Genomic DNA, 288,358 nt, shown 5'->3' with positions numbered 1-288,358 from the left:
GGTTTTGGATGTATATAAAATAAAATCCTAGGGCAAGTTATCCTCTTTTAAAAAGAGCCATTAATAAACAATTCGGCACATTAGAAAGTAATTTGGATATTTAATGAAGATTTCGGCTAGAAAGCAACACCTGAAGGAAAGTTACGATGACTTTCATTCATCATTGGTTAAAATGAACTTGAAGTTAGAGAGTCCCTTGGATGACAATGCTTTAATCAAAATAATAAGAAAAAACGTCAGACCTGAGCTTTTAAACATGACATTCGTGTCTAGACCAGTTCTAGACCGTACCGTGATTTACTTAGGGAAGCTGAAAGATCGCTCATTTCAAATAATGCTCTCAAATACCCAACTAATCGACCTCGACAGGTGGATGAAATTTCTATTGAATCATTAGGAGAATCGATAGGTTATGATGAGACGGACGAAGAATTTGATCCCCAGATAGAAACCTTAAGAATCAATAAGCAATACGTCAAGGGAGACTATTCCAAAATTAAATGATGGAACTGTCTGAAAACAGGACACAGTTACATCTATTGTCCCGAAAACACTCGCTTCCTTTTCTGTTTCAAATGTGGACAGAGAGGCGTTACGGCTCCGGAGTGCAACAACGCTCATCCGGGAAACAGACGTCGGAGCGAGCAAGCGATCGGGAGTGCTCGTTCGACGAGTTAGATCCCGAAATTTGCTTAGACATTGAGAGTAAACCCTCACAGGGGGATTTACTCTCCAGTTCTCATCCAAACCCTGACGTACAAACACATTCTCGATTATATCAAGCATCAGATAACATTGACTTTCGTAACCCTGACTTACAAACACATTCTCGATCATATCCAACACCATGTAACATTGAATTTCGTAAACCAAAAATTTCTCGGCAGATCATCAAACGTAGATCTCGTTATGCTCTCAGGAAAACATTTAGAAAGACCCTTGAAACAACTTATTTAACTAACTCTGATGATGGCAGGCCATATGCTAAAATCAAAATCTTTGACAGTGAATTATCCTGTCTTTTAGACTCTGGAGCAAACGTGACTGTTTTAGGGAAATGAAGTTTAGATTTCATAAAAAATATAACATCGACGCGAAACAATTTAGATCAAGTATCTCAACTGCAAACGGTTCCAAAAATCAAGTTTTAGGTTATTGTTCACTCCCTGTGAATTTTAAAGGAGTTATAAAATCAATAATATTCTATATAGTGCCAACTCTATCAACTTAAGCTTGAAAACGTTATTTTAAACTTTCCGTCATACGAAAAATTAGGGCTCGGTTGCACCCATCTGCTAGAACATGATATCAACACAGACGATGCCACTCCCGTGAAGGCAAAACACTACCCATTGTCTACTCCAAAGCAGGCTGAAGTATTTGGAGAACTAGATAAACTACTAGCTTTAGGCGTAATATAGGAGTCGAACTCTCCCTGGTGTAGTCCCATTGTCACCGTCCGTAAACCAGGTAAAATAAGGCTATGCCTAGACTGTCGCAAACTTAAAGAATTGACCAAAAAAGATTCATATTCGCTCCCATTATATTAGCGGGGTAGACCTAAAGGATGCATACTTCCAAATTAAACTGTCAGAGAGTTCCAAGGAAAAGACTGCGATTACCGTGCCCAGTAGGGCACTTTATCAGTATAGAGTTATGCCTTTCGGTGTTTGCAATGGTCCTCAGACAATGAGTCGCCTGATGGACAAAACCATTCCATCCAGGTTAAGAGGCAACGTCTTCATATATCTAGACGATCTCCTTATATGTAGTCAGGACTTTGATAGCCACATTCGTTTATTATTTGAATTTTCACAGTGTTTAAAATCGGCCGGCCTCACCATTAATGTAGGTAAAAGCAAATTTTGCCAGCGTGAGATTAAATATCTTGGATATAGAATTGGTGGTGGCATTCACAAAGTCGACCCAGAAAAAGTCGCATCTATGGTCCAATTTCCTCTTCCCAAAACACCTCGCAAAGTTAGACGTTTCATAGGTATGGCAAACTGGTACCATGCCTTTATTAAGAATTTTTCCGGTCTTGCAGGTCCACTTACTGACTGCCTACGTAAGTCCGTAAAACCGTTTCGGCTTAGTCCAGAAGCTATTAGTTCCTTTAATCGATTAAAATCTGCTCTATCGAGTGCCCCCGTCTTGGCCCAACCAGACTTTTCGAAAAAATTTAATATTCAGTGTGATGCGTCGCGAATTGGCGTCGGCGGAGTTTTATTCCAATTAGACGACGACGGTAGGGAGCACCCGATTGCGTTTGTATCCCAAAAGTTAAATAGGGCACAGCGCAACTATACCGTGACAGAGTTGGAATGTCTGGCTGCTGTGATTTGCGTCAAACGTTTTAGGCAATACATTGAGGGATTCCCATTTAAGATTATAACGGACCACTCGAGCCTACGTTGGCTCATGAGCCAAAAGGACCTGCATGGTAGGTTAGCTCGATGGAGCCTAAAACTTCAAAATTTTGTATTCACTATAGAACACAGGAAGGGTTCCTTAAATGTGGTACCAGATACGCTTTCCCGCGTAGACGTGGATGAAATTCAAATTTGTCTTAAATCCCCTGAAGTGGATCTTGAATCTCCCGAGTTTAACAGTCCAGATTATAATGAACTAAGAGAGGAAATCCCCCGAAATAGCGAAATATTACCCGATATACGTACTTCGGAAAACCTAGTTTATAAACGCGTAAAATTTCGAAACGACGATGATAGCGAAGAAAGTCTTTGGAGATTGTGGTTACCCAAAACCTTAACTGATGATGTTATAAAGTCTGCTCATAGTGAAGGCTGCCACGGTGGTTATAGTAAAATATTGTACCGTATCAGGCAAACATATTTTTGGCCTCAGATGGCACGCGATGTCAAAATGTATGTTAAAAATTGCGACGAATCCAAAATGAAAAAAACCATCAAATCAGACCCTACGTCCACCAATGGGGAATCAAATCTTAACAACCCGGCCTTTCCAAAGGTTATACTGCGACTTTTTGGGACCTTACCCATGCACCAAGTCAAGAAATTGTCAAATGTTTATAGTTATTGACCATCTAAGCAAATTTCTTTTCTTAAAACCGTTAAAATCAGCTACGTCAAGTAATGTTATTGAGTTCTTCCAAAATTAGATTTTTTGCACTTATGGGGTACCGCAATATGTCCATAGCGACAATGCCAAACAATTTACGTCTAAAGAAATTAGAGAATTCTTTTCCGTTTATGGTATTACCCATATAACAACCGGATTTTATTCACCCCAAGCGAATGCCTCCGAGAGGGCAAATAGGAAAATTATTTCCAAAATCCGTTATTTTGTCAAAGGCGATTCTGATCATACAAACTGGGACAGAAACATTTACAAAATACTGTCGATTTTACGCAGTGATTTTCATACAGCAACCCAATGTTCGCCCTATTATGCCGTTTTTGGCCAAAATATGATCTTACACGGATCCTCGTACCAACTGTTGGACAAACTGAATATCATGTCTGATGACACTGTGGTGAAACATTCCGATAAACTGCAACATATAAGGGAAAAGATAAGTCAAAACCTTAATATTGCCCATGAGAAGGCCTCACGAACATATAACATGAGATCAAAACCCGTGAATTTCATAGAACGACAGGAAGTATTTCGCCGGAATCACTCCCAAAGCGATTTCAAAAAAGGTATAAATGCTAAATTTAACCCTAAATTTGTAAAATGCAGAATAAGAAAGAAAATTGGTAATGCTTTGTACGACATCGAAGACCTGCTGGATAGGTATATTGGGAAATATCACGCCTCTGATATTCGTGCCTGAACGTTTAATTTTCAGTTTCGTATGTTGCCCGGCTTCGTGGGTCGAGCCACACTCTGTTTTTGCAGATTATGGACATGGACTTAAGTGAAAACACAGAACATATATTACATTTATTTACATTGCTTAACACCCTACAGAAATGTCGCCAATTTAACCTCAACTAAACTCTATCATTAAAATATAATCATCAGATGATAAAAATCCTGCCTGTTCGATCATATGTACAATGTTATCGCACTTCTTCTTTCTACTTTGCATTCTCAGTGGTATGGTGTTTTACCGTTATAAAGTTTCAACCAATCAGAAAAGGATAAAAGATGAGAATGAAAAGGCAGTTCATAGTTAGTTGATCAACAAGGGAATGATTATTAAGTGTTCTGATGTTGAAGCATCAACATGTACATATTTAAATGTTAAAATTTGGTCGGTTTTGTTTTAATAATAAAAGTAAAAAAATGTAAAAATTATTTGATCCACAAATATAACTTTTACCACCGTGTTTTCTTTGTAAAATATGTGATTTTTATGAAAAGAATAAGTGACACTTGTAATTTTATTTGACCTTGTTGTCTAATAAGAAAGACACAAACGAGAAAACATTTAAATTTTGCTGTGTTTTTTTTTATAAACCTATTTAATTTAAAATGTAAAATTACTTAGCGTAAAACCTTAATGCAAACCATGTGACTATAAAGGTAACAAACTCAACATGCATTTGTATTGTTCATTAAAGTGACACATAAAAGAAAACGTAATTTCTTTATTATAATGAAAACATTTAGACCAAAACTCAAAATAAAAACCCACTAATTTAAACAAACCATTGAAAATAAAAACTCAAATAACCCACTAAATAAAAGAAAACCATTGAAAACAAAAATTAAAATAACCAAAACGATACTTAATTACCCACTGATTTAAAATTATCATTAAATGTTCCTTAATTTACTAAATTCAACATTAAATGTTATATAAAAAAAGCGTAACGATTAATTAAACATATGAAATTTAAAAAAAAAGTGTGCAAAAATCAATTAAAACAATATAAAATAACCACAGAAGAGAAAAAAAACTTATCATGAAATTAAAACTTAACAGCGTTAACAAATATCTCCCCCCCCCCCATATCATTTTACAACAAATATTAAAAGTCATATTTAAATGAAGATACAAAAATAGTACAATTAAGAACATTAACCTGCGTTAGTATTATAAATAAAACAGAAACATGAACATAAAGAACAAGAAAAACCACTGACAACCAACAAAAGAACATTTCCAAACAATACATCAAAACAAAAAAAAAAAAGGCTCAAAATCAACAAAACATCGTAACCAGTGACACCATCTTTCAACAAGCAGTTTTCGGCGTATCCAGCTCCAGCAACTTTTATTAAATATAAGTATAAAATATTGTATATAGATTTATAATAATTTTTCTTATTATTAATTTTTATATTTTCTTTTAATATATTATCTTTTCTTCATCCATAGTTGTTTTATATGCAATTATATTATAGATACCATATATTTACAATTGTACCTATTTTTCTGCCTAGATTATTAGAAACAATGTCACATTATTTTTTTCACTAGAATTTAGATTAATTACTTGAATTTTCAATTTCAATAAAACATGAATTCTAAAATTAATTAACTTTTTCAAATGGGGATGCTGGGGAGAAAACAGGCAAAGGTAAATTTCGGTTAAAGCGATTGTGTTATTAGGGACAGAAGGAAATGTTAGGGTAGCAATTCTGTCATGGAGTCTGACAAAGAGTCAGTAGGGTGGGTAAATATACCCTGATGTCATAACACCTTGACATCAATAGTTTCATTCCTTACTAATGTTAGTATTTTATTGAGGATTTCTTTTTGTAAAAATAGTTTTAATATGCACTAGGGTATTTCAATTAGAGTGTATATCATATGTTATGCGTTTAGGAAAACGGGTTGAGAACCAAAATACCTTTTACTGAGCTAGCTGGATAATTTATCTTGCCTCTTAACTGCTGTAATAATTTTTTTTGTTAAACAATTTGTTCCTAACATTTCACGTAAATAATTGACGCATAACATATATTGTCTAGAGAGTCCTAAGGTATAATATCACACTCTTTAAAATTTGGAAAAATTACATTTACCTCAATTGATTTAACTTTTTTAAAAAAAGTCCATAGAATGGCCTCACAAAAGTATTCGAATTTTTCCTGTATCTCATATTTGACCATATTATACGAAACTCAAAAATTATAATCGAGTGATTTTTTGCTTAAAATTGTGTTAAGGGGTTACCATCAACCGAAATTATATATTTTTGGCCCATTTGTTCCACAATTTTGGATCATTTGTACCATCTTTTCATGTAATATCATTAAAATGGCGATTTTTGACCATATTTGCAATTTTTTTTTCCTTTTTTTCAGAAATAAAACCAAACTTTAATATTGGGATTTAATAGGCCCCTTGAGGTATCTAAAAATAATAATTTTTGTTATAAGGATCTGTACTTAAAAGTTCCAAGATATATTTTTGGTATCGTTCTTCTGTTTCTAATTGAATTGTATGGATCTTAAGTCCCTTTTCGTACCACTAGGGTCGATATTTTCCGACAAAGTTGGCTAGTATACATTCATGTACATATTAGCACTAATATATTTTAAATTTTCAATACATTATATCGGTATACAATTCCAAAACATGACTTTGCAAAACGTCATCCTATACAGTAGATTTTAGTTTTTACTATTCGTAACTTTCACGCCTATGTTGCCCATTACAATAACACTGTAAGTCCAAAATTTTGGGTTTATTTTGATAATAGTAATCAATTTTTAAACAGATATCGATATTTTTGAGTTAGACCATAATGATATAGTGGCATGCAGCCTGGAAGTCATTGGTATATAAAAATAATGATTCTACCATATTGAATGGTGTTTCTTCGAGGCATGTTTTGGAGTTGTACACTTCCACAATACATTGAAAATTTAAAATATATAAAAGCTGATATCTAAAAGAATATATACAAGAAAACTTTCCCCGAAAATTTTTGACCCTAGTATTATGAAAATGGACTTAAGTTCCAATATATTGAATTAGCGACAGAATAATGATATCAATAATATATCTTGGATCGTTTAAATACAGATTCTTGTAACAAAAAATACTATTTTTAGATACTCCAAGGGGTCTATTAAATCCCAATATCAAATTTTGGTTTTATCTCTGGAAAAAAAGAGAAAATACTACAAATATGGCCAAAAATCGCCATTTTAATGATATTACATAAAAAGAGGGTACAAATCCCCAAAAATTGTGGACCAAATGGGCCAAAAATATATCATTTCGGTTGATAGTAACCCCTTAAAAAAATTTAAAGCATAAAAACCATTCGATTCTAAAATTTGTGTTTCGTATAATATGATCAAATATGAAATACAGGAAAAATTCGTATACTTTTGTGAGGTAATTTTATGGACTTTTTTAAAAAAAGCTAATTTAATTTAAGTAAATGTAAATTTTTCAAGTTTTAAAAAGCGTGATATTAAACCTAAGGACTGTCTAGACAATATAACAAATTTATTTTTTTTGCACACAAAATATATTATTAAATTTGATTTCTTTGTATAGTTCACCTAAATTCGAATACTTATGAGAGACACTGTTCATATTTTTATATTCAAAAATAACAAATCAGGTTGCAATAAGTCGCAAATAAGAAAATTTCTAAATAATCAAATTTAACTCAAACTAATTTCTAGTGGTAATTTTGTTTCAAGTGTGTAAAAGTTACGTTGTAATAATTTATTTTAGGGATGACTAAAAGAAATGGCTTCAGATTCCAATCTGATTGGCTATATAAATCGGAATTTAAAGGCTGGTTGGCGAAAATAAATGATGGTGAAAATGATGCAGCATTTTGTAAGCTATTCAACAAAAAATTAATGTGCCATAATCCAGTTTTATCTAGACATTTAAAAACAAATTTTCACAAAGCTGCAGCTGCTGCCATTAAATCGACACCAAATATTGCCATTGCTATAAATAGTTCCCATTTAAGCAAAGAAGCCGTAAAAAGGACAGAATTAAAATTAGTTGGCTTATTAGCAACAAACAATTTGGCGTTTAGATTGGTGGATGATCTTGTTCCAATACTTAGGTCATCTTTTCAAGATTCTAATTTACTAAGAGAATTTAGCCTCCATAGAACAAAAGCTACGGCGTTAATGAAAAACGTTTTGGGCCCGTCTTTCGCCCAAGAATTGTACGAAAAATTTAAAAATACTGTGTTTTCAATAATAATAGACGAAACAACAGATGTAAGCTCAACTAAACAAATTGCATTTACTGTCATTTTCTATGAAGCTGTAACATCCAGCATTCAATACTCCTTTTTTGATATTAAGGAATGTGAGTCATCCACCGCTAAAGACATTTTCTATCTTCTAAAAAGTTTAATAATTGAAAAAGGTATTCCATTTCATAATTTAATTGGATTTGCACCTGATACACCCAATGTAATGTTTGGACAGTATAATTCGGTAGCTAAATTATTGAAAAATGAAAAGCCGGACATAACATTAATAAAATGTTCTTGTCATTTAATTCACTTAGTAGCTTCGAAAGCCTGCTTAAAACTACCCACATATTTAAAAGATTTGTTGCGCAACTTGGGATCTTGAAGAATTTCAGACGTACTTCCAAACTGGAGTACATAAAATATTAACACCAGCAATTACCAGATGGCTTTCAATACATTCTTGTGTAAAACGAGTTTTGGAGTAGTTTGAGCCTTTAAGAAGTTTTTTAAGGCTCGAAGTTTTTGAAGATCATTCAAAAGTCTATGCTACGTACATTAGACGACTCAAAAACCAAAATTTATTTAGAATTTTTGTCATAAGCTTTAGGTATTCTAGTTTCGTTTAATGTCCTTTTTCAATCAGAAAATCCAATTTCATATAAAATGAAAAGTGAAGTTTTTAATATATTGCAAATATATTCTTCAAATTATATAAAAATGGTTGTTTTGAAGACAAAAAGCGTATTGCAAATCAACGAATCAGATGAAAACTTATTTTCAAATATAAATGATATTTGTATTGGAGTTGCAGATGAAAATTTGCCTCCCCATTTGTTTTCAGTGAAGAAGAAAATATTTTTTTGAAATTGTGGGGATGAAAATATTTTTTGTAAAATTGCAAACTTGCAGAATGGGAAGAAATAATTTTTAGTGAAAATTGACACCAATATATTTATTTTGTTTAATACATACATATGTATGTAGTTATGTTAAAAGTCCATACAAAAAATGTTTAACACGTAGACAATTATTTGCGATTTTAATTTTTATCATGTAGACAATGTTTACATACATATGTAACCTAAATTAAGATTTTCTCAATTTGAAATATTAAAGAGAAATTACTAATTCTTTGGAGATGAATTGGAAAGAAAAAGCATTTTTTTATCTTTAATTTGTAAGCATCTCGGGGGAGTTTTCCAGTTTTTTCCTACCGAGCGCGTCCCCGGGTGGCGGATAGGGGGTGGTGATGGACCATCTGTTCTCTCCCAGCTTTAATTTCACTTAAGCTGAGGGAGGGCAGATTGTCCACCACCTGGGAATATTATATTCCCCGCGGACCAAACAACTGGAAAAAACAAATATGGAAAATAAAAAGATAAAAGTTACGGTGCAGGGCCTAAATAACCCAGTACCGGCGGCAAGTGTTGATCTACTCGCGAGTCACGTGTCGTCGTCATCCTGCAATCGTGAGCAAAATACTACTACGGAGGTGGGTACCTTGGCCTCCGTGGCGGACAATGTGTCAAGTGTACAGCATGCCGCTGGCAAAAATATAGGGGTGAAAGAGAAGGATGTACTCGGAGAGAGCTCTAAGCTACTTCAGCCTTTAATTATAGGTGAGGGTTCCGACTCTGAATCCTCAGATGATAATAATAATACCATTATAGCAAATCCCAAAAAGGATGAAGTAGAGCAAATGGTGAAAGAGGTGAGTGATAACATAGCTAAACTACCTATTACTAAGAAAAGACTTTCTGGAGCACAGAGGAGGAAGTTGAAAAAGATGCTTCAGGAAATCATAGTTAGTCGATCCCACGACACTCCAAAGGAAAAATCGGACTCCCTCACAAGATCTGAGGCAAAAAGGATCAGGTCTCCCGAGGAGTTGACAACTGAGAATAAACCTAAGAAGAAAAAGAGCTCCCCGTCTTCTAATACGCAGTCGAAGCCAAGCCATACTTCACTCAAAGGAATCTCAAGTGAGAATCCTGCGAGTAAGGGTGACAACGCCAAGCCAGATATTCCGAAGACGAACACGTCGGCGAAATCAACCTCGAAGGTAAGGGAATCTCAAAAGAAGCCCCGAAAAACGAGGAAGGAGAAGCTAGACGGAGGAAAAGGAAAAGAGCCGCCATCTTACGCCAAAGTTGCCAGAAGTAGGCACCGGGACGATCTCTGCTGTGCAGTTTACGATGCCGGTAATCCGACAGGCAAAATTCCAAAAGACCAACAGAGTAAAATAGAAGACCTGGTCAACAATATGTAGCGTGTACTTTGCTAGTGCGTGATATACCAGACAAATCGTAGTGCCACATTAGTTATTTAAGAGAACTAATCATAATATCTATTCACATGTTCTCTTATAAGTTTGCCAGGCAAACACTCAGTGGTTGTCATGGGTCAGTGAATAGATATGAACGAAGAGAAATTTCAAGAAAACATTGTAGTATTGTTAAGAGATTATACTATAATCTCTCTAGTGCACAGTGTCACAAGTATGTCCACTTCGGCCCAAATTATTAACTCTAGCAACTCATTGTGGAATTTTTAAATCATTACAAACATTTTATTTCATATAATTCATTATATAAAAATACTTAAGAATAAATTTAGTTTTGTTAATTAGATTTAAGAGTATGTTATGTAAATTACATTAAGTTAAATTTTGTTTCAATTCATTTTTCTTATTTTAACTTACATTTATACATATACTTTACTTATCGTGGTTTGTTGTTGTTGTATTTTTAAAAGTTGTAGAGTAGAGCAATCATCAGGGAACAAATAATTAAACGGCCTATACCATGCAGTTTCTGTATATATAAAAATATCCCTTTTTATGACCTCTTCTATCGATTAATTGTTTAGGCTGTTTAGATAACTATAACTATCATTGCTTATATTCAGCAAACACCGAGTTTCCTGATGACACAAAAAGGAAATGTTATAATTTAAATTTCTACACTTTAATTACGCGATTTTTACCTCGGTAATAATTTATATGTAATAAGAAATATGACACCATAAATTTACTTTAAAAAATTTTTAACAAGTAATTATAAACTCAATTAAATGCACTTTATTCTTGTTACATAAGATGCGTAGGCTTTTAATGCGAACTGTTCAAGTTTTATTATTCAATTGATCTCCAAAATTCTTGTTTTCATAAATCAATATTACTATTTTACGCACAAGAAGAATAACGGGACAAAATATTTTAAATTGAATATAAAGAATTAAATACGCATCAAATTTTTACCATATAAGGTAATAACGATATTCTCAATATGCAAACTTTATCGATTGAGTGGAGAGCGTTAAGAATTATAACAATTATCACACTACAGATGATATGGATAAGGAACAAAAAAAAAAATTACACTACAAAACAAATTCATCAGTTATTTGATTTTACAAGTAACATCAAATAAGAAATGATTAATTTGGAAAAGGTAATTTTACAAAAGACAACGTGGGGCAGACCCATGTCCTGAGACTCATGCTCTATTTAGCCGGGCTATTTGCAAATAAATCCTTTGCATGTACTCTATAATATTTTTTCCCATTGAAATCTTCTAAGTCATATATAAAATTACTAAGTTTCTTGAGTATTTTACATTTGGTAAATTTAGGAGCTAGCTTGGCACTGAACTTTTTGGACTTATCACTTTGAAAAAAATTACGTTTATAGACAATTTGGTTTTCATTAAAGTCTTTTGGTCTAGTCCTAAGGTTATATGCTTTTGTGTGTACTTTCTGAGCTTTAGTCAAATTTTCATATACTTTATCTCTAATTTGAAGAAGTTTATCATGTCTATTCAAAATTAACACATCATCATCAGTTAGGTTATCTATCTTTCTGAGTAGATCATAATTTCGACCATTTGTCACCATATTATAACCAAACAAAACATAATATGGACTAAATCCAGTAGATTCATGGGCTATATTTCTTAAAGCACAACTGATTTTGTCTATATGTCTATCCCATTCACTATAGTCATCTTTAACATACATCCTGACTGCAGTAAAAATTGTTTTATTTGCTCTTTCGGCAGCATTGGCCTGTGGGGAGTATGTTCCTGTCAATATTTGCTCTATACCATAAGACTCACAAAAATCCTTAAATTCTTTTGCCAAAAACTGACTTCCATTGTCAGACAAAATTTTCTCTGGTATACCGAAAAGATTAAAAACTTCAGTCAAACAACTGATGGCTAATTTTGTCGTAGAGTTACGAATTGGCTTTATGTAAACATACTTGGAATAATTATCTAAAATTACGAATGCAAAAGTATTACCTGATTTGGATCTCGGTAAAGGTCCTACAAAATCTACATGGAGCTCTTGAAATGGTCTTAAACATGGTGGTCTCGGATTTGTTGGTGGGCGTAATTGGTTATTTGGTATTTTAGAAGTAAGGCAGATTTCACAGTGGTTCACAAATTTCTTAACGTCCTTAAACATTTTTGGCCAATAATACATTCGTCTTAATTTCTCTAATAGCTTATTTATACCCGGATGTGCACTGTTTGGTGGACAATGATTCGTCTCAATAAGTTTTTGTCTCAGTTGCTTAGGAACCCATAAACGCCATTCTATCTTATCTTCATCTCCTTCCAAACCTTTCTGTATCACCCTTTTATACAACCTATTATTAACCACTTTCAAACTAGGGAATTTTTCCTTATTTTCCTCAACTAATTTCATCTTATCTGTATATTCCTGATTAGCAAACAACTCTGATTCCATATTTAATTCAAAATTCATTTCCTCAACCTCTATTCTTGATAGCATATCAGCAGTAGTATGATTTTTTCCTTTCCTGTGAATAATTTCGAAGTCATAATGTTGGAGCTTAAGCGCCCAACGCGCTAGACGTCCCTGCAAGTCTTTAGTGGACATAAGCCACTTTAAAGCAGCGTGGTCGGTAACGACTACAAAATGGGTGCCCTCAAAATAAGGTCTAAATTTTCGTATTCCTTCAACAACTGCGAGACACTCAATTTCACTAACACTATATTTTCTCTGAGCTGGTGACAACTTTCTTGACATATAGGCCACTGGACACTCATTTCCCTGTTCATCCATTTGTATTAAGGCAGCCCCTACACCATTTGAACAACCATCACAATGTAAATAAAATGTTTTCTCATAATTCGGAGCAACTAAAATTGGTGTTGTCGTAAGCATTTGCTTCAATTGAACGAAGGCATCATCTGCTTCTTGTGACCATTGTTTCGTAAAATTCTTCCCTGTCATACTAGTAAGAGGTGCTGCTATAGCGGAATAATTTGGTAACATTCTCATAAACCATTGACACATGCCTAAAAACCTACGCAATTCCTTTAAAGTGGTCGGCTTTTTCATTTTAACTATCGTGTCTATTTTCTGAGGATTCGGTTTAAGGCCTTCTTCACCAACTACATATCCTAGAAATGGTATTTCCCTTTGAATAAAACGTGATTTGTCTAAATTGATAGTTAAATTCGCCAATCTCAATCTTTGTGCTACCTTCTTAATAAGATTTATGTGATCTTCAAAAGTTTCAGAAATAAGTAACATATCATCTACGTAAGGATAAACTTCATTTTGCATTTCATATGGAATCACCTTATCAATTAATTTGCACATCGATTGAGTGGCATTTTTAAGCCCAAATGGCATAACTTTATATTGAAACAAACCTCTTCCAGGGACTGGAAATGCAGTTTTGCATTTGGCAGATTCAGCCAATGGCACTTGCCAAAAACTATCTTTCAAATCTAAAGCCGAAATATACTTTGCCTTCTTTAATGTAGCTAAAACTTTTTCAATATTTGGCATTGGATATGCGTCACGTTCCGTTACCCTATTCAATTCGCGCGCATCCAGACACAACCTCCATTTATTATTACTTTTAGGAACAAGTGTACAAGGTGAACACCAACTACTCTCACTTTTTTCTATTATATCTTCTTGAAGCATCCTATCTACCTCATCATTTAAATGTTTTTGCATGTAGGGCGACATTTGATAAAGTTTTTGCTTTATTGGTTCTGCTGAACCAGTTTTAATATCATGCTGAATTAAATTTGTACGTCCCAGACCTTCCCTCTGGTATGATGGTATCATAGAAATAGCAAGTTTCAATTCATTTTCCTGTTCCACAGATAACTGATGTGATTTCTCTTCATTTTTTGACGTTACTTCTTCTACCAGTGCTGATATTAAACCAAACTCTAACCAGAAATCAATGCCTAAAGTAAACAATCGCGATAAATCAGGTGAAATAAAAAATCGAATGGTCTTAGTTTGTGAGCTATAAGTTATTGGAATGAAAACATATCCTATAATCCCATGAGCAGATCCATCAGCAGTACGTAAATTTGTATCTAATTTTAAAAATGATAAACTAAGTTTTTTCAAAACATCCCTATAACCCTGTCCTATTACAGATATATTAGCGCCGCTGTCTAATAACCCCTCAAATTCACTTTCATTTACAAAAAATTTCGCAAACATTCTTCTATCTACTTGCATATTGATTTCAAAACTTTCAACTAACTTCTTTAATTTCTTCTTATTACTAAAATATCTTTTAACTCTTACATCTCTGTTTGGGTACTCGACTGTTTGTGTACTGGTCGTAGCATAACTTTCGTAAACATTCGGTTTTATTGGGCTTGCGTTGTGGGTTGTGAAGTTGCCCTCCATTCCCTCACACCCTTTGGCAAGTTTAAATTATGTTTACATCTAGGACAATTGGGTTTTGTTACGTTTTTATAGCCGCAAGAGTAACAAAATAAGTTTCTCTTATAGGATGGACAATCTTGGAAATTGTGACCTATGTCGTCACAGTTCCAACAAATCATTAGATTGTTTTCCTCAACCTTATAACCTTCATTATCCTCTTCTGGTTCACTTATTGCTACTTCATTAATCACTCTTCTCCTGCCTACTATCTGATCATCTAAAGTTTCCCCTAATTCCCCTAACATTTTCTCAACTTCCAAACATTTAATCTTTAAATCATTTAGAGTAAAAGGTTTAGATAAGACTAAAAGTTTTTTTAAAGCGGGATGCATATTATTCATCAACACACTAACAAGTTCATTGTCCGAATAAGGTATACGTAAATCGGTATTCATGCTCTCGATAATCAATTTAAATTCTGTAAAACTTTCTCTTGATTTTTGACGCCTATTCTCAATTCTTCTTCTGATTTCATGATCAGTGGTTAAAGTTTGAAACTCATTCACTAATCCACTTCTGAAGCTATTCCATGTTATATTTCTGTTCTTGCTAACAAATACCCAAAACCAATTATTTGCTATTCCAGTCAGGAGATGATGCATAGAAAGACAAATGTTATCTAAAGTTATTCCTTCGCTACGTGCTAAAATCTCTATCCTCATTATAAATTGCTCTACACTAATAGGATATGATAAACCATTAAAACTTACATTCCATTTAGAAATATTAGACAATTTGCGTAAATCTACATTATCAGACAGTACTGTTTCATCTTCATTTTGAAAGCTTCGATTTCCTGCGTAACTGTAATTAGTACGTTCATTTCTATCTTGTGGAAAATCTTGACTTCTACGAGGTCTACTTGGTGGTACTGAGCCAACGACATGTGAAATATGAGGATTTCTCCTGAAGTTTGGTCTATTTGTCCAGTTTGATGTATTGTTATTCTGATACCTAGGAGTTCTGCTAATCGCACCAGTATTAGTCATTGGTCTATTATCAGTTCTGATTTCCTTTGATGAAGCATTTGAGCAATTCGGACCAATATCCAAAAGATTCAGCGATTCCAAGCTTAAATTCGGAGTATTATTTCCGTTATTAGCTGGCATAGCCTGAGAAGTACTACTAGCGTTGGATGCTACTAAAGTACGTACAATACTGTTCAAATTATTTCTTAATTTATCAATGCATTCTTTTAGTTCAGGAGCCCTTTTCTGAAGCGCATCGAGCCTATTCATGACATGTTCGCCTTTAGTAACAGCCTTATTCTGTTTCAACACATCAGTTTTTTTCTTGTCAGATTGAATTAATTCATTTATCTCTTTTATTTTTTCTTCACAAATTTCATATTCTTGAGATGGTGTATTAATTGCTATAAAGTCTCTCTTTCTACTTCCCACACTCTCTTCCTGCATAATCTTCCTGATAATATTCTCATACTTCCTTCCACTTCCATACCTCTTATTAACAATTCGTACCTCAATTCCTCGCTATCTAACAAGCCCAGATCCATGATTGCTACTTTACAATTACAATTTATAAAAATAATAATATATAATATTTATATCAATATATAATTAATAAGAAAATTATAGAAAATATAATATTAATTAGTTTTTTTTTTTTTTTTTTAGTATATAAAGCAAAAATTAATAGTTACAATAATATTAGAATATATCTATATTCATATAAAAATTATAGTATAAAGAAAATAATTACAAAATATTGTATCTATATGTATATATATATATATTTTTTTTTCTATGTTTAGTTGGGCCTTAGTTTTCAAACCTGCTCACTTATGTATATGATTTATAGTGTTCTCTTCTTTCTCTGTATTTTTTTTTTATCACAAAATTATTCAATCAAGTTACTTAAAGTATACTTCGTAGGAAATTATAACCATGATAAAAATCTAACTACAAAGTATATACTGAATGAAGACTTCTCTTTAACCGATAAATTCTAATTCATTCCGTTTAAAATGTAAGATTACCTCTTAAAGTTTTCTAATTACATTTATAACACATGAATAATATTGTAATTAAAAGTTACTAAATTATGTTAAGTATTTTAAATTAGGAAAGGTTTTCAGATTTTTACAAATCCGAATTCCTGCCTGTGTTTGGGCGCCATTCTATTGTAGCGTGTACTTTGCTAGTGCGTGATATACCAGACAAATCGTAGTGCCACATTAGTTATTTAAGAGAACTAATCATAATATCTATTCACATGTTCTCTTATAAGTTTGCCAGGCAAACACTCAGTGGTTGTCATGGGTCAGTGAATAGATATGAACGAAGAGAAATTTCAAGAAAACATTGTAGTATTGTTAAGAGATTATACTATAATCTCTCTAGTGCACAGTGTCACAAGTATGTCCACTTCGGCCCAAATTATTAACTCTAGCAACTCATTGTGGAATTTTTAAATCATTACAAACATTTTATTTCATATAATTCATTATATAAAAATACTTAAGAATAAATTTAGTTTTGTTAATTAGATTTAAGAGTATGTTATGTAAATTACATTAAGTTAAATTTTGTTTCAATTCATTTTTCTTATTTTAACTTACATTTATACATATACTTTACTTATCGTGGTTTGTTGTTGTTGTATTTTTAAAAGTTGTAGAGTAGAGCAATCATCAGGGAACAAATAATTAAACGGCCTATACCATGCAGTTTCTGTATATATAAAAATATCCCTTTTTATGACCTCTTCTATCGATTAATTGTTTAGGCTGTTTAGATAACTATAACTATCATTGCTTATATTCAGCAAACACCGAGTTTCCTGATGACACAAAAAGGAAATGTTATAATTTAAATTTCTACACTTTAATTACGCGATTTTTACCTCGGTAATAATTTATATGTAATAAGAAATATGACACCATAAATTTACTTTAAAAAATTTTTAACAAGTAATTATAAACTCAATTAAATGCACTTTATTCTTGTTACATAAGATGCGTACTGTTCAGTTCACGTACTGTTTAATGCGAACTGTTCAAGTTTTATTATTCAATTGATCTCCAAAATTCTTGTTTTCATAAATCAATATTACTATTTTACGCACAAGAAGAATAACGGGACAAAATATTTTAAATTGAATATAAAGAATTAAATACGCATCAAATTTTTACCATATAAGGTAATAACGATATTCTCAATATGCAAACTTTATCGATTGAGTGGAGAGCGTTAAGAATTATAACAATTATCACACTACAGATGATATGGATAAGGAACAAATAAGATAGTGGACCATGCAATCGCTTCAAAGGGCAAACAACCAATAGAGAGCGAGAGCTGCGAGTTCAGCATGGGCGTGATGTTGATGAGGTTGGCATCTCACCAATGTGTTAGCACCCTAAAGAACTTGGTGGAAAGTATCCCTCCTCCCTGGGACGGCGCTAGGCTGGGACTGGCAAAGAAGAGCGAGCTTCCGGTGCTTCTAAAGTACACTGTCTACATAAAAGGATGGGGCAGTAAACTGGCCAATGAACGTATACTGGAAATTCTTGGAGGTCAAAATGCTGAGCTGGCCGTGGAAAAATGGGATGTCTTTTACAGGAAAGAAGAACCTGAGGGAACTTTATTTGTAATAGGTATCGACCAGAAATCCATGGCTAGTCTTGCCAAGAATAAAGGAAGGGCTTACTTCGCCTCTAAATCTGTCATATTCAAAATTGGGAAGGTGCCGATTGGAAGGGCTGTTACAACAAGCCTCGAAAAGGACACTAAAAAACCTAAGACCACAGCATCAGTATCCACTACTGATAACGTTGAGGAGTCAAATCCTAAAATCGAGGAATTTACCATTAACTCGCCAGAAGAAAGTGTAGTTGCCCTTTCCAAAATTGGGAAGGCGCCGATTGAAAGGGCTGTCAAAACCGGCCCCGACAAGGACACTAATATACCTAAGACAGTACCCAAAGCATCATTAGCAAGTACTAGCAATGTTGAGGAGTCAAATCCTAAAAGCGAGGAGGAAATCACTCACCCGCCAGAAGACAGAACAGCAGTGCTCTCCAGAATTGGGAATGTGTCTATTAAAAATACTGCTATTCCTATGCCTGATAAGGTCACCGCAGTGCCATCAACAGTACCCACTGCATTAATAGCCACTTCAGGCTATCCGGAGGATTCAAATCCAAAGAGCGAGGAGGTGACCACCAACTCGCTGGAAGACAGTTTAATGGATGACCATGATTGAAGTTATCCAAATAAACCTCCATCGGAGCGAGACAGCTACCAACGCTCTGATGGCTAAAATCAACACAGGTAAAATACATATAGCTTTAATCCAGGAACCTTGGAATAAATCACGTAAATTTCCAACTTTTCTACGCTGATACAGGATCTCGCCCGAGAACATGTATCTTATGTCACAAGAACTTATGTTTTCTCCTCTCAACAGGATTATCAACATTGGATGCAACGGTGCTGAAGCAAGGTCGTGGCAACATATTCCTTGCATCTATTTACCTGCCTTTCGATTCTCCGACACTACCACCAATGTCGGATCTGATGAAACTGGTTGAAGAGGCACAAAGAAAAAATAAGAAAATTGTAATAGGTTGTGATGCCAACTCGCACCATGTAGCTTGGGGTAGTACAAACACCAATCGCAGGGGACAAGCCCTCATGGATTTCCTTAATACTAAAGACTTGATAACATTGAACTTAGGTAATAAAGCTACCTTCGTCAATAGAATCAGAGAAGAAGTATTAGATATAACTATATGTTCAGAAGAGCTTATAAACGAAATTTAGGATTGGAGAGTTTCGGACGAGCACTCCTTTTCTGATCATCGGTACATAAGATTCAAAATACTAAGGCCACCACCAAAGCCGATAAAGTTTCGGAATAAGTCTTAAACTAATTGGACAATGTTCGGGACCTTACTAAAGAACCGTTTAGGTTAGGACACTTTTCAATGTCGAAATAAAGAGGATATAGATGCCAAAGTGGAAACGTTCACAAGTGCCCTGGTTGAATCGTTCGAGGACAGCTGCCCTCTGCGAGAGCGGAGATCTGCCCAGGAAAAACCCTGGGTAACTGGGGAGATCCGGAACCTTGGGAAGACTCTTCGCAAACTATTTAACCGGGCACAGCGTAAAAAGACCGCAGTATACTGGGATGAGTATCGTAATAAACTTGGTGAATATAAGAAAATCGTTCGAAAAGCCAAACGAGACTCCTGGAAACTTTTCTGTGAACAGGTGATAGCGTAAATGACGTATCGAAGATAAAAAATTCCTATCCAAAACTCATGTCCAACCGGAATCTATGATCGATGACACGGGCAGGAGGCTTGAGGATATGGAGGAGACAATGAAACTCCTAATGGATTCTCATTTCCCACCCGGTATATCGAATAACATAGATGAACCGATATTGGAGGAAGGGGAGGGTAACACGGAAATAGTTATTACAACTGACATGGTTAAAGGGGCAATCAAGAGCTTTGCTCCCTATAAAGCTGCAGGACCGGATGGAATTTTCCCGGCACTTTTGCAGATGGAGGCGGGACTGGTTTCCGTACATCTGTCACAGATATTCACGGCATGCTTAAAATTGGCATATACCCCAGTTAAATGGCAGGATGCAAGGGTAATATTTATACCCAAACCAGGGAAACCTACCTATGCGACACCTAAGTCCTATCGACCGATAAGTCTTACGTCCTTCCTACTTAAAACCTTGGAACGGATAGTCGATAGCATGGTTAAAAGCAGCATACCATAGAAAGACCTTAAATATAAGCAGCATGCTTATGTAAAGGGACGATCGGTGGAAACCGCTTTAAATGAAGTTGTCCACTACATAGGTGAATCTTTCGATAGCAAACTGTATACACTGGCGGTATTAATTGACATCGAAGGCGCTTTCAATAACGTGCACACTGATACCCTTATCCAATCCCTAGACCAGTTTTATGTTGACCGGGTGCTCCGTAACTGGATCAACTACATGCTAAGAAACAGATGGATAAGCTGCGAGATGTACGATATAACTATCAGGAAAAAGGTATTTCGCGGTATACCACAGGGTGGCATTTTGTCACCTTTACTCTGAGTTACCACGATTAATAGCCTCCTAAGGACCCTAACCGAGAAAGGACTTAGACCTGTCTGCTATGCAGACGATGTCGTAATACTTTTAAAGGGAAAGGATCCAAATTACTTGTGTATAAGAGCTGAGGAGGCTCTGAATACGGCCTTGAGCTGGGCTCAACCGAGAGGCCTCAATGTTAACCCGGCGAAGACGGAAATCTGTCTTTTCACAAGAAAGACAAAAATTTCTACATATACTGAACCTTGCTTCCTGGGCAAGAAGATACCGGTGACAGACAAAGTTAAGTACTTAGGTGTAATACTTGACCGGAAATTAAAATGGAGACACCACATAGAGGATAGGATCAACAAGGCACATCGGTGCTGGGCGATATGTAGGAGAACCATAGGCATGAAATGGGGTCTTAGTCCTACTATGACAAATTGGCTTTATAAAAGTGTAATTAGACCAATTCTAGCTTATGCTTCAATAATCTGGTGGACTGCTTTGGACAAAAAGTGTAATATCAAACTACTACAGGGAGTTCAGCGTACATGCTGCTTGGGTATAAGTGGTGCCATGTGTACTACTTCAACCAAGGCTCTGGAAACGTTGCTAGATATTCCACCCATTGAAACATATATAAGATATGAGGCGGCGCTTACAGCCGAACGGCTCTTTACTTTAGGCGAACTGGCCAAAAACGGTTATAGGACACGTCATCAATGTATACTGGACACATTGGAAGGTTATACACATTCATCGGACGTGCCTGATCGCATATCAGACACTGAATATGTCGGAAACTTTGAAACGCTAATCCCAGATAGAATGTCTTGGTCAAGCGGAACATTAGAGCAAATACCAGTAGGAATCCGTTGCTACACGGATGGCTCTAAATTAGGGGACAAAGTGGGCCTGGGGTTCTATATTGAAGACCCAGAAACAGAAATATACCACCGTTTACCTAATCATAACACAAGCTTCCAGGCAGAAGTACGAGCAATAACGGAATGTGTAAATTGGATTAGAATAAATATGGCGCCCATAGGGCTTAATATATTTACCGACAGCCAGAAGGCAATTTGAGCGATATCAGGTGATAGAGTTAAATCTAAGACCGTATTGGATTGTAAGAAAGCTTTAACTGAATACTCTCCCAGAGGTAAGGTTCACATCATATGGGTACCAGGCCACTCGGGAGTAGTCGGCAACGAAAGGGCGAATGTAATAGCTTTAAAGGGAAGGAAGCTCGATGTAGTTAACCTGACAAACGCAAAACCATTCGACGCAATAAAAGCTGAATTAAAAATATGGATGAGAGAATCCCACAAGGCCTCTTGGAATAATAAAACGGTGGGTAGAACCACAAAGATTCTATGGGGTGACCCTGATGAGAGCAAGACGAGAAATCTTCTCAAAATGAGCAAGTCTGAGGTTAGTATGATGGTACGTATTCTGAGTGGACACACAGGATTACGAGCACATCTATACAAAATTGGACGTGCGGGTTCAGACGAATGTAGAGCATGTGGAGAGGACAGTGAAACTCTGGAGCACTTTCTTTGCCATTGTCAGGCATTCGTCGAAGTTAGATCCAAGTATCTTGGAAGTGATGTTATTAACCAACACCGATTGGAAGATTCTTAGGAATTACGTCCAGGAAACTGAGTTTCTGAACATAGAAAAATAATACATCCAGTGAACATTTTTTTTTTTGTCTTTCTTGAATTGGAGCGCACAACAGGCCCGATAGTGGCCTAGGTGTATTTCTTCGGATTTGATGTAGTATACATCCTCCTATCAACCTAACCTAACCTAATTTGTAAGCATTAATTATGAGAAAAAAAATTGTTATGCATTTAACCAATGTATTTATGTTGTATAATAATATGTGTGTAATATTGCTAAAAGTACATACAAATAATTTTTTTAGCAGGGAGACAATTTTTAATTTTTGCACTTTTAGGGCCAATCTTAAGGTGAAAGATTAGCGATTAAATTAAAATTAATCCTCGAAAGGTGTTTTTGAGTACTCAATTAGTTAATTTTGTTTGCAAGTTTAAGCGCCCAATGGAGGTGGTTTAATCTTAAGCACGAAATGCAAAAGTGTAAACAGCTGATGCAAAAAAATTAATAAAATGTTTATAAATATAAACATTAAGAGCGGGTTTTTGAGATGGTAATCAAATGCCAATTAATAATCAGATTAGTTAATCTAAAAATAAATTTTAATTTATGTTAATCCCCTTTGATGTTTTTGAGTACAAGATTAAACTTCGCAGTGTTGCCATACAAAACAACAGAAAACTTCACTGTTTGTTATCAAAACAATGCATATTTTATAAAAAGAAGAAGACAATTGTAAATTTAATATGAAAATTAATGAAAACTTAAATTAAAAACAAAAAAATGTATTTTGAAGTGTCCATAATTTATACTAATCAATAAAGGTATTTTCAGACTACAATACTCAGTTTTAATACTTGTCAAAAATGTTTGTATCATAATACAATTTACTAGTCTAAATATAATTTGTAATTTGTAATTTTTCAAAAATATTACTGATTTTTTTGGCATATGGTCGGTATTCATAAATTTTTTAAAACAATTCAAAAACTTTTTATTTTCAAACGTATTCGGTATGTATTTTATAAATACAATAAAAAACAAACAAAAAGTGTAAAATACATTAAAAATAAGTGCATAAATAATTGAAAATTGGATAAAAAATATTACAAATATTATAGTGTAAACATAAAATGTATTTTTCGGATTGATTTTTTGAAAATGCGAATTATTTTCATAATATTTTTAATTTGAAGTGTGTTAATACTCAGTATTGTAGTCTGAAAATACCTTAAATAGAACATTTTAATGTTTATATTTATAAAAATTTTATTAATTTTTTTGCATGTGCTTAAGATTAAACCACCTCCATTGGGCGCCTTAACTTGCAAAAAAAATTAACTTATTGAGTACTCAAAAACATCTTTCGAGGATTAATTTAATTTAATCGCTAATCTTTCACCTAAAGATTGGCCCTAAAATGATCTATTTATTGATTAGTATAAATTATGGACACTTCAAAATAAATTTTTTTGTTTTTAATTTAAGTTTTTATTAATTTTCATATTAAATTTACAATTGTCTTCTTCTTTTTTATAAAATATGCATTGTTTTGATAACAAACAGTGAAGTTTTCTGTTGTTTTGTATGGCAACACTGCGAAGTTTAATCCTGTACTCAAAAACATCAAAGGGGATTAACATAAGATTAAATTTATTTTTAGATTAACTAATCTGATTATTAATTGGCATTTGATTACCATCTCAAAAACCCGCTCTTAAAAGTGACGAAATTGGAAACTGATGACTTGCATAAATATTTTTGGTATGTTTACGTGAAAAAATAACCTTGAGTAAGACTGTTGACATTAATGAAGATACATATATTTTGTGATGTTGAGTATGGTCATGATTTATTTTGAATACTCTAATAACAAATTAATGGGAGTATTATTTTCTATTTACATTAAACATTTTTCTTCTCTAGAATACTTTTAAAATTATAGTATATGGCTCAATATTTACATATCAAAAATATCAATTTTAAATATTAAAGAAAAATACTCTTTTTGTTTTTGTTTTGCTCTTTGTCTATTGCTACTGAATCACTAATATTTCTACTTAACTTTGCAATCAATACTCTATATACACACACATACATATGTACATATTTTTGTTGTACTCTACGATACATAGTTTTGTTAAAATTTAGAAATTACAGATTTATTTCTCCTTATTTAAAATTCGTGAATAAACGTATTTCCAGTATTTATTAAAAAAAATAATAAACATTTTCACAATAATAATTTCTATACAATATTAACAATATAAACCAAAAATGTTAAACATGTACTTGACAGAGAAAATTATACGATTTACAAAGACTGATTTTTCTTATTAGTTTTAAGCAATTACTTAGATAATTGCTGAGTAAAAATAATGACTTAAAATGCTAATGTGTGAGTCTATTTTGGTAATAAACATTATTACTGGAAAAAATGAAAAATTACTTTCAAACATTAAAAAGTATTAAAGTTCATCTGTCATTTTTTTTTAAATAAACTAAAAAACTAAAAATTGTTATCAAAATAATTTCTTCTTTACATTTAAGATTTTATATTATCAATGGATTTGTTTCATTATTCTGATGGATTTGTTTCATTTAGTATGTTTTTCAAAATATTTCGAATAATTTCACTTATATGCAGAAAAAAAAAAAACATAAAAAAAATTAAAATTTTTTGCTACGGGCGGATATAGTGACACATTTTTTGGCCTCTACGACAAATCTTGTTATAACTTTATTAAAAAATCTAACCAAAATTTATATCTTAAAGAAACTAATTTATTAATAATTCTATGTTTCGCTTATTGCAAACATTTTAATAACAAATGTTTATAAATTGCAAAAATGAGTAAAAATTTACTTCTTTTTTGAATTATAAAAGATCTTTAGATATATTACTTGTTTTTTTAACATGTTAAGGTAATTCTTTATTCAATACTATAATAAAATATTGGTAAAAAGTAGCTTTAAAATTTTATACAAATATTCGATTAATCGAGAAAAAATTTTCGAATTATTCTTTAATCTAAATAAAAAAATTTTATTCGTTCGAAGAAAAAATATTTTTACTCTATTAATCGAATAATTTTTATTCGAATGATAACCCTATAACATATGCTTGAGATCATTGTGATCATAGAAAACAACTTTTTACAAACAATTTTTAAATCTTACTAAATTTAAAGATTTTAAATGTATAGAACTTTTGATTCAGTTACTACATATGTATATTCATAATCTATTTATAGTTCCTTTGTAGATCTGGCGCAGTTAATTTGTGTATAGTATAATTTATTCTAATCTTTAATTAAAAATAAGTGAGACATATTTCTAGTATTTACTAAAAGAATAAAAATATCTTAAACAATAAGTTTTTGCAATATTAACAATTAAAGGAAAATTAAAATATAACATATATGAAATATGTAGAAAACAAAAATAAAAAGTTTTTTTTAGACAATTTTAACCATTTTTGAACAGATATAAATACATATCGTTTTTACATCACTTTTTGTTATATTGCTATCTCAAAATATATTTTTTGTTGAAGAAAATAAGTGCTAACTTTAATTATTTAGCAATTGATAATTTTTAATATGTCCGGAAAACCTCGAACCTGTCAAATGCAAATATCTTAAAATTAAGTTAATGGTTTTGAACCTTACTCTTTTTTAATGAAACTTATGCTCCTTTAAATTTCAGGAAAAATAATTATCAAAGATGCAAATTTCATACCTACATAAGTAACTCAAGAATGGAAATTTTTCTTAAATGCTAATTTGATTATAAGAATGTTGTTATATTTTATCATTTTTTAGATGTTTTTTCTGTTTCCGCTTCAAAATTTTATTGAAAAAATTTCATTTCAGACCACAAAGCATATAGTGAAATCGATAAAGTTTGCCAAGTAAAACATTTAGAGGTGGTTGCATGAATACGACAACAAATTATATTTTTAAGTCTAAATGAATTCAAAAAATATATTGGAAGTCCATTAATCGAAAAATATTAAGCTCTAGGCAATTTTCAAAGAAGTCGTATAAAAGGATTGATTCATGATGGGTCTTGACAAAAAGGGTATGGTCTCATAAACTGTAGAATGGAGTTGTAGGCCAAAGTTTGTAGGTAAACATATTACTCCAAGATATCTTCTCATATTCCCAACAAACAAAACGAAAACAAGTAAGAAAGTATAGTCGGGCGTGGCCGACCATATGATACCCTACACCAGTTATGAATATTAAATGTGATTTATTTTTCATAATAAAGCATTTATCTTCAATATTCCCTTGTTCCGATACATTTAAGCAATTTATGGATGAAAATCTAATTTTCTGAAAGAGGCTTTATATGGGGGCTAGGGGCAAATATGGACCAAGCCCGATAAAATTTTGTGAATATATTTATATTTACATAATATTTTATTGTGCTAAATTTCATCGCGATATTTGTGTTTATAAGTTAATTTGGGACATTCAAGTAATTTTCTGAAGGGGACTTTGTATGGGAGCTAGGGTCAAATGGGACCCGATCTTTATGAAATTTGGCAGGGTCATCCAGACTTCTATAAAACTTAGTTGTGCCGCATTTTATCGATATATCTGTAAATTTAACAAAATTATGAGCTCAAAAGCCCTTTTCGGGGGGTTCTGTTCTATGGGGGCTAGGTGAAATAATGGACCGATTTCAACCATTTTCAATAGGCTTCGTCCTTGGGTCAAATAAAACGTGCGTGCCAAATTTCATCCAATTATCTTGAAAATTGCGACCTGTACCTTGCGCACAAGGTTTACATGGACAGCCAGCCAGCCAGCCAGCCTGCCAGACGGACGGACGGACGGACGGACATAGCTTAATCGACTCAGAAAACGATTCTAAGCCGATTGGTATACTTTAAGGTGGGTCTAGGACGAATATTTTTGTATGTTACAAACATCAGCACAAATCCAATATACCCTCCCCACTAAAGTGGTGTAGGGTATAAAAATAAAATTTGTTCTCTATTGATTTGTTTAGAAAAAAATTCCATAGAATTTGTTTTTAATTTTTCAGTATAATGTTGTTACATTTTATTGAGAAATATGTATGTATGTCTGAATCAAGATTATCGAGTAAAGACTTTTTATACTTTTTAATGGTTTTTCGCTATATGATATACAAAACAGCTATGTGAATATTGTGATCACTTTATGCGAAAAAATCGTCTGCAAGAAGCATTATGTTGAAAAAAGAATAAGTATTCTTTTTTTATTTATTTAGAAAAATCCTTCATACTTTTTTAATATTTTTTTTGTCAACTATAAACAAATATCTTTGTTTGAGTTAGCATATTTTATTTAAATAATATGATTGTTTTTCATAAAAAATGTAACGAAAATTTTATGGAATAATGTTGTTAAAGTAATACTATGTTTGTATTGTTGAAAAACGTCTGAAATGTTTCTAACAATATTCCAGCAACATTTTTTCAATTACATATATGAATGTTTTCTAAAATAAATTTTAATATCTTTAAAAACATTTTAATAAACGCATACATGACAAATTCATCCAATATCTTCCTCTTTTAAGTTTAAAAATTTACTTTAATATAGTCTGCACAAAAACTTCTGATGTTTTCCTTATTAATTTTTAGACTCTCCTAAGTATATGTGTACACATGTATGTATACGTATTTCGACTTCAAAATATCAAATCATATTACTCAGTTAGAGGTATGATATAAAACTTTTGTCCAAACTTCATTTTCTTAAAAATATCTCTCAACAATAGAAAATGTTTTAATTTCACCTTTGTTGGAAGCATTGATTTAGTTTGAAAATCTTATTCTTATTCATTTTCAATCTCCATCAACGTTTATGTCTATATATTAATATTTTAAGAAACTAATAATTTACATATATCAGGCTTTTGGTTAATTCAAACTCAACGGTTAAAATGGCTAAGAAAAATTTGGATCCTTTCGTGCCTGTTGTTCTAAATTAAAGAAAATTTGTTTTGATTACATTAAATTTTAACAATTGTCACGAATTTCACAAGAAAATCTGCATTTATTTTAATAAAAGAAACACATTTATTGATCTTTCATTATTAAAATAAATTTTTACAGATGCAAATGTATTATAAAATATTTTATTTCTTTTTTTTTTTTGGATTTTCAATTTATTTCATTTGTCAAAAATTTATGTAGCCCTATGAGCTAGTAAAATTTTAAATTTTAAGAGAAATGTATATAAATTCTCAAAAATATAAAAAGTAAGCAAACGAGACTCAAGTAAATTTTGTTTTATTATCATTATATTAAAAAACTAGCTTTTTGTCCCTGACGTTGCCCTGGATTTTAAGTAATTTATAATATTAATTATCCAGATTAATATTGGCCCATAATCATAGTCAAACACTAAAGTCGGTTCTTTTTAAAAACAACTTTTATATTTAAACCTATTACTAACTGTTTCTTAACTATAGTGGAAATTAATAATAGTTTTAAGTTGAGCCAGCTTTAAGTGGGTGCTTAGACCTGGTCCACACTAGGAAACTTTTGTTGAAAAACTTTTTCTTAATTCTCTTTTAAAGTTTCCTTAATGTCCACACATAGAAACTTTTGTTTCAGAAACTACGTATTAATTGCATTGATTTATTGTTGTACGAATGAGAAGAATAACAAAACAAGTTTCCGAGTACGAGAAACTCCGTACCGCGAGAGAGATGAATGATATTCTTTCTCTTTCTCTCTCACGCAAAATCAAAAGTTTCCCAAAAAAAGTTTCCTAGTGTGGACCGGCAGTTAGTAACATGTTTGAAATTTTGCATACAAACTGGTATAAATACTGTATAAGTGGCATCTCTGCACAGCTGATGCAATAAAAGAACCAAGAAATAAACAAAATATAAATTGTTATTTTAACATTTTAAAGAAAAATAAACTTATTAAAAAGTGCGTCGTTATTTTTTGAAGCCTATATCGCAAAAAAAAAAACTCATCAGCGTCCAGATCAAATGGGCAAACTTAGGATTACTTTCTTCACACAAAATATTCGATAAAACCAAAATAATTTTCATTGTACTCAATTGTACACATCTCTTCAATTATTTTTCAACACTTTTTCCATAATTTATAAAAAAATAACATAATTCATACAACGTTTGTTTTTGGTTTGGTTTGATTTTGTAACTTTTGATAAATGACAAAAAGCGATGTTAACTTTGTTAAAAACAACTTCAGCTTGTTTTAAGTATAAAACTGACTTTAGACGAAAAAGTAGGCTTTTTCTCGTCTATAATAGCTGAAAAGTATACATTTTAATAAATGATACTTAAAGTATACTTTTTTGATGACTATGATTATGGCCCATTGACTTTACTTTTTACCCCTGTAATTAATATATCGAAATTAAAATATACGTTCAAAATATATAACTTTGTAATTGCATAAAATTATACAAATTACGTTTGAAAAGAACTTCACAAAAAAAGTTTTTATAATTTTATTAACTTACAAATAAAGTTTTTATAATTTTATTAACTTACAAATTAAATTTATTTGATTTTTGAACAATTCAAACAAAAAACACTATAAAGTAACAAAAATCTAACAAAAGGTACCAAAATTATAAATTGTTTAGACATAAATGGTGAATAAGTATTTCTAAAATTTCTAATTTCATAAAGGTACAAAAATATTAATACTTGAAATTTCTGAATCATCCTCTTTTCCCCCTTTAAAACACGATTTAAACTCTTCAAACATTAGCTTTTGATTAGCTAAATTGACAAAGCATAACGAAAAAATATTTCCTTAGAATAAATAATATTCATTGACTTAGAAAAAAGTACTAATTTTTCATCATAATTTCATTAAATTCGGTTCAGACGTTAGACGTAATTAAAATTTACAAATAGAGGTGGTTATGATCATCTAAAGTCAACAAAAGCAATATTTTTCAGCTAATACATACACTTTTATATATTTGGAACCCAAATAAAGAATAACTATCCAAATCCAAATACGCCTACTGTATTTTATTCATAAAATAAAGCATTTAAAATATGAGATAGAAAATAAAGATTTTAGCATGTAATAGTGGTATATGGTGAAGTCCCCATACTTACGGTGGCTAGGATGGTACTTAATGTTAGATTTATTGAATAAGAATCAATATTATACTATTCTAAATAAAATTCATACAGTACTCCCCAAATAGATGGGGTTTCCGTAATGTAGTTTTTGTTTATCAATACAAAATTACTAAAAACCCAGATTATTTTGTTATAATATGTAGATTTATACCCCAATACAATTTTTTCCAGTTCCAAATCCATTGATTATCTAATATAAAATCAAAGAAACGATAGATTTCATGCTAAGTCAAATATTGATAAATTCTTATAGGATTATAGTATAATAAATCGGTTAAGAAATGTCCAAATTTAGTCGTACCACTACTAAAATATCTAAAAATTGTTATTTTAATATATAGGAGTAATAAAAATATTAAATTTTATAAAATAATGCAGCAATATTAAAAAAATTAACAAAAGACCTAAAGAAGCAAAATATTTTATCGACCTAAAAAATTAACAATACGTTCACATTTTATAGAAAATCTCGTTAATTATTATGACGATTTTACTTTTTATGGTAGAAAATTAAAATATAAGATATTTAATGCACTAATTTTCAACTAGCACTAATGTTTTTAAAATAATATTTATTGCTAGTGAAATGTTTACTGCACTCAATATTTTAGTGCACTACCCCCAACTCTAACAAAAAAAAAAAAAAAATATGAAATGAAAACTGCTTTCTGATATGTTCAAGGTTAAATTCACAGAATGTTTTTATTTTTTTTAATATAAAGGTGTTTTAAATTACACTAAAGTGATGAACGCGACATAAAAATGTACAAAAACATATGTATGTAAATGTTAATATTTAAAAAACGTATGAGAAAATTAAATTTAGCTTACACTACAATTTAAAATTCATTGTAAAATCTCTTTATTTTTTATTTTTCCAAAAAATTTTAGAATTAGCAAAAAATGTTCAAATATGTTAAGGTTGCATTTCCGTTTTCTTAGATCATTTTTTTAAATTCTGTTTAATTATATCGCAAATACATTTGTATTTAATAAAAATTCATATAAATAATTATTTTTCCTGAAATTTAAAAGAGCATAAAGGTACGTTCACACCTATCAAATATTTGACGTTTTTTATCAAATATTTGTTGGCTGTAATGTGAACACAAAATATTTTCTTAATATTTCAAATATTTTCTTAATGTGAACACAATGTGAACACCAAACATGAAACATTTTTGTTAAACGTTAAAGAAACTATTTAATAATATTTTTTACGATTTCATAGAAATTTCTGCCTAAAAACAAAAAATTAAATACATTTTTATTTCATAATGTGCTTAAAATGAGTATTTCTATTTTGACGTTTTGTTTGAAGAAACAAAGCCAAACACAATTCAATACAAATAGTAAAAGTTTGTTTGCCCGGTGTTCACATTACAACAAATAATTTCGTAAAAAACAGTAAAAAACAAGATTTTGTTTGCAGGCAAAGAGGAACATAACAACAAGAACAGCTAATGCGCAACCAAACCAAAAGCCAAAAATATATGTGTTTATATTTACTAAAAAACTATATCATTGAATAATAACTTCTATATATTCTAAAATCTCATTTAATATTGTTTTTCATCAAAATTTTACCACAAAAAATACAAATTACATTTCAATACCTTGTGCAAGTGGAAAAGAGATAGATAGACTTGCATAAGGTATTGAAATTACATTTCAATACCTTGCGCAAGTGGAAAAGATATAGATAGACTTGCACAATGTATTGAAATTACATTTCAATACCTTGTGCAAGTGGAAAAGAGATAGATGGTGGATCTTTACTGTCATGTTGTTGCTATTTAGTATAGTCAATGTAGCGAAAAACCTTGGTTGTTTGGAACGGTTTATAGCGATTTCAAAAAAATCGCTATAAGCCCGGAAATAACCAAATTATAAATAATTTTCATTAAATTACATATCTATAAAATTGAAAATTATAGAGAATTGTTTATTATTAATATATTTTTATATCCATTAATATAATAAATAATTGTTTAAATAAATTGAGTAATAAATTAATTAAATAATTTCTCAATTAATTACTAAACTATAGACTAGATTATAACCTATAGACTAGACTATAAACAATACTATAAACTAGAGTATAGACAAGACTATAGACTAAACTATAGCTTGACTATAGACTAGACCAGCGGTTCCCCCGGTTTTTACTTCGCGGACCCCTTGAGAAATTTATTTAAATTCGCGGACCCCCATACATATTTTGATATCTTATTGTTCTAAATATGTAATTGTTCATCCGAAAATTGTCATAGTCCACAAATTTCAAGGTCAAACAGATGTAGATATGTCATTTCTATAAAATATTCCCGTACATTGAGAATAATTAATATTTCAGAGAAGTTTCAATTGCCTGTTTTTGAAGATAGAATGACTTCATTGTTGAAATGTTAACATGATGTTTAATTTTATGATCGTGAGATCTTTCACGTTCATTTTTCTTTAAGGTAACGAAAAGGTTTCTTCATCAAATATCGTCGACATGTGCTTAAAGAGTCACGTTGCAAAATTTTTTTGCGACTGCAGACGGATAATCTGAGTATGTTAGCTAATTTTTCGGGAAAATAATATAAGAAAGTTGAACTTCTTCGATATTGTTGCGGAATGCGTTTATCCGCATAATATATGACTTGAACTCTTTGCGAAAGTACTGTGAATTTTACTGCATGGTTTTGACTATTTATGCATTTTCTGATGTTAATTTAATAATATTGGGCGACAAAATCAAGTTAAAATCTGTGTATCACGTCGGAATGGAATATTTATATTTAAAATTACCTGGATTAACGTATTGAAGACGAATAAAGAGTCACCTCTGTTTCGGAAATATATTATTTTAGTCCTTCCAAACAAGAACACTTTTTTTTACAATTTGACAAACTTAAATCTGCGATAAGCTTGTCCTTGAATTATGAAATGTGGCCTAACTTCATACTCCGAGATAACAGTATCTCTTATTTAATTGTAATTTGGGAACCGTTGGACTAGACTGCAAACTAGACTATAGATGCATATATTATGTAGTATAACTATATATAGTATGTTGTTACCAACCAATAAATAACAAAACAAACAACAAAAATAATAATTATCATTAATTTACGCAATTGCTTGAATTTCAATTAAATGTCACAACCAGTCATATAAGCGACTATTTACATTTTTGTATGAGGTGATAACACTCTTTTTCAGAAAATAAACAAAGAACAGCTGTCATTGACGCTGTTTGATCTTACATTTGGTTTGCAAGATCAAATAATTATTTTACCAAAATGACGTAAATTATTTGACTTTTGGTGTTCACATTGATGAAACAATGAGAAAATATTTATTTGTCAGCAAATCAATTTGTTTTATGAAAATCATCCGCATTGCTGTTTGTTAACATGAAATATTTTATGTTCAGATTCGACAAACAAAGTTTTTTCAATCGTGTTATATATTAATATTATACACTTTTATTATAAAAATTTAATTTTAAACCTAATAAAAATAGTTACAATTAAAACAAATTGCCAAATTGTTTTTTTCTTGCATGAAAATATACGATATAGTGTGGCTGCAAAACATGTGTGTGTTTGAACCAAATTATTTTTGCACTGTTTGATAAAACAATACCATCAAATATTTGTTCAAGTCTGAACATGAAATAAATATTGCATTTGTTTGACGCAACTTTATAAATATTTTATAACAAATATTTGGACCAAATATTTTACAGGTCTGAACGTAGCTTTACTCAAGGTTATTTTTTCACGTAAACATACCAAAAATATATATATACATACATTGGTTAAATGTATAACAATTTTTTTCCTCATAATTAATGCTTACAAATTAAAAATAAAAAAATGCTTTGTCTTTCCAATTCATCTCCAAAGAATTAGTAATTTCTCTTTAATATTTCAAATTGAGAAAATCTTAATTTAGGTTACATACAGGGCTGCCAGATAAATTTGTAGAAATATCGGCAAATTTTTTCCCAAAAAAATCGGCATTTATCGGCACTTACGTTTTAAAAATCGGCAATAAATCGACAATTGAAAGAAACACTATTTTGTACCAAAGAAACATAACACAAATAAATTCAAAAATCACAATATTGTTTTTACATACATGCATAACTCAGGGAATTTTTATTCAGAATAAATCTAATAAAAGAACTCTTTGTAAGGGTACACCGAAACTTTGGTTTACTGGAATAAAATCTATTAGAATTTGTATCACTTTTGCAGAAAAATGTAAATGCATAATTATTTGTGGATTACTATACATTTACCCTGTAAAAAATTTTGGTTATGAGTGATGTAGTTATTTCATACATTACTTTACAGTGAGTGATCGTTATCAACAATATTAATTAATTTTTACAATAGGATTTGTAACCAATTGTCTAGAGCGTGTGTCTAATGTGGAATTAGTTAATGGTTCTAATCCTAGTCAATATTAGAAGTTTTTTGAAAAAATATTGTTTTTTTAAATTTTTCCATTCCAAATTGCACGATCAAATAGAATAGACTAATAAACACAGAAAATTAGTGCAAAGCCGATTTTAAATCCAGGAAAGTGGGATTATCACATTTGTTATTGGTTATCGTCGAACAAAAACCGGATAGGTAAAGATTTTGCTGAGTACATTTTTATAATGGGAAATTTTCTCCAGATTTTTTAACTTTTCCACAAAAATGTGTAAATTTATTTTCGAACCATAAAAAATTTCTTAAAAATTTTAGCACCCTTAGATCAGACTTTTAGAACCTATTCAGGATTTTCATACATAAATTGTGTTTCCTTTTCATAATCGATCCAATTGACATTGGTGATGGAGCAAATTGTGTTCTACCGTACTGTAAATTTTTCTTTCCCAATTGTTTTAAAAGCTCCATGTAATTTTTGCTTATGTAAAGTTATAATAAATTCGTTAATTTGTACGATTGGGTAAAAATCGGCATTTTTTAAGCAAAAATCGGGAAATCGGCACTTTACTATTTTGAAGGTAAAATATCGGCAAATCTGCCAGGCTTGGTTACATATGTAAACATTGTCTCCATGCACAGTGGGGCAGAATCGAAATTTTTTGGAAATAAATCTGGCATTTCTAAACGGCTAATCCGATCGGGATTTGGCGTGAGCGTAGCCAAGGAGTATTCGAGTTTAAGTTTTGAAGATGAACCCCGCAGATGCCCCAGGGACGGCGCTGTGGCGGCTCAAAGTAGGGTACCTACGACATGTAAAATTTTTAAACTCGTGCCATTTTTTTGTTTTTCAAATACAAAGATTTTTATATTTTCTGAAAGCGCTCGACGAGATCTTGAAAAAACATGCTTGGACATACTACTTATCTCTTATAATAATTATAGGCATTTAAAAATTTAGTGATACAAAATTTACCATACCTTGGTCCACCTTTTTTTGAATACCGGACCAAATGGACTCAATTTTTTCTTGTTAGTTAGACAACAAAATTTCCAATAATATACAAAAAATTTCAGATCAGATTTAATTTAAAAATTCAAAAAATTTTAGATTTTTGCCAAAAATGTGTCTTAACTCTTTTATTAATAAAATAAAATTTTCTTTAAGAACATATAACAATTTTATGGTTTTCTATTTCTATTTTTTGAAAATGTTGCCACTGCGTCCTTCCGAATATGACCTATTTTTTATCAAAACTTCAACTTTGGGCGACATGTTCTAAAATCCCAAAGCTGGGATCAGAAAACTGAAAGCAGTTTTAGAAACCTCAATATGTTTTCTATTTACTCCAAAAGTATTTTCCCAGCCCTGAAAGAAATGTGGACCCTATGGGCAAAAAAGTAAAAAATCCCATTTTTGGGATTTTCATTCCTATTTTTGGGAATTGCGGGATGCCCTTTGACCTTTTTAATTTTTTTTTTGCATTTTCTTATTTGAAATGACAAATTTAACAAGCGTTGAAAATTTCATTGAGTTTTGTTCATAAATAAAGATTTTGTCTTATATTACATATTTGTTAAATTTCTAAAACTATGATTTATATCAAAATTTTAATAGGGTCGCAGATAGCTACAACAATTTAGTCCATATTTATCCCTTAATATCATTTTTTAGTTAGATATGAAAATTCTCGACCCTTTACAAAAAATTTCAAGCCAATGTCTCAATTACATTCAAAAATATGTTCATTTAAACCTGTGTCCTTTAATTTCATCTTTTTCATATTTTAGTATTAAGTATGACAGAACATACATTTGGTGTTGAATAAAATATTTGGACAATTTTTAAAAATTATTTAGTTAATTATTTTATTAAAGACTATAACATTGTATATACAATAAAAAAATATTAATTTTATTATGAGCCATGCACAACAACACCTAAAACACCCCACACAAACCACCTTTCCCGCCCACCGAAATATAAAACACAATTTAATACAATATCATCAGTTAGTATAATAGCTTTTTTTATTTGAACTGTTTATCTTAAACATAATACAATTAATTCTTACAACCTACTTATATAGTTAATTCCTAACACTACTTATTTTCTATAAAATAATCTGTCATATCGGTATACATATCCTGAAGGTAATATAAGTCCTTTAAATCTTCCTTGTTTTGAGATGATAGAGTTTCATAACAAATCCATCTTTTTCGCATAGTTGAAAGAACAGGATCAGAAGATGGAAGTAAACTATCAAAAATATCTTCATTCTGTGATTGCCTGGAGCATTTTCTTGAGCTGAATAGTTGAACATGCTTAAAATCTCGATTCCTCGCTTCCTGGGCTTCTTCTGTTAACTCTCCAAGTGGAAGAATATTCGATTCAATTATTATTTGACCATGACACAACACTTTGTGTACTGTTGGTGTTAGTTCCCTCCATGGATACAGAGATACAAGTAATTTAGAAATTTCAGATGTATATTCCAAAATCGATTTCCATTAATTTTATGTTTACTATTCAGTGCCATTAAAATAGTGTTAACTCTTCGAAGCAACTCCTTGCCGATTCCAGTTATTTTTGAAGTAATTTCAAAATCACGAAAAAACCTTCTCGCCGTATTACCGTCATTTGTACTACCGCAACTTGGAAGTGGTTTGTCGATGTTTAATCCCATCTGAACTTTAAATTCTTCTTGGATTCTGCTTTTTTCCGCAGCTCTCAGTTCTTTCAATTCTTCATTATTATACCCTCCACCACCATCAGTGGTGATAGAGGGTATATATAACTTTGTCATTCCGTGTGTAACACCAAGAAATATCCATCTGAGACCCAACAAAGTATATATATTCTGGGTCCTTATGAAATTCTGAGTCGATTTAGCTATGTCCGTCTGTCTGTCTGTGTAAAACACGCTCACGTTAAAACGAAGCAATATAATTTAACCAAATTAACCCAAAACATTCATTATTATCCAGTACAGTTTGGTATTGAAAATGAGCAAAATCGGTTCACATTGGAAAAAGTTATGAATCAAAATTTAAAACAACCTCGAAAAAAATAAGCATTTTTTACACATTCTGATGTAATTTTCTCGAAAACTATGCAAGATAATTTCATGAAAGTCATCATACATTCGTTTCTACACAAGATATTTATTTCTGCTGAAAATTGCCAGCATCCGTCCATAATTTCATATACCTCCCATACAAAAGTGCATATTCCCGGAAAATGAGTTTTTTGTTAATAACTTCCGTCAGAATGTTGATATCTTCACAAAATTTTACAAATTAAAATCTTATGTTAATAGAATTCATTGAGAGAAAAAATTTTCTGGATCGGTCCATAATTGGACATAGCTCCCATACAAGGTCCCCTCCCGAAAATCACTTAAACGCGCATAACTCATTACTAAATTAAGATATCGATATAAAATTTGGAATAAGTATTGCTCATATGCACAGAAATATTACATTGAAAGGTTTTTCCGATCGGTCCATAATTGGTCATAGCTCCCATACAAGGACCCTTCCTGAAAATCACTTAAACGTGCATAACTCATTACTAAATTAAGATATCCATATAAAATTTGGAAAAAGTATTACTCATATGCACAGAAATATTACTATGAAATTTTTTTCCGATCGGTCCATAATTGGTCATAGCTCCCATATAAGGTCCCCTCCCGAAAATCACTTAAACGCACATAACTCATTACTAAATCAAGATATCCATATAAAATTTGGAATAAGTATTGCTCATATGCACAGAAATATTACTGTGAGAGTTTTTTCCAATCGGTTCATAACTGGTCATAGCTTCCATACAAGGACCCTTCCCGAAAATCACTTAAACGTGCATAACTCATTACTAAATTAAGATATCCATATAAAATATGGAATAAGTATTACTCATATGCACAGGAATATTACTGTGAAATTTGTTTCTGATCGGTCCATAATTGGTCATAGCTCCTATACAAGGTCCCCTCCCGAAAATCACTTAAACGCGCATAACTCATTACTAAATCAAGATATCCATATAAAGTTTGGTACAAGTATTGCTCATATGCACAGAAATATTACTGTGAATTTTTTTTCCGATCGGTCCATAATTGGTCATAGCTCCCATACAAGGTCCCATCCCGAAAATCACTTAAACACACATAACTCATTACTTAATTAAAATATCCATATAAAATTTATTACATGTTTTGCTCTCACATATATAAATATTACTATGAAATTTTTTTCCGATTGGTACAAGTATTGCTCACATATACAGAAATATTACTATGAAAGTTCTTTACGATCGGTCCATAATTGGTCATAGCTCCCATACGAGGTCCCCTCCCGAAAATCACTTAAACACACATAACTCATTACTAAATTAAAATATCCATATAAAGTTTGGTACAAGTATTGCTCATATGCACAGAAATATTACTGTGAATTTTTTTTCCGATCGGTCCATAATTGGTCATAGCTCCCATACAAGGTCCCATCCCGAAAATCACTTAAACACACATAACTCATTACTAAATTAAAATATCCATATAAAATTTGGTACATGTTTTGCTCTCACATATATAAATATTACCATGAAATTTTTTTCCGATCGGTCCATAATTGGTCATAGCTCCGTACAAGGTCCAATCCCGAAAATCACTTAAACACACATAACTCATTACTAAATTAAAATATCCATATAAAGTTTGGTACAAGTATTGCTCTCACATATAGAAATATTACTATGGAATTTTTTTGCGATCGGTCCATAATTGGTCATAGCTCCCGTACAAGGTCCCCTTCCGAAAATCACTTAAACGCACATAACTCATTACTAAATTAAGATATCCATATAAAATTTGGTACAAGTATTGTTCACATATACAGAAATATTATTATGGAAGTTTTTTTCGGATCGGTCCATAATTGGTCATAGCTCCCATAAAAGGTCCCCTCCCGAAAATCACTTAAACGCACATAACTCATTACAAAATATTGATATATAAACATTTAGCACAAATATTGCTCTTATATACATAAATTACACTATAAAATTGTTTTGCAATCGGTCCATATTTGGTCATAGCTCTCATACTAGGTCCCCTCCAGAAAATCACTTAATGCACAATATTAATTACCAAATAATGATATAGATACAGAATTTTGAAAATTTGTCTTTATATACATAATTGGTCATAGCTCACATACAAGGTCCTTTTACGAAAATCTCTTAAACTCACATTACTCATTACCAAATAAAGCTATTGATACAAAATTTGGCACAAATATTAGTTTTGTATACAAAAATTATATTTCAAGATTTTTTCACGATCGGTTCATAACATGGGTGCGGTCGGTCCTATACATGTTTCCCTTCAGAAAATCACATAAATACTCATAACTTATTACAAAATTAAATAAATCTTGGGATTTTTTCTATTTAAGACATGAGAAAACTTATTTCTACAAATATTTGATCAATTAGAAAAGTATTAATATAAAAGTAGCTGGTGGAGGGTATTTAAGATTCGGCTCAGCCGAATATAACTTGTTTTTTATTGATTTAGTAAGATTCTCTGGCACACTTCTATATTTGAGATCGTAGCTATGTGTAAAAAGTAATCCAAAAATCGTATTCTGGCATGAAGTGGTGAAATTCCGAAAGACAGGACTTCTTCATTAATACTTCTGCTTTTGTTTATATTTGAGAATAGCGACTTTTTCTCATTACATATTGAGCATCTCCAGAAGGAAGAAGTTTCTGTTATGGCATTGCTGACCTTTCCATCAATCATTGTTAAGCTTAGCTGATATGATACGTTAATAGAGAATTCCTTTATTTTTATGCAAATGGGCTCCATTGCATTTATTTCATCTTTTAAATATTCCACTAAATCTTTTGTTGTTTTCTTTGACTCCTTTATATATTCAAACCCAATGGGTCTACAAAAATTTTTTGAACCCGGAGTTGTATTGATCCATATATCTTCAAATGAATTTCCGATGCTTGACCATGATGGATTAAGGGAATATGAACGAATTCGTAATGGCACTAATGATGACATAAATACACTTTTGTAGTCTGCTAATGTCCGACTTCCACAAGCTTGTTTGTGTTCTGACTCATTAGGATAGTTTGTTTTTTTCCTGGATCGCCTTGTATGATGGTAATATATTGTGTCCTTTTTCATGCAGAGCTTTCCTTAATATTTGGTACTTATTTCGACTGAGACCCAGTTCCAACATAAGCGCTATTGCTTCCTCTTCAGTAAAATTTGATTGTAATGTTGGAGTTGGTATACTTTCCACAATTCGCTTAAGTCGTTTTGGTGATGCATTAGGAAGAATAGTTGCAATATGTACGGCATCCATAGGTTGGTTTTCCTTTTTCAGCATTTCGTTAAATGTATCAGCAATTTCCTCATTTGAGATTGAAAAAAGTTTTTGTGTGACCCTCTTTTTTTTGACCTTGAACATAAGTCTTCGTATGACTTGCAAGGCGCTCCTGTTGATGTGTTGTAAGTTGAGATTTCCGTAGTAGTTTCCATCCAACTGCAAAATTTTAATCGAAATTTCTTTTGATTTCCATCCACAGACTTACTTTTTACATCAAAAAGTTTTCAATTTTTGATATGCCTGTTTTGTCTACTTTTCTACTATATGTAGTTTTTATATAATTTGAAATGTCTTCAATTCTTTCTGGCCCTTTTGAAGATACACTCCATAAAACGGAACACAACTCTTCGTACTTTAATGTAATCTTCATTGTAGATTTATTAAATATGGTACTTAAAATCTGAGAAGTTTACTTATATACCAATTCTTGTCATTTCCGATACAGGTATTCCAAAGTAAAAAATTACGAATTGTCTACCTATTAACATTTAGGACTATACATATTACTATAACCTGTAATTCAGTCATTGATATTTCTTATTAGTGAATGAATCGAAATTATCATTACCTGTATATTTTTACCTACATGATCATAAACGAAACAGAACGAAATGATCTGTCGAAAAAATTTTGGTAAACAATAGTTATAAATTTCTCAAAATTTAAGCATAAGAAAATAGGTAAATATAAGATTTAATTATGTTCTGTCATATTTAATACTACAATATGAAAAATATGAAATTAAAGGATACAGGTTTAAATGAACATACTTTTGAATGTAATTGAGATATTGGCTTGAAAATTTTTGTAAAGAATCGACATTAAGGGATAAATATGGATTAAATTGTTGTAGCTATCTGCGACCATATTAAAATTTTGATATAAATCATAGTTTTAGAAATTTAACAAATATGTAATATAAGATAAAATCTTTATTTATGAACAATTTTATTTTATTAATAAAAGAGTTAAGACACATTTTTGGCAAAAATCTAAAATTTTTTGAATTTTTAAATTAAAAAACGTATATTTTTGGATCTGTAAATGATATTGATCTGAAATTTTTTGTATATTATTGGAAATTTTGATGTCTAACTAACAAGAAAAAATTGAGTACATTTGGTCCAAAATTACGCCCGGTATTCAAAAAAAAAAAACGGACCAAGGTATGGTAAATTTTGTATCACTAAATTTTTAAATGCCTATAACTCGGATATTATAAGAGATAAGTAGTATGTCCAAGCATGTTTTTTCAAGATCTCGTCGAGCGCTTTCAGAAAATATAAAATATATATTTGGATGAAAAACAAAAAAATGGCACGAGTTTAAAAATTTTACATGTCGTAGGTACCCTACTTTGAGTCGCCACAGCGCCGTCCCTGGGGCATCTGCGGGGCTACGCTCACGCCAAATTTTATACCGATCGGATCAGCCGTTTAGAACTGCCAGATTTATTTCCAAAAAATTTCGATTCTGCCCCACTGTGCCATGCTAAAAATTAAAATCGCAAATAATTGTTTTCCTGTTAAGCATTTTTTGTATGGACTTTTAACATAACTACATACATATGTATGTATGTATGTATGTGTTATACAAAATAAATATATTGGTGTCAATTTTCACTAAAAATAATTTCTTCCCATTCTGCAAGTTTGCAATTTTACAAAAAAATATTTTCTTCCCACAATTTCAAAAAAATATTTTCTTCTTCACTGAAAACAAATGGAATCACTTTCTGAGTCGATTTAACGATGTCCGTCCGTGTGTCCATGTAAATGTTGTTATCAAAGTACATGTCGCAATTTTCAAGCTAATTTGATGAAATTTGGAATACACGTTTGTTTTGACCCAATGACAAAGCCTATTGAAATCGGTTAAAATCGGTCTATTATTTACCTAGCCCCCATACAACTGAACCCTCCGAAATGATCGGATTTTATTTGACCCTAGCCCCCATACAAAACCCCTTCAGAAAGTGACTTGAATATACGAAATTCATTTATTAACACTGTTATTGCAATGAAATTTAGCACAGACAATTATTATATAAATACAAATCTATCCAGACCATTTTATCAGGATCGGTCCACATTTGCTCCTATCCCCCATATAAAGCCTCTTTTAGAAAATTAGTTTTTCGTCAATAAATTGCTTAAATAAATCTAGTGTTTATAAACCGGTTAACCGAAAAACCGGTTTTTATTGCATATTTCGGTTTTTCGGAAACCGGTTTTTTTAAAACATTGGTTTTTGGTTAACTGGGTTATCCGGTTTTTAAGTCTCGATTAACCGGTTTCAAAAAAATCTAATTTTTAGTACAAAATTGTATGTTTTCTTTGATTTTTTATTGTGATTTTTAAAAATTTTGGGTAGATAATTCTAAACATTATTTTCCGTTTGTGCATATGAAAACAGACCTAAGATTGTTAAACAAATGTTAGGAAATTATGTATATAAAATGGAGATTTACAATTTCAGATAATCAGGAAATTAGTAAAAAGTTGGCATTTAAACCAATAAAAAATTAACTATTTAAATAAATTCTAACCATTATATGAAGAAATTTGTTATTTATTAAGACGAATAAATAACTTTGATGATATAATGCAGGATCCATTTACTTGTTTACTGCGTGAGTATAATAAAAATCAGTAAAACAGTAATTTGAACAACCACAGGCGTAGCGAGCGGAAGGGAGGTCACAATTAAAGCAGGGGCTCAATGTCTATGTCGAGACAGTCGTCGTCTACTTCCGTTCCCGATGAATCGTCGCGGGCCTGAACACTTTTTTTACTTGATAGTCCTAGACATACAATTTTTTATTGATATAGATGCATTATATATTTAACGGTCAATTTATCCCTTCTATGGCAACTTACTCAACTAAATATTATAATACTTTGAAGATATCCAAACATTTCGGTTAACTGGTTTTTATAATACTCGGTTAACCGACAAACCGGTTTTCAGAAATGGTAAATTTTCGGTAAACCGAAAACCCGTGGTTTCCAAAAGTCGGGTTTTTATAAAAACTAAATAAATCGGAATCAAGGTAATATTGAACATAAATGCTTTATTATTCATAATAAAATAATAAATCACATTTAATATTCATAACTGGTGTAGGGTATCATATGGTCAGCCACGCCCAACTATACTTTCTTACTTGTTTTTGTTTTAGTTTTTTTTTTTTTTTTTTTGTTTTGCTCATGTACATTGGTATTAGTATTGTAGATTATACCCTGCCAGCAAAATTGAGTTTAATCCCTGCCAGCAAATTTGAGTTTAATTTTGGATAAATGAACTAAATTTACACTATTTAGGCTCAACTTCATAATATATAATATTTAGATAGAATAAAAATGTATAAAAAGAACACTAACAAGATAATTTAAGGCAGAATTATTTTTGCTCTCAAAATTTAAAAGAAAAACTGTTTGTATATTTCAGTAAATATATTAAGTTTATAGTGATCAGTTGTGTGAATAGTAACACATTGTAAAATTTTGTAATGATTTTATTTAAAATTTAGTGGCCTCCGGTAGGTTAGTGGTTAGTGTTCTAGTCTGGTAGACAGAAGGTGGTGGGTTCGATTCCCACCTGAGGCACTGGTTAAGGAGCGCACAACAGGCCCGATAGAGGCCTAGGTGTATTTCTTCGGATTTGATGTATATACATCCTCCTTTCAAACTAACTAACTATTTAAAATTTAATATTTAAAAAATAAATTTAATATATAATAAACAAAAGTGAGAGATTAGTGAGTATAAACAATTTTAAATTATTCATAAAGTAAGAGAAATAAAGAAAATGTATTATAAAGTCGCTTTTACTACATAAAATAGTGTAAAATTAGATAAATTTCCAGTTTCCCTATTGCTATTGCAAAACTGGAAATTTTACTAATTTTACGCACTTTTATGCTATAAAAAAGTGACTTAAAACTGAAACGAAATCGACTCACTAAGTAAGTATTAAACAGGAGGAACAGTTTCTTACCAACGCGGTCACTTTTCTTCCTTTCAAATTGTGCAATATTAGATGTTTTTTAGATATTTTTACATACATGTTGTTACGTTATGGATACTATTTAGATAGCAATTTTTTGCAGGGTATAAACATACTCTGCAGCGAATACCCCTTCAAACATTTAGAAGACAAAGCTATTGCGCATCACCCCAGACGCCACGTCAGAAACACTTCTGGACGATTATCAGACGAGAACGCATATTTTACAAAAACAGAATATATTGATTTCGAATTTTCGTCTCCTAGAAATATACTTTTAAGTTACTTCCGGATGATAGTAAGAAGAGTGCATCCATTTTACTTAAACAAAAAAACATGACTGTTGAATTTTTTTCATCTGGAAGTATACGTTTTAGTGACTTCTGAATGATATTAAGGTGAGAACACACATTTTACAATAACAAAATACATTTTTTCCGAATTTGTATCTTTTTGGTTTGTATGTTTATGTCACTTCTGGAAGACAGTTTGAAGAGTGTTCACATTAATGTTGTATTTTATTCATCTGGAAGTGTAGATTGCAGTCACATCCAGACGATTGCCAGAACAGAGCACACATTTTAAAAAACAAAATAAATTGATTTCTAGTTTTCGCCGTCTGGAAGTATACTTTTAGGTTACTTCCGGATGATAGTAAGAAGAGTACAAAAACCAAAAAATATAAATACTCCATTTTTTAGCGTAAACGCGAAAAAAAAATAAATAATGCAGAAATTTTGCTAAGTTCAGTGATGTTTTGTGTTTTGTCCAGTCATGTTCAGTTTTAATTACTCATTGTAAAACTTAAATTAGTTATTGAATTTAATATTCATAGAAAAATAGTGTAATTAATATATTGTGAATCTTATGTAATAAAAAACAATATGACAGTGTTGTGTGAAAAGTCAACTGTTAATAAACATTTAACAAGGTTTTGTTAATTGGTGAAGTTTATTAAATAAATACCAAAAAGTAACTATCTTCAAGGATTATATAAATAAAATAAAAAAGTAAGTTGTCATATTTTACATAAAAATACTATTTTAGGAATAAGTTAACAACTCTAAACGGCTTCCATTTCCATTATTTTTAAACGAAGTCTAATGTGTTTAATTAAAAATGTTTTTATATTAAATTTTGTCTCTCTCTTAATTGGTTTAGGAGTTATAAGCATTTAAAGACTTTTTCTAGTTGTACGTTTCGGCTTTCATTTGATGAACATTGCATTTTTAACCTATTTAGATTTATTTGAGTAAAAAAATTAACTTTCAATATTTTTAAACTATTTGCGGATTTAGGTCCTGTTTTTAGATTACGTATGATTACTTTGATTTTATTTGTATTTCATTATCGTAACAAAAAAAAAAAAAAAACATTAAAATTTTACTTAAAGTATTTAAACGCTAGCTGGAATCATTATATTCAAATTAATACTACTGTTTTATACATAAATTATTTTTTGACTTGGGTCACTTGACACGAAATTGCACATTTAACAATAACCGTTTAGGGTCGTTATGGTGTTTTTATCATTAGTCACTGTAAATAATTTTAAAAATAATCCATGACTTAGTAATTTCAGATCTTTATAGACGGTTTAATTCCAAGTTGTTTAAAAAATGTTCATGAAAGGTAATGTTTTTATTGATTCAAAACAATAATTAAATTAATTAATTAATTTTTAATTATTTTATTTTTTTGTAAAACAGTATTGTACCCCCTATTAAAATACTTCTAACCGAATTAAAATATAAAAAAGGGATCTGGTAAGTTTCATCACGCGGTTCCATTAAAAATGTCGATTGTTGGCAGAAAATGTAAAAATGGATCTGACCGTTTAAACTTTAGTGGGAAATGTATTGATCATAAGAGAATCATATTTTTATTGCTTCCTAAAGTATAACAGGTAATTTCAATAAATACAAAAGTATGTATATTCAATATTAATTATAACATTATTTTTGTTTATAACGCGTTCCAAAATATAATTCATACAATTTCATGGATTGATCATAAAATTTATGAAGAACTACAAAAATATTTAAGAGTCCAACGTTTTCCATTTTTGAAATTATACCAGTCAACAGTTGGTAGATTAATACAGATTTCCTGAAAATTATCTTATTATAAGGTAATAATTCTAAATTCTTGATACATATGTACATATATTACTTTTTTTAGATTAGTTGTTAAATCAATTATTTTTTCTACGATTTTAATTTCAATTATTTCAATAAAAACTATAAAATTTTATTTTATTTAGATTTCTTTTTATAGATTTTATCTTGGTGAGTATAGAAATAGAAGAAGAGAAAAATCATCTTCTAGAAGACAAGAATACTCATATTCTAGAAGATAAGATAGGAACATTTCTAGATGATACTAAAGCCCCATTCACACGAGCACACAAGTAATATGATCTGTCAAAATTTAGTGTAGAAGAGAACGGATGGGATCGTCTAAATGCAATATGTAACGAAATCGTCACACATTGAGAGAGAATACGGATGGAAAATATAACAGTCGTATGGCTCTCTTCATTTTTTGAAATGATTCAAAAAACAAGCAAGTAGCATTAGATCAGGGATGTATTTTTATGTAAACACATACAAAAAAAGTGAAACAGCTAATTCATCTTACTTTGTTATTGTTTTATACCAATCGTGTAAACACAAAAAATATAAATCATCCGACTTTTATTCTCTATTTTTGTCATACAGATGGAATTTCATTTTACTTTTTCATTAGACTTGTCGTACGTAAAGTGTGACCGTCTGAAGGGCCCTTAAGTAGTCACTTCAAGAAATGACTTCCTAGTCACATCTCGAAGAGTCTTTGGCAATACCTTACTTCCAAGAGTCATGTAGAAGTTTCTTCTGCGGGTCTTCCAGAAGTATCTTCCACGTTACGCTTAGACGTTCCCCAGCTCGGCATCAGTTCTTCCCGACTGGTGACAAGAATTCGTATACTTCTGCAACATCGCTGACGAGCTTTTAGCAAGTTTGGAAGTTTCACACGGGTAACTTCCGCAATAGAAAATGTATGTATGTATGTATGTATGTATGTATGTATGTATGTATGTATGTATGTATGTATGTATGTATGTATGTATGTATGTATGTATGTATGTATGTATGTATGTATGTATGTATGTATGTATGTATGTATGTATGTATGTATGTATGTATGTATGTATGTATGTATGTATGTATGTATGTATGTATGTATGTATGTATGTATGTATGTATATATGTATGTATGTATGTATGTATGTACATTAGACCGACTCACAAAAAATGATGCTTGAGTTACCCCCACAAAATATTCGCTGTTATGTAATATTCAATTCAATTTTTTTCCCAGCTTCAAAAAAACGTTGTTTTGTTTTATGATGGTTCCCAAAATATTTCTAGTCTATCGGTGGCGGTTCGTGAGCTGGACCGGTTACAAAAAAGTCCCTTTTTAGTTATTTTTTTAAATTTAACAGTTTTTTCATCGCTAGACTTAAAATGTTTTGTAATCATCATAAAACAAAAGCAAGGTAAATTTTGAGAGCGGTAACAAAAACACATTTTTGCTTTCCATACAGAGTGAATTTTTCTAATGTACATAGTATGTATATAGTGCCTCGTTATATGAAAATGTTTCAACTTTTTATATGAAAAGATATTTAAAACGAAAATGTTTATAATTCATTTTCATCTTTTTATATGAAAATATATTTAAAACGAATGAAATTGACTATGTAATGTTATGCTATGTTTCCACTGAGGCGTTTTGAGCAAAAACATGTTTCCCATACATTTTTGACAAATCCAAATCAACTTAATCAAACTGGATTTGATTTTAAACATGTCGAAAATGTATTTTTTCGAACAAGAATTGCTTATGCAACACTGCGTTGTGTCTAGGATAAGCAAATACGACTATAAGTTATACATTCAAATTGAATGTTTTCATCGAAAAAGTGACATATTTCAAAATAAAAAAAGAACAAATAATAATTTTAAAATTGTTGGCATTTAATAAATAAATTTATACAATTAAACCCGTAAGTTTTTTTAATGTTTAAATTTAAAAAAAAAAATTATTTTATTTTCGTTATATGGCAGGATTTGTTCGAAAATTCGAATCTCAAAAACGATTAAGCTCAGTGGAAACACCTCGAATAGGTTTACGCAAATCTGGTAAATTTGAAGCCAATGGAAACATAGCATTACTCTAACTGGTAAATATAAAATTATTTATTTTTGACATTGTACATAAAGTATTAATTAACATTTTATTCGCTATTTATATCAATACAACATAAACAAACTATTTTTAAATCTAATTGAATAAATCTCATTTATTTCTCTGTTTGTGTTTTTATTTCATTAAGACAATATTCAGCTTGTTCAATTGCGGAGTCATTGTTCTTAGATTTTCCACTTTTCCATGCTTGAGAGCAAGCAGTTTTTGCCTCATTAATTAAACCTTCCCGTAGATAAATTAATCCCAAATTTGCTAATAAAATACCTTCCTGTGTTGCATCCTTTATATTTTTTACTAGTTCTAAAGCTTTTAAAATATAATTTCTAGCTTCATCAAATTGTTCCATCTAAAATATTATAAAATAAATATATAAATAAATAAATATATACATAAATAATAATAGTAGGTACTTACATTTGTACAAACTACGCTTAAATTATTTAAAATTGTTAAAGCCTCTTCGTTATCAGTTCCATGAATTTGTGTAAAACAGTCATAAGCATCTTTAAAACATTGTTTAGCTTGTCGAAAATTATGTTCCTTCATTAGTAATTGACCAAACCTTTAAAAATGTGTTAAAAAAAATATGGTTTTTACATAACGCAATTATGAACAATAAAAAAATAAAAAGACAATGAGATTTTGGGGGGTATATCTTAAAAATAACTATGTATTATAGAAATCATCACTTTTAGAAAATAATGTTTTAATATACATATTAACATTACGCAACGCCGCGTAATATAACACCCTGTAACAATTTTGAAAACAAGCTTTCACACAGAAAAGCGGTTGAAATTCTACTGGAACCATTACATTACAAACGTTAATTTTGGACGCTTTTTAAAAAATATTTCGATCTAAAAACGCTCTGTTAAATTTATAATACGATATTTACATTCCTGTGCTTTTCCTATTTATTTGTGACGAAAATTTATATTTCATACCCATCATCAGATGCAAACAACAATTTCCCTCAAATTGGTTAAATGACAGTTTCCCAACTTCCCAATCTGATTGCTATTAATTATGGAACAAACCGTTGAATACCGTTTGAGTTTGATTTCTTCAAACTCTCCCCCAAGTTTTTTTAAATATCGCCCAGTTTTCAATTAAGCCCTATGTTTAACAATCCGCCAATTCCACCTACAATCACCCATGCCTTAATGAACACCTTGTCGAACCTGTCTAGAATTATTCCTTTGAATTCTTTGTCCCCTGCCTTTAACACAGGGAAGTTATTTTTATCTGATTCCAAATTCACTACCTTTGAAGTCATTTTCGAGGAGTATTTTTTTATTTTCTTTTTAGAGTACTTAAATTTTTTGTTGATGGATATATGAGCAAATATCAAAGTTTGTTAATTCCTTTAAAATTTAACTAAATTGTTCATAACTTTACACAATACTTCCAGCCTAAAAATAGCAAAATTGTAAAACTCTAGGTCTTTATTTCTAAACGTAATCGGTTTTGGAAGTTTACAAAATTAAAAAAAACGTGTGTAACTAACTAATTTTTTCACCTTCTTTTTATGTTTTTGTCCATAGCTTTAAACTTTTGAACACTATTCACTATTGTACTAACTAAAGACACTTAGGTCATAAGTTCTTTACAAGCTTATCCGTGTGACATCTCTTTACGTACTAGAACTTGTATATTGAAATCTGTCACCAGGTTTTTTCCAATTTTGAATTTTTTAGTTTTTTTGACCGGGCGCTGACGCCTCTTAAGCTACGTTCAGACCTGTAAAATATTTGGTCCAAATATTTGTTATAAAATATTTATAAAGTTGCGTCAAACAAACGCAATATTTATTTCATGTTCAGACTTGAACAAATATTTGATGGTATTGTTTTATCAAACAGTGCAAAAATAATTTGGTTCAAACACACACATGTTTTGCAGCCACAGAATATCGTATATTTTCATGCAAGAAAAAAGCAATTTGGCAATTTGTTTTAATTTTAACTATTTTTATTAGGTTTAAAATTAAATTTTTATAATAAAAGTGTATAATATTAATATATAACACGATTGAAAAAACTTTGTTTGTCGAATCTGAACATAAAATATTTCATGTTAACAAACAGCAATGCGGATGATTTTCATAAAACAAATTGATTTGCTGGCAAATAAATATTTTCTCATTGTTTCATCAATGTGAACACCAAAAGTCAAATAATTTACGTCATTTTGGTAAAATAATTATTTGATCTTTCTGAAAATGAGTGTTATCACCTCATACAAAAATGTAAATAGTCGCTTATATGACTGGTTTTATTTTATTTTTTATAAAATATAAATCTGAGACAAAGTTGTGACATTTAATTGAAATTCAAGCAATTGCGTAAATTAATGATAATTATTATTTTTGTTGTTTGTTTTGTTATTTATTGGTTGGTAACAACATACTATATATAGTTATGCTACATAATATATGCATCTATAGTCTAGTTTGCAGTCTAGTCCAACGGTTCCCAAATTACAATTAAATAAGAGATACTGTTATCTCGGAGTATGAAGTTAGGCCACATTTCATAATTCAAGGACAAGCTTATCGCAGATTTAAGTTTGTCAAATTGTAAACAAAAGTGTTCTTGTTTGGAAGGACTAAAATAATATATTTCCGAAACAGAGGTGACTCTTTATTCGTTTTCAATACGTTAATCCAGGTAATTTTAAATATAAATATTCCATTCCGACGTGATACACAGATTTTAACTTGATTTTGTCGACCAATATTATTAAATTAACATCAGAAAATGCGTAAATAGTCAAAACCATGCAGTAAAATTCACCGTACTTTCGCAAAGAGTTCAAGTCATATATTATGCGGATAACGTATTCCGTTCAACTTTCTTATATTACTTTCCCGAAAAATTAGCTAACATACTCAGTTCACCCGTCTGCAATCGCAAAAAATTTTTGCAACATGACTCTTTAAGCACTGTCGACGATATTTGATGAAGAAACCTTTTCGTTACCTTAAAGAAAAATGAACGTGAAAGATCTCACGATCATAAAATTAAACATCATGTTAACATTTCAACAATGAAGTCATTCTATCTTCAAAAACTTCTCTGAAATATTAATTATTCTCAATGTACGGGAATATTTTATAGCATGGTATAATAAAAACAAGGTAACTCCGTTCTCTCTTAATGAAAAATTTTTTGACGTAAATAAGATTTTTTGATATTTAGTTTTTGTAAACAAATAAATAAAAACGTTGCCACACAGTTTAAAAGGGAAATTATATTTAGGAAATCAGAATTAAAAAATGTGTAATTTTGTTTACTACAAAAGTGTAACTGTTGTGAATTGCAAATATAAACGATTATAAATACGTTTTAATAAATGTTTTATTATTGTTTTATATTTTTATATAAACTAACACTTTATAAAGAACGAATGAAGGTGATTAACCATAAATTCGCTGGAATTTCTTCTACTCAATGGTAATTTCTTGGTGGCGTATCATAATGTCCAGTGACACAATGTCCATGGACATTATGACACTTTTAAAAAAGAAAAGTTTTGGAAATTTTATTTAGATATAAAGAAAGGGACACTCTCATCCCGAAAAGAGTTGCTCCTAAATTTGGTGTATGTTGCATTTTGGATTGGATTAAAAAAGTGTCCTCGTAAGGGTGTTTTAAATTCTAGGGTATTTCGAATACCGGCTTCGCTATATTAAGACATTTTTGATAAATGTATGTCCTTTTGCTCGTAGACATTGTGACACTTTTAAAATTGTCAACGTCCATGGACACTATGACTTAATTTAGTGTTTGGGTTTTTTAAGGGACTTCAGGACGTGCTTCTGAATTGCTAAAAGGTACTGGTTGATTTACTGGTATTCCTAGATCTTGTCGCCTGTGTGCAATGAAAATCGAAAATAGAATCCACTGGCATATTCCGTTTTAAAGTCAGGTCAAAATAAGGATATTTTCCTTTTTGTAAAACGTAGTATGCCACTGGATTAAAAGGGATATTATAAGACTTTAGTGTTAATAAATGGCCTACCGGACATACATACACACAATATATACGATGGTCCTGAAGAAGTAAAACTATCAAATATCGTGAGCGCTGCTAGATTAGTACGATATAAGATTGATCAGAACATTTTCGCTATTTATTAAACAAAATTATATTCTCTAGAACAAAGACGTCAGCAACTTTCTTCTTTGATGGTATGTTGAAACTCCCATATAATGCTGGCCAGCATCTCCCGACACACAAGTTTGGAAGCAACAGACTTTGGTAGATAGTATTATTTGATTTATATTTTGTAATCTCACGGGTTATTTGTTTTATTTATAATATTTTTTAATTTATGTTTGAAAAAATATTTTTTACAGACATTTGAAAAAGAAATATAAAAGTAAACAAAAAACATAGGTTTTTAAGGTAGATATGGTAGCACGATTTTAAGCAATAAAATAATAATTCGCCCAAACGTCAGAAGTTTAATATGGCTACGAAAAGAGAGAACGGCTATACCTTTATTTTTTCTACTATGTTTTATAGAAATGACATATCTACATCTGCTTGACCTTGGGATTTATGGACTATGACAATTTTCGGATGAACAATTACATATTTAGAACAATAAGATATCAAAATATGTATGGGGGTCCTCAAGGGGTCCGCGAAGTTTAGTAATTAATTGAGAAATTATTTAATTAATTTATTACTCAATTTATTTAAACAATTATTTATTATATTAATGGATATAAAAATATATTAATAATAAACAATTCTCTATAATTTTCAATTTTATAGATATGTAATTTAATGAAAATTATTTATAATTTGGTTATTTCCGGGCTTATAGCGATTTTTTTGAAATCGCTATAAACCGTTCCAAACAACCAAGGTTTTTCGCTACATTGACTATACTAAATAGCAACAACATGACAGTAAAGATCCACCATCTATCTCTTTTCCACTTGCACAAGGTATTGAAATGTAATTTCAATACCTTGTGCAAGTCTATCTATGTCTTTTCCACTTGCACAAGGTATTGAAATGTAATTTCAATACCTTGTGCAAGTCTATCTATCTCTTTTCCACTTGCACAAGGTATTGAAATGTAATTTGTATTTTTTTGTTGTAAAATTTTGATGAAAAACAATATTAAATGAAATTTTAGAATATATAGAAGTTATTATTCAATGATATAGCTTTTTAGTAAATATAAACACATATATTTTTGGCTTTTGGTTTGGTTGCGCATTAGCTGTTCTTGTTGTTATGTTCCTCTTTGCCTGCAAACAAAATCTTGTTTTTTTACTGTTTTATCCGTCAATTGTTTTACAAAATTATTTGTTGTAATGTGAACACCGGGCAAACAAACTTTTACTATTTGTATTGAATTGTGTTTGGCTTTGTTTCTTCAAACAAAACGTCAAAATAGAAATACTAATTTTAAGCACATTATGAAATAAAAATGTATTTAATTTTTTGTTTTTAGGCAGAAATTTCTATGAAATCGTAAAAAATATTATTAAATAGTTTTTTTAACGTTTAACAAAAATGTTTCATGTTTGGTGTTCACATTAAGAAAATATTTGTAGGTTGACAAATAAAAATGTTTCACGAAAAACAGCTGATATTTTGTTTGCTCTTCAAAAATATTTTGTGTTCACATTACAGCCAACAAATATTTGATAAAAAACGTCAAATATTTGATAGGTGTGAACGTACCTTTAATAAAATACAAAAATTGTGACAACAATGGTTGGCAGATGTAATTATACACAGTATGGTATATATCTCGTTAATGTGCCCTGAATAGGAGATGGGTAAGACTGCCACAAAAGTTGGAATACTTGAACGTAAATTTTTTATAATGGGGAGGGTATTGTACGTTTGTGCTGATGTTTTTGACCCTAGCCCACATACAAACCCCCATTCAAAAAATGTCTTAAACGTCTAAAATTGACTTGTAACAATTTGTATCGCAATGAAACTCAACAAAACTAACTGTTATTTAAAAATAGATCCTTTTCCCAAATTTAATGAGGATCGGCCCATGTTTGACCTATACTCCTATATAAACCCTCATTTAGAAAATTTGTTTTTTATCAAAAAATTGCTTACATACTTTGCAATTAAGGTAAAATTCAACATAAAAGTTTCCTTATGAAAAATAAAAATTTTTAAAATATACTTATGGTGTAGGGTATTATATGGTCGGCCATGCCCGACTATACTTTCCTACTTGTTCAAATATGAACCAAGCGCTGCACATCCCCACTTATATAGGAAATAATTTGAATTATTGCGTAAATTGAGGTTTTTGTTATTTTGAAATATAAAATCGGAGGAGCATACAAAAATATTCGAATGCAAACATATTCTGAACTTTTTAAAAAATTTGCAAAAATTAATTTTTATACCCTAACCACTTTAGTGGTTACCTTAAAGTATACCCATCGGCTGGCTGGTTGTCCATGTAAACCTTGTGCGCAAGGTACAAGTCGCAATTTTCAAGATAATTGGATGAAATTTGGCTCACACGCTTTTTTTGGCCCAAGGACAAAGCCTATTGAACATGGTTAAAAAGGTACATTATTTCACCTAGCCCCCATACAACAGAACCCCCGAGAAGGGCATCTGAGCACATAATGAGAACAACTAAGTTTTATATAAGTCTTATATAAGACCGTGCCAAATTTCATAAAGATCGGGCCTCATTTGATCCTAGCTCCCAAACAAAGTCCCCTTCAGAAAATTACTTGAATGCCCAAAATTAACTTATAAACACAAATATCGCGATGAAATTCAGCACAAATAAATATTTTATAAATATAAATACATTCACAAAACTTTATCGGGCTTGGTCCATATTTGCTCCTATCCCCCATATAAAGCCTCTTTCAGAAAATTTGTTTTTCATCTATAAATTGCTTAAATGTATCGGAACAAGGTAATATTGAAGATAAATGCTTTATTATGAAAAATAAATCACATTTAATATTCATAACTGGTGTATGGTATAATATGGTCGGCCACGCCCGATTAATACTTTCTTACATGAAGATAATGAGAAACACAATGGTTTGGGATCACAAATGTATTTAAAATGTCCTTGTAAGCTACAAAGACGTCACTTTTATCACATTTTGCCAAGGCACATCATGGATGATGCTCAAAATTCGTCAGAATTTGTAAGTTTTCTTAATACTTTAATGTAAAACTGGGGCGCATCAAAAAAGTAAAATAATTTTAGGTTTTGTGAGTCAAATAAAATGTACCTAGCATCAAAAAGCATCACTCTATAAATATTTAATTAATTCCCTTTTAATTGCATTCCCTTATAAATCAAGCTCGTAGAATTCAGATATTAACTGTTTTTTTTTTCTTAAATTTTACTAATTCGCGATTTTTCAAAAACTATATGCAACAAGTTAAAAAAATACTGAAATGAAATTTTTTACTGTGTATTTTAAAATCTTATGGTTTGTATTTAATGCGCCGAATTTGAAATATTTTTACAATTATGTGCATTTTTTCAAATATAACATATATAAATACTATTTTTAAGAATTTTTTTAAATATTTAGGTGAAAACCGCTATAACTTTTGCGCCCCGCGATCAAAATGATTAACGCGAACGGATTCATCACGTGTTAGGGTCTGTTTACATTCACACAAAATATTTTGATTGTGGCATCAAACAAATTTTTTGATTTTTTTTAACTCAAAAATTAAAAAAACTTTGATGTTAAGAGGAATCAGAAAAGTAAAATATAAATAAGACTGTAACAATTGCATTTGAAAAACAAGTAAGAAAGTATAGTCGGGCGACCATATGAGGCTTTATATGGGGGCTAGGGGCAAATATGGACCAAGCCCGATAAAGTTTTGTGAACATATTTATATAATATTTATTTGTGCTGAATTTCATCGCGATATTTGTGTTTATGAGTTAATTTTGGATATTCATGTAATTTTCTGAAGGGGACTTTGTATGGGAGCTAGGGTCAAATGAGGCCCGATCTTTATGAAATTTGGCAAGGTCATCAAGGCTTGCATAAAACTTAGTTGTGCCGCTTTTTATGGATATACAGGTATATTTAACATAATTATGAGCTCAGAAGCCCTTTTCGGGGGGTTCTGTTGTATGGGGGCTAGGTGAAATAATGGACCGATTTTATTCATTTTCAATAGGCTTCGCCCTTGGGTCAAAAAAAGCGTGTGAGCCAAATTTCATCCAATTGTCTTGAAAATTACGACCTGTATCTTGCGCACAAGGTTTACATGGACAGCCAGCCGACCAGACGGACGGACATAGCTCATTGACTCTGAAAACGATTCTAAGCCGATTGGTATACTTTAAGGTGGGTATAGGACAAATATTTTTGTATCTTACAAACATCAGCACAAACCCAATATACCCTCTCCACTAAAGTGGTGTAGGGTATAATTAATATTTATTGTCCAAATAAAAATGGATTAATATTCTCAAGAGCTCACGGAATCTAAATTAGTTATTGCTTTTTAAATAAAGACGTTTTTTTTTTCGGAATGAAACTACATACTTTCAATTTTTAAAGTGGGATTGATATTTGTTTTATAATAATTTTAAGTTTTAATAAATATATTTACACCAAATCACCAATTTGGATTCCGTGAAAACACTGTATAATCGAAGAAATACATAGGATAACACATACAATTGAAAATGCTTTAAAAAACAGAGAAATATGTTCATCCGTATTTTTGGATGTTTCAAACGCCTTTGATGGAATATGGCATGAAGGTTTGCTACATAAACTAAACATTCTCTTACCAATTCATTAGAGCGAAATGTTAGATTCATATACAAAACAAAGATACTTTCGAGTTAAAATCAAATCTACATCCAATAAGTTAAGGTATCCCACAGGGAGTATACATTTTTTTTTAAATGATTATATGACTAGCTTAGACAAAAAAAAATTAAATAAAAAAATATCTCATTTTTGAAACAAACATTTTTAAATACTTTTTTGTGACAAATTTGCTTTAAGCTTCCACTTCTTTTTTAATCCTGTGTGGTTTTTCATAATGTTTATCCTAGTGCACAGTGGGGCAGAATCGAAATTTTTTGGAAATAAATCTGGCATTTCTAAACGGCTAATCCGATCGGGATTTGGCGTGAGCGTAGCCAAGGAGTATTCGAGTTTAAGTTTTGAAGATGAACCCCGCAGATGCCCCAGGGACGGCGCTGTGGCGGCTCAAAGTAGGGTACCTACGACATGTAAAATTTTTAAACTCGTGCCATTTTTTTGTTTTTCAAATACAAAGATTTTTATATTTTCTGAAAGCGCTCGACGAGATCTTGAAAAAACATGCTTGGACATACTTCTTATCTCTTATAATATCCGAGTTATAGGCATTTAAAAATTTAGTGATACAAAATTTACCATACCTTGGTCCGCCTTTTTTTGAATACTGGGCGTAATTTTGGACCAAATGTACTCTTGTTAGTTAGACAACAAAATTTCAAAATAATTTCAATAATATACAAAAAATTTCAGATCAATATCATTTACAGATCCAAAAATATACGTTTTTTAATTTAAAAATTCAAAAAATTTTAGATTTTTGCCGTTTTTTTGCCAAAAATGTGTCTTAACTCTTTTATTAATAAAATAAAATTTTCTTTAAGAACATATAACAATTTTACGCAGAACGCTTTGGCGTAAAAAACTTGTCCTATTTTTTGAAAATGTTGCCACTGCGTCCTTCCGAATATGACCTATTTTCTATCAAAACTTCAACTTTGGGCGACATGTTCTAAAATCCCAAAGCTGGGATCAGAAAACTGTAAGCAGTTTTGGAAACCTAAATATGTTTTCTATTTACTCCAAAAGTATTTTCCCAGCCCTGAAAGAAATGTGGACCCTATGGGCAAAAATGTAAAAAATCCCATTTTTGGGATTTTCATTCCAATTTTTGGGAATTGCGGGATTCCCTTTGACCTTTTCAATTTTTTTTTGCATTTTCTTATTTGAAATGACAAATTTAACAAGCGTTGAAAATTTCATTGAGTTTTGTTCATAAATGAAGATTTTGTCATATATTACATATTTGTTTAATTTCTAAAACTATGATTTATATCAAAATTTTAATAGGGTCGCAGATAGCTACAACAATTTAGTCCATATTTATCCCTTAATATCATTTTTTAGTTAGATATGGAAATTCTCGACCCTTTACAAAAAATTTCAAGCCAATATCTCAATTACATTCAAAAATATGTTCATTTAAACCTGTGTCCTTTAATTTCATCTTTTTCAAATTTTAGTATTAAGTATGACGGAACATACATTTGGTGTTGAATAAAATATTTGGACAATTTTTAAAAATTATTTAGTTAATTATTTTATTAAAGACTATAACATTGTATATACAATAAAAAAATTATAATTTTATTATGAGCCACGCACAACAACACCTAAATCACCCCACACAAACCACCTTTCCCGCCCACCGAAATATAAAACACAATTTAATACAATATCATCAGTTAGTATAATAGCTTTTTTTATTTGAACTGTTTATCTTAAACATAATACAATTAATTCTTACAACCTACTTATATAGTTAATTCCTAACACTACTTATTTTCTATAAAATAATCTGTCATATCGGTATACATATCCTGAAGGTAATATAAGTCCTTTAAATCTTCCTTGTTTTGAGATGATAGAATTTCATAACAAATCCATCTTTTTCGCATAGTTGAAAGAACAGGATCAGAAGATAGAAGTAAACTATTAAAAATATCTTCATTCTGTGCCTGGAGCATTTTCTTGAGCTGAATAGTTGAACATGCTTAAAATCTTGATTCCTCGCTTCCTGGGCTTCTTCTGTTAACTCTCCAAGTGGAAGAATATTCGATTCAATTATTATTTGACCATGACACAATACTTTGTGTACTGTTGGTGTTAGTTCCCTCCATGGATACAGAGATACAAGTAATTTAGAAATTTCAGATGTATATTCCCCAAATCGATTTCCATTAATTTTATGTTTACTATTCAGTGCCATTAAAATAGTGTTAACTCTTCGAAGCAACTTCTTGTCAATTCCAGTTATTTTTGAAGTAATTTCAAAATCACGAAATAAACTTCTCGCCGTATTACCGTCATTTGTACTACCGCAACTTGGAAGTGGTTTGTCGATGTTTAATCCCATCTGAACTTTAAATTCTTCTTGGATTCTGCTTTTTTCCGCAGCTCTCAGTTCTTTCAATTCTTCATTATTTTTTGTTGATTTAGTAAGATTCTCTGGCACACTTTTATATTTGAGGTCGTATGCTATGTGTAAAAAGTAATCCAAAATTCGTATTCTGGCATGAAGTGGTGAAATTCCGAAAGACAGGACTTCTTCATTAATACTTCTGCTTTTGTTTATATTTGAGAATTGCGACTTTTTCTCATTACATATTGAGCATCTCCAGAAGGAAGAAGAAGAATCATTGTTAAGCTTAGCTGATATGATACGTTAATAGAGAATTCCTTTATTTTTATGCAAATGGGCTCCAGTGCATTTATATCATCTTTTAAATATTCCACTAAATCTTTTGTTGTTTTCTTTGACTCCTTTATATATTCAAATCCAATGGGTGTACAAAAATTTTTTGAACCCGGAGTTGTATTGATCCATATATCTTCAAATGAATTTCCGATGCTTGACGATGATGGATTAAGGGAATATGAACGAATTCGTAATGTCACTAATGATGACATAAATACACTTTTGTAGTCTGCTAATGTCCGACTTCCACAAGCTTGTTTGTATTCTGGAAGTGCTGATAAACCGTCACATCCCCACTTACACATTAAGATAACATCACAGTTATGAATTTTCCTTAGTTGGTCTTCTGAAAAGTCTGACAGAATTCTTGATGCTGTGTTTTCGAGCAAAGATGATATATCAATACAAGCTTCCACATCATTAACAGCAATAGGTGATGGTAGGATAGTTTGTTTTTTTTCCTGGATCGCCTTGTATGATGGTAATATATTGTGTCCTTTTTCATGCAGAGCTTTCCTTAATATTTGGTACTTATTTCGACTGAGACCCAGTTCCAACATAAGCGCTATTGCTTCCTCTTCAGTAAAATTTGATTATGATGTTGGAGTTGGTATACTTTCCACAATTCGCTTAAGTCGTTTTGGTGATGCATTAGGAAGAATAGTTGCAATATGTACGGCATCCATAGGTTGGTTTTCGTTTTTCAGCATTTCGTTAAATGTATCAGCAATTTCCTCATTTGAGATTGAAAAAAGTTTTTGTGTGACCCTCTTTTTTTTTGACCTTGAACATAAGTCTTCGTATGACTTGTAAGGCGCTCCTGTTGATGTGTTGTAAGTTGAGATTTCCGTAGTAGTTTCCATCCAACTACAAAATTTTAATCGAAATTTCTTTTGATTTCCATCCACAGACTTACTTTTTACATCAAAAAGTTTTCAATTTTTGATATGCCTGTTTTATCTACTTTTCTACTATATGTAGTTTTTATATAATTTGAAATGTCTTCAATTCTTTCTGGCCCTTTTGAAGATACACTACATAAAACGGAACACAACTCTTCGTACTTTAATGTAATCTTCATTGTAGATTTATTAAATATGGTACTTAAAATCTGAGAAGTTTACTTATATTATAGAAAATAGGTAAATATAAGATTTGAATATGTTCTGTCATATTTAATACTACAATATGAAAAATATGAAATTAAAGGATACAGGTTTAAATGAACATATTTTTGAATGTAATTGAGATATTGGCTTGAAAATTTTTGTAAAGAATCGAGAATTTCCATATCTAACTAAAAAAAGATATTAAGGGATAAATATGGACTAAATTGTTGTAGATATCTGCGACCCTATTAAAATTTTGATATAAATCATAGTTTTAGAAATTATACAAATATGTAATATATGACAAAATCTTTATTTATGAATAAAACTCAATGAAATTTTCAACGCTTGTTAAATTTGTAATTTCAAATAAGAAAATGCAAAAAAAATTGAAAAAGTCAAAGGGCATCCCGCAATTCCCAAAAATAGGAATGAAAATCCCAAAAATGGGATTTTTTACTTTTTACCCATAGGGTCCACATTTCTTTCAGGGCTGGGAAAATACTTTTGGAGTAAATAGAAAACATATTGAGGTTTCCAAAACTGCTTTCAGTTTTCTGATCCTAGCTTTGGGATTTTAGAACATGTCGCCCAAAGTTGAAGTTTTGATAAAAAATAGGTCATATTCGGAAGGACGCAGTGGCAACATTTTCAAAAAATAGGACAAGTTTTTTACGCCAAAGCGTTCTGCGTAAAGATACCTTTTAGAAAACTATAAAATTGTTATATGTTCTTAAAGAAAATTTTATTTTATAAATAAAAGAGTTAAGACACATTTTTGGCAAAAAACGGCAAAAACCTAAAATTTTTTGAATTTTTAAATTAAAAAACGTATATTTTTGGATCTGTAAATGATATTGATCTGAAATTTTTTGTATATTATTGAAATTATTTTGAAATTTTGTTGTCTAACTAACAAGATTACATTTGGTCCAAAATTACGCACGGTATTCAAAAAAAGGCGGACCAAGGTATGGTAAATTTTGTATCACTAAATTTTTAAATGCCTATAACTCGGGTATTATAAGAGATAAGTAGTATGTCCAAGCATGTTTTTTCAAGATCTCGTCGAGCGCTTTCAGAAAATATAAAAATCTATTTGGGTGAAAAACAAAAAAATGGCACGAGTTTAAAAATTTTACATGTCGTAGGTACCCTACTTTGAGCCGCCACAGCGCCGTCCCTGGGGCATCTGCAAGGTTCATCTTCAAAACTTAAACTCGAATACTCCTTGGCTACGCTCACGCCAAATCCCGATCGGATCAGCCGTTTAGAAATGCCAGATTTATTTCCAAAAAATTTCGATTCTGCCCCACTGTGTAGTGTCAATATTTGGTGAGTGGGGTCAAAGAATGAAATTGTCCTTTAAGGTTTTTTCATATTTCACGCAAAGAAATATTTGTGAACATTGTACTGTTTGTTACTGGAATTGTGCTGATTCCTTTCCTTCCTTTTTTCACAATATTTTATTTTTTTTGATAATTTGTTTTTTATTCTAATTTAAAATGATAGATCTTGTACAAAATTTTTAAAAAAATTTAGCAGTGTAAATAACAAAGTGAAGACAAAGTAAAAGGGAATAAATAAATGTAAGGACCGTCAATGTGTTAAAGAGCGTTTCAACAAAACGTTTTTTTGGAATTCAATCTAGATCAATTTTTTTTTTTTTAATTTTTCGAAAGCAACGTTCATCCCAAAACGTGGCTTATTAATGTATTGTTATTTACAAAGAGAACACGACAGAAAATTTTGTTGACGTAAAATTGTGTAAGTGCAGGTTTACATTGAGACTTTTGCTCAAGGGTGATCAAGAGTGGGACGGTCTCTTTGGACAAAAAAGTTGAGCCGGTCACCCTAGGATTAAAAATATGTTAATAACATTTCCAAAAATATAAAAATTATTTGTTTGCCACGCCTACAAATATCGCCCTTTTTGTTTTTTATATATTACGTCGCCATTTTAAGTCTGATCGTAACATATGGCTACTGACTGTAACTACATTTCACCTTTAGACAATTTTTTAATTAGACGTCATATTCTATGTACGACTTCTGGTATCTTGGATCCTTCCCCAAAATCTGAAATTGTCGCTATACAAGGATAAAGAGGATTTAATTATATGAAATATTTGCTCACTTTTATGCTATTTTATAGAGGGTATTATGCGTTTGTACTGATGTTTGTAACACCCAAAAATATTGGTTTTAAACCCACCTTAAAGAATACCAATCGATGCAGTTGAAATTTTGCATAAAGCGATGAAATTCGGTATAAGTAAGTTTCTTACGAACCAAAACCTCTCTACCAATTTTTTTTAGGATCGGTCTATAAATGACCCTATCCCCCATATAAGGTGCCATTCAGAAAATTACTTTAACACTCATTACTGGCCCAAAAATGCGAGTATAGCGATGAAATTCGGTATAAGTAAATTTCTTGCGAACCAAATTCTCTCTATCATTTTTTTTAGGATCGGCCCATAAATTACCCTACCCCCCATATAAGGTGCCATTCAGAAAATGACTTTAACACTCATTACTAGCCTAAAAATTCGAGTATAGCGATGAAATTCGGTATAAGTAAGTTTCTAACGAACCAAAATCTTTTAACCATTTTTTTTAGGATCGGCCCATAAATGACCCTACCCCCCATATAAGGTCCCCTTCTGAAAATGACTGTAACACTCATTACTGGCCCAAAAATGCAAGTATAGCGATGAAATTCGGTATAAGTAAGTTTCTTACGAACCAAAACGTCTCTACCACTTTTTTTAGCATCGGCCCATAAATGACCCTACCCCCCATATAAGGTCCCCTTCAGAAAATGACTTTAACACACATTGCTGGCCTAAAAATTCGAGTATAACGATGAAATTCGGTTTAAATAAGTTTCTTACGAAGTATCGACCTTTTTAAGTATCGGCCTATAAATGATCCTACCCATTCTGAAAATGACTTTACTAGCTAAAAATACGAATATAGCAATAAAATTTTATACAATTAATTACTCCCCTATTGGGTCCTCCTCTGCAAATGACTATAATGCTCATTACAGGCTTAATAATATGAATGTAGTGACGAAATTTAACACACATAAGTTTAGTGCGAGCCAAAATCTCTCCAACAAATTTAGGGAGGATTTTAATTTACCCTACCGCCCATACAAGGTCCCCTTCAGAATATTACTTTAAAGCTCATTACTGGTTAAAAAATACGAGTATAGCGATAAAATGTGATACAAGTATGTAAGTTCCTAGCGAGCAAAAATCTCTCTACCAAATTGTATGTGGAATTTCCCCTTTATAAAATTACATTAACGCTAATTACTGGCATAAAAATGCGAGTACAGCGATGATATTCAATGTAAACATGTTTCATATGAACCTAATCGGTCTACAAAAAGTTATGAGGATATAAGATCCTCTTTAGAAAATATGATGAAGAAAATTCCGAAAATTACTAGTACAGCGATGAAAATCGACATAAAAAGTTTATACTTAGGAACGTAATTCTTCATTCCAAATTTAATGAGGACTGATCTATAACTGACCCTAGCCCCTATAAAAGGTTCCCTTCAGGAACGAGTTTTGGTTATTAAAATACGAGTTTTCTTTATTAAAATACGAGTAATGCGCTGAAATTTGGCATAAACAAGTTCTATACAAACGAAATCTATGTACAAAATTGTATCAGTATCGGTTCATAATTGACGCATATAAAGGTCCTCATACGCTCACGGTTTAAAAATTGAACTAAAATATTTGGTTTTTAAAAATTAATATTTTGTTAGTTCAAAAGAGCTCGGTCCATAATTGACTTAAGCCATATTCCAAACATCACCCTGATGTTTATAGGGGAGCATTCCTTTTATGGAATACGGTTTGATGGTGGGTATATGAGATTCGGCACAGCCGAATATAACACTCTTACTTGTTATTTTTTAAGTTTTATTTAAAAAACTTAATTTTAATTATTATTCTTTGAGTTTAATATACATTACTCAGAAAATAATCATTATTTTTTAAGTTTTATTTTTTTGTTAAAATCATATTAAATTTTTTTTTTTCATTGAAAAATTAAAGTTTTATTTTTTTGCTTGAAAAATAAAAATTATTCTTGAGTTTTATTTTATTTTTTTCAAAAATAAAACTCAATATTAAAATATTTTCTTATATAAAATGTTTGTAGAAATGACTTCTTATAATATTAAATGCATTATTAATGCTATTATTATGTTAGATATGATGTTGTTTAGATGACACTTAAAAGGTATGTAATTTTTAGCTTTTCTTACGAAATTAAAAGCAATTTTAAAATATTGCAATTATTCACAGAAAAAAATATGCACAATTTTTTTCTTAACAATCGTTTGCTTAAATTTAATTTCGATATTTATAAATATTTTTATTTGGGTTTATAACGAATTTGTTTGATGTTCACACAGAAGGAAAATATTTTCTAACAAACACTTTATTGAAATAAATTTAATTTTCAGTAAATATTTTTACTGATTCAATAAATGTTTTTGTTTGAGTTTTATTTTTATGTCAGCATATTGAATACAACAATAAAACCAGTTTTGGAATGTACTAAAATGAATTGATATAATTCTTATTTGGTTTATAACATTTAATGTATAAGTGTTTCAGTTTTCACAGTACAAAATAATAGTTTCTAGAATTAGAAACGTTTTCTTAAAAATGTTGTAAGTATATATGTAATTTTTTTACTACTTTTAGTTTTAAATATTTTTTGTAAAATTTTTGTTAAAACTTAGTATATATTTTTTAACAAAATTTTTATAGATTCAATAAAGAATTTTGCTTATTATTATTGCCAAAATACAATAAATAATTTAGCTGTTTCAGATAACCTATTTGCTTGAATTTCAGTACAAATACTAATAACTTGTGTTATTGTTTCAGTAAAATAATTGTTTGGAAATGTTGCGATTATTTATTAATGTTTTTCGTAAATAGTATATTATTTTAATAAGAAAAATCCTGAAATTTTTTCAATAAAGAATTTACGAATTTGAGTACTTGATTTTACGAATTTCGTGATAGGTCCTATTTTAGTAAAAAAATACTTGACTTTATGAATTTTTTGTTTGATTTTGAATTCCATTTTTTTCTGTGTTCATTTTAACTCTTCAATATCTAAAAGGCATAGCTATGACAATATTTATAAAATTTTCAATATTGAATATCGGCATCCAATATAAGCTTTGGTTTCCAATTCTGATTTTGGTGTCTATGTCTAAGTTTTTTCACTCAGTTATAGATACATCTCTTTTTATACTCACAAATATTGGAGTATACTGATTTTGTCATTTCATTTGTAACTCACCGTAGACTCACAAAAGTTCATACATAGTATATTCTGGGTCCTAATAATATTCTAAGACGATCTAGTCAAAATACTTGTGCTGAGCTGAGAGCTGAGGAGGCTCTGAATACGGCCTTGAGCTGGGCTCAACCGAAAGGCATCAATGTTAACCCGGCGAAGACGGAAATATGCCAAGAAAGACAAAAATTTCTACGTATACTGACCCTTGCCTCCTGGACAAGAAGATACCAGTGACAGACAATGTTAAGTACTGAGGTGTAATCCTTGACCGGAAATCGGTGCTGGGCGATATGTAGGAGAACCATAGGCATGAAATAGGGTCTTAGTCCTACTATGACAAATTGGCTTTAAAAAAGTGTAATTAGACCAATTCTAGCTTATGCTTCAATAATCTGGTGGACTGCTTTGGACAAAAAGTGTAATATCAAACAACTACAGGGAGTTAAGCGTACACAGAAAAAAAATATGCACAATTTTTTTCTTAACAATCGTTTGCTTAAATTTAATTTCGATTTTTATAAATATTTTTATTTGGGTTTATAACGAATTTGTTTGATGTTCACACAGAAGGAAAATATTTTCTAACAAACACTTTATTGAAATAAATTTAACTTTCAGTAAATATTTTTACTGATTCAATAAATGTTTTTGTTTGAGTTTTATTTTTATGTCAGCATATGGAATACAACAATAAAACCAGTTTTGGAATGTACTAAAATGAATTGATATAATTCTTATTTGGTTTATAACATTTAATGTATAAGTGTTTCAGTTTTCACAGTACAAAATAATAGTTTCTAGAATTAGAAACGTTTTCTTAAAAATGTTGTAAGTATATATGTAATTTTTTTTCTACTTTTAGTTTTAAATATTTTTTGTAAAATTTTTGTTAAAATTTAGTATATATTTTTTAACAAAATTTTTATAGATTCAATAAAAAATTTTCTTATTATTATTGCCAAAATACAATAAATAATTTAACTGTTTCAGATAACATATTTGCTTGAATTTCAGTACAAATACTAATAACTTGTGTTATTGTTTCAGTAAAATAATTGTTTGGAAATGTTGCGATTATTTATTAATGTTTTTCGTAAATAGTATATTATTTTAATAAGAAAAATCCTGAAATTTTTTCAATAAAGAATTTACGAATTTGAGTACTTGATTTTACGAATTTCGTGATAGGTCCTATTTTAGTAAAAAAAAATACTTGGCTTTATGAATTTTTTGTTTGATTTTGAATTCCATTTTTTTCTGTGTACATGTTGATTGGGTGGTGGTGCCATGTGTACTACTTTAACCAAGGCTCTGGAAACGTTGCAAGATATTCCACCCATTGAAACATATTTAAGATATGAGGCGGCGCTTACAGCCGAACGTCTCTTTACTTTAGGTGAACTGACCAACAGCGGTTATAGGATATGTCATGAATGTATACTGGATACATTGGAAGGTTATACACAATCATCGGCACTTTCTTTGCCACTGTCAGGCATTCGTCGAAGTTAGATCCAAGTGTCTTGGAAGTGCTGTTATTCTGGAAATAATATTCCTGACTAACACTGATTGGAAGATTCTTAGGAAGTACGTCCAGGAAACAACAGGTCCGATAGTGGCCTAGGTGTATTTTTTCTGATTTGATGTAGTATACATCCTCCTATAAACCTAACGTAACCTAGTCACATAAGAACGTCTGTCTGTTGGAAGCACTATATAGTGCAAATGGGAACAGGGGGAAATATAAAAAATAATAATTTTGTCAGAAAATAGTAAACATTGGATAAGGATTTCATGTTATGTAATTTCTTAAAATAATCATGTAATGTTGTCTGTCTCTTTTCAATTTTGTATTTTCGTTTCAAGGGAATTCCCTTTTCGATTTGTTCTAATTGTGCATGGTGGTTAATAATAATATAACTTTTCGTATAATCACGGATAATAAAGGTAATAACGGTTAAACGATACAGAAAAATGTAAGTCAATACAAAATAAAATTAAGTCGATGCAAACAAAAATTATTTTTCCATCCCGGATAATTGATGTTGCCGGATAATCGAATCGCGGATAATCAAGGTCCTACTGTATATAAGATTCGGCGTGCCCGAATATAACACAACTTCATCTTTCTAATGTTATATTCACATTTTATTAAAAATTTCATTTATATTTGTAAGAATATATTTTCATATTAAGTTTTATTTTCGAAGAAACTATTATAAAACTCAAGAATAATTTTTATTTTTGAGGAAAAAAATTAAAAAAAAAAAATTTAACCATATACGGACACCACTATATGATAAAAGATCAAAAAAAAAAAAAAAAAGAAGAAAGTCATTCACTTTTTAAGTTATAGGCCCCCAAAGATTTGGGGCCTCGGTGTCATTTTTGAAACAAGTGATAATTTTATCAGGCTCATATCTTGCAAACCGATCGGAATTTTGATCTACTCTCTGAGGGAATGTTGTTGCTCTTATCACAATGAAAAAAAATTGTGAACATATGAATCGCAAAAAGTAAATTGTTTTCCTTGTTCAGGTCTATAAGTACGTTTTATTTACACGCATGTAAATAAAACGTTTACCATGGTCTAAAATAGTTTTTTAAACTTTAATGGAATATACCCCAAGAATTAACACAAAGCCAAAAATGCATATATTTCGTGTCAAGTGACCTAACTCAAAAAATTGATTTGGATTTGTACCAAGGTTAGTACTATTGGAGGCCAGCTCTATCGGTCAAGAACTGTCTTATTTAAACATTTTGGTCAATATCCCACTCGCATCCCACAAAGTAACAACAAAGCCATAAACTAATACATATATGTGAAAGTGAGTATAAGAAATATTAGTCTCTCACATGAACAGGTACTGTGTGATTTCAATACGCTTGTATGATTATTTTTGTTTACATATGTAAGTTTACAAAAATATGAAAGTAGGAAATGTATCCGAATACATCATACCCTACTACACAGAAAAAAATATGCACATTTTTTTTCTTAACAATCGTTTGCTTAAATTTAATTTCGATTTTTATAAATATTTTTATTTGGGTTTATAACGAATTTGTTTGATGTTCACACAGAAGGAAAATATTTTCTAACAAACACTTTATTGAAATAAATTTAATTTTCAGTAAATATTTTTACTGATTCAATAAATGATTTTGTTTGAGTTTTATTTTTATGTCAGCATATGGAATACAACAATAAAACCAGTTTTGGAATGTACTAAAATGAATTGATATAATTCTTATTTGGTTTATAACATTTAATGTATAAGTGTTTCAGTTTTTACAGTACAAAATAATAGTTTCTAGAATTAGAAACGTTTTCTTAAAAATGTTGTAAGTATATATGTAATTTTTTACAAATTTTAGTTTTAAATTTTTTAGTAAAATTTTTGTTTAAATTTAGTATATATTTTTTAACAAAATTTTTATAGATTCAATAAAAAATTTTGCTTATTATTATTGCCAAAATACAATAAATAATTTAACTGTTTCAGATAACATATTTACTTGAACTTCAGTACAAATACTAATAACTTTTGTTATTGTTTCAGTAAAATAATTGTTTGGAAATGTTGTGAATATTTATTAATGTTTTTCGTAAATAGTATATTATTTTAATAAGAAAAATCCTGAAATTTTTTCAATAAAGAATTTACGAATTTGAGTACTTGATTTTACGAATTTCGTGATAGGTCCTATTTTAGTAAAAAAAATACTTGGCTTTATGAATTTTTTGTTTGATTTTGAATTCCATTTTTTTCTGTGTACATTGCGAGTAAATTATATAAGTTATATAGTAGTTTTTAAATTAGAAGTGTTATTTAAGAGATTGATGTTTGTTTAACTGATGAACACAGAAAAAATGGAATTCAAAATCAAACAAAAAATTCATAAAGCCAAGTATTTTTTTTACTAAAATAGGACCTATCACGAAATTCGTAAAATCAAGTACTCAAATTTGTAAATTCTTTATTGAAAAAATTTCAGGATTTTTCTTATTAAAATAATATACTATTTACGAAAAACATTAATAAATAATCGCACCATTTCCAAACAATTATTTTACTGAAACAATAACACAAGTTATTAGTATTTGTACTAAATTCAAGCAAATATGTTATCTGAAACAGTTAAATTATTTATTGTATTTTGGCAATAATAATAAGAAAATTTTTTATTGAATCTATAAAAATTTTGTTAAAAAATATATACTAAATTTTAACAAAAATTTTACAAAAAATATTTAAAACTAAAAGTAGTAAAAAAATTACATATATACTTACAACATTTTTAAGAAAACGTTTCTAATTCTAGAAACTATTATTTTGTACTGTGAAAACTGAAACACTTATACATTAAATGTTATAAACCAAATAAGAATTATATCAATTCATTTTAGTACATTCCAAAACTGGTTTTATTGTTGTATTCCATATGCTGACATAAACATAAAACTCAAACAAAAACATTTATTGAATCAGTAAAAATATTTACTGAAAGTTAAATTTATTTCAATAAAGTGTTTGTTAGAAAATATTTTCCTTCTGTGTGAACATCAAACAAATTCGTTATAAACCCAAATAAAAATATTTATAAAAATCGAAATTAAATTTAAGCAAACGATTGTTAAGAAAAAAATTGTGCATATTTTTTTCTGTGCTGCTCAATATAACAATATATAGTAAAATTTTCGTATATAAATTTGTTGAGTCGAATTTTATAAATAGCCTAGGCTTGTATAGCACGTACCTATTCCAAAGAAATTCAATAGGCTAATTTTATGGGTGGATAACATCATTATGTCTACGGAGATGTTACTAATTTTAAGATATAATCAAAATGGCGTTCCCATTAGTGTGGTGTAAGGTGTATTTAATTTTATTACACAAGTTTACAGATTAATATTTTTTGTTTGCTCATGGAATGAAACATATATTTTTGGAAAGGGCTATGTCCGTTGGTTAATTAATAATTTTTATTTTTTTCCCTATACGTCGAAATTTTGAGATAAAGTGGTTTTTGTTAAGCAACCTTCTTCAGTAGTGAAGGAAAAATATTGGAAAATGTGAATTGATTTTTGGATGCTTGCACCTGTTTTGGGAACCTAACAATCAACTTAGAAAAACTCTTGGAAGTGTGAGTGATAAAAATTGCATTTATTCACCAAGATTTAAGATTATTGTAACGTAATTTTTAATATTTTTGTGACAAGGAATCCTTTGTTAGAGAGTTGTGAGAAAGACCAGTAAAATTTTTTGTATAAAAAATAAATTCATTCCTAAATATTAAATTTTTTCCTCCTAATTAAACCCTTTTTAGCATTTTCTTTCATTATGAATAATTAAAAAATTTGACGTCCTAAATTTTTTAAAATATTTTTTCTGGACTTAGACGGCCAAAATAAAGAAGTCCATATAGGCTTTATATCATGAGCAAAATCGTTGTAAACTACACCATTTCAAGTTTAAATTGAGAAAATACAAACTCATATTGAGAATTTCAATTTAAAATTTAGAAAATTCAAATTAAAGTTCAGAAATATAAATTAATATTGAGAAAACCCCATTTGAAATTGAGAAATCCAAACTAATATTGAGAAATAATAAAATTAAATTAAGAAATGCAAATTCATATCGAGAAAAAACAAATTGAAATTCGGAATCCCAATATTATATTAAGAAATTACAAATTGAAATTGAGAAATTAATAAATGAAAATGAGAAATTTAAAATTTGTATGAAAATATTTTTCTTATAAAATGTTTAAATAGGATATGGATTTAAAATAATATAAATTTCAATACAAAATTAGGGTTTCTTAATATCATTTTGTATTTTGTCAATTTCAATTCGTATTATCTCAATATTAATTTCGACTTCTCAATATCAATTGGTTTTTTCTCAATATTAAGTTGAAAATTCAAATTTCAATTTGTTTTTTCTTCATATCAATTTTGATTCCTAAATTTAATTTGGTATGTCTCAATATTAAATTGGATTTCTAAAATTCATTTTGGTGTTTCACAATATAACTTTGGATTTTCTCAAATTAAACTTGAAATGGTGTAGTTTTATTAGCACAATTGCGCCTGCTGCTGCAATAATCATTGCTAAAAGTTGCGTTTTCGCAACAAAATTAATAAAAACATTTTCATTGTGAAACTTAGTTGAGCGGGAAATTTGAAAAAGCGGGATTTTGAAAATTGTCATTCATTAAATCGGGATTTAATAAAACTTAACAAGTAAAAGTGTCGTATTCGACTACGACGAATCTTATATACCCACCATCAAAACCTTGTCATGCATACATATATCGATATTAATTATAAACATCTGGTATTTTCCATCTCTTTTATGGAGGAAAAAATTTAATATTCAGAGTTTTAGTTATTTTTTACAAACAATTTTTATAGGTGTTACTTACAACACTCTAACAATGGTTTTCTTGTCACAAGAATTTTGAAAATTCCGTTGAAATATTTGTAAATCTTAATGAATAGATGTCGGAAAAAATATATATGAGAATGATATACTCAGATCCATAAGTTTCAGGAATAAAATGTCAATAATTTTTTCATATTTTTTTTAACCTATCAAAAAAACTTCTAAAAATCTGTTAAAAACAAAAAGAAATGGTAAAAAGTGAATTAAGAAATTGTTAAGTTCCCACCTCAAAATCAATACTAATTTTCAAATAATTCACAAGCACTACTGAAGGATAATGCTGAATTTAAAACTCTTTATCTGAAAATTTTGACGTATAGGAAAAAATAAAAATTGGTAATGAACCATCGGACATAGCCCTTTTAGAATTTTTATATGTTTCATATCATGAGGAAAAAATATTTTTAAACTACCCAGCAAAAAAAGAACTTTCAAAGAAGCGAAAAAGAAGTAGAATTTACTCCATTGAAGTACTGAAAAATACCTGAAGAAGTGGTGATTTTAACACCGACTTGTCATGGGAGGGATGTCCTTTTTATTTGATTTCGAATTCACTACTTCATTCTCAAGAAGTAATTTTTATGCTCTTTTTCGGAAATTATTTGAAATTGAAAATGTAGTATAGAATACAACTAATTTAATAGGGGTAACAGACACATTTAATACAAGAAACCAAAAATAAAATTTCTTAACTCGTAAAAATGTAAGAACAGAAAATTATTATTGGTCTCAGGGCAAAAAAATTTTAGCCCTGAGACCAGCTATACTATTAAGGATTTAATTTCGATTAATAAAGGCAAGGCAAACATGACACAAAAACCTAATTTTATAAAAATATTCAAATTTTGTGTGACAATCCTAACTATCGACTTTTTTAAAATGTTTGTTGACTTGTGTTATTAAAAAATTAAGTATAAAGAAGTATCTAATTTAAAAAAAAATATCGGCAGTTTAATATATTTATATAAAAGATTAAGATGAAACAAAAATTTATATATTTATAGAAACAATTTAATATGATTAGATAGTTGTATATTCTATTCACAAGTATTGTTTTCTTCCTATTATTTAATTAAAGAAGCTAAATGAATTATAATATTCATATATCATAAACTTCAGCATATGGGCATTTCCACCGAAAAGTATATTTTTGTCACGCACAATACAATATCTTAGGACCATTCCTTTTGATTGGTCTTTTCTTTATCCTATTAGAGCTCTACATAAAAATATAAATAATTTAAATATATGGAGAATTTCGTGTCAGTGAATCCGATTTGGATGAAATTTGCACCAAGGTTAGAACTATGGGATAGTAGGCCAGTAAGAACTGCCGGACTTACAGGAGGTCAAAATTGGACATTTTGGTCATACAGGGTTTTATTCAAATGATTGTAACTTTTCACCTATTGGTCCTAGCAAAAATTGTCCAAGGGAGTTCAGATAGCTATTTCTACTATTCAATAGTACTAACCTTGGTGCAAATATCTTCGAAATCGATTTGTTGAGTTGGGTCACTTGACATGAAATTCCACATATATAAATATTTTACCTAGATGTAGTGCAGTTAATGGTGCATGACGTGATTTGACAAAAGTAGACTTTTCGGAAATGTCCATATGTTCCTTTGATAAATAAACAAAACAGTTCAAATCACATCAAATAACTCCGAAATTGACACTGAAAACTGTAATATTGTATAAAACTCATTTTTTGCTAATTTAAACTATGTATTATTTTTTTATTTTGTTATATAAATACATGTACATTAGGGTTGCCCCAATTGTATGGAGGAAAAATAAGGTAAAAATTTATCCTAAGATACCATTTCTCAAAATGTTCGCCCTGGCGTCAATATTTGGTGAGCTGGTTCAAAGGATAAAAAGGATGTGGGCACATTTCCGTTAATTACTTTATTTTTACTTTTAATCATAATCATCTAAACATTGCTCTAAACTTTTTTGTTTTAAAAATAATCATAAAAATGAATTTTAATTTTCTTTTGAATTTCTTTCAATAAACATAATTTATATAAAAAATAAAAATAGTAAACTTAATTCTATAATTGGTGACCCCGAAAAAAATGGAAAATCAATCAAACAATTCAATCTCCTATGCATCTGCAAATACCAATTCGTCCTAGAACATATCGGATTCAGCAGATATTTCCAGTTTCGCTACACGAGTTCAAATTCCTCAATTACAAGGCTATTCAATTGGTAGCATTCAAGCATGGTTCACTCGTTTAGAAGCATTTTTTCAAATCAACGGCTTTGGAAGAATGAATCAAGATCAGCAAGACCAGACCAAGTTCAATATAGCAATAATGTACATGGATGAAAAACTGCATGAGCAAGTTTTCGACATTGTTCGTAATCCGCCATAATCCAATAAGTATGAAACATTAAAACAAATTCTTATCAAAAAATTGTTTGCATCTCCAATGGCTCGATTGGAACAACTGATGATAGGAATTCAGTTGGGAGATAGTAAACTAAGTCACATTTTAACACTTATACAAAGGACAGATGTTACTAATGACATGCAGTTAATTAAACAATTATGAATTCAGCGTTTGCCAGTCTCTGTACTTGCAGTTGTATGAACTTGGTGCAATAGCAGATGATATTTTTTACTCTACTCATATAAAGTAAGTGGAATCAATTACATCTCCCACAGACAAGAATATTGCAATTGATGCCATTTCAAATGATGTTTCCGAAAGACTTCTGCAGATTGAGAAAACATTATCCTCCTTACAAAAGGATATTAAACGTTCATCGTCATCATCACGCAGAAACAGTTCAACACAAAATATATCATTTTGTTATTACCATAAAAAGTTTGGTAATCGTGCTAGTAAGTGCAGCCCGCCATGTAATTTTGATGATTCGAAAAACTAAACAATTCGGTGCAATTCACTTCAAAATAATTCAAACATCCCAAATAAAACCAATTCAAGTTCTTTTTCAATTGGTGACGTTACCACTTGTAATCCCAGCCGCCTTTTTATACATGATCGACAAACGAAACAGCGTTTTCTAATCGACACAGGCGCAGATATCTCAGTATTGAAGATTACTGACACTAATAAAAAACATCGCAACCAATCACCAACAAAACTTTTTGCAGCCAACAATTCATCCATATGGTCAAAAGCGTCTAAAGATAGATTTTGGATTAAAAAGACCATTTGAATGGACAGTTGTTGTTGCAGATACAGCTCATAATATTATTGCTGATTTCATTAAACATTTTAATCTATTAGTTGATCTCAATACCTCCAAACATATTGACTCAACAACGAAGATTGGTACTCAGATTTCAACTACATCGGTTTCAACTAATCATGCTTCAGTTAAACTTTATAACCCAAACGACGTCTATGCAAAACTTCTGGAAGAATTTCAAGACATTACACAAATTAACTTTAAAATTCCAGAAAATGGTAAGTCTAATGTTACTCATTGTATTGAAACACTCGGGCCACCAGTTTTTTTCAAAACCCAGAAGGTTAACACCAGAAAAATTTCGGGCGGCAAGAGAAGAATTTGAATATCTCATGAAAATTGGTGTTATTCGACCTTCTAAGAGTCCCTACGCATCACCATTACATGTAGTTCCTAAATCTAATAACTATTGTAGACCTTGTGGTGACTATCGTGCATTAAATGCACAGAAAATACCTGATAGGTATCCACTAATGCATATTCAAGATCTCACAACTTACATGGCAAAACTATATTTTCCAAGCTAGATCTTCAACGTGGATACCATAAAATACCTACTTATAGAGGAGCGTGATATACAGAAAACTTTGGTGACTACTCCATTTGGGTTATTTGAATATCTTCGGATGCCGTTTGGTCTAAGAAATTCCGCACAAACATTTCAGCGATACATGCATAAGGTTCTTCGTGGTTTAGATTTCGCATTTTGTTATATTGATGACATATGTATTGCTTCGACATTTACCGAAGGACATGAAACTCATATACGACAAGTTTTTGAAAGGCTTCGAAAGTTCTCATTAACAATTAATCCGTCCAAATGTGTATTTGCAAAAACTGACATAGAATTTCTTGGTATTCGACCTTTACCCAATAAAATTGATGTTATCAAGAACTTTCCACTTCCGAAATTAGCATGCGAACTTAAACGTTTTTTGGCCATGGTCAATTTTTATCGCAGATTCATTTTACATGCAACTCAACATCAACAACCACTTATTTCTCTTATTAATGGTAATAAGAAAAATGAAGTCTCAGTTATTCTGTGGACCGAAGAGACATTGCAACATTTTGAATTATGTAAACAAGACTTAGTAAATGCCACAACACTTTGTCACCCAGCACCTGAAGCTAAAATCATTTTATGTACAGATGCAAGTAACACAGGCATGGGAGCAGTAGTCCATCAAATAGTAATTAATCAACAACATTCATTCTTTTAAAAAAAGTTTAGTGAAACCGAAAAAAAGTACAGTACATATCAACTAGTACTTCACTTCAACTAAAACAAATAATGTTACCCGAAACAAACATAAAAATAATCTGCGACATTTCAGGAGCAAAAGTGTGACCTTACATTCCAGCAAACTGTCGTCAGTTAGTTATCTCAAAAATTCACAATTTAGCACATCCAGTAGAAAAAGTACTTGTCGATTAGTTAAACAACGCTTCGTTTGGAAAAATATGGATCAGGAAATTTCCGAATTCGTTCAAAACTGCATACCGTGTCAACAATCAAAAGTAAGTAGACATACTTCTTCACCACTATCAATATATTCTCTACCTACAACAAGATTTGAGCACATCAACATTGATCTCATTGGTTCACTTCCACCATCAAATGGTTTCTACTTTAGTTTAACAATAATCGACCGATTCACTAGATGGTTAGAAGTTATTCCATTACCAGATGCCTCTGCAGAAACGGTCGCACTTGCTTTAATTGATGGATGGATAAAACACTTTGGAATTCCACTTAAAATAACGATGGATCAAGGTAGGCAGTTTGAATCTACACTTTTTCAAGAACTTTCAACAGCTCTGGGAATTACTTACCTAAGAACTACAGCATACCACCCGCAGAGTAATGGAATTATTGAACGCTTCCATCGAACTCCTAAGGCTACTACTTGGATTAATATCTATTCATAAACCTGACATAAATGCTACACCAACTGAATAAGTATAAGGCACTCAAATACGTTTACCTGGAGAATTTTTAGCACCGTCAAACCCAACATATCAGTCAGAATTCGTTAAGGATTTTGTTCAAATGATGCAAAATATTCAGCCTGTCGATATAGCTCATCATAATGTCCAAAAACCATTTCCTAACCCTGTATTAAAAGACAGAAATTTTGTCTTTAGACGAAATGACAAAGTAAAAATCTCTAACTCCACCATATGAAGGCCCATATCCAGTTCTTAATAAATACTCCAAATACTTTAAACTAAAAATTAATAATAAAGAAGTAAACATTTCCATTGATAAATTAAAACCGGCTTATACTTTTGAAGATACCAATGAAGCGCAAAAGGAGGCCGAAAAACCTCGGAGATCAAAACGACTTTCTGTTCGCTTCGCCACATAAAACTCTAGTAGGGGAGAACTGTGGGCACATTTCCGTTAATTACTTTATTTTTACTTTTAATCATTGTTTTAAAAATAATCATAATCATAAACATAAATTTTAATTTTCTTTTGAATTTCTTTCAATAACCATAATTTTTATAAAAAATAAAAATAGTAAAGTTCAAAATTCAATCTATAACGAAGTTTATTTGAATTTATAGACCCCTATGCACGCTACCAAAATATTGCAAAATAACATACAAACCCTTATTAACACAGCAAGCATAACAAACAGGTAGATGCTTAGGATAAATTGTGCTCATATTTTAGTAAAACTGAAAAATATGATCTATAATAAAATCTGTATATGTATATTGAAGAGTAGCGTTACTGACTGACTGATTAATCATCGCACAGCCCAAACGGCTAATCCTAGAATCATGAAATTTTGACAGTAGATGTCTTTTTGGATATGTAGATCCACTAAGGAGGGATTTTTGGATAACTTTACATTTGGGGGTAAAAAAGGGGAAAAACAAGTAAATTAGGTTTTCTTGATTATCTTACACAATATTAGTTAAAATGTTATATATAAAATGTTATATTCATCTACTCTTAAAAAGAACAGATGGTTGCCTGGTACTTTTTCGAAATTCGGACTTTTAAGGGGTGAAAATGTATAACAAAGGTGATTTTGGTACCTTTTTTGGTCCTTTATAACTTTTTAACTAATAAACATAATAACATTTTTGTAAATATTTTGGACACCTCTCAAAATTATGAGACACCTATTTCGTATTTTTGTAAAATTCAGTCCTTTTTGGGTGTAAAAGGGAGAAAACTGTATTTTTGTAGCACATTAAGAAAGCTTTTTCGATTTATTGACGTATTCTTATTAGATATACCTACTATACGGACTAACTCTGCAATATTTATTTAAACAAAATATTAGCTATTTCTAGAGCCCTGCATGAGTGACTTAAATAATAAATTAAAACATTTGATTTTTTTCAAACACTGTGTTTGACTCACTCATTGTTTTATGAATGAAATGAATAGTATATTTGAAAATAAGGAATGTTAGTCAATACTCAATTCAAACGAAACAAGTAATGAGAGTGTTTGTGTGATTCAATTCAAGTAGTATACAGTGAGTGAATCGAGTGAAAGCAAAACAATTTTTAAGTTCGACAAATTAACAGATTTTTTGAATATTACTTCGAATTTTCGAACTTAATTTCGAATAGTCGAAGATAATATAGTAGCGTCATCAACTGTACTTAACACTGCCAAATTTCAGCCAATTTGGTCCACGGAAACTGGTTTTATCAGCTTTAAATTTTTTTCGAACATGAGTTCGAATTTTCGAAAATTTTTTTTTTAGTTTTTTGGACTCAAAGAATAATTTAAAAGCATAAAAAATTTTTCGAACATAACTTCGAATTTTCGAACTTAATTTCGAATATTCGAACATAATATTATCTAGTCATCAATTGTACTCAAGACTACCAAATTTCAGCGAATTCGGGCCACAGGAACTAGTTTTAACAGCATTCAAAATTTTCACCATTTATTCAAGAAAAAGTTTGAATCGATTCATTCGATTCAAACAATCTATTTTGTATTGTTTTAACATAAACAAATTGTTTACTCGCTCGATTTGAATGTAGTTGCACATTCACTTGATAGTACTCACAACGTTTGAGTATAACAAAACTTTGTAAATACTATTCTAAACAAACAATGAGTTGAGTGCAAAGCAATGAGTCACTCATTGTGTGTAGCAAATAGAGTTACTCATGCAGGGCTCTAGCTATTTCTTTGGGAAAAAAAGTACCAAAAAGAGGAAAAACGGGAAATTTAATTTTATTCAAACTTTGAGCCAATTTTTTATAAAATTTGAAAAATAGTTCATTTACTCACACAAAATAAGCTATTGGTATATTATTTTGAAATTCGGGTACTAAGGCCACTATAGGATCAAATTCGGGTAAATTGTTTGGTACTTTTTGAAAGCACAATTTTTCCAGAACAAATGAATGTAAATTTGAATCGTTTGAGTTATATCTGTGATATATAGATTTAAACACGGAATATTTTATGAACTTAATTTTCGAAAAAGTGTATTCCTAGGCGAAATGGGGAAAAATTGTACTTTTTATTAGAACTTTCCACAAAGGCAGAATTTATTCCACTATTTCATTGTTCGAAATAATTGAATTTTTTGAATTTTAACAATATTTATGTTATTTTTTGAATTTTCTATAATATTGAACATAGAAATATGAAATATAACATATAGAGACCTGAATAAAAGAGAATCTACAAGAAGCATCTTTTTGGTATTTTTTGTTGTTCAAATGAAACTTTTTGAGTGTTTCTAAATTCGAAAAAAAATTAAAGAAACTAAACATACACAGTAGAGATGAGCGATATTTTCACGACTGTGATTTAATCACGGTGATTGATAATTCACTGCACAGTGGGGCAGAATGGAAATTTTTTGGAAATAAATCTGGCATTTCTAAATGGCTGATCCGATCGGGATAAAATTTGGCGTGAGCGTAGCCAAGGAGTATTCGAGTTTAAGTTTTGAAGATGAACCCTGCAGATGCCCCAGGGACGGCGCTGTGGCGGCTCAAAGTAGGGTACCTACGACATGTAAAATTTTTAAACTCGTGCCTTTTTTTTGTTTTTCACCCAAATACAAATATTTTTATATGTTGTGAAAGCGCTCGACGAGATCTTGAAAAAACATGCTTGGACATACTACTTATCTCTTATAATATCCGAGTTATAGGCATTTAAAAATTTAGTGATACAAAATTTACCATACCTTGGTCAGCCTTTTTTTGAATACCGGGCGTAATTTTGGACCAAATGAACTCAATTTTTTCTTGTTAGTTAGACAACAAAATTTCCAATAATATACAGAAAATTTCAGATCAATATCGTTTACAGATCCAAAAATATACGTTTTTTAATTTAAAAATTCAAAAAATTTTAGATTTTTGGCGTTTTTTTTTGCCAAAAATGTGTCTTAACTCTTTTATTATTACAATAAAATTTTCTTTAAGAACATATAACAATTTTATAGTTTTCTAAAAGGTATTTTTACGCAGAACGCTTTGGCGTAAAAAACTTGTCCTATTTTTTGAAAATGTTGCCACTGCGTCCTTCCGAATATGACCTATTTTTTATCAAAACTTCAACTTTGGGCGACATGTTCTAAAATCCCAAAGCTGGGATCAGAAAACTGAAAGCAGTTTTGGAAACCTCAATATGTTTTCTATTTACTCCAAAAGTATTTTCCCAGCCCTGAAAGAAATGTGGACCCTATGGGCAAAAAAGTAAAAAATCCCATTTTTGGGATTTTCATTCCTATTTTTGGGAATTGCGGGATTCCCTTTGACCTTTTAAATTTTTTTTGCATTTTCTTATTTGAAATGACAAATTTAACAAGCGTTGAAGATTTCATTGAGTTTTGTTCATAAATAAAGATTTTGTCATATATTACATATTTAATTTCTAAAACTATGATTTATATCAAAATTTTAATAGGATCGCAGATAGCTACAACAATTTAGTCCATATTTATCCCTTAATATCATTTTTTAGTTAGATATGGAAATTCTCGACCCTTTACAAAAAATTTCAAGCCAATATCTCAATTACATTCAAAAATATGTTCATTTAAACCTGTGTCCTTTAATTTCATCTTTTTCATATTTTAGTATTAAGTATGACAGAACATATTTAAATCTTATATTTACCTATTTTCTATTTGTTTGCTTATCCTTATAATTGAAAGGTCCTATTATGCTTAAATTTTCAAAAATTTATAACTATTTTTTACCTAAATTTTTTCGACAGATCATTTCGTTCTGTTTCGTTTATGATCATGTAGGTAAAAATATACAGGTAATGATAATTTCGATTCATTCACTAATAAGAAATATCAATGACTGAATTACGGGTTATAGTAATATAGTCCTAAATGTTAATAGGTAGACAATTTGTAATTTTTTACTTTGGAATACCTGTATCGGAAATGACAAGAATTGGTATATAAGTAAACTTCTCAGATTTTATGTACCATATTTAATAAATCTACAATGAAGATTACATTAAAGTACGAAGAGTTGTGTTCCGTTTTATGGAGTATATCTTCAAAAGGGCCAGAAAGAATTGAAGACATTTCAAATTATATAAAAACTACATATAGTAGAAAAGTAGACAAAACAGGCATATCAAAAATTGAAAACTTTTTGATGTAAAAAGTAAGTCTGTGGATGGAAATCAAAAGAAATTTCGATTAAAATTTTGTAGTTGGATGGAAACTACTACGGAAATCTCAACTTACAACACATCAACAGGAGCGCCTTGCAAGTCATACGAAGACTTATGTTCAAGGTCAAAAAAAAGAGGGTCACACAAAAAGTTTTTTCAATCTCAAATGAGGAAATTGCTGATACATTTAACGAAATGCTGAAAAAGGAAAACCAACCCATGGATGTCGTACATATTGCAACTATTCTTCCTAATGCATAACCAAAACGACTTAAGCGAATTTGGAAAGTATACCAACTCCAACATCATAATCAAATTTTACTGAAGAGGAAGCAATAGCGCTTATGTTGGAACTGGGTCTCAGTCGAAATAAGTACCAAATATTAAGGAAAGCTCTGCATGAAAAAGGACACAATATATTACCATCATACAAGGCGATCCAGGAAAAAAAAAACAAACTATCCTACTAAATCAACAAAAAATAATGAAGAATTGAAAGAACTGAGAGCAGCGGAAAAAAGCAGAATCCAAGAAGAATTTAAAGTTCAGATGGGATTAAACATCGACAAACCACTTTCAAGTTGCGGTAGTACAAATGACGGTAATACGGCGAGAAGGTTTTTTCGTGATTTTGAAATTACTTCAAAAATAACTGGAATCGACAAGGAGTTGCTTCGAAGAGTTAACACTATTTTAATGGCACTGAATAGTAAACATAAAATTAATGGAAATCGATTTGGGGAATACACATCTGAAATTTCTAAATTACTTGTATCTCTGTATCCATGGAGGGAACTAACACCAACAGTACACAAAGTATTGTGTCATGGTCAAATAATAATTGAATCGAATATTCTTCCACTTGGAGAGTTAACAGAAGAAGCCCAGGAAGCGAGGAATCGAGATTTTAAGCATGTTCAACTATTCAGCTCAAGAAAATGCTCCAGGCAATCACAGAATGAAGATATTTTTAATAGTTTACTTCTATCTTCTGATCCTGTTCTTTCAACTATGCGAAAAAGATGGATTTGTTATGAAACTCTATCATCTCAAAACAAGGAAGATTTAAAGGACTTATATTACCTTCTGGATATGTATACCGATATGACAGATTATTTTATAGAAAATAAGTAGTGTTAGGAATTAACTATATAAGTAGGTTGTAAGAATTAATTGTATTATGTTTAAGATAAACAGTTCAAATAAAAAAAGCTATTATACTAACTGATGATATTGTATTAAATTGTGTTTTATATTTCGGTGGGCGGGAAAGGTAATTTGTGTGGGGTGATTTAGGTGTTGTTGTGCGTGGCTCATAATAAAATTATAATTTTTTTATTGTATATACAATATTATAATAAAATAATTAACTAAATAATTTTTAAAAATTGTCCAAATATTTTATTCAACACCAAATGTATGTTCTGTCATACTTAATACTAAAATATGAAAAAGATGAAATTAAAGGACACAGGTTTAAATGAACATATTTTTGAATGTAATTGAGATATTGGCTTGAAATTTCTTGTAAAGGGTCGAGAATTTCCATATCTAACTAAAAAATGATATTAAGGGATAAATATGGACTAAATTGTTGTAGCTATCTGCGATCCTATTAAAATTTTGATATAAATCATAGTTTTAGAAATTAAACAAATATGTAATATATGACAAAATCTTTATTTATGAACAAAACTCAATGAAATTTTCAACGCTTGTTAAATTTATCATTTCAAATAAGAAAATGCAAAAAAAAATTGAAAAGGTCAAAGGGAATCCCGCAATTCCCAAAAATAGGAATGAAAATCCCAAAAATGGGATTTTTTACTTTTTTGCCCATAGGGTCCACATTTCTTTCAGGGCTGGGAAAATACTTTTGGAGTAAATAGAAAACATATTGAGGTTTCCAAAACTGCTTTCAGTTTTCTGATCCCAGCTTTGGGATTTTAGAACATGTCGCCCAAAGTTGAAGTTTTGATAAAAAATAGGTCATATTCGGAAGGACGCAGTGGCAACATTTTCAAAAAATAGGACAAGTTTTTTACGCCAAAGCGTTCTGCGTAAAAATACCTTTTAGAAAACTATAAAATTGTTATATGTTCTTAAAGAAAATTTTATTTTAATAATAAAAGAGTTAAGACACATTTTTGGCAAAAAAACGCCAAAAATCTAAAATTTTTTGAATTTTTAAATTAAAAAACGTATATTTTTGGATCTGTAAACGATATTGATCTGAAATTTTTTGTATATTATTGAAAATTTTGTTGTCTAACTAACAAGAAAAAATTGAGTTCATTTGGTCCAAAATTACGTCCGGTATTCAAAAAAAGGCTGACCAAGGTATGGTAAATTTTGTATCACTAAATGGATAAAACACTTTGGAATTCCACTTAAAATAACGATGGATCAAGGTAGGCAGTTTGAATCTACACTTTTTCAAGAACTTTCAACAGCTCTGGGAATTACTTACCTAAGAACTACAGCATACCACCCGCAGAGTAATGGAATTATTGAACGCTTCCATCGAACTCCTAAGGCTACTACTTGGATTAATATCTATTCATAAACCTGACATAAATGCTACACCAACTGAATAAGTATAAGGCACTCAAATACGTTTACCTGGAGAATTTTTAGCACCGTCAAACCCAACATATCAGTCAGAATTCGTTAAGGATTTTGTTCAAATGATGCAAAATATTCAGCCTGTCGATATAGCTCATCATAATGTCCAAAAACCATTTCCTAACCCTGTATTAAAAGACAGAAATTTTGTCTTTAGACGAAATGACAAAGTAAAAATCTCTAACTCCACCATATGAAGGCCCATATCCAGTTCTTAATAAATACTCCAAATACTTTAAACTAAAAATTAATAATAAAGAAGTAAACATTTCCATTGATAAATTAAAACCGGCTTATACTTTTGAAGATACCAATGAAGCGCAAAAGGAGGCCGAAAAACCTCGGAGATCAAAACGACTTTCTGTTCGCTTCGCCACATAAAACTCTAGTAGGGGAGAACTGTGGGCACATTTCCGTTAATTACTTTATTTTTACTTTTAATCATTGTTTTAAAAATAATCATAATCATAAACATAAATTTTAATTTTCTTTTGAATTTCTTTCAATAACCATAATTTTTATAAAAAATAAAAATAGTAAAGTTCAAAATTCAATCTATAACGAAGTTTATTTGAATTTATAGACCCCTATGCACGCTACCAAAATATTGCAAAATAACATACAAACCCTTATTAACACAGCAAGCATAACAAACAGGTAGATGCTTAGGATAAATTGTGCTCATATTTTAGTAAAACTGAAAAATATGATCTATAATAAAATCTGTATATGTATATTGAAGAGTAGCGTTACTGACTGACTGATTAATCATCGCACAGCCCAAACGGCTAATCCTAGAATCATGAAATTTTGACAGTAGATGTCTTTTTGGATATGTAGATCCACTAAGGAGGGATTTTTGGATAACTTTACATTTGGGGGTAAAAAAGGGGAAAAACAAGTAAATTAGGTTTTCTTGATTATCTTACACAATATTAGTTAAAATGTTATATATAAAATGTTATATTCACCTACTCTTAAAAAGAACAGATGGTTGCCTGGTACTTTTTCGAAATTCGGACTTTTAAGGGGTGAAAATGTATAACAAAGGTGATTTTGGTACCTTTTTTGGTTCTTTATAACTTTTTAACTAATAAACATAATAACATTTTTGTAAATATTTTGGACACCTCTCAAAATTATGAGACACCTATTTCGTATTTTTGTAAAATTCAGTCCTTTTTGGGTGTAAAAGGGAGAAAACTGTATTTTTGTAGCACATTAAGAAAGCTTTTTCGATTTATTGACGTATTCTTATTAGATATACCTACTATACGGACTAACTCTGCAATATTTATTTAAACAAAATATTAGCTATTTCTAGAGCCCTGCATGAGTGACTTAAATAATAAATTAAAACATTTGATTTTTTTCAAACACTGTGTTTGACTCACTCATTGTTTTATGAATGAAATGAATAGTATATTTGAAAATAAGGAATGTTAGTCAATACTCAATTCAAACGAAACAAGTAATGAGAGTGTTTGTGTGATTCAATTCAAGTAGTATACAGTGAGTGAATCGAGTGAAAGCAAAACAATTTTTAAGTTCGACAAATTAACAGATTTTTTGAATATTACTTCGAATTTTCGAACTTAATTTCGAATAGTCGAAGATAATATAGTAGCGTCATCAACTGTACTTAACACTGCCAAATTTCAGCCAATTTGGTCCACGGAAACTGGTTTTATCAGCTTTAAATTTTTTTCGAACATGAGTTCGAATTTTCGAAAATTTTTTTTTTAGTTTTTTGGACTCAAAGAATAATTTAAAAGCATAAAAAATTTTTCGAACATAACTTCGAATTTTCGAACTTAATTTCGAATATTCGAACATAATATTATCTAGTCATCAATTGTACTCAAGACTACCAAATTTCAGCGAATTCGGGCCACAGGAACTAGTTTTAACAGCATTCAAAATTTTCACCATTTATTCAAGAAAAAGTTTGAATCGATTCATTCGATTCAAACAATCTATTTTGTATTGTTTTAACATAAACAAATTGTTTACTCGCTCGATTTGAATGTAGTTGCACATTCACTTGATAGTACTCACAACGTTTGAGTATAACAAAACTTTGTAAATACTATTCTAAACAAACAATGAGTTGAGTGCAAAGCAATGAGTCACTCATTGTGTGTAGCAAATAGAGTTACTCATGCAGGGCTCTAGCTATTTCTTTGGGAAAAAAAGTACCAAAAAGAGGAAAAACGGGAAATTTAATTTTATTCAAACTTTGAGCCAATTTTTTATAAAATTTGAAAAATAGTTCATTTACTCACACAAAATAAGCTATTGGTATATTATTTTGAAATTCGGGTACTAAGGCCACTATAGGATCAAATTCGGGTAAATTGTTTGGTACTTTTTGAAAGCACAATTTTTCCAGAACAAATGAATGTAAATTTGAATCGTTTGAGTTATATCTGTGATATATAGATTTAAACACGGAATATTTTATGAACTTAATTTTCGAAAAAGTGTATTCCTAGGCGAAATGGGGAAAAATTGTACTTTTTATTAGAACTTTCCACAAAGGCAGAATTTATTCCACTATTTCATTGTTCGAAATAATTGAATTTTTTGAATTTTAACAATATTTATGTTATTTTTTGAATTTTCTATAATATTGAACATAGAAATATGAAATATAACATATAGAGACCTGAATAAAAGAGAATCTACAAGAAGCATCTTTTTGGTATTTTTTGTTGTTCAAATGAAACTTTTTGAGTGTTTCTAAATTCGAAAAAAAATTAAAGAAACTAAACATACACAGTAGAGATGAGCGATATTTTCACGACTGTGATTTAATCACGGTGATTGATAATTCACTGCACAGTGGGGCAGAATGGAAATTTTTTGGAAATAAATCTGGCATTTCTAAATGGCTGATCCGATCGGGATAAAATTTGGCGTGAGCGTAGCCAAGGAGTATTCGAGTTTAAGTTTTGAAGATGAACCCTGCAGATGCCCCAGGGACGGCGCTGTGGCGGCTCAAAGTAGGGTACCTACGACATGTAAAATTTTTAAACTCGTGCCTTTTTTTTGTTTTTCACCCAAATACAAATATTTTTATATGTTGTGAAAGCGCTCGACGAGATCTTGAAAAAACATGCTTGGACATACTACTTATCTCTTATAATATCCGAGTTATAGGCATTTAAAAATTTAGTGATACAAAATTTACCATACCTTGGTCAGCCTTTTTTTGAATACCGGGCGTAATTTTGGACCAAATGAACTCAATTTTTTCTTGTTAGTTAGACAACAAAATTTCCAATAATATACAGAAAATTTCAGATCAATATCGTTTACAGATCCAAAAATATACGTTTTTTAATTTAAAAATTCAAAAAATTTTAGATTTTTGGCGTTTTTTTTGCCAAAAATGTGTCTTAACTCTTTTATTATTACAATAAAATTTTCTTTAAGAACATATAACAATTTTATAGTTTTCTAAAAGGTATTTTTACGCAGAACGCTTTGGCGTAAAAAACTTGTCCTATTTTTTGAAAATGTTGCCACTGCGTCCTTCCGAATATGACCTATTTTTTATCAAAACTTCAACTTTGGGCGACATGTTCTAAAATCCCAAAGCTGGGATCAGAAAACTGAAAGCAGTTTTGGAAACCTCAATATGTTTTCTATTTACTCCAAAAGTATTTTCCCAGCCCTGAAAGAAATGTGGACCCTATGGGCAAAAAAGTAAAAAATCCCATTTTTGGGATTTTCATTCCTATTTTTGGGAATTGCGGGATTCCCTTTGACCTTTTAAATTTTTTTTGCATTTTCTTATTTGAAATGACAAATTTAACAAGCGTTGAAGATTTCATTGAGTTTTGTTCATAAATAAAGATTTTGTCATATATTACATATTTAATTTCTAAAACTATGATTTATATCAAAATTTTAATAGGATCGCAGATAGCTACAACAATTTAGTCCATATTTATCCCTTAATATCATTTTTTAGTTAGATATGGAAATTCTCGACCCTTTACAAAAAATTTCAAGTCAATATCTCAATTACATTCAAAAATATGTTCATTTAAACCTGTGTCCTTTAATTTCATCTTTTTCATATTTTAGTATTAAGTATGACAGAACATATTTAAATCTTATATTTACCTATTTTCTATTTGTTTGCTTATCCTTATAATTGAAAGGTCCTATTATGCTTAAATTTTCAAAAATTTATAACTATTTTTTACCTAAATTTTTTCGACAGATCATTTCGTTCTGTTTCGTTTATGATCATGTAGGTAAAAATATACAGGTAATGATAATTTCGATTCATTCACTAATAAGAAATATCAATGACTGAATTACGGGTTATAGTAATATAGTCCTAAATGTTAATAGGTAGACAATTTGTAATTTTTTACTTTGGAATACCTGTATCGGAAATGACAAGAATTGGTATATAAGTAAACTTCTCAGATTTTATGTACCATATTTAATAAATCTACAATGAAGATTACATTAAAGTACGAAGAGTTGTGTTCCGTTTTATGGAGTATATCTTCAAAAGGGCCAGAAAGAATTGAAGACATTTCAAATTATATAAAAACTACATATAGTAGAAAAGTAGACAAAACAGGCATATCAAAAATTGAAAACTTTTTGATGTAAAAAGTAAGTCTGTGGATGGAAATCAAAAGAAATTTCCATTAAAATTTTGTAGTTGGATGGAAACTACTACGGAAATCTCAACTTACAACACATCAACAGGAGCGCCTTGCAAGTCATACGAAGACTTATGTTCAAGGTCAAAAAAAAAGAGGGTCACACAAAAAGTTTTTTCAATCTCAAATGAGGAAATTGCTGATACATTTAACGAAATGCTGAAAAAGGAAAACCAACCTATGGATGTTGTTGGAAATAAAACTATTTTTGAGAGTAAATTTGTCCAATTTAAAAATTTATTTTATTTTGAAAATTAACTTCAAAATTAATAGTTTTTACAATCAGATATTTTTTCCAACTGAATTATTTTTCAACAAATTGTTTGAAACTATTTTCAAAGTTAAAAATATTAAATATTTTTTTTTTTAAATTAGGGTATATAGATTAAATAAAAATAAGTAAAAAGTTAACAAGTATTTGTAACATTCTCCCCCTCGTTAAAACCTTGTTTTAACCATCACAGTTTTCAGAATTAGTTGGTCGTTTTACATCAAGTTTAGCTAGCTTGGCTACAGGTCGGTTGAAGATGCCATTTTTTGTAGAAACTTCTGCACTTCTGACATTACCATCTTTTGCTTTGCAGACTGATTTAATCACACCCTTGGGCCACATGTTCCTTGGTAGATTTGGATCAACAACTATAACGATGTCACCAACTTCAAGGGGGCTACTTTTTGAAAACCATTTTGTACGTTTAGTTATGGTAGGAAGATATTCTTGGAGCCATCGTTTCCAAAATAGATTGACAAAAAACTGCATTTTTCTCCAATTTTTTCGTAAAATACAGTCGTCTTTCGTAAATTCGCCCAAAGGCTTATCACCATTTGAAGATCCCAAAAGAAAATGGTTTGGTGTTAGGGCTTCATCATTAGTGGATTCTAAATCAACATAAGTTAGGGGTCTGGAGTTAATGACACGTTCGCACTCCAACAGACCATTCTGCAGTGTATTATCTTTAAATACGAAATTCGGCATAATTTGGTGTAGTACTTTTTTTACAGATTGAACTAATCGTTCCCAACTGCCACCCATATGTGGTGCTGCAGGCGGATTAAAGTGCCAAGTTGTTGTTGATGAAGTGAATTTAACACTCATGTTTTGAAAATTTACATTCTTAAGAGCTCTTTTTAGCTCCGTTTCAGCTCCTTTGAAGTTTGTACCGTTATCGCAGTATATTTCAATGGGTGTACCTCTCCGAGCAACGAAATTTTGTATTGCCATAATACAACTGTCGGTTGTCATATCATACGCCACTTCAATATGAATTGCCCTAATGGTAAGGCAAGTAAATAGTACTCCCCAACGTTTCTCTTGGTGTCGCCCAACTTTTACATATAATGGTCCAAAATAGTCAATACCCACGTAAGAAAATGGACGTATAAAGGGTGATAGACGAGCTTTAGGTAGCTGGGACATTTCAGGAACCACAGGGGACGCATTTAGATTCTTGCATAACTGACAATTTTTACGAACCTTTTTTAATGCAACTCTCAATCTTGGGATATAAAAGTACTGTCGTAATTCATTTAGGCATGTGTCATGGTTAATGTGGTGAAATTTTTCATGAAAATATTGAATCAACAACTCTGTACAATAGTGGTTTTTTGGCAAAATTATTGGGCATTTCGCATTTTCATGTATAATAGGAGCCAAACCAATTCTTCCATTCATTCGGATTACCAAATTATCATCGATATATGGCGAACATTTTGATAAGGCACTAGAATTTGAAATTTGTCCACTCCTGTTTGATAAGACAGCAAACTCATCCTTAAAAGAATCGTACTGTATAGCTCGATAAATTAAGTTTTCTGCCATAAAATGCTGCTTAGATGCTTCTGGAAATATGTATGGTTGATTTCTTGATCTATGCTATTTCATCTTCAATTTATGTATAAATGTGTAGAGTTTGACCACAGTTTGAATTAATTTCTTCCACGACGAGAATCTATGAAAATCGATTAAGTTAGAATCAATTACCTCTTGGTGGACCATAACAAGATGACTTCTGAGTTCTTCTGAAACATTGGAAATTTTCGACTTCCTTGCTGGCCAATCTGACTCGTCTATTTTTAAGAAAGGTGGACCCTTAAACCAACGACTTTCCATGTCAAATTCAAAATTTGTTTTCCACTTCGTTGCATCGTCTGCCACATTGTCCTTTGTTGTTATATATCTCCACTCTGATGGTTTGCTACTGTCAAGGACTTCTCCAATTCGGTGCATAACAAATTGCTTGTAGTTTCGAGGATCAGCATTTAACCAGCAGAGGACGGTATACGAGTCTGACCAAAAGAAACGACTTTCAATTTGTATGTTGGGAATACTACATATGGAATTAGCTAAACGAACACCTAACACGGCAGCCATCAGTTCCATACGTGGAATTGATAAGGGTTGCTTCGGAGCTACTTTCACTTTAGCACTTACTAGGGAAACTTGAACTTCGTTGGCTGATGACACTCTAAAATACGCAACAGCTGCATAAGCTAATTCGCTAGCATCCACAAATATGTGTAGTTGAACTGTAGAACCAGGCTGAGTTGAATACCATCGAGGAATTTTGACATTTTCGATATTAGGTAGAAGTTTAACCCATATTGTCCATTTCTTAAAGACTTCATCATTCACTTCATCGGTCCATCCTTCAGTAGTTCTCCAAACCTCTTGAAGTAATATTTTCAGGTAAACTACATATGCCGACAGGAAACCAAAAGGGTCAAAAATAGACATCAATGTTCTTAATACATCGGTTTTTGTAGGTCGTTTTAACCCAGAAAGAATATCTTTATTAACTCGATTCAGTTTTAATGAATATGTGAAATTGTCATCCGCTGTAGACCACCACATACCTAACACCTTTTCCGTAGTCATCTCAATTATATTGGTTCCAATTGGTACTTTATTTGGCTCTTCCAATTCACCAAGACCCTCCATAACGACCTTTGAATTTGATTTCCAATTTCGGATGAAAAAACCGCCCTTACTGTGAATAAAGGCTACTTGTTTCGCCAAATCAATTGCTTCACTTTCCGTATTTGCACTATCTAATAGATCGTCTACGTAATGGTGGTTAGTAATTGAATCTACAGCGGTTGGAAATTGGTCCTTAAAATCGGATGCATTAATATTTTTGACGTATTGTGCCGAGCTCGGACAACAAGCTGCACCAAACGTCATAACCTGCATTAGATAAATATCAGGTGTTCTATTATTTTCACCATTTCGCCAAATAAATCGTTGAGCGTTTTGGTCTTCTTTTCGAATGAGTACCTGGTGAAACATCTCTTTAATGTCTCCACAAATGGCAAATTTTCCCAAACGAAAACCATACAGGACAGAAAGTAGTGGTGCCATCAAATCAGGGCCTTTTAATAGCATGGAGTTTAAGGAGACCCCTTTTATTTTTGCTGCCGCATCCCAAACCAATCGGACTTTTCCTGGCTTGTTTGGGTTTATAACAGTAAATATGGGAAGGTACCAAGTAACGCCATCTGATTTTTGTACTTCATCTTCGGACAATTTTCGAGCATAACCTTGTTAGTTAGACAACAAAATTTCCAATAATATACAGAAAATTTCAGATCAATATCGTTTACAGATCCAAAAATATACGTTTTTTAATTTAAAAATTCAAAAAATTTTAGATTTTTGGCGTTTTTTTTGCCAAAAATGTGTCTTAACTCTTTTATTATTAAAATAAAATTTTCTTTAAGAACATATAACAATTTTATAGTTTTCTAAAAGGTATTTTTACGCAGAACGCTTTGGCGTAAAAAACTTGTCCTATTTTTTGAAAATGTTGCCACTGCGTCCTTCCGAATATGACCTATTTTTTATCAAAACTTCAACTTTGGGCGACATGTTCTAAAATCCCAAAGCTGGGATCAGAAAACTGAAAGCAGTTTTGGAAACCTCAATATGTTTTCTATTTACTCCAAAAGTATTTTCCCAGCCCTGAAAGAAATGTGGACCCTATGGGCAAAAAAGTAAAAAATCCCATTTTTGGGATTTTCATTCCTATTTTTGGGAATTGCGGGATTCCCTTTGACCTTTTAAATTTTTTTTGCATTTTCTTATTTGAAATGACAAATTTAACAAGCGTTGAAGATTTCATTGAGTTTTGTTCATAAATAAAGATTTTGTCATATATTACATATTTAATTTCTAAAACTATGATTTATATCAAAATTTTAATAGGATCGCAGATAGCTACAACAATTTAGTCCATATTTATCCCTTAATATCATTTTTTAGTTAGATATGGAAATTCTCGACCCTTTACAAAAAATTTCAAGCCAATATCTCAATTACATTCAAAAATATGTTCATTTAAACCTGTGTCCTTTAATTTCATCTTTTTCATATTTTAGTATTAAGTATGACAGAACATATTTAAATCTTATATTTATTTCTTATTGAAAGGTCCTATTATGCTTAAATTTTCAAAAATTTATAACTATTTTTTACCTAAATTTTTTCGACAGATCATTTCGTTCTGTTTCGTTTATGATCATGTAGGTAAAAATATACAGGTAATGATAATTTCGATTCATTCACTAGTAATATAGTCCTAAATGTTAATAGGTAGACAATTTGTAATTTTTTACTTTGGAATACCTGTATCGGAAATGACAAGAATTGGTATATAAGTAAACTTCTCAGATTTTATGTACCATATTTAATAAATCTACAATGAAGATTACATTAAAGTACGAAGAGTTGTGTTCCGTTTTATGGAGTATATCTTCAAAAGGGCCAGAAAGAATTGAAGACATTTCAAATTATATAAAAACTACATATAGTAGAAAAGTAGACAAAACAGGCATATCAAAAATTGAAAACTTTTTGATGTAAAAAGTAAGTCTGTGGATGGAAATCAAAAGAAATTTCCATTAAAATTTTGTAGTTGGATGGAAACTACTACGGAAATCTCAACTTACAACACATCAACAGGAGCGCCTTGCAAGTCATACGAAGACTTATGTTCAAGGTCAAAAAAAAAGAGGGTCACACAAAAAGTTTTTTCAATCTCAAATGAGGAAATTGCTGATACATTTAACGAAATGCTGAAAAAGGAAAACCAACCTATGGATGTTGTTGGAAATAAAACTATTTTTGAGAGTAAATTTGTCCAATTTAAAAATTTATTTTATTTTGAAAATTAACTTCAAAATTAATAGTTTTTACAATCAGATATTTTTTCCAACTGAATTATTTTTCAACAAATTGTTTGAAACTATTTTCAAAGTTAAAAATATTAAATATTTTTTTTTTAAATTAGGGTATATAGATTAAATAAAAATAAGTAAAAAGTTAACAAGTATTTGTAACATTCTCCCCCTCGTTAAAACCTTGTTTTAACCATCACAGTTTTCAGAATTAGTTGGTCGTTTTACATCAAGTTTAGCTAGCTTGGCTACAGGTCGGTTGAAGATGCCATTTTTTGTAGAAACTTCTGCACTTCTGACATTACCATCTTTTGCTTTGCAGACTGATTTAATCACACCCTTGGGCCACATGTTCCTTGGTAGATTTGGATCAACAACTATAACGATGTCACCAACTTCAAGGGGGCTACTTTTTGAAAACCATTTTGTACGTTTAGTTATGGTAGGAAGATATTCTTGGAGCCATCGTTTCCAAAATAGATTGACAAAAAACTGCATTTTTCTCCAATTTTTTCGTAAAATACAGTCGTCTTTCGTAAATTCGCCCAAAGGCTTATCACCATTTGAAGATCCCAAAAGAAAATGGTTTGGTGTTAGGGCTTCATCATTAGTGGATTCTAAATCAACATAAGTTAGGGGTCTGGAGTTAATGACACGTTCGCACTCCAACAGACCATTCTGCAGTGTATTATCTTTAAATACGAAATTCGGCATAATTTGGTGTAGTACTTTTTTTACAGATTGAACTAATCGTTCCCAACTGCCACCCATATGTGGTGCTGCAGGCGGATTAAAGTGCCAAGTTGTTGTTGATGAAGTGAATTTAACACTCATGTTTTGAAAATTTACATTCTTAAGAGCTCTTTTTAGCTCCGTTTCAGCTCCTTTGAAGTTTGTACCGTTATCGCAGTATATTTCAATGGGTGTACCTCTCCGAGCAACGAAATTTTGTATTGCCATAATACAACTGTCGGTTGTCATATCATACGCCACTTCAATATGAATTGCCCTAATGGTAAGGCAAGTAAATAGTACTCCCCAACGTTTCTCTTGGTGTCGCCCAACTTTTACATATAATGGTCCAAAATAGTCAATACCCACGTAAGAAAATGGACGTATAAAGGGTGATAGACGAGCTTTAGGTAGCTGGGACATTTCAGGAACCACAGGGGACGCATTTAGATTCTTGCATAACTGACAATTTTTACGAACCTTTTTTAATGCAACTCTCAATCTTGGGATATAAAAGTACTGTCGTAATTCATTTAGGCATGTGTCATGGTTAATGTGGTGAAATTTTTCATGAAAATATTGAATCAACAACTCTGTACAATAGTGGTTTTTTGGCAAAATTATTGGGCATTTCGCATTTTCATGTATAATAGGAGCCAAACCAATTCTTCCATTCATTCGGATTACCAAATTATCATCGATATATGGCGAACATTTTGATAAGGCACTAGAATTTGAAATTTGTCCACTCCTGTTTGATAAGACAGCAAACTCATCCTTAAAAGAATCGTACTGTATAGCTCGATAAATTAAGTTTTCTGCCATAAAATGCTGCTTAGATGCTTCTGGAAATATGTATGGTTGATTTCTTGATCTATGCTATTTCATCTTCAATTTATGTATAAATGTGTAGAGTTTGACCACAGTTTGAATTAATTTCTTCCACGACGAGAATCTATGAAAATCGATTAAGTTAGAATCAATTACCTCTTGGTGGACCATAACAAGATGACTTCTGAGTTCTTCTGAAACATTGGAAATTTTCGACTTCCTTGCTGGCCAATCTGACTCGTCTATTTTTAAGAAAGGTGGACCCTTAAACCAACGACTTTCCATGTCAAATTCAAAATTTGTTTTCCACTTCGTTGCATCGTCTGCCACATTGTCCTTTGTTGTTATATATCTCCACTCTGATGGTTTGCTACTGTCAAGGACTTCTCCAATTCGGTGCATAACAAATTGCTTGTAGTTTCGAGGATCAGCATTTAACCAGCAGAGGACGGTATACGAGTCTGGCCAAAAGAAACGACTTTCAATTTGTATGTTGGGAATACTACATATGGAATTAGCTAAACGAACACCTAACACGGCAGCCATCAGTTCCATACGTGGAATTGATAAGGGTTGCTTCGGAGCTACTTTCACTTTAGCACTTACTAGGGAAACTTGAACTTCGTTGGCTGATGACACTCTAAAATACGCAACAGCTGCATAAGCTAATTCGCTAGCATCCACAAATATGTGTAGTTGAACTGTAGAACCAGGCTGAGTTGAATACCATCGAGGAATTTTGACATTTTCGATATTAGGTAGAAGTTTAACCCATATTGTCCATTTCTTAAAGACTTCATCATTCACTTCATCGGTCCATCCTTCAGTAGTTCTCCAAACCTCTTGAAGTAATATTTTCAGGTAAACTACATATGCCGACAGGAAACCAAAAGGGTCAAAAATAGACATCAATGTTCTTAATACATCGGTTTTTGTAGGTCGTTTTAACCCAGAAAGAATATCTTTATTAACTCGATTCAGTTTTAATGAATATGTGAAATTGTCATCCGCTGTAGACCACCACATACCTAACACCTTTTCCGTAGTCATCTCAATTATATTGGTTCCAATTGGTACTTTATTTGGCTCTTCCAATTCACCAAGACCCTCCATAACGACCTTTGAATTTGATTTCCAATTTCGGATGAAAAAACCGCCCTTACTGTGAATAAAGGCTACTTGTTTCGCCAAATCAATTGCTTCACTTTCCGTATTTGCACTATCTAATAGATCGTCTACGTAATGGTGGTTAGTAATTGAATCTACAGCGGTTGGAAATTGGTCCTTAAAATCGGATGCATTAATATTTTTGACGTATTGTGCCGAGCTCGGACAACAAGCTGCACCAAACGTCATAACCTGCATTAGATAAATATCAGGTGTTCTATTATTTTCACCATTTCGCCAAATAAATCGTTGAGCGTTTTGGTCTTCTTTTCGAATGAGTACCTGGTGAAACATCTCTTTAATGTCTCCACAAATGGCAAATTTTCCCAAACGAAAACCATACAGGACAGAAAGTAGTGGTGCCATCAAATCAGGGCCTTTTAATAGCATGGAGTTTAAGGAGACCCCTTTTATTTTTGCTGCCGCATCCCAAACCAATCGGACTTTTCCTGGCTTGTTTGGGTTTATAACAGTAAATATGGGAAGGTACCAAGTAACGCCATCTGATTTTTGTACTTCATCTTCGGACAATTTTCGAGCATAACCTTTTTCCACTAATGCATCGATTTGTTGTGTAATTATTGGAATATGCTCAGGATTTGACTTCTTTTCAAGGCATTGAAGTCGTTTCATTGCCATTGGAAAATTGTTTGGCACTTCGCTTATGTCTTCCTTCCAAAGCAATCCGGTTTCAAACCTCTCTCCAACACGTTTAGTTGTTGTTTTAAGTAAGAATTTACCACGCTTTTCTTCGGGAGATGATAATTCGTACTTACGGCCAATATTTTCTAAAGACATATATTCAGATACTATCACATTCAATTTTTCCATCTCATAGTCGCAAGAACATTGTTCAATCTTGTGATGTCCGAGAGACTTTTCAATAGTTGAATCACTTCCTCCATGAACAACCCATCCTAACCTCGTTTTAGACGCGCATGGTTCATTTACATCACCTTCAACTATCTTTAAAGAATTGCACACGTAACCATTATTTAACCCAATTAGAATCTTTGGGCAAGCATTGTTGTAGCTTGGTATTGGAATATTCTTTAAATGGCGATATGATTCTAAATCACGTTTAATGACACTTTGTACTGGCAAAGAAAGATTTTTTACACTTCTTACATTAAAAAGTTCATACCTTTTAGAATTATCATTACGTCCTGAGATACAAACATTTACTTGCATTGATTCTTCTTCTGTACGCCGAGTTTCTGAGGTCCATTTAAGACAAAGGCTGTTAATGTTACCTTCTAACCCAAGCTTATCACAAATATCATTTTGTATAAGAGTAACATTTGAACCGTCATCCAAAAACGCAAAAATTTCTACGGATACTCCTTTGTTGTACAAAGTAACAGGTAAAATCTTAAAATAGGTTTTGTCTTCAACATTTAAATTCGAATGAGTTGTTATGGTATTATTCGTTTTAAATTTGTGGAGTAATTTATGGTGTCTAGCTTCGCAACCTTGAACAGAACACTTTTCATCTGAACAACGATAATATCCATGCTTCTGGAGGCACATTCGACACAGTTTCAATTGATGTACTTTATCCCAGCGATCAGACAATTTCATCTGGGAAAACTTATCACAAGCGTCGACCAAATGATCTTTATTACAAATGACACATATTTTTTTATTTTCTATTACTTTCTCCACCTCATGTTCATGTACATTTCCAGTTGATTTATATGAAGTAATTGATGGACTGACTTTCGCCACTGCCTCAGCAATGTCAAACAACCATTTGGAAAACAATGAGATATCGGCATCTTTGAACGCTATATATATGGCCCAATTGAGTTTTGTCTGAGCTGGCAACTTATCTACCAGTTCTTGAAGTAGCAACGGATTATTTATGTGAGACTTTAAGCCAGAAGCTTCTAGAGTAGAGCAAAGATTTCGAACAGAAATAGCGTAGCTTACAAGACCATCAAGTTTATCTGCTTTTGGAGCCGCTTCTAATCTTATTTTTTTCAACAGTGTATTAATTATAATTTCAGGTCGTCCAAACATCATCTTAAGCGTTCGAATCACTTCTGGTACATTTTTTGGTAATAACAAATGACAACTTACTGCATCGAATGCTTTACCTTTCAAGCATTTTTGTAAGCGTAACAGGTTTTCGGAATCAGAGTAGCCACATAGCTTAGTACTTTCATTAAAAGAGCTTATAAACAAGGGCCATTCTTCAGGCTTTCCAGTAAATACAGGTAAATCGGTAGAAAGAGCCTTGCGTGCTGAAAGATGCATCTTCGTTAAATTATGTACATCTTCCTGTGGCATTTTCTTGGGAATTGCGCCTTTATCTTGGTATTGATGTTTGTTTTCAGAGCGAGTCGGAGAATTGTGTAATGAATTTCTAAATTGTTCTTGCGGACAGTTTTGCAAATTTGAAACCCATTCCTTAGTACGTGACATATATTCACTATGAATACTTCCCTCAATTTCCTCCGACATTGCCAGAATTTCAAATTTTCTTTCCAGAAATCGTGACTCTAAAGCTTTTTCCTCCTCGAGGCGTTGAAGTTCCAAATTTACTAATCGTTTTCTTGAAGATGCTGCAGAGCATATCGACATAGCTATCGTCTTGTTAACAGATCGTTCACTTACGGGTTTGCTTGCATTTTTTCCTGTGCATTTGGAGCATATCCAGTCGTGGTATTCTACAGATTCTGTTACGCCAGCGCATTTGAAGTGATACCACACGTCACATTTATCGCATTGGACCATTTCATTTGTATCCTCCATGTAGCATTGGCCGCAACTGTTACCAGTATCCTTTTTTTGACTATTATGTTCCCCGGAACTTATTGGCTTAATAGCATCAATTGGCGGTGTCCGGAACATTATTAAATTATATTAATTTTGAAGAATGTTGGAAATAAAACTATTTTTGAGAGTAAATTTGTCCAATTTAAAAATTTATTTTATTTTGAAAATTAACTTCAAAATTAATAGTTTTTACAATCAGATATTTTTTCCAACTGAATTATTTTTCAACAAATTGTTTGAAACTATTTTCAAAGTTAAAAATATTAAATATTTTTTTTTTTTTAAATTAGGGTATATAGATTAAATAAAAATAAGTAAAAAGTTAACAAGTATTTGTAACAGATGTCGTACATATTGCAACTATTCTTCCTAATGCATAACCAAAACGACTTAAGCGAATTGTGGAAAGTATACCAACTCCAACATCATAATCAAATTTTACTGAAGAGGAAGCAATAGCGCTTATGTTGGAACTGGGTCTCAGTCGAAATAAGTACCAAATATTAAGGAAAGCTCTGCATGAAAAAGGACACAATATATTACCATCATACAAGGCGATCCAGGAAAAAAAACAAACTATCCTACTAAATCAACAAAAAATAATGAAGAATTGAAAGAACTGAGAGCAGCGGAAAAAAGCAGAATCCAAGAAAAATTTAAAGTTCAGATGGGATTAAACATCGACAAACCACTTTCAAGTTGCGGTAGTACAAATGACGGTAATACGGCGAGAAGGTTTTTTCGTGATTTTGAAATTACTTCAAAAATAACTGGAATCGACAAGGAGTTGCTTCGAAGAGTTAACACTATTTTAATGGCACTGAATAGTAAACATAAAATTAATGGAAATCGATTTGGGGAATACACATCTGAAATTTCTAAATTACTTGTATCTCTGTATCCATGGAGGGAACTAACACCAACAGTACACAAAGTATTGTGTCATGGTCAAATAATAATTGAATCGAATATTCTTCCACTTGGAGAGTTAACAGAAGAAGCCCAGGAAGCGAGGAATCGAGATTTTAAGCATGTTCAACTATTCAGCTCAAGAAAATGCTCCAGGCACAGAATGAAGATATTTTTAATAGTTTACTTCTATCTTCTGATCCTGTTCTTTCAACTATGCGAAAAAGATGGATTTGTTATGAAACTCTATCATCTCAAAACAAGGAAGATTTAAAGGACTTATATTACCTTCTGGATATGTATACCGATATGACAGATTATTTTATAGAAAATAAGTAGTGTTAGGAATTAACTATATAAGTAGGTTGTAAGAATTAATTGTATTATGTTTAAGATAAACAGTTCAAATAAAAAAAGCTATTATACTAACTGATGATATTGTATTAAATTGTGTTTTATATTTCGGTGGGCGGGAAAGGTGGTTTGTGTGGGGTGTTTTAGGTGTTGTTGTGCATGGCTCATAATAAAATTAATATTTTTTTATTGTATATACAATGTTATAGTCTTTAATAAAATAATTAACTAAATAATTTTTAAAAATTGTCCAAATATTTTATTCAACACCAAATGTATGTTCTGTCATACTTAATACTAAAATATGAAAAAGATGAAATTAAAGGACACAGGTTTAAATGAACATATTTTTGAATGTAATTGAGACATTGGCTTGAAATTTTTTGTAAAGGGTCGAGAATTTTCATATCTAACTAAAAAATGATATTAAGGGATAAATATGGACTAAATTGTTGTAGCTATCTGCGACCCTATTAAAATTTTGATATAAATCATAGTTTTAGAAATTTAACAAATATGTAATATAAGACAAAATCTTTATTTATGAACAAAACTCAATGAAATTTTCAACGCTTGTTAAATTTGTCATTTCAAATAAGAAAATGCAAAAAAAAAAAATTAAAAAGGTCAAAGGGCATCCCGCAATTCCCAAAAATAGGAATGAAAATCCCAAAAATGGGATTTTTTACTTTTTTGCCCATAGGGTCCACATTTCTTTCAGGGCTGGGAAAATACTTTTGGAGTAAATAGAAAACATATTGAGGTTTTTAGAACATGTCGCCCAAAGTTGAAGTTTTGATAAAAAATAGGTCATATTCGGAAGGACGCAGTGGCAACATTTTCAAAAAATAGAAATAGAAAACCATAAAATTGTTATATGTTCTTAAAGAAAATTTTATTTTATTAATAAAAGAGTTAAGACACATTTTTGGCAAAAATCTAAAATTTTTTGAATTTTTAAATTAAATCTGATCTGAAATTTTTTGTATATTATTGGAAATTTTGTTGTCTAACTAACAAGAAAAAATTGAGTCCATTTGGTCCGGTATTCAAAAAAAGGTGGACCAAGGTATGGTAAATTTTGTATCACTAAATTTTTAAATGCCTATAACTCGGATATTATAAGAGATAAGTAGTATGTCCAAGCATGTTTTTTCAAGATCTCGTCGAGCGCTTTCAGAAAATATAAAAATCTTTGTATTTGAAAAACAAAAAAATGGCACGAGTTTAAAAATTTTACATGTCGTAGGTACCCTACTTTGAGCCGCCACAGCGCCGTCCCTGGGGCATCTGCAGGGTTCATCTTCAAAACTTAAACTCGAATACTCCTTGGCTACGCTCACGCCAAATTTTATCCCGATCGGATCAGCCGTTTAGAAATGCCAGATTTATTTCCAAAAAATTTCCATTCTGCCCCACTGTGCACTGGTAGCTACTGTGATTGAAATGATCAAATTACAGTTACTTGCAATGTCGTTCTTTGGAATTTTTACCTTCTAAAATTCATTTCATTTTTATTGAACCAAATACGTATTACAACATAGTATGTATATAATTCGAAATTTTTTTTATATAGTAAACTTCTCTCACTCTGATGTCACCAATTTTATTTTGATCAGTAATATTTATGTATGTATATACTTAATATAAGATCCAATAAAATATGTTGTTATTGTAAAAAATTTGGTTTTAAGCAAAATAATCGAAAAAAATATTAATATTGTTTTGCTTTATAAGTGAAAACCGTGACCACAGTCACTGTTTTAAAGAACAGTGATTTACAAATCACGTTCACTTAGAACGACGTTCTTTAGAAATCACTGGATCGCTCATCTCTGATACCCAGTGCTTAATGAATAATATTCTATATGGGAGACATTTTGGTACTTTTTTATTTTTATTTTGATTGTGTAGCGAAGCAGCCAGGGTAACCTAGTGAAACATAAAGTGTTATATATGTACCAATGTAAAGCTAAAATGAGCGGATGCACATATTATGTACGTTAGATAAATATAGCCAGCACAATACCTGTGAGAAAATAGGATTAAAAATATTTAAATAAAATACAAAACATCGAATTTTGAAAAAAACCATTGCGGTAAAATTATATCAGATTTATAATGTAATAATTTCAATTGATTACATTAAATAATTCTATGAAAAAATTTGAAAAACTTAAAAATTGTATGAAAAATTACGACATTTGTAATAATTTTAGAGTTGTATACAAAATTATGTTATGTCATTGAAATCTTCTCCCAAAAACCTTTCATATGCTACTAAATTTGCATATGGTTTATTTGCATGAATTATGATAAAAATCATAAAAACCTTAAATAAGGACCTTTTTATACCCTCCACCACCATCAGTGGTGATAGAGGGTATATATAACTTTGTCATTCCGTGTGTAACACCAATAAATATTCATCTGAGACCCAACAAAGTATATATATTCTGGGTCCTTATCAAATTCTGAGTCGATTTAGCTATGTCCGTCTGTCTGTGTAAAACACGCTCACGATAAAACGAAGCAATGGAGTTTAACCAAATTCAACCAAAATGTTCTTCATTTTCCTAAGTTGTTTGGTATTGAAAATGGGCAAAATCGGTACACACCGGGAAAAGTTATGAATCAAAATTTAAAACAACCTCGAAAAAAATAAGCATTTTTTACACATTCTGATGTAATTTTCTCGAAAACTATGCAAGTCCACAAGGTCCACAATTTCATATACCTCCCATACAAAAGTACATATTGCCGGAAAATGGGATTTTTGTTAATAACTTCCGTCTCTATGAAGATATCTTTACAAACTAAAATTGTATGTCAATAGAATTCATTCATATGTCCATAATTGGACATAGCTCCCGAAAATCACTTAAACGCGCATAACTCATTACTAAATTAAGATATCCACAAGTATTGCTTATATGCACAAAAATATTACTGAGAAATTTTTTTCCGATCGCTCCAAAACTGGTCATAGCTCCCATACAAGGTCCCCTCCCGAAAATCACTTAAAAATACATAACTCATTACTAAATTAAGATATCCATATAAAGCTTGGCAGAAGTATTGCTCATATACAGAGAAATATTACTGTAAAATTGTTTTCCTATCAGTCCATAATTGATCACAGCTGCTATACAAGGTCCCTTTTAGAAAAACACTTAAAGGCACATAACTCATTACCAAATAGTGATATAAATAAATACTATTTTTGTACATAAATACTATTTTTGTACACATAAATGTTATTTCAAAATTTTTTCACGATCGGTCTATCCTTGGTCATAGCTCCCATACAAGGTTCCCTCCCGAAAATCACTTAAACGCACATAACTCATTGCCAAATATTGATATCCTTACATTTAGCAAAATCATTGCTCTTATATACATAAATTACACTCTAAAATTGTTTTACGATCGGTCCATATTTGGTCGTTACTCTCATACTAGGTCCCCTCCAGAAAATCAGTTAAATGTACAATATTCATTACCAAATAATGATATAGATACAAAATTTTAAAATTTTGTCTTTATATACATAATTGGTCATAGCTCCCATACAAGGTCCTTTTACGAAAATCTCTTAAACGCACATTACTCATTACCAAATAAAGCTATTGATACAAAATTTGGCACAAATATTAGTTTTTTATACAAAAATTCTATTTCGTGCCAAATTTAGTTGTTCTACGACAACTCCTTCTATTTTATAGAAGGGTTTTATATGTATTTTTATTTTTCGGGAAATTGTGACTTGATGCAGAATTTTCGCTGTAGCTTTAAAACGGAAAAATATATTTTCTTAAATTAATGTGCAAATGAGAGTATATATGTATTCTTAATAATTAAAAAAGTCCTCTTTTTTATATATGAAAAAAAAAAAAACAGTGTTTACTTTTACTAATATATTAGTCAGCATTTGCCGCAAAATACACATTTTTATCACTCGTCATACTAAAAATATTTAAACTTTTTCAGATTTAAATAACATTGCTACTAAATATTGCCGTTATGTTTTTATGTTTAACTAGAAAAATTGTGACGTTACACTGCAATCTCTAGCAGCACGAATGAACAGTATTAATCTCTTGTTTGTTGTACAAGAAAAAATATATATTTTTGTGCTATAGCAGCGCACACTCAAATCTGTTAAACTAATATGGCTAGTGTTGATGATATTTTTATTTGCGCTGAGTTTTTCCTAGCAGCAATTAAATTTTGTTTTGCAACTGCTAGCTGCAAATTTATTTATTGTTTTTTGAAAATATTGATGTTACAATTTGAAAATATTTTGATATGATATATATGCATACATGTTATTGGGGTAAAATGTAGAGGAGTATATTAGTAAAATATGTCATTATTGTCATAAAATGCTAAAGTTTTATAATAGTTTTAAAAAATTGTTGTTGTGCTTCAAAGAAAAAATTCTAAAATAATAAAACCTTTTATGGAGTGTTTATTGTATAATTCTAAGTCGAAAGGGAAAAACTCTTCAGCGAGCCGGCGATAATATTTAGAATTGCCGCCTGAATATTCGCAATATTTACATAAGCATGCTATATATTTGTGTATAGTTCAACAATTTAAAGATTAATAACATTTTATTAGTATATTTATGAAAGTTATTAATTTTTATAAAGTTAAATAAAAAAACTATACAAAAATATCGAGGGACTATATTCAATAGTCTCTATCTAAAATAACACAAGTTTTCAGGAGAGCAAAAAAACTATTTATTTCACTAGTTCGTAAAGATACATACATACATACATACATATATACATACATACATACATACATACATACATACATACATACATACATACATACATACATACATACATACATACATACATACATACATACATACATACATACATACATACATACATACATACATACATACATACATACATACATACATACATACATACATACATACATACATACATACATACATACATACATACATACATACATACATACATACATACTTACATACATACATACATACATACATACATACATACATACATACATACATACATACATACATACATACATACATACATACATACATACATACATACATACATACATACATACATACATACATACATACATACATACATACATACATACATACATACATACATACATACATACATACATACATACATACATACATACATACATACATACATACATACATACATACATACATACATGCGTACAAATGTGAAGTGTAATACTGAATTTAAGCTCATGAAATGTCATAAAACTGTCTGTGTACTTACATACATACCTACATATGTTTATTTACAAATTGCAGCATCAATATTGAAAAAAAAAAATAATAAATAAAACTACAACTGGAAGTAGCAAAACCAAAATAAAGTTACATTGCTGCTAGGAAAAACTAAACGCTAACAAAAATAACAGCAATATTCGCCATATTAGTTTTACAAATTTGAGTGTGCGCTGCTAAAGCACAAAAATATATTTGTGCAATTATGTCTGCCTGCTACTAGAAATTGCAAACACGAGTTGCAATTTTTATATTAATACAAATATATATGACTGCAATTTTTAGTAGCAAAGTGATACAAAAATGATAAAGTTTCATATTTATTTTATAGTCATATACAAGAGAAGTGGTGCTAGTGCTGCATATTTAAACGCTGAAAAAAACATTCAACCTAAAATACGAATTTAGGTGATGATAAATTTTAGATATTTTAAAACTTTTTTGAAAAAAGTTACCAAATTTTTTTTTAAGTTTTCATTTGATGAATAATAAAACCAAACTAAAAATAACCCATTTTAGTGAAAGTATGACTTTATTAACGTTAAATTTTAAAAACAAGCAGTCTCTTTTTATTAAATGTCAATTTTTACTACTTTATATAAAAATATAAATATTTTACTTACTTTAACAAATCACTTCCGGGACAGTTGATAATACAGATATTTGAAATTTTACACACTGATGTAGAATTTTATCTAGTTTTAGTATTTACCAAATACTAATATAAAAACCTAATTCTAAAATTTCAATTAAGCGTCACTTTTGACCCATTTCATCGCAACGTGCATTGGTGTTTGTGGGATTATATATTTTTCAACATTCTCATACATGAATCTTAAGTAGTAAAAAACAATATGACAGTGTTGTGTAAAAACTCAACTGATAATAAACATTTAAGAAGGTTTTGTAAATTGGTGAAATTTATTAAATAAATACCAAAAAGCAATTATCTTCAAGGATTATATAAATAAAATTAAAAAGTAAGTTGTCATATTTTACATTAAAATACTATTTTGATGTTGTACGTTTCGGCTTTCATTTGATGAACATTGCATTTTTAACCCATTTAGATTTATTTGAGTTAAATCTTAACTTTCAATATTTTTTTAAACTATTTGCACGCTTAGGTTCTGTTTCTAGATTACGTATGATCACTTTGAGGTAAAATTTTATTTGTGTTTCATTATTGTAACAAAAGCAAATACTTACTTAAAGTATTCAAACGCTATCTGTGCCTCGTTTCTGTAACTCTCGCATCGAGAAGTTTCTCGCATGAAACAGTGAAATTGAAGAAAAAACAATGTGAATTGAAACAAAATATCATTTCTCACATGCAAGTGTTTCTGTAAGAAAATTTTGTGAGAACTATCTGTCATTTATGTTTTTTGAAGTAAGTTATTGGAAATTTGTGAGTAAAAGTGTTTCTGTAAGAAAATTTTGTGAGAAGTTTCTCACATGAACTGTCAAAAAAACTCACATTTTAAAACGGTGCGGAAAGTAAAATTTTAATTAAAAAAAATTAATTTAAACATGAATTCTATGAAATAATGAAAAAGTAATGTTATATTTATAATTAATTAAAATTAAAATAAATATTGTTCACTAATTTTTAGAAAATACGAGGAATTTCGTATGTACAGAAGCAAATGCTAAAAAAGTACGTGGGCGTAAATTTGGAATTTGGCAAGGGCGAATTTAGTGGGATAATTTTTCGAACAATTTTCATTTAATTTCTATATTTTTTGTTTATTTATTCTTCGTTTATAAATTTGTTCGTTTTCTTCTTTTAATTTTTCTATTTTTGACAGCTGTTTTATTGGAAATTTCCAATAAAAACGTAATTCGTGTAGCCTCTTCTCACTTTAAGTTACAGAAACACTTTTTACTCACAAATCGAGAAACGATGGAATTTTTTGTTTCACACTTCTCGATGTGAGAACTTCTCACTAAAAGTTACAGAAACGGGGTACTGGAATCATTATATTCAAATTAATACTGTTTTATACATACATACATACATACATACATACATACATACATACATACATACATACATACATACATACATACATACATACATACATACATACATACATACATACATACATACATACATACATACATACATACATAAATTATTTAATTCTTACATGATGTAATAAGTAAGATGAGAGCGTTTCGGCAACAAACACAATATCTTTTGTTGCTAGAGTATGGGGTTTGTCAAAATGAAATTTCTAAAATTGTAAAACAAAAAGGTTAGAACAAAATAATTTGATTTTATTTCACAATATTTACTGTAAACCTATCGATATATTTAACTTTCATTTGCAACAATGCTTTATTATATGAAATTATTTGTTTGAGAACTTTATATCAGCATTTTTATTCATAATTTTTGATTTGAAAAATTTTTTTTTTTCAGAATAAAAATATATAAATAAATTAATTTTGACACAGCCCATACACTTTTTAAATAAACAAATAAAAATCAGACGCCTTGATGATTTCACCTTACTTATTGCATCCTGTGCCTCGTTTCTGTAACTCTCGCATCGAGAAGTTTCTCGCATGAAACAGTGAAATTGAAGAAAAAACAATGTGAATTGAAACAAAATATCATTTCTCACATGCAAGTGTTTCTGTAAGAAAATTTTGTGAGAACTATCTGTCATTTATGTTTTTTGTAGTAAGTTATTGGAAATTTGTGAGTAAGTGTTTCTGTAAGAAAATTTTGTGAGAAGTTTCTCACATGAACTGTCAAAAAACTCACATTTTAAAACGGTGCGGAAAGTAAAATTTTAATTAAAAAAAATTAATTTAAACATGAATTCTATGAAATAATGAAAAAGTAATGTTATATATATAATTAATTAAGATTAAAATAAATATTGTTCACTAATTTTTAGAAAATACGAGGAAATTCGTATGTACAGAAGCAAATGCTAAAAAAGTACGTGGGTGTAAACTTAGAATTTGGCAAGGGCGAATTTAGTGGGATAATTTTTCGAACAATTTTCATTTAATTTCTATATTTTTTGTTTGTTTATTTGTTTCTTCTTTTAATTTTTATATTTTTGACAGCTGTTTTATTGGAAATTTCCAATAAAAACGTAATTCGTGTAGCCTCTTCTCACTTTAAGTTACAGAAACACTTTTTACTCACAAATCGAGAAACGATGGAATTTTTTGTTTCACACTTCTCGATGTGAGAACTTCTCACTAAAAGTTACAGAAACGGGGTACTGAATTTTTAATTCAATTTTTTTTTTATTTATTTTAATTTTTTTTTTAATGGGCCTTCTTTTTTGCTCAAACGAAAGCTTATACAATTTTCTTTAAGATCTTTATTGTCACTTAATGGGATGCGAGCGGGATATCTGTCAAAAAATAAGGTTTTAACTCAAAACTGATTTGGACAAGTTTTGCTAGGACCAATAGGTGAAAAGTTACATTCATTTGAAAAAAAAAATTGTATGACCTCTAACTCCTGCAGTTCTTGATCGACAGAGCTGGCCTACTATCTAATATACTATCTTTGGTGCAAATTGCATCCAAATCGATTTTTTGACTTAGGTCACTTGACACGAAATTGCCGATATAAGATATTTAATATTAAAATCAGATATTTTTAAACCACCTTTTTTAAATACAATTTTATTAATTTTCATATAGCTTTGGATCTAATTATTCTAACTATAGGTACTTTTTTAGTTATTAGCACCAGGTCTTTCTATGACCTATCATATGATCCTAATATTCTTAATTCCAAGTTATAGTAATGATTTAAAAAATGTTCATGAAAGGTAATGTTTTTATTTATACAAAACTATAAATAAATTAATTAATTTTTAATTATTCGATTTTTTTTAGAAAACAGTAGCTAATGTTGTACCCCTTACTAAAATACATCCAGCCGAATTTAAATACAACACAAGTAAGAGTGCTATATTCGGCTGTGCCGAATCTTATATACCCTTCACCATAGTGTATTTAAAAAATATCAATTTTATAAAATTTAAATTTATTTCATTTTCACGACAATATCATTATTATAGTAATAGCTAAACAAAATAAACAACAACAACGCTAAACGAAATAAACACACTAAATACAGAAGGCAGTAAAACCAACAGACATCCAAAACATACGAAACGAAGTACACAAAAAAACAAAAACAAAATACACAACGCAATGAAACCAACAGGCATCCAAACATACGAATACACTAAGAAACAAAAACAATATACACAAGGCAATGAAACACACAGCCATCCAAACATACGAAACTGAATACACCAAGAAACAAAAACAACATACACATGGCAATGAAACACACAGCCATTCAAACATACGAAACGAAATAATCAAAAAAACAAAATACACAACGCAATGAATAAGCAGTGTTGTTGTTGCATGTAGTTGATCCAGTTACGGAGCACCCGGTCAACATAAAACTGGTCTAGGGATTGGATAAGGGTATCAGTGTGCACGTTATTGAAAGCGCCTTCGATGTCAATGCATACTGCCAGTGTATACAGTTTGCTATCGAAAGATTCACCTATGTAGTGGACAACTTCATTTAAAGCGGTTTCCACCGATCGTCCCTTTACATAAGCATGCTGCTTATATTTAAGGTCATTGTATGGTATGCTGCTTTTAACCATGCTATCGACTATCCGTTCCAAGGTTTTAAGTAGGAAGGACGTAAGACTTATCGGTCGATAGGACTTAGGTGTCGCATAGCTAGGTTTCCCTGGTTTGGGTATAAATATTACCCTTGCATCCTGCCATTTAACTGGGGTATATGCCAATTTTAAGCATGCAGTGAATATCTGTGACAGATGTACGGAAACCAGTCCCGCCTCCATCTGCAAAAGTGCCGGGAAAATTCCATCCGGTCCTGCAGCTTTATAGGGAGCAAAGCTCTTGATTGCCCCTTTCACCATGTCAGTTGTAATAACTATTTCCGTGTTACCCTCCCCTTCCTCCAATATCGGTTCATCTATGTTATTCGATATACCGGGTGGGAAATGAGAATCCATTAGGAGTTTCATTGTCTCCTCCATATCCTCAAGCCTCCTGCCCGTGTCATCGATCATAGATTCCGGTTGGACATGAGTTTTGGATAGGAATTTTTTTATCTTCGATACGTCATTTACGCTATCTACCTGTTCACAGAAAAGTTTCCAGGAGTCTCGTTTGGCTTTTCGAACGATTTTCTTATATTCAACAAGTTTATTACGATACTCATCTCAGTATACTGCGGTCTTTTTACGCCGTGCCCGGTTAAATAGTTTGCGAAGAGTCTTCCCAAGGTTCCGGATCTCCCCAGTTACCCAGGGTTTTTCCTGGGCAGATCTCCGCTCTCGCAGAGGGCAGCTGTCCTCGAACGATTCAACCAGGGCACTTGTGAACGTTTCCACTTTGGCATCTATATCCTCTTTATTTCGACATTGAAAAGTGTCCTGACCTAAACGGTTCTTTAGTAAGGTCCCGAACATTGTCCAATTAGTTTTAGACTTATTCCGAAACTTTATCGGCTTTGGTGGTGGCCTTAGTATTTTGAATCTTATGTACCGATGATCAGAAAAGGAGTGCTCGTCCGAAACTCTCCAATCCTGAATTTCGTTTATAAGCTCTTCTGAACATATAGTTATATCTAATACTTCTTCTCTGATTCTATTGACGAAGGTAGCTTTATTACCTAAGTTCAATGTTATCAAGTCTTTAGTATTAAAGAAATCCATGAGGGCTTGTCCCCTGCGATTGGTGTTTGTACTACCCCAAGCTACATGATGCGAGTTGGCATCACAACCTATTACAATTTTCTTATTTTTCCTTTGTGCCTCTTCAACCAGTTTCATCAGATCCGACGTTGGTGGTAGTGTCGGAGAATCGAAAGGCAGGTAAATAGATGCAAGGAATATGTTGCCACGACCTTGCTTCAGCACCGTTGCATCCGATGTTGATAATCCTGTTGAGAGGAGAAAACATAAGTTCTTGTGACATAAGATACATGTTCTCGGGCGAGATCCTGTATCAGCGTAGAAAAGTTGGAAATTTACGTGATTTAATCCAGAAACCTTGTTGCGAATCGTCCAAGGTTCCTGGATTAAAGCTATATGTATTTTACCTGTGTTGATTTTAGCCATCAGAGCGTTGGTAACTGTCTCGCTCCGATGGAGGTTTATTTGGATAACCTCAATCATGGTCATCCATTAAACTGTCTTCCAGCGAGTTGGTGGTCACCTCCTCGCTCTTTGGATTTGACTCCTCAACATTGCTAGTACTTGCTAATGATGCTTTGGGTACTGTCTTAGGTGTTTTAGTGTCCTTGTCGGGGCCGGTTTTGACAGCCCTTTCAATCGGCGCCTTCCCAATTTTGGAAAGGGCAACTACACTTTCTTCTGGCGAGTTAATGGTAAATTCCTCGATTTTAGGATTTGACTCCTCAACGTTATCAGTAGTGGATACTGATGCTGTGGTCTTAGGTTTTTTAGTGTCCTTTTCGAGGCTTGTTGTAACAGCCCTTCCAATCGGCACCTTCCCAATTTTGAATATGACAGATTTAGAGGCGAAGTAAGCCCTTCCTTTATTCTTGGCAAGACTAGCCATGGATTTCTGGTCGATACCTATTACAAATAAAGTTCCCTCAGATTCTTCTTTCCTGTAAAAGACATCCCATTTTTCCACGGCCAGCTCAGCATTTTGACCTCCAAGAATTTCCAGTATACGTTCATTAGCCAGTTTACTGCCCCATCCTTTTATGTAGACAGTGGACTTTAGGAGCACCGGAAGCTCGCTCTTCTTTGCCAGTCCCAGCCTAGCGCCGTCCCAGGGAGGAGGGATACTTTCCACCAAGTTCTTTAGGGTGCTAACACATTGGTGAGATGCCAACCTCATCAACATCACGCCCATGCTGAACTCGCAGCTCTCGCTCTCTATTGGTTGTTTGCCCTTTGAAGCGATTGCATGGTCCACTATCTTATTGTTGACCAGGTCTTCTATTTTACTCTGTTGGTCTATTGGAATTTTGCCTGTCGGATTACCGGCATCGTAAACTGCATAGCAGAGATCGTCCCGGTGCCTACTTCTGGCAACTTTGGCGTAAGATGGCGGCTCTTTTCCTTTTCCTCCGTCTAGCTTCTCCTTCCTCGTTTTTCGGGGCTTCTTTTGAGATTCCCTTACCTTCGAGGTTGATTTCGCCGACGTGTTCGTCTTCGGAATATCTGGCTTGGCGTTGTCACCCTTACTCGCAGGATTCTCACTTGAGATTCCTTTGAGTGAAGTATGGCTTGGCTTCGACTGTGTATTAGAAGACGGGGAGCTCTTTTTCTTCTTAGGTTTATTCTCAGTTGTCAACTCCTCGGGAGACCTGATCCTTTTTGCCTCAGATCTTGTGAGAGAGTCCGATTTTTCCTTTGGAGTGTCGTGGGATTGACTAACTATGATTTCCTGAAGCATCTTTTTCAACTTCCTCCTCTGTGCTCCATAAAGTCTTTTCTTAGTAATAGGTAGTTTAGCTATGCTATCACTCACCTCTTTCACCATTTGCTCTACTTCATCCTTTTTGGGATTTGCTATAATGGTATTATTTTTATTATCATCTGAGGATTCAGAGTCGGAACCCTCACCTATATTTAAAGGCTGAGGTAGCTTAGAGCTCTCTCCGAGTACATCCTTCTCTTTCACCCCTATATTTTTGCCAGCGGCATGCTGTACACTTGACGCATTGTCCGCCACGGAGGCCAAGGTACCCACCTCCGTAGTAGTATTCTGCTCACGATTGCAGGATGACGACGACACGTGACTCGCGAGTAGATCAACACTTGCCGCCGGTACTGGGTTATTTAGGCCCTGCACCGTAACTTTTATCTTTTCATTTTCCATATTTGTTTTTTTTTTTTTCCAGTTTTTTGGTCCGCGGGGAATATAATATTCCCAGGTGGTGGACAATCTGCCCTCCCTCAGCTTAAGTGAAATTAAAGCTGGGAGAGGACAGATGGTCCATCACCACCCCCTATCCGCCACCCGGGGACGCGCTCGGTAGGAAAAATCTGGAAAACTCCCCCGAGTATTTTCTATGAAATTTTCAGAGGTTTTCTCGGATTTTTGCTTATATCTCCGTTGTTTATGGACGGATTTTTCTGATTTTAAATACGAAACTTCTCGAAAGCATGTCAGATAGAATTATTGAAGATTTGGATCCCAAAGATATCTGGGGTCTTCAGAAAACTGATTTATACCTATTCTATGCACAAAGCTCTTATAGGAAATGGGGTAAGCTTTCCTTTGAGGAAAAAAATGCAAAAAACATCCCTTTAAAAAAAATAGGGGAAAATGAAGTGCAAAATATTGAAAAAAACTTATTCTTGAGTGAAAAAATATTTTTAGATAGATATCCGACTATAAAGCCCTTAAGGGACAAGCTTTCTTCTGATCAAAAAAGAGCCCATTTAATTTTAATTTAATTTATTTCCAAATAAACCTAGCTATTGGCCATAATCGGTTACAAATTTCTACTTAAAAAAAAGAATTTAGTCATAAAAAATATAATCATATAACAAATAATTAAAAATAAAAAATAACTTATTAATAATAAAATAATTTATAAAATAATTTTGAAAAAAATATTAAAAGTTGTACCGCCAAATTTAAATCCTAACTCAAAACGCCAAAAGATTAATAATGGAAGTTCAACAAAACCAGCCAAGAAAAACAATCTGCACCAAAGTCAGGATACTGTATCCCTGCCATAAAAATAATTCACCAATTTAAGAGATAGAAATGTAATTCCCAATCTCTAAAAAGTTGAAAGAACAAGAATATGAGAGCCTGTTAGTCAAACTCACCCCTAGCTATACAAGAAAATAGGAATTACTACCCAACATAGAAAACAAAGTCACAAAAAAGCAAATATCTCAAACCAAGCTCCACATTCAAATATTGTAATCAGAAGTAAGTACAACAACAATTGTAAAATACGACAAGAAATCAAGATAAAAAATGTCTGCAAGAAAAATAAACCTACTCCGTTTACCAATTCAATGACAACGCACTATCCGCAAATAAAAACTTCAAAGTAAAATATTTTAGACGTCTCAACAAAATGTCTAAGACTAACAATTCAATCAGTAGCTAATATGTCAAAAAAACACCATGACAACTCACCAACTCTTCTAAGAATATACGACCATAATACAACCAAATAACCTCTAAAACCCACAATTCAAGAGAAGAAAATGAGTGACATATAAAAAACACAAAATATTGAAAAAAAAAAAAAAAATTTATTTAAAAATGAAATACCAATGATTACATTAAACCAGAGGAGCGCAAGATTGCCATTACATAGCACGCGTGATAGGGTAAGAAAATTCTGCTGACGCTAAGTTAATACACATACACTATAGGTTTAATTCTTCTTCTTTTTATAATGAGCAATATCAGTTGGTTTGCTCTCAACTTAAAAAACTAAATCAAATCAGTTGCTGATCAGCACTTGTCGAAGTAAGGTCTGTACGCGACGTTTTTAAAATACACACAGAAATACAACAACAAAATTTTGAGAAAGCCGAATTAATGTAGGAGAACATGAGAGAACAGTTGATAGTTTTTTATATATAGACTTTGATATACGCTGGCTGTCAAAATCCATAATAAATATTTGACAGTTAGCATATGCTTTATAGTTTATAGTCATTTTATTAGTATACTTTTATTTTGAATTGAATTCTGTTCTCTGCTGCTTTACCAACACAAATAAAACTATGGTAGTCTATGGTAGTATGTGTTTGAGCAACACTGCATTAAACTAAGTATCCATTAAAAACTGCAACAGATAATAAACAAAATGATAAGAGGAACAACAACTGAAATAGACATCTAATTGCAAATAGAGCCCAAACCATAGAACAATTCGCACAACAGAAAAAAACAATTTAAAGACTCCTGACAGAATAGGAAATAAACCAAATAAATTAATTGAAAATAAAGTAAAGAACTCACGTATATTAACAAATAATAGAACAATATGAAGATGAAAACTATAAAAATAAAAATGGCTTATCCGATGGCAAAAATAATACCAAAAATATCTCTCCCAAAGACCAAGACTCACTATATAGACTCACTATAAACAATCTGAGGATTAATCAAACATTAAAGATAATTCCACACATCAAAAGATAAAAACTCCCTCAGCACTATAAATACAAATAAAATGTTATCAACCTTGCCCGAGAATAAAACAATATGTGAAGCAATGAAAGATCCACACTCAAACAACTTAAACTACTAATACCAACTACTGCAATCCCACCACACCCCATTAATACAAGACAACCTCCTCTCTTACAATATATTGAAAAATGCTAAGCAATAATCCAATATGAACAAAAACACTGTAAAAAAAGCACTAACAAATCTTAATCCATATAAGATACCCCTATCAAAACGTCAAATAAAAATGAAATTCCAACTTTCAAAACAAAAAGGCAAACCCAAATATTGGCAATCAAAGATCAGATGAAATAGAATCACCACTACAATACAAAATGAGCAACTGATAAATAAAAGGATATAAAATTCCTAACAAAGGATATTATGTAAAAAACTATTGTTTTTTTTAAATCCTATAATATTACAAATCATATGCCCAAACAGCGAGCTATATATCAATCACAAAACACAATATGTAATAAAAGTAGTCGTCATTGTAGAATTTAGAAATTTAATGTTATGGTTAAGAGAAACCCATATATAATACACCACTGTTCACCAGAGCATGAAATATCATTCAAAATGCAATCAAACAATATGGATCCTACATTATATAACACAGGTAATGAAAAGCTGCTATTAAGAAAGTAATGCTGAGTTTCCCACTATCATACAAAGCATGATTCCCGAACAAGAACCACATTTTAAACTGGGACACTGAAAATCACCCATCCTAAAATGATGATAAGAAAAATAAAACAATATTGATCAGTTAAATAGAAGCCACAACCACCCAGTCCACTACCATAGGATAATGAAGAGTACAAATGCAATTAAATATAGAGCTGTAATAAAAGATAAAATTTAATTTCTTTAAAAACATCATGAAATTTTCCCATAATAAAACCATACAACATAATGATTGTCCCTTTAAAAAAAGTCATCCATGCAAACACAATACAAACATTCACATATTGCCAATCTACCTAATAAAAAAAGCAATCAGGCACCTACACCACATCAAAATACATCAACATATCGCATCATATGTCAAAAATTACAAGTAAAAATTACAATGTAACATACAAAAATCAAGAAATCAGGACACTACCACAAACCATAAAAGAGCACATTGCAAGACATTCAATAAATTTGCCAAATTCTAAGAAAAACCAGAATAACAATCTAAAAATAGCAAACAAAATCCAACCACGAAATACTCATCATGTGCAAGAATAATACAAAGATATAACCAGAAACAAATTTCACAAAAAAAATTTAATTCAACAATACCTACGATTACAAGCGAGTTATTGAAAAATTTCATTCTATACGTATTAGCAGAAATATCAAACGTTCTCAAGGAAATAGGCAACTTGTTATAAGCACGTGTCATTCTAACACAAAACGAACGTTCCAATATCGGTGTCAGTTTAGGTATTTTCAGCTGTCTACTCCTAGTAGATCTACAGAATTAAAACAAACTAATTAAAAACCCTGGAGTCTGCAATTTATATGATCTATAAAATTGCAACAAATTTCAAACCAAACTCAAAGCTCAAATCAGCATCAATAATTACACCAAGACACTTAAGTCTATCAACAAACTTTATCATTATACCATCAAAGTTAACAGAAAAACATTTTAACCACAACATTTACTGAAAAACATTGCCTTAGGCTTATCCGTATTTATAGAAAGGCGATTATCAGTAACCCAATTCAAAAGTAGTCCAACAGTAAAGTTAATCATACTTTGCAAAACGTCAGGAAACACAGCATCACCTCCGAACAGCAGCAGAACATCATCCGCAAATAAAAATGGAAGACATATATTACCAGAAACCATACTGAAAAGATCATTCATAAAAATAATGAAAAGTAGCGGACCAAGAACAGATCCCTGCATAACCCCACTATAAAGTGGCAGCATTCCAGAACAACGACAATTACAATAAACATACTGCATTCTATTAGATAGATAAGAATATATTAACCTACAAGCTGACCTGGAGAAACCATAATATCTATGTAACTTATTAATTAAAAGCAAATGATTTACTCTATCAAAGGCTTTAGCAAAAGCGTTTGTCAGTTAAACCAAGAAGCAAGGATGTTGTACTACTATTGCACCTAAAACCCGATTGACAATCATGAAGCAGTTGATTTTCATCAATATGTTGAACAAGTTGAATCTTCATTAGATGCTCAACCATCTTTGATAAGATAGACAATAAAGATATAGGTCTAAATTCATCACGAATTAAAATACTGTTCTTCCTTATATGAATAACCTTAGCAATTTTCCATAACAATGGAAAAGTTGAAGTAGTTAAAATCATATTAACTAAATGCAATATATGATTACCAACTAATGGCATCAAAAGTCTAAGAAACTTGAGCGTAAAACGATCATAACCAACAGCAGTTGACTTACTGTCACCATCTTCGAACAATGCACTATGCGCCCTTCTCTTATATTTTCTAATAACTGACTTAGCCTTATTTCTACACCGACAGAATATTCTCCAATTACTTTTTATTTCTTTTTATTTAAAATTCCTTTTTACAATCGAGCCTACAATTAATAATTATTAATTTTAATTATAGAAATTTTGGAAAGATGAGAACAAAAAGATTTAAGATAGTATGGAAAGAATAGAATAATTGAGAAAGTACAGGGAAAGAATTCATAATAAAATGGAATAGAGAGTTCCTTGAACTTATGTATGATCATGTTCTACATCTTATTTAATGCACTTCGTAGGAGTTTGTTTGTTTGTTTTTAGGAACTTTTCAATTAACACTTTAAAGAATTAAAAATTTTCTTACAATATTAACTTGTACATGGAACAAATTCAATGGGAGTGATAGGTTTGTATAGCTTTAGAAAGATTGGATCATAACTTGTTGTTTAAAGTTTCAAAAATGACTCTAAATTTTCATTTATTAGTTGGCTTTTTACCTAACTCTTCCAACTTGCTTTTAAAAGAGATCCAATACCAATTCCAAATGGTTCAATGAGGATTTATTCTCAAATGTACGATTGTAAAATCAAGGAAATGAGCGAAAAGCTAATTGTGTTGTTTTCTTTCTTTCTCACTCAAAAAGTATATGTTTTTGTTTCGTTCGTGTACAGAACGATTAAGCAAAGTAAAGTTAAAAAGTTGTGTATGTATAATGTAGAAACTTTTGCGAATTGTTTTGTTAGTATTAATACACTGCTCGTTAATCGATTCCGAAAAATTTTAAAATATATAAATATTTTTTTATAAAATAAATAAAATGTGTGTATGAAACTAAAGAGCCACAGCTCCACATCCAAAGAGCCGCATTTGGCTCGCGAGCCATAGTTTGCCGACCCCTGGTCTAGATGGAGGTTTGTTCTAAATTCTTCCAATTCTAACCAAAAAGGATTTTTCGTAAGAAGAACATGTTATTCTTGGTAGAATTATCTGTGTATTTCTGGAACTGTCAGAAAAGTTAAATAATTTATATAAATTCAGTGGTTTTCTATATTTGATAATCTTATAAAACAATGTTAACGATCTTATTTTTGCATAATCAGGAAAACTGCAACCGAGAAATTTATTTTCATAAAATGAAGTGTGATCGTAATTTATAAACATATCTCATTATTCGGCGAGTTACTCTTCTCAATTTTAAGTGTTCGCCTATCGAACATCCTTGAAGAACTTCTAAACAATACAAGATGTGTTGCATTAAAATAGTGTGTCCTAATATAACTCTAACATTAGTAGGCAAATATATACCAATATTACACCGTCCGACACTCAAAATTAGACACGAACCGGATGATATACGTCTGAAACTATAAATTTAATAGAGTAAAACTGCGTTTTTAGTTTTCCATTTCGTGATCCTGTGTTCTTTTTAAAGGACTTCAAAGTTTTAAAAGGTATATTTTTCAAAAAATATTTTAAAATACTTCTACTGATTAAACAATGCCAAATTTGATGTCAAGCGAACAAGAAGAGTTGAAAAATATTTTGTGTTATTATTAATTGATTCTGTCAGGATCAAAAGATATAAAAAATATCTTTCAAAAATACTTAAAAAAATAATATTGAAAACCAAAATAGATATTAAAGGATTTAAATAGATATTAAAGTCTAAAATAAAAATAATACACAATATTCTCCAACTCTTCTTGTTCGCTTGACATCAAATTTGGCGTTGTTTGATCAGTAGAAGTATTTAAAAATATTTTTTGAAAAATATATTTTTTAAAACTTTGAAGTCCTTTAAAAAGGACACAGGATCACGAAATGAAAAACAAAAAACGCAGTTTTTCTCCATTAAATTTATAGTTTCAGACATACATATATCATTCGGTTCGTGTCTAACGCATTTTTTCTCTGTCGCACAGTGGTATAGGAAAACAAAAAGAGGGAAATAATTCGGTAACTTCTAAACGGTTAATCCGATTTTAATGAAATTTGGTATGCACAAAGAGTTTAGGTTTTGAATTTAGACCTTATAGGCCAACCAGGGGCCCGGCGGGGGGTCCTCAAATTAGGACACCTCGGCTATGTTAAATTTTTAAAACGATCCTATTTCTTCATTTGAGTTCCGATTTAAAAAAAATTTCGTATATAGAATCTCCTCATCGAGCACTATAAAAAATATTGTCGTAGCAGTAAATTATCTCTTATAGTTTAGGAGATATTCGCATTTGAAAATTAAAATTTTAAAATTTTTACCGTCCTTACTTTAGTTTTTTTGATAATAGCGGGTCCAAATATTCCCGATTTTCGCCATTTTTTTATTCGCTTAACAACAAGTTTATATATCAAGCAGTGAAAGAATTATGTAAAAATCATGACTGAGTCCAAAGTTATAGGCATTTTAATTTAAAAAATAAAAAAAGCGATTTTTTGTAATTTTTTTGGGAAAAAAGTATCTTTTTCTTTTTAAGTTATCTAAAAAGTTTCTAAGAAGATGTATATAGAATTTATACTTTTTGGAAAGCTGACTTTACATAAAGTACGATAAATGAAACAAAACCTAAAAATTTTTGATACCGAGGGGACCAGGTCCATCCAAAAAAACCCTATTTTTTATGGAAAATTCAATTTTGAGCAAAAATTCTCAAATCGCATAGTCGATATCAAATTATAGTGACCTGTTTTATATGACCCAATATGTTCTTAATCATTTTGTAACGGGTTTCGATAACCCCGCCCCTGGTATGGATATAATAGGCAAAAAACCAAAAAATCCCATTTTTGGGATTTTTTAAAACTTTTTTGGGAATTCCGGGATTTCTAATAAGAAAATTCGAAATTTTTATTTAATTTTGGATTTTAAGTAAAAAAATCTACCTAACTGTAAAATTTCATCAAAAAATATTCATAAATAAAATTTTTATTGCAATTTGAAAAAAAATGAATAAAAAACATTTTTTAATTTTTTTTTTTTTAAAGTATTCCGCGAATTTTTTTATTTTCAAAAATTATATACAGTTTTGAAAAATAGACAAAATTACCTTTCCATTGATATATAACATGCCTACCTAATGTTTTTTAAGTGACAAATTAATTAGGGAAAATTCAACATCTTTTACAAAATTTACATAGCACTATTATTTTCATACATAAGGTTAACTTTTAAATTTGTTACATATGTATATGGAATACTTTTTTAAAAAAAAATTAAAAAATGTTTTTTATTCAGTTTTTGCGAAGATACAAATTTTTCAATTTTCTTATTAGAAATCCCGGAATTCCTAAAAAAGTTATAAAAAATCCCAAAAATGGGATTTTTTGGTTTTTTGCCTATTATATCCATACCAGGGGCGGGGTTATCGAAACCCGTTACGAGCGGGATATCTGTCAAAAAATAAGGTTTTAACTCAAAACTGATTTGGACAAGTTTTGCTAGGACCAATAGGTGAAAAGTTACATTCATTTGAAAAAAAAAAATTGTATGACCTCTAACTCCTGCAGTTCTTGATCGACAGAGCTGGCCTACTATCTAATATACTATCTTTGGTGCAAATTGCATCCAAATCGATTTTTTGACTTAGGTCACTTGACACGAAATTGCCGATATAAGATATTTAATATTAAAATCAGATATTTTTAAACCACCTTTTTTAAATACAATTTTATTAATTTTCATATAGCTTTGGATCTAATTATTCTAACTATAGGTACTTTTTTAGTTATTAGCACCAGGTCTTTCTATGACCTATCATATGATCCTAATATTCTTAATTCCAAGTTATAGTAATGATTTAAAAAATGTTCATGAAAGGTAATGTTTTTATTTATACAAAACTATAAATAAATTAATTAATTTTTAATTATTCGATTTTTTTTAGAAAACAGTAGCTAATGTTGTACCCCTTACTAAAATACATCCAGCCGAATTTAAATACAACACAAGTAAGAGTGCTATATTCGGCTGTGCCGAATCTTATATACCCTTCACCATAGTGTATTTAAAAAATATCAATTTTATAAAATTTAAATTTATTTCATTTTCACGACAATATCATTATTATAGTAATAGCTAAACAAAATAAACAACAACAACGCTAAACGAAATAAACACACTAAATACAGAAGGCAGTAAAACCAACAGACATCCAAAACATACGAAACGAAGTACACAAAAAAACAAAAACAAAATACACAACGCAATGAAACCAACAGGCATCCAAACATACGAATACACTAAGAAACAAAAACAATATACACAAGGCAATGAAACACACAGCCATCCAAACATACGAAACTGAATACACCAAGAAACAAAAACAACATACACATGGCAATGAAACACACAGCCATTCAAACATACGAAACGAAATAATCAAAAAAACAAAATACACAACGCAATGAATAAGCAGTGTTGTTGTTGCTTATTTTTTATGAAATTTTCAGAGGTTTTCTCGGATTTTTGCTTATATCTCCGTTGTTTATGGACGGATTTTTCTGATTTTAAATACGAAACTTCTCGAAAGCATGTCAGATAGAATTATTGAAGATTTGGATCCCAAAGATATCTGGGGTCTTCAGAAAACTGATTTATACCTATTCTATGCACAAAGCTCTTATAGGAAATGGGGTAAGCTTTCCTTTGAGGAAAAAAAATGCAAAAAACATCCCTTTAAAAAAAATAGGGGAAAATGAAGTGCAAAATATTGAAAAAAACTTATTCTTGAGTGAAAAAATATTTTTAGATAGATATCCGACTATAAAGCCCTTAAGGGACAAGCTTTCTTCTGATCAAAAAAGAGCCCATTTAATTTTAATTTAATTTATTTCCAATAAACCTAGCCATTGGCCATAATCGGTTACAAATTTCTACTTAAAAAAAAGAATTTAGTCATAAAAAATATAATCATATAACAAATAATTAAAAATAAAAAATAACTTATTAATAATAAAATAATTTATAAAATAATTTTGAAAAAAATATTAAAAGTTGTACCGCCAAATTTAAATCCTAACTCAAAACGCCAAAAGATTAATAATGGAAGTTCAACAAAACCAGCCAAGAAAAACAATCTGCACCAAAGTCAGGATACTGTATCCCTGCCATAAAAATAATTCACCAATTTAAGAGATAGAAATGTAATTCCCAATCTCTAAAAAGTTGAAAGAACAAGAATATGAGAGCCTGTTAGTCAAACTCACCCCTAGCTATACAAGAAAATAGGAATTACTACCCAACATAGAAAACAAAGTCACAAAAAAGCAAATATCTCAAACCAAGCTCCACATTCAAATATTGTAATCAGAAGTAAGTACAACAACAATTGTAAAATACGACAAGAAATCAAGATAAAAAATGTCTGCAAGAAAAATAAACCTACTCCGTTTACCAATTCAATGACAACGCACTATCCGCAAATAAAAACTTCAAAGTAAAATATTTTAGACGTCTCAACAAAATGTCTAAGACTAACAATTCAATCAGTAGCTAATATGTCAAAAAAACACCATGACAACTCACCAACTCTTCTAAGAATATACGACCATAATACAACCAAATAACCTCTAAAACCCACAATTCAAGAGAAGAAAATGAGTGACATATAAAAAACACAAAATATTGAAAAAAAAAATTTATTTAAAAATGAAATACCAATGATTACATTAAACTAAGTATCCATTAAAAACTGCAACAGATAATAAACAAAATGATAAGAGGAACAACAACTGAAATAGACATCTAATTGCAAATAGAGTCCAAACCATAGAACAATTCGCACAACAGAAAAAAACAATTTAAAGACTCCTGACAGAATAGGAAATAAACCAAATAAATTAATTGAAAATAAAGTAAAGAACTCACGTATATTAACAAATAATAGAACAATATGAAGATGAAAACTATAAAAATAAAAATGGCTTATCCGATGGCAAAAATACTACCAAAAATATCTCTCCCAAAGACCAAGACTCACTATATAGACTCACTATAAACAATCTGAGGATTAATCAAACATTAAAGATAATTCCACACATCAAAAGATAAAAACTCCCTCAGCACTATAAATACAAATAAAATGTTATCAACCTTGCCCGAGAATAAAACAATATGTGAAGCAATGAAAGATCCACACTCAAACAACTTAAACTACTAATACCAACTACTGCAATCCCACCACACCCCATTAATACAAGACAACCTCCTCTCTTACAACATATTGAAAAATGCTAAGCAATAATCCAATATGAACAAAAACACTGTAAAAAAAGCACTAACAAATCTTAATCCATATAAGATACCCCTATCAAAACGTCAAATAAAAATGAAATTCCAACTTTCAAAACAAAAAGGCAAACCCAAATATTGGCAATCAAAGATCAGATGAAATAGAATCACCACTACAATACAAAATGAGCAACTGATAAATAAAAGGATATAAAATTCCTAACAAAGGATATTATGTAAAAAACTATTGTTTTTTTTAAATCCTATAATATTACAAATCATATGCCCAAACAGCGAGCTATATATCAATCACAAAACACAATATGTAATAAAAGTAGTCGTCATTGTAGAATTTAGAAATTTAATGTTATGGTTAAGAGAAACCCATATATAATACACCACTGTTCACCAGAGCATGAAATATCATTCAAAATGCAATCAAACAATATGGATCCTACATTATATAACACAGGTAATGAAAAGCTGCTATTAAGAAAGTAATGCTGAGTTTCCCACTATCATACAAAGCATGATTCCCGAACAAGAACCACATTTTAAACTGGGACACTGAAAATCACCCATCCTAAAATGATGATAAGAAAAATAAAACAATATTGATCAGTTAAATAGAAGCCACAACCACCCAGTCCACTACCATAGGATAATGAAGAGTACAAATGCAATTAAATATAGAGCTGTAATAAAAGATAAAATTTAATTTCTTTAAAAACATCATGAAATTTTCCCATAATAAAACCATACAACATAATGATTGTCCCTTTAAAAAAAGTCATCCATGCAAACACAATACAAACATTCACATATTGCCAATCTACCTAATAAAAAAAGCAATCAGGCACCTACACCACATCAAAATACATCAACATATCGCATCATATGTCAAAAATTACAAGTAAAAATTACAATGTAACATACAAAAATCAAGAAATCAGGACACTACCACAAACCATAAAAGAGCACATTGCAAGACATTCAATAAATTTGCCAAATTCTAAGAAAAACCAGAATAACAATCTAAAAATAGCAAACAAAATCCAACCACGAAATACTCATCATGTGCAAGAATAATACAAAGATATAACCAGAAACAAATTTCACAAAAAAAATTTAATTCAACAATACCTACGATTACAAGCGAGTTATTGAAAAATTTCATTCTATACGTATTAGCAGAAATATCAAACGTTCTCAAGGAAATAGGCAACTTGTTATAAGCACGTGTCATTCTAACACAAAACGAACGTTCCAATATCGGTGTCAGTTTAGGTATTTTCAGCTGTCTACTCCTAGTAGATCTACAGAATTAAAACAAACTAATTAAAAACCCTGGAGTCTGCAATTTATATGATCTATAAAATTGCAACAAATTTCAAACCAAACTCAAAGCTCAAATCAGCATCAATAATTACACCAAGACACTTAAGTCTATCAACAAACTTTATCATTATACCATCAAAGTTAACAGAAAAACATTTTAACCACAACATTTACTGAAAAACATTGCCTTAGGCTTATCCGTATTTATAGAAAGGCGATTATCAGTAACCCAATTCAAAAGTAGTCCAACAGTAAAGTTAATCATACTTTGCAAAACGTCAGGAAACACAGCATCACCTCCGAACAGCAGCAGAACATCATCCGCAAATAAAAATGGAAGACATATATTACCAGAAACCATACTGAAAAGATCATTCATAAAAATAATGAAAAGTAGCGGACCAAGAACAGATCCCTGCATAACCCCACTATAAAGTGGCAGCATTCCAGAACAACGACAATTACAATAAACATACTGCATTCTATTAGATAGATAAGAATATATTAACCTACAAGCTGACCTGGAGAAACCATAATATCTATGTAACTTATTAATTAAAAGCAAATGATTTACTCTATCAAAGGCTTTAGCAAAAGCGTTTGTCAGTTAAACCAAGAAGCAAGGATGTTGTACTACTATTGCACCTAAAACCCGATTGACAATCATGAAGCAGTTGATTTTCATCAATATGTTGAACAAGTTGAATCTTCATTAGATGCTCAACCATCTTTGATAAGATAGACAATAAAGATATAGGTCTAAATTCATCACGAATTAAAATACTGTTCTTCCTTATATGAATAACCTTAGCAATTTTCCATAACAATGGAAAAGTTGAAGTAGTTAAAATCATATTAACTAAATGCAATATATGATTACCAACTAATGGCATCAAAAGTCTAAGAAACTTGAGCGTAAAACGATCATAACCAACAGCAGTTGACTTACTGTCACCATCTTCGAACAATGCACTATGCGCCCTTCTCTTATATTTTCTAATAACTGACTTAGCCTTATTTCTACACCGACAGAATATTCTCCAATTACTTTTTATTTCTTTTTATTTAAAATTCCTTTTTACAATCGAGCCTACAATTAATAATTATTAATTTTAATTATAGAAATTTTGGAAAGATGAGAACAAAAAGATTTAAGATAGTATGGAAAGAATAGAATAATTGAGAAAGTACAGGGAAAGAATTCATAATAAAATGGAATAGAGAGTTCCTTGAACTTATGTATGATCATGTTCTACATCTTATTTAATGCACTTCGTAGGAGTTTGTTTGTTTGTTTTTAGGAACTTTTCAATTAACACTTTAAAGAATTAAAAATTTTCTTACAATATTAACTTGTACATGGAACAAATTCAATGGGAGTGATAGGTTTGTATAGCTTTAGAAAGATTGGATCATAACTTGTTGTTTAAAGTTTCAAAAATGACTCTAAATTTTCATTTATTAGTTGGCTTTTTACCTAACTCTTCCAACTTGCTTTTAAAAGAGATCCAATACCAATTCCAAATGGTTCAATGAGGATTTATTCTCAAATGTACGATTGTAAAATCAAGGAAATGAGCGAAAAGCTAATTGTGTTGTTTTCTTTCTTTCTCACTCAAAAAGTATATGTTTTTGTTTCGTTCGTGTACAGAACGATTAAGCAAAGTAAAGTTAAAAAGTTGTGTATGTATAATGTAGAAACTTTTGCGAATTGTTTTGTTAGTATTAATACACTGCTCGTTAATCGATTCCGAAAAATTTTAAAATATATAAATATTTTTTTATAAAATAAATAAAATGTGTGTATGAAACTAAAGAGCCACAGCTCCACATCCAAAGAGCCGCATTTGGCTCGCGAGCCATAGTTTGCCGACCCCTGGTCTAGATGGAGGTTTGTTCTAAATTCTTCCAATTCTAACCAAAAAGGATTTTTCGTAAGAAGAACATGTTATTCTTGGTAGAATTATCTGTGTATTTCTGGAACTGTCAGAAAAGTTAAATAATTTATATAAATTCAGTGGTTTTCTATATTTGATAATCTTATAAAACAATGTTAACGATCTTATTTTTGCATAATCAGGAAAACTGCAACCGAGAAATTTATTTTCATAAAATGAAGTGTGATCGTAATTTATAAACATATCTCATTATTCGGCGAGTTACTCTTCTCAATTTTAAGTGTTCGCCTATCGAACATCCTTGAAGAACTTCTAAACAATACAAGATGTGTTGCATTAAAATAGTGTGTCCTAATATAACTCTAACATTAGTAGGCAAATATATACCAATATTACACCGTCCGACACTCAAAATTAGACACGAACCGGATGATATACGTCTGAAACTATAAATTTAATAGAGTAAAACTGCGTTTTTAGTTTTCCATTTCGTGATCCTGTGTTCTTTTTAAAGGACTTCAAAGTTTTAAAAGGTATATTTTTCAAAAAATATTTTAAAATACTTCTACTGATTAAACAATGCCAAATTTGATGTCAAGCGAACAAGAAGAGTTGAAAAATATTTTGTGTTATTATTAATTGATTCTGTCAGGATCAAAAGATATAAAAAATATCTTTCAAAAATACTTAAAAAAATAATATTGAAAACCAAAATAGATATTAAAGGATTTAAATAGATATTAAAGTCTAAAATAAAAATAATACACAATATTCTCCAACTCTTCTTGTTCGCTTGACATCAAATTTGGCGTTGTTTGATCAGTAGAAGTATTTAAAAATATTTTTTGAAAAATATATTTTTTAAAACTTTGAAGTCCTTTAAAAAGGACACAGGATCACGAAATGAAAAACAAAAAACGCAGTTTTTCTCCATTAAATTTATAGTTTCAGACATACATATATCATTCGGTTCGTGTCTAACGCATTTTTTCTCTGTCGCACAGTGGTATAGGAAAACAAAAAGAGGGAAATAATTCGGTAACTTCTAAACGGTTAATCCGATTTTAATGAAATTTGGTATGCACAAAGAGTTTAGGTTTTGAATTTAGACCTTATAGGCCAACCAGGGGCCCGGCGGGGGGTCCTCAAATTAGGACACCTCGGCTATGTTAAATTTTTAAAACGATCCTATTTCTTCATTTGAGTTCCGATTTAAAAAAAATTTCGTATATAGAATCTCCTCATCGAGCACTATAAAAAATATTGTCGTAGCAGTAAATTATCTCTTATAGTTTAGGAGATATTCGCATTTGAAAATTAAAATTTTAAAATTTTTACCGTCCTTACTTTAGTTTTTTTGATAATAGCGGGTCCAAATATTCCCGATTTTCGCCATTTTTTTATTCGCTTAACAACAAGTTTATATATCAAGCAGTGAAAGAATTATGTAAAAATCATGACTGAGTCCAAAGTTATAGGCATTTTAATTTAAAAAATAAAAAAAGCGATTTTTTGTAATTTTTTTGGGAAAAAAGTATCTTTTTCTTTTTAAGTTATCTAAAAAGTTTCTAAGAAGATGTATATAGAATTTATACTTTTTGGAAAGCTGACTTTACATAAAGTACGATAAATGAAACAAAACCTAAAAATTTTTGATACCGAGGGGACCAGGTCCATCCAAAAAAACCCTATTTTTTATGGAAAATTCAATTTTGAGCAAAAATTCTCAAATCGCATAGTCGATATCAAATTATAGTGACCTGTTTTATATGACCCAATATGTTCTTAATCATTTTGTAACGGGTTTCGATAACCCCGCCCCTGGTATGGATATAATAGGCAAAAAACCAAAAAATCCCATTTTTGGGATTTTTTAAAACTTTTTTGGGAATTCCGGGATTTCTAATAAGAAAATTCGAAATTTTTATTTAATTTTGGATTTTAAGTAAAAAAATCTACCTAACTGTAAAATTTCATCAAAAAATATTCATAAATAAAATTTTTATTGCAATTTGAAAAAAAATGAATAAAAAACATTTTTTAATTTTTTTTTTTTTAAAGTATTCCGCGAATTTTTTTATTTTCAAAAATTATATACAGTTTTGAAAAATAGACAAAATTACCTTTCCATTGATATATAACATGCCTACCTAATGTTTTTTAAGTGACAAATTAATTAGGGAAAATTCAACATCTTTTACAAAATTTACATAGCACTATTATTTTCATACATAAGGTTAACTTTTAAATTTGTTACATATGTATATGGAATACTTTTTTAAAAAAAAATTAAAAAATGTTTTTTATTCAGTTTTTGCGAAGATACAAATTTTTCAATTTTCTTATTAGAAATCCCGGAATTCCTAAAAAAGTTATAAAAAATCCCAAAAATGGGATTTTTTGGTTTTTTGCCTATTATATCCATACCAGGGGCGGGGTTATCGAAACCCGTTACGAGCGGGATATCTGTCAAAAAATAAGGTTTTAACTCAAAACTGATTTGGACAAGTTTTGCTAGGACCAATAGGTGAAAAGTTACATTCATTTGAAAAAAAAAAATTGTATGACCTCTAACTCCTGCAGTTCTTGATCGACAGAGCTGGCCTACTATCTAATATACTATCTTTGGTGCAAATTGCATCCAAATCGATTTTTTGACTTAGGTCACTTGACACGAAATTGCCGATATAAGATATTTAATATTAAAATCAGATATTTTTAAACCACCTTTTTTAAATACAATTTTATTAATTTTCATATAGCTTTGGATCTAATTATTCTAACTATAGGTACTTTTTTAGTTATTAGCACCAGGTCTTTCTATGACCTATCATATGATCCTAATATTCTTAATTCCAAGTTATAGTAATGATTTAAAAAATGTTCATGAAAGGTAATGTTTTTATTTATACAAAACTATAAATAAATTAATTAATTTTTAATTATTCGATTTTTTTTAGAAAACAGTAGCTAATGTTGTACCCCTTACTAAAATACATCCAGCCGAATTTAAATACAACACAAGTAAGAGTGCTATATTCGGCTGTGCCGAATCTTATATACCCTTCACCATAGTGTATTTAAAAAATATCAATTTTATAAAATTTAAATTTATTTCATTTTCACGACAATATCATTATTATAGTAATAGCTAAACAAAATAAACAACAACAACGCTAAACGAAATAAACACACTAAATACAGAAGGCAGTAAAACCAACAGACATCCAAAACATACGAAACGAAGTACACAAAAAAACAAAAACAAAATACACAACGCAATGAAACCAACAGGCATCCAAACATACGAATACACTAAGAAACAAAAACAATATACACAAGGCAATGAAACACACAGCCATCCAAACATACGAAACTGAATACACCAAGAAACAAAAACAACATACACATGGCAATGAAACACACAGCCATTCAAACATACGAAACGAAATAATCAAAAAAACAAAATACACAACGCAATGAATAAGCAGTGTTGTTGTTGCTTATTTTTTATGAAATTTTCAGAGGTTTTCTCGGATTTTTGCTTATATCTCCGTTGTTTATGGACGGATTTTTCTGATTTTAAATACGAAACTTCTCGAAAGCATGTCAGATAGAATTATTGAAGATTTGGATCCCAAAGATATCTGGGGTCTTCAGAAAACTGATTTATACCTATTCTATGCACAAAGCTCTTATAGGAAATGGGGTAAGCTTTCCTTTGAGGAAAAAAATGCAAAAAACATCCCTTTAAAAAAAATAGGGGAAAATGAAGTGCAAAATATTGAAAAAAACTTATTCTTGAGTGAAAAAATATTTTTAGATAGATATCCGACTATAAAGCCCTTAAGGGACAAGCTTTCTTCTGATCAAAAAAGAGCCCATTTAATTTTAATTTAATTTATTTCCAAATAAACCTAGCCATTGGCCATAATCGGTTACAAATTTCTACTTAAAAAAAAGAATTTAGTCATAAAAAATATAATCATATAACAAATAATTAAAAATAAAAAATAACTTATTAATAATAAAATAATTTATAAAATAATTTTGAAAAAAATATTAAAAGTTGTACCGCCAAATTTAAATCCTAACTCAAAACGCCAAAAGATTAATAATGGAAGTTCAACAAAACCAGCCAAGAAAAACAATCTGCACCAAAGTCAGGATACTGTATCCCTGCCATAAAAATAATTCACCAATTTAAGAGATAGAAATGTAATTCCCAATCTCTAAAAAGTTGAAAGAACAAGAATATGAGAGCCTGTTAGTCAAACTCACCCCTAGCTATACAAGAAAATAGGAATTACTACCCAACATAGAAAACAAAGTCACAAAAAAGCAAATATCTCAAACCAAGCTCCACATTCAAATATTGTAATCAGAAGTAAGTACAACAACAATTGTAAAATACGACAAGAAATCAAGATAAAAAATGTCTGCAAGAAAAATAAACCTACTCCGTTTACCAATTCAATGACAACGCACTATCCGCAAATAAAAACTTCAAAGTAAAATATTTTAGACGTCTCAACAAAATGTCTAAGACTAACAATTCAATCAGTAGCTAATATGTCAAAAAAACACCATGACAACTCACCAACTCTTCTAAGAATATACGACCATAATACAACCAAATAACCTCTAAAACCCACAATTCAAGAGAAGAAAATGAGTGACATATAAAAAACACAAAATATTGAAAAAAAAAATTTATTTAAAAATGAAATACCAATGATTACATTAAACTAAGTATCCATTAAAAACTGCAACAGATAATAAACAAAATGATAAGAGGAACAACAACTGAAATAGACATCTAATTGCAAATAGAGTCCAAACCATAGAACAATTCGCACAACAGAAAAAAACAATTTAAAGACTCCTGACAGAATAGGAAATAAACCAAATAAATTAATTGAAAATAAAGTAAAGAACTCACGTATATTAACAAATAATAGAACAATATGAAGATGAAAACTATAAAAATAAAAATGGCTTATCCGATGGCAAAAATACTACCAAAAATATCTCTCCCAAAGACCAAGACTCACTATATAGACTCACTATAAACAATCTGAGGATTAATCAAACATTAAAGATAATTCCACACATCAAAAGATAAAAACTCCCTCAGCACTATAAATACAAATAAAATGTTATCAACCTTGCCCGAGAATAAAACAATATGTGAAGCAATGAAAGATCCACACTCAAACAACTTAAACTACTAATACCAACTACTGCAATCCCACCACACCCCATTAATACAAGACAACCTCCTCTCTTACAACATATTGAAAAATGCTAAGCAATAATCCAATATGAACAAAAACACTGTAAAAAAAGCACTAACAAATCTTAATCCATATAAGATACCCCTATCAAAACGTCAAATAAAAATGAAATTCCAACTTTCAAAACAAAAAGGCAAACCCAAATATTGGCAATCAAAGATCAGATGAAATAGAATCACCACTACAATACAAAATGAGCAACTGATAAATAAAAGGATATAAAATTCCTAACAAAGGATATTATGTAAAAAACTATTGTTTTTTTTAAATCCTATAATATTACAAATCATATGCCCAAACAGCGAGCTATATATCAATCACAAAACACAATATGTAATAAAAGTAGTCGTCATTGTAGAATTTAGAAATTTAATGTTATGGTTAAGAGAAACCCATATATAATACACCACTGTTCACCAGAGCATGAAATATCATTCAAAATGCAATCAAACAATATGGATCCTACATTATATAACACAGGTAATGAAAAGCTGCTATTAAGAAAGTAATGCTGAGTTTCCCACTATCATACAAAGCATGATTCCCGAACAAGAACCACATTTTAAACTGGGACACTGAAAATCACCCATCCTAAAATGATGATAAGAAAAATAAAACAATATTGATCAGTTAAATAGAAGCCACAACCACCCAGTCCACTACCATAGGATAATGAAGAGTACAAATGCAATTAAATATAGAGCTGTAATAAAAGATAAAATTTAATTTCTTTAAAAACATCATGAAATTTTCCCATAATAAAACCATACAACATAATGATTGTCCCTTTAAAAAAAGTCATCCATGCAAACACAATACAAACATTCACATATTGCCAATCTACCTAATAAAAAAAGCAATCAGGCACCTACACCACATCAAAATACATCAACATATCGCATCATATGTCAAAAATTACAAGTAAAAATTACAATGTAACATACAAAAATCAAGAAATCAGGACACTACCACAAACCATAAAAGAGCACATTGCAAGACATTCAATAAATTTGCCAAATTCTAAGAAAAACCAGAATAACAATCTAAAAATAGCAAACAAAATCCAACCACGAAATACTCATCATGTGCAAGAATAATACAAAGATATAACCAGAAACAAATTTCACAAAAAAAATTTAATTCAACAATACCTACGATTACAAGCGAGTTATTGAAATAGTTTCATTCTATACGTATTAGCAGAAATATCAAACGTTCTCAAGGAAATAGGCAACTTGTTATAAGCACGTGTCATTCTAACACAAAACGAACGTTCCAATATCGGTGTCAGTTTAGGTATTTTCAGCTGTCTACTCCTAGTAGATCTACAGAATTAAAACAAACTAATTAAAAACCCTGGAGTCTGCAATTTATATAATCTATAAAATTGCAACAAATTTCAAACCAAACTCAAAGCTCAAATCAGCATCAATAATTACACCAAGACACTTAAGTCTATCAACAAACTTTATCATTATACCATCAAAGTTAACAGAAAAACATTTTAACCACAACATTTACTGAAAAACATTGCCTTAGGCTTATCCGTATTTATAGAAAGGCGATTATCAGTAACCCAATTCAAAAGTAGTCCAACAGTAAAGTTAATCATACTTTGCAAAACGTCAGGAAACACAGCATCACCTCCGAACAGCAGCAGAACATCATCCGCAAATAAAAATGGAAGACATATATTACCAGAAACCATACTGAAAAGATCATTCATAAAAATAATGAAAAGTAGCGGACCAAGAACAGATCCCTGCATAACTCCACTATAAAGTGGCAGCATTCCAGAACAACGACAATTACAATAAACATACTGCATTCTATTAGATAGATAAGAATATATTAACCTACAAGCTGACCTGGAGAAACCATAATATCTATGTAACTTATTAATTAAAAGCAAAGGCTTTAGCAAAAGCGTTTGTCAGTTAAACCAAGAAGCAAGGATGTTGTACTACTATTGCACCTAAAACCCGATTGACAATCATGAAGCAGTTGATTTTCATCAATATGTTGAACAAGTTGAATCTTCATTAGATGCTCAACCATCTTTGATAAGATAGACAATAAAGATATAGGTCTAAATTCATCACGAATTAAAATACTGTTCTTCCTTATATGAATAACCTTAGCAATTTTCCATAACAATGGAAAAGTTGAAGTAGTTAAAATCATATTAACTAAATGCAATATATGATTACCAACTAATGGCATCAAAAGTCTAAGAAACTTGAGCGTAAAACGATCATAACCAACAGCAGTTGACTTACTGTCACCATCTTCGAACAATGCACTATGCGCCCTTCTCTTATATTTTCTAATAACTGACTTAGCCTTATTTCTACACCGACAGAATATTCTCCAATTACTTTTTATTTCTTTTTATTTAAAATTCCTTTTTACAATCGAGCCTACAATTAATAATTATTAATTTTAATTATAGAAATTTTGGAAAGATGAGAACAAAAAGATTTAAGATAGTATGGAAAGAATAGAATAATTGAGAAAGTACAGGGAAAGAATTCATAATAAAATGGAATAGAGAGTTCCTTGAACTTATGTATGATCATGTTCTACATCTTATTTAATGCACTTCGTAGGAGTTTGTTTGTTTGTTTTTAGGAACTTTTCAATTAACACTTTAAAGAATTAAAAATTTTCTTACAATATTAATTTGTACATGGAACAAATTCAATGGGAGTGATAGGTTTGTATAGCTTTAGAAAGATTGGATCATAACTTGTTGTTTAAAGTTTCAAAAATGACTCTAAATTTTCATTTATTAGTTGGCTTTTTACCTAACTCTTCCAACTTGCTTTTAAAAGAGATCCAATACCAATTCCAAATGGTTCAATGAGGATTTATTCTCAAATGTACGATTGTAAAATCAAGGAAATGAGCGAAAAGCTAATTGTGTTGTTTTCTTTCTTTCTCACTCAAAAAGTATATGTTTTTGTTTCGTTCGTGTACAGAACGATTAAGCAAAGTAAAGTTAAAAAGTTGTGTATGTATAATGTAGAAACTTTTGCGAATTGTTTTGTTAGTATTAATACACTGCTCGTTAATCGATTCCGAAAAATTTTAAAATATATAAATATTTTTTTATAAAATAAATAAAATGTGTGTATGAAACTAAAGAGCCACAGCTCCACATCCAAAGAGCCGCATTTGGCTCGCGAGCCATAGTTTGCCGACCCCTGGTCTAGATGGAGGTTTGTTCTAAATTCTTCCAATTCTAACCAAAAAGGATTTTTCGTAAGAAGAACATGTTATTCTTGGTAGAATTATCTGTGTATTTCTGGAACTGTCAGAAAAGTTAAATAATTTATATAAATTCAGTGGTTTTCTATATTTGATAATCTTATAAAACAATGTTAACGATCTTATTTTTGCATAATCAGGAAAACTGCAACCGAGAAATTTATTTTCATAAAATGAAGTGTGATCGTAATTTATAAACATATCTCATTATTCGGCGAGTTACTCTTCTCAATTTTAAGTGTTCGCCTATCGAACATCCTTGAAGAACTTCTAAACAATACAAGATGTGTTGCATTAAAATAGTGTGTCCTAATATAACTCTAACATTAGTAGGCAAATATATACCAATATTACACCGTCCGACACTCAAAATTAGACACGAACCGGATGATATACGTCTGAAACTATAAATTTAATAGAGTAAAACTGCGTTTTTAGTTTTCCATTTCGTGATCCTGTGTTCTTTTTAAAGGACTTCAAAGTTTTAAAAGGTATATTTTTCAAAAAATATTTTAAAATACTTCTACTGATTAAACAATGCCAAATTTGATGTCAAGCGAACAAGAAGAGTTGAAAAATATTTTGTGTTATTATTAATTGATTCTGTCAGGATCAAAAGATATAAAAAATATCTTTCAAAAATACTTAAAAAAATAATATTGAAAACCAAAATAGATATTAAAGGATTTAAATAGATATTAAAGTCTAAAATAAAAATAATACACAATATTCTCCAACTCTTCTTGTTCGCTTGACATCAAATTTGGCGTTGTTTGATCAGTAGAAGTATTTAAAAATATTTTTTGAAAAATATACTTTTTAAAACTTTGAAGTCCTTTAAAAAGGACACAGGATCACGAAATGAAAAACAAAAAACGCAGTTTTTCTCCATTAAATTTATAGTTTCAGACATACATATATCATTCGGTTCGTGTCTAACGCATTTTTTCTCTGTCGCACAGTGGTATAGGAAAACAAAAAGAGGGAAATAATTCGGTAACTTCTAAACGGTTAATCCGATTTTAATGAAATTTGGTATGCACAAAGAGTTTAGGTTTTGAATTTAGACCTTATAGGCCAACCAGGGGCCCGGCGGGGGGTCCTCAAATTAGGACACCTCGGCTATGTTAAATTTTTAAAACGATCCTATTTCTTCATTTGAGTTCCGATTTAAAAAAAAAATCGTATATAGAATCTCCTCATCGAGCACTATAAAAAATATTGTCGTAGCAGTAAATTATCTCTTATAGTTTAGGAGATATTCGCATTTGAAAATTAAAATTTTAAAATTTTTACCGTCCTTACTTTAGTTTTTTTGATAATAGCGGGTCCAAATATTCCCGATTTTCGCCATTTTTTTATTCGCTTAACAACAAGTTTATATATCAAGCAGTGAAAGAATTATGTAAAAATCATGACTGAGTCCAAAGTTATAGGCATTTTAATTTAAAAAATAAAAAAAAGCGATTTTTTGTAATTTTTTTGGGAAAAAAGTATCTTTTTCTTTTTAAGTTATCTAAAAAGTTTCTAAGAAGATGTATATAGAATTTATACTTTTTGGAAAGCTGACTTTACATAAAGTACGATAAATGAAACAAAACCTAAAAATTTTTGATACCGAGGGGACCAGGTCCATCCAAAAAAACCCTATTTTTTATGGAAAATTCAATTTTGAGCAAAAATTCTCAAATCGCATAGTCGATATCAAATTATAGTGACCTGTTTTATATGACCCAATATGTTCTTAATCATTTTGTAACGGGTTTCGATAACCCCGCCCCTGGTATGGATATAATAGGCAAAAAACCAAAAAATCCCATTTTTGGGATTTTTTAAAACTTTTTTGGGAATTCCGGGATTTCTAATAAGAAAATTCGAAATTTTTATTTAATTTTGGATTTTAAGTAAAAAAATCTACCTAACTGTAAAATTTCATCAAAAAATATTCATAAATAAAATTTTTATTGCAATTTGAAAAAAACTGAATAAAAAACATTTTTTAATTTTTTTTTTTTAAGTATTCCGCGAATTTTTTTATTTTCAAAAATTATATACAGTTTTGAAAAATAGACAAAATTACCTTTCCATTGATATATAACATGCCTACCTAATGTTTTTTAAGTGACAAATTAATTAGGGAAAATTCAACATCTTTTAGAAAATTTACATAGCACTATTATTTTCATACATAAGGTTAACTTTTAAATTTGTTACATATGTATATGGAATACTTTTTTAAAAAAAAATTAAAAAATGTTTTTTATTCAGTTTTTGCGAAGATACAAATTTTTCAATTTTCTTATTAGAAATCCCGGAATTCCTAAAAAAGTTTTAAAAAATCCCAAAAATGGGATTTTTTGGTTTTTTGCCTATTATATCCATACCAGGGGCGGGGTTATCGAAACCCGTTACAAAATGATTAAGAACATATTGGGTCATATAAAACAGGTCACTATAATTTGATATCGACTATGCGATTTGAGAATTTTTGCTCAAAATTGAATTTTCCATAAAAAATAGGGTTTTTTTGGATGGACCTGGTCCCCTCGGTATCAAAAATTTTTAGGTTTTGTTTCATTTATCGTACTTTATGTAAAGTCAGCTTTCCAAAAAGTATAAATTCTATATACATCTTCTTAGAAACTTTTTAGATAACTTAAAAAGAAAAAGATACTTTTTTCCCAAAAAAATTACAAAAAATAGCCTTTTTTTATTTTTTAAATTAAAATGCCTATAACTTTGGACTCAGTCATGATTTTTACATAATTCTTTCACTGCTTGATATATAAACTTGTTGTTAAGCGAATAAAAAAAAATGGCGAAAATCGGGAATATTTGGAGCCGCTATTATCAAAAAAACTAAAGTAAGGACGGTAAAAATTTTAAAATTTTAATTTTCAAATGCGAATATCTCCTAAACTATAAGAGATAATTTACTGCTTTATAGTGCTCGATGAGGAGATTCTATATACGAAATTTTTTTTAAATCGGAACTCAAATGAAGAAATAGGATCGTTTTAAAAATTTAACATAGCCGAGGTGTCCTAATTTGAGGACCCCCCGCCGGGCCCCTGGTTGGCCTATAAGGTCCAAGTTCAAAACCTAAACTCGACAACACCTCCTCTTTGTGCATACCAAATTTCATTAAAATCGGATTAACCGTTTAGAAGTTACCGAATTATTTCCCTCTTTTTTTTTTTCCTATACCACTGTGTGTCGGACGGTGTATTATAACCTCTTCAACATGAAAGTAATTTTCGCAAATATTGTATTTAATGCTTATCGAATAGCAAATATTTATCTAAAGTAACACCCAAACATTTCATGCTGTTCATGAAATTCCGTTCCTAACATAAAACAATAAGCCTCCTCCCCTAGAACCGATGCGTTCACTCCTAATTATTTGATATCCTGGAATATTGATAACGTCGTCCAAAATAAAGGGTTTAAGCCAAGATTCACTTATGCCTACTATGTCCAAGAACTGTCCTTCTAAAATTGATTCTAACTCGTATAATTTACACGAGTTATTTCCTGTGTTAATACTTTGCATGTTAATGTGGCCAATATTAAAATTTTCTTTTCTGTTGTGTAAATGTTTAAGGAACAAGGAATTATTGGAAATTGTTTTACCAAGATTAGAAAACATAGTTAGAAAAAGGTAAGAATGAAAAAAAAGAGGCGAAAAGATAGTTAGAGGTGAAAAGATAATTTATTGGGTAATGAAGTGTTATTTATGGTTTGATAATAAATCATAAAGAAAAGTCATCGGAAATAAGAAATACATATGTATATAACCAATATGATCACCAAGAAATAAAATTAAAAATTTTAAAATATTCAACCCTAAAAAGATGATTATACTGGTTAAATAAAATTAATAATACATTTTGAATTAATTTTAAATTAGTTTTAAATTAAGAATACGGCAATAATTTACAATGATAAATATATATACATAATATATACATATAAGGAAAAATAAATAAAAAAATAAAATTTTCATCAAAAAATATGTGCGGCTACTATTAAGACGTATTTGGTTTTCTGATTTGTCCAACCAACTGGAACATTGTTTAAAGTCCAAAGTTATGACAGAATCATTTAATTTAGTTAGTTAGTTAGTTTGAAAGGAGGATGTATATACATCAAATCCGAAGAAATACACCTAGGCCTCTATCGGGCCTGTTGTGCCTCAGGTGGGAATTGAACCCACCACCTCCGATCTACCAGACTAGAACACTAACCACTAACCCACCGGAAGCCACATCATTTAATTTAGTAATAAGAGTTTTGGGGGCATCCATTTGATTGATAAGTTTAAGTTTCTTATTAATTTTCTTCGGGCGAAGTTGACTTATATAAAAATCCAGTTTGTGGCAAGCTGGGGATAAATTGAAAAGATTTGTCAATAGTGTTGACCATTGAATAACAATTTTTTACATCAGCTTTAATATTTTTTAAATCCAAAGATAATTCTTGTTTTATTTTGGCATTAATTTTCGTGTCTATATTATTGAAACGATCATCCAGTTTATTGAAACGTTCATCTAGAGATTTTTGTAGGTTCATTAGAATGGCTTTGAAATCATCTTGGTTTTCAGGCATGTTGTTAGAGTTCTGTGATTCAGCAGTAGAAATATTATTTGGTGTTATTATGTTTGCAGAAGTATTAGACTTCTCACAGCAATATTTACACGTAAACTTGACATCGCGATTTTTAAAAAGCCAATCCACTTGTGAGTCTGTTAATCCTGCACATTCCGCATGGGAAAAAATACCGCAAATGACACAATCAATACTAGCCTTTATTTTGCAAATATTTTTTTTTTTTTTTGCAGTATGGACATATATCATTTGTCTTTGGCATTTTATTTGCACACATTAGTTATTAGTAGTTGTTATTCTAATTTTGATTTAACATCATTTGTATGTTATAGTTTTATTGAATTGGGTATTTTTTTATTTAAACTTAGATGATTGTTTTTTTCTGTTGAATTATGTACTTTGTCAAACTTTCAGGTTTTTTTTATAATTTTTATGTTTGTATTTTTTGATTTGGCAATGTAAGAAAGTTTACACGCGGTAATGCGAATTTTGAATTTCAAAGATATTAGTTGATTTAGATGATTATTTTATATTATATCAATCTAATAAAATAGTTACTTAATTATATATTTCATATGTTTCTTTTTTTATACCCACCATCAAAAAAGATGGGGGTATATTGATTTTGTCATTCCGTTTGTAACACATCGAAATATTGGTCATAGACCCACAAAAGTATATATATTCTGGGTCCTCATTAAATTCTAAGTCGATCTAGCCATGTCTGTCCGTCTGTCCGTCCGTCTGTCTGTCTGTCTGGCTGTTGAAAGCACGATAGAGTCCCAATGGAAAGAGCTAGAGGGTTGAAATTTCACATAAATATTTTTTACAGGTAAGGTTTGTTTGGTATTGAAAATGGGCAATATCGGTCCACATTTTCTGATAGCCCCCATACAAGTGGCCCCTCGAAAAGCAGCTTTAACAGCCATAACTTGTTTAAAAATACGAATATAGCGATAAAATTCGACATAAGTAAGTTTCTTATGATCCAAAATCATTATGCAAAATTTTATGAGGATCGGTCCATAATTGACCCTACCCCCCATATAAGGTTCCCTTCAGAAAATGACTTTAACGCTCATTACTGGCTTAAAAATACTAGTATATAGATTAGTAAGTTTCATACGAGTCCAAATCTATCTAAAAAATTTTATGAGGATCGGTCCATGATTGACCCTACCCCCCATATAAGGTCCTCTTTAGAAAATGACTGCAACGCTCATTAATGGCTTAAAAATACGAGTGTAGCGATGAAATTCGACACAAATAAATTTAATACGAAACAAATTCTGTCTACCAAATTATATTAGGATCGACCCATAATTGACACTACCCCCTATATAAGGTCCCCTTCAAAAAATTACTTTAACGCCTAAAAAATACGAGTATATAGATGAAATTCGACATAAGTAAGTTTCATTCTAGTCAAACGAGGTTTGATGGTGGGTATATAAGATTCGGCATAGCCGAATATAACACTCTTACTTGTTTGACTTTTATTTCGTTCAAATACTGCGAAATTTTAATTCCGAGACAGATAATTTTGTTTAGTTCTTCATGACAAGGTTACCAGATATTTATTTTCATTTGTATTATGTAAATATGCCTTATTGGCAAGGTCTGTAATTGACAAATGACAAATGACCTATTTCAGGCGCCTTAATCCAATCATCACCATGAGTACGAAACATTCGCCGTTTAAAAGGAACAACAGAACGTAACAACTGCATATTTTAATTTAAAATTCTCAATTGCTCATCAACATTATCAGTTAAATACATGCCACCAAAGTCACAATCCAACATCATGGCTTCCAATGAGGTCATGTTGACTGCATCATAATCATAGAATTCATAAAATTGTGCAGCAACCGGTCGCGGTACCTTAAACGACAAAAAAATTAAGGAATGACGAATTATTCCCAGACACTGAAATTGGTCAAATTTCTCCACCAAATCCGGAGAAGACAACAAAAAATAATCCAATAGAAATGATGAATTATGACGAACATCAAAATGTGTAGGTATTGAATTGTGAATAGGAGAAAGATTCATTCTCCTACAAATATCTCTAACCTCCAAGGACTTAATCGAATCAAACAAATTATTGTTGAAATCACCCATAATAACACTATTTGAATATCTAACAAGAATATCAGATATTTCACTCTCAAAGGAAACAAAGTCCCCATGAGGAAGATATACGATCCCTACCAAAATTTTAATATCACCAAAAGTAACTTCAGCAAACAGACACTTAACAATTCCATAATTTCTACACATGAATGCTCACTTTATGCTAAATTTTCCTAGAGATATAGAGGGCAACACCACCACCCCTTCCATAGGGTCGATCATTCCTATGACAGACATAACCTGAAATATCTACAACACTAGTAGAAACTGTTTCCCTCAACCAAGTCTCACTGAAATCGAAAACATCTAGAATATTACCATCTAAAATACGCTTCATCTCTGAAAATTTAGTAGAGTTAGGATTTAAATTTAGGCTAGTACAATTTAAATGAGCTACAATAAAATTTTGATTAAGATTACATAATTGGGAACGTAAAAAAGTATTATCACTCGCAATAAATCCAAGGTTATCTTGAGTAGACATAGAAGTGAAATATGTATAAAAATTGGCAACGCTTAAAAATAATTAAAAATTAAAAGCAGAAAAATAAATAATACAATAGTAGCTATTTAACTACTAAAAATTAAAAACAGACTAATAAAAATTATACTTGTCTACGCCAAATAAAAAAAAAAATCAACATAATTATATATGCGCATATAAACATTAATGTAAAAAAAATAATAAAAACAATAATTCTGCTCAACAAAAACTGAGCTATGCAAGTGATTGTAAAATTTGTACAAACATACATACAAACATACATACATACATATACATACATACATACATACATACATACATACATACATACATACATACATACATACATACATACATACATACATACATACATACATACATACATACATACATACATACATACATACATACATACATACATACATACATACATACATACATACATACATACATACATACATACATAAAGGCCCAAATAGACTACACAAGCGGCTTATCAAACATACACACACTACACAAACATTCCTCGTACAAACACCGATTTTTTCAGGTTTTTGTAGACTTGCAAAGATACAGATGTCAATTTATCTTAGAAATGTCATTTTTTTTAAAGGGTTTTTATTAATGAATATAAACCATACAAGTGGTTAGACAAAAATTCAATATGTTTGTGTAAAGGCCCAAATAGACTACACAAGCGGCTTATCAAACATTTGCACACACACTACGCAAAGATTGCTCGTACAAATACCGATTTTTTCACGTTTTTTGTAGACTTTCAAAGGTACAGATCTCAATTTTTCTTAGAAATGAAAATTTTTTGAAAAACTTGTTATTAATGAACATAAACTATACAAATGGTTTTACAAAAATTCAATATGTTTATGTAAAAATCAAAATTTTTAAATTTTTGTACAAACAAACAGCTACCATTTGTACAAATACGAAACACCCTCATACACTACACAACAGGCTTGCACAATCGTAAAATATTGGTATGTTTGTCAAGCCGTTTGTGTAGTCTATTTGGGCCTCTAAAATCGAAATTTTTTAATTTTGGTACAAATAAACAGCAAGCATTTGTACAAACACGAAACACCCTCATACACTACACAACAGGCTTTCACAAACGTAAAATATTGGTATATTTGTCAAGCCGCTTGTGTAGTCTATTTGGGCCTTAAAGAACCATTACATGCACATACATAAATATAATAAAAAGTACATTTATATAAAACAAAAAACAAAAATAAAATAAAAGTAACTGTTACAGTTAATATGTACATATATAAAATAATGAAAAAGCGGAAATGAGATCAATAATTATAATAATTAAGTTGGCATATAATTTACACTAGACGTATCAATTGATGAAAATGAAGAGTCATTTATATCACCAAGAAGCTCAACACAGTGCTCATAAGAAAGTAACTTCACAGATCGATCAGTCATTGTAACATTCGCCTTAGGGACATCATAATTTCGGAAGTTGTATTTAATATTTCATTTCTTAGCTTACGACACAACGATATCAATTTTTTTGCTGCGTCGGTTAAATGGTCATTTAAAATTACATAAGACTGCACAGACAAAGGAAGGACATCATTTAACATTATATTTCGAGAATTATTATAGTTAATCATGATACTATCACGAACTTGGACTGAATTAATCTTCACAATGACAGCTCTACCACCAGCAAAATACGTATAGTGTTGAATTAGTTACGGACACGTTGCACAACGAACAGATCTTTAAAACGGGAGAACGAAGGTTTTTAATATTCTTAGGTAAACCTCTGATAATAATATTGGATCTGTTTAATCTCCTTTCCAAAATACTGGACTGGGATTCAAGCCTCATCATTTTGTTATTAGTTGCATCATCTACAACTTTGACAACATCAAAGCAATGCTTTAAATCCGATTTAATTATTTCTACATCGCATGAATTATAATTATTCATAAATTGTGAATTGGACAAATCTGCAAACTTCTCTTTAATATACCTTAGGCCGGCTTTCAGGTTTTCCTTTAGCATAACCTTACACGCTTCAATTTTTTCTTCAAAGTCCTTTTCCAATGAAGCTTTTAATGCATCAAAACCATTTCTTAATTCTTCTTGAACATTACAAACTTTAGGACTATTAGTATAACTAATGCAGATAAATTTCTGGACTTTGTTCTTTAATAAAAAGTTGAACTGCTCCATGCTAATACATGCAAAATTAAGATGAAAATATTCACCACAAATGGCACATCCAACACTTCTTTGTCCCTTCGTAACATTCTTGACACATTTTGGGCATTTATATATATCACTGTGTGGGGCCATAGCAAAAGTAAGAATCCACTGTAAATCCCAGCTCTGATACTAAAAGCGGCAGCAAACAAAAAACAACAGGTGTCTCAAAACAAACAATACAATCCAAAACATCAAATGAAGAGCCAGGTTGCAAATAAAAAGCACCCATGTTGCAAATAAAAGCACCCAAAAACAAATCCAGTCCGGCAATCAATATAAACGTTGTTTATTTATTGAGAAACTACACAGTATTATTAAAGACAGCAGCCGCAGTGCTACCAATTACAGTTTGTTGTTGTTGTGTTGTAATAATGTAATTTCTTTTATATTTTAAACAAAAGAAAACAGCAGCCAAATAACTTTTATTCACTTTTAACAGAAAGTATTGTTTTTCATTAAGTTAAACTACTATGTTTTATTAAACTTTCAATTTTTAATTATTTTACACAGCACACAAAAATTTGTTTATTTACACATGACAGTGTTGCCAATTGAAAAAAAAAAATTAAATTTTTTTTGGAAACAGTGACCAGTTCTTGACCGGTAGAGATGAAAATTTGCGTCTGGCCTACTATTCAATAGTATTAACCTCGGTGCAAATTTCATTTAAATCGGAAGATATCGATTTTAAAAATAGTGGTCACATATTTCTGTTTTATTGGTGTAAGCATGCACTTAAATTCTCTCTGGAATCCAGTTTAAACAGGTTTAAAAACACCAGTATAGCGATGAAATTCCAAATAAACAAGTTTTACATAAACTAAAATCTTCCTACCAAATTTTATGATAGGTCGAATTATTGGCTCTAACCCCCATATAAAGTTCTATTAAAAATAGATTTAACGATCGTTACTGGCTTAAAAATATGAGCAGTGATGAAATTAGACATAAAAAAGTTTTATAGCAACCAAAATCTCTCTAACAAATTTTTGACCTTACCTCCCATATAAGGTCCTCTTCATAAAATGACTTTGACGCTTGTTACTGATTTTAAAATACGAGTATAGCAAAAAAATGTATACAAACCGAAATCTCTCGATCGGTTCATAATAGACCCTGAGCCTACCTCCCATATAACGTCCTCTTCAGGAAATGACTTTAACGATCGTTACTGATTTAAAAATACGAGAACAGCGATGAAATTCGACATTAATATGTTTTATAGAAACCGAAATTTCTCCAATAAATTTGCTGTGGATTGTCCCATATGCAACCTTTCCCCCTATAAAAGGTACATTGCTGGCATAAAAAAACAACTACAGCAATGAAATTCGTCAAAAGCTCATTTTATGGTAACCGAAATCACTTTGCTAAATTTTTATAAAAATCGATCCATAATTAACCTTCCCCCATATAGATAACAGTTTTTAAAATGTCGATATAGCGATAAAATTCTATAGAAACAGAAACCCATATACCAAATTTTATGAGGATTGGGTCATAATTGACCCCCAATATATAGCTATGATGGTGGGGATATAAGATTCGGCATGTCCGAATATAACATTCTTACTTGTTCATGTTGTAATTAGAAAATAAATATTAAAACGATTTAGCCATGTCCGTCCGTTTGTCTGTCTGTCTGTTGAAAGCACGACAGACTCCGAACGGATAGAGCCAGTGAGTTGAAATATTACCTATGGGTAAGGTTTGTTTGGTATTGAAAATGGGCAATATCGGTCCACGTTTTCGCATAGCCCCCATACAAGTTTCCCCCGAAAAACAGCTTTAACAGTCATAACTCTTTTAAAAATGGAAGTATAGCGATGAAAATCGACATAAATAAGTTTCATATGATCCAAACTCTCTCTATTTTATGAGGATCGGTCCATAATTGACCCTATCCCCCATATAAGGTCAGAAAATTACTTTAACGTTCATTACAGCCTTAAAAAGAAGAGTATAGCGATGAAATTCGACATAAGTTTCTTAGGATTTAAAATCTTCCTTCAGAAAATGAAACATAAATCAGTTTCTTACAAGCCAAAATCTCTCTACCGAATTTTATGAAGTCAGACGCTCATTACTTAAAAATACGAATTTTTGTTTTTACGAAAAAAAATCTATTTTTGTCAGTTTTTTCTGATTTTAACGTTCCATATGTTATTTTATTCATAAAAATATGAGCTAAAATAAAAAAATATTTAAAAATATGTTTTCAAATTAAAGTGTCGGTCAAAAACGATCTTGAATTGTAAACAAATTGAAAAAAAATAATAAAAATTTGTATTTAGATCTAAATATTTTACACATTTCCGTAAAAAATATAAAAGTGTGTGTACTTTTTAAAAAGTCCAAAGGAATCTCTTTTCAACACAGTTGAAAAATATTAAATCAGTTAAGAAAATTTTGAGATATAATTTTTTTAGTCTGTCAAGACAAAAAAATACGTTTTTTCCAATATCTTTCGTTTTTTAAGGTTGAAGATTGAAGATTCTAAAAATGGTAAAATTATCTACTCATCTAGGTATATAAAAGACATTATATCGCGTAATGAGTGTTTTTGAGTCACACAGTGTAATTAATTCGGGATAAAATTCGACATGAATATATTCTGAGTATACATATATAAATCACTGTGCGAAATCGGATCGGCCTGTAGCTCCCATATGTATATATAAATCACATTTTTAAACGACATTGCTCCCGAATAATGTCTACTTCCGAAAATCACTTAATCGAAAATATTTCATTGATTAATGAAGTTATCGAGGTAGAATTTAACATGATTATGTTTTGTATATACATACATATGTAAATCATTCTTCAAATATTGTCCGCATCCTAAAAGTATTTATATTAGAGTGGGCCGGTCTATGGACAAAAAAAGTTGTGTCAGATACACCCTAGGATTAAAGATATGTTAATAACATTTCCAAAAATATAAAAATTATTTTTTGCCACGCCTAGAAATACTGCCCTTTTTGTTTTTTATATATTACGTCGTCATTTTAAGTCCGATCGTTACATATGATATATCAATGTGTAGGCTTGTATATACCTACATTTCACCCTTAGACGATTTTTTTAATTAGACGTAAAATTCTATGTCCGACTTCTAATATCTCCGATCCTTCTCCAAAATCTGAAATTGTGGCTATACAAGAATAAAGAGCATTTAATTATATAAAATATAGAAATGCTCACTTTTATGCATAAACAGCTATTTTATTGATATTTAAAAATGTTTAAATATTTATTATTAAAACAGTTATTTTTCCAGTTACAAACCTTTTCAGATCCTACATCCTATCAAAAATGAGGAATGTTAATTATATCCTACTGCACTATAGTGGTTTAGCTATGTTCATCCGACTTGTAATCAAACTACGAGTCGAAATTTTCCAGACAATTCGATTCAGCCCTCATACAACCCTACTCACCGAATAAGGCTTTGGAGCTCTTAATTATGGTTTCAAGGTCGTTAATTCCCTCTTAAACACTATCATTATGATAAAATTCTGCATATCTAACTCTTATATGAACATCAATACCTCCACCAAATTTTGATAGGATCGGTCCATAATTGATCCTAGTTCCCATATATAGTTTTTCCCATATCAGTTTTTCATCAATAAATTGCTTAAATAGTATATGGAAATTAAGACAAAATTCAATATAAATGCAATATTAAAAAAGAAATCACATTTTAGATATAATCATAACTGGTATCATATGGTCGGCCATTCTTTTTTTAAAAGTTTTAACTATTTTTAGAACTTCCTTAAAAATATGTAACTATTTAAAAGAAAGGTTAATTTATCATAAAATAAATTTTTCACATTTTATAAACATTTTTCAAAATTGTTAAAAAAAAAAACAATTTTATAAAACTTAGCATAACACTTTAATTTTTCATCGATTTTTATAAAATAAAATGTTTAGTATATATGTACCTACGTGATTTTGTTATTAATTAATAGAATTAAATGCTGAATAAAAATAATTTCTTTTGTTAAGATAGGGGTTAGGATGCAATTTTTGTATTGTAAGTTAATTTGAAAAAAATATGTTTACGACCATATTCCTAGCAAATAAATTGTTTGTAGATAGAATTTTTAAATACCTGTAAAATAGCTCTATATGCGTGAGCATTTTAAAAGCTAATATTTTATATAATTAAATGTACTTTATGCCAGTATAGCCACAAGTTTATTTTTGGGAAGGATCCGAGATATCAGAAGCCGGGCATATAATTTTACGTCTAATTAAAAAATTGAGTGAAAAGAGTGAAATATAGCTACAGTCAAGCCATAAATATTGATATATTATCCCAGCAAAAAAATTTTGAAGTTGTTAAAGAAGAAGGGATATTTTCATGATTTCTTTAGTAAGTATTCTATTTAATGCGTTTTAAATACATGCCTAAATTCTAATAAATTTGTCATCAGTGAAGGCATGAAAAATGCACCCAAATTCACTCATGTAACTCCGCTATAGGAATTGTAATATTTTACTGTAATTTGGTATTCTCTTAGGAGATTTAACGAAAACGTGCATTTCATACAATAAAGATTAAAAATGACATTAATTTTTTTATTAGATTTTTGTTAAAATTAGTAATATTAAGTCCATTAAAATTAGTAATATTAAGTCCATTAATAAGAGAAGGAAAAAACCAAGACTGCTTAACGGATTTTAAAACACAATGGGTATTTTTCCTCTGCATGAATTTAAATCCAATCAAAATCAGTTAGTTATGTTTTATCTTATTCCATTTTTGTCAATATCACTCAAAAAAATTATTTAAATATTGATAATTAAATCGAAATTTTTAAATAAATATAGTGCACCAATGAAAATTCGCTTGAGAATCATCGAATATTCATTGGTTATAAGAACTCATTTAAATGACGAACTATTTTTGCAAATACGAACCCATGCATGCCAATGACACGCTAATGTTAAAATCATGCATGTTCCCCCTAAATATGAACCAGTTCATTATCAGTTCAACCCATGCATTTACTACTTTTTTTGCATGTCTTTTTTTGCTGGGATATGTTATGATCGGACTTAAAATGGCGGCGTAATATATAAAAAAGAAAAAGCGCGGCATTTCTAGGAGTGGCAAAAAAAAATATTTTTTATATATTTAGAAATTTTATTACCATATCTTTAATCGTAGGGGGTGACTGACTTAACTTTTTTTCGACCCACCCTAATGTACATATTTCATTGATAAATAAAGCTAACGGGATAAAATTCGACTTGATTATATTTTGTGTTTATATAAATCATTCAGTGAAATTTCACCTTGCGTCCCACTGAGATCTTAAAGGATATGGTCTAAGCTTTCTTTTACGCAAAAAAAAATAACAAAAACGTTAATTTTAAAAAAGGGGAAAATAAAGTGCCAAATATTGAAAAAATCTTATTCTTGAGTTAAAAAACAATTTGTTTTGATAGATACCCCACTCGCATCGCATTAACCGACTAAAGGAAATTGTATAAGACTTGTTTTAAGCAATAAAGCCACAATTTAAAAAAAATTTTAATTATTAAAAAATTTTTTTTTTTTTTGAAACTTTGAAGAAATAGCTATTTTCTTTTGGACAAGTTTTGCTAGGGACAATGGGTAAAAAGAAAAAACCCTGTATAACCAGACAGGTCTAAGTCCTTTTTCGGTTAGGGTCCTTAGGAGTCTATTAATCGTGGTAACCCAGAGTAGAGGTGACAAAATGCCACCCTGTGGTATACCGCGAAATACCTTTTTCCTGATAGTTATATCGTACATCTCGCAGCTCATTCATCTGCACCTTAGCATGTGGTTGATCCAGTTACGGAGCACACGGTCAACATAAAACTGGTCTAGGGATTTGATAAGAGTATCAGTGTGCACGTTATTGAATGCGCTATCAATGCACCTTAAAGCGGTTTCCACCGATCGTCCCTTTACATAAGCATGCTGCTTAACTTTTAGGTCTTTGTCGGGTATACTGCTTTTAACCATACTATCGACTATCCGTTCCAAGGTTTTAAGTAGGAAGGACTTAGGTGTCGCACAGCTAGGTTTCCCTGGTTTAGGTATAAATATTACCCTTGCATCCTGCCATTTAATGGGGGTATATGTGAATTTCAAGCATGCAGTGAATATCTGAGACAGGTATAGGGAAATCAGTCCTGCCTCCATCTGTAAGAGTGCCATCCGGCCCTGAAGCTTTATAGGGAGCGAAGCTCTTGATTGCCCCTTTAACCATATCAGATGTAATTACAATTTCCGTGTTAGCCTCCCCTTCCTCATATATCGGTTCATCTATGTTATTCGATATACCGGGTGGGAAATGAGAGTCCATTAGGAGTTTCATTGTCTCCTCCATATCCTCCTGCCGTGTCATCGACCATAGATTCCGGTTGGACATGAGTTTTGGAAAGGAACTTTTTTATCTTCGATACGTCATTTACGCTGTCTACCTGTTCACAGAAAAGTTTCCAGGAGTCTCGTTTGGCTTTACGAACAATTTTCTTATATTCACCAAGTTTACTACGATACTCATCCCAGTATACTGCGGTCTTTTTACGCCGTGCCCGGTTAAATAGTTTGCGAAGAGTCTTACCAAGGTTCCGGATCTCCCCTGTTACCCAGGGTTTCTCCTGGGCAGATATTCGCTCTCGTCGTGATGTATACATTGTCCAATTAGTTTTAGACTTATTCCGAAACTTTATCTTATGTACCGATGATCAGAAAAGGAGTGCTCGTCCGAAACTCTCCAATCCTGAATTTCGTTTATAAGCTCTTCTGAACATATAATTATATCTAATACTTCTTTTTTGATTCTATTGACGAAGGTAGCATTATTACCTACGTTCGATGTGATCAAGTCTTTAGTATTAAGGAAATCCATGATGGCTTGTCCCTGCTATTGCTGTTTGTACCCCAAGCTACATGGTGGGAGTTGGCATCACAACCTATTACAATTTTCTTATTTTTTCTTTGTGCCTCTTCAACCAGTTTCATCAGCTCCGACGTTGGTGGTATTGTCGGAGAATCGAAAGGCAGGTAAACAGATGCAAGGTATATGTTGCCACGACATTGCTTCAGCACTGTTGCATCCGATGTGGATAATACTGTTGAGAAGAGAAAACATAAGTTCTTGTGACACAAGATACATGTTCTCGGTCGAGACCCTCTATCAGCGTAGAAAAGTTGGAAATTTATGTGATTTAATCCAGAAAAATTGTTGCAAATCGTCCAAGGTTCCTGGATTAAATCTATATCTATCTTACCTGTGGCTATTGATGCAGTGGGTACCATTGGTGGCATTGCGGTGTTTTTATCAGGCATAGGAGCAGTCTTTTTAATCGACACTTTCCCAATTTCTGTCTTCTGGCGAGTGAGTGATTTCCTCATCGCTTTTAGGATTTGACTCCTCAAAATTACCAGTACTTGCTAATGATGCTTTGGGTACCGTCTTAGGTGTTTTAGTGTCCTTATCGGGGCCGGTTTCAACAACCCTTTCAATCGGCGCTTCCCCAATTTTGGGAAGGGCAGCTGCAATTTCTTTTGGCGAGTTAGTGGTACCTTCCTCGTTGTTAGGATTTGACTCCTTAACGTTATCTGTAGTTGCTACTGATGCTGTGGTCTTAGATATTTTATATATACACACTATGAGAGAAGTCGTTAGATTCTTATTTCATATTGCCAAATCAAAATAAAATGAAAATTGGTATGATTATCAAAAAAATCAAATAGAAAATATATTTTGTTTTTACACTATCAGATTTGAAATAAAATGAAACTTCAATTTGAAAAAATTCAAAAAAAAAAAAACGTAAATTTTCATTTTATTTCTGTTTTTATTTGAAATTTGTTTTTTGTTTAAATAAAAATAAAACTCAAATAAAACGAAAAAATCCAATCGTTTTGAAATTTTTCAAAAAATTTAAAAAAATCATACGATTTTCAATTTTCCATCCGTATTTTCAATAAGTTTTATTACATTTTGTATCTACACTATAATATTTTTAATTTTATTTGAAAATTTTGACATGTCGTTTTACTGAATATTATGGTGTGTAGCCAGCTTTAGGAACATAAACACTAATGTACAAATAGTGCTGATTAAAATGAACTAAGTAATAACAACCAGCTCTTAATGCTTTGTGTAAACTAGAGTTAGGATCGTGAGTACCTTTTACCCACGACCATGAAAGTATAGTAGAGTATAAAGAAAAATCAAACACGGCCATTAATCGGTCTACGAAATTCCCACGTCAATATATTTATGACTCACCTTGATTATGACCACGGGAATGAATACAAAAAAAGTAAAAAATCACGATAATTTGAGATCTCGCGTGGTTTGCGATAATCTCTGGAGTGGTTTAGCTCGTCTCTGTTGTAAACATAAATCAAAACTGAATTAAAATTCAGTACAACAATAACAATCATAACAACGAAAACGATGGTAAACAAATTAAGTCAAGTAAATTTGGTTTTTAATGAGTGACTATTTTTACAATTTATTTAATAAAAGAGATTCGCGCGAAAGTTTTTTCTGATTATTGAAGCCGAGATATTGTAGTTTAATACAAAATTAAAATGTTTACCCAATGTTACCTAATACCCATTTAAAACTCTACATATATTTATTCCTCACTTTAATTAAAGTTACCTTTTATTATTACGAACATTAAAGGCAAGTTGTAATAATGGCCCTTAACGTATTAAACAAGTAGGATAATATAGTCGGGCATGCCCGACCATATGATACACTACACCATTGAGTATGTTAAAAATGTGGATTATTTTTAATAATAAAACATTTAAGTTGTTTACCTAATTCCGAAATATTTTAACAATTTGTTGAAAAAAATGATTTTCTAAAAGAGGGGTTATATGGGGGCAAGGGTAAATATGGGCCTATCCTTATAAATTTTGGTACATGGCTTTACGTTTACATTAGAGTTATGTATGCTGGATTTCATTGCGATACTAGTGTTTATAAGTGAATTATTGACCTTCAAGTCATTTTCTGAAGGGGACATTGTATGGGGCTAGGGTCAGATTTTTATTATGAACCCAAAAGCCCTTTTCGGGCGGTAGGGTTGTATGGGGCTAGGTGAAATAATGGACCAATTTCTACGATTTTCAATAGGCTTCGTCGTTGGGCCGAAAAACACATATGTATATAAATTTCATCAAAATATTTTGAAAATTGCGACCTGCACAAGGTTTACATGGACAGCCAGCTAGTGTAGGACCAATATATTTGTACGTTACAAACATCAGCACAAACGTATAATACCCTTCCCACTATGGTGGTGTAGGGTATAAAAAGGTTATAAAATTTCAAAAGAGTCCAAATTTAAATTATTTTAACTTATTGCAAAAACAAGAAAAATTTCTCAACTTTAAAGCTATGTAGCAGAAAAAATTTTACTAGTGATGAGAATTTTGTACCCTTTAATCGAGTAAAAAGAAATTTTCAAAAAAACTAATTTTACTTTAACAATTAATCTCCATTTTTCCCAAATTTAACCCTTTGTGCGGCGGAAGGTCTTACAGTTAATTTTTACGGAAAACCAACGAACGAGTTGCCTTGATCAAGTGGCGTCGGTTTCGTTCTATCAAAACAGATGAAACGTGTTCTAATAGATTAAAAAACTCACTCCGACAGAATCAACAGTACCAGAGTGCGCCGAAAAGCCCGTAAAATTACGTTTGCCAATGCTACGCCCTCACGGATACATATAAAAAACTCCACAAAGGAATCATTTTATGACTTTCTCGACAGCGGCCTCGCAACAGTCCTTTGTCATATGATGTGTGATTTTAACTCTCAGGTATGGCCGAAAAACACCAGGGGTTTAATACTATTGGTAGGAAAGGATGAATTAGCTATGCTACGTGGAACTTAATCTAGCAGAGGAAATTCGCAAGGAATGCCGTTAACACCAGCAAAACACGCTTGAATAAAGCCAGCAACTTTACTTTCAAGTAGCCTGTAGTCAAGAACCTGTATATGTCTACTTCAAAACCTTAAAAAAACAAATGCATATGACAATGCACTTGTATGGTGTGTTTTGTCATCTGGAGCAGCTTAGATATAAACCATAGGGGTGAGTCACTTCTCAACTTTGTTGTAGAAAATAAACTAAGAGTAGCTGAAACGTGTTCTAATAGATTAAAAAACTCACTCCGACAGAATCAACAGTACCAGAGTGCGCCGAAAAGCCCGTAAAATTACGTTTGCCAATGCTACGCCCTCACGGATACATATAAAAAACTCCACAAAGGAATCATTTTATGACTTTCTCGACAGCGGCCTCGCAACAGTCCTTTGTCATATGATGTGTGATTTTAACTCTCAGGTATGGCCGAAAAACACCAGGGGTTTAATACTATTGGTAGGAAAGGATGAATTAGCTATGCTACGTGGAACTTAATCTAGCAGAGGAAATTCGCAAGGAATGCCGTTAACACCAGCAAAACACGCTTGAATAAAGCCAGCAACTTTACTTTCAAGTAGCCTGTAGTCAAGAACCTGTATATGTCTACTTCAAAACCTTAAAAAAACAAATGCATATGACAATGCACTTGTATGGTGTGTTTTGTCATCTGGAGCAGCTTAGATATAAACCATAGGGGTGAGTCACTTCTCAACTTTGTTGTAGAAAATAAACTAAGAGTAGCTAATAGGGCAGGGATTTGCTAACTTTTGAATCGAAAGAGCCAAATTCTACAGTTTACAAAACATAGATTTTAAAAGAGCCACAAAATGTTTGTTTATTACGAATACTTTATGAATTTACTTTAAAACCAAATTTTTTGTTTAATTATCTACAATTGAATTCTGCAAGAATTCTGTCTTATATATTTTTGATACATACTTTTTGAATTTTTATGGGTCATTCGAATGCATTTTTAAAAACTTTTATATAAGAAAGAAAGGTTTATTAGAATGACATTTATATTATTTAAAAGGCCATTAGAAGCATATCAGGAAATGTAAAAATTACGAAAATTGATAACGGAGCTTCCATAACACAGTATAAAATGTCATATAATTAAATTAATTAGGCAGCAATCGTGTTAAAATTTTGCGCAAGTTTTTTATGTCAATGGCAATTCAACACAAACAAAAACGAAATTGTTACGATCGCACAGTGGGAGAAATGGGAGTGATATCTTAGACAAATATGTGGTCTATCGAATTAGTGGACTTTGGAATATCCGGCTTCCATACAGGGTGTTCTACAACGTGCTGTATTGGAAAACCTAATTTGTAAATATATTATAATTAGTGGTAATATGTTTATATACTTTTACTTTACATACTCTTTTCGTATTTATAAAATTTTTTGAAAACTACAGTATATTGAGAACTATGTAAGATATATTTATGTCATTTTGGACATGCTCCCTACAATCAGAATAGACCGAAAATATTTTTAAATAATTATATACATATATTCTTTTGTAATGAGAAGTAAAATAAGATTAAAATAAATATTATAATCATAATAAAATAGTTCATATTCGATCATTAGAATAGATATTTTTCATTCAACTATTTATGGTTATGATTTATAACAATTTAGTAATATTCCTGTCTGTTCTGTAAACCGAATCCGAGTAAATTTCTCGTTTAAAAACGAGTTCTCATAATTTTTCAATTTAAATTTGTTTATTGCAATAACCTAGCCTATATAGGCCATAATCGGTTATAATTTTTTTTTAATATTAATATTTATTATCTAAATAATAGTAAAGTAATAAATTAAATTAAAAAAACATACAAATTTTTGTTATACTACAATATAAAATACAAAGCCAAAACTTAAATTCTTTCAATTCCATTTTTAATTTAAAGTTATAAGTTTTAAAGTTTGCCAGAGAAAAACAAACTCAACCAGTTTCAGAAATATTTAGAGGTGTATGTGTGTACAGAAATAACTAACCAAGTTTAAAAAAGTAAACCGAGTTATTGAAAAAACTGCATTAATTTTACATATAAAATTAATAATTTTTTCGTTAGCCTTTTAACTAATATTTTGTTTAAATTTTCTTTACAATATTTCTTTAATAGAATAGAAATTGTAAGATATTATATGACGTAATACTATCTTTATGATAAAAAGTACAAAGGTTGTTATAATCCTAGGATCTAGGTATAATATATATATACTCCAGAATTCTATAAAATTAAAAATTAAGACACTACATATAATTTTATACAGTTTAAATGAAATAAAATACAAATGCCGAAATTGGACTAATATAATGTCCAATAGAGGGTGATTTGTTCAGATTTGGGTATAAATATTTTTTTTTTTTTGAGAAAAGACAACACTATATTTATTTTGATATGTATTTGTTATGATTTTTTTAAGATTTAATTTACTTCCGTCAAATTTATATATTTGTCCCACTGTGATGCATTTCATTTTTTTTAAGTTATTCTCCTTCATAGTTAAATGACGCTTCACGATGAAATACTACATACATATATCTAATAATTAAATATTTTGAAACAACTTCAATTATTTGACTGAAACCCAGAAATTATTCATATCCCATAGTCGACATATTTTCTAAAAAAAAAAAATAATAAAAAACTAACTCGCACTTTTTCGCAGCAAAATTTTTCACCACAAATACTCTACAGTATACACTAAAAGCACAAATACATTTCTAAACTGCATTTTACTGCACCGACTAATAGCTTTTTAAGTTGAACTATATGAAAAAAATAATTACCAAATACTTTGCGCGGCTGTACTGCTAAGAACAGCAAATATAATATAAATTTAATTAATTTTTTTTTTTATAATTCGACCAGCACTCATGGGATGACCCCTACTACTTATGCGAAGCATTGTGTTGGAACTAGGAAAATAGGTTGTGGGAAGGAAGATAGAGGGAGTAGTGTTTGTGGACATTTCATTTAAATCTTCTTATATCGAAAGTGGCAGGGAATACCTCTGCAGGAAGTTTATTCCATATACGAACAGTGCGGCTGAAGAATGAATTTTCCCTGTAGTGTGTTGTGCGGTCCACTGGCCAATCTACCACAAATGGGTGTGTTCTTGAAGAAAAACGTGTGTTACGCAAGAATATACTGGTATCGGGAACAAGTTCCCTAATTTCAAAGGAACCCATTCCGTTGTAGTATCGATAGAACTGTGAAATACACCCCACGTTGCGACGGTGCTCCAGTGAATCAATAGAGTTGGATACCCTACTGTCACAGATAAGTACCTTCGCCCTCTCCTGTACGCGGTCGAGTAGCTCCAAAATAGACTTCGAAGCTCCGGCCCATACATGAGAGTTGTATTCCATTTTCGGTCGGATATAAGTGGTGTAAATAGTAAGAAGATCAGATGGAGTGAAGTATGTCTTACACCGTTTCAAAAAACCGAGACACTTGAATGCTTCTTTCGACACTTGAAAAATGTGTTTAGTCCAGCGGACATCGCACTGAATTTTCAATCCCAGATCATCAAGAGTTTCTGATTGCTTAATATTTACCCCACCCATATATATAGATGGAACAACAATATCTACCAAGCGTTTATGTGTTAAAAAAAAAACAACATTGAGTCTTGCGGGCATTAAAATCGACTCTGTTACACGACCCCATTCAGAGATTTTAATCAAGTCGTGATTAAGCGATTCATTCATATTGTGCCTCAATGCTCCAATCTCTAGAGGGCTTGGCCTATAATTGAATGATACAAGTGCACCATGCCACACTCTATCAATCGCCTTTGAAATATCTAGAGCCACCACTTTACTTTCTCCCGTAGAGCGACCTCTACGGAAGCCATACTGGCGGTCGTTAAGTAAATTGTTGGACTCTAAATACTTGACAAGATGGAAATTGACCATACTTTCCATAACTTTAGAAAGTGCTGAACAAATTGCTATTGGACGGTAATTTTCAAGATTATTAGTCTCTCCCTTTTTAGGAATTGGCTTTACATTTGCAATCTTCCAGCATGGTATAGAATGCTGAAAAGATTAGCTAATGGACGATCTAGCGTCGAACCTTAGTGCGAGGGCGCTGCTCGTGTAGAGCTTTTTGGCGTCTTAGCACTCTGGCACACGAAGACCTCGCCTTTTTGCACAGCTTATCAGTTTGGACGTTTTTGTTATTACCCCAAATTTTGAAAGCTTCCTCTCTGAATCTGATTGCATTTTTGCACTTCTGATTAAACCAAGACTTTTGCCTAAGTCTAATCGACGATTTTTTTGATAGAATGAATGTTTTCATTGCCAGCATAATTATATTTTCAACCATTTTTGCCATGGCATTGACGATATTGTCTAGGAAACAAAGTTTCCAATTGAATTGCCTATAGAATTCGTTGAGCTGAGCCCAGAGAGCCTTTTCGTAAATAAAAATTAAACATTTCGAAGCTGTTTTTGAAACGCTACGAAGTACAGAGAGCGAAAAGGAGACGGAGATGGTGCAGTGGTCCGAATTTCCGAGAGGTGCAAGAATATCCACTTCATACTTATCAGGATGTGAGGTGAGAAAGAGGTCGAGGGTATTATTTTGGTGCCCTTCAACACATGAAATATGTGTTGGTTCATTCACTAATTGCGCAAGGTGGTTGTGCCCGGCAAATAACTCAACATATTGGCCTTCCGGAGTTGTATAACTTGAATGGCGAAGCCAAGATGCAACTACAATTTCACTGTTCGGATAACTCTCAAGAATCTTCAGTATGGAATCGGAAAGGGCGTCGAAGTTCAATATGTTAGCATCCTTTCCCGCGTTTGGACTTCTGTAAAGAAACCCGAAGTGCAAATAGTGTGTCCTGATTTTGAATTTAACCCAAAGATAGCTAAATTCGGTATCATTCGTGCCTAATTGTTGCTGGCACTGGTACACAACTTCATTGCGAACGTACATAGCAATGCCCCGATGGAAGTTGAAAAGCGATAGAAGGTGATACACAGGTATATAAAAATCCTGTGGATCAGCATTCTCAGATACCTGGGTTTCACATAAGGCGAAAACATCCGGCTGATGGAGACAAACGTGAGCATATACAGAGAAAAAATTCGCTCTCAACCCGCGTATGTTGCAAAAGTCGATGCGAAAGCGACCCGCCATTACGATACAAGAAGAGGTTCAAATCAATTGTCTATTTCCTATGATATAGTGTTCCTATAATTGATTATTGTTAATGAAACTGCTTGGTGACCACTGCTATACCTTCGTCATCAAACAGTTCAACAACAAGCAATATAATAACACGAATATCACAAGAAATTAGTGGTCAGAGGATGGGGAAAAGGTTTTACAATGACGCAATTTAAAGGAGCCATAAAAGCCCTGATGTGGCCATTATTGTGTCAACACTATTAACAAGTGCCAACACTGTTGGAAATTATTATTTTTTCTGCTGTGGCTATTGTTGTTGCATTTAGCGGTGTTTTTATTTTAAGTTTCTCTTTCTGTTTTTTTTTTTGTGATTATTGTTATTCTTGCATTTAAATTGTATTTTTTATGTTATTGTTTTGTATAAAAGAGTGTTGTGGATATTTGTTTTTGCTCCATATGTGTATTTTTATTATTTTATTTTTATTATTTTAATTTTCAATATATTTCATTATTTTTTTTCGTTCTTTTTTGATTTTTTGTAAATTTTTTCTTTAACATATTATTTTTTTTTGTTATTCCGACGCGGACACAACGGTGGGGACAATACAAACATTAAATCACACGATAAACGGCATTTAATTGCGGACAGAGTAAAAAACACGTGTGAGCAGGACAGACGACAGAACAATACTTGTATATATTTGAGCTCACTGACAACCTGAGACTTAAACCACGTTATAATTGTTTAAAAATCTAAAAGTTTATTTTTTTATTTTCGCGCCACTAAATTGTATATTTCTCCCACAGTGGATCGGATAAATTATAATGGATCCTATCCCCGATATTAGGTCCCCATTAGAAAATGACCCTACCGCTCTTAAGTGACTTAATAATAAAAGTATAACGACGAAATTCGACACAATATAAGAACAAAATCTCTAGAACAAATTTGAAGAGGATCGGAACATAAATGAACAGTCCCCGTATATAAGGTCTACTTCAGAAAATGACTCTAACACTCATAACTATTTTAATAATATCAGTATAACGACGCAATTTGACACAAACCAGTATTATAGGAACAAAAATCTCTCTCAAACATTTTATAAGGAGCAATTCATTGTTGATCATACCCCTATATAAATTCCTCTACAGAAAATGTCTTTAACGCTCATAACAGGCTTAATAATAAGAACAAAAATTTTTGTATCAAATTTTAAAAAAGGTTGGGTTCAGAACTGACCCTACCACCCATATAGACTCCGCTTCCGAAAACGACGTTATGACAACAGGCTAAAATACAAGTAAGTTTAGTGGTCAAAATCAACAAAAACTAGTTTTATAGGATGCAAAATCTCATTACAAAATTTTGTAAAGATGGGTCCATAATACGCTTTATTGTCCCAAAAATTTTGTGTCAAAAATATATCAATCTTTATTAGATATCTGTTAAAACACCCTTTTATACAAAGCGTGCAAAAAAATATAAAATTCTTTAAAAATATATATTAAAGTTTAATGTTTTAAAATAGACCAAGTTTTCAGTTTTTAAATGTATCAAAACTCTCCACATTATTAATTAATTAATATATTTTCAATTTCCAAAAAATATGTTTTAATTCGAAAAACACACATCATGATTTACATCTTTCCTAATGGCTCTTCGTAGGAGCCCTTATATGATATGGTGTATATTGTAGAAACTCGTTAATCGATTCAGTAAGTTTTTCAAATTTATAAATATTTTTTTTTATAAAATAAATAAAATGTGCGTATGGAACTAAAGAGCCGCATTTGGCTTGTGAGCCGTAGATACCAAAAGAAATATGTGAAAATAATTGTGTGTGATAGGTTATGCTTACCAATTTTTAGTTAGACCCCACAACTCTTTCACGTCGATGTCATCAGGCATTTTCTTCCTACATTCTTCTATTTTAGACAAAGTCCACATGAATCCAGTTTTCGCTTTTTCGATATCTCCCTGAAGTTGAGCAATATGAGCAATTTTCGAACTGATGTGAAGAATCTAAAAATATTTCAAGAAAAAATTTAACTTTTTATGATATTAGATTTTGGAAAGAAAATTATATTTTTGGTATCATTAGTAGTGTTTCCATATTATCTAGTAAAAACATACAGTACGCGGACAACAATTTTCAAAAACTACAAGTTAATGTTTATCTATATACTAGCTTACCCAGTGTGCTTTGCTACACTAAAAACCATATTCCCATATACATTTTTTTTAGTTGTTATATATTCCCAGATATACAACTTTGAGTATTTAATTTATATGGAAGGAGCCACGCCCAGTATTTCTAGTCGACTTAAACCAAATGTTCATATTGATTCTAACGCTACTTGTACAACAGTTCAGGTGTCCTACCTGTTGTAGTTTCCATTGGTGTCATGTTGTTCTTACAAAATTTGATGATTCTATCTCTAATAAATTTTGTATTTTATTCTTATTTGGGTGTCACTCCCCCTATTGCTAATCCGCCAGTTTATTACACTAATGTTCACATGGATGTAATAGTTGTTCTTGCAAAATTTGAGAGTTCTAGCTCTAATAGTTTCTCAGATATACGAATTTTTGTACTTAAATCATATGGGAGGTGTCGCTCCCCCCATAGGTTGTCCGCCATTTTATTACCTAAAATTTTTACACGGATGTTAAAGTTCTTCGTGCAAAATTTGAAGATTCTAGCTATAATAGTTTCCAATATAAAATAATTTTTGTATTTAAATTATATGGGAGGTGCCACACCCCCTGCTGTAAGTCCGCTCTATTTTTGTCCTAAATAATCATATTGGCAATAAGTGTCTCCGGCAATATTTGAGGACTCTAACTATTATATTTTTTCAGATATACTGAATTAATATTTTCTTAATATGGGGGGATTGGAATGTGCCCACTATAGCCATTCCGCCCATTTTGTCCACAAATATTCTTATGGATGTCAAAGTTGTCCATAAAGTTGTTGCAGTTTCTGAGATATGCGACTTTTAATACTTATTTTGTGTGTGGGCGTGGCTTCTCGCCTACTTGAAATTTCAAAGTAAAAAATAGCCTATAACCTCTTCCCGACAAACAGGAGTACACTGTGAAAATTTCAAGAAAATCGGTGCAGCCGTTTAGAAGTCTATAAACTTCAAATATACAAACATACATTAATTTTTCCTTTTTATACCCTCCACCACCATCAGTGGTGATAGAGGGTATATATAACTTTGTCATTCCGTGTGTAACACCAAGAAATATTCATCTGAAACCCAACAAAGTATATATATTCTGGGTCCTTATCATATACTGAGTCGATTTAGCTATGTCCGTCTGTCTGTCCGTCTGTCTGCCTAAAACACGCTCACGTTAAAACTAAGCAAAGGAAGTAAACCAAATTCACCGAAAATATTCATTGTTGTCCTAAGCAGTTTGGTATTGAAAATGAGCAAAATCGTTTCACACCGGGAAAAGTTATAAATCAAAATTTAAAACAACCTCGAAAAAAATAAGCATTTTTTACACATTCTGATGTAATTTTCTCGAAAACTATGCAAAAATTCATGAAAATCGCCATACATAAGTTTCTACACGAGAGCTTGATCCCTGCTGAAAATTAACAGAATCGGTCCACAATTTCATATACCTCCCATACAAAAGTACATATTCCAGGAATATGAGTTTTTTGTTAATAACTTCCGTCACAATGTCGACATCTTCACAAAATTTTACAAATTAAAATCCTATGTCAATAGAATTCATTCAGAGAAAACATTTTCTGGATCGGTCCATAATTGGACATAGCTCCCATAGAAGGTCCCCTCCCGAAAATCACTTAAACGCGCATAACTCATTACTTAATTAAGATATCCATATAAAATTTGGTACAAGTATTGCTCTCACATATGTACATAAATCTTACTATGAAATTTTTTTCCGATGCACAATATTCATTACCAAATATTGATATAGATACAGATTTTCGAAATTCTGTCTTTATATACATAATTGGTCATAGCTCCCATACAAGGTCCTTTTACGAAAATCTCTTAAATGCACATTACTCATGACCTAATAAAGCTATTGATACAAAATTTGGCACAAATATTAGTTTTGTATACAAAAATTCTATTTCAAGATTTTTTCACGATCGGTTCATAACATGGGTGCGGTCGGTCCCATACATGTTTCCCTTCAGAAAATCACATAAATACTCATTACTTATTTCAAAATTACGATATAGATACAAAATTTGCCTGAAATATAGCTCTTATGTACAGAAATTTTGCTTAAAGAATTTTTTACGATCGGTCTATAATTGGTTATATCTCCAATACTAGGTCCCATACTAGTTGCATTATCATGCATACATGCAAATTACTAAATATCGCTAAGCGCTATTAAAATATAAAGAAAATGGCGTTTGTAATGTTCAATAAATCTTGGAATTGTAATAGATTTAGATTTTATCTTAGGATTTTTTCTATTTAAGACATGAGAAAACTTATTTCTACAAATATTTGATCAATTAGAAAAGTATTAATATAAAAGTAGCTGGTGGAGGGTATTTAAGATTCGGCTCAGCCGAATATAGCACTCTAACTTGTTTTGTTTTAGATTTTAAGAAATCAACTTTATGCCTTAAATATTTCTTTCGTTCAATATTTTGAAAATTAAGTGATGGAGAATTTTTATTCACAAGACTTGAAAGAATACGTCCATTAAATTTTGTGGTCGAGAGTAGTTCCATGTTGAAGAAATAAACACTTAAAGTCAAAATTTCTCAAAAAAACTGGTTGAAACCAACTAGCATCAAAAAAATTTATTCAAGGCCTTTCGTGGACTGAATACGCGGGGTTTCTTTCACAACAAAAATTGATGAAGCACACCTAAGCCGCTAATTTAAATTGGGGACATTATACATCAACCGGTAGCTGACAATGATGCTAATATGAAAATTGATAAGCCGTTCGAAAAAACTGCGTTTTTGCATTAAAAAAGTGTAAAAAAGTTCATTCATGTAAATATATAAATTCTTTACAAAATTTAAATTAACCAAACAGATTCTCATTTTAACGTTTTTTGTGTGAAAATTAATTTAAATTTAAAAATGATAAAAGCAGTTAATTGTAGATAAATAGGGATATGCTAACTGCAAAAGAAATTTCATCAAAATTTCTCTTTCGGTGAAAACGCGGTGTTTCTTGTGTTACAAGACAATTCGACGAAGCACACCTAAATCGCTAATTAAAATTGGTAACACTTAACATTAGTCGGTAGCTGACAATGATGCTTATACCAAAATCGATAAGCCGTTAGAAAAAAGTACGATTTTGCATTGAGAAAAGTTCGGTCATGTGAATGAAATTTATTTCCGAACATAATATAGATTTACATTTTAACTGTTTTTATATTATATACTCATTTAAATTCAGAAATGGAAGCAGAAGATAATTATAAACAAGCAGTTATTGGCTAACCACAAAAATATTTGCATAAAAGTTTCTCGTGTGCAGTGTTTTTCTTTTAAGAAAAACTAGTGGAGCACACCCTTCCCGCTGATTAAAATTAATAAAATTATATTCTTTTAGATTTCTATTAATGAGGTCTAAAGCAAAATCTAAGAGCCGTTCGAAAAAATACAACCATTTTGTATTTAATGCAATTTTAAAATAAATAAATGCATAAATAAATTAAAACCTCATAATTTTTAATCTACCAAACATAAATACATAATTTTTTTAGTAAATGATTGTAAATTAATGTATTAATTCGTCATGTTAAATAGATTATAAAAAAATGTGTACTTAGTTTTATAAAAAAAATTTTTTGATGAGGTTAAAATAACTCTTAAAAAGCGGTTATATCCACGCTTATATTTTCGAGTTTCAGGTAAATACGTATTAATTCGTCATGTTAAATAGATTATAAAAAATGTGTACTTAGTTTTATAAAAAAAAAATTTTTTGATGAGGTTAAAATAACTCTTAAAAAGCGGATATATCCACGCTTATATTTTCGAGTTTCAGGTAAAAACGTATTTTTGCGAATTTTTTTTAACTATTAACTTTAAACCGCTATAACTTTGGCGGCTTTTGCTAAAAATTATTCACGAGAAGATAATTGTACTTCTAAGACAATATCCACGCAAAATATCGTCGATGTGCTATTAAAAAAATTTCATTATTTTTTGAACCCCAAAATCTAAATTAAAAAGAGAATTTCCCATATATAGATAGATGAACCGTTAATTTTTAAAGTGGTATAGGATAGTGTTAGGTACTATTACGTAAATGGAATCTTTTTGTATTAAAAATAAGAGTTCTATATTCACCTTTCCCGAAAAAAAGTTTAAAAAAGGTTGAGTTTTATAAAATTTTAATTATTTTCTTTTTCCTGATTCTATCATTACTTTAGCAAAAAAAAGCAATAAACAATAACAACTTACGCTAAACGAAACAAAACAAAATATACAAAATACAAAATACACAAGAAAAAAAAAACCAACATACAAATCTCGGATTTTTGCTTATATCTCCGTTATTTATGGACGGATTATACTGATTTTAAATAGGAACCTTCTCGAAAGCATGATTGACAGAATTATTGAAGATTTGGATCCTGAAGATATGATTTCAGAAAATGATTTCAACAGACACACAGACGGAAATGGCTTAATCGACTCAACTATCTATAAGGATCCAGAATATATATACTTTATAGGGTCGGAAAATATGTATATTGTGAAAATTACAAACAAACTTTTATACGTATACCTTTTTCACTAAGGTGAAGGGTATAAAAAGAACTCGAGTTTTGGTAACAAAAATATAAAGCGTTATTATTACTATTATTTAATTTAAGTAAGTCAGTTATATTTATTGAACAAACTTTGTTTTACATGAGGTCTTTAATAAAATCTAATCGAAAGGACCGATCGATGTCCGAACAGTCCAAAATGTTTATCTTATAAACATGGTCTAAATGTCTCGTGTGGTTGAATTTCAGGCGGTTCACCATATATATAATATCTCTTGGAAGAGTGGAACAACTGAACCAGGGTTCAACGTTTACAAGAGGATTAAACATAAATAGATGTCTACCATGTTCAGATTCGCTCTAACGTGATTGTCAATTTGGCAACATGAACCATACTATCACGTCCATCCGATCTGAAGACCTTAAAATTTCTAATTTTAAAAGTAACTTCTGCATCAAAAAACTTTCCGAAGGACAGGCAATTGTAACATTATTATTATGTAAATATTGTTCGAGTTGGTGTTTCTTGTTACGGACGCGAGAGCAATTAAGTTGAACGATCCTCATGATCCCCATCGAAGGTACCTAAAATTCTCCCAAACAGTGAGCACAGTCTGTCATATGCGCCATTGGGATACTATATCAAATCCCTAACAATGGGACTAAATAATGGCCTAATGTGACCAATTCGACTAATCAAATGATGGTATTTTCCAGGATATGTCGGTATAGAAAGAGTGGATAATTTAGGTCTCAATAAATTCGCCTAATCAGTCTTAGATTTAACCTGGTTCCTGTAAACAGGTCACTTCCTTGAGCAAGATTGTATTCACACACTTCAAGGCGGCGTTACGGCCCGCCACATCCAAATGAGTCTCCGCAGAGACCCGGGTGCAGACTCTCCCACCCGACTTGAGTTTTGAAAATAAAGATTATTCACTAAAACAAAGAAATTTCGAAATAAAATATTTTGAATCCTCGATAATTTTCCGATAATACGTTTTTTCGTTAAAATCTTGAAACAAAAACGTTCGAGAAATTATCTATGCTTCAAAATTTTTTGCATTTTTAGACACTAAAAAAATTATTTTGTCTTTGAAAAGGGTCGAAAATTATATCGCAAATGTTTGTTTGGCAAAAGAAAAACGATAAAGTAACCACATTTTTTCCAACATCAACAGCAGCCAAGTATCTTACAAAGACCAACATCAATAGTTGCCAATTAACAGGTACGTACCATATAATTTGTATAGTTTATACAATTTTTATATAGTATATTTATATTTTTCTTTTATGTAAATTAGAAGAGCATGTCATTGCTGACCACCTGACCGTTGAAATTTTTCCATAAGAAGTGAGGTTTCAACAATAAGAACAAAAAATATATAAGGATGTGTCCTGTTATGAATCTTTTCCACACCGGCCCTTCACAGAAACTTTTAAACAATTTGTAAGTAAACACTTTAAAAATTTTATTATGTACTACGTTTTTATTTTCACTGACAATATTTTTTATTAAGGTTAAACAGTTTTCCTTTCATCGGAAATATCCGATGTATTTGTAGTTCCTGAAAAAAGATTTTTTCCGAAAACTTTGCAGAGCAATGCATTTTCGGTAGCCTGGTAAGTAAGTCTACTTTTAAATTGATTTATATGTAGGTATATAAATATTTATACGAATAATTTAATTTCATTTAGATCCTTGTATGAGCAAATCTGCCCTGAAAATCAAAAGCATTTCCAGTACGACAACGAACAGCTGCCACCTTAATCTTCAAATATTTATTAACATTATTAAAGTATTTAATATATACTATGAATTTATGTATGCATGAATTCATGTATTTTTATACCCACCATCAAAAAAGGTGGGGGGTATATTGATTTTGTAATTCCGCTTGTAACACATCGAAATATTGGTCATAGACCCACAAAAGTATATATATTCTGCGTCCTTATTAAATTCTAAGACAATCTAGGCATGTCTGTCCGTCCGTCTGTCTGTCTGTTGAATGCACGATAGAGTCCGAACGGAACGAGATGGAGAATTGAAATTTTCCACAAAGGCCCCCTTCAGAAAATTTATTTAACGCTCATTACTGGCTTAAAACACAGACAGTTATGAAATTTTGTATAAGAAACATTTATAGGAACGTAAATCTTCCTACCGAATTTCATGCGGAAAGTGTCGGGAAGTGATATTCGATGTAAAGATGTTTTGTATGAACCAAAATTGGTCTAAAAATTTTTTATGAAAAACGGTCTATTATTAACTCTATCTCTCATACAAGGTCCTCTTCAGTTAATTTGATGGGTAATATCACCCTGATGTTTATAGGGGAGCATTCTTTTTAAGGCATACGGTTTGATGGTGGGTATATGAGATTCGGCATAGCCAAATATAACACTCTAATTTGTTTAATATAAAATATTTTTACATGCAATTTAATGTATAAATATGAAATAATTTTTTTAGTTTTTTAAAGTAATACAAGAAATAGCCTTTTTTACGAGAATAAAAATGAGAATAAAAATAAATGAGAATAAAATAGAACTGAAACAAAATATTAATTTTCAAAGTATTGCTATCGCATTATCAACGAATCTTTAGCAATATCGATTGCAATACCAATAAAAAACATTTTATTAACTTTTCTCTCCATATTGAGAACTGATATGTAATGCATTAAATATTTCTTTCGTTTAATATTTTGAAAATTAAGTGATGACGAATTTTTATTCACAAGACTTGAAAGAATACGTCCATAAAATTTTGTGGTCGAGAGTAGTTTCATGTTGGAGAAATAAACATTTAAAGTCAAAATTTCTCAAAAATCTGATTGAAACCAACTAGTTTTTTTGCAACTTTTGGATATTATGAGGGCGGCTTACAGATAAGAAAGTCAATTCTACTAATGTAGGCTGTATACACTTGTTGGATGATTATACTCCATATTTAATTGTTGTGCCAATTATAAATAAAGAATTACATAGTCGCAAAGTTTTGAAACCAAATTTATACAATTTAAAAAATTTGCAGTTTTTTTGGATAGAATATTTGCGGCTCTTCGGTTTTGCAAAATTTAGAAATGAGAAAAAGACAACGTAATTACGCGTCGTTTGATGTATATATCTAGAAGATATCACTGTGGGAGAAGCTTGGAAAAATAAATGTGAAAGTTTCGAAAAAATGGATTTCTCGCGAAACTTCAATATACCCAAAATATCACTTGGTCGAAATACTTTTAGCTTTTACATGTTGAAATCATAAAGCCGCGATAAAATATTAGCATGCAAAGATGTTAGAGCAAGTACAAAAAAATTGCGAATTTTTCATTTTTTTCTTTAGCGAATTTTCGCATTATAAACAAATTTTAAATTCTGAATTTTATTAGTAATCAATCTTTATATAGAAAGAATTGGTTTGCATTAAACAAATTTAATCAAGGCCTTACGTGGACTGAATACGCGGGGTTTCTTTCACAACATAAATCGATGAAGCACATGAAACATCAACCGGTAGCTGACAATGATGCTTAAACGAAAATCGATAAGCCGTTCGAAAAAAGTACGTTTTTGCATTAAAAAGGTATAAAAAAGTTCATTCATGTAAATATGTAATTTCTTTACAAAATTTAAATTAGCCGAACTGGTTTTCATTTTAACGATTTTTTGGATTAATAATTCATTTAATTTAGTAGTGAAAAAAATACTTAATTGTAGATAAGAAGGGACATGTTATATACAAAAGAAATTTCATCAAAATTTCTCTATCGCCGAAAACGCGGTGTTTCTTGTGTTGCAAGATAATTCGACGAAGCACACAAACCGCTAATTAAAATTGGTAACACTTAACATTGACCATGATGCTTGTACCAAAATCGATAAGCCGTTAGAAAAAAGTACGATTTTGCTATAAATGCATTGAAAAAGTTCAGTCATGTGTATGAAATTTATTTCCAAATTTTATATAGATTTTCATTTTAGCAGTTTTTATATTATTTACTCATTTAAATTTAAAAATGGAAACCGTTTGAAAAAAATTCAATAATTTTGGATTTAATGCAATTTAAAAAAAAATCATTCGAATATATGCGTAAATAAATTAAAACCTCATAATTTTTTTTACTCTATCAAACATAAATGCATAATTTTTTTAGTTTATGATTGTAAATTAATGTATTAAATCAACATGTTAAATAGTCGATAAAAAACTGTGTACTTAGTTTTATAAAAAAATATTTTTTTAAGAGGTTGAAAAAACTCTTAAAAAGCGAATTTTTCCACGAATATTTAAAATATTTGGGTTAAATTAATTTGCATTTTGGGTTCTACGTTGTGGTTATCCACGCTTATATTTTCGAGTTTCAGGTAAAAGCGTAATTTTGGGAATTTTTTTAAACTGTTAACTTAAAACCGCTATATCTTTGTTTCATAATTTTTTTGAACTCCAAAATCTAAAATAAAAAGAGAATTTCCCATATATTGGAACCTAAAAGATGTTTTTTTTAATTCATAATTAATATTGCTAAATACTCGCCATTGATATCGTAAGCGAAACTTTGTGATCAAAAGATTTGCTGCCACAAACTGAGCGACAGGTGAGCTCTAGGAGCACATTCTCTTGTCGCTTTCGATAGCCGTTTTCGAATGTTTTACCCGAGAAGTTATTGAGAAAATTAAAGTATGCAAAACATTTTATTGGAAATATGCATTGAAATACGTATGTACAGAAATATGTATGTACGTGACTTTTATTAGAAAAATTTTAATAGGCTTTTTACACTTAAACCCCGTTCACACGGTACAATTATTCGTAATTCACGCTCTCATTCATCATTCAACCCAAAATTACATGATTCGACATACAAAATTTCAGCTGCGAATTACACAAGCTGTACGTAATTCAGTTTGAATTACGTACGAATTACGAATGAATGAGTGTCATCTCTAATTTTTATCGGGTATATATCATAATCAGCTATTTGGTTTTATTGGTTGGAGACAAATAAAAAATAAAATTACAAAAAAATGCAAATAAATAGAAAATATACAACTTAATCTGTTGAAATAATGTAACAAACGAATTTTTGTATCATACATACACACAAATATTCCAAAAAATTACAAAATAAGGAATGAAAAAAAAAAAAAAAAAACATGACGATGAACTGTCAAAACGAATTACTAATGTGTCTCAGAAACGGGTTAATTGGCTAATGTCATTCAGAGGCCGAATTAAGTAATTCAACTGCTCGTGTGAACTTGGTATTAGCTTCATTTTGGAGGAATGAGTGGAAGATGTTGAAAAAATTTTACATTTGTATAATATCTCATCTTTCATTTGATATACAACAATGCATAATGTGCTTATCACGTATAAAGGGCCCTTTGGACAATAAGACTTTATGTATAAAAAAGCAAATGAAATTCCATTCGTATTTTGGTAATGAGAATAAAATTCGTATGATTTATATTTTTTGCTTTTACACTATTGGTATAAGACAATAACAAAGTAGAATGGAAACAGCTGTTTCTCTTTTTTTTGTATGTGTTTACATAAAAATACATCACTGATCTAATGTGACAAGCTTGTTTTTTGAATCATTTCAAAAAATAACTGTAAAAAGTCTGTAAAATTTTTTATCCGTATTTTGCCTCAATGTGTGGTCCCTTCCCATACGTTATCTTCTACACAATATTTTGACAGATCATATTACTTGTAGTATAATATAAAAGTAGCTTAAATAATAAATGATAAATTTATTATTTAAAAGCAATTGTTGTTATATAAGTTTTAAATTTAATTATTTTTAGTGTTCTTCTAATTTTAAAATTAAATCAAAACTATGACGAATCATAAATACCCTCCACCAGCAATCTACTTTTTATTAATACCCATTTAACTATCTAATTTTTAGATAACTTTAGAAAATTTTTGTTTCCGTTGTGAGGGTATATTAGGTCCATAAAAATGTATATTAATTTAATCCGGATATAATCATTTAATAACGAATTAAGTGATAATAAGTAATTTTCAGAAGTAAAGCTTATATGGAAGCTATTACCAAATATGGACTGATCGGGAAAAAAATTGGTAGAATGATTTATATGCACACAAAACATCCCAGCAAAATCTTTACTTACCCGGTAAGTAGGCAAGTAATATTGGAGAAAAGTGTAAGTACTTCCTTTTTGGGTGAATAACTACTTATTTTTGTTTGACGATGACTACTTACCCGGTAAGTAGGCAAGTAATATTGGAGCAAAGTGTAAGTACTTCCTTTTTGGGTGAATAACTACTTATTTTTGTTTGACGATGACCAAAAAATAACTGGTTACAAATGTGCTTACCCGACTTTTCGGGATTTAAAACCGGCCTTACAGTTATTTTCTGTGTTTATTAGTATATTCTATTACCCAATGACCCATTAACAAATTGTTTTATCGTGCTATTTGGAATAGTTTTTACATGAAGGTACAAATCAATATTTCTTCAAAAATCTTCTAATATCGACTAGGCTTAAAACCATTAACCAATTCCTTATTAGACATACGCTCTATACATCTGGCAACAAATCCTACCCAAAAAAATTAAATAATTTTATTAATAAAGGCCACTCATTACCAAGTAATGTGTGAAATAACTATTACCTACAATACTCATTACCAAAATTTGAAAATATTTTACTGGGATATTCAAGTCGTACTTTATGCCGATAGCTTTATTATTCAAAAAAATATGCGTTTAACTGATTTTCGGAAGTATAGCACATATGGGTGCCATGACCAATAATGGACTGATCCGGGAAAAAAATTGTAGAATGATTTATATGTACAAAAAAAGTTATTCAAGTCGAATTTTATTCCTTTAGCTTTAGAATTCAATGAAGTATATGCGGTTATGTGATTTTCGGAAGTGGACCTTATATCGGAGCTATGACCAATTATGGGCCTATCTGGAAAAAATTTCATAGAGTTTCATATTTAGATAAAACATATTCGTGTCGAATTTTGTCGATATAGATTTATTTGCCAATGAAATATATGCGTTTAAGTGATTTTCGCAATTAGGCCTTATATGGGAGCTATGACCAATAATGGACCGATCCAAAAAACATTTGGTAGAATGATTTGTATGTACAAAAAACATATTAAACTCGAATTTTATCACAACAGCTTTAGTTTTCAATGAAATATTTGGGTTTGGGTGATTTTCGGAAGTGGTTCTTATATGGGAGCTATAACCAATCGATATATTTGAGGAAGTTATGATTTTGAACATATTTGATCCCTGGCAAAATTCATCAAAATATCTTTGGTAGTTTCTAAGAAAACTACTTAAGAATTGGGAAAAAACGTAATTTTTTTCGAAATAGTCTAAAATTTTTACTCATAACTTTTTGCGTCGTGAAGCTATTTTGCTGATTTTTAATACCAAACTGCTTAGGATAATAAAAAATATTTCAGCCGGACAGACGGATAGACAAACAGACGGACGGACGGACATATTTTTGGGTCTAAGATGAATATTTCTTGGTGTTACACACGGAATGACAAACTTATATATACCCTCTATCACCACTGATGGTGGTGGAGGGTATAAAAATAAAAATAAAATTGAAGGCACACTCAAAATATTTTGTGTGAATATAAACTAGTGTGATCGGTTTTTTCTGCTTTACCAGTGTCGGTTTTTTCTAAATGTTGATTTTTCGAATATCGAATAACCCGTTTTTTTTTACTTTTATAAAACGGTTTCGAATACTTTTATTTGCTTCGTATTCAAAGATTACTTAAATTAAATTTTGAAGTAAATAATAATACATCCCGTCTAAGTTTTAAAAATATTGGAGTCCAGGAACAAGAGTATATTTTTCTAACTTCTTTGATTTTCCTAATTAATTAAAAACACTTTATATGTAAAATTTATTGGAATAACTATTTGATAAAATTTTATCAATCTTAACATTATATTTCAATTACAATAATATTGTCTAAACAGGGATTTTAGAATAAGGTAGGATTACATAGAACATATTAACCAGAAGTGACCCACTTTTTCCATTTTTTTACATTAAAGAAATAATGTAAATCAGATGACCGGTTAACCGGTTTTTTTTTTCAAATGTCAATTATTCGAACTATTCGAAAGCCGGTTTTTGGAAAATGTCGAATAATCGATCACCCTATTATAAACAGACTAGGGTATTCAAACGATTAATTGTCGATCGGTTAATCGATCAATTTTTGACGATTAATCGTTCGAGTAAATTAAAATTGCCAAATTTCAAATAACGAATAAACCGTACAATTTCTATCAATTAACCGATTAAGAAAAAATTACTTTGTAACAGTAAAATTGCTGTATATTTTATACAAAATTTGTTATTTTTATAATAAATTTTTTTCTTTTATTAGTTCCATAATTATTCTTCTATAATGAAGAAACTTTATTATTATTGAAAACAATACTTCAGAAACATTTTAAGGGCTCTTCAGACGATCACACTTTACGTACGACAAGTCTAATGAAAAAGTAAAAAGAAATTCCACCCGTATGACGAAAAAGAGAATAAAAGTCGTTTGATTTATATTTTTTGTGTTTACTTCTACAACCAGTTTTGTGAAACATTGTTGTGGTTTTTAAAAACTTCTAATAAGTTCTTCAGCAATAGTTATACACTAATTCAATGGAACGTATGTATTCTGGAACTCGTTGAAAAATCTCAAAAACATAAAATTAATTAACTTAATTTCTTTATATAGAAAGGATTTCGCATGAAAAGAAATAATTTCAAATATTTGAGAAAGAACTTATTAAAAAATATATGTACATAGATTTGAACTCAAAGAAGTGGAGAATTATAACTTTGTTTGTTATAGGAAGAAAAATAATGTAAAAAAGCAACAGAATTAATAAAAAACATCCAGTTTCCTTTTAATCGATTAATCGAACAATTTTGAATTATGCGATTATTAACCGTCTAACATAAAACCTCAAATAATTATTTGTCAAATACACCGAATAAGTCAAAACCCCCAATAATTGAATACCCTACAACAGACCCTAAAACGTTATGAATCCGTTATCGTTAATCTTTTTGATAAAGGGGCGCAAAAGTTATAGCGTTTTTCAACTAAATATTTAAAAAAATTCTTAAAAATAGTATTTATTCCAAAAAATTGAACATAACTGTAAAAATAATTCAAATTCAGCGCACTAAATACATTCCGTAAGATATATGGGTCATTCCACGGTGACGGTCGTTTCATTTGTAGACATTTGAACTGTTATAATTTCGAAATGAAAGCAGAAATTAATACAGTTTAAGCATATTCCAAAGAGTACTATTATCTTTTAAAGATATTAAAAAAAAATTAAATTTTTCAACCATTTTTATGCAATAAGGAATTTAAACTCCGTGGCGATTGCTACGAGTACTTTTACCAAATGTACGACTTTGTTAAGAAATCATCAAAATTTAGCTAAACCAGACAATTTTTCGCAAATTAAATATCTATATAGGTAGCAAACAAATCACCATATTTAATAATGCTGTGTTTTGTTGATATTTTATTCTTTATATTTTACTTTTATAAGAGAATTTTGTGTTGGTTGCTACAAATTTTGTGACGGTCATTACGAGTACGAATTGAATAAACTTTTTAATATTTTTTTAGTTTATATTTGTAAATATTTAGCAACAGGTTGCCTTTATAAAAAAATTATTTATATGTGCTCAATCTTAATACTGCCCTATTTAATAATTTTTTAAGATTTTATTTTTAGTCAAATTTTTTGACGATTTTTTTAATTCGCTTTCTGAATCTGAGTACACATCTTCGTACACAACTCTATCTTTGACCAAAAGACATTTTTGAATCTTTAAACTGCCAGTAAGAGTATATGATATTTGATTTCCTCCTAAGTAGCTGAAATAGTGCTGTTTTTGTAGTTGAGGTAAAGACTTTATATTTTTCCATCGGTTAAGTAACTCATGCTCGCGGTTTTTAATGTCCATTTGGTCAACAAAATTATATTTACGCCTTTTGGATTTGCAGAGAGGTATAACAGTCCCTGGCGTGCTGAGAAAATCTTACCAAGACTTTATTGCCCTCCAGAATCTACCTTTAACAGTTGCCCCCAAACTATCGACCGCTCCCTTTCCATGGCTAGTGGCAAAAAAGCCCACTAAATTTTAATTCCCCAGTCTTTAATACTATAATATACACTAGAAATGGTAAACCTTTTTTAAATTGCGCTGCGCATCCTTCTGAAAAATCGTAATTTTTCTCAAATTGGGGTATTTAGACTTTAGGTCTTCAATAACTGTTTTTAAAAATTACCACATCGATATCTTATTATGTAATAAATCGTTAGTTATTACCACAAAGCTGTTCACAATTTGACAATACGCAGCACGTAAACAAAGTAGTTTGAGGGTGTCACCAAAATGCACTTTGTATCTCATCTTGCGACATTATAGTAAAGTTTCTCCAAGTACATTCTATTTTTATTTCAAGAAAAAAAAAAAACTATCTTTGGAGGCTGAAATTTAGTTTTGGTCATCATTATCTGAAAATACACTGTATAAGCTACTATAGGTTAGGTTAGGTTAGGTATTCAGGCTGCAAAGACGCACACTTGGGTCCTGTTGGTCCCTTTGTGATACCTGTAAAGATAATAAAATATAAAAGAAAGAGGGTAGAGGATAGTAGAAGATAGTTTAGGATTAAGTCATAGAAGAGAAATTGAAGTGGAGGAGAAGATTGAGAGGTCTGTCCTTGCGGACTAGTGAATGCCTTAATTATGGCTTGGTGGTCCTAAAACCAGTTACTGTGCCTGATGAAGGCATTTATGTTATCCAGTCCTAGACTGGATAGTTCTGACAAGTCATCAAATAGTCGTTTTCCTAGATATACTGATCGAGTGTCCGCTAGCGCAGGGCATTGACAGAGAAGATGTTCGATGGATTCTTCCTCCTCTTCGTCCTGACAGCTTCTACAGAAGTCGTTGTGGGGAATTCCAAGTCTTCTTGCATGGTTTCCCAATAAGATATGCCCCGTAATGACAGCAACAAGGTTGCTGATATGAGGGCGGTTTAGTTGCAGAAGATATGACGTGCGTTTACTGTCCAAATTTGGCCATATCTTCCTGGTATTGATACAAGTTGGTTCATTACGCCATCTTGTCTGAGAAATTTCATAGAACTTTCCATCTATTATGGTCTTGCAAGCTTTTAGCGGTATTCCGCAAAAGATGTCTATGTCTCTGTCGGACATTGAGGCTCCTAGTTTCGCTAATTCATCAGCGATATAGTTGCCAGTCAAATCCCCGTGTCCCCGTACCCATTTGAGCACGATTATTGAATGTCTCGCCATCCTGTTTAAGGATGCCCGGCATTCCTGGACTAGTTTAGATGTAGTATATACACCAATCAGGGATTTGATAGCAGCTTGGCTATCGGTACAAATTTGAATATCTCTGTTTGATATTCTGTAGTACCAAAGCCAATTTGCTGCTCTTTTTATGGCTGATAGTTCAGCCTGTAGTGGACTACAATTATTCTGTATCCTAAAGCTTATTTTAGTTCCAAATTCAGGGATAAAAATGCCACCTCCAACTCGTTCCCCTTTTTTAGAACTATCCGTATATACCATGAGGGTTCTTGGGGAACTGTTCTCCTCCGGTGAAGAGTTTTCGGATATTGTGTATCCGAAGTCCCTACGGAGGAAAGGTTTGGGTGTGCAGTAATCAATATTGCCCGGGAGGAAAGATGTTTCCTTCATAATAGCCGCATGGCCGTATGGCCTGTGTGTCCAAGCATTTATGGCATCAAGTCTGAGGGCAGTGATGAGTGCCAGTTTTCTGGCTATCAGATCCGTTGGGATCCAATTAAGCATTGCGAATAGAGATTTGGTTGAAGTTGTTCTCAGTGCTCCTGTTATAAGGATTGCTATCCTTCTTAGTACCTTATCAAGAAGTATACAATTGGAGTTGTTGTCCAGTGCTTTCCACCAGACAACAGCCCCGTAAAAGAGAATAGGTTTAATAACCGCTTCATGGATCCAATTTACCAGTTTGGGATTTAGTCCCCATCTTTTTCCTATGGCCTTCTTGCAAATGTACATTGCCATTAAGGCTTTGTTTACTCTGGCTGTGATATTATCCTTCCATGATAGTTTACTATCAAGTATCACCCCTAGGTATTTCGCACTGTTCGAAAGTGAGAGTACGACTCCGTTTAGTCGAGGTAGGGTAAAATTTTCGATCTTGTATTTCCTGGTGTAGAGTACAAGTTCGGTTTTACTAGGGTTTACACTCAAACCACTATCAACGCTCCATTTACTTAGTAGATTGAGTGCTGATTCGAGTCTTTGAGATATCGTATTCAGATGGAAACCTGATACTGCTACCGCAACGTCATCTGCGTAAGCGACAGTCTTGTATCTTTGGTTGTCCAGTTTCATTAGTAGGCTGTTTATGGCCACATTCCATAAAAGTGGTGATAGGACTCCACCTTGAGGTGTGCCCCTGATTGCCATTCTTTGAATACATGCCATTCCCATGTTAGAACGGATAATCCTGTGTTGAAGAAGGTCTTTTATGAATTTAATCACTGATGTCTCAATACCGAGCTCTTCTAGAGCTGATATGATGATGTCGGGTTTGACGTTGTTAAAGGCTCCTTCTATGTCCAGAAAGGCCACTAACGTGTATTCACCAAATTCCAAGGACTTTTCTATATGTCCCACTAATGAGTGTAGGGCCGTCTCAACTGATTTGCCTTTGGTGTAGGCATGTTGTGAGGGAGATAGGAGCATAGGATCTATTGACGATCTTATGTGGACGTCAATGATCCTCTCTAGAGTTTTAAGCAGAAACGATGATAGACTTATGGGCCTATAATCTTTTGCCTTAATATGCGTTGTTTTTCCTCCTTTGGGGATAAACGTCACATTGCATTTGGTCCATTGTTCTGGTACGTATGACCATGTAAGACAGGCTTGAAATATCTCAAGTAGCCATGGTATAACTAATTCTGCATTATATTGCAGGTCAGCTGGAATTATGCCGTCCGGGCCCGGTGACTTATATGGGTTAAAGCTGTTTATTGCCCATTTTATCATTCTCGTCTATAGTGATTCCGATCGGGGTTTGACAATACGTTTGTGGTCTTTCCATTGTAGTATCCAATGGTAAGTTACCTGGGAAATGAGTGTCCATTAATTCCTGTAGGGATTCTTGTCCACTCGTTGTCCACTCACCGTCTTGCTTTTGGATGTAGCCATGAACGGTTTGTGATTTAGACAGGATTTTGCATAAGCGACTTGTCTCTGAAGAGCTTTCGATGCTACCACAGAAGCTTCTCCATGAGCAGCGTTTAGCATTCCTAACCTGATTCTTAAGCTACTATAAGGTCAAAGAAAAATTAATTTTAGTGTAAAAATGGCGGTTTTGCAGCTAAAAGAAGTAAATCTAATTTGGATTTATTAAATCCAAAAAAATAGTTGGATTTAGATAATTTCAATATAGCAACGCTTTGTATTCATAGAACAAAACCAAAATAATTTTAAAATAAATTAATTTGTTTTATTTTGCTATTCACTAATAGATGACAAATATTTTTTAAAATGTGTAAAAATAGGAAAATAAACAAAATTCATGTAAGTAAAATATTTCACACATGATATCTCAGTGCAAATACCAATTTTTTGCAACAAATTGTTACAAATTTTATGGAAAATTTACAATTTTAATATTAAATTTTGAAATAACTCTATCTGTCGGCCGCTGCTGACATTATGATTTTGAAATTTGTTTAGCCTCGATTAAAACCTTTTGCCTTATCCACCTGGCGTACAGAGGGAGCACTAAATTTTGGATATAATAAATCCAATTGTTTAAAAAATGCTGCTATTAACTACAATGCAAAAATTATTTTGTTATAAAACTGATAAATTGCGACGGTCATTACACACTCAAAACGCCCTTTATTTTTAAGAGAAACCTATTTGATGTTATGAATACTGTTAATATTTATTGCTTAATCACATATTTTTACTTACGACAGGTCAATTTAAAATAAAAGTCCATACAGCTTATATAATATTTACTTTTCCATATATTTTGTGGCGGACGTTACACAAAATCAGTAGCAAATTATTTTCTAATTTTATGACTAATACAAACCTAAATAATTTCAATTTTTCTAAAAGAAATACACACGTGTCGTAGCATTAAGAACAAACTAAATTTTACCGTCTATCAACGTGATAGACGTACAAAAATGGATTGTTATTACAATAATTTTTTTAAACTACTTCATTGACTTTGAAAGTCTTATAGTTTGAAGAAAAATACAATGAAAAAATTTTGAAAAAATTATTCTGAATTATGTTAGTTGGGATTATAATGCTTGCAATTTTGGTATTATAATGTACATATCTGCCAATTATTTATACCATTTCTTGATAACGATTACTGTGGAATGGCCCATATGTATATTAAAAAATTTTTCAAATTTCAGTATTTTTTAAATTCTTGGTTATAGTATTGTAAAAATCCCTGTATTGTAAAATTTCTATAGAATTTTGTTTTTGTGCAATTCAAATTGATTTTTAACATAAGTTTTAGTGAAATTAGTGTTTATTTACAAAATTTGCATTTAATTTTAATTGTTTTTATAAAATATAGATTATTTCAGTAAAATCAGATAAAATCAGTATTTTATTACCCCTATGCATTAACATAAACAAAAAACTGACAATTTTTCTGCCGACGTTTTGTCAAGTACTGTGATAAAAATTTGTCTAATAAAGACAGGGCGTAACACGTAAAGCGATGTCACATGAATAAACTTGTAAAGACTTTCGCTTGTATTTATAAAAAATCTTACTTTGCTTTTAATGCACACAATAATTAAAGCACATATATATATATATATATATATATATATATATATATATATATATATATATATATATATATATATATATATATATATATATATATGACCGATTTTTTATTTTTACCTCGTGTATCAATACCCAACATACCCCGGTATGTATAAAAATTATATGTCAGTTATCGGACAAAAAGTAAGTTTCATTATAAATTTTATGTTTTATTGTTAGAATTATATATATTTTTGTATCTTATGAAACTAAACAACAAATTTAGTTTCAAATACAGAGTCATGTATCTTTATTCATAAATTTGAATGTGAAATATTTGTGGACCCTGTAACATTAACAAATAATTTTTTTATTGTATATGACTTAGTAAAGTAAAATTATGCTGATTATAATAATTTTATTCTCATATAAACAAAAATATTTAAGTTTAAATTTAAAAATTTTAATTTTTGACCATGACTTAGCAATCTTTTTTTGCAAAAAAGTTGCCTACTTACCAAAGCAAAAACAATTTCTTTAATGCTAATCGATTTTATACACCTTAATAAATAATATATAAAAAGTTTTGTTCAATTATCTTTCCCGGTCACTGAGTACAGCTTCTTGAAGTCAAAATTTTACAAAGTCAAATTCTGCATAATGTACATTATACGTTATAAAGGCGTTTTTCTTTAGGTTTTTTGCATATATTTTTGTTAATAGGAAAGCAATAAGAACATTATAATAACACAAAATTAAAACAAGTAAGAAAGTATAGTCGGGCGTGGCCGACCATATGATACCCTACACCAGTTATGAATATTAAATGTGATTTATTTTTCATAATAAAGCATTTATCTTCAATATTCCCTTGTTCCGATACATTTAAGCAATTTATGGATGAACATCTAATTTTCTGAAAGAGGCTTTATATGGGGGCTAGGGGCAAATATGGACCAAGCCCGATAAAATTTTGTGAATATATTTATATTTACATAATATTTTATTGTGCTAAATTTCATCGCGATATTTGTGTTTATAAGTTAATTTGGGACATTCAAGTAATTTTCTGAAGGGGACTTTGTATGGGAGCTAGGGTCAAATGGGACCCGATCTTTATGAAATTTGGCAGGGTCATCCAGACTTCTATAAAACTTAGTTGTGCCGCATTTTATCGATATATCTGTAAATTTAACAAAATTATGAGCTCAAAAGCCCTTTTCGGGGGGTTCTGTTCTATGGGGGCTAGGTGAAATAATGGACCGATTTCAACCATTTTCAATAGGCTTCGTCCTTGGGTCAAATAAAACGTGCGTGCCAAATTTCATCCAATTATCTTGAAAATTGCGACCTGTACCTTGCGCACAAGGTTTACATGGACAGCCAGCCAGCCAGCCTGCCAGACGGACGGACGGACGGACGGACATAGCTTAATCGACTCAGAAAACGATTCTAAGCCGATTGGTATACTTTAAGGTGGGTCTAGGACGAATATTTTTGTATGTTACAAACATCAGCACAAATCCAATATACCCTCCCCACTAAAGTGGTGTAGGGTATAATTATGTTTGCAAATCCGTCGAAAAAAATTGCAAAAAAATATTATTTGTATATTTTGACTTTGTAAAAATATAGGGAAAAGCTACTTCAAATGGCTATATCTTCCAAACCGATTCAATTTAGTTTTGCAATGAATTGAAAATCATCTCTAATTTTAGGACAATTTTTGCGAAATATTTAATTTGCAAAATTTTGGGTTTAGAAATAAATTGCAAAAAAATTTAAATAATTTTTTTAAAAAATCAATGTATTTTCAAAATTATGAAATTTGCAATAACTATTTTAACATTATGATTTATTTATAGGGACTAAATGCTTACGAATGGGCACAATTTTTATTTGAAAATAGATTAAACTGTATTTTTAAAGATTTTTTAAGTTAAGCCCCCTTCACACGAGCACACAAGTAATATGATCTGTCAAAATTTTGTGTAGAAGAGATCGGATGGGATCGTCTAAACGCAATATGTAACGAAATCATCACACATTGAGAGAAAGTACGGATGGAAAATTTGACAGTCGTATGGCTCTCTTCATTTTTTGAAATGATTCAAAAAACAAACAAGTCGCATTAGATCAGGAATTTATTTTTATGTAAACACATACAAAAAAAGTGAAACAACTGTTTCCATCTTACGTTGTTATTGTTTTATACCAATCGTGTAAACAGAAAAAATATAAATCATACGACTTTTACTCTATTTTTTGTCATACGGATGGAATTTCATTCTACTTTTTCATTAGACTTGTCGTAGGTAAAGTGTGATCGTCTGAATCATAATGGATAAATGGATCGTAGTTGAGGTTATCAACTTTGAGGGGCTACCTTAAAAATTATTGTATTTTTGTGTATTTTTATTCAAATGTTCAAAATTGTTTCAACAAAAAAAATCAAATTTGCTTTTAAATAAATCAAATTTGTACATTTTGTTCTGTTTTATGTATGAATAAAATCATAGCTCAATTCATTCTAATCAATTTGAGTGTTTATTCGATCGACTCAAAAATGAATTTTTTGATTAGAAATACAACTCAAAAAGGCAACAATCAATGTGTGTTATTTAACGCCCAAATAGACTAGACAAGCGGCTTGACAAACATACCAATATTTTACATTTCTGCAAGCCTGCTGTGTAGCATTTGTTTGTACAAATGCTTGCTGTTTGTTTGTATAAAAATTAAAAAAATTAGATTTTTACACAAACATATTGAATTTTTTTCAAACCGTTTGTATTGTTTATATTCATTAATAACAAATTTTTCACAAAATTTACATTTCTAAAAAAAATTATCATCTGTATCTTTGCAAGTCCACAAAAACGTGAAAAATTCGGTGTTTGTACGAGCAATGTTTGCGTCACTGAACACCAAGAAATGAAACTGTGACGTTTTTTTACAACAATAATGTTACGCTCTTCTCACAGACGAGTTCTGTGTAACTCCAAAACACATGAAAGAATGTCACTCTCTCAAAACTTCTAAACTATGTCGCGAAAATTCGTGGCTTATAGCACTTTAAAGTATTTTTTATCACTTTTATTTTATTATTTTTTTGCACAATTTAAATACATTTAATAGCCCGAAAAGAATCTATTTTTAACAAAAGAAAAAAAATATTTTTTTATTTTTGTTGTTGAAATTAAAACTGAAAAAAAATCAATGGTGTAAATTTTCGTATGGTACAAGAAAAAAATATTTCGAATAAATTATTTATATTTTCAATATTGCAAATTAAAAAGCCAACATACATTCCTCTAAAATGTTTATAGATAAATTATGTTGCAAAATATTTAAAGAAATCTTTTAAAATAAAAATTTAAATGTAATAATTTTTTTTCTTTTTTAAATCCGACTTTTTGCAACTATGTTGGCTTGAGAATTCTACTAATGCATTCATTGAGTTAGGTACCGACTGTCAGTAGATTTAGGTACTTTTTAGCAGCGATTCACTACGCTTGCGTAGTCTATTTGGGCCTTTATTGTTCAAATATTTATGAACCATACCCCTATTGTGGACTATCAAAAGGTGCTATGGTACCTCCCATATGCATTAAAATAAGTGCGGTTTTAAGGGTAGCAAAGCACACTGGGTATAGCTAGTTGCATATAGTAGCCAATAATTTTATAATATTGAAGTCTATCCCTGCGCACAGTGGGGCAGAATGGAAATTTTTTGGAAATAAATCTGGCATTTCTAAACGGCTGATCCGATCGGGATAAAATTTGGCGTGAGCGTAGCCAAGGAGTATTCGAGTTTAAATTTTGAAGATGAACCCTGCAGATGCCCCAGGGACCCTGCAGATGCTGTGGCGGCTCAAAGTAGGGTACCTACGACATGTAAAATTTTTAAACTCGTGCCATTTTTTTGTTTTTCACCCAAATACAAAGATTTTTATATTTTCTGAAAGCGCTCGACGAGATCTTGAAAAAACATGCTTGGACATACTACTTATCTCTTATAATATCCGAGTTATAGGCATTTAAAAATTTAGTGATACAAAATTTACCATACCTTGGTCCGCCTTTTTTTGAATACCGGGCGTAATTTTGGACCAAATGAACTCAATTTTTTTCTTGTTAGTTAGACAACAATAATATACAAAAAATTTCAGATCAATATCATTTACAGATCCAAAAATATACGTTTTTTAATTTAAAAATTCAAAAAATTTTAGATTTTTGCCGTTTTTTTGCCAAAAATGTGTCTTAACTCTTTTATTAATAAAATAAAATTTTCTTTAAGAACATATAACAATTTTATAGTTTTCTAAAAGGTATCTTTACGCAGAACGCTTTGGCGTAAAAAACTTGTCCTATTTTGCCACTGCGTCCTTCCGAATATGACCTATTTTTTATCAAAACTTCAATTTTGGGCGACATGTTCTAAAATCCCAAAGCTGGGATCAGAAAACTGAAAGCAGTTTTGGAAACCTCAATATGTTTTCTATTTACTCCAAAAGTATTTTCCCAGCCCTAAAAGAAATGTGGACCCTATGGGCAAAAAAGTAAAAAATCCCATTTTTGGGATTTTCATTCCTATTTTTGGGAATTGCGGGATGCCCTTTGACATTTTCAATTTTTTTTTGCATTTTCTTATTTGAAATTACAAATTTAACAAGCGTTGAAAAATTCATTGAGTTTTGTTCATAAATAAAGATTTTGTCATATATTACATATTTGTTTAATTTCTAAAATTATGATTTATATCAAAACCTAACCTAACCTATCCCTTAATATCATTTTTTAGTTAGATATGGAAATTCTCTCACCTTTACAAAAAATTTCAAGCCAATATCTCAATAACATTCAAAAATATGTTCATTTAAACCTAACCTAACCTATCCCTTAATATCATTTTTTAGTTAGATATGGAAATTCTCTCACCTTTACAAAAAATTTCAAGCCAATATCTCAATAACATTCAAAAATATGTTGATTTAAACCTGTGTCCTTTAATTTTATCTTTTTCATATTTTAGTATTAAGTATGACAGAACATACATTTGGTGTTGAATAAAATATTTGGACAATTTTTAAAAATTATTTAGTTAATTATTTTAGTCCATTCAGTTTTAATACAGACATTTTCTTAAGGAATATTGACATGTTTGTTGACAATGCCACTAGATATACACCACATCTTTGGTCTCTGTATTTTTTATATTGACACAGAAATGAAAGATTGGAGACATTTGAACTAGTACTGTTGACAAAAAGATATATGGACCCAGTCTGACTGCAGGGTACCCTGCAGTATTAAAACTGAATGGACTCGCGATATAGAAATGTACTAGTAAATTCCTGGTTCTAATGTCACCATATGGATCCATGAGAAGTACCTAGTCAATACCGAGTCAATAGTCATAATGTTAAATGTCAATAGCACTAAGCCTTGTATAGGGTATAATTCGACACTAGTACTACTGACAAAGTCAATAGCGATTAAGCACATTTTTAATATTGACATTTCCTACAGGGTACTTTTTCACTAACACATGCTTAGAGTTAGGTACTGCTGTCAAAGAGTCGGATTACTTTTTGGCTTTTAGATTATGTTTGAAAAAATAAAAATTAAAAAATTGATACCATTTAGGAACTTATTCTTACATATTATTAACTTTTGTTAATGAAAGCAGTTCATAATATTTATGTTGAAACTTTTTTCTGTGTGCACTAAATTAAAGCCCCAAACTGTAATATTTTTTTGTACCGTTATTTCTTAGATTTATTAAAATAACGGCTCGGTTGAGGTTTAAAGCTTTATATCTTCGAAGCGAAAAACTTGTCGTCTAAAAGACATACATACATACATATAGGTATACCACAAATCGTTGAATTACATTCAAATGTATATCGGTAATATAATCTATATAATATACCTTTGTATCCTCATCAGATAGACCGTCACCTAATAGTCGTCGCATTACTTCAGCAAATAATTTTTCAGCTTTTTTGAATTGTTCTCTTTCCATGGCTAAATTTGCCATTATGTCATACACATATGTAATGCCATCTTTACTCTGCAAATCTTGTGACATTCTTAAGGCTAAATGTAACATTTGTTCAGCTTTATCGTACTGCTCCCGCTGAATGCACAAAATTGACCTTTTGATGGTAGTAATTAACTTATCTTCCGGCGTTTCCTCATCACTTTTAAACAAACCCAATATACTAACGGAATAAGTAATAAACAAAGCATCGCCATATACTGTACGTCTGCGATTTAATACATTATTATACACTTTTCCTTTTTCACAAAGATCTTTTAATATAACTGCTCTCAATTTAAATAAATTAAGGAAATGAGTTTTGGAAAAACGAGAAAATATAAAGTTCATTTTGTTAATAAAAATAAATGATGTATTTCTGAAAAAAACAATTCGATTAGTTGACAGCCAGAGACCTGGGCCGAACAAAATTAACGGCGTCGACGGCTTAAGTACCCTACAAGAAAAGTGACAGTCATTTGCCGGTCATTTGATTGGCACTACAGATGCATTATTTCTATGTGCCGGTTCACACAGGCAAACTTTTTTTGGGAAACTTTTGATTTCGTGTGTGAGAAAAAGAGAACGTATTATTAACCATCTCTCTCTCTCCCACATATAAAATAAAAAGTTCCCGAAAAAAGTTTTCCTTGTGAACCGGTACTATCATAGCGTAGAACAAAGTTTCTATCAGTTTCAGACAAATGGACAAAACTGATTGAAACATTTGTGTACATGTGATTTTTCTTCTCCCTCGCACTTATGAATTCTATCGACCTTAAAACATATACGTAGTCCTGTTTTAGATCGTAACTTTTCAGACAAGCCTTTTTTTCTATTTTCTTTTAAATGCCCTTCGTAAAATCTTGAATGTTTACATTGCTTTTAAGACATGACTGCTAATGAATGTAAGAGCTGCTATTTTTAAAATTCTTAATGTATTGTTTTAAATATCTTTTAAACGAATTAATATCATTATTTTTTAAATATTTGTTTAACTAAATATTGTGTTTATTTTTAAGTAGATATTTTCTAAATTTATAAAAAACATTACTTAAATACTTCAAATTACATAATTTTTTTACCATTAGTCGTAAATTTTAGATCTTTTGTAGTAATTTATTTTTTATTAAAGAAATAATTCAATTTTAATAAGCTAATATTTGAAAAAATCAATTACTTTCGAATAAATTAAAATAAAAAAATTAATTATTGGAAGTGGCAACACTTAACATGTATGATACCCTACAAGAACAGTGACAAACATTTGACTGGCACTACTGATGTATTATTTCTATCACAGCGTAGAACAAAGTTTCTATGAATTTCTTAAGGCAATTGAACAGAAGTGATGGAAACATTTGCGTACATGTGATTTTTCTTCTCCCTTGCACTTATGAATTCCATTGACTTTAAAAGATATATTTGAGCTCCTAACTCTTTTGTTGTTTACTATCCAAGGATGACATAAATATTAGTCATTCTATCACATAAATATTAGTCAATCTATCACAGTTAACAAATAAAAAATGATGTATTAATCGGTCATTGTTGACTAATCATATTTGGTGAATATATCCGTCAAATGTGACGGTTATACCAATTTATAATAAAACACAATTTATTAATATTTTAAGATATATATTTTTTAATTTTATTAATATAATAAGCATATATATAAATTAACAATCACTTCGCCATTTTACATACCTCGCAGGATCGTAAATCCGCTGATGCTCCTTTTAATTCGAGGAAATAAGTTGTATGTAAAGAAATATATATAAATATCGAAATATAAAAATTAAAAGTAAGTAATCGTGTTAACATAGCTTGATTAAACTCCGAAGTGTTTATCTTCAGCTCCACTTCCTGCACTGTTTTTAAATTCTGTTTATAATAATTCTCTTTATTTTTAATAATTTATAGTCTTTGTAAATTTTTTAATTTTTCGCTTCTTGATCTTTGGCTTTTACAGAAATAATTTATAATGTTGAAAAATATAACACTGAAACACAGTGACAGTAGTAGTTGTTTCACTCTTTCATATGCAAATGAAACCCTTTACCACACATTGGGTACATCAACAGTCATTTTACCGACTCATTATTGATGGAATTATCCATTAACTTTTTTTTAGCAATTTTATAAAAAAAATGTTGCAAGAGTGTTAGTGAAATCATTTTGTATGTGTTAGTTTCGGTCATACATTTCTTGTAGGGTAGTAATCGCACACGATCTTTAACCCATGTCTATATCAGATAAATATTTATCACGGCGCTTGACAAAACGTCGGCAGAAAAATTGTCAGTTTTTTATTTATGTTAATGCATTGGGGAAACAAAATGCTGATTTTATCACGACAACTCACAGATAATTTTATTGAAATAATGATATATTTTATAAAAACAATTAAACTTAAATGCAAATTTTGTAAATAAACGCTAATTTCACTAAAATTTATGTTAAAAATCAATTTTAATTGCACAAAAACAAAATTCTAAACAAATTTTATAATAAAATGACGTTTGTTATCAAGACAACGTTGTCTAAACAATTGTTTAGACAACATTGTCATAACGACGTTATAACGTCTGTACCTGCTAATTTGTTATCATGATAACAATTTGACGTTTAGCATAATAAATATTTGTTTAATATAGACAAGGGGTTATGCTGTGAGAGCAGAATAGAAATAAAGCAACTATCAAAATTACGAAAGTGTGACAAAAGGTATGTCAAAAAAAACCTTCACATTGCGTTGCGTGCCTGTTTTGCAACACTCTTTTCTTCTTTCCTCCCTTTGGCAACCAGCTCGTAAGGCATGACTGGTGTCCCAGACTCAAAAGGCATAGTATGAAACAGGTCATACATGTTTGAGCTCCTCACTCCTTTGTTGTTTACTAACCAAGGATGGTATAAATATTAGTCACAATTGACTGTTGATGCTTGATGGATATATCCATCACAGTTAACACATAAAAAATTATGTATTTATCGGTCATTGTTGACTATTTATACTTGGTGAATATATCCGTCAATTTTGACGGCTATTCCAATTTATAATAAAACACAATTATATATATAATATATATATATATATATAGATGAGAGGAGATAGAGAGAGAGAGATAGGAGTAGAGAGAGATACGAGAGGTAGATATTAGATTATATATATATATATATATATATGTCATGTGCACCCTTTACAATTTGAATAAGAAAAAAAACTGTACTGGCCAGGAATTGTAATCGGGCCCACGTTAGACGCCATTCTGTACTGGCCAGGAATTCTAAAATTCATAACAACAATTTTTTTTCTCGGATTATTCAGTTTGTTGGCGGAGATCTTAAACAAAACGCCAGGGTATCCCACGTTGGTTTAAAGGAAATTCACAAAGTCGGCATATATCTTTATATTGGAAGCTGGAAACCTTTAAACACTTTTAATGGTTCTCCACCAGTTAATTTGAAGAGTTTTAATGGTCTCCATTAGGGTATAAACAGTTGAGTTTTAATTGTCTCCACCAGGATATAAACGTTTGAGTATTCTATGGTCACCACCAATAAAACATAACCTAACTTGAGGTGATACAAAAGCACGAGGTTAATGTAGACAACATATAACTTTGAACAGTTATATGAATTAATACACTACACCAGTGCGAGCGAGACGCAAAACTGTCGAAAGCCAGGCAACAAACACAAGCCTGAACGCGTTTAAAAAATAATAGAGATGACGCGAGAGTTGTTCCCCAACTCAGACCTGAATTACGACTCCATAAAAACAAATGAACCAAGAACATCTGTTCCGGATGGAGTTTGCCAGATGCCTAATACCACCGCCGCCGACATCTGGCAAACTCGACCCGCAACATATGTTCATTTGTTTCTATGAATTTTACAATTCCTGGCCAGTACATATAGTAAGCATAAACATAAATTAACAATCATTTCACCATTTTACATACCTCGCAGAATCTAAAATCCTCTGATGCTCCTTTTAATTTGTGGAAATAAGTTGTCTGTAAAGAAATACATATAAATATCGAAATATAAAAATTAAAAGTAAGCCCAGCAGTTCGGTCGGACAGTCCCGAACTCCCTATTTAACCTACCACATAGGATTACACCTAGTCAACAACTGTCTAGGTGACTAGCTATTTTAACATGTGCTTGTCCCCCAGGCTGACAAGTGCTTTTTAAGTGCCCCCACTCTCGCTTACAAACGAGACACTAAAGTGACAATCATCTTCACCCTCGTATACAAAGAGTACATCCGTGACGAAAGACGAATTAGAGCCAACCAGGTGGTTAGAAGTTAGTGGAAATCACTGTCTTTTCGGATGCAAAGACTCTTTGTCGAACTGCTGGGAGTATTCATGTTACCATAGATTGATTAAACACCGAAGTATTTATCTTTAGGTCCACTACTTGCACTATTTTTTAATTTCAGTTTATACATAAAAATTCGCTTTATTTTTAATAATTGTAGTCTTTGTAATTTTTTAAATTAATTTATATCGATGAAAAATACAACTCTGAAACACATTCAAATGTAGTTGTTTCACCCTTTCATATGCAAATGAAACCCTTTACCACACATTAGCTACATCAACAGTCATTTTACCGGTCATTTGACTGTCATTATTGATGAAATTATCCATTAACTATTTTTTTTTTTGCAATTTTATAAAAAAATGTTGCAAAATTATTATTGACATTACTAAGATGGACTAAGTCCTGTTTTAGATTGTCACTTTTCTTCCTTTCGTAAAATCTTGAATGTTTATATTGTGACTTTTAAGGCATGCCTGCTAATGATTTATATTTATTTAAATATTTTATAAACGAATTAATATCTTAATTTTTAAATATTTGTTAAATTAAATATTTTGTTAATTTTTTAAGTAGTTATTTTATTATCTCGGGGGAGTTTTCCCGTTTTTCCTACCGAGCGTGTCCCCGGGTGGCGGATAGTGGGTGGTGGTGGACCATCTGTGCTCTCCCAGCTTTAATTTCACTTAAGCTGAGGGAGGGCAGATTGTCCACCACCTGGGAATATTATATTCCCCGCGGACCAAATCTGGAAAAAACAAATATGGAAAATAAAAATAAAAAGATAAAAGTTACGGTGCAGGGACTAAATAACACAGTACCGGCGGCAAGTGTTGATCTACTCGCGAGTCACGTGTCGTCGTCATCCTGCAATTGTGAGCAAAATACTACTACGGAGGTGGGTACCTTGGCCTCCGTGGCGGACAATGCGTACAGCATGCCACTGGCAAAAATATAGGGGTGAAAGAGAAGGATGTACTCGGAGTGAGCTCTAAGCTACCTCAGCCTTTAAATATAGGTGAGGGCTCCGACTCTGAATCCTCAGATGATAATAATAACACCATTATAGCAAATCCCAAAAAGGATGAAGTAGAGCAAATTGTGAAAGAGGTGAGTGATAGCATAGCTAAACTACCTATTACTAAGAAAAGACTTTCTGGAGCACAGAGGAGGAAGTTGAAAAAGATGCTTCAGGAAATCATAGTTAGTCAATCCAACGACACTCCAAAGGAAAAATCGGACTATCTCACAAGATCTGAGGCAAAGAGGATTAGGTCTCCCGAAGAGTTGACAACTGAGAATAAACCTAAGAAGAAAAAGAGCTCCCCGTCTTCTAATACACAGTCGAAGCCAAGCCATACTTCACTCAAAGGAACCTCAAGTGAGAATCCTGCGAGTGAGGATGACAACGCCAAGCCAGATATTCCGAAGACGAACACGTCGGCGAAATCAACCTCGAAGGTAAGGGTATCTCAAAAGAAGCCCCGAAAAACGAGGGAGGAGAAGCTAGAGGCAGGAAAAGGAAAAAGAAGAAGACACCGGGACGATCTCTGCTATGCAGTTTACGATGCCGGTAATCCGACAGGCAAAATTCCAATAGACCAACAGAGTAAGGTAGAAGATCTGGTGAACAATAAGATAGTGGACCATGCAATCGCTTCAAAGGGCAAACAACCAATAGAGAGCGAGAGCTGCGAGTTCAGCATGGGCTTGATGTTGATGAGGTTGGCATCTTACCAATGTGTTAGCACCCTAAAGAACTTGGTGGAAAGTATCCCTCCTCCCTGGGACGGCGCTAGGCTGGGAATGGCAAAGAAGAGCGAGCTTCCGGTGCTCTTAAAGTTCACTGTCTACATAAAAGGATGGGACAGTAAACTGGCTAATGAACGTATACTGGAAATTCTAGGAGGTCAAAATGCTGAGATGGCCGTGGAAAAATGGGATGTCTTTTACCTGAGGGAACTTTATTTGTAATAGGTATCGACCAGAAATCCATGCTAGTCTTGCCAAGAATAAAGGTAGGGCTTACTTCGCCTCTAAAGCTGTCATATTTAAAATAGGGAAGGTGCCGATTGGAAGGGCTGTTACAACAAGCCTCGAAAAGGACACTAAAAAACCTAAGACCACAGCATCAGTATCCACTACTGATAACGTTGAGGAGTCAAATCCTAAAATCGAGGAAATTACCATTAACTCGCCAGAAGAAAGTGTAGTTGCCCTTTCCAAAATTGGGAAGGCGCCGATTGAAAGGGCTGTCAAAACCGGCCACGACAAGAACACTAAAACACCTAAGACAGTACCCAAAGCATTATTAGCAAGTACTGGCAATGTTGAGGAGTCAAATCCTAAAAGCGAGGAGGAAATCACTCACCCGCCAGAAGACAGAAGAGCAGTGCTCTCCAGAATTGGGAATGTGTCTATTAAAAATTCTGCTATTCCTATGCCTAATAAGGACACCGCAGAGCCATCAACAGTACCCACTGGATTAATAGCCACTTCAGGCTATCCGGAGGAGTCAAATCCAAAGAGCGAGGAGGTGATCACCAACTCGCTGGAAGACAGTTTAATGGATGACCATGATTGAGGTTATCCAAATAAACCTTCATCGGAGCGAGACAGCTACCAACGCTCTGATGGCTAAAATTAACACAGGTAAAATACATATAGCTTTAATCCAGGAACCTTGGACGATTCGCAACAAGGTTTCTGGATTAAATCACGTAAATTTCCAACTTTTCTACGCTTATGTCACAAGAACTTATGTTTTCTCCTCTCAACAGGATTATCAACATCGGATGCAACGGTGCTGAAGCCAGGTCGTGGCAACATATTCCTTGCATCTGTTTACCTGCCCATCGATTCTCCGACACTACCACCAACGTCGGATCTGATGAAACTGGTTGAAGAGACACAAAGAAAAAATAAGAAAATTGTAATAGGTTGTGATGCCAACTCGCACCATGTAGCTTGGGGTAGTACAAACACCAATCGCAGGGGACAAGCCCTCATGGATTTCCTTAATACTAAAGACTTGATAACATTGAACTTAGGTAATAAAGCTACCTTCGTCAATAGAATCAGAGAAGAAGTATTAGATATAACTATATGTTCAGAAGAGCTTATAAACGAAATTCAGGATTGGAGAGTTTCGGACGAGCACTCCTTTTCTGATCATCGGTACATAAGATTCAAAATACTAAGGCCACCACCAAAGCCGATAAAGTTTCGGAATAAGTCTAAAACTAATTGGACAATGTTCGGGACCTTACTAAAGAACCGTTTAGGTCAGGACACTTTTCAATGTCGAAATAAAGAGGATATAGATGCCAAAGTGGAAACGTTCACAAGTGCCCTGGTTGAATCGTTCGAGGACAGCTGCCCTCTGCGAGAGCGGAGATCTGCCCAGGTGAAACCCTGGGTAACGGGGGAGATCCAGAACCTTGGGAAGACTCTTCGCAAACTATTTAACCGGGCACGGCGTAAAAAGACCGCAGTATACTGGGATGAGTATCGTAGTAAACTTGGTGAATATAAGAAAATCGTTCGTAACTGGGGAGATCCAGAACCTTGGGAAGACTCTTCGCAAACTATTTAACCGGGCACGGCGTAAAAAGACCGCAGTATACTGGGATGAGTATCGTAGTAAACTTGGTGAATATAAGAAAATCGTTCGAAAAGCCAAACGGGACTCCTGGAAACTTTTCTGTGAACAGGTAGATAGCGTAAATGACGTATCGAAGATAAAACAATTCCTATCCAAAACTCATGTCCAACCGGAATCTATGATCGATGACACGGGCAGGAGGCTGGAGGATATAGAGGAGACAATGAAACTCCTAATGGACTCTCATTTCCCACCCGGTATATCGAATAACATAGATGAACCGATATTGATGGAAGGGGAGGGTAACACGGAAATAGTTATTACATCTGACATGGTTAAAGGGGCAATCAAGAGCTTTGCTCCCTATAAAGCTGCAGGGCCGGATGGCATTTTCCCGGCACTTTTGCAGATGGAGGCGGGACTGGTTTCAGTACATCTTCATTGCATGCTTAAAATTGACATATACGCCAGTTAAATGGCAGGATGCAAGGGTAATATTTATACCCAAAACCAGGGAAACCTAGCTATGCGACACCTAAGTCCTATCGACCGATAAGTCTTACGTTCTTCCTACTTAAAACCTTGGAACGGATAGTCGATAGCATGGTTAAAAGCAGTAAATCATACAAAGACCTTAAATTTAAGCAGCATGCTTATGTAAAGGGACTATCGGTGGAAACCGCTTTAAATGAAGTCGTCCACTACATAGGTGAATCTTTCGATAGCAAACTGTATACACTAGCGGTATGCATTGACATCGAAGGCGCTTTCAATAACGTGCACACTGATACCCTTATCCAATCCCTAGTCCAGTTTTATGTTGACCGGGTGCTCCGTAACTGGATCAACTACATGCTAAGGAACAGATGGATAAGCTGCGAGATGAACGATATAACCATCAGGAAAAAGGTATTTCGCGGTATATCACAGGTTGGCATTATGTCACCTTTACTCTGGGTTACCACGATTAATAGCCTCCTAAGGACCCCAACCGAGAAAGGACTTAGACCTGTCTGCTATGCAGACGATGTCGTAATACTTTTAAAGGGAAAGGATCCAAATTACTTGTGTAGAAGAGTTGAGGAGGCTCTGAATACGGACTTGAGCTGGATTCAACCGAGAATCCTCAATGTTAACCCGGCGAAGACGGAAATCTGTCTTTTCACAAGAAAGACGCAAATTTCTACGTATACTGAACCTTGCTTCCTGGGCAAGAAGATACCGGTGACAGACAAAGTTAAGTACTTAGGTGTAATACTTGACCGGAAATTAAAATGGAGACACCACATAGAGGATAGGATCAACAAGGCACATCGGTGCTGGGCGATATGTAGGAGAACCATAGGCATGAAATGGGGTCTTAGTCCTACTATGACAAATTGGCTTTATAAAAGTGTAATTAGACCAATTCTAGCTTATGCTACAATAATCTGGTGGACTGCTTTGGACAAAAAGTGTAATATCAAACTACTACAGGGAGTTCAGCGTACATGCTGCTTGGGTATAAGTGGTGCCATGTGTACTACTTCAACCAAGGCTCTGGAAACGTTGCTAGATATTCCACCCATTGAAACATATTTAAGGCTCTTTACTTTAGCGAACTGGCCAAAAGCGGTTATAGGACAGGTCATCAATGTATACTGGACACATTGGAAGGTTATACACATTCATCGGACGTGCCTGATCGCATACCAGACACAGAATGTGTCGGAAACTTTGAAACGCTAATCCCAGATAGAATGTCTTGGTCAAGCGGAATACCAGTAGGAATCCGTTGCTACACGGATGACTCTAAATTAGGGGACAAAGTTGGCCTGGGGTTTTATATTGAAGACCCAGAAACAGAAATATACCACCGTTTACCTAATCATAACACAAGCTTCCAGGCAGAAGTACGAGCAATAACGGAATGTGTAAATTGGATTAGAATAAATATGGCGCCCACAAGGCTTAATATATTTACCGACAGCCAGAAGGCAATTAGGGCGATATCAGGTGATTGGGCGATATCAGGTGATAGAATAAATCTAAGACCGTATTGGATTGTAAGAAAGCTTTAACTGAATACTCTCCCAGAGGTAAGGTTTACATCATATGGGTAACAGGCCACTCGGGAGTAGTCGGCAACGAAAGGACGAATGTAATAGCTTTAAAGGGAAGGGAGCTCGATGTAGTTAACTTGACAAACGCAAAACCATGCGACACAGCAAAAGCTGAATTAAAAATATGGATGAGAGAATCCCATAAGGCCTCTTGGAATAATGAAACGGTGGGTAGAACCACAAAGATTCTATGGGGGACCCTGATGAGAGCAAGATGAGAAATCTCCTCAAAATGAGCAAATCTGAGGTTAGTATGATGGTACGTATTCTGAGTGAACACACATTATCACGTGCACATCTATACAAAATTGGACGTGCGGACTCAGACGAATGTAGAGCATGTGGAGAGGACAGTGAAACTCTGGAGCACTTTCTTTGCCAATGTCAGGCATTCGTCGAAGTTAGATCCAAGTATCTTGGAAGTGATGTTATTCCGGAAATAACATTCTTAACCAACACTGATTGGAAGATTCTTAAGAATTACGTCCAGGAAACTGAGTTTCTGAACATGGAAAATAATACATTCAGTGAAATTTTTTTTTTTTCATGAATTGGAGCGCACAACAGGCCCGATAGTGGCCTAGGTGTATTTCTTCGGATTTGATGTAGTATACATCCTCCTATCAACCTAACCTAACTTATTTTATTATCTTACAAAAAAAAAACATTACTAGAATGCTTTAAATTACATTTTTGTTTACCATTAGCTATAAGCTTTTGATCTTTTAGTAGTAATTTATTTTTTATTAAAGAAATAATTTCATTTTAATAAGCTAACATTTTAAAAAATCAATTACTTTTGAATAAAATAAAATATAAAAAAAATTAAATTATTGGAAGTGGCAACGCTTAACATGTGTGATAGTCCTGTTTTAGATTGTAAGAGCACTTTTAGCTGAGGGGTCATGTCGCAGTGTTTTTTCTCCATTCTTTTTTAAATGCCCTTCGTAAAATAATGACGTTTAGATGGAGACTCAAAAGGCGTGCCACATTTTTTTTAGTGTTGCAATAAAAAAATAATCAAAAGAGATAACAAAAAACACCACATATTACGATTCGTGCGTCTTTTGCTACTTCCCTTTCTTTTTTACCCCCTTTGCCTACAAACTCGTGTCGCATGGCTCGTGTCGCACGTTGGTGTCCCCTCAGCTAAAAGTGGTCTAACTTTTCAGGCATGCCTTTTTCTCAATTTCCTTTTAAATGCCCTTCGTAAAATCTTGAATGTTTACATTGTGATTTTTAAGGCATGCCTGCTATCATGGCGAAACTAATAAGGTGAGGTCATTTCAACAGCTGATTATTTTTTTGTCCATCGAAATTTAGCCCGAAGCTGTCAAACTCCATGTAAAAAAATTCTCTCTCAAACCCGACGCTGTCAAACTACATATATAAACAATTTCATAAATTCGCCGCAAAATGAAATGACTTCTCCAAGGCGAATTCAGATAAGGTGGTGGCAGTTCTGCAACAACAACATTTTACATGTATTTTGTTTTTGCATTTGGTTTACGTAGATGTCAAAAACCATAAGTACGGCGAATTCATTTGATGAAAAAATTATGTAAAAAATTTATATTTTATTAAAAAATAAAGATAAAGATATTAAAATTTGTAAGGAAAATATATTCTGAATTGAATAATGTTTGTTTCAAACGAAAAATTCTATTCCGGCAGATTAATTTGCAAAATTTGCCTGAAGTAATTTTCAATATTTGGCCATAATGTAGCAGCCGCCGGACGGGTAAATACCTCATATGGGTTTTGTTATATAAAGCGTTCCGGAACAGACTTTTTTTAGTTAATCTCTTTATCTACATAGTGTATATATAAAAAAATATTGTTTAATTTGTTATCATTTAATAGATTTCAAAATTAAGCCATATGTAAAAGTAAGCTGCCGCTGTTCGGCTAAATTCTTCATATGTGTTTCTTTATATAAAGTGTTCCGGAAGAGATTTTTTCTAGTTAATCACGTTATCTACACAACGCTAATATAAAATATAAAACAATATTGTTTAATATGTTAACATTTAATAGAAAAAAATATTTTTCCTAAATAACTTATTTGTATACATACCAATTATGCCATTATTTAAATAAAATGATATTTGTTTACGAGATGCTTGGTATTTTTAGATTTTTTACATAAATAATTCAAAATATTAACGGAGTTTTTCTCCGTTTAACGGAAATTTTTAAATATAAAAATGTAAACAATAACAAACTTTGACAGCTACGTAAACCAGGCGAATTAAGAAAAAAATTATCAGCTGATTGAATAACACCACCTTATCTGGATTCGCCTTGGACTTCTCCTTATAGTCTATTCGTCTTGCCTGCTATTGAATGTGAGAGTTGCCATATTTATAATCCTTAATGTATTGATTTAAATATTATATAAACGAATTAATATCTTTATTTTTTAAATATTTGTTAAATTAAATATTGTGTATTTTTTAAATAGTTATTTTATTATTTTATAAAAGACATTACTAAAATACTTTATATTACATTATTGTTTACCATTAGCTGTAAGTTTTAGATCTTTTTGTAGTAAATAATTTCATTTTAATAAGCTAACATTTGAAAAAATCAATTTTACTTTCGAATAAAATAAAATATTTTTTTTTTTTTTTTTTTTCATTTTAGTTATTATTTATTGAATCTTTCTTACATAGAAATTTACAATAAGTATTGAAATCTTAACCTAAACTATAACTAACGTCGTTATTGCCACTGCAATTTCAACAAAAGTTCTCGATAATTTGATTATCTGGCAAAATCCAATGTTTCCGTTCTTCTCAGTCGTCTATGACCCTCAAATGACAGCAACTCCCTGGCAAGGGGATTTGGGTGATCCATTAGTTTCGACAGGTAGGTTAAACAAGAGAGTTTGATCTCCTCGCGTATTATGGGGACATTGAGATCCCTATGAATATTACTATTGCGAATGTACCACGGGGCACCTGTTATTGACCTTAACAGTGCTGACTGCTTTCTTTGTAATTTTTCAACATTAGATGAGGAGGCTGTTCCCCACAGTTGAATGCCGTATAGCCATATCGGTTTTATAACTGTTTTGTACAAAAGCACTTTGTACTCCAAGTCTAGAGCAGACCGTGGTCCAATTAGCCAGTACAATTGAGCTGACTTTAATTTTATTTGTGTAACCTTGGCTTCAATGTGGTGAGTCCATGTTAAGCGGCGATCAAGGTGGATACCAAGATATCTCACATGGCTTTGTTCAGGAATTTTTATATTGTTTATCTGCACGGGAGGACAATTTTCTCTTCTTAAAGTAAATGTAACGTGAGTACATTTTGTAGCATTGACTTTTATTTTCCATTTGTCCAGCCATTTTTCCAATTCGCCGATGTGAAACTGGAGTTGTTCAGAAGCTATTGAAGGGTTTGCATGCATGCTTACAAAAGCGGTATCATCCGCAAATGTAGATGTGTGAGTCAGTGCGCTCGTTGGCATATCTGCAGTATATAAAATATATAGGAGCGGACCTAGAATACTCCCCTGGGGTACTCCAGCAGATATTTTTCGACGTGAAGAGATCACATCTTTAGATCTGATTTGAAAAGATCTTTCATATATGTAATTTTTAAGCAGTTTGTGAACATTCGCAGGTAGTAATGTGATAATTTTGTGTATTAGTCCATCGTGCCAGACTTTATCAAAAGCTTGAGAAATATCTATGAATAATGCAGAGCAATATTGCTTGCTCTCGAAGGCCTTCCGAATAAGAGTTGTTATTCGATGTACCTGTTCGATAGTGCTGTGCTTTCTTCTGAAACCAAACTGATGGCCAGGAATAATGCGATTATCGTTAAAGTGTACTAAAAGGCTTTCAAGCAATAACTTTTCAAAAAGTTTTGAGAATAAAGACAACAGGCTAATGGGACGGTATGATGTCACTTGAGTGACATCTTTCCCCGGTTTTGGTATCATAACAATCTCGGATACTTTCCATGAGTTAGGGAAGTATCCAATACGTAGCATCGAGTTAAAGATGAACAAAATAATTCTCAGTGCTGAATTGGGCAGGTTACTTATCATCGTGGTAGTAATTTTATCTATACCAGGTGATTTTCCTGCCTTTAGACCTTTGATTGTCATCTTCACGGTAGAGAACCGGAATTTTATTGGGTGTGGAACCACATTATTTATAATGTTAGCACTAATAGAAGAATCTGTATCATTTTGAGTAAACACATTCTCCAAGTGATTGGCGAATGCTTCAATTTTTTCTGACGTATTTCTTGCCCATTGACCATTCTGGAGGCGTATAGGTGACTCATATGCAATAGGGCACTGCATATTTTTAACAGCTTTCCAGAGACTATATTCTGTTTTCTTAGTAGGGTCTAAGTTTTTGAGATAATTTCTCAGATAAGATTCCTTATTATCCTTTAAAGCGATGTGAAGTCTTCTTTGGCACTGATTAAGTTTAACCTTTATGTTTGGAGATCGTGATTGTTGCCATTGACGTCTGAGTGTTCTCTTTTCTTTAATAAGAGACTCAATGTTCCTAGGACATTTCGATTTTTTGAAGTCTCCCAAGGTGACTGGGGGTGTAGACACTTTGACAGCATCTTGTAAGATATCCGTAAATATATCGACAGCGAATTGTATTTCATGGTCATTCTTCAATGAAATGTTTTGTGGCAGGTGTGAGCTAACATACATTTTATACTTTAACCAGTTCGTTTTCTTGTTAGGGAAACAAGAACAATAGTTTTCCAATTTATTTGGGGTTTCTAATAACGTTAAAATTGTAGGCGAGTGGTCTGACGAGAGGTCCAATGAAGGGATCACTGAAATAAATTCTCGTTTTATATTTTTGATTACAGCAAAGTCAATTAGATCGGGAATCTTATTGAGGTCTGTAGGCCAATAGGTAGGTTGGCCACTAGATATGGCATCTAGTCTGTTGTACGATATTGCTTCTAGCAATTGTCTGCCTTTGGGAGTAATGAGGCGAGAGCCCCAAAATGTATGTTTTGCATTATAATCACCAGCTGCTATGAATCTTGGGCCAAGAGTTTTAAAGTATTCGAGAAACTGCTCTCGATTAACATTATACCTAGGAGGACAATATATTGAAGATATTGTAACTCGACTATCAGGTATATTTATAGAGGTGGCCTGGATATGGTCCTTTTTGTATTCTGGCATTGGGAAATGTCTAATATTTTTTCTCACTAAAATGGCTGTTCCACCAAGGGCTCTGCCACTTGGATGTTTTGTATCATAAGTGTAGTATCCATTAATTCTGAAACAATTCTTTAGGGTAAAGTGTGTTTCAGAGACGAGTAGTACGTCAATTTCCTGAAGTAGCAGGAATTGTTCTACTTCATTCTTGTGTTGGCTAAGGCCGTTAGCATTCCAAAAACAAATTCTTAGAGAATTCATTTTTTATTTAGCAGGATCTGCATGAGCATGCTTTGATTCTGCATTAATTGTTGAAACATATTTTGCATATTTGCCATGAAACTGTTCATGGTTTGAATTAGATTCTCAATAGAGCTTTGAGAATTTGTTTCGGGTGCAGGCACACCCTCTTTTAATGCATGTGCATATGAAAATAATGGGGCATTATTTTCATTGTTTGATTGCAAATTCTCATTATTCTTATTTGTAAGACTTCTATATTGGGCACTAGAAGTTTGATTTGCATTCATTTGGGTAACGGAACCCTCTTTTGTCGTATGGGCATACGATTTATTCTGATTGCTTTTATTTGTGATACTTCTATATTGAGCACTAGAAGTATTAGGAAGGCTTGGGAAGTTAGAAGCTTTATATTGAGCATATAAAGGTCTTCTGGCCTTATTTGATTGTTGGATGTGTAGATATACTGGACATCCGCGATAGTTAGCAGTGTGATTTTGACCACAGTTACTGCATTTTCTTTTATTGTTATCTGTTTTTGGGTAAGGACAATCTTGACTCTTATGGATGTCTCCGCATCTCACACAAACAGATGGTAATTTGCAGAAAGTTCTGGTGTGACCGAACTCTTGGCAATTTAGGCATTGAGGAGGACCTCTGCGCTTAATGGGTTCCTCTACAGTTATTTTGCGATTGAGAAGATATCTTAAACTGTATATTGGATGAGTATCACCCTTTTTTTTCAATTGTGAAGAGTTAAAAGTAATTTCAACTCTAAACATTGGTTGGGGAATTTTGTCCTTGTTAAATATATTGTGAATGGACTTCACTTCATAACCTTCAGACTCTAGCGCCTTTTTAATGTCATCAGTTGGTACAGAGCTGTCTACACCTTTGATAACTACTGTCAAACCCTTTGCACTTTTTAGTTGATACGTGTAATAATTTCTTTTCTCAGAATCAAAACTATCAACTATTGTTCTAAAAGACTTTTCTGAATAAGTCTGTATTTTTGTTTCCTGAATGTTTCCTTTCCGTAGAGAGACTACATGGAAATTTTCTTTGCCTACAAGTTGGGACAACTTATTTACCAATAGATTGGTGGTAGGTTCGCGCAAATAGAGGGGAGGTGGCTTTTGGTCTTTTAAAGTCATGGATGGTACTTTTTCACTTTCTTGGTTATCAAGCAGTGCAAAACGATTTTGACTTACGGAATTTGTTTTCGCTTGTTTTGGATTTGGTTCCAATTTTGAAGTCCTAGGGCTGGACTTACGTTTTGCATAAGTGACATAACGGTCCATTCCCGTTTGGATCTTTTGCGTTTTATGCGAGCTCAATAAATTTGGAGTATTTTTTGGTATGGCACCAGTATTCTTTGACATTGGGCTTGAGTGACCCTCCTTATCATTAATGGTTTTCACAGTGTTAATATTGTTATTGGTACTATTTGTGATATTGTTCACATTAGCATTACTATTTACATCAACCATTGAATCAGTTGTTTGATTATCTATTTTTTCTTTTGCTTTGTCTTCCACACAATTGTCTTGTTTTGGCGCACTTGAGAGAGGAGATCTCTCGTTTGTTGTTGTTTTTGAATCTGTTGTTTGTTTATTTATTTTTTCTTTTGCGCTATTATCTACACAATTGTTCTGTTTTGGCGCACTTGAGAGAGGAGATCTCTCGTTTGTTGTTGTTCTTACACTTAAATAGTTTTTATGATTTTTTGGGTCATAATTATTGTTGTTGTTGCATGGAGAGCTCATAACAAAGTATGCATTTTTTCCATTGCTACTGAGCCTCCTTTCACTTGTTGGAGAGTTAGAGAAACTCATGCACAATAACACACACTACACTCTATTTAAGGTTTTGTTGTTATTTTTTTCTTTTTGTATACTTTTTGCTTTTTTATAAATTGTTTTGTTAATAATTGCATTAACAAAAACGACAATTTATTTAATTTAAATGTATTTTTAATATTAAAAATAAATAAGTATGTATTTAATTAGCGTCCATTCGCTGTTACTTATCTTTTTTTATATTTTTATTAAGAATTTATATTCACAATGTTATTTTCCTGTGAGAGCGATTTAAAACACGTCTATCCACTATAGATGAACACAGAAAGAATTGTGTTCATCTATAGTGGATAGACACTTAGTGGCAACACTTAACATGTGTGATAGTAATCGCACGCGATCTTTATGCAGAATAGAAATAAAGCATTATGAAAGTGTGACAAAAGCAATGTCGAAAAAAACCCTTCAAATTACGTTTCGTGCCTGTTTTGCAACACTCTTTTCTTCTTTCCCCTCTTTGCCTACAAGCTCGTAAGGCATGACTGGTGTCCCTGACTCAAAAGGCATACTCTGAAACAGGTCTTGTTCAGATTTTTGTAACAAATTTGAATTAATAATATTAACTTTGATATTTATAAGCCTTATGTACACTCTATATAATTTTCAGTAAAGACTTGATGTGGAATATGCATAATTAACCTAAGAATTTGAATATCATAGTTTATATAATAAGCTAGGGATATTAAATTTGTGTATTAAAAGGTATATTTGAATTTCATTATGTTTTTTTTATGAATTCTAATAATAATACTTCTAATTTTTTTTAATACAGCTGGGATGATTGAGATCAAACATCGTAAGCCTGAAGTAAAGTGAAGGTGCTATTTTACATCTAATATCAAAGATTATTCTACAAAAAATTCACGATTTAACCGTAAGTTAATACACAAATATCATTTACGGCCATTTTCACCAAAAATTATTTTATACATTTAACTGAGAAGTATACTAACTGCCAGTTTGCTTAACGGGAAATATTAACTATAATTTACAATTTTCGCTTTCATCACCTTTCGGTTAGATAACTTAAAAATATTTGTTTCATATATGTTACCTTTGCTTAATATTTGGCCGTTAGCTAAATAAAATTTGGTTGGCCACTTGTTAAACGCAACCAAAGCCGAACAACTTACCTTCTTCAGTATGGAATGGAAAACATATGTTATGCAGTGCCTGTGTTTTGTAACTTTCGAATCGACAAAAAATGTCGAAAAATTTATAATCGCCATGTTTAAAACAGGGTGAATACACATAATTCAAATAGATTTTGGTTAATTTTAATGTATTCAGTTTAAAATTATCTGAATCACAGTACAAAAAAGCGGAAGACCGAAGTTTTGGAGATATTTTGTAAGCTGGGTATTTTTTGCAATGTCCTGTAAATGGTATTGCATTGTTTGTACTGTTTTTACCCAAAAACTGTCAGTAAAGCCAATAAATGTCTTGCAATTCGAAAATGGATGCATAGAGAGTTGCACAATATGGATACGATGATTAGTGTCACACAGACAGTTCTCCTTTAAAAGCTGATTTCGATCGATATCGATCCAATGCTGATGTCGGGTACTGTTATGTTGTGGATTTTGTCAGTCTTTGTTTAGGTCTAAAATTACTCTTACAAGATTAGAATTCAGCATTTATTTTTACTTCTATATGTGTAAAGGATGTCAAGGACTATGGATGCCTCCAAACCTAACTTGTAACTTTCTAGACTTTTTCATTCATAATATTTTTTGAACTTCTGATATGCGCATGTTTTTTTGCTTTCAGCATCATTGTGGCTACCACAAAATCTCAATATTGTTCTCGTAATGTTTTAATATCATTTTGTGAGAGTGGTCTATGAAATCATTATCAAAATGTCCCATTTAGACCATATTGTATTTAATTTATTTTTTAAATTAAGAGGGCACATTTCTTAGAAATATTTTTGTTGATTTTGTCTAGTTTAGTTACCCAGAAAAAACTTACATTGAAAAGTAATGAGTTAAAAAGCTAATAAAACCTCTTTTCACTACCTTTTCAATAGCATTTTAAGTCATTTTTTTACCACGGTGATGTCATTGGAGGCAAGTACATCCACGCTCGCCTATAAATAGGGAGTTAAAGAAGTACTTGCAACTTCTCTTGCAAAGAAGTTGTATAGTAAGTTGTTTTATTTTTTAATAATAGAGCCATACAAACCAGGGACTTCGGTTTGTTAATCAACTGTTCTACTCACTGCACCACTGCTATTTTATTGTGCGTCAAATAATGGTTTTCATATACAAACTTAATTTTGTTTTCTTTTTTGTAAAACACAATTCTTAACACGCAATTAAATAAAATGTGCAAACAAAATAACAAAGCCGAAAATAAAGTACTTTTATATCAGATTATAAGAAAGTCATTACAAGAGTACTTTTAAGTAATGCAGAAGATAAGTAGTAGTCATTGAAAAGTAAGCTGTTTAGAAGTACAACCCATTACCGAGTTTTTGCTGGGTTAATACAAAATACATTTGAACATTTAACGCATTTTTACATAATCTTTTTAGCGTTGGTATAATAAATTTCCTAAAATTACCCCCTGTCTATATTCGACAAATATTTATTATGCTAACGTCAAATTGTTATCATGATAAAAAAATAGCAGGTACAGACGGCATTAATTAGCGTTATAACGTCGTTATGACAGTGTTGTCTAAACAATAACAAACGTAATTTTATTGTAAAATATGTTTAGAATTTGGTTTTTGTGCAATTAAAATTGATTTTTAACATAAGTTTTATTGAAATTAGTGTTTATTTACAAAATTATCTGTGAGTTGTCGCGATAAAATCAGCATTTTGTTACCCCTATGCATTAACATAAACAAAAAACTGACAATTTTTCTGTCGACGTTTTGTCAAGTGCCGTGATAAATATTTGTCTAATATAGACACGGGGTATTGCATCAATTTTTATAGCAATTTTTCTTTTGCAACGTTGTCAGAAAAAGAATTACTGAAAATATTGCAAGATAAAATTTGTAAATTGTCACCGTTTTTAGACATTTTCTGCACATTTTACTGCCAACATTGTAAGATCTAACAACCGTGTATACATAGCTTTAGAATAAGCTTTTGGGGAGATACAAAAATTTGGATAATCTTGCAAACGCTGACGTTTCTCTAGACATAGATGGGTGGGATTTTTATTATAGTGTTCGTTGTGAAAATAACATCTTTCACACTTGTAAAATCTAATAATATATTAAATTTCTTAATATCTGGTTTAATATTTTTAAGTCTTGGAATTTATAGTTTTCTCTTTCTGTTTTGATGCTCAGACAGTCTTAATATAGAAAGAACTCTCCCAGCCGACGAGCTCAGCCCACTTTTCATAAATTGCGAGCAAGAATCAGATTAAAATCGACGCAATAGCACTTAACAAAACTTTATATATATTTAGGAAACATATAATATATTATAAAGAATTTCGGCACGTGGTAACAATTTCATAAAATCGAATAGTATATTTATAGGGCTTCGGGCACACTTTTTAATGACAGACATTTGGAATGAATTTTTTGGGAGGAATTTTTTTAGAATTTGTGTGAGAAGATTTGATTTTGAGTTTTATATTTTTTTGTAAATTGTGTGGTTTGTTTTGTTTCCTCTCTTTGAGTGTAAGTTGTTTGTATTAGAAAAACATCTTATTGAGTTTTTTAAATTAAATATATTTGTATGAAATGGGAAGGCAATAGTTGTTTTTGTTTTCAATGAAGGAGAAAATGAAATGGGAAGGCAATAGTTGTTTTTTTGTTTTCAATGAAGAATAAAATGAAATGGGAAGGCAATATTTGTTTTTGTTTTCAATGAAGAAGAAAATGAAATGGGAAAGCAATAGTTGTTTTTGTTTTCAATGAAGAAGAAAATATTTTTATTAAATTATTTTTTGTTGATATTTTTTTATAAAATTGTGAACTTGCAGAAGGGAAGAAATTATTTATTTTTTTTACTGAAAATTGAGAATGTATAATAATACATACATACATATGTATGTATGTAATTATGTTAAAAGTACCTACATACAAAAAATTTTTTAGCAGGGAGACAATTTTTTTATTTTTTTGCACTTTTAATTGTGACGAAATTGCATAAATACGTAGAATAATTATTGGTGCGTAAATAAAAAACGGAACATTAATTTCCGTTGAACATTGAATTTAACAGTTCCATGTAGCCGGGTTGTTGACCCAAATTAATTGCATATGCAAAATATTTGTAATTACCCTGTAAACTCTTTTAAACAAAATTAATCAAGAAAAATATATTTATACAAAAACTAAAAAATGTGGAGTAATCAAAATTGATTAAATTTAACATACATGTATGTATGTATTGTATGTATCTATAGTTATAGGCTGTTGGTATATTTGACATTTTCAAGCATGTTCGTCCAAGATTTTAGAACCTGGTGACTTGCATAAATAGCGTTTTAGTATTTTTTAGTTTTGTTCAAAGTTTATTAACATTAATGTGTAACAAAATTCTTTATTTACTTTTATTGTTTTATTTAAAAAGTGTTTAAGTGTGTGTGGAGCGCCACAGTGGGGCAGAATGGAAATTTTTTGGAAATAAATCTGGCATTTCTAAACGGCTGATCCGATCGGGATAAAATTTGGCGTGAGCGTAGCCAAGGAGTATTCGAGTTTAAGTTTTGAAGATGAACCCTGCAGATGCCCCAGGGTTCCTACGACATAGGGGTACCTACGACATGTAAAATTTTTAAACTCGTGCCATTTTTATGTTTTTCACCCAAATACAAAGATTTTTTTTGTGAAAGCGCTCGACGAGATATTGAAAAAACATGCTTGGACATACTACTTATCTCTTATAATATCCGAGTTATAGGCATTTAAAAATTTAGTGATACAAAATTTACCATACCTTGGTCCGCCTTTTTTTGAATACCGGGCGTAATTTTGGACCAAATGTTAGTTAGACAACAAAATTTCCAATAATATACAAAAAATTTCAGATCAATATCATTTACTGATCCAAAAATATATGTTTTTTAATTTAAAAATTCAAAAAATTTTAGATTTTTGGCGTTTTTTTGCCAAAAATGTGTCTTAACTCTTTTATTAATAAAATAAAATTTTCTTTAAGAACATATAACAATTTTATAGTTTTCTAAAAGGTATCTTTACGCAGAACGCTTTGGCGTAAGAAACTTGTCCTGAAAATGTTGCCACTGCGTCCTTCCGAATGTGACCTATTTTTTATCAAAACTTCAACTTTGGGCGACATGTTCTAAAATCCCAAAGCTGGGATCAGAAAACTGAAAGCACTTTTGGAAACCTCAATATGTTTTCTATTTACTCCAAAAGTATTTTCCCAGCCCTGAAAGAAATGTGGACCCTATGGCAAAAAAGTAAAAAATCCCATTTTTGGGATTTTCATTCCTATTTTTGGGAATTGCGGGATGCCCTTTGACCTTTTAAATTTTTTTTTTTTTGCATTTTCTTATTTTAAATGACAATGAATTTAACAAGCGTTGAAAATTTCATTGAGTTTTGTTCATAAATAAAGATTTTGTCATATATTACATATTTGTTTAATTTCTAAAACTATGATTTATATCAAAATTTTAATAGGGTCGCAGATAGCTACAACAATTTAGTCCATATTTATCCCTTAATATCATTTTTTAGTTAGATATGGAAATTCTCGACCCTTTACAAAAAATTTCAAGCCAATATCTCAATTACATTCAAAAATATGTTCATTTAAACCTGTGTCCTTTAATTTCATCTTTTTCATATTTTAGTATTAAGTATGACAGAACATATTTAAATCTTATATTTACCTATTTTCTATTTGTTTGCTTATCCTTATAATTGAAAGGTCCTATTATGCTTAAATTTTCAAAAATTTATAACTATTTTTTACCTAAATTTTTTCGACAGATCATTTCGTTCTGTTTCGTTTATGATCATGTAGGTAAAAATATACAGGTAATGATAATTTCGATTCATTCACTAATAAGAAATATCAATGACTGAATTACAGGTTATAGTAATATAGTCCTAAATGTTAATAGGTAGACAATTTGTAATTTTTTACTTTGAAATACCTGTATCGGAAATGACAAGAATTGGTATATAAGTAAACTTCTTAGATTTTAAGTACCATATTTAATAAATCTACAATGAAGATTACATTAAACGAAGAGTTGTGTTCCGTTTTATGGAGTGTATCTTCAAAAGGGCCAGAAAGAATTGAAGACATTTCAAATTATATAAAAACTACATATAGTAGAAAAGTAGACAAAACAGGCATATCAAAAATTGAAAACTTTTTAAAACTTTTTGATGTAAAAAGTAAGTCTGTGGATGGAAATCAAAAGAAATTTCTATTAAAATTTTGTAGTTGGATGGAAACTACTACGGAAATCTCAACTTTCAACACATCAACAGGAGCGCCTTGCAAGTCATACGAAGACTTATGTTCAAGGTCAAAAAAAAGAGGGTCACACAAAAACTTTTTTCAATCTCAAATGAGGAAATTGCTGATACATTTAACGAAATGCTGAAAAAGGAAAACCAACCTATGGATGTCGTACATATTGCAACTATTCTTCCTAATGCATCACCAAAACGACTTAAGCGAAATGTGGAAAGTATACCAACTCCAACATCATAATCAAATTTTACTGAAGAGGAAGCAATAGCGCTTATGTTGGAACTGGGTCTCAGTCGAAATAAGTACCAAATATTAAGGAAAGCTCTGCATGAAAAAGGACACAATATATTACCACCATAGAAGGCGATCTAGGAAAAAAACAAACTATCCTACCATCACCTATTGCTGTTAATGATGTGGAAGCTTGTATTGATATATCATCTTTGCTCGAAAACACAGGATCAAGAATTGTGTCAGACTTATCAGAACTAAGGAAAATTCATAACTGTGATGTTGTCTTAATATGTAAGTGGGGATGTGACGGTTTATCAGCACTTCCAGAATACAAACAAGCTTGTGGAAATCGGACATTAGCAGACTACAAAAGTGTATTTATGTCATCATTAGTGCCATTACGAATTCGTTCATATTCCCTTAATCCATCATCGTCAAGCATCGGAAATTCATTTGAAGATATATATATCAATACAACTCCGGGTTCAAAAAATTTTTGTAGACCCATTGGATTTGAACATATAATGGAGTCAAAGAAAACAACAAAAGATTTAGTGGAATATTTAAAAGATGAAATAAATGCACTGGAGCCCATTTGCATAAAAATAAAGGAATTCTCTATTAACGTATCATATCAGCTAAGCTTAACAATGATTGATGGAAAGGTCAGCAATGCCATAACAGAAACTTCTTCCTTCTGGAGATGCTCAATATGTAATGAGAAAAAGTCGCAATTCTCAAATATAAACAAAAGCAGAAGTATTAATGAAGAAGACCTGTCTTTCGGAATTTCACCACTTCATGCCAGAATACGATTTTTGGATTACTTTTTACACATAGCATACGACCTCAAATATAGAAGTGTGCCAGAGAATCTTACTAAATCAACAAAAAATAATGAAGAATTGAAAGAACTGAGAGCTGCGGAAAAAAGCAGAATCCAAGAAGAATTTAAAGTTCAGATGGGATTAAACATCGACAAACCATTTTCAAGTTGCGGTAGTACAAATGACGGTAATACGGCGAGAAGGTTTTTTCGTGATTTTGAAATTACTTCAAAAATAACTGGAATCGACAAGGAGTTGCTTCGAAGAGTTAACACTATTTTAATGGCACTAAATAGTAAACATAAAATTAATGGAAAAGATGGATTTGTTATGAAACTCTATCATCTCAAAACAAGGAAGATTTAAAGGACTTATATTACCTTCTGGATATGTACACCGATATGACAGATTATTTTATAGAAAATTAGTAGTGTTAGGAATTAACTATATAAGTAGGTTGTAAGAATTAGTTGTATTATGTTTAAGATAAACATTTCAAATAAAAAAGCTATTATACTAACTGATGATATTGTATTAAATTGTGTTTTATATTTCGGTGGGCGGGAAAGGTGGTTTGTGTGGTTTAATATTTTTAAGTCTTGGAATTTATAGTTTTCTCTTTCTGTTTTGATGCTCAGACAGTCTTAATATAGAAAGAACTCTCCCAGCCGACGAGCTCAGCCCACTTTTCATAAATTGCGAGCAAGAATCAGATTAAAATCGACGCAATAGCACTTAACAAAACTTTATATATATTTAGGAAACATATAATATATTATAAAGAATTTCGGCACGTGGTAACAATTTCATAAAATCGAATAGTATATTTATAGGGCTTCGGGCACACTTTTTAATGACAGACATTTGGAATGAATTTTTTGGGAGGAATTTTTTTAGAATTTGTGTGAGAAGATTTGATTTTGAGTTTTATATTTTTTTGTAAATTGTGTGGTTTGTTTTGTTTCCTCTCTTTGAGTGTAAGTTGTTTGTATTAGAAAAACATCTTATTGAGTTTTTTAAATTAAATATATTTGTATGAAATGGGAAGGCAATAGTTGTTTTTGTTTTCAATGAAGGAGAAAATGAAATGGGAAGGCAATAGTTGTTTTTTTGTTTTCAATGAAGAATAAAATGAAATGGGAAGGCAATATTTGTTTTTGTTTTCAATGAAGAAGAAAATGAAATGGGAAAGCAATAGTTGTTTTTGTTTTCAATGAAGAAGAAAATATTTTTATTAAATTATTTTTTGTTGATATTTTTTTATAAAATTGTGAACTTGCAGAAGGGAAGAAATTATTTATTTTTTTTACTGAAAATTGAGAATGTATAATAATACATACATACATATGTATGTATGTAATTATGTTAAAAGTACCTACATACAAAAAATTTTTTAGCAGGGAGACAATTTTTTTATTTTTTTGCACTTTTAATTGTGACGAAATTGCATAAATACGTAGAATAATTATTGGTGCGTAAATAAAAAACGGAACATTAATTTCCGTTGAACATTGAATTTAACAGTTCCATGTAGCCGGGTTGTTGACCCAAATTAATTGCATATGCAAAATATTTGTAATTACCCTGTAAACTCTTTTAAACAAAATTAATCAAGAAAAATATATTTATACAAAAACTAAAAAATGTGGAGTAATCAAAATTGATTAAATTTAACATACATGTATGTATGTATTGTATGTATCTATAGTTATAGGCTGTTGGTATATTTGACATTTTCAAGCATGTTCGTCCAAGATTTTAGAACCTGGTGACTTGCATAAATAGCGTTTTAGTATTTTTTAGTTTTGTTCAAAGTTTATTAACATTAATGTGTAACAAAATTCTTTATTTACTTTTATTGTTTTATTTAAAAAGTGTTTAAGTGTGTGTGGAGCGCCACAGTGGGGCAGAATGGAAATTTTTTGGAAATAAATCTGGCATTTCTAAACGGCTGATCCGATCGGGATAAAATTTGGCGTGAGCGTAGCCAAGGAGTATTCGAGTTTAAGTTTTGAAGATGAACCCTGCAGATGCCCCAGGGTTCCTACGACATAGGGGTACCTACGACATGTAAAATTTTTAAACTCGTGCCATTTTTATGTTTTTCACCCAAATACAAAGATTTTTTTGTGAAAGCGCTCGACGAGATATTGAAAAAACATGCTTGGACATACTACTTATCTCTTATAATATCCGAGTTATAGGCATTTAAAAATTTAGTGATACAAAATTTACCATACCTTGGTCCGCCTTTTTTTGAATACCGGGCGTAATTTTGGACCAAATGTTAGTTAGACAACAAAATTTCCAATAATATACAAAAAATTTCAGATCAATATCATTTACTGATCCAAAAATATATGTTTTTTAATTTAAAAATTCAAAAAATTTTAGATTTTTGGCGTTTTTTTTGCCAAAAATGTGTCTTAACTCTTTTATTAATAAAATAAAATTTTCTTTAAGAACATATAACAATTTTATAGTTTTCTAAAAGGTATCTTTACGCAGAACGCTTTGGCGTAAGAAACTTGTCCTGAAAATGTTGCCACTGCGTCCTTCCGAATGTGACCTATTTTTTATCAAAACTTCAACTTTGGGCGACATGTTCTAAAATCCCAAAGCTGGGATCAGAAAACTGAAAGCACTTTTGGAAACCTCAATATGTTTTCTATTTACTCCAAAAGTATTTTCCCAGCCCTGAAAGAAATGTGGACCCTATGGCAAAAAAGTAAAAAATCCCATTTTTGGGATTTTCATTCCTATTTTTGGGAATTGCGGGATGCCCTTTGACCTTTTAAATTTTTTTTTTTTTGCATTTTCTTATTTTAAATGACAATGAATTTAACAAGCGTTGAAAATTTCATTGAGTTTTGTTCATAAATAAAGATTTTGTCATTAATATCATTTTTTAGTTAGATATGGAAATTCTCGACCCTTTACAAAAAATTTCAAGCCAATATCTCAATTACATTCAAAAATATGTTCATTTAAACCTGTGTCCTTTAATTTCATCTTTTTCATATTTTAGTATTAAGTATGACAGAACATATTTAAATCTTATATTTACCTATTTTCTATTTGTTTGCTTATCCTTATAATTGAAAGGTCCTATTATGCTTAAATTTTCAAAAATTTATAACTATTTTTTACCTAAATTTTTTCGACAGATCATTTCGTTCTGTTTCGTTTATGATCATGTAGGTAAAAATATACAGGTAATGATAATTTCGATTCATTCACTAATAAGAAATATCAATGACTGAATTACAGGTTATAGTAATATAGTCCTAAATGTTAATAGGTAGACAATTTGTAATTTTTTACTTTGAAATACCTGTATCGGAAATGACAAGAATTGGTATATAAGTAAACTTCTTAGATTTTAAGTACCATATTTAATAAATCTACAATGAAGATTACATTAAACGAAGAGTTGTGTTCCGTTTTATGGAGTGTATCTTCAAAAGGGCCAGAAAGAATTGAAGACATTTCAAATTATATAAAAACTACATATAGTAGAAAAGTAGACAAAACAGGCATATCAAAAATTGAAAACTTTTTAAAACTTTTTGATGTAAAAAGTAAGTCTGTGGATGGAAATCAAAAGAAATTTCTATTAAAATTTTGTAGTTGGATGGAAACTACTACGGAAATCTCAACTTTCAACACATCAACAGGAGCGCCTTGCAAGTCATACGAAGACTTATGTTCAAGGTCAAAAAAAAGAGGGTCACACAAAAACTTTTTTCAATCTCAAATGAGGAAATTGCTGATACATTTAACGAAATGCTGAAAAAGGAAAACCAACCTATGGATGTCGTACATATTGCAACTATTCTTCCTAATGCATCACCAAAACGACTTAAGCGAAATGTGGAAAGTATACCAACTCCAACATCATAATCAAATTTTACTGAAGAGGAAGCAATAGCGCTTATGTTGGAACTGGGTCTCAGTCGAAATAAGTACCAAATATTAAGGAAAGCTCTGCATGAAAAAGGACACAATATATTACCACCATAGAAGGCGATCTAGGAAAAAAACAAACTATCCTACCATCACCTATTGCTGTTAATGATGTGGAAGCTTGTATTGATATATCATCTTTGCTCGAAAACACAGGATCAAGAATTGTGTCAGACTTATCAGAACTAAGGAAAATTCATAACTGTGATGTTGTCTTAATATGTAAGTGGGGATGTGACGGTTTATCAGCACTTCCAGAATACAAACAAGCTTGTGGAAATCGGACATTAGCAGACTACAAAAGTGTATTTATGTCATCATTAGTGCCATTACGAATTCGTTCATATTCCCTTAATCCATCATCGTCAAGCATCGGAAATTCATTTGAAGATATATATATCAATACAACTCCGGGTTCAAAAAATTTTTGTAGACCCATTGGATTTGAACATATAATGGAGTCAAAGAAAACAACAAAAGATTTAGTGGAATATTTAAAAGATGAAATAAATGCACTGGAGCCCATTTGCATAAAATAAAGGAATTCTCTATTAACGTATCATATCAGCTAAGCTTAACAATGATTGATGGAAAGGTCAGCAATGCCATAACAGAAACTTCTTCCTTCTGGAGATGCTCAATATGTAATGAGAAAAAGTCGCAATTCTCAAATATAAACAAAAGCAGAAGTATTAATGAAGAAGACCTGTCTTTCGGAATTTCACCACTTCATGCCAGAATACGATTTTTGGATTACTTTTTACACATAGCATACGACCTCAAATATAGAAGTGTGCCAGAGAATCTTACTAAATCAACAAAAAATAATGAAGAATTGAAAGAACTGAGAGCTGCGGAAAAAAGCAGAATCCAAGAAGAATTTAAAGTTCAGATGGGATTAAACATCGACAAACCATTTTCAAGTTGCGGTAGTACAAATGACGGTAATACGGCGAGAAGGTTTTTTCGTGATTTTGAAATTACTTCAAAAATAACTGGAATCGACAAGGAGTTGCTTCGAAGAGTTAACACTATTTTAATGGCACTAAATAGTAAACATAAAATTAATGGAAAAGATGGATTTGTTATGAAACTCTATCATCTCAAAACAAGGAAGATTTAAAGGACTTATATTACCTTCTGGATATGTACACCGATATGACAGATTATTTTATAGAAAATTAGTAGTGTTAGGAATTAACTATATAAGTAGGTTGTAAGAATTAGTTGTATTATGTTTAAGATAAACATTTCAAATAAAAAAAGCTATTATACTAACTGATGATATTGTATTAAATTGTGTTTTATATTTCGGTGGGCGGGAAAGGTGGTTTGTGTGGGGTGATTTAGGTGTTGTTGTGCGTGGCTCATAATAAAATTATAACTTTTTATTGTATATACAATGTTATAGTCTTTAATAAAATAATTAACTAAATAATTTTAAAAATTGTCCAAATATTTTATTCAACACCAAATGTATGTTCTGTCATACTTAATACTAAAATATGAAAAAGATGAAATTAAAGGACACAGGTTTAAATGAACATATTTTTGAATGTAATTGAGATATTGGCTTGAAATTTTTTGTAAAGGGTCGAGAATTTCCATATCTAACTAAAAATGATATTAAGGGATAAATATGGACTAAATTGTTGTAGCTATCTGCGACCCTATTGAAATTTTGATATAAATCATAGTTTTAGAAATTAAACAAATATGTAATATATGACAAAATCTTTATTTATGAACAAAACTCAATGAAATTTTCAACGCTTGTTAAATTTGTCATTTAAAATAAGAAAATGCAAAAAAATTGAAAAGGTCAAAGGGCATCCCGCAGTTCCCAAAAATAGGAATGAAATCCCAAAAAATGGGATTTTTACTTTTTTGCCCATAGGGTCCACATTTCTTTCAGGGCTGGGAAAATACTTTTGGAGTAAATAGAAAACATATTGAGGTTTCCAAAACTGCTTTTAGTTTTCTGATCCCAGCTTTGGATTTTAGAACATGTCGCCCAAAGTTGAAGTTTTGATAAAAAATTTTCAAAAAATAGGACAAGTTTTTTACGCCAAAGCGTTCTGCGTAAAGATACCTTTTAGAAACCTATAAAATTGTTATATGTTCTTAAAGAAAATTTTATTTTATTAATAAAAGAGTTAAGACACATTTTTGGCAAAAATACGCCAAAATCTAAAATTTTTTGAATTTTTAAATTAACTACAAGAAAAAATTGAGTCCATTTGTCCAAAATTACGCCCGGTATTCAAAAAAAGGCGGACCAAGGTATGGTAAATTTGTATCACTAAATTTTAAATGCCTATAACTCGGATATTATAAGAGATAAGTAGTATGTCCAAGCATGTTTTTTCAAGATCTCGTCGAGCGCTTTCACAAAATAATATTTGGGTGAAAAACAAAAAATGGCACGAGTTTAAAAATTGTACATGTCGTAGGTACCCTACTTTGAGCCGCCACAGGCCGTCCCTGGGGCATCTGCAGGGTTCATCTTCAAAACTTAAACTCGAATACTCCTTGGCTACGCTCACGCCAAATTTTATCCCGATCGGATCAGCCGTTAGAAATGCCAGATTATTTCCAAAAAATTTCCATTCTGCCCACTGTGGAGCGTGGGATTAAAACATCTTAGTTTTATTTTATTTTTATTATTTATTTTTATTTAAAAGAAAATATTATTAAATAACTTAAGACTAAGTTGTCATTTTTGTATAAATTAAAATAATTGAATAAATCTAAAAATTGTTTAAAAGATATATTTTTGGATCTTAATATAATGAAAATACAACAATGAACTCCACATAAAATTGAAGATTCGCTTTGTATTCGTCTTTATTGTATATAAATTTTTCGGAATTTCTTTTTAAAAATAAAATAAATGGTTTAATTGGTGGTTGGCCTGCAGAGCAGAATTCAGCTGGTTTATTTCTAAGTAAGTAAAAGCAACCCAGTGTTGTCCAGGCTGTAAGATGGATCAGTATTAGCAATATAAAATGATGGTTTTGTAACAGTTTTGGGTGAATTTATTACTAGCAAAAACTCCTTTAAATTGTTTTGAGTTTATAATATTTGAATTTAAAGTGTATAAAATATTTGTTGAATTCATAGCGATTGAATAATACTACGAGATTTGTCAATTTCTATACCATCAAATTCGCAATATACTAAACATGTGATTGCTTCTGTAATTGGTTTTCCGAAACGTCCTTCGATGCGAATTGTTCCTTGATTAATTAAATTGACACAATTTGAGTTGTTATTATGATCTGGTGTTATATCAAAAGCTAGCAAAAATATCCGTTATCAAATAGTTCCTTGGTTATTTGATGACCTTTATCAAAATGATGTATTCCAGTTCCTTTAAATAGTGTTTGATATCCACGAGTACTTACTTATTCACCATTATTATAATTAAAGTCAATAGCTGTGCAGGTAATTGTACTCCATTAACAACTAAATTAATCTTTGCAAGTTAAATGTTGAAAGTTAAATGATTGTCTTTTTATCCCAGTATATGCTTTGTTAGAAACCATACCAAAAATTAAAAAATTGGTAATTGCCCAAGTATAATATTATCCAGAGATAATGAATGGTTTCCAGGATGAATAGTGAATGTCTTCATTTCTACTCTTTTATATGGGGAAATTGCATTTTTTGATTGTAATACATTATGATGTGCCATTAAAATATTATTAATAGCAAGGTGATTTATGAATAAGTTCGCTTGGTGTGTTTTTATTTGGTTTTTCCAAATTTAATGTCACCTTGAGGTCTACATTATTTAGCAAATATTTTTGTTGATTAAATACATCAACATGAACTTTTTTCCCATCTTTGAATATTTTTTCTTTTGTCTAATCCAGGATTTTCTTTTTCAATTAATGAATTGATTTTATTCATATCTGTAGCCCATCCACATGATTCGAGATGTGTAGATCTTGCATCATTTCCATAATTTAGTAGTGTTTCCATATAAGCTCTATAGTGATAATTGTTGTCAGGTTGGGATACATTTTTATTGTTAAGATGAACTATACAATTTCTAAATAAGGAGTGTAGCAAGTTATTAACAACACCACCATTACCATTAAATTCAACCGCTAATCTCAGGTAAATACTATTAAGATCACTATATGTTTCACCATTTCCTAATGAAACTAGAGTTATCCAATGAAGCGATTGGATTGTAACATATTTCTTCTGTTTTGATGACATTAGTTTGAATTGGGGGAGATTCGAATAAATCCAATTCACTTTTCATACATTCTATAAATCCAGACATTTCAAGTTTCCAAAAATATCTTTAAAGTTCTTTCTTCTATTTTGCACATTATTTCCAGATTGATTAATGTAGTAATTTGTATACAACACATCATGGTTATATTAATAATGACTTATTTTTAAGTATATAGTCATTATATATTCTTGAAGTGTAAAGTACAATAAACTGGAATATATTCTCTAAAGCAATATCTTTTCCTTCGTCATTTCGACTCATGATAGATATATCATTAATATTAAAAGTTTCAATAGGATAATAATCTATTCTATCAAAATTAATGTAATTTTTCAATGCTGATGTAGAAAATATTTCAAACATTTATTTTGTTTACTTCCTACATATCGAGGTTAATTATATCGTATAAATAAATTATTATTTTGTTATATCTGGTGACTCCACTTTATTAAATATGACAAATATATTGGAGAATTTATATAAAGATTTTCCAAAATATATGTGATGATGATAAATGGAATCTTCTGTACTATTTTCTGATTCGTTTGTAATAACTTGACGCATGGCGTTCTGTCATTGGAATAATACTATTTAATTAATTTAATTTTTTTGAAGGCAAATTTGTAATATTAACATTGATTTCTTTGGGCTGATTTGATGTATCCATAAGATCCATAAATTTTGATTTAATGTTGTCATGTTCAGTATTAGTACTCAATTTTGATATTTTAGCTACTTCATGTTTTGAAGACTTGTCTAAATTTGAAATATTTTGCTGTTTACGTTTTAATATTTTTATTTATTATATCTTGTTTATTCAATAATGTAAATGAAATATCTGATAATCCAACAATCCATTCACCATTTAAGTTTAGCGATTGTTTTAATAAGTTTGTAAATGTACTCGGAGAGTTTTTATAAATATTCATTGAATCATTACTTAATAAAGTAACATAAATATTATTTTCTTCTATACTTGAAGCCATCTTTAAAGGATATGATTAAAATAGTTGTTTTACAGCAATATATATGTTTAAGTTGTCTATTAATATCATTTTGATTAATCCATGAATTATATTCCTTTCCAAAACCTAACCATTTTACAAATAATTTTTGCCACGGCGTTTCAACACCTTTTCAACCAAAAAAATTTTGGGAACTTTGGTTTTTAATAATTCTTCTTCATAAAATCCACCTTTTATTTTACCAATTTGGTGTATAACCTTTTTCAAAAACATTTTTATATTTGCTTATTCGAACAAAATCATTTATTATATTTTCCTTTTTTGAAAATTTTTAAGTTGTTGTACACACTTCTTAAAAGCTTTTCTTCATTTATGTTATTAACTGAATTGGGTGTTGTTTTTATAGAACGATGATAAGAGGAGTTATATACTTTCAATAATTTAATAATATATCTATCCATTTATAATTTCCTTGCATACTAAATTGCTTCCCACATTTTAGTTTTTAATGTTCTATTAAACCGCTCTACTATAGATGCTTTCATATTGGAATAAGTCTGATAATGATTAACGTTCAAGTTCTTTCATAAGAGTTTTAAAGTGTGTATTATAAAATTCTTTTCCTTGATCTGAATGTATATATTTGGGAGATTTTTCCTTTGTTTAGTTTTATAATATGTGTAATGCTTCGATATTTCTATTCCTGTTTTAGTTTTTAATGTAATGCATATGCATACTTGAAAATACATCAATTACAGTAAGCATTATTTAAAACCTTATTAAATTTTGCAAATGGTATCATTTCTACTAAGTCTATCTGTCATGTGTCTAAAATGCCCTTTTGAATAAATCGACGTCGTTTACAGTTTTTCCTGCTTGATGATGAAGCTCATTTAAAAGAATTTGTTTACTCATATTTATAATAAATGACAAGAATTGGTATATAAGTAAACTTCTTAGATTTAAGTACCATATTTAATAATATCTTACAATGAAGATTACATTAAACGAAGAGTTTGTGTTCCGTTTTATGGAGTGTATCTTCAAAAGGGCCAGAAAGAATTGAAGACATTTCAAATTATATAAAAAACTACATATAGTAGAAAAGTAGACAAAACAGGCATTATCAAAAAATTGAAACTTTTTAAACTTTTTGATGTAAAAAGTAAGTCTGTGGATGGAAATCAAAGAAATTTCTATTAAAATTTTGTAGTTGGATGGAAACTACTACGGAAATCTCAACTTTCACACATCAACAGGAGCGCCTTGCAAGTCATACGAAGACTTATGTTCAAGGTACAAAAAAAGAGGGGTCAAACAAAAACTTTTTTCAATCTCAAATGAGGAAACTTGCTGATACATTTAACGAAAGCTGAAAAAGGAAAACCAACCTATGGATGTCGTACATATTGCAACTATTCTTCCTAATGCATCACCAAACGACTTAAGCGAAATGTGGAAAGATACCAACTCCAACATCATAATCAAATTTTACTGAAGAGGAAGCAATAGCGCTTATGTTGGAACTGGGTCTCAGTCGAAATAAGTACAAATATTAAGGAAAGCTCTGCATGAAAAAGGACACAATATATTACCACCATAGAAGGCGATCTAGGAAAAAACAAACTATCCTACCATCACCTATTGCTGTTAATGATGTGGAAGCTTGTATTGATATATCATCTTTGCCTCGAAAACACAGGATCAAGAATTGTGTCAGACTTATCAGAACTAAGGAAAATTCATAACTGTGATGTTGTCTTAATATGTAAGTGGGGATGTGACGGTTTATCAGCACTTCCAGAATACAAACAAGCTTGTGGAAATCGGACATTAGCAGACTACAAAAGTGTATTTATGTCATCATTAGTGCCATTACGAATTCGTTCATATTCCCTTAATCCATCATCGTCAAGCATCGGAAATTCATTTGAAGATATATATATCAATACAACTCCGGGTTCAAAAAATTTTTGTAGACCCATTGGATTTGAACATATAATGGAGTCAAAGAAAACAACAAAAGATTTAGTGGAATATTTAAAAGATGAAATAAATGCACTGGAGCCCATTTGCATAAAAATAAAGGAATTCTCTATTAACGTATCATATCAGCTAAGCTTAACAATGATTGATGGAAAGGTCAGCAATGCCATAACAGAAACTTCTTCCTTCTGGAGATGCTCAATATGTAATGAGAAAAAGTCGCAATTCTCAAATATAAACAAAAGCAGAAGTATTAATGAAGAAGACCTGTCTTTCGGAATTTCACCACTTCATGCCAGAATACGATTTTTGGATTACTTTTACACATAGCATACGACCTCAAATATAGAAGTGTGCCAGAGAATCTTACTAAATCAACAAAAAATAATGAAGAATTGAAAGAACTGAGAGCTGCGGAAAAAAGCAGAATCCAAGAAGAATTTAAAGTTCAGATGGGATTAAACATCGACAAACCATTTTCAAGTTGCGGTAGTACAAATGACGGTAATACGGCGAGAAGGTTTTTTCGTGATTTTGAAATTACTTCAAAAATAATGGAATCGACAAGGAGTGCTTTCGAAGAGTTAACACTATTTTAATGGCACTAAATAGTAAACATAAAATTAATGGAAAAGATGGATTTTGTTATGAAACTCTATCATCTCAAAACAAGAAGATTTAAAGGACTTATATTACCTTCTGGATATGTACACCGATATGACAGATTATTTTATAGAAAATTAGTAGTGTTAGGAATTAACTATATAAGTAGGTTGTAAGAATTAGTTTGTATTATGTTAAGATAAACATTTCAAATAAAAAAAGCTATTATACTAACTGATGATATTGTAATTAATTGTGTTTTATATTTCGGTGGGCGGGGAAAGGTGGTTTGTGTGGTTAATATTTTAAGTCTTGGAATTTATAGTTTTCTCTTTCTGTTTTGATGCTCAGACAGTCTTAATATAGAAAAGAACTCTCCCAGCCGACGAGCTCAGCCCACTTTTTCATAAATTGCGAGCAAGAATCAGAATTAAAATCGACGCAATAGCACTTAAACAAAACTTTATAATATTTAGGAAACATATAATATTATATAAAGAATTTCGGGCACGTGGTAACAATTTCATACAAATCGAATAGTATTTATAGGGCTTCGGGCACACTTTTTAATGACAGACATTTGGAATGAATTTTTTGGGAGGAATTTTTTGTAGATTTGGGTGATGAAGATTGATTTTGAGTTGTTATATTTTGTTTTTTTTGTAACTTATTGTTTTTTTTTTTTTTTTCCTCTCTTTGAGTTAAGTTGTTTGTATTAGAAAAACATCTTATTGAGTTTTTTAAAATTAAATATATTTGTATGAATGGGAAGGCATAGTTGTTTTTGTTTTCATAAGGAGAAAATGAAATGGGGAAGGCCATAGTTGTTTTTTTGTTTCATGAGAATAAAATGAATGGGAAGGCAAATATTTGGTTTTTGTTTCAATGAAGAAGAAAATGAAATGGGAAGCAATAGTTGTTTTTTGTTTTCCATGAAGAAGAAAATATTTTTATTAAATTATTTTTTTGTTGAATTTTTTTATAAACATTGTGAACTTGCAGAAGGGAAGGAAATATTTATTTTTTTTTACTGAAAATTGAGCCTGTATAATAATACAATTACTACATATGTATGTATGTCATTATGTTAAAAGTACCTACATTACAACAAATTTTTTAGCAGGGAGACAATTTTTTTATTTTTTTGCACTTTTAATTGTGACGAAATTGCATAAATACGTAGAGAATAATTATTGTGCTGCCGTAAATAAAAAACGGAACATTAATTTCCGTTGAACATTGAATTTAACAGTTCCATGTAGCCGGGTTGTTTGACCCCAAATTAATTGCATATGCAAAATATTTGTAATTACCCTGTAAACTCTTTTAAACAAAAATTAATCAAGAAAAATATATTTATACAAAAACTAAAAAATGTGGAGTAATCAAAATTGATTTAAATTTAACATACATGTATGTATGTATTGTATGTATCTATAGTTATAGGCTGTTGGTATATTTGACATTTTCAAGCATGTTCGTCCAAGATTTTAGAACCTGGTGACTTGCATAAATAGCGTTTTAGTATTTTTTAGTTTTGTTCAAAGTTATTAACATTAATGTGTAACAAAATTCTTTATTTACTTTTATTGTTTTATTTAAAAAGTGTTTAAGTGTGTGTGGAGCGCCACAGTGGGGCAGAATGGAAATTTTTTGGAAATAAATCTGGCATTTCTAAACGGCTGATCCGATCGGGATAAAATTTGGCGTGAGCGTAGCCAAGGAGTATTCGAGTTTAAGTTTTGAAGATGAACCCTGCAGATGCCCCAGGGTTCCTACGACATAGGGGTACCTACGACATGTAAAATTTTTAAACTCGTGCCATTTTTATGTTTTTCACCCAAATACAAGATTTTTTTTGTGAAAGCGCTCGACGAGATATTGAAAAAACATGCTTGGACATACTACTTATCTCTTATAATATCCGAGTTATAGGCATTTAAAAATTTAGTGATACAAAATTTACCATACCTTGGTCCGCCTTTTTTTGAATACCGGGCGTAATTTTGGACCAAATGTTAGTTAGACAACAAAATTTCCAATAATATACAAAAAATTTCAGATCAATATCATTTACTGATCCAAAAATATATGTTTTTTAATTTAAAAATTCAAAAAATTTTAGATTTTTGGCGTTTTTTTTGCCAAAAATGTGTCTTAACTCTTTTATTAATAAAATAAAATTTTCTTTAAGAACATATAACAATTTTATAGTTTTCTAAAAGGTATCTTTACGCAGAACGCTTTGGCGTAAGAAACTTGTCCTGAAAATGTTGCCACTGCGTCCTTCCGAATGTGACCTATTTTTTATCAAAACTTCAACTTTGGGCGACATGTTCTAAAATCCCAAAGCTGGGATCAGAAAACTGAAAGCACTTTTGGAAACCTCAATATGTTTTCTATTTACTCCAAAGTATTTTCCCAGCCCTGAAAGAAATGTGGACCCTATGGCAAAAAAGTAAAAAATCCCATTTTTGGGATTTTCATTCCTATTTTTGGGAATTGCGGGATGCCCTTTGACCTTTTAAATTTTTTTTTTTTTGCATTTTCTTATTTTAAATGACAATGAATTTAACAAGCGTTGAAAATTTCATTGAGTTTTGTTCATAAATAAAGATTTTGTCATATATTACATATTTGTTTAATTTCTAAAACTATGATTTATATCAAAATTTTAATAGGGTCGCAGATAGCTACAACAATTTAGTCCATATTTATCCCTTAATATCATTTTTTAGTTAGATATGGAAATTCTCGACCCTTTACAAAAAATTTCAAGCCAATATCTCAATTACATTCAAAATATGTTCATTTAAACCTGTGTCCTTTAATTTCATCTTTTTCATATTTTAGTATTAAGTATGACAGAACATATTTAAATCTTATATTTACCTATTTTCTATTTGTTTGCTTATCCTTATAATTGAAAGGTCCTATTATGCTTAAATTTTCAAAAATTTATAACTATTTTTTACCTAAATTTTTTCGACAGATCATTTCGTTCTGTTTCGTTTATGATCATGTAGGTAAAAATATACAGGTAATGATAATTTCGATTCATTCACTAATAAGAAATATCAATGACTGAATTACAGGTTATAGTAATATAGTCCTAAATGTTAATAGGTAGACAATTTGTAATTTTTTACTTTGAAATACCTGTATCGGAAATGACAAGAATTGGTATATAAGTAAACTTCTTAGATTTTAAGTACCATATTTAATAAATCTACAATGAAGATTACATTAAACGAAGAGTTGTGTTCCGTTTTATGGAGTGTATCTTCAAAAGGGCCAGAAAGAATTGAAGACATTTCAAATTATATAAAAACTACATATAGTAGAAAAGTAGACAAAACAGGCATATCAAAAATTGAAAACTTTTTAAAACTTTTTGATGTAAAAAGTAAGTCTGTGGATGGAAATCAAAAGAAATTTCTATTAAAATTTTGTAGTTGGATGGAAACTACTACGGAAATCTCAACTTTCAACACATCAACAGGAGCGCCTTGCAAGTCATACGAAGACTTATGTTCAAGGTCAAAAAAAAGAGGGTCACACAAAAACTTTTTTCAATCTCAAATGAGGAAATTGCTGATACATTTAACGAAATGCTGAAAAAGGAAAACCAACCTATGGATGTCGTACATATTGCAACTATTCTTCCTAATGCATCACCAAAACGACTTAAGCGAAATGTGGAAAGTATACCAACTCCAACATCATAATCAAATTTTACTGAAGAGGAAGCAATAGCGCTTATGTTGGAACTGGGTCTCAGTCGAAATAAGTACCAAATATTAAGGAAAGCTCTGCATGAAAAAGGACACAATATATTACCACCATAGAAGGCGATCTAGGAAAAAAACAAACTATCCTACCATCACCTATTGCTGTTAATGATGTGGAAGCTTGTATTGATATATCATCTTTGCTCGAAAACACAGGATCAAGAATTGTGTCAGACTTATCAGAACTAAGGAAAATTCATAACTGTGATGTTGTCTTAATATGTAAGTGGGGATGTGACGGTTTATCAGCACTTCCAGAATACAAACAAGCTTGTGGAAATCGGACATTAGCAGACTACAAAAGTGTATTTATGTCATCATTAGTGCCATTACGAATTCGTTCATATTCCCTTAATCCATCATCGTCAAGCATCGGAAATTCATTTGAAGATATATATATCAATACAACTCCGGGTTCAAAAAATTTTTGTAGACCCATTGGATTTGAACATATAATGGAGTCAAAGAAAACAACAAAAGATTTAGTGGAATATTTAAAAGATGAAATAAATGCACTGGAGCCCATTTGCATAAAAATAAAGGAATTCTCTATTAACGTATCATATCAGCTAAGCTTAACAATGATTGATGGAAAGGTCAGCAATGCCATAACAGAAACTTCTTCCTTCTGGAGATGCTCAATATGTAATGAGAAAAAGTCGCAATTCTCAAATATAAACAAAAGCAGAAGTATTAATGAAGAAGACCTGTCTTTCGGAATTTCACCACTTCATGCCAGAATACGATTTTTGGATTACTTTTTACACATAGCATACGACCTCAAATATAGAAGTGTGCCAGAGAATCTTACTAAATCAACAAAAAATAATGAAGAATTGAAAGAACTGAGAGCTGCGGAAAAAAGCAGAATCCAAGAAGAATTTAAAGTTCAGATGGGATTAAACATCGACAAACCATTTTCAAGTTGCGGTAGTACAAATGACGGTAATACGGCGAGAAGGTTTTTTCGTGATTTTGAAATTACTTCAAAAATAACTGGAATCGACAAGGAGTTGCTTCGAAGAGTTAACACTATTTTAATGGCACTAAATAGTAAACATAAAATTAATGGAAAAGATGGATTTGTTATGAAACTCTATCATCTCAAAACAAGGAAGATTTAAAGGACTTATATTACCTTCTGGATATGTACACCGATATGACAGATTATTTTATAGAAAATTAGTAGTGTTAGGAATTAACTATATAAGTAGGTTGTAAGAATTAGTTGTATTATGTTTAAGATAAACATTTCAAATAAAAAAAGCTATTATACTAACTGATGATATTGTATTAAATTGTGTTTTATATTTCGGTGGGCGGGAAAGGTGGTTTGTGTGGTTTAATATTTTTAAGTCTTGGAATTTATAGTTTTCTCTTTCTGTTTTGATGCTCAGACAGTCTTAATATAGAAAGAACTCTCCCAGCCGACGAGCTCAGCCCACTTTTCATAAATTGCGAGCAAGAATCAGATTAAAATCGACGCAATAGCACTTAACAAAACTTTATATATATTTAGGAAACATATAATATATTATAAAGAATTTCGGCACGTGGTAACAATTTCATAAAATCGAATAGTATATTTATAGGGCTTCGGGCACACTTTTTAATGACAGACATTTGGAATGAATTTTTTGGGAGGAATTTTTTTAGAATTTGTGTGAGAAGATTTGATTTTGAGTTTTATATTTTTTTGTAAATTGTGTGGTTTGTTTTGTTTCCTCTCTTTGAGTGTAAGTTGTTTGTATTAGAAAAACATCTTATTGAGTTTTTTAAATTAAATATATTTGTATGAAATGGGAAGGCAATAGTTGTTTTTGTTTTCAATGAAGGAGAAAATGAAATGGGAAGGCAATAGTTGTTTTTTTGTTTTCAATGAAGAATAAAATGAAATGGGAAGGCAATATTTGTTTTTGTTTTCAATGAAGAAGAAAATGAAATGGGAAAGCAATAGTTGTTTTTGTTTTCAATGAAGAAGAAAATATTTTTATTAAATTATTTTTTGTTGATATTTTTTTATAAAATTGTGAACTTGCAGAAGGGAAGAAATTATTTATTTTTTTTACTGAAAATTGAGAATGTATAATAATACATACATACATATGTATGTATGTAATTATGTTAAAAGTACCTACATACAAAAAATTTTTTAGCAGGGAGACAATTTTTTTATTTTTTTGCACTTTTAATTGTGACGAAATTGCATAAATACGTAGAATAATTATTGGTGCGTAAATAAAAAACGGAACATTAATTTCCGTTGAACATTGAATTTAACAGTTCCATGTAGCCGGGTTGTTGACCCAAATTAATTGCATATGCAAAATATTTGTAATTACCCTGTAAACTCTTTTAAACAAAATTAATCAAGAAAAATATATTTATACAAAAACTAAAAAATGTGGAGTAATCAAAATTGATTAAATTTAACATACATGTATGTATGTATTGTATGTATCTATAGTTATAGGCTGTTGGTATATTTGACATTTTCAAGCATGTTCGTCCAAGATTTTAGAACCTGGTGACTTGCATAAATAGCGTTTTAGTATTTTTTAGTTTTGTTCAAAGTTTATTAACATTAATGTGTAACAAAATTCTTTATTTACTTTTATTGTTTTATTTAAAAAGTGTTTAAGTGTGTGTGGAGCGCCACAGTGGGGCAGAATGGAAATTTTTTGGAAATAAATCTGGCATTTCTAAACGGCTGATCCGATCGGGATAAAATTTGGCGTGAGCGTAGCCAAGGAGTATTCGAGTTTAAGTTTTGAAGATGAACCCTGCAGATGCCCCAGGGTTCCTACGACATAGGGGTACCTACGACATGTAAAATTTTTAAACTCGTGCCATTTTTATGTTTTTCACCCAAATACAAAGATTTTTTTGTGAAAGCGCTCGACGAGATATTGAAAAAACATGCTTGGACATACTACTTATCTCTTATAATATCCGAGTTATAGGCATTTAAAAATTTAGTGATACAAAATTTACCATACCTTGGTCCGCCTTTTTTTGAATACCGGGCGTAATTTTGGACCAAATGTTAGTTAGACAACAAAATTTCCAATAATATACAAAAAATTTCAGATCAATATCATTTACTGATCCAAAAATATATGTTTTTTAATTTAAAAATTCAAAAAATTTTAGATTTTTGGCGTTTTTTTGCCAAAAATGTGTCTTAACTCTTTTATTAATAAAATAAAATTTTCTTTAAGAACATATAACAATTTTATAGTTTTCTAAAAGGTATCTTTACGCAGAACGCTTTGGCGTAAGAAACTTGTCCTGAAAATGTTGCCACTGCGTCCTTCCGAATGTGACCTATTTTTTATCAAAACTTCAACTTTGGGCGACATGTTCTAAAATCCCAAAGCTGGGATCAGAAAACTGAAAGCACTTTTGGAAACCTCAATATGTTTTCTATTTACTCCAAAAGTATTTTCCCAGCCCTGAAAGAAATGTGGACCCTATGGCAAAAAAGTAAAAAATCCCATTTTTGGGATTTTCATTCCTATTTTTGGGAATTGCGGGATGCCCTTTGACCTTTTAAATTTTTTTTTTTTTGCATTTTCTTATTTTAAATGACAATGAATTTAACAAGCGTTGAAAATTTCATTGAGTTTTGTTCATAAATAAAGATTTTGTCATTAATATCATTTTTTAGTTAGATATGGAAATTCTCGACCCTTTACAAAAAATTTCAAGCCAATATCTCAATTACATTCAAAAATATGTTCATTTAAACCTGTGTCCTTTAATTTCATCTTTTTCATATTTTAGTATTAAGTATGACAGAACATATTTAAATCTTATATTTACCTATTTTCTATTTGTTTGCTTATCCTTATAATTGAAAGGTCCTATTATGCTTAAATTTTCAAAAATTTATAACTATTTTTTACCTAAATTTTTTCGACAGATCATTTCGTTCTGTTTCGTTTATGATCATGTAGGTAAAAATATACAGGTAATGATAATTTCGATTCATTCACTAATAAGAAATATCAATGACTGAATTACAGGTTATAGTAATATAGTCCTAAATGTTAATAGGTAGACAATTTGTAATTTTTTACTTTGAAATACCTGTATCGGAAATGACAAGAATTGGTATATAAGTAAACTTCTTAGATTTTAAGTACCATATTTAATAAATCTACAATGAAGATTACATTAAACGAAGAGTTGTGTTCCGTTTTATGGAGTGTATCTTCAAAAGGGCCAGAAAGAATTGAAGACATTTCAAATTATATAAAAACTACATATAGTAGAAAAGTAGACAAAACAGGCATATCAAAAATTGAAAACTTTTTAAAACTTTTTGATGTAAAAAGTAAGTCTGTGGATGGAAATCAAAAGAAATTTCTATTAAAATTTTGTAGTTGGATGGAAACTACTACGGAAATCTCAACTTTCAACACATCAACAGGAGCGCCTTGCAAGTCATACGAAGACTTATGTTCAAGGTCAAAAAAAAGAGGGTCACACAAAAACTTTTTTCAATCTCAAATGAGGAAATTGCTGATACATTTAACGAAATGCTGAAAAAGGAAAACCAACCTATGGATGTCGTACATATTGCAACTATTCTTCCTAATGCATCACCAAAACGACTTAAGCGAAATGTGGAAAGTATACCAACTCCAACATCATAATCAAATTTTACTGAAGAGGAAGCAATAGCGCTTATGTTGGAACTGGGTCTCAGTCGAAATAAGTACCAAATATTAAGGAAAGCTCTGCATGAAAAAGGACACAATATATTACCACCATAGAAGGCGATCTAGGAAAAAAACAAACTATCCTACCATCACCTATTGCTGTTAATGATGTGGAAGCTTGTATTGATATATCATCTTTGCTCGAAAACACAGGATCAAGAATTGTGTCAGACTTATCAGAACTAAGGAAAATTCATAACTGTGATGTTGTCTTAATATGTAAGTGGGGATGTGACGGTTTATCAGCACTTCCAGAATACAAACAAGCTTGTGGAAATCGGACATTAGCAGACTACAAAAGTGTATTTATGTCATCATTAGTGCCATTACGAATTCGTTCATATTCCCTTAATCCATCATCGTCAAGCATCGGAAATTCATTTGAAGATATATATATCAATACAACTCCGGGTTCAAAAAATTTTTGTAGACCCATTGGATTTGAACATATAATGGAGTCAAAGAAAACAACAAAAGATTTAGTGGAATATTTAAAAGATGAAATAAATGCACTGGAGCCCATTTGCATAAAAATAAAGGAATTCTCTATTAACGTATCATATCAGCTAAGCTTAACAATGATTGATGGAAAGGTCAGCAATGCCATAACAGAAACTTCTTCCTTCTGGAGATGCTCAATATGTAATGAGAAAAAGTCGCAATTCTCAAATATAAACAAAAGCAGAAGTATTAATGAAGAAGACCTGTCTTTCGGAATTTCACCACTTCATGCCAGAATACGATTTTTGGATTACTTTTTACACATAGCATACGACCTCAAATATAGAAGTGTGCCAGAGAATCTTACTAAATCAACAAAAAATAATGAAGAATTGAAAGAACTGAGAGCTGCGGAAAAAAGCAGAATCCAAGAAGAATTTAAAGTTCAGATGGGATTAAACATCGACAAACCATTTTCAAGTTGCGGTAGTACAAATGACGGTAATACGGCGAGAAGGTTTTTTCGTGATTTTGAAATTACTTCAAAAATAACTGGAATCGACAAGGAGTTGCTTCGAAGAGTTAACACTATTTTAATGGCACTAAATAGTAAACATAAAATTAATGGAAAAGATGGATTTGTTATGAAACTCTATCATCTCAAAACAAGGAAGATTTAAAGGACTTATATTACCTTCTGGATATGTACACCGATATGACAGATTATTTTATAGAAAATTAGTAGTGTTAGGAATTAACTATATAAGTAGGTTGTAAGAATTAGTTGTATTATGTTTAAGATAAACATTTCAAATAAAAAAAGCTATTATACTAACTGATGATATTGTATTAAATTGTGTTTTATATTTCGGTGGGCGGGAAAGGTGGTTTGTGTGGGGTGATTTAGGTGTTGTTGTGCGTGGCTCATAATAAAATTATAACTTTTTATTGTATATACAATGTTATAGTCTTTAATAAAATAATTAACTAAATAATTTTAAAAATTGTCCAAATATTTTATTCAACACCAAATGTATGTTCTGTCATACTTAATACTAAAATATGAAAAAGATGAAATTAAAGGACACAGGTTTAAATGAACATATTTTTGAATGTAATTGAGATATTGGCTTGAAATTTTTTGTAAAGGGTCGAGAATTTCCATATCTAACTAAAAAATGATATTAAGGGATAAATATGGACTAAATTGTTGTAGCTATCTGCGACCCTATTGAAATTTTGATATAAATCATAGTTTTAGAAATTAAACAAATATGTAATATATGACAAAATCTTTATTTATGAACAAAACTCAATGAAATTTTCAACGCTTGTTAAATTTGTCATTTAAAATAAGAAAATGCAAAAAAAATTGAAAAGGTCAAAGGGCATCCCGCAGTTCCCAAAAATAGGAATGAAAATCCCAAAAATGGGATTTTTTACTTTTTTGCCCATAGGGTCCACATTTCTTTCAGGGCTGGGAAAATACTTTTGGAGTAAATAGAAAACATATTGAGGTTTCCAAAACTGCTTTTAGTTTTCTGATCCCAGCTTTGGGATTTTAGAACATGTCGCCCAAAGTTGAAGTTTTGATAAAAAATTTTCAAAAAATAGGACAAGTTTTTTACGCCAAAGCGTTCTGCGTAAAGATACCTTTTAGAAAACTATAAAATTGTTATATGTTCTTAAAGAAAATTTTATTTTATTAATAAAAGAGTTAAGACACATTTTTGGCAAAAATACGCCAAAAATCTAAAATTTTTTGAATTTTTAAATTAACTAACAAGAAAAAATTGAGTCCATTTGGTCCAAAATTACGCCCGGTATTCAAAAAAAGGCGGACCAAGGTATGGTAAATTTTGTATCACTAAATTTTTAAATGCCTATAACTCGGATATTATAAGAGATAAGTAGTATGTCCAAGCATGTTTTTTCAAGATCTCGTCGAGCGCTTTCACAAAATATATATTTGGGTGAAAAACAAAAAAATGGCACGAGTTTAAAAATTGTACATGTCGTAGGTACCCTACTTTGAGCCGCCACAGGCCGTCCCTGGGGCATCTGCAGGGTTCATCTTCAAAACTTAAACTCGAATACTCCTTGGCTACGCTCACGCCAAATTTTATCCCGATCGGATCAGCCGTTTAGAAATGCCAGATTTATTTCCAAAAAATTTCCATTCTGCCCCACTGTGGAGCGTGGGATTAAAACATCTTAGTTTATTTTATTTTTATTATTTATTTTTATTTAAAAGAAAATATTATTAAATAAACTTAAGACTAAGTTGTCATTTTTGTATAAATTAAAATAATTGAATAAATCTAAAAATTGTTTAAAAGATATATTTTTGGATCTTAAATAAATGAAAATACAACAATGAACTCCACATAAAATTGAAGATTCGCTTTGTATTCGTCTTTTATTGTATATAAATTTTTCGGAATTTCTTTTTAAAAATAAAATAAATGGTTTAATTGGTGGTTGGCCTGCAGAGCAGAATTCAGCTGGTTTATTTCTAAGTAAGTAAAAAGCAACCCAGTGTTGTCCAGGCTTGTAAGATGGATCAGTATTAGCAATATAAAATGATGGTTTTGTAACAGTTTTGGGTAATTTATTACTAGCAAAAACTCCTTTAAATTTGTTTTGAGTTATAATATTTGAATTTAAAGTGTATAAAATATTTGTTGAATTCATAGCGATTGAATAATACTACGAGATTTGTCAATTTCTATACCATCAAATTCGCAATATACTAAACATGTGATTGCTTCTGTAATTGGTTTTCCGAAACGTCCTTCGATGCGAATTGTTCCTTGATTAATTAAATTGACACAATTTGAGTTGTTATTATGATCTGGTGTTATATCAAAAGCTAGCAAAAATATCCGTTATCAAATAGTTCCTTGGTTATTTGATGACCTTTATCAAAATGATGTATTCCAGTTCCTTTAAATAGTGTTTGATATCCACGAGTACTTATTATTCCACCATTATTATAATTAAATTCAATAGGCTGTGCAGGTAATTGTACTCCATTAACAACTAAATTAAATCTTTGCAAGTTAAAATGTTGAAAGTTAAATGGATTGTCTTTTTTATCTCCAGTATATGCTTTGTTAGAAACCATACCAAAAATTAAAAAAATTGGTAATTGCCCAAGTATAATATTATCCAGAGATAATGAATGGTTTCCAGGATGAATAGTGAATGTCTTCATTTCTACTCTTTTATATGGGGAAATTGCATTTTTTGATTGTAATACATTATGATGTGCCATTAAAATATTATTATTAATAGCAAGGTGATTTATGAATAAGTTCGCTTGGTGTGTTTTTATTTGGTTTTTCCAAATTTAATGTCACCTTGAGGTCTACATTATTTAGCAAATATTTTTGTTGATTAAATACATCAACATGAACTTTTTTCCCATCTTTGAATATTTTCTTTCTTTTGTCTAATCCAGGATTTTCTTTTTCAATTAATGAATTGATTTTATTCATATCTGTAGCCCATCCACATGATTCGAGATGTGTAGATCTTGCATCATTTCCATAATTTAGTAGTGTTTCCATATAAGCTCTATAGTGATAATTGTTGTCAGGTTGGGATACATTTTTATTGTTAAGATGAACTATACAATTTCTAAATAAGGAGTGTAGCAAGTTATTAACAACACCACCATTACCATTAAATTCAACCGCTAATCTCAGGTAAATACTATTAAGATCACTATATGTTTCACCATTTCCTAATGAAACTAGAGTTATCCAATGAAGCGATTGGATTGTAACATATTTCTTCTGTTTTGATGACATTAGTTTGAATTGGGGGAGATTCGAATAAATCCAATTCACTTTTCATACATTCTATAAATCCAGACATTTCAAGTTTCCAAAAATATCTTTAAAGTTCTTTCTTCTATTTTGCACATTATTTCCAGATTGATTAATGTAGTAATTTGTATACAACACATCATGGTTATATTAATAATGACTTATTTTTTAAGTATATAGTCATTATATATTTTCTTGAAGTGTAAAGTACAATAAACTGGAATATATTTCTCTAAAGCAATATCTTTTCCTTCGTCATTTCGAATCATTATAGATATATCATTAATATTAAAAGTTTCAATAGGATAATAATCTATTCTATCAAAATTAATGTAATTTTTCAATGCTGATGTAGAAAATATTTTCAAACATTTATTTTGTTTACTTCCTACATATCGAGGTTTAATTATATCTGTATAAATAAATATTATTTTGTTTATATCTGGTGACTCCACTTTATTAAAATAATGACAAATATTATTGGAGAATTTATATAAAGATTTTTCCAAAATATAATGTGATGATGATAAAATGGAATCTTCTGTACTATTTTCTGATTCGTTTGTAATAACTTGAGCATGGCGTTCTTCATTGGAATAATACTATTTAATTAATTTAATTTTTTTGAAGGCAAATTTGTAATATTAACATTGATTTCTTTGGGCTGATTTGATGTATCCATAAGATCCATAAATTTTGATTTAATGTTGTCATGTTCAGTATTAGTACTCAATTTTGATATTTTAGCTACTTCATGTTTTGAAGACTTGTCTAAATTTGAAATATTTTGCTGTTTACGTTTTATAATATTTTTATTTATTATATCTTGTTTATTCAATAATGTAAATGAAATATCTGATAATCCAACAATCCATTCACCATTTAAGTTTAGCGATTGTTTTAATAAGTTTGTAAATGTACTCGGAGAGTTTTTATAAATATTCATTGAATCATTACTTAATAAAGTAACATAAATATTATTTTCTTCTATACTTGAAGCCATCTTTAAAGGATATGATTAAAATAGTTGTTTTACAGCAATATATATGTTTAAGTTGTCTATTAATATCATTTTGATTAATCCATGAATTATATTCCTTTCCAAAACCTAACCATTTTACAAATAATTTTTTGCCACGGCGTTTCAACACCTTTTCAACCAAAAAAATTTTGGGAACTTTGGTTTTTAATAATTCTTCTTCATAAAATCCACCTTTTATTTTACCAATTTGGTGTATAACCTTTTTCAAAAACATTTTTATATTTGCTTATTCGAACAAAATCATTTATATTATATTTTCCTTTTTTGAAAATTTTTAAGTTGTTGTACACACTTCTTAAAAGCTTTTCTTCATTTATGTTATTAACTGAATTGGGTGTTGTTTTTATAGAACGATGATAAGAGGAGTTATATACTTTCAATAATTTATATAATATATCTATCCATTTATAATTTCCTTGCATACTAAATTGCTTCCACATTTTATTTTTTAATGTTCTATTAAACCGCTCTACTATAGATGCTTTCATATTGGAATAAGTCTGATAATGATTAACGTTCAGTTCTTTCATAAGAGTTTTAAAGTGTGTATTATAAAATTCTTTTCCTTGATCTGAATGTATATATTTGGGAGATTTTCCTTTGTTTAGTTTTATAATATGTTGTAATGCTTTCGATATTTCTATTCCTGTTTTAGTTTTTAATGGTAATGCATATGCATACTTTGAAAATACATCAATTACAGTAAGCATATATTTAAAACCTTTATTAAATTTTGCAAATGGTATCATTTCTACTAAGTCTATCTGTCATGTGTCTAAAATGCCCTTTTGAATAAATCGACGTCGTTTACAGTTTTTCCTTGCTTGATGATGAAGCTCATTTAAAAGAATTTGTTTACTCATATTTATAATAAATGACAAGAATTGGTATATAAGTAAACTTCTTAGATTTTAAGTACCATATTTAATAAATCTACAATGAAGATTACATTAAACGAAGAGTTGTGTTCCGTTTTATGGAGTGTATCTTCAAAAGGGCCAGAAAGAATTGAAGACATTTCAAATTATATAAAAACTACATATAGTAGAAAAGTAGACAAAACAGGCATATCAAAAATTGAAAACTTTTTAAAACTTTTTGATGTAAAAAGTAAGTCTGTGGATGGAAATCAAAAGAAATTTCTATTAAAATTTTGTAGTTGGATGGAAACTACTACGGAAATCTCAACTTTCAACACATCAACAGGAGCGCCTTGCAAGTCATACGAAGACTTATGTTCAAGGTCAAAAAAAAGAGGGTCACACAAAAACTTTTTTCAATCTCAAATGAGGAAATTGCTGATACATTTAACGAAATGCTGAAAAAGGAAAACCAACCTATGGATGTCGTACATATTGCAACTATTCTTCCTAATGCATCACCAAAACGACTTAAGCGAAATGTGGAAAGTATACCAACTCCAACATCATAATCAAATTTTACTGAAGAGGAAGCAATAGCGCTTATGTTGGAACTGGGTCTCAGTCGAAATAAGTACCAAATATTAAGGAAAGCTCTGCATGAAAAAGGACACAATATATTACCACCATAGAAGGCGATCTAGGAAAAAAACAAACTATCCTACCATCACCTATTGCTGTTAATGATGTGGAAGCTTGTATTGATATATCATCTTTGCTCGAAAACACAGGATCAAGAATTGTGTCAGACTTATCAGAACTAAGGAAAATTCATAACTGTGATGTTGTCTTAATATGTAAGTGGGGATGTGACGGTTTATCAGCACTTCCAGAATACAAACAAGCTTGTGGAAATCGGACATTAGCAGACTACAAAAGTGTATTTATGTCATCATTAGTGCCATTACGAATTCGTTCATATTCCCTTAATCCATCATCGTCAAGCATCGGAAATTCATTTGAAGATATATATATCAATACAACTCCGGGTTCAAAAAATTTTTGTAGACCCATTGGATTTGAACATATAATGGAGTCAAAGAAAACAACAAAAGATTTAGTGGAATATTTAAAAGATGAAATAAATGCACTGGAGCCCATTTGCATAAAAATAAAGGAATTCTCTATTAACGTATCATATCAGCTAAGCTTAACAATGATTGATGGAAAGGTCAGCAATGCCATAACAGAAACTTCTTCCTTCTGGAGATGCTCAATATGTAATGAGAAAAAGTCGCAATTCTCAAATATAAACAAAAGCAGAAGTATTAATGAAGAAGACCTGTCTTTCGGAATTTCACCACTTCATGCCAGAATACGATTTTTGGATTACTTTTTACACATAGCATACGACCTCAAATATAGAAGTGTGCCAGAGAATCTTACTAAATCAACAAAAAATAATGAAGAATTGAAAGAACTGAGAGCTGCGGAAAAAAGCAGAATCCAAGAAGAATTTAAAGTTCAGATGGGATTAAACATCGACAAACCATTTTCAAGTTGCGGTAGTACAAATGACGGTAATACGGCGAGAAGGTTTTTTCGTGATTTTGAAATTACTTCAAAAATAACTGGAATCGACAAGGAGTTGCTTCGAAGAGTTAACACTATTTTAATGGCACTAAATAGTAAACATAAAATTAATGGAAAAGATGGATTTGTTATGAAACTCTATCATCTCAAAACAAGGAAGATTTAAAGGACTTATATTACCTTCTGGATATGTACACCGATATGACAGATTATTTTATAGAAAATTAGTAGTGTTAGGAATTAACTATATAAGTAGGTTGTAAGAATTAGTTGTATTATGTTTAAGATAAACATTTCAAATAAAAAAAGCTATTATACTAACTGATGATATTGTATTAAATTGTGTTTTATATTTCGGTGGGCGGGAAAGGTGGTTTGTGTGGTTTAATATTTTTAAGTCTTGGAATTTATAGTTTTCTCTTTCTGTTTTGATGCTCAGACAGTCTTAATATAGAAAGAACTCTCCCAGCCGACGAGCTCAGCCCACTTTTCATAAATTGCGAGCAAGAATCAGATTAAAATCGACGCAATAGCACTTAACAAAACTTTATATATATTTAGGAAACATATAATATATTATAAAGAATTTCGGCACGTGGTAACAATTTCATAAAATCGAATAGTATATTTATAGGGCTTCGGGCACACTTTTTAATGACAGACATTTGGAATGAATTTTTTGGGAGGAATTTTTTTAGAATTTGTGTGAGAAGATTTGATTTTGAGTTTTATATTTTTTTGTAAATTGTGTGGTTTGTTTTGTTTCCTCTCTTTGAGTGTAAGTTGTTTGTATTAGAAAAACATCTTATTGAGTTTTTTAAATTAAATATATTTGTATGAAATGGGAAGGCAATAGTTGTTTTTGTTTTCAATGAAGGAGAAAATGAAATGGGAAGGCAATAGTTGTTTTTTTGTTTTCAATGAAGAATAAAATGAAATGGGAAGGCAATATTTGTTTTTGTTTTCAATGAAGAAGAAAATGAAATGGGAAAGCAATAGTTGTTTTTGTTTTCAATGAAGAAGAAAATATTTTTATTAAATTATTTTTTGTTGATATTTTTTTATAAAATTGTGAACTTGCAGAAGGGAAGAAATTATTTATTTTTTTTACTGAAAATTGAGAATGTATAATAATACATACATACATATGTATGTATGTAATTATGTTAAAAGTACCTACATACAAAAAATTTTTTAGCAGGGAGACAATTTTTTTATTTTTTTGCACTTTTAATTGTGACGAAATTGCATAAATACGTAGAATAATTATTGGTGCGTAAATAAAAAACGGAACATTAATTTCCGTTGAACATTGAATTTAACAGTTCCATGTAGCCGGGTTGTTGACCCAAATTAATTGCATATGCAAAATATTTGTAATTACCCTGTAAACTCTTTTAAACAAAATTAATCAAGAAAAATATATTTATACAAAAACTAAAAAATGTGGAGTAATCAAAATTGATTAAATTTAACATACATGTATGTATGTATTGTATGTATCTATAGTTATAGGCTGTTGGTATATTTGACATTTTCAAGCATGTTCGTCCAAGATTTTAGAACCTGGTGACTTGCATAAATAGCGTTTTAGTATTTTTTAGTTTTGTTCAAAGTTTATTAACATTAATGTGTAACAAAATTCTTTATTTACTTTTATTGTTTTATTTAAAAAGTGTTTAAGTGTGTGTGGAGCGCCACAGTGGGGCAGAATGGAAATTTTTTGGAAATAAATCTGGCATTTCTAAACGGCTGATCCGATCGGGATAAAATTTGGCGTGAGCGTAGCCAAGGAGTATTCGAGTTTAAGTTTTGAAGATGAACCCTGCAGATGCCCCAGGGTTCCTACGACATAGGGGTACCTACGACATGTAAAATTTTTAAACTCGTGCCATTTTTATGTTTTTCACCCAAATACAAAGATTTTTTTTGTGAAAGCGCTCGACGAGATATTGAAAAAACATGCTTGGACATACTACTTATCTCTTATAATATCCGAGTTATAGGCATTTAAAAATTTAGTGATACAAAATTTACCATACCTTGGTCCGCCTTTTTTTGAATACCGGGCGTAATTTTGGACCAAATGTTAGTTAGACAACAAAATTTCCAATAATATACAAAAAATTTCAGATCAATATCATTTACTGATCCAAAAATATATGTTTTTTAATTTAAAAATTCAAAAAATTTTAGATTTTTGGCGTTTTTTTGCCAAAAATGTGTCTTAACTCTTTTATTAATAAAATAAAATTTTCTTTAAGAACATATAACAATTTTATAGTTTTCTAAAAGGTATCTTTACGCAGAACGCTTTGGCGTAAGAAACTTGTCCTGAAAATGTTGCCACTGCGTCCTTCCGAATGTGACCTATTTTTTATCAAAACTTCAACTTTGGGCGACATGTTCTAAAATCCCAAAGCTGGGATCAGAAAACTGAAAGCACTTTTGGAAACCTCAATATGTTTTCTATTTACTCCAAAAGTATTTTCCCAGCCCTGAAAGAAATGTGGACCCTATGGCAAAAAAGTAAAAAATCCCATTTTTGGGATTTTCATTCCTATTTTTGGGAATTGCGGGATGCCCTTTGACCTTTTAAATTTTTTTTTTTTTGCATTTTCTTATTTTAAATGACAATGAATTTAACAAGCGTTGAAAATTTCATTGAGTTTTGTTCATAAATAAAGATTTTGTCATATATTACATATTTGTTTAATTTCTAAAACTATGATTTATATCAAAATTTTAATAGGGTCGCAGATAGCTACAACAATTTAGTCCATATTTATCCCTTAATATCATTTTTTAGTTAGATATGGAAATTCTCGACCCTTTACAAAAAATTTCAAGCCAATATCTCAATTACATTCAAAAATATGTTCATTTAAACCTGTGTCCTTTAATTTCATCTTTTTCATATTTTAGTATTAAGTATGACAGAACATATTTAAATCTTATATTTACCTATTTTCTATTTGTTTGCTTATCCTTATAATTGAAAGGTCCTATTATGCTTAAATTTTCAAAAATTTATAACTATTTTTTACCTAAATTTTTTCGACAGATCATTTCGTTCTGTTTCGTTTATGATCATGTAGGTAAAAATATACAGGTAATGATAATTTCGATTCATTCACTAATAAGAAATATCAATGACTGAATTACAGGTTATAGTAATATAGTCCTAAATGTTAATAGGTAGACAATTTGTAATTTTTTACTTTGAAATACCTGTATCGGAAATGACAAGAATTGGTATATAAGTAAACTTCTTAGATTTTAAGTACCATATTTAATAAATCTACAATGAAGATTACATTAAACGAAGAGTTGTGTTCCGTTTTATGGAGTGTATCTTCAAAAGGGCCAGAAAGAATTGAAGACATTTCAAATTATATAAAAACTACATATAGTAGAAAAGTAGACAAAACAGGCATATCAAAAATTGAAAACTTTTTAAAACTTTTTGATGTAAAAAGTAAGTCTGTGGATGGAAATCAAAAGAAATTTCTATTAAAATTTTGTAGTTGGATGGAAACTACTACGGAAATCTCAACTTTCAACACATCAACAGGAGCGCCTTGCAAGTCATACGAAGACTTATGTTCAAGGTCAAAAAAAAGAGGGTCACACAAAAACTTTTTTCAATCTCAAATGAGGAAATTGCTGATACATTTAACGAAATGCTGAAAAAGGAAAACCAACCTATGGATGTCGTACATATTGCAACTATTCTTCCTAATGCATCACCAAAACGACTTAAGCGAAATGTGGAAAGTATACCAACTCCAACATCATAATCAAATTTTACTGAAGAGGAAGCAATAGCGCTTATGTTGGAACTGGGTCTCAGTCGAAATAAGTACCAAATATTAAGGAAAGCTCTGCATGAAAAAGGACACAATATATTACCACCATAGAAGGCGATCTAGGAAAAAAACAAACTATCCTACCATCACCTATTGCTGTTAATGATGTGGAAGCTTGTATTGATATATCATCTTTGCTCGAAAACACAGGATCAAGAATTGTGTCAGACTTATCAGAACTAAGGAAAATTCATAACTGTGATGTTGTCTTAATATGTAAGTGGGGATGTGACGGTTTATCAGCACTTCCAGAATACAAACAAGCTTGTGGAAATCGGACATTAGCAGACTACAAAAGTGTATTTATGTCATCATTAGTGCCATTACGAATTCGTTCATATTCCCTTAATCCATCATCGTCAAGCATCGGAAATTCATTTGAAGATATATATATCAATACAACTCCGGGTTCAAAAAATTTTTGTAGACCCATTGGATTTGAACATATAATGGAGTCAAAGAAAACAACAAAAGATTTAGTGGAATATTTAAAAGATGAAATAAATGCACTGGAGCCCATTTGCATAAAAATAAAGGAATTCTCTATTAACGTATCATATCAGCTAAGCTTAACAATGATTGATGGAAAGGTCAGCAATGCCATAACAGAAACTTCTTCCTTCTGGAGATGCTCAATATGTAATGAGAAAAAGTCGCAATTCTCAAATATAAACAAAAGCAGAAGTATTAATGAAGAAGACCTGTCTTTCGGAATTTCACCACTTCATGCCAGAATACGATTTTTGGATTACTTTTTACACATAGCATACGACCTCAAATATAGAAGTGTGCCAGAGAATCTTACTAAATCAACAAAAAATAATGAAGAATTGAAAGAACTGAGAGCTGCGGAAAAAAGCAGAATCCAAGAAGAATTTAAAGTTCAGATGGGATTAAACATCGACAAACCATTTTCAAGTTGCGGTAGTACAAATGACGGTAATACGGCGAGAAGGTTTTTTCGTGATTTTGAAATTACTTCAAAAATAACTGGAATCGACAAGGAGTTGCTTCGAAGAGTTAACACTATTTTAATGGCACTAAATAGTAAACATAAAATTAATGGAAAAGATGGATTTGTTATGAAACTCTATCATCTCAAAACAAGGAAGATTTAAAGGACTTATATTACCTTCTGGATATGTACACCGATATGACAGATTATTTTATAGAAAATTAGTAGTGTTAGGAATTAACTATATAAGTAGGTTGTAAGAATTAGTTGTATTATGTTTAAGATAAACATTTCAAATAAAAAAAGCTATTATACTAACTGATGATATTGTATTAAATTGTGTTTTATATTTCGGTGGGCGGGAAAGGTGGTTTGTGTGGGGTGATTTAGGTGTTGTTGTGCGTGGCTCATAATAAAATTATAACTTTTTATTGTATATACAATGTTATAGTCTTTAATAAAATAATTAACTAAATAATTTTAAAAATTGTCCAAATATTTTATTCAACACCAAATGTATGTTCTGTCATACTTAATACTAAAATATGAAAAAGATGAAATTAAAGGACACAGGTTTAAATGAACATATTTTTGAATGTAATTGAGATATTGGCTTGAAATTTTTTGTAAAGGGTCGAGAATTTCCATATCTAACTAAAAAATGATATTAAGGGATAAATATGGACTAAATTGTTGTAGCTATCTGCGACCCTATTGAAATTTTGATATAAATCATAGTTTTAGAAATTAAACAAATATGTAATATATGACAAAATCTTTATTTATGAACAAAACTCAATGAAATTTTCAACGCTTGTTAAATTTGTCATTTAAAATAAGAAAATGCAAAAAAAATTGAAAAGGTCAAAGGGCATCCCGCAGTTCCCAAAAATAGGAATGAAAATCCCAAAAATGGGATTTTTTACTTTTTTGCCCATAGGGTCCACATTTCTTTCAGGGCTGGGAAAATACTTTTGGAGTAAATAGAAAACATATTGAGGTTTCCAAAACTGCTTTTAGTTTTCTGATCCCAGCTTTGGGATTTTAGAACATGTCGCCCAAAGTTGAAGTTTTGATAAAAAATTTTCAAAAAATAGGACAAGTTTTTTACGCCAAAGCGTTCTGCGTAAAGATACCTTTTAGAAAACTATAAAATTGTTATATGTTCTTAAAGAAAATTTTATTTTATTAATAAAAGAGTTAAGACACATTTTTGGCAAAAATACGCCAAAAATCTAAAATTTTTTGAATTTTTAAATTAACTAACAAGAAAAAATTGAGTCCATTTGGTCCAAAATTACGCCCGGTATTCAAAAAAAGGCGGACCAAGGTATGGTAAATTTTGTATCACTAAATTTTTAAATGCCTATAACTCGGATATTATAAGAGATAAGTAGTATGTCCAAGCATGTTTTTTCAAGATCTCGTCGAGCGCTTTCACAAAATATATATTTGGGTGAAAAACAAAAAAATGGCACGAGTTTAAAAATTGTACATGTCGTAGGTACCCTACTTTGAGCCGCCACAGGCCGTCCCTGGGGCATCTGCAGGGTTCATCTTCAAAACTTAAACTCGAATACTCCTTGGCTACGCTCACGCCAAATTTTATCCCGATCGGATCAGCCGTTTAGAAATGCCAGATTTATTTCCAAAAAATTTCCATTCTGCCCCACTGTGGAGCGTGGGATTAAAACATCTTAGTTTATTTTATTTTTATTATTTATTTTTATTTAAAAGAAAATATTATTAAATAAACTTAAGACTAAGTTGTCATTTTTGTATAAATTAAAATAATTGAATAAATCTAAAAATTGTTTAAAAGATATATTTTTGGATCTTAAATAAATGAAAATACAACAATGAACTCCACATAAAATTGAAGATTCGCTTTGTATTCGTCTTTTATTGTATATAAATTTTTCGGAATTTCTTTTTAAAAATAAAATAAATGGTTTAATTGGTGGTTGGCCTGCAGAGCAGAATTCAGCTGGTTTATTTCTAAGTAAGTAAAAAGCAACCCAGTGTTGTCCAGGCTTGTAAGATGGATCAGTATTAGCAATATAAAATGATGGTTTTGTAACAGTTTTGGGTAATTTATTACTAGCAAAAACTCCTTTAAATTTGTTATAATATTTGAATTTAAAGTGTATAAAATATTTGTTGAATTCATAGCGATTGAATAATACTACGAGATTTGTCAATTTCTATACCATCAAATTCGCAATATACTAAACATGTGATTGCTTCTGTAATTGGTTTTCCGAAACGTCCTTCGATGCGAATTGTTCCTTGATTAATTAAATTGACACAATTTGAGTTGTTATTATGATCTGGTGTTATATCAAAAGCTAGCAAAAATATCCGTTATCAAATAGTTCCTTGGTTATTTGATGACCTTTATCAAAATGATGTATTCCAGTTCCTTTAAATAGTGTTTGATATCCACGAGTACTTATTATTCCACCATTATTATAATTAAATTCAATAGGCTGTGCAGGTAATTGTACTCCATTAACAACTAAATTAAATCTTTGCAAGTTAAAATGTTGAAAGTTAAATGGATTGTCTTTTTTATCTCCAGTATATGCTTTGTTAGAAACCATACCAAAAATTAAAAAAATTGGTAATTGCCCAAGTATAATATTATCCAGAGATAATGAATGGTTTCCAGGATGAATAGTGAATGTCTTCATTTCTACTCTTTTATATGGGGAAATTGCATTTTTTGATTGTAATACATTATGATGTGCCATTAAAATATTATTATTAATAGCAAGGTGATTTATGAATAAGTTCGCTTGGTGTGTTTTTATTTGGTTTTTCCAAATTTAATGTCACCTTGAGGTCTACATTATTTAGCAAATATTTTTGTTGATTAAATACATCAACATGAACTTTTTTCCCATCTTTGAATATTTTCTTTCTTTTGTCTAATCCAGGATTTTCTTTTTCAATTAATGAATTGATTTTATTCATATCTGTAGCCCATCCACATGATTCGAGATGTGTAGATCTTGCATCATTTCCATAATTTAGTAGTGTTTCCATATAAGCTCTATAGTGATAATTGTTGTCAGGTTGGGATACATTTTTATTGTTAAGATGAACTATACAATTTCTAAATAAGGAGTGTAGCAAGTTATTAACAACACCACCATTACCATTAAATTCAACCGCTAATCTCAGGTAAATACTATTAAGATCACTATATGTTTCACCATTTCCTAATGAAACTAGAGTTATCCAATGAAGCGATTGGATTGTAACATATTTCTTCTGTTTTGATGACATTAGTTTGAATTGGGGGAGATTCGAATAAATCCAATTCACTTTTCATACATTCTATAAATCCAGACATTTCAAGTTTCCAAAAATATCTTTAAAGTTCTTTCTTCTATTTTGCACATTATTTCCAGATTGATTAATGTAGTAATTTGTATACAACACATCATGGTTATATTAATAATGACTTATTTTTTAAGTATATAGTCATTATATATTTTCTTGAAGTGTAAAGTACAATAAACTGGAATATATTTCTCTAAAGCAATATCTTTTCCTTCGTCATTTCGAATCATTATAGATATATCATTAATATTAAAAGTTTCAATAGGATAATAATCTATTCTATCAAAATTAATGTAATTTTTCAATGCTGATGTAGAAAATATTTTCAAACATTTATTTTGTTTACTTCCTACATATCGAGGTTTAATTATATCTGTATAAATAAATATTATTTTGTTTATATCTGGTGACTCCACTTTATTAAAATAATGACAAATATTATTGGAGAATTTATATAAAGATTTTTCCAAAATATAATGTGATGATGATAAAATGGAATCTTCTGTACTATTTTCTGATTCGTTTGTAATAACTTGAGCATGGCGTTCTTCATTGGAATAATACTATTTAATTAATTTAATTTTTTTGAAGGCAAATTTGTAATATTAACATTGATTTCTTTGGGCTGATTTGATGTATCCATAAGATCCATAAATTTTGATTTAATGTTGTCATGTTCAGTATTAGTACTCAATTTTGATATTTTAGCTACTTCATGTTTTGAAGACTTGTCTAAATTTGAAATATTTTGCTGTTTACGTTTTATAATATTTTTATTTATTATATCTTGTTTATTCAATAATGTAAATGAAATATCTGATAATCCAACAATCCATTCACCATTTAAGTTTAGCGATTGTTTTAATAAGTTTGTAAATGTACTCGGAGAGTTTTTATAAATATTCATTGAATCATTACTTAATAAAGTAACATAAATATTATTTTCTTCTATACTTGAAGCCATCTTTAAAGGATATGATTAAAATAGTTGTTTTACAGCAATATATATGTTTAAGTTGTCTATTAATATCATTTTGATTAATCCATGAATTATATTCCTTTCCAAAACCTAACCATTTTACAAATAATTTTTTGCCACGGCGTTTCAACACCTTTTCAACCAAAAAAATTTTGGGAACTTTGGTTTTTAATAATTCTTCTTCATAAAATCCACCTTTTATTTTACCAATTTGGTGTATAACCTTTTTCAAAAACATTTTTATATTTGCTTATTCGAACAAAATCATTTATATTATATTTTCCTTTTTTGAAAATTTTTAAGTTGTTGTACACACTTCTTAAAAGCTTTTCTTCATTTATGTTATTAACTGAATTGGGTGTTGTTTTTATAGAACGATGATAAGAGGAGTTATATACTTTCAATAATTTATATAATATATCTATCCATTTATAATTTCCTTGCATACTAAATTGCTTCCACATTTTATTTTTTAATGTTCTATTAAACCGCTCTACTATAGATGCTTTCATATTGGAATAAGTCTGATAATGATTAACGTTCAGTTCTTTCATAAGAGTTTTAAAGTGTGTATTATAAAATTCTTTTCCTTGATCTGAATGTATATATTTGGGAGATTTTCCTTTGTTTAGTTTTATAATATGTTGTAATGCTTTCGATATTTCTATTCCTGTTTTAGTTTTTAATGGTAATGCATATGCATACTTTGAAAATACATCAATTACAGTAAGCATATATTTAAAACCTTTATTAAATTTTGCAAATGGTATCATTTCTACTAAGTCTATCTGTCATGTGTCTAAAATGCCCTTTTGAATAAATCGACGTCGTTTACAGTTTTTCCTTGCTTGATGATGAAGCTCATTTAAAAGAATTTGTTTACTCATATTTATAATAAGAATGTATTGCTTTGATTCATTTCAATGTTATTTATGAAAGTGTAAACATGTTTCATCAGTATATATCCATTCACAATGATGGTTTGTGGTCCCTCAGGATGTAGAAAATCTACATTTATTTGAAATTTATTAAAAAATCCAAAATTATAGATCGAATTATATGGTGTTTTGCTGAAGAAAATTCACTACCAAAAATTGAAAATGTAGAGTTTATCGAAGGAATTCCGGACAGTTTTGTTACAAATTATAAAGAATCAACTTTAATAATATTAGATGATTTAATGATTGAATCATCTAATAAAAAAGTGTGTGAACTTTTTACTAAATCATAGAAATTTAGCTGTGATTTTAGTAACACAAAACATTTTTCATAAAGGCGCTTATTCTAGAGACATTTCTTTAAATTCTAAATATATTGTAATGTCTAAAAATCTGAGAGACAAGTTACAATTTCAACATTTAGCTCGTCAAGTATATCCTGAAAATTCAAAGGCATTAGTTGATATATATAAAAAATGTACACAGCAAGCCCACGGTTATTTATTAATAGATCTTACTCAACAAATACACAACGCTTTAAGATTTAGATCTGATATTTTCAAAAAAGATTATTACACAATATTTGCAAATATATAAGGGAGGATTTTTGCCAGTTATAATTTCTTCAGTATTAGGTGGTGTCATTGGAAAAATTTTAGAAATTGTCAAATAATCTATCAAAACTTATCGTTCTCAATCCATCAACTTAAAATAAAATATTCAGACTCTGATTTCTTACAAAAAAACTATTACGAATATACGCGTCGCATACACTTAAAAATGTCAACAAATGGTTCTATATTAAACATGAACTGTCAAAATATTTGATTGGAAAGAAAAAAACATCATATCAGAATACTATTAATGTAAAGAATAATTTACGCGATAATGAAACTCAAACAAGAAAAATATATAAAAAACATATTGAAACTCAAACAATGAAACCAGAATCCAGCAGTATTGGAATACAAACTAATATTAATTTGCCTGAGGATGTTTATGCTAATAATGATATTGACGACCAAGTTGATATGGATACAACAATAGAAAAATTCTAAACGACTTGAACAGCTCTCTAATAAAGGTTCACCAAAAATAAGAATACTGTCAAAAGATAAAAATCATTAAAATTTGAAGCAATCAACTTTACCATACCAGTATTCACCTAGAGTTACTAGAAATCGAAAACAATTAGATTATGAAAATGAAAATGTATTGTGGCAAAATATTTAAAATAAAACACATTTAACGATTAATATACATGAATTTAATGGGATTTTTATTTATAAGTTGTATTTTTTAAATACATTTAATGTATTAAATAAAATTACAATAATTTGTTTGTTTCTATTCTATTTCCATAAATACTCATCGCAATTTTGATTATTCATGAATGACTTTTTAATTAAATCTATTTCTTTCAATAAATCATCTCCATCTTCATCGTTCATGAATACTTCTTTGCAATTTTCATTTGTTTTTTTTTTTTTCATCTAAATATAACATAAAATAATCTTCATCATCATTATTACTTAAAAATTCTTGTTTGTAATGACCCCAAGCAAGAGTATTAATATTATTACAACATATAAATCGTTTATTATCTAAATAATATAAACTAATTTTATTTAAATGTGCCGTATATAACACATGTAATTTAGATTTAAATACAAACATATTACCATAATAACTTTTTTTGTTATATAAACAATTTTTATAGTCTGATAGACTTAACTTTCTAACTATATTGGTTTTTAGTTTCATTTAAATCTGCTGTTTTAAATGAATACATTTTTGCTCTTAAACCTACAAATTCTGTCATAATTACACCATTGTTTTCATCCTTCATCATCCCTAACACTTTTTTATTCTTTTGTGGGATACCAAATTTGTTGTTAATTTCATATTCAGATGTATCGAATCATGATAAAAATATGAAGGTAGTGTCATCATTCCTCTCTCCCAAAAAATCTTTTTGAAGTTTGCTGGTATTTTTTGAAATTCGTATTTTGTAAATAAATAGAACATCGTTGCCACACATGAAAAAAGGGAAAAATAGTTTCTAAGAAATTTGTGTTGTGATTGTGGAATTTATGTTAATTTTCAAAATAATTTAGGTCCAGTGGTAACTGTTGTCGAGCTGTCCCGATTAAAAAAAGTTATTGTTTTAGTTTGTTATTTAAATTGTATACAGTGTAGATTAACATTTGAAAGGGTTTTGAAGCAATGTATAATTGTGTCCTTAGGTTTAGGTTAAGAAGGTTTATGTGCCATAAAAAGGACAACATCCACTCGGAGACCATAAGGTTCATTGTAATTCCCTTCAAAGAGACTGAAGATCCAAAGACAGAGAAACAAGAACACTAAAAGAAAACAAGAATGATATAAAATATATAAAAACGAATGATGAATTGAAACTGGTCCATTCTCATGGCGTCTCAACTCAGAAGATTTAGGCAATTCCCTAATTGAAGAAACGTGAGATAATCTCCAATCGAATGATAAAAGCTGTAGACAACCTAATATTCTGTGTCCTAGGATAGTGGCAAATTATATGCTTGATGATTCTAATTCCTACCCGTTAGCATACCTATCAGAATCCTTGGAATGCGTTTACCTACCAGTCCTATAAGAATCTTGGTAGCCTTCACATAAAGGCCTTTTATATTTTGCAATACAATCTACTATTCCATGTCTGCTTAATGATGTCACTCATTCCCTCGAATATTAACATGTAATAATGGTGTCCATACTAGACAATAAACTTGAAGCAAAGTACTTAAAGATTTCGTGAATGTTAAATTTTTTCACTTGAAGAAAACCGTGTATTCTTGGACCGGATGGAGCACTAATTGCAATTGCTTGTTACGGATAGCAACAGACTTTCAATTTGATATAGGACTTAACAGGAAGTTTATAGTTTTGATTGAATTTTTTGTACATTTATTTAAATATTTATTGATTTTTTTTATTACATTTGTACATTTTTATACCCACCATCAAAAAAGAGGGGGGGGGGGTATATTGATTTTGTCATTCCATTTGTAACACATCGAAATATTGGCTATAGACCCACAAAAGTATATATATTCTGGGTCCTCATTAAATTCTAAGACGATCTAGCCATGTCTGTCCGTCTGTTGAAAGCACGATAGAGTCCGAATGGAAAGAGCTAGAGGGAAATTGAAATTTCACGTAAATATTTCTTATAGGTAAGGTTTGTTTGGCATTGAAAATGGGCAATATCGGTCCACGTTTTCGGATAGCCCCCATACAAGTGGCCCCTCGAAAAGCAGCTTTAATAGCCATAACTTGTTTAAAAATACGAATATAGCTATGAAATTCGACATAAGTAAGTTTCATACGAGTCAAAATCTATCTAAAAAATTTTATGAGGATCGGTCCATGATTGACCCTACCCCCCATATAAGGTCCCCTTCAGAAAATGACTGCAATGCTCATTAATGGTTTAAAAATACGAATGTAGCGACGCTTATAACTGGCCTAAATATACGAGTATATAGATGAAATTCGACATAAGTAAGTTTCATTCGAGTCAAACGAGGTTTGATGGTGGGTATATAAGATTCGGCATAGCCGAATATAACACTCTTACTTGTGATTTTTAGTTTAGTTTAAATTGATTTTTTTTTTTATTTTGATTAAAAATAAACAAACAAAAAATGGGATTTTCAAAGTAAATGTGGTAGCTCGATTTATTAAAATACCAGCAAACGTCAGATGGTTAATATGGCGACCAAAAGAGAGAATGACACTACCTTGGCATTTTTATCATGTATCGAATCTTGTATCGATATCATTCAATATATCTTTATAGAAATCATCAGTTTCTATAGAATAAATGAAAGAATCTGTGTCCATGTAATTGAGTTGAGCTTTTGTATTATATTTGGGCACAATATAGTCATAGTGAAAGTTATACATCTTCCATTTAGATAGTTCTAAAATTGTAAACCCTAGATAAATGGGGTTATTATAGAAGGAAAAAGATTTATTTAATTCAATTGCTAGCATGTTTTCTTCAAGTATACTAACAGAATGAAATTCTGGTTTTGCTATTAAAGCTCGAGCTCCAAGTCTTTTTGCTTCATTTTCCCATTTATTTACAATTTTAATATTTTTACGTTTATCAACGTTTTCCATAGTTTTGCCATATACAGCATTATTCAATAATTGAAAATTTTTTTTTTCAAATGTATTTTTAGCATTTGTTCTGTGAAAATTATTTAAGGAAATGTACTTTTTTAACCAATTAGATTGCTTAAATTTTAGAATTCTATGTATTTTATTTAATTTTAGACCATGTTTTAAGCATTGTTGTAAATTTTTATAATAAATTACATATTGATATTTATTGTTTAAATCTACAATTAATTTTTCTCTTTAGAATTTGGAGGTGTTTTATTTTCACAGCAAAATGGAATATCGTTGTGACTATCATGAATTTCTACTGGATATATTAAATCAACTTCCAATATGTATCCAATATCCGAATCATTTGGAATTGTTTTCAAAAAAAATTATCAATATCTGTAACCCATTGAAAATTGGCCTCTGGTAAAGCTTCAGACATAGCCCAACCATATAAATTATTTGCACCCAAATATGTCAAGTATTTAGATGGTAGTTTCTCATTATAATCGGAGAGATATTTATTGTTGGCTATGGAATGTCTTTCAGAACATTGAACTATTCCACCCCTAATTCCTTTTTGTATAAATAAAATCTTTTTAATGTCAGTAAGCAAATCCAATTTTATGTTTGTTATTTTTAACATAGCATCCCCAGGTGCTGTATAATAATGGCATGGATCTAAATTATAAATGCTTTTACATACTAACCTGAAATTTTCAAAGACGTCTGCTAATAATAAGACATCACTTTTTAAGTACAACATTAAATAATCTTCTATTGTCTTACATTCAAACTTACTCCATACTTCCTGTGCATGTGCATAATCTTCTTTAGAACATACTGAATCAGTTAGTTTATTATAGAAGTCATCTATGTCTGGCAGACAAGTTTCTTCGAGTTTTTCTAAAGAATTTAAATAACTGTATGGGAAGACGTCCTTTCTTATTAATAAATTAACTTTATTTTTGTCTTCTGAATAAAAACCTTTAACAATTTTTAACTCATCTACTGTCAAATTTTTAACTAAATTATCTAAACTTGATGGCATAAACCGGCATGAGTCTAAAAATCTGATTTCAATGTTATGACCATTGTCGCTTTTTATTGTTTTTGAAAGGGATATATATAACTCCTTATTGAGTGGGATAATATTAATGGAACCATCATCGATATTATTGAGCTCTTTCACAAATAAATGGCAATCATATGCCGAAAAATTGTGAAAAATAACAGGGATAAATGAAGGTAATTTGTAATTTATATTACAGGAATTATGAGCTGGTCCTCTATATTTGCCACTTAAATGGCAGTGATCTCTGACTTTTTTTCATTTACAATCATTTTTAAACAAATATGGCATATATTATTTGTATAAAAATCTAAGCTTTCCTCTTCGGTTAAGGGTGTCATTGCTATAATATTTTTTAAATAATTATCATTTAAATATTTAGCATCTGATACCATGATAAAAATATCAAGGTAGTGTCATTCTCTCTTTTTGTCGCCATAGTAACATTTATTTTGAAAATCCCATTTATTTTTGTTTATTTTTCGAACAAAAATTAAAATAAAAATTAAACTGAAAATCAAACAAAATTTTAAATTCAATAAAAATACATTAAAAATTTTAATAAATCTGCCAAAAACAAAAAAAAAAAAAAAAAAATACATCAAGAAATATAAGCTGTTAAGCCCATTATCAAATTGATGGACACTAGGTGCCTCCGAAAGCATTGTCTGTTGCTTCCAATGTTCTTTAAGTTGCGGAATAGATTAAAAGGAGGAACCAACTAAAACATACATATGTAATAACAAATTGGAGTTTTTATCTTCTTATATCAATAATTTTTCTTCCAACGTATATGTAGGTATATATGTAAGCAGTATGAACCAGAATTAGCTGTCCATTCGGTCCAAGAATACGCGGTTTTCTTCAAGTGCAAAATAACGCTGTCATGAAATCTTTGGCTACTTTGCTTCAAACTCCTTTTTCTAATATTGACACCGTTATTAGGGTTTGGACAAGAATGCTAAGTGGAATTTCTTGTTGCTCGCCGCAACTTTATAAGTTCATTTTTTTATGTAAACCGTGTGGTATACGGTCCATTTTGTGTATGAAATACTTTAAACTTAAAGAAATATATATTTATTTTAAACTTTATCCATCTACGTATATGTATGTATATGTACATATTTTTTTATAATCCTTTTTTTAAATCTGTGTGCCTCCGGTGGGTTAGTTGTTAGTATTCTAGTCTGTTAGACTGGAAGTCGTCGGTTCGATTTCCACCAGAGACACTAATAAAGGAGAGCACAACAGGCCCGGTGTAAACCTAGGTGTATTTCTTCAGGTTTGCAGAAACATACATCCTCCTTTCAAACTGACTAACTAACTAAATCGGGCCAGCTCAACAACGGTTATCGCTGGACTAAAAATATTTTAGAAATCATTAACATAAATTCCACATACACTACACAAATTTCTCTAAAACTAGTTTCCCATTTTTCATATACTACGGCAAGGATTTTTCTATTTGTTTACAAAATACAAATATCAAAAATACCAGTAAACTTCAAAAAATTTTTTGAGAGAGAGAAATGACACTACCTTCATATTTTTATCATGTCTGATACTATATTCTCTATAAATAATTTTGCTGAGTTTAATTCCTTAAAATTACGAAATTTACTTAAATTATTGTTAAAATTACACTTAATGTAATATGAAAATGCATATGGAATATGCCTATCTACTAATGTTGTTGATGGTGAATCGTTGTTCGGAATGCTTTTGTATATTTTCAAAAATACACCCAGAATCAGCATATACCACAAATGGAACATCTAATTTATTGTTGTAATTTTCAAATTCTAAAAAGCACTTATCTTTTTCGGGAACGTATGAAACCTTTTGGGAGCAATTTTGGAACAAGTCGGTTTTAGTGACATTTCTCAAAAAAAAAAAAAACCCTATATAGAGCGTTTTGAGACGATAAAAGATATACATTTTTTGTCGGCCACGCCTACTTTCGAGTGGGCGGGGCTCCAAAGTTTAATACATTTTTTGTATATCTCGAAAACTGTTTTGTTTACAATAAAAATTTATACATCAAATTAAAGGTATTGAAAATACCTTTCCAATGATATAAAATATGGACCGACTATGGGTATTTCCCGGAAAATATATATTTTGACCCGACTTTTTTTCATCTAAAAGAAATCGGAAAAAATGTCTATATAATTCTATTATAAATTTCTATATATTAATAGCCAATGAATCATGCTTTTATTTAAGGTATAAACCATTTCTGTATCTAATCAAATGAAAGAGATATTTGATTTCAAAAACCATTTATTTTATAATTTAATTTACATATCATCAGAGTTGTCAGATTCCCCTGATAAAGAAAATAGTTCCTCGTGAGAGGACAACATTTGTATTAAAATATTTTTTTTTTTACACGGCTTTCTTTGGATTTTCTCCTCTATGGTATGTCTAACACCGGCTTCGCTTAATAAAGATTAGTATAAATACGTTTTTTTCTTAATAGCAAAATCATAATTAAATTATTAATATCTCAGGAACTATAATACTTACAAAAACATATTATACCTTAATAAAAAGCTCAATATCTTGGCTTTAAAACAATCTAATTTATATACTTACCTATAAAGGCATTTTCTCCCGATTTTTTAGATAAACCTAAAAAATATCGGGTCAAAAATTATGTTTCCCAAAATTGACCTATAATGGGTCCTTTTTTGTATATCATGTTACATATCATTGGAAAGGTCTTTGAAATAACTTTAATTTGATATATATATATATCGGTCCAAACAAATGTATATTTTTTGAGATATAGCCCTAAATATTTTGAACTTTAGAGGCCCGCCCACCCTAAAGTAGGCGTGGCCGACAAAAAATGTCACTAAAACCGACTTAAGCCGCAATTTTTTTATGCGCCTCCAATTTCTCCTTTTTATGGAAATGTTGTAAACAATAATTACATATTACCAGACTTTCTTTAAACTTTGTGGTTTGCGAATGAATTAATCTAAAAATTATAAATTAGTAAAAATTATTTAAAAAATCATATACATAAATTACGTTTTATTATAAAACTTACCTTTACATATGTTTAATCCATACATCCATACGGTATTATCTCTAACAGTTTTCTGAAGTAATAAAAGATTGATGTGTTTGGACTTTTCGTTTATTGTTTTGTGTAGGCCTTCCCATTTCATCCAAATATATTTAATTAAAAAAAAACTCAATAAGATGTTTCTCTATTAACACAAACAACTTACACTCAAAGAGAGGAAACAAAACAAACCACACAATTTACAAAAAATATAAAACTCAAAATCAAATCTCACACAAATTCTAAAAAAATTCCTCCCAAAAAATTCATCCCAAATGTCTGTCATTAAAAAGTGTGCCCGAAGCCCTATAAATATACTACTAAATCGTAATAGTGGTTCTGGTAAAGTTATATCAAAGAATAACAAGTTGAGCAGGAATGGAAAAATGTCGGCTCTCTTTGACTAGAAAAATAACTTAATCGGCCATTCCCATAGGGATGACCCAACACAACTTGTATATGTTGAGCCATTCTTCCGAATGTACTTGAAGTTATACGGAGTATAGACAGTCGTTACATAAACATTCCCAGGTATTGCAAGGCAGAGGCATTCGTTATTTTACTGGTCATAAGTACCTAATCTAGAGATGGGGGCATTTGAAACTTGTTTTTTACTTCCGAAAGTAGTTATTTAACATGTTATAATAAATCTAGTTCAGAGTAAATTGTCCATTTGTAATCCCGTGTCTATATTAGACAAATATTTATCACAGCACTTGACAAAACGTCGGCAGAAAAATTGTCAGTTTTTTGTTTATGTTAATGCATAGGGGTAACAAAATGCCGATTTTATCAGGTCAACTCACAGATAATTTTACTATATTTTATAAAAACAATTAAAATTAAATGCAAATTTTGTAAATAAACACTAATTTCACTAAAACGTACAGTAGGGAGCATAAATGAGTACATATTGGTACTTTGTAGACCTCTCTTGGAATAAAAATAAAAGTAATAATGCAAATCCCAAAATTGTTTTTGTCTTTTATTTTATATTTAATATGTAACAAAATGAATTGCACATTCGTAATTCAGCTCTGGGTGGAGGAAGATCGTCGTGCGTCGTTGCCATTATCGCTTAAGGGTAATCAGGCCGTCCTTTTTGCTCTGCCCTCGAGAGTTTTGCGTCTCAAACAGCATTGGCCAATGTGTGACGTCAGATAACTGTACCGAGTTACAGTTTTTCTTGAGGTGCATATTTGGCCATGTGCATTCGTGTTAACTTAACCTAAGTTTTTAATTTTAATTGGAACATATGAGCTAGTTTTTTCTAGCTAGAATTGGTGATGGCGTTGTATAATTTTAATTACTGGCCAAATAAATCTTAGTTTCGAATACTAAGTAACTTAAAGAACAAACAAACAAACAAAATGAATTGCAATTCAAATAAATAAGCATCAAATTCTAAGTAAAAAAACAGACAAAACCAAAATAACTCATGTTCTCAATTTTGCACTAAACAAAAAATTTTGAGAAAAATTGCATTTTTAAAATATTTTTCAAAATCCGTTATTACTTTCATAAATTTTTACACATTTTGGGATATTTTCTACCAATTTTTCATTTACTTCATTTAGATGACTCTTTCTCTCCTCCTTAATCCGCTGCTAAATCTCGCCCAAATTGATAGGATAATAGGTACTGTTTCAACCGCTTCTTTATGGTTTACCACAAATTTTCAATTTTATTGGGTTGGGGACATTGAGCTAGATACTACATCAATAAGAAATTATGCTCAAAACACTATTCTTTACTATTTTTGACGAGTGTTTTGCATCGCCATATCGCAGTGAAATCAAAAGATTAATATGAAATATATATAGAGAAAATTGATGTCGGGACTTTGAACTGGATAGCATTTCAGAAGGAAATTTGGTTGCTGAGCAATTTTTTGCGGTTTTTGAGGGGTGCTTTAATTTGCCATTCTGCTGAAAAATAACTTCTTCGATAGGATTGGCACTCTTATCTACAAAAGCGGGATGATAAGTCTATAAAATCGGGATGAAGAATGTCCAAAATAGTGTTTATAAAAAAACGACTTTTGGAAAAACGGTTTTTCGGTTAACCGAAAATTCACCATTTCTAGAAAACCGGTTTGTCGGTTAACCGAATATAAAAAAACCGGTTAACCGAAATGTTTGGAAATCTTTAATTGAAGTTGAAAAATTTCATTTTGCGAAATATTATGAATTACTTAATAAGATATTTGCACTCTTTAGTATAAATATGGACAGAATGAAGATATTATTGATTCGTTAGGTATATGGAAGTTGCCATAGGAGGGATAAATTGACCTTTGAATATATAATGCATCTATATCAATAAAATATTTTATGTCCAGGACTATCAAGTATAAAAAATTTTCAGGCTCGCGACGATTCATCGGGAACGGAAGTAGACGACTGCTTTAATTGTGACCTCCCTCCGCTCGCTACGCCTCACAGTGGTATAGGAAAAAAAAGAGGGAAATAATTCGGTAACTTCTAAACGGTTAATCCGATTTTAATGAAATTTGGTATGCACAAAGAGGAGGTGTTGTCGAGTGGACCTTATAGGCCAACCAGGGGCCCGGCGGGGGGTCCTCAAATTAGGACACCTCGGCTATGTTAAATTTTTAAAACGATCCTATTTCTTCATTTGAGTTCCGATATAGTATATAGAATCTCCTTATCGAGCACTATAAAAAATGTCGTCGTAGCAGTAAATTATCTCTTATAGTTTAGGAGATATTCGCATTTGAAAATTAAAATTTTTAAATTTTTACCGTCCTTACTTTAGTTTTTTGATAATAGCGGGTCGAAATATTCCCGATTTTCGCCACTTTTTTTATTCGCTTAACAACAAGTTTATATATCAAGCAGTGAAAGAATTACGTAAAAATCCAAAGTTATAGGCATTTTAATTTAAAAAATTAAAAAAAGGCGATTTTTTGTCATTTTTTTGGGAAAAAAGCATCTTTTTCTTTTTAAGTTATCTAAAAAGTTTCTAAGAAGATGTATATAGAATTTATACTTTTTGGAAAGCTGACTTTACATGAAATACGACAAATGAGACAAAACCTAAAAATTTTTGATACCGAGGGGTCCAGGTCCATCCAAAAAAACCCTATTTTTTTATGGAAAATTCAATTTTGAGCAAAAATTCTCAAATCGCATAGTCGATATCAAATTATAGTGACCTGTTTTATATGACCCAATATGTTCTTAATCATTTTGTAACGGGTTTCGATAACCCCGCCCCTGGTATGGATATAATAGGCAAAAAACCAAAAAATCCCATTTTTGGGATTTTTTAAAACTTTTTTGGGAATTCCGGGATTTCTAATAAGAAAATTCGAAATTTTTATTTAATTTTGGATTTAGAGTAAAAAAATCTACCTAACTGTAAAATAGTGCTAGGTTAATTTTCTAAAAGATGTTGAGTTTTCCCTAATTAATTTGTCACTTAAAAAACATTAGGTAGGCATGTAATATATCAATGGAAAGGTAATTTTGTCTATTTTTCAAAACTGTATATAATTTTTGAAAATTAAAAAATTCGCGGAATACTTTTTTAAAAAAAATTAAAAAATGTTTTTTATTCAGTTTTTGCGAAGATACAAAATTTTCAAATTGCAATAAAAATTTTATTTATGAATATTTTTTGATGAAATTTTACAGTTAGGTAGATTTTTTTACTCTAAATCCAAAATTAAATAAAAACTTCGAATTTTCTTATTAGAAATCCCGGAATTCCCAAAAAAGTTTTAAAAAATCCAAAAAATGGGATTTTTTGGTTTTTTGCCTATTATATCCATACTAAATTTAACATAGCCAAGGTGTCCTAATTTGAGGACCCCCCGCCGGGCCCCTGGTTGGCCTATAAGGTCCAAATTCAAAACCTAAACTTGACAACACCTCCTCTTTGTGCATACCAAATTTCATTAAAATCGGATTAACCGTTTAGAAGTTACCGAATTATTTCCCTCTTTTTTTTTCCTATACCACTGTGCGCCTGTGGTTGTTCAAATTACTGTGAATGACGCTTAGGAATATTGACAGGTGTCATTCTGACTTCCTGTCAATCAACCTAAGCATGAAAACTGTCAAAGTTATTTGCAAACAATATCCGAACCTCAAATTACAGTTTGTGAAAAACCACAGCAGCATAAAATCTCGGACAGCGACAACAACCATTATGTTTCCATAAATAAAGTCCGTTTTGAGAACATTTGAGAAACTTCTCTATTTTTATTATACTCACGCAGTAAACAAGTAAGTTCATTTTGCATTTTATCATCAAAGTTATTTGTTAGTCTCAATAAATATCAAATTTCTTTATATAATGGTTGGAATTTGTTTAAATAGTTAATTTTTTATTGGTTTAAATGCCAACTTTTTACTAATTTCCTGATTGTCTGAAATTGTAGATCTCCATTTTATATACATAATACATATATGTTTAACATTTCCTAACATTTGTTTAACAATCTTAGGTCTGTTTTCATATGCACAAACGGAAAATAATGTTTAGAAAAAAATTTAAAAAATCACAATAAAATATAAAAAAACATAAAATTTTGTACTAAAAATTAGATTTTTTGAAACCGGATAACCCGGTTAACCGAAATATGCAATAACAAACCGGTTTTTCGGTTAACCGGTTTATAAACACTAGTCCAAAATACGCAGATAGCCTTCTTACAACATTATTTTACCGATTCTTTCAAAATAAGTAACACCGTCACATAGAGAGAATTCAAATGCAGCATGTTAAGGAAACACGGTAAGGGGTTGCTTTATATGGTGCCTCCTTGGACCAATGCAAAGAAACGATGAAATTATGGATAAAGAAGACCATTTGCGTATTTTTCAAAATTGGCAAGTTTACAATTTTGTAGTCCCATCAACACGATTTAATTTTTAATAGTGGCAATCTTGCGGAAGGAGTAATTTTTCAATGGGATGGCGACCCAATGTATGAGTCGAAAATCGTAAAGGATGTTGTTTCTGGAAAAATTTCTTATTAATGCAGTTAGCATTCAATGTCCCGAGCTCAATTCTATTGAGAATTTGTGGTGAATCGTGAAGATGCCGATTAAGTCTAGTCAATTTAGGCGAACTTTATTTTCTTATTAGAAATCCCGGAATTCCCAAAAAAGTTTTAAAAAATCCAAAAAATGGGATTTTTTGGTTTTTTGCCTATTATATCCATACTAAATTTAACATAGCCAAGGTGTCCTAATTTGAGGACCCCCCGCCGGGCCCCTGGTTGGCCTATAAGGTCCAAATTCAAAACCTAAACTTGACAACACCTCCTCTTTGTGCATACCAAATTTCATTAAAATCGGATTAACCGTTTAGAAGTTACCGAATTATTTCCCTCTTTTTTTTTCCTATACCACTGTGCGCCTGTGGTTGTTCAAATTACTGTGAATGACGCTTAGGAATATTGACAGGTGTCATTCTGACTTCCTGTCAATCAACCTAAGCATGAAAACTGTCAAAGTTATTTGCAAACAATATCCGAACCTCAAATTACAGTTTGTGAAAAACCACAGCAGCATAAAATCTCGGACAGCGACAACAACCATTATGTTTCCATAAATAAAGTCCGTTTTGAGAACATTTGAGAAACTTCTCTATTTTTATTATACTCACGCAGTAAACAAGTAAGTTCATTTTGCATTTTATCATCAAAGTTATTTGTTAGTCTCAATAAATATCAAATTTCTTTATATAATGGTTGGAATTTGTTTAAATAGTTAATTTTTTATTGGTTTAAATGCCAACTTTTTACTAATTTCCTGATTGTCTGAAATTGTAGATCTCCATTTTATATACATAATACATATATGTTTAACATTTCCTAACATTTGTTTAACAATCTTAGGTCTGTTTTCATATGCACAAACGGAAAATAATGTTTAGAAAAAAATTTAAAAAATCACAATAAAATATAAAAAAACATAAAATTTTGTACTAAAAATTAGATTTTTTGAAACCGGATAACCCGGTTAACCGAAATATGCAATAACAAACCGGTTTTTCGGTTAACCGGTTTATAAACACTAGTCCAAAATACGCAGATAGCCTTCTTACAACATTATTTTACCGATTCTTTCAAAATAAGTAACACCGTCACATAGAGAGAATTCAAATGCAGCATGTTAAGGAAACACGGTAAGGGGTTGCTTTATATGGTGCCTCCTTGGACCAATGCAAAGAAACGATGAAATTATGGATAAAGAAGACCATTTGCGTATTTTTCAAAATTGGCAAGTTTACAATTTTGTAGTCCCATCAACACGATTTAATTTTTAATAGTGGCAATCTTGCGGAAGGAGTAATTTTTCAATGGGATGGCGACCCAATGTATGAGTCGAAAATCGTAAAGGATGTTGTTTCTGGAAAAATTTCTTATTAATGCAGTTAGCATTCAATGTCCCGAGCTCAATTCTATTGAGAATTTGTGGTGAATCGTGAAGATGCCGATTAAGTCTAGTCAATTTAGGCGAACTTTAGCAGCGGATTGGGAACGAGTGAGGGGAGTATTCCAAATGAAGTTAATGAAAAATTGGTAGAAAGTATACTAAAAGGTGTTAAATAATATAACTCTTTGGAAAAAATATAAAAATTCAATTATTACCTAAAGTTTTTGTGGGGTGCAAAATTGAGCACATGTGAGTTATTTTCCTTTTGTCTGGTTTTTACTTCGAATTCGCTGCTTTTTGTTTTGATTTGTAATTCTTTTTGTTACATAATAAACATAAAATAAACGACTTTTTCGATTTGCAATATTAGTTCAATTTTTATTCCATTAGAAGTATACAAAGTACCAACATGTACTCATTTTTGCTCCCTACTGTATGTTGAAAATAATTTTAATTGCACAAAAACAAAATTCTATATAAATTTTTCAATACAATGACGTTCATTATCAAGCCAACGTTGTCTAAACAATTGTTTACCACATGTCTATATTAGACAAATATTTATCACGGCACTTGACAAAACGTCGGGAGAAAAAATGCTGATTTTATCACGACAACTCACAGATAATTTTACTGAAATAATGCTTTATTTTATAAAAACAATTAAAATGAAATGCAAATTTTGTAAATAAACACTAATTTCACTAAAACTTATGTTAAAAATCAATTTTAATTGCACAAAAATAAAATTCTAAACAAATTTTACAATAAAATGACGTTTATTATCAAGACGACGTTGTCTAAACAATTGTTTAGACAACACTATTATAACGACGTTATGATGCTAATAAATGCCGTTTGTTCCTAACAATTTGACGTTTAGCATAACAAATATTTGTCTAATATAGACATGGGGTAAAGGTGGAAGTACACAACACGCGTTGTACGCGGCAACGCGTTATAGGCTGCTGTCAAAAAAGTTGAAATAGTGTATTTTCATTAAACAAGTTACACATTGAAGTTTGTAACGCGTCTGCCGCGAGAAGTTGAGGGTTGTATTTTGTTTTGTGTAGAAACTAAAATGAAATAAATTTCTCCAACAATGGAGAAAAATATTAAAAAAATATACAACAACTTAAAATTTGGATTTTTAAAACAGTAATAGTCATATAGTAGGGATATAGGCGAAACTGAAGGGGTTGTCAAACAAAATTTGTTATTCTCTTCACACAGACGAGTTCTGAGAGAATAAAACACACTTGAGAGAACTAAACGCACTCACAAAACTTCAAATTTTCTTCGCGAAATTGTGAGGATATTAGCACTTAATAGTTTTTCTTACCACTTAAACATAATATCTATTATTTTTTTCCACACTTTTAACGTATTTAAAACCCCGAAAATAATTTATATTTTACAAACGAAAAATAAAATATTTTTTATTCTTTGACATTTCATTTTAATTAAAACTGAAAAAAGAAAAGTTCTAAATTTTCGTATTGAAAATGAAGAAAAAAAGTATTTCACATACTTTTTTTCTTTTTCCATTAGTGCAGAAAAATAACAAAAAGACGAAATCCAGTAATAACATACAAAAAATAACGTATCAAAAATAAATTTATTATTTAGTACCTTTTAAACAATTGTGTTTATTTTTGTGCTTCTACTAATACATTCTCACCAGTTAGGTTTTTGACAGGGGATTTAGGTCTTTGACAATCCCTTTCGCCTATATGCTACTATATGGTAATAGTCTTAAAAAAACAAAAAAACGAAGCGCGAAAAGTTTTAAAAACGTGAAACGCGTTGCCGCCTCAACGCGTGTTGTGTACTTCCACCTTAATAAATGTAGTATGTACCTGCTAATTTTTTATTGTGTTAACAATTTGACGTTTAGCATAATAAATATTTGTCTAATATAGACAAAGAATCCAAACCTATTTTAAAATAACTGGTCAGCCAACTAATTCTATCTCTAGTGGTAATCTGAAAGAAGGTGGAATTGCTAGTTCCGAACTTTCTCCTCTAATTCTAGGGTCTAAAAACCGCTACAAACACATGGCGGCATCAATATTTCATGTTTGTAAAAATGTTAGTTAGGTTGTGTCAACCTTTCACTATCTAAATATTTTATAGTCATGTTTATACCTTAAAACTTTTTTATTGTGATATTTTAACAAAAAATTTTATATTTACTTGAAAAATTAAATTTATATATTATCTGCCTTATTCATAACAATTTATCAAAGGTTTATAGAACAAATTTTGTATGAAAATTTGTCTTATAAACCTTTGATAAATTGTTATGAATGTTTTAGAACCCATATATGCCGAAGTGGGTATTTTTATACCCAATCCACAAAATCGTACTTATAGCTTGCGAAAGTGGGCAGAAAAAAAAAAAAAAAAAAAAAAAAAAAAAAAACAAAAAAAAAAAAAAAATAATTTACTAATATTTTCATTCACTAGTATATGAAATCCCTGTAAAAAAACTTAGGTCTTTGACAAAGTAGATAAAAAAAAAAAAAAAAAAAAAAAAAAAAAAAATATTTTTTTTTTTTTTTTTTTTTTTTTTTTTTTTTTTTTTTTTTTTTTTACACTCGCATCCCATTATGGGACTATAAAGCCCAAAGGAGTTCTAGCTACCTGAACTCCGTTGGACATTTTTGCTAGGACCAATAGGTGAAAAGTTAAACGACATGGCCACACATCAAATTTGTTGACTCAAACGGTAAGTTTTTTGATTGTGTTAGTAAAAAAAAAAACTCACACCGCATATACCCTACAAACATTTTCTATTGCGGAAGTTACCCGTATGAACTCGGGGGAGTTTTCCAGATTTTTCCTACCGAGCGCGTCCCCGGGTGGCGGATAGGGGGTGGTGATGGACCATCTGTCCTCTCCCAGCTTTAATTTCACTTAAGCTGAGGGAGGGCAGATTGTCCACCACCTGGGAATATTATATTCCCCGCGGACCAAAAAACTGGAAAAAAAAAAAAAAAAAAACAAATATGGAAAATAAAAATAAAAAGATAAAAGTTACGGTGCAGGGCCTAAATAACCCAGTACCGGCGGCAAGTGTTGATCTACTCGCGAGTCACGTGTCGTCGTCATCCTGCAATCGTGAGCAGAATACTACTACGGAGGTGGGTACCTTGGCCTCCGTGGCGGACAATGCGTCAAGTGTACAGCATGCCGCTGGCAAAAATATAGGGGTGAAAGAGAAGGATGTACTCGGAGAGAGCTCTAAGCTACCTCAGCCTTTAAATATAGGTGAGGGTTCCGACTCTGAATCCTCAGATGATAATAATAATAATACCATTATAGCAAATCCCAAAAAGGATGAAGTAGAGCAAATGGTGAAAGAGGTGAGTGATAGCATAGCTAAACTACCTATTACTAAGAAAAGACTTTCTGGAGCACAGAGGAGGAAGTTGAAAAAGATGCTTCAGGAAATCATAGTTAGTCAATCCCACGACACTCCAAAGGAATCGGACTCTCTCACAAGATCTGAGGCAAAAAGGATCAGGTCACCCGAGGAGTTGACAACTGAGAATAAGCCTAAGAAGAAAAAGAGCTCCCCGTCTTCTAATACACAGTCGAAGCCAAGCCATACTTCACTCAAAGGAATCTCAAGTGAGAATCCTGCGAGTAAGGGTGACAACGCCAAGCCAGATATTCCGAAGACGAACACGTCGGCGAAATCAACCTCGAAGGTAAGGGAATCTCAAAAGAAGCCCCGAAAAACGAGGAAGGAGAAGCTAGACGGAGGAAAAGGTAAAGAGCCGCCATCTTACGCCAAAGTTGCCAGAAGTAGGCACCGGGACGATCTCTGCTATGCAGTTTACGATGCCGGTAATCCGACAGGCAAAATTCCAATAGACCAACAGAGTAAAATAGAAGACCTGGTCAACAATAAGATAGTGGACCATGCAATAGCTTCAAAGGGCAAACAACCAATAGAGAGCGAGAGCTGCGAGTTCAGCATGGGCGTGATGTTGATGAGGTTGGCATCTCACCAATGTGTTAGCACCCTAAAGAACTTGGTGGAAAGTATCCCTCCTCCCTGGGACGGCGCTAGGCTGGGACTGGCAAAGAAGAGCGAGCTTCCGGTGCTCCTAAAGTCCACTGTCTACATAAAAGGATGGGGCAGTAAACTGGCTAATGAACGTATACTGGAAATTCTTGGAGGTCAAAATGCTGAGCTGGCCGTGGAAAAATGGGATGTCTTTTACAGGAAAGAAGAACCTGAGGGAACTTTATTTGTAATAGGTATCGACCAGAAATCCATGGCTAGTCTTGCCAAGAATAAAGGTAGGGCTTACTTCGCCTCTAAATCTGTCATATTCAAAATTGGGAAGGTGCCGATTGGAAGGGCTGTTACAACAAGCCTCGAAAAGGACACTAAAAAACCTAAGACCACAGTATCCACTACTGATAACGTTGAGGAGTCAAATCCTAAAATCGAGGAATTTACCATTAACTCGCCAGAAGAAAGTGTAGTTGCCCTTTCCAAAATTGGGAAGGCGCCGATTGAAAGGGCTGTCAAAACCGGCCCCGACAAGGACACTAAAACACCTAAGACAGTACCCAAAGCATCATTAGCAAGTACTAGCAATGTTGAGGAGTCAAATCCTAAAAGCGAGGAGGAAATCACTCACCCGCCAGAAGACAGAACAGCAATGCTCTCCAGAATTGGGAATGTGTCTATTAAAAATACTGCTATTCCTATGCCTGATAAGGACACCGCAGTGCCATCAACAGTACTCACTGCATTAATAGCCACTTCAGGCTATCCGGAGGAGTCAAATCCAAAGAGCGAGGAGGTGACCACCAACTCGCTGGAAGACAGTTTAATGGATGACCATGATTGAGGTTATCCAAATAAACCTCCATCGGAGCGAGACAGCTACCAACGCTCTGATGGCTAAAATCAACACAGGTAAAATACATATAGCTTTAATCCAGGAACCTTGGACGATTCGCAACAAGGTTTCTGGATTAAATCACGTAAATTTCCAACTTTTCTACGCTGATACAGGATCTCGCCCGAGAACATGTATCTTATGTCACAAGAACTTATGTTTTCTCCTCTCAACAGGATTATCAACATCGGATGCAACGGTGCTGAAGCAAGGTCGAGGCAACATATACCTTGCATCTATTTACCTGCCTTTCGATTCTCCGACCCTACCACCAACGTCGGATCTGATGAAACTGGTTGAAGAGGCACAAAGGAAAAATAAGAAAATTGTAATAGGTTGTGATGCCAACTCGCATCATGTAGCTTGGGGTAGTACAAACACCAATCGCAGGGGACAAGCCCTCATGGATTTCTTTAATACTAAAGACTTGATAACATTGAACTTAGGTAATAAAGCTACCTTCGTCAATAGAATCAGAGAAGAAGTATTAGATATAACTATATGTTCAGAAGAGCTTATAAACGAAATTCAGGATTGGAGAGTTTCGGACGAGCACTCCTTTTCTGATCATCGGTACATAAGATTCAAAATACTAAGGCCACCACCAAAGCCGATAAAGTTTCGGAATAAGTCTAAAACTAATTGGACAATGTTCGGGGCCTTACTAAAGAACCGTTTAGGTCAGGACACTTTTCAATGTCGAAATAAAGAGGATATAGATGCCAAAGTGGAAACGTTCACAAGTGCCCTGGTTGAATCGTTCGAGGACAGCTGCCCTCTGCGAGAGCGGAGATCTGCCCAGGAAAAACCCTGGGTAACTGGGGAGATCCGGAACCTTGGGAAGACTCTTCGCAAACTATTTAACCGGGCACGGCGTAAAAAGACCGCAGTATACTGGGATGAGTATCGTAATAAACTTGGTGAATATAAGAAAATCGTTCGAAGAGCCAAACGAGACTCCTGGAAACTTTTCTGTGAACAGGTAGATAGCGTAAATGAGGTATCGAAGATAAAAAAATTCCTATCCAAAACTCATGTCCAACCGGAATCTATGATCGATGACACGGGCAGGAGGCTTGAGGATATGGAGGAGACAATGAAACTCCTAATGGATTCTCATTTCCCACCCGGTATATCGAATAACATAGATGAACCGATATTGGAGGAAGGGGAGGGTAACACGGAAATAGTTATTACAACTGACATGGTTAAAGGGGCAATCAAGAGCTTTGCTCCCTATAAAGCTGCAGGGCCGGATGGAATTTTCCCGGCACTTTTGCAGATGGAGGCGGGACTGGTTTCCGTACATCTGTCACAGATATTCACTGCATGCTTAAAATTGGCATATACCCCAGTTAAATGGCAGGATGCAAGGGTAATATTTATACCCAAACCAGGGAAACCTAGCTATGCGACACCTAAGTCCTATCGACCGATAAGTCTTACGTCCTTCCTACTTAAAACCTTGGAACGGATAGTCGATAGCATGGTTAAAAGCAGCATACCATACAATGACCTTAAATATAAGCAGCATGCTTATGTAAAGGGACGATCGGTGGAGACCGCTTTAAATGAAGTTGTCCACTACATAAGTGAATCTTTCGATAGCAAACTGTATACACTGGCAGTATGCATTGACATCGAAGGCGCTTTCAATAACGTGCACACTGATACCCTTATCCAATCCCTAGACCAGTTTTATGTTGACCGGGTGCTCCGTAACTGGATCAACTACATGCTAAGGAACAGATGGATAAGCTGCGAGATGTACGATATAACTATCAGGAAAAAGGTATTTCGCGGTATACCACAGGGTGGCATTTTGTCACCTTTACTCTGGGTCACCACGATTAATAGCCTCCTAAGGACCCTAACCGAGAAAGGACTTAGACCTGTCTGCTATGCAGACGATGTCGTAATACTTTTAAAGGGAAAGGATCCAAATTACTTGTGTAGAAGAGCTGAGGAGGCTCTGAATACGGCCTTGAGCTGGGCTCAACCGAGAGGCCTCAATGTTAACCCGGCGAAGACGGAAATCTGTCTTTTCACAAGAAAGACAAAAATTTCTACATATACTGAACCTTGCTTCTTGGGCAAGAAGATACCGGTGACAGACAAAGTTAAGTACTTAGGTGTAATACTTGACCGGAAATTAAAATGGAGACACCACATAGAGGATAGGATCAACAAGGCACATCGGTGCTGGGCGATATGTAGGAGAACCATAGGCATGAAATGGGGTCTTAGTCCTACTATGACAAATTGGCTTTATAAAAGTGTAATTAGACCAATTCTAGCTTATGCTTCAATAATCTGGTGGACTGCTTTGGACAAAAAGTGTAATATCAAACTACTACAGGGAGTTCAGCGTACATGCTGCTTGGGTATAAGTGGTGCCATGTGTACTACTTCAACCAAGGCTCTGGAAACGTTGCTAGATATTCCACCCATTGAAACATATATAAGATATGAGGCGGCGCTTACAGCCGAACGGCTCTTTACTTTAGGCGAACTGGCCAAAAACGGTTATAGGACACGTCATCAATGTATACTGGACACATTGGAAGGTTATACACATTCATCGGACGTGCCTGATCGCATACCAGACACTGAATATGTCGGAAACTTTGAAACGCTAATCCCAGATAGAATGTCTTGGTCAAGCGGAACATTAGAGCAAATACCAGTAGGAATCCGTTGCTACACGGATGGCTCTAAATTAGGGGACAAAGTGGGTCTGGGGTTCTATATTGAAGACCCAGAAACAGAAATATACCACCGTTTACCTAATCATAACACAAGCTTCCAGGCAGAAGTACGAGCAATAACGGAATGTGTAAATTGGATTAGAATAAATATGGCGCCCACAGGGCTTAATATATTTACCGACAGCCAGAAGGCAATTTGTGCGATATCAGGTGATAGAATTAAATCTAAGACCGTATTGGATTGTAAGAAAGCTTTAACTGAATACTCTCCCAGAGGTAAGGTTCACATCATATGGGTACCAGGCCACTCGGGAGTAGCCGGCAACGAAAGGGCGAATGTAATAGCTTTAAAGGGAAGGGAGCTCGATGTAGTTAACCTGACAAACGCAAAACCATTCGACGCAACAAAAGCTGAATTAAAAATATGGATGAGAGAATCCCATAAGGCCTCTTGGAATAATGAAACGGTGGGTAGAACCACAAAGATTCTATGGGGTGACCCTGATGAGAGCAAGACGAGAAATCTTCTCAAAATGAGCAAGTCTGAGGTTAGTATGATGGTACGTATTCTCAGTGGACACACAGGATTACGAGCACATCTATACAAAATTGGACGTGCGAATTCAGACGAATGTAGAGCATGTGGAGAGGACAGTGAAACTCTGGAGCACTTTCTTTGCCATTGTCAGGCATTCGTCGAAGTTAGATCCAAGTATCTTGGAAGTGATGTTATTCCAGAAATAACATTCTTAACCAACACCGATTGGAAGATTTTTAGGAATTACGTCCAGGAAACTGAGTTTCTGAACATGGAAAAATAATACATTCAGTGAACAATTTTTTTTTTTTTTTTTTTTTTTTTTTTTTTTTTTTTTTTTTCTTGAATTGGAGCGCACAACAGGCCCGATAGTGGCCTAGGTGTATTTCTTCGGATTTGATGTAGTATACATCCTCCTATCAACCTACCTACCTACCTACCTACCTACCCGTATGAAACCTCCAAACGTGCTAAAAGCTCGCCAGCGATGTTGCGGAAGTATAAGAATTCTTGTCACCAGTCGGGAAGAACTGATGCCGAGCTGGGGAACGTCTAAGAGTATCGTGGAAGATACTTCTGGAAGACCCGCAGAAGAAACTTCTAGATGACTCTTGGAAGTAAGGTATTGCCATAGACTCTTCTAGATGTGACTAGGAAGTCACTTCTTAAAGTGACTACTTAGTATCTTCTATAAGTGTTCCTATCTTATCTTCTAGAAGAAGAGTATTCTCTTCTTCTAGAAGATGAGTATTCTCGTCTTCTAGAAGATGAGTTTTCTCTTCTTCTATTTGTATACTCACCAAAATAAAATCTATAAAAATAAATCTAAATAAAATGAAATTTTATAGTTTTTATTGAAATAAGTAAAATTAAAATAGTAGAAAATATAATTGATTTAACAAAAAAAAGTAATATATGTACATTAGACCGACTCACAAAAAATGGTGCTTGAGTTACCCCCCTCATAATATTCGCTCTTATGTAATATGATGTTACCCAAAATATTTTCGGTTAAGTGTTGTCCATTCGTGAGCTGGACAGTTTTAAAGAAAATATCGTATGGGAACACGATTCTTCATGTTAAATTAAATATTTTAACCCAGCTTCAAAAAAACTTTGTTATGTTTTATAATGGTTCCCAAAATATTCCTAGTCTCTCGATGGCCGTTCGTGAGCTGAACCGGTTACAAAAAAGTCCCTTTTTAGTTATTTTGTTTTAAATTATACAGCATTTCTTAAACAATATATAGTATGTGGTATCAGTTGAAAGGTTTTTTGAAGACAAGTCTAGTGGTGCGCGTTTTTTTAGTGAAAAACATAACAATTTTAAATATTTTGGAATATGACAATTATAAGCAGATGGTTATTTATGATTAATACATCGTTGGACGCGGCTTTAAAATACCTTTTAAACGATACCCCGTATTGGATATTTTGTTTCAAAACAAACAAAAATTTTAAAAAAATAATTCCAAAAAAACTTTTTTTTAATTTGGTCCAGCTCACGAACGGTCATCCCTAGACCTAGACTTATTTTGGGAATCATCATAAAACAAAGAAAGGGACATTTTGAGAGCGGTAACAAAAACACGTTTTTGCTTTCCATACAAAGTGGGTCGGTCTAATGTACATATGTATCAAAAATTTAGAATAATTACCTTATAATAAGATAATTTTCAGTAAATCTTTATTAATATTCCAACTGCTGACTGGTATACTTCCAAAAATTGTAAAACGTTGGACTCTAAAATATTTTTGTAATTCTTCATAAATTTTATGATCAATCCATCAAATTGTAAGAGTTATATTTTGGAACGCATTAATCCTTCAACAAAATAAATAAAAATAATGTTATAATTAATATTGAATATACATACTTTTGTATTTATTGAAATTACCTGTTATACTTTAGGAAGCAATAAAATAGGATTCTCTTATGTCCAATACATTTACCACCAAAGTTTAAACTGTCAGATCCATTTTTTACATTTTCTGCAAATAATCGAAATTTTTAATGGAACCGCGTGCTGAAATAAGACATATATAACTTACCAGATCCCTTTTTTATATTTTAATTCGGTTAGAAGTATTTTAATAGGGGGTACAATATTAGCTACTACTTTCTAAAAAAATAAAATAATTAAAAATTAATTAATTAATTTATTGTTTTTAATCAATAAAAACATTAACTTTCATGAATATTTTTTAAATAACTTGGAATTAAACCATCTATAAAGATTGGAAATTACTGAGCCATGGATTATTTTTAAAATTATTTACAGTCACTAACACTAATACTGCAATACTATTTTGCTCTCTTCTAATTAAGGAGTTATACACGTTCAAAATCTATCTGCTTAGGTTTAATATCTTGGGAGCGACATGCTCAATATTAAGAATATTAGTATCATATGATAGGTCATAGAAAGACCTGGTGTTAATAACTAAAAAAGTACCTATAATTAGAATAATTAAATCCAAAGCTATATGAAAATTAATAAAATTGTATTTATTTAAAAAAGGTGGGTTTAAAAATATCTGATTTCAATATTAAATATCTTATATGGGCAATTTCGTGTCGAGTGACCCAAGTCAAAAAATAATTTATGTATAAAACAGTAGTATTAATTTCAATATAATGATTCCAGATAGCGTTGGAATACTTTAAGTAAAAATTTTAATGTATTTTGTTTTTGTTACGATAATGAAATACAAATAAAATTTTAGCTCAAAGTGATCATACGTAATCTAGAAACAGGACCTAAACGCGCTAATAGTTTAAAAAATATTGAAAGTTAAGATTTAACTCAAATAAATCTAAATAGGTTAAAAATGCAATGTTCATCAAATGAAAGCCGAAACGTACAACTTGAAAAAGTCTTTAAATGCTTATAACTCCTAAACCAATTAAGAGAGATACGAAATTTAATATAAAAACATTTTTAATTAAACATATTAGACTTCGTTTAAAAATAATGGAAATGGAAGCCGTTTAGAGTTGTTAACTTATTCCTAAAATAGTATTTTAATGTAAAATGACAACTTACTTTTTAATTTAATTTATATTATCCTTGAAGATAATTACTTTTTAGTATATATTTAATAAACTTCGCCAATTAACAAAACCTTCTTAAATGTTTATTAACAGTTGACTTTTAACACAACACTGTCATATTGTTTTTTATTACTTAAGATTCACATTATATTAATTACACTATTTTTCTATGAACATTAAATTCAATAACTCATTTAAGTTTAACAATGAATAATTAAAACTAAACATGACTGGACAAAACGCAAAACATCACTGAACTTAGCTAAATTTCTGCATTATTTATTTTTATTTTTTTCGCGTTCACGCTAAAAAATGGAGTATTTATATTTTTTTGTTTTTGTACTCTTCTTACTTTCATACGGAAGTAACCTAAAACTATACTTTCAGACGGCGAAAACTAGAAATCAATGTATTTCGTTTTTGTAAAATGTGTGCTCTCGTCTGACAATCGTCCAGAAGTGACTAAAATCCACACTTCCAGATAAATAAAATACAACATTAATCTGAACACTTTTCAAACTGTCTTCCAGACATAAACATACAAATCAAGAAGACACAAATTAGGAAACAATGTATTTTGTTATTGTAAAATGTGTGTTCTCACCCAACTCTCATACAGAAGTCACTAAAACGTATACTTCCAGATGAAAAAAGTTCAACAGTCATGGTTTTTTGTTTAAGCAAAATGGATGCACTCTTCTAACTTTCATCCGGAAGTAACTTAAAAGTGTATTTCTAGAAGACGAAAATTCGAAATCAATGTATTTTGTTTTTGTAAAATGTGCGTTCTCGTCTGACAATCGTCCAGAAGTATTTCTGACGTGGCGTCTGGGATGATGCGCAATAGTTTTGTCTTCTAAATGTTTGAAGGGTATACATGTGAGTTTTTTTCACTAACACAATTAAAAAACTTACCGTTTGAGTCAACAAATTTGACGTGTGGGGTCGATCGAGAGCACCATATAATCTGGCAATATGGGAGGCCAGTTGCCCGCAGAACTTGTCCTGGCTGGTCAGTTGGTTGGGGTTTATTCGGGATCCACGTAGTGGCTGTGGTTTAAAGAGAATGTTGGTTTAAGGACTGATATACCCTATGGTCTGGATACTCCCACGGGTGCTGTTGCCATCTCAACAGATGTCACTGGGTGATGTGACACAGCAACTTATGCTGGATTCATGAACCCTTTGAGTATCTCTTATTTTTCGCGTAGTAGGGCGCCAGGATGCATATTGTTTCATGATATGTGACTTATTGTTGAGCTCCACCACTCAATTTGTTGGGGCAATTATTGGGTTCGAACTGACTTTGGAAATTACTACATCCTTTGTCACATTATCTGACATACATAAGGATACTAATTTATTGGCTGGGTATTTCGGAGTACCAAATACGTCCGTTGTTACCGAATCAACAGAGACATCTCAGTAGTGTGGTTGCGCGGGCTTTGAAAGGTTAAATAATGCACTGAAATTAGTCATTACTGCATTTTATATAATGCAATCTTTCATGACATTTAAAGGGTGGTTGCTTTCCGGTATATCGGAAGATTGATTTCACCTGATGTTGGGGTTGTCTCCCCTTCTATAGATTTTAGATCAGCGATTGCTTTTTCCTTGTCGGGTTAGGGTTGTCTCCCCTTCTTTTAACTTTAGACCAGCGATTGCTTTTTCCTTGTCGGGATTTGCATTGGGATTGATTTCATGCTGCCTGTCATTCCGCAACGGGGCTGCAGCCGTGGACAAAAATTGCCACCTGAGTTCTTCATAGAAGGATTCAGGAACTCGTAAAAGACCAGCGTGGAATAAGGTCGTCAAGGCAGGTGTTTACGTTAAGCACTTAGACATTATCACAGAATATCTTAAAGACACAATATTAAGTTACGCACACATATTTTTAAACTAGAATATTTTTACTTACGGAATAGGTCCCCTAAAATTCATAGATGATTAAATTCTTGTTCATTTCGTTTTTAAATTAAACATATTACAAATTTGTAGATAAAATAATAAAAAATTTTGATAAATAGCTTATAAATATTTTTTCTCTCTTATTTAATTTATTAGAAACGTCAATATTTTTCAAATTTCAAAATGTCCCATATTTAATTACAAAAACTAATTATAATAATTAAATTTTTTATTAAATTAAAGTTTAATATTATTTAAAGGGTTTATTGATTAAAATATATAGATTTTTGTAAAAGAATGTATTCAATTAAAAGAAAATAATCATATTAATTTAAAATATAATTAAATTAAAATTTAATACTGATTAACGTCTTTATTGAATAAAATTATTAAATATTTTTTCTGTGCAGCATTAAAACCGGTAAAACAATTTTTTCAAAAAGTTAAAACATTCGAATATCCCGAAACCGTTTTTTGAAAATAGATAAAGAATCGAACTTTCTAGGATTTCCTCTATTAATTGTTATAATTTTTTAATGAAAATTGCTTTCCATTTGGTATTAAATTTAATACAGGATGGAACTTTTTAAAATAATTCTATTATTATGTACAATTCAAATCTTATATATATGTATATATATAATTTTCTAAAAAGATTAAGAATACCACTAAAACAGTGAAAGAATTTTTTTTTAATAACCACTATTTTTAGTACTGACAATACCAAAAACGGTGGTACCAAAATATTTTTAAAATTATAATTTTTACGGGGGAGTTTTCCTGTTTTTCCTACCGAGCGCGTCCCCGGGTGGCGGATAGGGGGTGGTGATGAACCATCTGTCCTCTCCCAGTTTTAGTTCACTCAAGCTGAGGGAGGGCAGATTGTCCACCACCTGGGAATATTATATTCCCCGCGGACCAGAAAACTGGAAAAAACAACATGAAAAACAAAAAGATGAAAGTGCAGGGCCTAAATAACCCAGTACCGGCGGCAGCTGTTGATCCACTCGCGAGTCACGTGTCGTCGTCATCCTGCAATCGTGAGCAAAAGACTGGAAAGTATCCCTCCTCCCTGGGACGGCGCTAAGCTGGGATTGACAAAGAAGAGCGAGCTTCCGGTGCTCTTAAAGTCCACTGTCTACATAAAAGAATGGGGGAGTAACTGGCTAATAAACGTATACTGAAAATTCTTGGTGGTCAAAATGCTGAGCTGGCCGTGGAAAAATGGGATGTCTTTTACAGGAAAGAAGAACCTGAGGGAACTTTATTTGTAATAGGTATCGACCATAAATCTATGGCTAGTCTTGCCAAGAATAAAGGTAGGGCTTACTTCGCCTCTAAAGCTGTCATATTCAAAATTGGGAAGGTGCCGATTGGAAGGGCTGTTACAACAAGCCCTGAAAAGGACACTCTAATACCTAAGACCACAGCATCAGTAGCTGTACGTTAAGGAGTCAAATCCTAAAAGCGAGGAAGCTACTACTAACTCGCCAAAAAAAGGTGCTGCTGCCCTTTCCAAAATTGGGAGGCGCCGATTGAAAGGGAAGTCAAAACCGGCCCCGATAAGGACACTAAAACACCTAAGACGGTACCCAAAGAATCATTAGCAAGTACTGGTAATTTTGAGGAGTCAAATCCTAAAAGCGAGGAGGAAATCACTCATTCGCCAGAAGACAGAACAGCAGTGCTGTCCAAAATTGGGAAAGTGTCGATTAAAAAGACTGCTCTTGCTATGCCTGATAAAGACACCGCAGTGTCATCAACAGTACCCACTGCATTAATAGCCGCTTCAGGCTACCCGGAGGAGTCAAATCCAAAGAGCGAGGAGATGATCACCAACTCGCTGGAAGATAGTTTAATGGATGACCATGATTGAGGTTATCCAAATAAACCTCCATCGGAAAGAGACAGCTACCAACGCTCTGATGGCTAAAATTAACACAGGTAAAATACATAGATCTTTAATCCAGGAACCTTGGACGATTCGCAACAAGGTTTCTGGATTAAATCACGTAAATTTCCAAATTTTCTACGATGATACAGGGTCTCGACCGAGAACATGTATCTTATGTCACAAGAACTTATGTTTTCTCCTCTCAACGGGATTATCCACATCGGATGCAACGGTGTTGAAGCAAGGTCGTGGCAACATATACCTTGCATCTGTTTACCTGCCTTTCGATGAAACTGGTCGAAGAGGCACAAAGGAAAATAAGAAAATTGTAATATGTTGTGATGCCAACTCCCATCATGTATCTTGGGGTAGTACCAACACCAATGGCAGGGTACAAGCCCTTATGGATTTCCTTAATACTAAAGACTTGATCACACCGAACTTAGGTAATAAAGCTACCTTCGTCAATAGAATCAGAGAAGAAGTATTAGATATAACTATATGTTCAGAAGAGCTTATAAACGAAATTCAGGATTGGAGAGTTTCGGACTCCTTTTCTGACCACCGGTACATAAGATTCAAAATACTACGGCCGCCACCAAAGCCGGTAAAGTTTCGGAATAAGTCTAAAACAAATTGGATGATGTTCGGTTCCTTACTAAAGAACCGTTTATGTCAGGACACTTTTCAATGTCGAAATAAAGAAGACATAGACGCCAAAGTAGAAATGCTCACAAGTGCCTTGGTTGAATCGTTCGAGGACAGCTGCCCTCTGCGAGGGCGAAGATCTGCCCAGGAGAAACCCTGGGTAACCGGGGAGATCCGGAACCTTGGGAAGACTCTTCGCAAACGGCGCCCGGCGTAAAAAGACTGCAGTATACTGGGATGATTATCGTAGTAAACTTGGTGAATATAAGAAAATTGTTCGTAAAGCCAAATGAGACTCCTGGAAACTTTTCTGTGAACAGGTAGACAGCGTAAATGACATATCGAAGATAAAAAAATTCCTATCCAAAACTCATGTCCAACCGGAATCTATGGTCGATGATACGGGCAGGAGGCTGGAGGATATGGAGGAGACAATGAAACTCCTAATGGACTCTCATTTCCCACCCGGTATATCGAATAACATAGATGAACCGATATTGGAGGAAGGGGAGGCTAACACGGAAATTGTAATTACATCTGATATGGTTAAAGGGGAAATCAAGAGCTTCGCTCCCTATAAAACTGCAGGGCCGGATGGCATTTTCCCGGCACTCTTACAGATGGAGGCGGGACTGGTTTCCGTACATCTGTCTAAGATATTCACTGCATGCTTGAAATTCACATATACCCACATTCACATATATTCACTACATGCTTGAAATTCACATATACATACGGCCTTGAGTTGGGCTCATCGGTGCTGGGCGATATGTAGGAGAACTATAGGCATGAAATGGGGTCTTAGTCCTACTATGACAAATTGGCTTTATAAAAGTGTAATTAGACCAATTCTAGCTTATGCTTCTGGTGGACTGCTTTAGTCAAAAAGTTCAATATCAAACTACTACAGGGAGTTCAGCGTACATGCTGCTTGGGTATAAGTGGTGCCATGTGTACTACTTCAACCAAGGCTCTGGAAACGTTGCTAGATATTCCACCCATTGAAACATATTTAAGATATGAGGCGACGCTTACAGCCGAACGGCTCTTTACTTTAGCGAACTGGCCAAAAGCGGTTATAGGACACGTCATCAATGTATACTGGACACATTGGAAGGTTATACACAATCATCGGACGTGCCTGATCGTATACCAGACACAGAATATGTCGGAAACTTTGCAACGCTGATCCCAGATAGAATGTCTTGGTCAAGCGGAATATTAGAACAAATACCAGTAGGAATCCGTTGTTACACGCATGGCTCTAAATTGGGTGACAAAGTGGGGCTGGGGTTCTATATTGAAGAACCAGAAACAGAAATATTCCACCGTTTACCAAATCATAACACAAGATTCCAGGCAGAAGTACGAGCAATAACGGAATGCGTAAATTGGATTAGAATAAATATGGCGCCCACAGCGCTTAATATATTTACCGATAGCCAGAAGGCAATTAGGGCGATATCAGGCGATAGAACTAAATCTAAGACCGTATTGGATTGTAAGAAAGCTTTAACTGAATAATCTCCCAGAGGTAAGGTTCACATCATATGGGTACCAGCTCACTCGGGAGTAGTCGGTAACGAAAGGGCGAATGTAATAGCTTTAAAAGGTAGGGAGGTCGAGGCAGTTAACTTGACAAACGCGAAACCATTCGACGCAACAAAAGCTGAACTAAAATATGGGCGAGAGAATCCCATAAGGCCTCTTGGAATAATGAAACAGTGGGTAGAACCACGAAGATCCTATGGGGTGAGACTGATGAGAGCAAGATGAAAAATCTCCTCAAAACGAGCAAGTCTGAAGTTAGTATGATGGTACGTATTCTGAGTGGACACACAGGATTACGAGCACATCTATGCAAAATTGGACGTGCGGATTCAGACGAATGTAGAGCATGTGGAGGGGACAGTGAAACTCTGGAGCACTTTATTTGCCACTGCCAGGCATTCGTCGAAGCTAGATCCAAGTATCTTGGAAGTGATGTTATTCCGGAAATAGCATTCCTGACTAACACTGGTTGGAAGATTCTTAGGAATTACGTTCAGGAAACTGAGTTTATGAACACTGAAAAATAATTCATTCAGTTCCCTTTTTTTTCATGTTAATACTACAAAATACGACGCTACACAAGAAAAACGAAAAAAAAACAAACCAAAAAAATTAAAATGTCAATAAAATTATAATAAATTGAAAAACATGAATGAAAAGTTTATTTAAAATAGAAGGTAATGTTATTTTTAAATATCTAATTTTTTATTATAAATAAAATGTTAATAAATATCCAAATTTTCCTTCTTATTTTCCATATCAGACAAATGCCAAAAATAGTAACTGTAAACGGTCTAGATTTTTAAAAAGATTTTAAATGAAATCTACTAGATTTCGTGTATGTGTAAATGGGGTATTAAACGTTATACCGCATTTACACTGCAGCGAAATCTAGTAGATTAGATTTCAAATCTTGCTCAAAATCTAGATCGTTTACACTTCACTTTTTTGACATTGGCTAGATTTAATTTCATTTCATTAAATATCAAAATTTAATTATCACGTTATATTTTACCTTCAAAACACTTTTCCGTTTTGTAGGAAATTTTTTTGAAAAATTAGTTTATTTCCATTTTTTATTTGTTTTGTTTCAATTGTCATTGTTTCTTCTGCAGCGTCGTATTTTTTAGTACTATTTGGCAAAAACAGAGTTGCATTTCTGTTTTTACTAGATTTTGAGTAGATTTTGCCGAAATCTACTAATGAAGTAGATTTTGCCTAAATCTACTAATGATGTAGATTTTGTTTTGTATGGGAAATCTAGTAAAAATCAACTAGGTTTGCTCAAAATCTCATAAGTACTAGATTTCGCTGTAGTGTAAATGGGGTATTAGAGTATTAAAATGTTATTATTTCTTTAATAAAAAATAAATAACTATAAAATATTTACAGGTAATGGTAGCAAATATATGTATTTTAAAGTATTTTACTATTTTTTTTATAAATTAATAAAATATCTACTTAATAAAATTAACACAATATTTAATTTAAAAAATAAAGATATTTATTCATTCATAAAATGTTTAAAACAATACATTTAGAATTATAAAAATGCAACTCATACACTCATAATTTCAAAAGTCTCCATGTAAACACTCAAGATTTTACGAAGGGCATTTAAAAGAAAATTGAGAAAAAACCAGGGAAAAAAGTTTTTTTGTAAAAGTGGACTTAAAATGTAAGCCACGATATAAATAGGTGCTACTACGATTCGCTTGCACAATAAATGGAGTTCTAAAGGTGGT

At 31.1% G+C, this 288,358-nt stretch overlaps 1 protein-coding gene across 1 annotated transcript; it reads right to left on the bottom strand.

Moving 5' to 3' along the window:
* Window positions 1–49,816: 49,816 nt before the first annotated feature.
* On the bottom strand, window positions 49,817–192,181 carry LOC119601441 (tetratricopeptide repeat protein 19 homolog, mitochondrial). Its single transcript, XM_037952377.1, has 4 exons — window positions 191,627–192,181; window positions 165,890–166,053; window positions 50,222–50,369; window positions 49,817–50,153 (listed from the first exon to the last, which is right to left on the bottom strand). Exons 1-4 carry the CDS (start codon window positions 192,083–192,085, stop codon window positions 49,902–49,904), a joined length of 1,023 nt encoding a protein of 340 aa, XP_037808305.1. The 5' UTR covers window positions 192,086–192,181; the 3' UTR covers window positions 49,817–49,901.
* Window positions 192,182–288,358: the final 96,177 nt, after the last annotated feature.

The sequence above is a fragment of the Lucilia sericata genome, unplaced genomic scaffold (assembly GCF_015586225.1).
Source record: "Lucilia sericata isolate MDLA Ls3-8-SP2 unplaced genomic scaffold, ASM1558622v1 Contig000164F_arrow, whole genome shotgun sequence".
Taxonomy (NCBI): domain Eukaryota; kingdom Metazoa; phylum Arthropoda; class Insecta; order Diptera; family Calliphoridae; genus Lucilia; species Lucilia sericata.
The sequence above is the reverse complement of the archived record's forward strand: the minus strand, read 5'-3'. Positions and strand labels throughout refer to the sequence as shown.

What these genes read in the sequence shown, in the direction of transcription:
- LOC119601441 (XM_037952377.1), bottom strand. Translation starts at nt 192,085, where the DNA reads ATGAACTTTATATTTTCTCGTTTTTCCAAAACTCATTTCCTTAATTTA. An exon ending in TATCTGATGAGGATACAAAG is followed by an intron (nt 166,054 to 191,626) that starts GTATATTATATA and finishes AAATATTTTTAG; the next exon opens with ATTCTTCACATCAGTTCGAA. An exon ending in TAAGCGTAGTTTGTACAAAT is followed by an intron (nt 50,154 to 50,221) that starts GTAAGTACCTAC and finishes ATAATATTTTAG; the next exon opens with ATGGAACAATTTGATGAAGC.